The sequence below is a fragment of the Phyllobates terribilis genome, unplaced genomic scaffold (genome assembly GCF_046119375.1).
Source record: "Phyllobates terribilis strain yellow unplaced genomic scaffold, ASM4611937v1 Scaffold_1__5_contigs__length_1240528914, whole genome shotgun sequence".
NCBI classification, from domain to species: domain Eukaryota; kingdom Metazoa; phylum Chordata; class Amphibia; order Anura; family Dendrobatidae; genus Phyllobates; species Phyllobates terribilis.
The window spans coordinates 719,391,663-719,639,814 of NW_027362761.1; the positions used below are offsets into that span (position 1 = coordinate 719,391,663).

The 248,152-nt window shown below is 43.6% G+C and overlaps 1 protein-coding gene across 9 annotated transcripts; it reads left to right on the plus strand.

The window, feature by feature from the left end:
- Positions 1-6,476: 6,476 nt before the first annotated feature.
- Positions 6,477-226,597, plus strand: NFIC (nuclear factor I C). 9 transcript variants are annotated; one of them, XM_073686306.1, is made up of 12 exons: positions 6,477-6,913; positions 22,615-23,146; positions 145,127-145,207; positions 145,339-145,413; positions 145,829-145,952; positions 150,406-150,530; positions 187,925-188,053; positions 193,189-193,373; positions 193,688-193,865; positions 196,725-196,810; positions 207,774-207,841; positions 220,083-226,597. In XM_073686306.1, the coding sequence occupies exons 1-12, from the start codon at positions 6,911-6,913 to the stop codon at positions 220,180-220,182; spliced, it is 1,686 nt and encodes a 561-aa protein (XP_073542407.1). In that variant the 5' UTR covers positions 6,477-6,910; the 3' UTR covers positions 220,183-226,597. The 9 variants fall into 9 exon arrangements, with proteins under 9 accessions (XP_073542407.1, XP_073542404.1, XP_073542409.1 ...); XM_073686303.1 differs by lacking the exon at positions 6,477-6,913 and adding an exon at positions 9,861-10,303; XM_073686308.1 differs by lacking the exon at positions 6,477-6,913 and adding an exon at positions 9,861-10,303 and having other exon boundaries at positions 193,739-193,865.
- Positions 226,598-248,152: the final 21,555 nt, after the last annotated feature.

Consider the following 248,152-nt stretch of genomic DNA (forward strand, 5'->3'; position numbering starts at 1 on the left):
CCTGTACATTGTGACAGAAGGAAAGCGTTGTGCATTGCCATCTGTACAAGGTGCACTGCCAACTTCTTATACCATACCTTGGCCTTTCTCAGAGCACTGTACGGCTGGGTGACTTGATCGGAGAGATCAACTCCCCCCATGTACTTGTACCCCACTACACAGTCTGGTTTGGTGACCTGTGTAGTGGAACCTCGTACAGTGCTGAGGGTGCTGCCACCACCATGTATGGTGGTCAAGAAAAGGACATCCCTCTTGTCCTTGTACTTGACCACCAGCAGTTGGTCGCTACATTGGGCTCTGCTCTCACTCCTTCTGAGCAGCTGCCCAATTAGCGTCTTTGGGAGGCCTCTCTGATTTTTGCGGACAGTACCGCAGGTTTCGGTACGCCACGCAGAGAGGGACTTGAAGAGCGGGATACTTGTATAAAAGTTATCCACGTACAGGTGATAACCTTTATCCAGCAGTGGGTGCGCCAAATCCCACACAATTTTCCCACTCACTCCCAGGACAGGGGGGCATTCAGGGGGGTTCAATCCGTGAGTCCTTCCCTTCATAAACTCTAAACTTGTGAGTGTACCCTGAAGTACTCTCACACAGTTTATACAACTTGATTCCGTACCTCGACCTTTTACTGGGCAGGTACTGCCGGAATCAAAGTCGACCCTTAAAATGGATTAAGGACTCATCCACGCAGATGTCCCTTTGGGGCACATACACTTCAGCAAACTTATTGTTGAAGTGTTCGATGACCGGCCGAACTTTGAAGAGACGATCAAAGTTCGGGTCATCGCGTGCAGGACACCTTGCATTATCGTTGTAATGCAAGAACTTGTGGATGGCCTCAAAGCATCTCCGGGTCATGACCATTCGGAACACTAGAGTGTTATACAAAACGTCAACACTCCAGTATTGCCGAAGTTCTGTTTTTTTCAGGATCCCCATATGAAGGACCAGGCCCCAAAACTTCATCATTTCTTCTGCGTGTACAGGAGACCAGTTAGAAAATGATGAAGAAGGGTTTTGTTCCAAAAATTGATGAGCGTACAAATTAGTTTGGCCCACCATGAGGTTTACGAAATCCTCAGAGAAAAAGACTTTGAAAAAGTCTATTTCTGTGAGGCAGGTGGTGTCAAACTTGATTCCTGATTCCGCCACGAAATCAGGAATCAGGGGCTCATAATTTTCGGGGGGCGAGGTCCATATGGGGTCAGTAATGGGGGGCGCTGGTTCATCTTCTATCCTGGGGAGTCTTCGTGGAGGTCCAGCAGCACCTGAGGAGGAAGAGGAGGAAGAAGACGAGGAATCAGAAAAGTAAAGAAATGTGGGATCCTCACCCTCGCTGGCAGTGTCAGTGTCGGAGGCAAGGAGATCATATGCCTCCTCTGCTGAATAGCGAGTTTGGGATGAGCGGGACATTTTTTGTTGTGTATGTGGTGCGTGTGTGTCAGTACTTTATTTAGAGTGTGTGTGTGTCAGTGTGCTTGGTGTGAACTTTTTTTTTATCTGGAAAAAAAAAGGAACAACTGTAGGTGGTGAAAACAGCAAGCACGAGTGCGGATCGGTGAACTATGTCACCAATCAACTATGTCACCAATCAACTATGTCAACAATTCCGCTGCAGAAATGCTTAAAAAATGCTTGGTAGAAGGTCTGCAATGTCCCCCAATGATAATCCGCATGTGCTGTGCACATGCAGCGGAAATTTCCGCTGCGGATTAACATTGCAGAAAAATCCGCAGCACTACCAATTATTTTGCGGAAGCGCTGCGTTTTCGCCACCATTGACTTGCATTGGAACGCATGGAATCCGCATCACTGCATCTGCAGATGCGCATTCCATGCGTTTCAATGTGTGGATGGTACCCAGGTTTGGAGAAGAGGAGACTCTCCTCCAGACCCGGGTACCATAGTACCTGTTAAATAAAGAATAAAATAAAAAATATACATTATACTTACCTTCTGATGGCCCCTGGTGTCTTTATCCGATGCGTCCTGGCTTGCCGGCAGCTCGCGATGGTCTGAAAAGGACCTGCCATGACGTCATTTAGTCATGTGACGGGTCACGCGACCGCTGATGTCGGCAGGTCCTTTAGTGTACCGCGACAAATAAAGAGAGGATCTGTAGTAGGAGGCAGTGGTCAACTGTGTCAAAAGCAGAGGACAGGTCAAGAAGAAGGAGTAAAGAGAATTGTCTGTTAGCTTTGGCTGTAAGTAAGTCATTGGTGATTTTGGTAAGGGCAGTTTCAGTGGAATGGTGGGGGCAGAAGCCGGACTGTTGGTTGTCGAAGAGAGAGTTAGATGAGAAGTGAGAGGAAAGTTCAGTCTGAATGTGTTGCTCAAGGAGTTTGGAGGCAAATGGGAACAGTGATATGGGGCGGTAGCTGGACAAGGTGGTTGGGTGGAGGGATGGCTTTTTGAGGATGGGCGTGATTTTGGCATGTTTGAAGGCAGCGGGGAAGGTACCAGAAGTTAGTGATAGGTTGAAGAGATGGGTTAGGGATGGGATGAGTGTGAGGTTGGGGAGGAGGTGGGATGGGATGGGGTCTAGTGCACAAGTGGTGAGGTGTGATTTGGAAAGGAGACGAGTAAGGTCTCCTTCCGTGATGTTGGGAAGGGAGGTTATGGGGAAAGGGCAATGGTTTGGAAAACAAAGGGGTTGTGGTGGTTGGACAGTAAAGACTTGCCTTGTTTAGTCAATCTTGTTTTTGAAGTGTGTGGCAAACTCCTCAGCAGAGATGACGGAGATTGGAGGGGGCAGTGGAGGGTGGATGAGAGAGTTAAAAGTGTTGAATAGCTGTTTGGGGTTGTAGGATAAGGAAGATATGAGGGTTGTGAAGTAGGCCTTTTTGGCAGAGGTGAGGGCTGATTTGAATGCAAGTGTTGCTTGTTTGAATGCAGTGAATGTGTTTTCTTCCAACGCCGCTCCACAACCCTGGACGCTTATCGAAGCTGTTTAGTGAGGTTGTTGTGCCAGGGTTGCCTATTAACACATCGTGCTCTGCCATGCATAAGAGGGGCGACCCAGTCAATAGCTAATGAGAGAGTGGCATTGTAGAAAGCAGTGGCGCTGTCTGTGTCGTGGAGTAAAGATATGTATGTCAGTGGTAGAATAGAATCAGAGAGTGTGTGAGAGTCTAGATGTGCAAGGTTTCTGCGGGGGTGTGCTAGTTGCTGGACATGGGTGACAGGTAAGGAGGACAGGGATGAGAACAAGAGTAGATGGTTGTCAGATAGGGGTATGGGGGAGGTTGGTGGAAAGTGTAAGCTGTGGGGGTCCAGGATTGGGAGATATGTCGCAAGCAGTGAGGAGAAGCAGAGAGAGGGAGAGCAGGTGGGAGGAGAGTGTCCGGCTTGCTTTATGTTTTGGTAGGATAGATCTGGGGTTGAGGAGCAGGTCTGCAGATGAGGTCAGGTGGGGGGGTAAGAGGGAAGGAGACATGATTTGGTTAGAGGGTGCTGGGGTTTGGGGATAGCGAAGGAGAGTGAGGATTAGTGGAGCAAAAACAGTAAGGACATATGTAAGCATAATAAAAGTTAAGTGTGAATGAGAAAGAGAAACTAAGCACAATTAGTAAATAGTTACTCGTACCTTTTGGTCACTTCTGGCCCATATCTGGCATATTTCTATTAGACCCTTAAGATCGACCCTTCAGAGCCAGACCCACAATCTTAGCCAGATCTGGCTTGCTAGATTTATGGAGCTCTTAACAGCACATGAGGTGGGTCAGGTGTGTGCAGGAGGGGAGGAGCCGCAGGAAGACTGCTCATAAAAGCACGGGTGGAGGGAGGGGAGTAATTAGGAGACAGTGGCTAAATGTTTTTAGGAAATAGGGACGGAGTGTGTATTGGGATCAAAGGATTGAGGTGGAAAACTTGCATATGGGGTCAAACATACCCAGGATAGATTGAGTGAAATTAGCAGGGATCAGTGGATACAGCAGGGATTGGATGCAGGAACATACCCAGGATAGATAAAATTAAATTAGTAGGAATTAGTGTTGAGTGAGTATGTTCTATTAACCCTTTTGCCGAGTATGCACGGGCCGAGCTCCGAGTAATTACAGCTACTCGGTGATATGGTTGAATCGCTCCCGTTTGCATGATTTGCAACTGTTTGACAGCTTTATTACATGTGAGGAATGTCTATTTCTTACACATTCCTCACATGTAATAAAGCTGTCAAACAGTCGCAAATCATGCACACGGGAGCGATTCAACCATATCACCGAGCAGCTGTAAATACTCGGAGCTCGGCCCGAGCATACTCGGACAGAACATACTCGCTCAACCCTAGTAGGGATCAGTGGATACAGCAGGGATTTGATGCAGGAACATACCCAGGATAGATAGAATGAAATTAGCAGGGATCAGAGGATACAGCAGGGATTGCATGCAGGAACATGCCCAGGATAGAAAGAATGAAATTATCAGGGATCAGTGGATACAGCAGGGATTGGATGCAGGAACATACCCAGGATAGATAGGGTTAGACTGCGTCTAATGAGTACTGTGGTACAAGTATGGTCCGCAGTCGGATGATGGCTGTTGAAAGAAACTCCCAGCATCCCCTTACCATATTGTCAAGGTAATACTGAGAGTTATAGATTCATGCGATACATATGTATATTGTAGGGGCTAACCTCACATTGCAATAGATCGCCATATTTTATCGTGTTATACTTATATACTGATTAGTGCTGAGCGAGTATGTTCTATTAACCCTTTCGCCGAGTATGCTTGGGCCGAGCTCCGAGTATTTACAGCTGCTCGGTGATAAGGTTAAATCGCTCCCGTGTGCATGATTTCCAACTGTTTGACAGCTTTATTACATGGGAGGAATGTCTATTTCTTACACATTCCTCACATGTAATAAAACTGTCAAACAGTTGCAAATCATGCACACGGGAGCGATTCAACCATATCACCGAGCAGCTGTAAATACTCGGAGCTCGGCCCGAGCATATTCGGACAGAACATACTCTCTCAACCCTAGTACTGATGTTGGTTCTGGTGGTGTAATCATGTACTGATGGTGATTCTGATAATGCCTTCATATACTAATGGTGGTTCTGGTGCTGTATTCACGTACTAATGATGATTCTGGTGCTGTACTCATATACTTATGATGGTTGTATTGTGCACTTGATGATGGTTAGGGTGCTGTATTCATGTACTGATTATGATTCTGGTGCTGTAATCATGCACTGATGATGGTTATCGTACTGTATTCATGTATTGACAATGGTTGTGGTGCTGTATTCGTGTACTGATGATGATTCTGGTGCTGTGTTCATGCACTAATGACAGTTCTAATCCTATAATTTTGTAGGAATCCATACATTGTAAGATGCCATGCTATATGGCTTTGTTAATAAAGTAGTGTACTATCTGACAATTTAAGGATTACTACATCTGTATTTATGTTAGGAGCATTTAACTTTTTTATTTGGGGGTTTGGGAAGGCAGGGGGTTGGAGATGATGGGAGCCCTGCCTCGGTGAGTTTTGTTATATGTGTAGATTCTGTAATTTCATTAAAAACGTATATATCACCCACTACATCACGGTTTGCATGATTCGCACTGACGTCTGAATGGGCCCTCAGTTCTAAATAAAAAATGAAGTCCTATGCGCCTAAAGCCCCATACGGAGGTTATCATGAGGGGACTTTTGAAGGTTACTTTTCTTTGTGGCTGTGTTAGCGTTATTAAGGCGTCACAAGATGTTTGATACGTTGGCCGCATCACTTCAGTTTAGAACTCTTCCTCCACTTTTCACCCCACACCCACTACTGGAGAACTCTGTATATTTGTGACACCTTTTGAGACTTTTTTTTTTTTTTTAATTTCAGGTGAGAAATCTGACTTGCAGCCCATTTTCTAGCTAACCAAGCCCAAGAGGAGCATAAAGTTGTACAAAAACATTGTGCGCCAAAATTTGGAAATATTTGATGCAAAAAAAAAAAGGCGCAGATGCCATAAAATACATCCCCCAATGTCTCCAGGGCACCTCAGCTCCCTCCTTACATCGTCTGGTGGATCATTTTATCTACAACTTGGTAAAGTTGTGTGTGAAATCGGAGGAATACGGAGGTACGGTACGCTCCGTGCAGAGGCGTTACACAAGGCCTTATATTTCCGGTGCACCCACTGGGTGCTAGATCAGGATGGGGCCCTCTATCCGTCCAGGGGCAGCTGGATGTCACTGCAGTATAGGAACACATTGGTTTCAGAACTAGGAAGCTTTATTAGAAATGTCTGCCATGAAGTAGTTAACCCAGGGCCTGTGCAGGCTGAGCTCCTCCCTCACCCCTGCAGATGCCAGGGGGCACAGGCCAGGCGGGTACAGCCAGTGTGAGGGGAGGAGGAGACATGTAGATAAGGAGGTGGGATACAGGACTGGGAAGGAGGGGGTGCTGAGAGGGAACACTGGAGGGGGTGACTAGAGGGTCAGGGTAAATAGGGAGAAGTGTGAACACAGCCTGTGCCAGATGAGCCCACATGTGGCCAGTCAGGGTGCCCCATCGGTTCTCTGCCCCCACACCAGTCTGCAGGTGGCGCTGCCATAACGCCTGCCTGTGCCGCCGCCGGGCAGCACGAGAAGTGGGGCGCCGGTCCCCGCCGATCAGCGCGCAGCACAGCGCCGGGCGCCCGTTCTTTTCGGGTGCTCCCTTCTCCCTCTTCCCCTCCCTCCGGCCCAGTAATTCCCCAGCTGGAGCAGCGGGGAGGGCAGGACAGGAGCTCACACTATGTTACTCAGCATTTCATTCCCAGCACCGGGACAGGACACACGGGGACCCTGATGGGCTTCTCATCAGCTCCCACCTACTGTACCCGCCGGGCATGGACCTGGGAAGAGCCCCTGGCACCTCCAGCCTAATTCTGGCTGCCTAATTGCATCGGGCACAGGATCATGGTAGGTGGCACCCACGACGTGATCTGCTGGATGGCTCCGTGGGCACATACGTCGTACCTGGCTGGCAGAGGGGGTGCTGCCCCAGTATTAGCGGGGTGACACCCCCCTTCCTCACCCTTCTATGTCTAGCTTTACACTAGAGGAGGGGAATTTAGGACAAGGGGGTGGGGAGAGTCGGCGAGAACAGACTACAGGCAGGAGCTGGTTAAAAATGGCCGCGTAGGAAGGGGAGGACCCGGCGCAGACATCAGCATGAACTTGGAAGTGAAGCCGGGGAGAGCTGTGCCCTGCTGGAGCAGCCCCATAGGCAGGGCAGTGCCAGCTCTCCTGGGCCCGGGCGACTGCGGGAGGGCGCCGCCATGCCATGTGTGCAGGGCAGAGACAAGCCGTGTCCCAAGCTGCCCCCGGGCAGTGCCCCCTGGAGCTGTCAGCCGCAGTGCCGCCTGCTGCAGTGCCCACCAGACAGAACTTTCTGCCCACTCCATGGGCCTGTACCATCCGCTGCTCCGCCCGATCTGCTCATCCAGTGCTGATCCCTCAGCCAGACAGGGCCCAGTGATCAGAGCAGGGGCTGGAGACCCTGACTGACCCTTCCACACTATGTACTGACCTACAGACATGGCATATTCCGGCCCGACCACAGCCTATACACCCCTAAACTCATACAAGCCCAAACTTGGAGTGGACACTTTAAGGGCTTGTTCACACCTAGCGTTTCTTCCAATCTCATTCGCACATTGCGTTTTTTGACCTGTGGTGGGTTTTTACTTAGAGCTTTCGGAGCATGTCAGTTCATTGTTTTTTGTTTTTTTTACCCATCCATAAAAAACCTCACATCATGTTGTTTTCCTGCCAACTTTGCGTTTTTCGAGTGGGAAAAAAATGCTGCAAAAAAAAAAAAAAAGTACTGTGTGAACTTGCTCTTTATAAGTCAGCACCTGATCCAGGCAAATCCGTGTAAATCACTATAGAAGCGACATATATGTGAGGCATGTGTAACTTTCAGTATCTAGACATCCATCTACACAGACCAGGTACCATAGACCTGTAGAGCGTGGTCCATCTACACAGACCAGGTACCATAGACCTGTAGAGCGTGGTCCATCTACACAGACCAGGTACCATAGACCTGTAGAGCGTGGTCCATCTACACAGACCAGGTACCATAGACCTATAGAGCATGGTCCATCTACACAGACCAGGTACCATAGACCTGTAGAGTGTGGTCCATCTACACAGACCAGGTACCATAGACCTGTAGAGCGTGGTCCATCTACACAGACCAGGTACCATAGACCTGTAGAGTGTGGTCCATCTACACAGACCAGGTACCATAGACCTATAGAGCGTGGTCCATCTACACAGACCAGGTACCATAGACCTATAGAGCGTGGTCCATCTACACAGACCAGGTACCATAGAGTGTGGTCCATCTACACAGACCAGGTACCATAGACCTGTAGAGCGTGGTCCATCTACACAGACCAGGTACCATAGACCTGTAGAGCGTGGTCCATCTACACAGACCAGGTACCATAGACCTATAGAGCGTGGTCCATCTACACAGACCAGGTACCATAGAGTGTGGTCCATCTACACAGACCAGGTACCATAGACCTGTAGAGTGTGGTCCATCTACACAGACCAGGTACCATAGAGTGTGGTCCATCTACACAGACCAGGTACCATAGACCTGTAGAGTGTGGTCCATCTACACAGACCAGGTACCATAGACCTATAGAGTGGGGTCCATCTACACAGACCAGGTACCATAGACCTATAGAGTGTGGTCCATCTACACAGACCAGGTACCATAGACCTATAGAGTGTGGTCCATCTACACAGACCAGGTACCCTAGACCTATAGAGCGTGGTCCATCTACACAGACCAGGTACCCTAGACCTATAGAGCGTGGTCCATCTACACAGACCAGGTACCATAGACCTATAGAGTGTGGTCCATCTACACAGACCAGGTACCCATAGACCTATAGAGTGTGGTCCATCTACACAGACCAGGTACCCATAGACCTATAGAGCGTGGTCCATCTACACAGACCAGGTACCCTAGACCTATAGAGCGTGGTCCATCTACACAGACCAGGTACCCTAGACCTATAGAGCGTGGTCCATCTACACAGACCAGGTACCATAGACCTATAGAGTGTGGTCCATCTACACAGACCAGGTACCATAGACCTATAGAGTGTGGTCCATCTACACAAACCAGGTACCATAGACCTATAGAGTGTGGTCCATCTACACAGACCAGGTACCATAGACCTATAGAGTGTGGTCCATCTACACAGACCAGGTACCATAGACCTATAGTGTGGTCCATCTACACAGACCAGGTACCATAGACCTATAGTGTGGTCCATCTACACAGACCAGGTACCATAGACCTATAGAGTGTGGTCCATCTACACACACCAGGTACCATAGACCTATAGAGTGTGGTCCATCTACACAGATCAGGTACCCTAGACCTATAGAGCGTGGTCCATCTACACAGACCAGGTACCATAGAGTGTGGTCCATCTACACAGATCAGGTACCATAGACCTATAGAGTGTGGTCCATCTACACAGACCAGGTACCATAGAGTGTGGTCCATCTACACAGATCAGGTACCATAGACCTATAGAGTGTGGTCCATCTACACAGACCAGGTACCATAGACCTGTAGAGCGAGGTCCATCTACACAGACAAGGTACCATAGACCTATAGAGCGTCTAGTTTCCATCTGTAGCAATCTCCTCTTGTCTGTACTGAGCCGTAGCAGGTTAACCAGTCGTCTGCCAGGCTAGTGAAGTATCGCACGGTCTCTGTCACCGTCTGTGTCCTTATGCTTTGGGTACGGATGCTACATCTTTAAAGGGATGTCATTTTATATCAGTTTTTTTCAAGTAGTGTAGGATGGGCTTGATGTAGGACGTCACCCATTTCTCTCCTCCTCCCCCCTCCTTCCCACACTCTCTCTCTCTCTTTTTTTTTCTGTCTTTTTTATTCTATCGTTCCTCTGCTCATTTTCCTAATGGAATACAATTCACAAAGTTGCCTTCTACCTCCCTGTGAGGAAGCCTAAATTAGGCAGTGTGCTAAAGGAGGGGGATCAGGATTTTTAAAGCAAAAAAAAACCCTCCTTGCCACTGTCCCAATCTGGAATTACCCAAAAAGGAAGCTTTATTGCTTTTATTTTTTTTTAATGTGTATTTTGCAGGAAATTTTTTTATTTTTTGGGGGGATACAGAAAGTTGGATGTGGGATCGCAGAAGAAGTGAGCGGACAGCTGCTGCCTGTGACTCAGTAACTTTGTGTATGTAACAGTGGAGTATAGGAGGATCCCCTACCCAGTCATGTATGCATCACCTTTATGCCTGACACAGGTAAAGTCACTTCTACCCAGTTGTTCTGCTTTGCAGCTTCCAGACTCCTCTCCCACCCTGCTTGCTTCTTCCCGCTGCATTGTAGTGCCTTGTCATACGCAGCTCCGTTTCTATCTTTATAGGATGTTTAATGCATGGCATTGTTGGTCGAGAAGCTTTGCATACAGATAAGAGCAGAGAATAAGGAAGTGCCCGTGCTGGGGCAGTACCACCATGGCAGTTTTGACATTTTATACCTTATGGAAAAATCAAGAAACTGGTTAGAAGTTTTCAGCAAAGTGCTTATGTCCTCAAAAAGGTCACGCTTTCATGCCATATATCTTTTTATTTTAGCCACAATGATCGGTTCCTATAAAGTTTTTGGGCGTAGGTTTTTAAAAACTTTTTCTTTCTTAGGAATGTAACGCAGGCCGTTCTTTGCTGATAAAAAAAAAGAAGTCACGTGTCTAGTCCGCCCCTCGTCCCACACCCTCTTGCCCGCTTTTTTCTGGGACGTGTATTTTACATCAGAATATTATATATATATATATATTTATATTATTATTACTATATGTATTTTTATTATTCATAGTGGGGGGTGGACCTTTGGCATCAAATCTCTTACTGAATTTGGAAGGGTGGTTTTGGCCATTCGGTGAAGTTTAATATTTGCTATAAGTTAATGCATTTCAAGGCTATACAGATAAATAAGGATTTTGTTCATTGCTCGTAAAATTTACCGTATAGAATTAGTGCAGTTTGTTCCCCAGGGGGGGGGTGCTGAGTAATTGTGGGTGTTTTCAAGCTCGCCCCCTGTTTTTAATGTGTCGAAGCTTGGTAACTGCCGGAAAACAAAAATTACATCCATCGTGGTAGTGTACTGTATTTTACTGCTTGTTCAAGTGGCAGCCCAGGGGTTAATGGACTGGAAAGTGGAAAAGGCCTGGTGTGTAAAGTGACCTTGGCCTGGTATGACAGCACTCCCAATAAGCAGCAATTACCAATTGTTCCCACTTTCATGGAATTTTATTGCACCTGCTGATTAAATGCTATCCAGCCTTTACTGCGTGAATATATATAATTTACATTATATATATGCGTGTGTGTGTGTGTGTATATATATATATATATATATACATACACACTCACTGTGTGTGTGTGTGTATATATACACATATATATATATTATACACACACAGTGCACATATATATACATACATACACACGCACATATTTATATTCATTGTATTTTGCGACATCACTATCCTGTGTAGCAGCTGCTAAGGATTTACTTGCACAGAACTAGAGGTCTGCATGGAAAGCACCATCGTGCAAGCTTAAAGGGGTTGTCCAGGCAAACGGTGCTCCTTACCTGAGGGGTTACATTCTGTAAAAATAATAAAATAAATCATACTCACCTGCGGTCACCCTCCTGAATCCACCACAGGCCACTTTGAGGTCTGTGCAGGCACCTGACCGCTGCAGCTTGTCATAGGTTGCAGTGGTCAGGTGACATACAGCGCATTGGAAGTTTTTTTGATGACGCACCGTTCAAGTCACCTGACCACGCAGCCGGTCAAAAGCTGCAGTGGTCCTGTGGCTGATTTAATTGCGCCCTTATAGTTTCCAGTGCCAGCAGAAATCTAAGAAGGAAGTATGATTTATTCTGCTGTTTTTACAGAATCCGACCTCCAGGTATTGATCACCTGTTACGTGGCCATCTCCTTTAGCCCTAACAAAGTGCAATCTGTAGGTTGTTTGTGAATGGCTGAGTGTTGAGAGCAGCATCATTGTACATTGAGCAGAACTTCGCCTCTGTAGGAAATATGTTGATGCGGACAGCACCAGTGGGTTCATCATATGGGAAGACCACACCAAGCCCTGGAATCTTCATTTACTCTTCATTCTTCTTGATAAATTCCATAATCTGAAATGTTGGTGTATTCTACTGCTCCACCAAATGTTTCCCCTGCTCCATGGTCCAGTGGCGGTGTGCTTTATAACAATGCTTGTCATTGTGCTTGGTGATGTAAGGCTTGCATGTAACTGCTCAGCCATGGAAACACATGCTGATTAATGCCATAGCAGGGTTAGAACTCTGTAGTTACTGAGTTAGGCCACGGCCCCACTATCAGTATTCGGTCAGTATTTTTTCTCAGGAGTGGGAGCCAAAACCAGGTGAGGAACAATCAGAGAAAAGTTATAATAGAAACAAGTCACCAATTCTGCATTTATCACCCACTCCTGGTTCTGGCTCCCACTCCTGAGAAAAAATACTTGATGACCTTGTCCTATAACTTTATCACTTTTTGCCTGAGTTGCTTTGGCTCCTAAACTCTTCCACTTGTCAGTAATCGTAGTTGATTGTTGAATTTTTTTTTTGGAGAGAGAAAATTTCACGAACCGACTTGTTACAATGGTGGCATCCTACCCCAATTAAAGTCAGGGAGCTTTTTAGAACGACCCATTCTTTTTAAAGGCAAGCTGCATACCCCTGTGCTGGATTTTATAGGATTATTGCAATGTACTTTTGCTATTTTAGTACATATCTCCATGCAGTAACGTAATTTGAAGCTTGTGGGCCACAATGCAAAATCTCCAAGCACCAGCTATCATGGGTCTTTAATAGGATTGGTCTTCTCATATGGGCCAAAGGGACCTTTTGATCTCCAATTGGCTCCGGGGCCTCTTTGCTTCACCCACTATAGTTACCCCCTTTTTATATCCTTATTACTTACTTTTCAGTGTTTTATTAGTTCATTATGTTATAATGCCTATAACCAAAGTTCATCTGTGTCTTTCTACAGAAGGACCTATATCAGTTTAGGTCACTATCAGGCTTATCTAATATATAAGAGGCCTGCTATGGAAGCATAGAAGTAAAAATGGCTTCACATATATTTATAATTTATTCTATTCTAATGGGAGCCTGTCATGTTGAGCAGGGTATTTGATCTGTGGGCAGCTTGTTATGAAGCGGGAGGAGCTGATCCGAATGATACATAGCATGATTCACCAATAAATAAACTATTGATTTTAGCAAAAGGAAAATAACAATATTCAGTAATCAATATCAGTGAGATATAAAACAATCTAATCAATTATTGAAAGGCAAAGAGCTAGATGGCTTCTACTCAAACACTAAAACTGACAAGGACAGGGAGGATTGAGGAGGAAAAAATGGTTCCTTACATGATGGGTACATATGAAACCAAACATAAAGTATTACTATAAAAAATATTTTGCATCTTGTGAGATTCCCTAAGGGAGTCATAACAGTGCCAGATCTTCCAGGATATGTACGATCTTTATTTGTCGCAATTATACATCTTATTCTATGAATAATAGTAATAATTAATTATTACTATATATATATATATATACAGGTCATAGGAAGCTGAATTAAATGATACCTTGATAACTGCAATCTGATGTCTTATTCCAGAGAACTCTACATTTTTCTTATATGTTAATGAGCTGTTAAGAGCTGTGGGCTGGACATAGATCTCCCTGAGAATCTGCCTCCAGAGTGTATTTTAAATAAAAGAGGACTTTACCAGTGTGAGACATGTAGATCAGGAGAGCAGACTGTTAGTCATTACATGTCTCACTCATTTGAAATAAGCTCTGGAGGAAAATTCTCAGGGAGATCTAATGTATGTCCGGCTCATAGATCTCAACAGCTCATTTAAATATAAGAAAAACGTGGATTTCTTCATAATAAGACATCGGATTGCCGATATCAATGTGTCATTTTGTTTAACTTTCTATGAACTACATATAGACTGATTATGAGAGTTGATCCTACTGACAGATTAAGAGTCCTTGTACGAAAATTAAGACCAAAAAAACTCCAGTTTCGAAAGTGACTGAATTTCCAGTATCTCAAAATAACAAATCTTGCTAAACTTAAAAAAAGGTCTCTGATACCTTTTTTTTTATCTAGGAGATTGAATTTAGGATAATTGACAATAAAGCCATCTTGGGTGATACCACAATTCCACTTGTACAGACTTGATTATATAAATAAAATATATCAGTCCAAAAAGAAGTGATCAGCGGGTATTCCCATCAGGTATGCATGTAAGAGCTAATCGATCTACATAGTAACATAGTTTTTAAGGTTGAAGGAAGACTAAGTCCATCTAGTTAAACCCATAGCCTAACATGTTGATCCAGAGGAAGGCAAAAAAAAACATGTTGCAAACACTAAGCTCCACATTGGGGGAAAAAATTCCTTCCCGACTCCATACGACAATCAGACTAGTTCCCTGGATCAATGCCCTATCAAGGAATCTAGTATATATAACCTGTAATATTATACTTTTCAAGAAAGGCATCCATGCCCTTCTTAAATGTTAGTAGTGAATCACTCATTACAACATCATGCGGCAGAGAGTTCCATAGTCTCACTGCTCTTACAGTAAATCTACCCCATTTCCAGCAAGCATTGGAGGATGTTGGAAAGATTATGGGACATCTATACCAATTAGAAAGAATTTAAACATTTTAAGCAATCAATGACTGGTGGTTAAGTTGAAACATTCATCTTGAGGAGTTCCTCCTCAGTGGAGGTAACAAATCAGTTCTTTCTCTCATTTAAGATCAAAAGCCGATTTAACCTCTGTAGTCTTCATGTCTTTCAGCAACCCATAGACCAAAAAAATTGGTCAGATTTATGTAGGGAAATCTAGAACAAAGTAAATTGTGTTTTATAAAGCGCATCAGGGATCCAGGTCTGGAGGAAAGCTTCAATTTATCATAAAAAAGCCCAATATTCCTAGGAGAACTCCAGAGATGTAAGGATGATCTGTAACAGGAGGACGAGCCAATTCTAGGTTTCAAGATAAAGTGGGAGAAAAGAGAGGGGAGAGACTGGTCTCCAGACCTACCAGTAGCTTTGAGGTCTGATGGTGCCAAAGCTCCAAAAAGTGGCCCAGTACTCTAGACAAATATCTGGCAGACTAGTGCCCCTCCTGTCTCTATGTCTTGTCAATGAGGATGAGGAATTAAGACCCCATACACATTAGATGAAATTCACCCATTCTGTCAAGTTTGGTTGAACTGGCCGAACATCTGACGTGTATAGGGGCCACCCGACTCTACCATTAGATGTTGGGGAAGAGAAGAATCAGGCTTAGCCTTTTTTCAGTGGAGACTGGCGGTAGCAGAACGCTCATGTGTATGGGGGAGTCAGGAGAGATAGCTGTCTGACAAAATTATCTGATATGTATGGCAGGTTAACTCAATCTGAAGGATCCTAAGGACCAAATAAACATGGTCATAGGAGTAGGAATTAATAACATTTGTAGAAAGTATAGGATTCTAGGTAATATACCCATATATTATATATATATATTCCACCTCTCATGTAGTTTAAGAAGATATGGTATATAGTTCATTGTATAGAATACATTAAGATCTTCCACTATTTGTATCCCTATATATCTATTAGACCAGGATTGGCATTGAGAAGGGAATTGTGAATTAATTATAGGAAAAGTATCTGGTCAGAGAGAAATATTCAAAATCTCAGATTTACAAATATCAACTTTAAAATTACTTTATGAGCCAAATTTCGCGAACTTGGCCAAGAACGCCAGCAGCAAGAAGTAACATATATTAGGAGATCATCTGCAGAAAGAAAAAACTTATAAGGATGATCTCATATCACAACTTCTGGAATGGATGGAGAAGTTCTCAACACCACAACTAAATGTTCCTTTACTAGAATGTAAAGGAGAGGGAGAGGTGATACTCCTATCTTCTGCTGTTGTAGAGCGCAGTCAAACTACCATTGATACTAACCTAAGTTGAAGCATTATTGTATAGAATATCATCACTCTGGCGATGCCCTTTTTATTTAATAAAATTTTTATAAAAATAAGTTATTAACAAGAGTACACAGAACACTCTCTAATATGCCTTGACTTTTTAGCAAAATTTATGCCCGAACTTCTGGGTCATTGAATCCCCGCATGCAGAGCACCGTCAATGGTCCCTGTCGCAGTTAAAGCGAGAGATCTTCTGCATTATCGGCAGATTTCTCTCTTTACACCACCCGAGCTGCTGCATGGTTTACTATACGGTAACATCCTTAGAGCGGTGATCATTCGGTCAGTGCTTACTAAACCATGCGGCAGCGCTGGGGTAGTCCGAAGAGCGAGATCTCGCAATAATGCACATAATTTCACACTTTCACTGCTAGTGTGGGTGCGGAGGGATGTGCAGTCCCGCTCTGCATGCAAGAATCCCACAATCCAGAAGTCGAGACCCTACTGTTGATAGAAATTTGGCCCCTTTTGGAGAACTTCAGGGAGATTCTGTGCACGTTTGTCAATAATTTGTAGTTAGAAAAATTATAAGTCTTGTGCTGCCCACTCATTAAATAAAAAGCCCCAGATTGGTGATATGTACCCTTTAAGTAGATTAGGTCCCATCTCTGTACCCTTGAGTACCCACAGCATGAAGTCTCAGCTCACTCAATCAAGTCTTTTTGGCATTTATAGATAGCATGTGCTAGCTTGGTTTTCTAAGCATGGACCACAAGGGACAGCGTTTTTAAGGCATTGCCCTCTGCCTCCTGCCTTGGGACAAAACTGCCATCTATAAGTTATTTAGATCCCTGCTCATTCTGGGTACAGATAGCTGTCAATCTCTGAGCTGGACCACCCACTGGACTCCTCAGCCCAGAATGAGCAGAGATGTAAATTAATAATATACAGGATATACTACAGATTTTTGCACAACACTATATATCTGCCTCCTGCTGTACAACATACTACCTAGAGATTGCATAGCACTTTCAAGCTGACTGGTTCCCTTTAAAATGAATAAAGGGCATCAGCATCTCCATCTGCCTATAAATCTGGTAATTTTTCTCTGCCCTTACACAGTTGATAGCTTGATGGAAAATGCTAGAAAATATTAAGAGTTGGATAGCTAAGTGCTGGGCATTTCTCTTCCAGAATATGTGTGAAAATGCCGCGTGTTGCTCCACTTCCACTACCTATGTACATTGCTAAATGCACACACAGAATCTGTGTCCTCGTATAACCTTACTTTCTGTTCTCTTAACACAAACACCCCTCTGAGCTCCACCTGTTCTTACTCCGGAAGTAAGATCCCCCCCCCCCTCCATTTCTTACATTAGCTTTGTAGAGTTAACCCTTCATTGACCAACAGCACCCCTTATTGTTGTTGAAAGCGTTGTTTTCAGCTCTATTTAATGTAAGAAGATTTAAGATTTTGCTGTGTCTTCACCGAGGAGTGTGTTCGTATGCCCCTACCGTGCAAGGCATGGCTTGTGATTTCCATAGTGGGTGCTCGAGAGTTCCAACTCTGAAATAAAAGTCCCTCAACTCCGCTGACACTTGCCAATAAAGACATTGTGAAAGAGAAGGGCAAATAATATGGGATTTAAAGAATTTAAGATTAAAACCTATGACAATTTGTAAACATTACGTCAGTGGCTACTTTTGCGATCATCACACTATAAATATTAGACATGTACCCATACTATAACACAGTGTATTTACATAGGATTCCAAACTTTTTGTGTTATCTCAAGATCACAATTTAGTCACCTTCAGTTTGTTGACACCTGTCTTTTTTTGGGGTCTTGAAAATATGCAGCACACGGTATTTGTGGACCGTTGGCCAGTCAATGAAACCCCAATTATTATATCTTTGCATTGCCTTGTATTGGAGTACATGACTTTCTAATTGTTATCCTTTATGTGCACTGTTATGGTGGTGGAGCCCTTCAGATAAATTGTCACAGTGCAATACCCTAGGCACCCCCATTCAAGCTTTATTCATATCCCTGAAGCCAGGACACGATTCCTCAGCCCTGCTCTGGAAACATCCGGCGCATGCGCAGACTACGCTGAAGCAAGTACACTTTACACCACTGTGAAATTCTCTATCCATCAAAGCAAATCCAAAGCTATGGAAATCTTTCACTGGACAACCGCTTTAATCTTTGCTTACCTTGAGTATAAGCTTGAGATTAAGGTACATTCAGACAGGACTATCTTGGGGCCATTATCAACTATATACAAGTTGATTGGAACTCATTTAAAGGGAACCTGTCATGTCCTGCTATCTACACTGCCCCCATAACATTGTTAGTGATGCAATGTGCATCACTAACAAGCTTTTTAATTAAAATTGGTGCAACTATAATGATTTTATAACCTTTTATAAACTTTAATATACTCAGGACCTACCTGCTTGTTCAGTCATAGGTGTGTGATTCTGCTATTCAGTCATGGGCGGTCAGTGCTGGCGCCACCCATGTATTTGAATATTGCTTCCGGCAAGCGCTATTGTCCATGTCAGGCCGCTGGTCCCGCGCCTGCTCAGTGAGGTTGTGTGATTACCAGCTTCACTGCACACGTGTTATGTTCCCCGTGCGTAGTTTGCAGCTTCACTGCACATGCGCTATGACGCTCTATTCCCCGTGCGAGCACAGTGAAGCTGTGTAATTTGTAGCTTCACTGCACATGCGCTATGACACTCTATTCCCCGTGCATGTGCAGTGAGGCTGTGTAGTTACCAGCTTCACTGCGCACGCGCTATGTTCCACGCGCGTGCGCAGTGAAGCTGGTAATAACACAGCCTCACTGCGCAGACGCGGGACCAGCGGCCTGACATGGAGAAATGTGCATGCTCCCCACAACAATAGCACTTGCCGGAAGCTATATTCAAATACATCGGCGGCGCCAGCAGTGACTGTATGCGGCGCCCGCCCATGACTGAATACGAGGATCACACCCCTATGACTGAACGAGCAGGTAGGACAAAGTATATATAATGTTATAAAATCATTATACTACCACCGATTTTAATGAAAAATGCTTGTTAGCGATGCACATTGCATCACTAACAACACTATGGGGGGCAGTGTAGATAATAGCTAGGACGTGACAGGTTCCCTTTCATGGCCTGTTTACATGGACGATGAGTATTGATCGGAACAAGACGGTAGGTAAAGGGGAGTCTGTCACCCCAAACTGACAGCATAAACTAAATTCATGGCCTTTTAGCGGTATTTAGCCCCTATCAAATCACAGCTTTAGTGTTATAATGGCTACCTTAATTAGAGAGCTCGGTCCATCCTTGGTGTGGCCAAGAGACTGAATGCACCACTTCACCCCCTGGTTCTGCATGCCCTGCTTCCTCATTGGTGATCGACAGCACTGCCTTGCCTGAGTGTTCTCTGCAGATAGTGCTTGCTCCAAGGAAAGCAAGTGCTTTCAATCAACAGTGACGGAGGCTGGACTTGCACAACCAGTGGATGGAATGGTGCAGTGAGCCTCTTTGCCATAGCATTGGTGCACTGAGCACCCTAATTACCATGTTTGATTAAACCTCAGTTTGTAAAGAATGAAGGCAGCGATTAGAACACTAATGGTGTGCTATAGCCCTGATTCATCAAGATCAGCGTTGTTCACCCCTGTCTTGATGAGGAGGTATGCTGGACTCCTGATTCATTAAGAGGTGAACAGGGGTTGCCACGCCCCCATCACGCCCCAACTCTGCCCACTCTCATAGAAGCTGGGCGAAGCTGGCGTAAGAACACCATAAGTAGCAAAATTTTAGCGCAGCTTCACATTGCTCCAAAATGATGACCAGAGTGCCCCACACACAGTATAATGGCCCTCACAACTCCACACATAGTATGATGGCCCCTAGAGCCCCATACACACAGTATGATGACCGCTGCAGCCCTTCTTACAGAGTATGATGCCACTAAAGCCCCCTATACACAGTATGTTGCCTCTATACAGTAAAATATGCCCAAGCAGTATGATGCTACAACAGCCCCCATATAAATTTTGATGCCCTAAAGTACACAGTATGAAAGCCACCACATAGTATGATGCTACACAACCCCTCAACAATATGTTGCAGTATGATGGCCTCCACAGCATCCTGTATACAGTATGATGGACCCCACACACAGCATGATCCCCCCCAAAACTCACTCACTGTAATGGCCTCACTGCCCCACGCATAATACGAGGGTCACCACTCCTCCACACAGTATGATGTAACCTCAACCCCCACACACAGTATGATGGTCATCATACACCTCCACACATTATGATGCCCCCACTGCCCCTATACACAGTATGATGGTCTTCCAACCCCCATACAGAGATTGATGTCTCCCACAGCCCTCCACACACTTTGATGCTCTAAAGTCCCAAATACACAAAATGATTGCCATCATACAGTATAATGTCCCACATCCCCCCACACTCAGTATGATGGCCCTCATAGACCTCCACACAGTATGATTATCCCACAACCCCCACAGTATGATGATCACCTTAGCCCTACAACAGTATGATGCTCCGTCAACCCCCAAACAGTATGCCGCTGTTAGATGGCCTCCACAGACCCCCAACACAGTATGATGGCCCCACAGCATCCTATATACAGTATGATGGACCCCACAGCCCCCATACACAGTATGATGGCCCCCAACCACCACACAGTATAATGGCCTCACTGCCCTCCGCGCACTATAATGGTCACACAGTATGATGCAGAGATTTATGGCTCGCACTTGCACAATATGATGACGTCTACAACCCCTCTCACTCCTTTTGATGCTTAAAACTCTCAAATGCACAGAATGATGGCTCCCATACAGTATGATGCTCCACAGCCACCCACACTCAGTATGATTACAGACCACCCATACACAATGTGATTATCCCATAGCCCCCACAGTATGATGGATGCCCCAGCTCTAAGAAGGTGTGATGCTCTCACAAACCCCACACAATGTCTGATGGTCACCTCAGCCTCCCACACAGTATGATGTTACTACAGTCCCCACAAAGTATGATGCCACCCACAGCCCCCATCTAGTATGTTGATAGTGAGCTCATTGTGTCGCCCGACATCCCCTATGTAGCTCCATTTCTTTTGGAGACTGGAAGCACCCTGGTGCCTGCCAGAGCAAGCGGTGGACCAGGAAGCCGATAGCTCTCTGCTCCACTACAGCTGTTAACAGTATTGGTATCCTTAGGAAGTGTTGGGACCATTGCGGCCCACTGCCAGACCAGCCCATCTGGCATTTACAAAATGGTCAGTCTTGCCGTTTGTAAGCCAAAACCACAAGTGGCTCCAAAACATGGAAGAAGTAGAAATCTTTCTATTATATTTTTTTCTAATGTAGGGTACATGTCTGGTTTGGCTTACAGATTCTCCTCAAATTCCCTGATAAGAGATCTGGGTGCACTTTTCATTTATTGAGGTCTAAAATTGTTACGACATCTAATTATTGAAATTATTTAACTGAAGTTTGTGATTTATAGGTAATACAAAAGCATACAAAACTCCACATCACATCAAAAATACATTACAATACCATAACATTTTATAACAAAAAGAATATATCAGTTTTTACGTGCAACTTCCTTTCATGGATTTTCCAGTTTTAACTTTATCATCCATAGGCTAACGAAGGGTGAAAGCAATGAACTGTGATGGTACTTGCCTTATGCTGCACCTGCGGCGGCGCTCCGCAGTTCCTTTTTATAGGCTGGGGCGACAACACGACTTTAGTGCACTTCACTACTGCTACCAATCACTGAGCTTAGCAGCTTGTGTCGTCTCCATTGGCTGAGCTCATTGTTTGGCTGCAGCACAGTTGTGACGTCACTGCTGCAGCTTCTGAACAGGGACCAGGGCAGTGGCAGATAGCCTACACTGGAGCATTAAAAGGTGAGTACAATCTCAGTTTATTGTTTTAACCCTCTGCTAACTGTTTTAACCTCCTTTGGATGGTAAAGGGGTTTTTAGATTTTATCATTTTAAGAAATTTGCTACCTGCAGTAAACTTGTATTTCTGAGTGCACCATATGGCCTCTTACACTCGGTGATACTTTAGTGAGAGTTTTGCTTTAGTATTTGTAAGTCAAAATCAGTAGAAGAATTACACTGAGAAATATTATAATGGAAAGATTTGCAAATCCTTTGTGTTTTGGACCCATTCCTAGTTTAGGGCAACAAATACTGAAGCAAAACCCTTACCAAAATATTGGTTGTTGAAAATGCCCTTTGGCTGGGTTATACCATGTTTTGTTACTCTTACTGCGGAAAAAAAGTGTAGTGCAATTAGTTTTTGGCTCCATATCGACTACAATTGAAAAAACCCATAAAACCACCGCAGAAGTGAAAAGATAGAGTCTCAAAAATGAATTGCAAGCCATTGCCTGCTCTCTTTGATTTAGGCTCTGTCCATACTGGCCCTGTGTCGCAGCCGGTCTATTGGAAACCAACTAATAATACTTTTTACTTTACCCACACAGGATGAATTTCACCCATTTATTGAAGCCCTGCTCCCTCATGTACGAGCTTTTGCCTACACTTGGTTCAACCTTCAGGCCCGAAAAAGAAAATATTTCAAGAAACATGAGAAAAAAATGACTAAAGAAGAAGAGCGGGGCGTAAAGGATGAACTTTTGAATGAGAAAGCTGAGGTTAAGCAGAAATGGGCATCCCGCCTTTTAGCAAAGCTTCGCAAAGATATTAGGCCAGAGTTTCGGGAGGACTTTGTGTTGTCTATTACTGGAAAGAAGGCTGCCAGTTGTGTCCTCTCAAACCCGGACCAGAAGGGCAAGATAAGGAGAATCGATTGCCTACGGCAGGCAGATAAGGTGTGGAGGTTGGATCTTGTCATGGTAATCCTTTTCAAAGGCATTCCATTGGAGAGCACGGATGGAGAGAGACTGATGAAGGCAGCGCACTGCTCAAACCCCCAACTATGTGTGCAGCCGCACCACATTAGTGTTTCTGTAAAAGAACTAGACCTGTACTTGGCTTACTTCATTCGGGAGAGAGGTGAGACAATATTTTTGTGTTCATTCAGCTTTTCAATGGAAAATGTAATGCTATAAAGTCAACTTTATGCCCTAAAGTATACCAGGGCATAAAGTATCAGTATTATCTCACATTGAACCTCTTGTTTTGTTAAATGGGTAGTATTGGAACAGAAGAAAATAAAAAAACTAATGAAAATGTAGTTATAAATAATTTCCTAAATAACTTTAAGTAGAAAATCACGCTCATATTGTCTAGGGACGTAATCACCATAGAATTAAAATGGTTGCTGTGTTCATTAAGGGAGCTCGTCTCCCCTCTCTTCATATGTATTAAGATGTGCTCCCTGTATGTGTTCTGATCTAATAATGGAGATACCATCGTTGCTCAGGTTAGAAGAGGCTGCTCACACTTCTGTCCACACTGTCTTTCTGATGCAATACTGGAGATACCAGTAGTGCTAAGGTAAGAAGAGGCTGCTCACACTGCTGTCCACACTGTCTTTCTGATGTAATTCTGGAGATACTGGGGTGCAAAGGTAATAAGAGACTGCTCACACTGCTGTCCACACTGTCTTTCTGATATAATTCTGGAGATACTGGGGTGCTGAGGTAATAAGAGACTGCTCACACTGCTGTCCAATCTGTCTATCTCTATGCTGAGCGGCCATTATGAACTGGAGATAACTAATACCACGTACTGTCAAGCTACAGTATCTCCAAGTAACAGCAGCAGAGTTTCCTACTGCACATGCTCACATGTACCTGTCTTATAAACATTTTAGGACAGATTTCTAATTTTATAGTGATTACCTCAATAGACAAAATGAGCTTTATTCACTAATTAAATGTTTTTATTTTTTTCTATTGACATTTCCTTTAGTATGTATCTTTTCCTTTTTATGTATCTTACTCCTTTGAATAGTATTATGTACTTGTTACGAGACACATCTTAATGGGTTTGTCCAAGATTAGAAAAAAAGGATTGCTTCTTTTCCTTTTCAGAAACCCTTTAAATAAGTTGCCAGGGATTTGTCTTATTTTTTATTTAATATTTTCATCTTTAGAGAATGATTTTACGATATATATTCCACGGGTACCCCACTTATGGAGTTGAGTGTTCCTGCAATTTTTAAACGAAGTGGTGCTCAGTTCAGTAGGCACCGAAAAGAAGGAATTTTTAAACAAACACCCTAGAAGAAAACCTTAGACAACCCCTTTGAGATCTAGCTGTTTAAGTGTACAATAATTTGATGGCCTACGTTACTTGTATGGCCTCCATTTAGTGTACGTAACAGGACAGGACAGGAAGTTTTCTGCTAATTAGATTTTGGTGCACAGGGGCCGGACTGTGCACTGGGTCTTCTCCTCTGTCTGTGATTCCCCTCAGGTATGAATTTAATCACTATTTGGCTGTGTGCCCACGTAGCACTTTTCAAGCGTATATGCTGCGGAATTTCCGCAGCGTAAACGCTTGAAAAACGCATGTATATCTGCACCCCATGGTCCCCAATGGGATTCCGCAAGTTCTATGCACATGCTGCGGATTTTTCCGCAGCGTTTATGCCGCGTTCAAAAATCCGCAGCATGTCATTTAATTTTGCGTTTCCGCAAGCGGAATTGCCTTTGTCCAATGCATAAAAAACGCAAGGCAATTCCGCATGTGGAAAACGCGTGATAAACGCGCGAAAAATGCGCGATAAACGCGTGCGGAATTCCGCATGCGTTTTTCCGGGAGAGGACTTGCATTTATGAAGCAGAAATTTTCTGCTTCATAAATGCAACGTGGGCACATAGCCTTACATCGCCATTACAGCCATATCTTTACTTTACATTACAAAATCGTGCTGACCGGTTCTCTAGCATTTTGTAAGCCAGTCTAAATGAAAGGAGCTCTGGAGAAAGATGCGCCTCCTAATGAATTTGGCGCATCCATTACTCTAGCTTGTGGGCCTTTCTGGTGTAATTTACACAATTTCTGTGGCATAATTATAATGAATATTCCATGTCAGCTTAGCCACACTCTGTCCTGATCCAGCTCTGCCCGCTTTGGCGAAGCTGGCAGGGACTAGCACCAACATTTTTCTGACATGTCATGATCTTTCATGCGAGATTTCTTGATTGATCAGGGCCTTTACTTTCAGCTCTCTTGTAAGTGATTACCGTATTTTTCGGACTATAAGACACACCGGACCATAAGACGCACCTAGGTTTTAGAGGAGGAAAATAGAAAAAAAAATGTAAGCAAAAAATGTGGTCATGATGCACTTTTAAGGGGGAGGGGGTCTTCTGCTGACAATGGTATAGGGGTAATGTCCCCCAATTCTGACAATATCCCCCATCCTGGTATATATGCCCCCTCCCTTCCTTTTATATGTGGTCCCCATCCCCATCCTGGTATGCCTGGCCTCCCTCCATCCTGGTATGCATGGCACCCCTCCATCCTGGTATGCATGGCACCCCTAATCCCTATCCTAGTATGCATGGCACCCCTAATCCCTATCCTGGTATGCATGGCACCCCTCATCCCTGTCGTGGTATGCATGGCACCCCTCATCCCTATCCTGGTATGCATGGCACCCCTCATCCCTATCCTGGTATGCATGGCATTCCTAATCCCTATCCTGGTATGCATGGCACCCCTAATCCCTATCCTAGTATGCATGGTCCCCCTAATCCCCATCATGCTGCACATAAAAAAAAAATAAACACTCCTACTCACTTCTCTTCTCTCCTCCAGTGCTGCATCCTGTCTGCCTGCACTGATCTCTCTATGTGAGCCGCGCATGACGTCACTGCCATGCGCGGCTCACAAGGAGAGATCAGCTGCCGGAAGTCACTGCTCCCCACGCCGGGTCTGTGTGTGCGGGGAGCAGTGACTTCACTCTCCTTCATAGCCAGCACACAGCGGAGCCGTGCTGCGGCTCCTGCTGCTGCCGGCTATCTTGTGTGCCCGCTCATTAAAAGGCATGAATATTCACCCCCTCCCCACGCCCATGGGCGTGGAGAGAGGTTGAATATTCATACGCCTTTAACAGCGGGCACAGGCGATTCCGGCAGCAGCAGGAGCATGAATATTCAGTGCTCCCCACGCCCCATGGGCATGGGGAGCAATGAATATTCATTTTCTTTAGCAGCGGGGACAGTGTAGGCTGCAGCGGTCGGCTGCTGCCTCCTGTGCCCCGCTCCTCCACCGCTACCGCTCCCCCCACACCCCATATATATATATATATATATACACCCCCCCAACATTCAGACTTTTTGGAGGAAAAAAATGCATCTTATAGTCCGAAAAATACAGTATTTACGTGCTTTCTTTCAGGGATAGACTGTTAAAGTAACTAGATATGTTTTTTGTTGCACAGTCAGATTGTCCTGGAGTTGACTTGTGGGGCGGATGATTTTTGGGCGATAATTTTTTAGCCCTCATTACTGTAATGGTTATTTCTTCTTATTAATAGAAATCTGATCACTTCAATGTTGTTTGACTATAAAGTTATGTGAACTTTAAGTGTTCAATTGTTAACAGTGGACGACCCATCTCTTGACATTGAGGTTTAGTGCTGTTAGTTTTCCCTGCACAGCTTGTCTGTATGAAAAGTGCAGCGTGACCCCATTTACTACCCCCATTTAGTCATCAGTCCTGTGTGTTGGCTAGCAATTGGCTGTGCAAAGATAAGAGGGTTTGAGGATATATGGGTGGGTGGCATATACTATTCAGACACAAGAGCTTAGGCATAAAGTAATACACTTTAAATTCAGATTCATGTCCTGTTTTTTTTTTTTAAATGCAATAAAAGTTTTTAAAGACATTGTATAACAGTGGTTTGGCAAGTCTGGAGAAAGCTAGTTATCATTTGTCCACAGGATAGGCTATAACTTGTTGATGGGTGGGGGTCCGACCGCTGGGACCCACACTGATCGGCAGAACATCATTAGTATAGAGTGTCAGTACACATTCCTTACAAAATTGCCAAACTCTGCGCTCGACTTTTTCCGCCAATCCCACAAAGAATGAATGGAGCGGCAGTTGGGCATCCAACCAATCAGTAAGTTATCACAGGACAACCCCTTTAATGGTTTAGTTTTTTCAATTTCACAAATTTCTTGTCTATATATAACATTTTGGTAAGGGGCAGACGTCTGTGTATACTTTGTCATCTTCCATGATGGAATAAAGTATCTGCCCTGTCTAGCTCTAGGCACAGGAATCACACATAGCTAGTAATCAGGTCTCAACAGACCTTCACCTTGTTTCCTTCTATTGGAGGCCATGCTCCTTTCTTAAGGAAAACGTCACCTGTTCGTTGTGTTGGAAAGTGTCTCAGGGCTCCATAAACATGGCGCTATTGCATCCATCATTCTCCCTCCACCACATTTCACCCCTCACAGTTGTTTCTATTCTCTTGGTCTTGCTTTGTCTCTCTTACATCAGCATTATTCTCTCAGCGCCCACTGACTCATGAAGGTTGAAGCTCTAGGGAGATTTGGCCTGGAAGATTGTGTCCCTTCTGAGGGGAGAATGTGTAATTGTGAGCGTGTTTCTCCTGACGTTTCCGCTTTATCTGCCCCTGTCTCTCTCTTTGTCTCCGTTTTCTCCCTCCCTAGAAGGTCATATGACACTTCTTCTCACTGCGGTTTCTTTGCAGAAGTCTTAACAAATTTTACTTCTTTCAGTTTGTGGCTTGTGAGGAAAATATTGGGGGTTGGGAAGAAAGAACAGATCTCGAAATGAATAAATAAACTGAATGTGCTTAGCAGAGAGTTAGAGAAGATGGACGAGGAGAAGAGATGTGGTGGTAACATTGAGATCTCTGATCTCCTCTCCTCCACCCTCTCTGTTACCCCCTCTCTTACAGAGAATGCTGGTTCTCCTCCCTGTGCCCTGAGACACGCAGCAGATGGCACCAGTCTGCCTGGCAATGTGAGGGAGGGACTCATCTGTCACTTTCTCTGTGCCAGGCTTTACAGATGTAGATTAACCCTTACAAAACGGTTGCCACCTGCTATCCCTTATTATCCATCTTTACTCCTCTAGCTTATCTGCCTTTTTTTTTCGTCATGCCACCGTTTGCCTTCAGCTCTATGAAGAGAACTAATCAATTATATTCTTCTGTGGTAATATTGATAATAATAAGTCACTGACCTTCCTTGTGAGAATACTGCTTAAAGGAGTTGTCCCATAAACAAAGTACCGTATTTTTCAGACTATAAGATGCACTGTACCATAAGACGCACCTAGGTTTTAGAGGAGGAAAATAGAAAAAAAATTTAAGCAAAAAATGTTGTCATGATGCCCTGTTAAGGGGGAGGGGGTCTGCTGCTGACACTGTTATAGGGGTAATGTCCCCCAATTCTGTTAAAAATCCTTCATCCTGGTATATATGGCCCTTCCTTCCTGTTATACGTGGCCCTCATCCCCATCCTGATATGCATGGCACCCCAATCCCCCATCCTGGTATGCATGGCCGCCTCAGCCCTCTTCCTGGTATGTATGGCACCCTTCATCCTGTTATGTATGGCCCCCTCACACCTATCCTGGTATGTATTACACCTTCATCCCTCTTCCTGGTATGTATGGCACTCTTCATCCCTGTATGTATGGCCCCCTCATCCTGGTATGTATGGCCCCCTTCATCCCTGTATGTATAGCCCCCCTCATCCTGGTATGTATGGCTCCCTTCATCCCTGTATGTATGGCCCCCTTCATCCCTGTATGTATGGTCCCCTTCATCCCTGTATGTATGGCCCCCCTCATGCCTCATCCCTGTATGTATGCCCCCCCTCATCCTTGTATGCATGGCCCCCTCATTCTTGTATGTTTGGCACCCCTTGATCCCCGTCACATTGCACAGAAATAAAATAAACACTCATACTCACCTCCTCTCTCTTCCAGCGCTGTGTCACGCTCTGTGCCAAAATAGTCACTGCTTCCCATGCCAGGACTGCGTGCGTGGGGAGCAGTGACCATTCATTCTCCCTAATAGGGCTCCTGCTGCGCTCGGCTGTCAGCGTGCCTGCTATTAAAGGCCATGAATATTCACCACACCCATGGGTGTGGTGAATATTCATGGCCTTTAATCGTGGGCAAACTGACCGCCGAGCACGGCAAGAGCTGTGCTGCGGCTACAAATGTATTCTGCAAAGCTGTGCAGATATTGACATCATGGCCCCCATTGGGGCTCACATCTAAATGCTGTATGAAATGTCTTTCGGAGGAACCAGAGTACACCCGTATAAACACGGTTTGAACCTTCATGCTCTATGTAGATGTTGTACTAACCACTGAGCCACTGCTCAGCCCATGCTCTATGCTTAAGATAGGACATCAATATCAGATTGGTGGGGGTCTAAACACCCATCACCCCTACCAATCAACTGTTTTCAGCTATGGTGTCGAAAGTGCCATAGAAGCATGTGAAGATACAGCATAAAATCTTAATTATGCCAGACATACTTTCTGATGGCAAGAGCAGCACACCTTTATTTTTATGTTGACTCTTTAATCTGTGTTCTTCTTTAGTTGATTAACACAGACTATAATTTGTATAACCCTGAATGTTATCTGCTCTTTGATTCTGAAACAATGATGCATATTTACAAAAACCCCTGTGATACAAACTATGTAAATAGATTAGCTAGAACAATGAATGTTTGCAAGATATGTTAAATACTATTGTAGGGTGTTTGCCAGTCAATCTTGGGGGATGAGCTGTGGATACTCAAGCCCTGTGAAATAATATCATCTCTAATTCTTAACCTGTGGATGTGTATTTAAGAAGGTACATGTGTTTTTGTAAGGGTCAGACTTGTGCCCAGAGAAGCAGAGTCTTGGGACAGAGATTCAGAAAGACTGTAGGAGGAGAATGAGAAGCATCCTTCAGGAAAGTAGATGGATTACATGGCATCCAAAGTGACACAGATTTGTATTTTACATGATTCTAGCCTAAGGGTATGGCCCTGACTGGAAAGATTCAGCTCTGCTCCATTAACCATCAGTGAGACATGGATACTTTTGGGGAGACCAGGAGAGGACGAAGAAGTCACCTGGCCCCGTGGATATGTTGTTTTGGGGTTGCTAGGAGGGACCCACCGGTGTTTTGTCCGTTCACACTCGGACCGAAAATATGCTCATCTGCATCTGCCATAATTAAAATACTGAACATCATCAAAATTGGTATTGAGTTCTTCTTCATTCTTATTGCTGGGATTTGGTAGTTAGAGTTGGGAAAGGGCAATGGTGTTTTTATGGGTCATCAAAAATTGGGTAATGAGAAAAGACAGTATTTGGGGACTTTATGGAATTTAACTTCTTTATTCCTATACTTATTAAGCTACTTTTTAAGGGGTAGAGTTAGGTAACCAGATGTATCCAGTCCCAGTGGGCAGGATGATTATGGGCCATTGAAAGTTGGCCACTATTTTTCTGTCATGGCATACAGAGTCGTAAGAGGCCCATACACAATATATAGTTGTCGTCCAAACTCTCATTTGTCTACCTCTCCCAACCCCACCGACACACATAAACACTCAATGAGGAGAGAGGAGAAAGCATTGTCTGGCTGGGATGTATCTCCAGTGGAAATAAAAGTATCAGCTGTTGAATTCTACCTGTCCGATCCTTTTCTCCATTGCTATCATTAGATGATTGGCCGATCTAGATGATATTTCTAGGTACCGCTGACTTTGTTGTGTGTGGGTGTCTTTACAGAGAAAGTGCGATCAGAAGTAGAAAGATTTGTTTCGGACAATAAACCGACAAGTCTTAGGGTCTTCTGGTACAACAACCCCATAGTGTCTTGAAAGTATTTTCGAACCTGCTTGCAATAGTCTCTCATGAATAGAGAATGATAAGATATTACAGGGTGGGTAGCAAGAAACAGAGACCTGTCCCCCTTGTCTGGTTTGTATTTGATAATGTGTATTGTGTGTGATTCCTCAAATCTATCTTACTGTAAAACTGTCTCATTTATTTATTGTAAACATAAAGGAGCATACCAAGAAAAAGCATATATTTTGCTTATATAGTGCCACATAGGCTATTAAAAAATAATGTACAAGTTTTTGTGTATGCCACGTGTACATATGTAAATAGTGTATATAAGCAAGCATAATATGTAACTAAGAAATTGTATACTCAATCTCAGTGTATCCTCTGTGATTGTATTGAGCAGAGTCTCAGTGTATCCTATGTGATGTGTATATACAGCAGTCTCTGTATCCTGTGTGATGTATACAGCAGAGTCTTGTATCCTAGGTGATGTGTATACAGCAGTGTTTGTGTATGCCATGTGTACATGTGTAAATAGTGTATATAAGCAAGCATAATACGTAACAAAAAAATTGTATACTGCAGTCTCATTGTATTCTTTGTGATGTATACAGCAGAGTCTCAGTGTATACTATGAGATGTATACAGAGTATGTGTATCCTATGTGATCTTTGTAGCAGTGTGTCAGTAGATCCTGTGTGATGTATACAGTGGTGTCTGGGTGTCTCCTATGTCATGTGTACAGCAGTCTCAGTATATCCTATTTGATATATACAGTAGAGTCTCAGTGAATGATGTACAGTGGGTACGGAAAGTATTCAGACCCCTTTAAATTTTTCACTCTTTGTTTCATTGCAGCCATTTGGTAAATTCTAAAAAGTTCATTTTTTTCTCATTAAAGTGCACTCTGCACCCCATCTTGACTTCAAAAAAACAGAAATGTAGAAATTATTGCAAATTTATTAAAGAAATACTGAAATATTACATGGTCATAAGTATTCAGACCCTTTACTCAGTAGTTTTTCACCCCTGGATTTGGGGATCCTCTGCCATTCTTCCTTGCAGATCCTCTCCAGTTCCGTCAGGTTGGATGGTGAACGTTGGTGGACAGCCATTTTCAGGTCTGTCCAGAGATGCTCAACTGGGTTCAGGTCAGGGCTGTGGCTGAGCCTGTCAACAATGGTCACAGAGTTGTTTTAAAGCCGCCCCTTTGTTATTTTAGCTGTGTGCTTTGGGTCATTGTCTTGTTGGAAAGTGAACCTTCGGTCAAGTCTGAGGTCTAGAGCAGAGGTCCCCAACCGCCGGTCCGCGGACCAGGATCGGGCCGTTGGGGTTTTTCAGCCGGTCCGCGGCACCGCCACAGACAATCACTAAACATTGACAGTGTGCTCTGGTCTGCGGTGGCTCAGAGCACACTGTGTGGGGTGGATGCTGCCCGCTGTTCTAGACTCCCGCAGGGTAGACCTGTAGAGGACCTGTGATGACATCAAGGTACATAACTGTGATGTCACCACAGGTCCTGAAGCAGGATGAAGCAGGGGCGGAACTACCGCCCGTGCAGCCGGTTCATTGAACGGGGGCCCCGAGGGAGAGGGGGCCCCTCCAGCCTCCAGCAGGGCCGCCATCAGGGCATGACTGCCCTGACTCCAGTATGGGGGCCCGGCCGGTAGGAGCCCCCTCGGAGCCCCCCTCTTGTGCGTCTCTCTCCTCATGGGGCCCCCGGCCCCATGCAAAGCGCCGGGTCCAGGACATCTCATAATTCCTCTGACTTCCGGTCATGTGACGGCGCCGTCACATGACCGGAAGGCAGGAGAACCTGGTGTCAGGGATTTGGACGAGCGCCAGGATTCTGCAGGGATCGCATGGGGGTAAGTATAACAAGTTTTATTTTTTTTTAAATACAATTAACTAGGAGTGGGGGGAATGGGAGATGCACATGGGGGGGAGGGGAGAGATGAGAGATCCACATGGGGGGGAGGGGAGAGATGAGAGATGCACATGGGGGGGAGGGGAGAGATGAGAGATGCACATGGGGGGGAGGGGAGAGATGAGAGATGCACATGGGGGGAGAGGAGAGATGAGAGATGCACATGGGGGGGGAGAGATGAGAGATGCACATGGGGGAGGGGAGAGATGAGAGATGCACATGGGGGAGGGGAGAGATGAGAGATGCACATGGGGGGGAGGGGAGAGATGAGAGATGCACATGGGGGGAGGGGAGAGATGAGAGATGCACATGGGGGGAGGGGAGAGATGAGAGATGCACATGGGGGGCAGGGGAGAGATGCACATGGGGGGGAGGGGAGATATGAGAGATGCACATGGGGGGAGGGGAGAGATGAGAGATGCACATGGGGGGAGGGGAGAGATGAGAGATGCACATGGGGGGGAGGGGAGAGATGAGAGATGCACGGAGGGGGATGAGAGATGCACGGGGGGGATGAGAGATGCACGGGGGGGATGAGAGATGCACGGGGGGGGTGAGAGATGCACGGAGGGGATGAGAGATGCACGGGGGGTGGATGAGAGATGCACGGGGGGGTGAGAGATGCACGGAGGGGGATGAGAGATGCACGGAGGGGGATGAGAGATGCATGGGGGGTGAGCTGCACATGGGGGGGGTTATGTTTACATAACTTTGTTGCCTTATGAAGGGCGGGGGGGGCCCCCAAAAATTTCTTGCACAGGGGCCCACTACAGTCTGTGTCCGCCCCTGGGATGAAGTAAATGCAGCTGAACAGCAGCTGTCAGGACAGCTGCCCTGTCCTGCTGCAGGGCGTGATGGGGCCTCAGTGATGCGGCTCCTGGCACAGCACATTATGTGGGGCTCCTGGCATAGCTCCTGGCGGGGACCTGGTCTACACTATATGATAAGTATGCACTAAACTCCAAATCCCTCCATTACCCCGCCCCCATATGACCAAAGCCCCGCCCACCCCACCCCCTCCTTGCTGGGCCATGGAAAAATGATCTTGCTTCAAGCCGGTCCCTGGTGCAAAAAAAGGTTGGGGACCACTGGTCTAGAGCACTCTGGAAGAGGTTTTCATCCAGGATATCTCTGTACTTGGCCGCATTCATGTTTCCTTCAATTGCAATCAGTCGTCCTGTCTCTGCAGCTGAAAAACACCCCCATAGCATGATGCTATCACCACCATGTTTCACTGTTGGGATTGTATTGGGCAGGTGATGAGCAGTGCCTGGTGTTATGATCTGCTAGAAGAACTAAGGAAAGAAAGGAAAACTGTCCCTACAATAGGACTAAGCTGATTCCCTACAATGCAGCGGGCAACCTGTTCCTTGTGGACAGACCCGCCTTCGTCCTCAGCTAGTCTGAACGCAGACCTATAGATAAAAGGGAGGGGTCCCTAAAAGTACTAAGGACTGGGACAAAATTGGACACCTCCTAGCAGAAGTTGTAGCGGAGCAAAAAGACAAACTGACAAAAATACTTAGAGGTCCAAGGACCAAGCAAACTATAGAGATAGGTACAAAGCACCTGGCTAGATTAAGAGTCAAAGTAACACTGAAGTCCAGCAAAACCAGATGGGCGGAGCAGGAATAAATAGGCAGCAGGTCACCTGACCACAAAATAGAAAAAAAACGAACAGGAGGGTTCTAACACCTGGTTTTCTTCACACATACCGCTTAGAATTATCACCAAAAAGTTCTATCTTTGTCTCATCAGACCAGAGAATCTTATTTCTCATAGTCTGGGAGTCCTTCATGTGTTTATGAGCAAACTATATGCGGGCTTTCATGTCTTGCACTGAGGAGAGGCTTCCATCTGGCCACTCTGCCATAAAGGCCCATCTGGTGGAGGACTGCAGTGATAGTTGACTTTGTGGAACTTTCTCCCATCTCCCTACTGCATCTCTGGAGCTCAGCCACAGTGATTTTGGGGTTCTTCTTTACCTTTCTCACCAAGGCTCTTCTCCCACGATTGCTCAGTTTGGCTGGACGGCCAGGTCTAGCAAGACTTCTGGTGGTCCCAAAGTTCTACCACTTAAGGATAAGGCTGTGTGCCCACGATGCGTTTTTAATGCGTTTCTGCAGCGTTTCTGCAGCTGCGGAAACACATTAAAAGCGCATGGTAGAAGGGCAGCAATGTTCCCCAATGATAATCCACATGTGCTGTGCACGTGCTGCGGAAATTTCCGCTGCGGATTATCATTGCGGAAAAAAACGCAGCACTACCAATTATTTTGCAGAAGTGCTGCGTCTTCGCCGCCATTGACTTGCATTAGACCGCATGGATTACGCATCACTGTATATGTAGATGCGTAATCCAAGCTTTCTAATGTGCGGATGGTACCCGGGTGTAGATGAGAGGAGAGTCTCATCCACACCCAGGTACCATTAAAAAATCTGTAAAAAAAGAATAAAATAAAAAATAAATGTATACTTACCTTCTGGCGGCCCGCGCTGCGCTCCTCCTTGCTTCCCAGCACTTTGCGGTGGATTGAAGGACCTGCGCTGACGTCAGAGTCATGTGACGGGTCACGCGACGCTGACGTCGGAAGGTCTTTCAATCCACCGCTGTCGGCAAGGGAGAACGGAGTGAGCAGGACACCGGGGGCCATCGGAGGGTAAGTATACATTTATTTTTTTATTTTTACCACTCTCTCGGGTCACACTATATAAATCCATGCCGTTTGCATGGATTTATATAGTGTGACCTAGTTGTCACAAGCACTTTCCAAGTGATGCTAATCGCTTGGAAAGCGCTTGTCAATCCACATGCGGAAATGTCAGTGATAACGCTTCATTTCCGCATGTCCCTGGCAGGAAAACGCATGTACAATCCGCATGTACAATCCGCATGCGTTTTTTTCTGCCACAGAGATGCAGAAACGCTCAGGAAAAAATCCTGAGCATTTCTGCATCGTGGGCACATAGCCTTATGCAGGCTCTTTGGAACCTTGAGTAATGCAGAAATTATTTTATAACCTTGGCCAGATCTGTGCCTTGCCACAATTCTGTCTGAGCTCCTTGGGCAGTCCCTTTGAGCTCATGATTCTCATTTGATCTGACATGCACTGTGAGCTGTGAGATCTTATATAGACAGGTGTGTGCCATTCCAAATCAAGTCCTATCAGTTTAATTAAACACAGCTCCTTCTTTTTAAAGGGAGTCTAGTGTCACCCCCCGAAGCACAATTTAATCTAATCACAGTCATCTAAGTGTGACCTCAGCCTTAGATTGGAGCTTGTGTTCACACAGCTCTCTCCTCTGTGCTGCAGCATGTGTTCACACAGCTCTCTCCTCTGTGCTGCAGCATGTGTTCACACTGCTCTCTCCTCTCTGCTGCAGCACGTGTTCACACTGCTCTCTCCTCTGTGCTGCAGCATGTGTTCACACTGCTCTCTCCTCTCTGCTGCAGCACGTGTTCACACTGCTCTCTCCTCTGTGCTGCAGCATGTGTTCACACTGCTCTCTCCTCTGTGCTGCAGCATGTGTGCACACAGCTCTCTCCTCTGTGCTGCAGCATTTGTTCACACAGCTCTCTCCTCTGTGCTGCAGCATGTGTTCACACTGCTCTCTCCTCTGTGCTGCAGCATGTGTGCACACAGCTCTCTCCTCTGTGCTGCAGCATGTGTTCACACTGCTCTCTCCTCTGTGCTGCAGCATGTGTTCACACTGCTCTCTCCTGCAGCACATGTGCACATAGCTCTCTCCTCTGTGCTGCAGCATGTGTTCACACTGCTCTCTCCTCTGTGCTGCAGCATTTGTTCACACAGCTCTCTCCTCTGTGCTGCAGCATGTGTTCACACAGCTCTCTCCTGCAGCACATGTGCACATAGCTCTCTCCTCTCTGCTGCAGCACATGTCCAGACAGCTCTCTTCTCTGCTGCAGCACATGTCCAGACAGCTCTCTTCTCTGCTGCAGCACATGTCCAGACAGCTCTCTTCTCTGCTGTAGCACGTGTGCACACAGCTCTCTCCTCTGTGCTACAGCGTGTTTGCACACAGCTCTCCTCTGTGCTGCATTGTGTGTGCACATAGCTCTCCTCTGTGCTGCAGTGTGTGTGCACATAGCTCTCCTCTGTGCTGCAGTGTGTGTGCACATAGCTCTCCTCTGTGCTGCACCATGTGAGCACCCAGCTCTCACCTCTGTGTTTCTGCTGTGTGCACATAGCTCTCCCCTTTCTGCTGCAGCGTGTGCACACAGTTCTATCGTTTGTGCTAGAGCATGTGGACACACAGCTCTCTTTCTGTTGCAGCTTGTGTGCACAAGGTTCTTCCCTCTGCTGGAGCTTGTGTGCATACAGCTCTCTCCTCCCTGCTGCTGCATGTGTGCACTCAGCTCTCTCCTCTGTGCTGCAGTGTGTATACACATAGCTCTCTTCTCTCTGCGGCTATATGTGTGCACACAGTTCTGTCTTTCATGCTGGAGCATGTGGACACACAACTATCTCTCTCTGCTGCACCGTGTGTGCACAGGGATCTCCCGTGTGTGCACACAGCTCTCTCCTCTCTCTGCTGCAGTATGTGTGCACACAGCTCTCTCCTCTGTGCTACAGCGTGTGTGCAGGGAGAATTTAAATTAATTTTCTCCCTGTAGCTGCTGCTTCTGTATGGCAACCAGGCAGTATTTTAACACTATTATCCATATATATCTGCAGGTTAATAGCGTTTCTGGACATGACAAGTTTCCTTTTAAATGGAAATGGTACAACATATAATTATTGGATATTTTTAATTTTTTTATTGCTCTTATTACTATGTTCTGGCACATAAAGTGGTTATATCCATTCATATTACTGTATAGAGATATGGGCATGGTATTTTTTATTTGGAATTGAACTGACCCCGTGGCCAGTATAACAATTTTTTTCGGGTATTGTGATGAAAGCCGGCCGGTGGGTGCAGCTCTCTGGCGCCCCCTTACCTCTCAGGTCAGTCAAGGTACTGCACCTAGAGAAAGTAGTGCCAGGAAGCTGCAACCAGCGCAGGGAACACGGTAGTGTGTTATCCCTTCAACGTCACTAAACCGTAACGTCACTACACAGCACAACTCGCTAGCGCCCTCTTAGCCTCAGGTCAGTCAAGGAACTGCACCTAGGATAAGCGGTCGCCAGGGAGACTGTCCTGTAACCTACTGGGTATCGGGGCCCTCTGTAGTGAGGGCGGTATATATATCTTCCTTGGCCGCGCCAGGAATATATATATCTGAACCTCCGACCGTCACTACCAGCCTTCCCCAATCCCCAGTTGGTATGCTGCCACCAGTCCCTATTTTAGATATACGCCCAGTCCGTGAATGGGCCTATATCGGGTCAGGAACCAACCCTGGGTAGCGTTTTGGCTTGAGCCGAGCTCACACGGACGTGCGTTCGTTATGCAGAATAAAAGGCAGGCCCACAATTACTTGAGGTAATTGATTATAATAATACACTAGATACACGATATACAACTAAATATACACAGGTATAAGGTCAGGCTAAACTATACAACAATGGAATACAACACACAGAATCACCACAGCATATCAGTTACCGGTTTCTTGATTTTCTTGTGACGCAGGGAGAGGATTCTGCGGTCGCAGGCACGGTTCTTTGTTACAGGCTGAGGCCTACCACCGCATGGTCAAACTGCTCCTCCCCTTGGTGGCCTCAGCTGGTGCTCAGATGTTCAGCACACCACTCTTGGGTCAAAAACTGACTTGTCTCTTGTCTGTCCTGCTATCTTACCTGCCCCGTCCCGCCCACTGCTGGTGAGGTCAGCTGGCTCAGTCTCCACCCTCAGGTCTAACTTCGATCAGAAGCCCAAATTCTATGGAACCCAATAACTTCTTCTGGGATGGTCTCATGATACCCCCAGGGGTTCCCATGGATTCGGGCCGCCGTAACCGACCTTTTGATATCAATTATGATACCATACGGTCCTCAGGAATGGCTCCGCGCTATATCTTGGCTTCCAGAGCACGTACAAACGTCTACCGCGGAGGCTTGTGTGCGCAATGGCTCCGGGACGCCGTGATATTTTTTTATTGGCCCATCCCACGCAACATGCGTGTACTATTCATGTTTCTATATCTTATGCCTCCATGCTTGTGACAGACAAAGAAACTAGTCCTATGGGACAAATGGTCAGGTACAGATAGACGAAGCACCCCCCCCTGCTGGCTGTGTTTCCTCTCGAAGTCTTTGAAGCTCCTAGCATTCAAGTGTTAAGTAGGCTTCTTATCTTACAGGAGCCTGGATGGGGGGAAACTATCTAGTTGACGTTTTAACAGAAGGTCCCAAGGGTGGGGGCTGCTGAAGTGTGGCCATCCCTGGATATGATTTATCATTACCAAGATGGCGGCTACAGGTTCATCACACCTCCCCCTATACGAGGGCGCGAGGGGGTAGCACATTCCTGTGTTCCCCCGTGCGTCCTTCTGCACCCTCCCCTTGCCGGGATAACCCGTCAGCGTTACCGTGGTCACGGCCTCTTCTGTGGCGAATGGAGAAGTGGTACTGCTGGAGAGCGAGGCTCCAGCGTAGCAACCTGCCATTCGACCCAGAGACCGTGTGTAACCAGCTGAGGGGGTTGTGGTCCGTCTCCACGGTGAAATGGCTCCCGTACAAGTAGGGCTGCAGACGCTGCAGGGCCCATACAATTGCCAGGCATTCTTTTTCCACCGTGGAGTAAGCCACCTCCCGGGGCAGTAGCTTCCTGCTCAGGTACAAGACAGGATGTTCCTGGCCTGTCGTGTTGACCTGACTTAGCACAGCACCGAGGCCAAAGTCACTGGCGTCGGTCTGTACCACAAACGGCCGGTCGAAGTCGGCAGCTTGCAGTACAGGGGAGCTACTTAGGGCGGCCTTGAGTGCCCCGAAAGCTGTCTCGCAGGCGACTGTCCAGTCGACTGCGACGGGCAGCTTCTTCTTGGTGAGGTCCGTCAGGGGCTTGGCCAGGGTGCTATAGTGTGGGACGAACCTCCTATAGTACCCGGCGGTCCCCAAGAAGGACATCACCTGCTTTTTGGTCCTAGGAGTGGGCCAGGATGCGATGGCATCCACTTTCCCCGGTTCTGGCTTCAGAACCCCCCCGCCTACCCGGTGACCCAGGTAGAGGACCTCACTCATGCCCAGCTGGCACTTTTCCGGCTTGATGGTCAAGCCTGCCCGGTGGATCCGACCGAGCACCTGCCGCAGGTGCTCTAGGTGATCCTCCCAAGTGGGACTGAAGACTGCAATATCGTCCAAGTACGCAGCCGCGTACCCTTCAAGTCCCTCAAGCAGCGTATTGACCATCCGCTGAAAAGTGGCAGGGGCATTCTTCATGCCGAATGGCATCACTGTGGACTCGTACAGTCCAAAAGGGGTGATAAAGGCAGAGCGTTCCCTTGCCGCGGGGGTCAGAGGAATCTGCCAGTACCCCCGGCTCAGATCCATGATGGTCAGGTACTTAGCCCCGGCCATCCGATCGAGCAGGTCATCGATGCGTGGTATGGGGAACGCATCGGTGGCCGTTACAGCGTTGAGCCCCCGGTAGTCCACGCAGAACCGTGTAGTTCGGTCCTTCTTTGGTACGAGGACTACAGGCGAGGCCCACGCGCTGCTGGATGCCTGGATCACCCCCAGCTTCAGCATCTCGTCTATCTCTTGGCGCATGTTTCCCTGCACCTCGAAAGAGACCCGATATGCTGAACGCCGGATCGGCGGGTGATCGCCAGTGTCCACGTCGTGGACAGCCATCTCAGTCCTTCCGGGCAGGCTGCTGAACAGCCCCCGGAAGGGGTGCAGGGTGGTCCCCAGCTGGGACCGTTGGTCCTCCGTGAGCTGGTGGCCAACCCCCACATCCTCGATGGACCCACCCGCCTTGGCTTGGGTGAGCAGATCCAGGAGGGTTTCTACCTCTCCTTCCTCGGGAAGGTTGCACACTGGGTGGGCAGTCGCTTCCCGCTCATGATGAGCCTTCATCATGTTCACGTGGAAGGCCTTCCTCCTTCCACGGGCGTGATCCAGGGTGACCAGATAGGTGACGGCATTGAGTTTCTGGTGCACGAAGTAGGGACCTTCCCAGGCTGCCTGAAGCTTGTTCTGTGGTACGGGGACCAGTACCCACACCTTTTGACCCACCTGGTAGGTCCTCTCACAAGCATTCTGGTCGTACCACCGCTTCTGGTCGGCCTGGGCCTGGGCCATATTGTCCTGCACCAGCTTTGCCAAGGCCATCATCCTGTCCCGGTGGCGCACGACATACTCGATGACCGACACCTCGGGGGTGGCCAAATCCCCTTCCCATGCTTCCTTCACCAGAGCCAGGGGGCCCCGTACCCGTCGCCCGTACAGGAGCTCAAAGGGGGAGAACCCCGTTGAGGCCTGCGGAACCTCCCGGTAAGCAAATAGGAGGTGTGGGAGGTAACGCTCCCAGTCTCTCCCGTGGGAGTCGACCAACATCTTAAGCATCTGCTTTAAGGTGCCATTGAACCGCTCACACAGGCCATTAGTCTGTGGGTGATACGGGCTGGCCACCAGATGTTGCACCTGCATTTGCTTACAGAGGGACTCCATCAGCCGCGACATGAACTGGGTCCCTCGGTCGGTGAGCATTTCTTGGGGGAAACCCACTCTGGAGAAGATCTCCAGTAAGGCGGTAGCCACCTTGTCGGCCCGAATGGACGACAAAGCTACCGCTTCCGGGTACCGGGTGGCATAGTCCACTACCGTGAGTATGAAGCATTTCCCGGAGTGGCTGGGAGTGGACAGAGGTCCAATAAGATCCACAGCGACCCTCGAGAAAGGCTCTTCGATGATTGGCAGAGTTACCAGTGGGGCTTTGGGGCGCGGCCCCGCCTTCCCCACCCTCTGACAGGTGTCACACGAACGGCAGTAGGCACCCACCGCGGCTCCCATCCCAGGCCAGTAGAAATGCTGAGCTATCCTGGCCTTGGTTTTAGCGATCCCTAGGTGTCTGGCCATCGGAATCTCGTGTGCGATCCGCAACAATTCCGCCCTGAACGGATAGGGTACCACTAACTGTCGGTCCCTGGGCCACGCCTCCGGTGAACCCTGCTGGACCGTTACCCGGTACAGCCGTCCCTGGTCCCAGACCACACGCTCGCAGTCTGACTCCATGGGAGGCTGTGCCGCCTGTTCCTTGAGAGCTTTCAGGCTGTCGTCTGCTTCCAACGCAGCCTGAAATTCCTGACTTGATGTGGCCAGAATCGACGAAACTGCCACATCCTCTGTCAGCCCCTCCGGGCATGTCACCTGGCCGCTGTCTGACCCGGCAGACACTTGGTCAGAAGTGGGGAAGCCGTCGGACCTCTGCAAGGCTCCTTGGGCTCCGGCGCTCCCACTCCTGGTGACAGCGGCTATGACCGCTGTGACCGTGGGTAGTGCCTGCTTCCCCTCTGTTTCTGACCAAGCCGCCCGATCAGGCAGGCTTCCTAGGCCTTTGGACATCTCGGATGTGGGGAACTCCTGCCCTGGGGTCTTACCTGGCGGCTCCTCTCTTGGGACACCCCCACCTCCCATGGCCTGTTCCTCCCCCTGCAGTGGGCCTATACTCAGCAGCCTGGATACCCCTGGGAGCCCTACACTGCCGGTAGCTGCCCCCCTCTCCATCCCTGAGCTTCCCTCTACAGAATCCTGCCCGCCCCCTCCCTCACCGGAGGACAAGAGGTCACGGCACGCCGGCTGAGCACCTCTGCGGGCATCCCCACACTCCCCACCTGCTTTCACTAACCCTGTTTGTGTTGTGTCTGTGCAGGTGTTACCCTCAGGTTTCACTCCCTCCTCCTCAGCAGGACACACACTACATACAACATGGTTGGCATTAGCAGCAGACAAATCAATACACTCTTGGGGGGCCGAACTTGGGGGTTCAGAGGGTACATACTGCGATACTAGACGCCCCAAGTCGGTCCCTAATAAAACATTTGCGGGAATATTTGGCGTTACTCCCACCTCCCGCATCCCCCTTCCGGCACCCCAGTCCAAATACACCATGGCAACGGGAAGTGCCGGCTCCACGCCTCCAACCCCGGAGACGGAAAGAGTCTTTCCTGGTACCAAGTCCTGGGGGGACACCACCTCAGGCCGTACCAGTGTTCGTTCAGCGCCCGTGTCCCGCAGTCCCATGACCGCAGAACGGCCTATGGTGACGGGTTGGATGTTGTCCAGGGACCTACCACCACCCCCTCCCACACACAAAACATTGGGCGCTCTCTGGGAATGGGATGGGGTCTTTTGGCGCTGGGGACACTCAGCCCTAAAGTGTCCTGGTTTGTTGCATAGATGACAACGTCTTACGTCTGGTCCTTGCCTGGAGAGGGCAACAGGGGGATACACCCCTTGTGTTCTAGGGGCCGGGGAAACAGGGGCATGACTGGGCTTACCCCCTCTCCAGGTGCTGCTGGCAGACTTCTTCAGCTCAGGCGCCCTGTTATTGGCATACTCGTCTGCCAGGGCGGCTGTAGCAGAAGCCCCTGTTGGTTTTCGGTCACGGAGGAACTGTCGGAGGTCCTCTGGGCAGTTCCACAAAAACTGCTCCGTGACGAACAGTTCCTGGACCTCCTGGCGGGTAGTAAGCGCTAGACCCGAGGTCCAGTGCTCTGCGGCTCTCAACAGCGCCCGCATATGATCGGTCCAGGTGTCCTTGGGGCCACGCAGCAGGCTCCGGAACTTCTGGCGGTACGACTCGGGAGTGAGGTTGTACTGCCGGATCAGGGCCCGCTTGATGCAGTCGTAGTTCTGTACCTCCCCGGCAGGTAAGTCCCCCAAGGCATCCAGGGACTTACCCCTCAAACGGGGGGTCAGGTATCTGGCCCACTGATCCCGGGCCAGATGGTGCTGAAGACAGGTCCGTTCAAATGCCACCAGAAAGGAGTCCAGGTCCCCATCCTTCTCCAGTAGAGGGAAGTCCTCAGCTCGGACTTTGGACGACTTGGTCTCCTGATGGGTTGGTTGCTCTAGCGGAAGCCCCCGCTGGGCCAGGTCCAGTTGGTGCTGGCGCTCCGCAGCTCGCTCTGCACGCTCCGCAGCCTCCCGGCGCTCTGCAGCTTCACGCTCCGCAGCCTCCCGGCGCTCTGCAGCTTCGCGCTCCTCCTCCGCTGCCTTCTCTGATGCTGCCAGGAGGGTTTTGTAGACGGCATCGCCATGAGACTGGAGACTTGCCATAGCCGCTTGTAAAAGGGCTTGTGATCTGGACAGGCTGGGCTGGGTAGGTGGTGGGCAGCCCACTGCGGGACCGTATACTGGGGACTGGCTCCCTGAGGTGCCCGGGCTGGACTCCTCCTCGCCATGAGTAACAATGTCCTCCCCTCCTGCCACACGGACCGTAGCATTAGCCTCTTGCAGGGTCTTGCTCCTGGTGCCGTCTGCCATCTTGGTAACCGACACCGCTGCAACCCTGAGTTTGCACACACCTTGTTATACTTTTAGCCTGACCGTCTAATGTTGGGCTGACCTTAAGACTCCAGCAGTGGAAGTTACCACTGGCAGTCTTTAGTGCCTGGGAGTAGGGGTCCCACAACACTATTATTCTGCAATCCCACCGCTCTGCCACCAATGTGATGAAAGCCGGCCGGTGGGTGCAGCTCTCTGGCGCCCCCTTACCTCTCAGGTCAGTCAAGGTACTGCACCTAGAGAAAGTAGTGCCAGGAAGCTGCAACCAGCGCAGGGAACACGGTAGTGTGTTATCCCTTCAACGTCACTAAACCGTAACGTCACTACACAGCACAACTCGCTAGCGCCCTCTTAGCCTCAGGTCAGTCAAGGAACTGCACCTAGGATAAGCGGTCGCCAGGGAGACTGTCCTGTAACCTACTGGGTATCGGGGCCCTCTGTAGTGAGGGCGGTATATATATCTTCCTTGGCCGCGCCAGGAATATATATATCTGAACCTCCGACCGTCACTACCAGCCTTCCCCAATCCCCAGTTGGTATGCTGCCACCAGTCCCTATTTTAGATATACGCCCAGTCCGTGAATGGGCCTATATCGGGTCAGGAACCAACCCTGGGTAGCGTTTTGGCTTGAGCCGAGCTCACACGGACGTGCGTTCGTTATGCAGAATAAAAGGCAGGCCCACAATTACTTGAGGTAATTGATTATAATAATACACTAGATACACGATATACAACTAAATATACACAGGTATAAGGTCAGGCTAAACTATACAACAATGGAATACAACACACAGAATCACCACAGCATATCAGTTACCGGTTTCTTGATTTTCTTGTGACGCAGGGAGAGGATTCTGCGGTCGCAGGCACGGTTCTTTGTTACAGGCTGAGGCCTACCACCGCATGGTCAAACTGCTCCTCCCCTTGGTGGCCTCAGCTGGTGCTCAGATGTTCAGCACACCACTCTTGGGTCAAAAACTGACTTGTCTCTTGTCTGTCCTGCTATCTTACCTGCCCCGTCCCGCCCACTGCTGGTGAGGTCAGCTGGCTCAGTCTCCACCCTCAGGTCTAACTTCGATCAGAAGCCCAAATTCTATGGAACCCAATAACTTCTTCTGGGATGGTCTCATGATACCCCCAGGGGTTCCCATGGATTCGGGCCGCCGTAACCGACCTTTTGATATCAATTATGATACCATACGGTCCTCAGGAATGGCTCCGCGCTATATCTTGGCTTCCAGAGCACGTACAAACGTCTACCGCGGAGGCTTGTGTGCGCAATGGCTCCGGGACGCCGTGATATTTTTTTATTGGCCCATCCCACGCAACATGCGTGTACTATTCATGTTTCTATATCTTATGCCTCCATGCTTGTGACAGACAAAGAAACTAGTCCTATGGGACAAATGGTCAGGTACAGATAGACGAAGCACCCCCCCCTGCTGGCTGTGTTTCCTCTCGAAGTCTTTGAAGCTCCTAGCATTCAAGTGTTAAGTAGGCTTCTTATCTTACAGGAGCCTGGATGGGGGGAAACTATCTAGTTGACGTTTTAACAGAAGGTCCCAAGGGTGGGGGCTGCTGAAGTGTGGCCATCCCTGGATATGATTTATCATTACCAAGATGGCGGCTACAGGTTCATCACAGGTATTACCAGCTTCTTTTACACCTGACAATGATTCTAGAAATAGAGCTGGAATTCTTGTTCTCCAGCAGCACTCACAATGATTTCTTGTAAAAATTGAGATTGTAGAAGTTTACAATAAAAATCCAGCATAATTACAGAATTTACATTACATATTACAGCATCGGTCCCCAACCTGTGATGTGCGAAACACATTAAGCTCGCGAGCCCCTGCTGTGTGGCTTGCATCTAACTGCTAGCTCAGAGCATTAGCATCGGGTATAGCAGTCAGACAAAGGTATAGGAGGAGCCATGGAAAGGCTGTAGTGTTGCGGCTCTATGGCTAACTCCTCCTCTCTGGTGATGTTATCCCCCTTAGCATGCGGCTGCCTCCAATTTCTCTTAGGGCTTACTCACACACTTCATTTTTCTGCATCATGGTGCGTCATGTCTACATATACTGTAGTTGCATGATTGTTAGATATTGTACATTTGTCTAATTTATTAAGATAGATGTACAACACCGATGGCGCAATCGTCTGGACAGGATTCTGTACACTGTCACCTCCCAATACGGAAGCCGGAATAATCCTTTAAACATGAATTTGACTTAATTGTATGTTCTGCACCATTTGGAAAGCCTTAAAGGGAACCTGTCACCAGCTTTTCCCAATATAAACTACAGCCACCACCTTTAATGCCTCTTTTACAGCAAGGTGTATGTAAGACCCCAACCCCCCTCTACATATCCCAAAAAATACATTTTAAATCCTCTCATATGGCGGGGTCCATTCCGATGGGCATTGCTTGTTTTGCCTGGTGTCTCCTTTGCCCTCTCAATCGCGCTGCTTCTGCCCTGCTTTTTGTGAGTGACACATCCTACGTCATCCACACAGCGCCCCCAATCTCGCTCCTGCGCAGGCGAGGGCCGAGAAAAGTACTGTATTGTGCATGTGCAGCTTTACTTCCGGGTCATCGAAACTCTTTGGCCTCTTCCGGCACGTGTATTACAGTACTTTTCTCTTGTGCAAAGTACTCTTGCGCAGAAGCTATTGGGACACTGTGTGAATGACGTAGGACGCATCATCCACATAAAGCAGGGCAGGAGGATATGATTGTAGGAAGAGAGGAGGTGCCGAATTAAGACCAGAGACGCCCTTCGTGCTGGATTGCGTGAGCCGTTTAAAAGGTAGTTTTTGGATCATGCAGAAGGGGTTGGAAACTTTTATATACAGCTTACTAGACTGATGTAAAAGAAGTATTAAAGGAGATGACTCTAGTTTATATTGGGAAAAGCTGGTGACAGGTTCCCTTTAAAGGATTATTCCATCTCAATTCACTCTGCATCTGGAGGTTAGTGGCATTGGTGATGTCACATTTACCAATGCCTGCAGGGACACTTATGCCATCCACAGTTATAAAGCACTTGGCCTATTCTAATAACTGATAACACACATATCCCGTCAGGAATCTATTGACATGATGTGGCACCACAATATAGAAGTGACAGAGCCAGAGTAACCCTTTAACGACCAGTGACCTAAACAGTATCCATCATTGGTAGCATTTCTATGTGTAGAGAGAGCCTAGAAGCTTCGTTTTCTCTATACATAGCTGGTGTTGGATGTTTTACACAGTCTGCACTTGGAGACAGCTACCGGGACCAGATCACTCCAATCCCGGCAGTTTAACCCTGATATGCCAGGGTTAATGTTGACTGTGGCAAGTGAAGAATTAGTCAGAGGGTACCCTCTGACCTCTTGTTTTAGGTGTTTTCTGTTTTCTACCGGTTATGTGGATTTCTTTACATAGAATGAACATAGACCTCAAGGTCGGAAATGTTGGGACCACTGCACTAAAGGATGCAGCAGGCCCCCATGATAAAAGGCATTTACCATGGGGGTCTGCTGCATCCTGTTGTTTATTGGTATTGCGACCTGCTATAGGTAAGTCTGGCTGCTTTTATTCTGTGATGTTTGATGAATTCTCCCTCATGCCCTGCGCATTTATGGAGCTTCTGCAATGTTTTTCATATTGAACTGTTTCCATACGATCCATTTCCCGTGTTCATAGCACTGAATGTGTAGGCAAGTAAATTCTATGTAATTCCTTGCAGATAATCTCTCTTTTCCTCTCCTCCTTTTTGCTTTCTATGCTGTCTTTCTGGAATCCAGTATCAAAATATTTATATTCCTGTTGGTTTTACTTCCTTGCTGACCTCAAGTCCCCTCTCTTCCTTTTCTGGCTCTCTTTTTAACAGAGGCGCTTCCCAGTACAGTAAGATTAACCCCTTTACAGCCAGAAAAGTACAGCTAAGAAGCACAATTAATATTACGATAGGGTAAATCCTTATTATCATCATTTATTGTATTATCTTACTATTATATCTCTGTGCTCTGCAAAGTAAAGTAAAAATACACACTGTAGTAATATACATGTATAATAGTGTACAAATGCTGTATATATAACGGCAACTAGTGTGGAGCCCATCTAAGCACTGTGTTGTCAAGCAGATTAAAGGGGATAGTGGGGGTCTGACCCTGAGACCCCCAAGTTTAGCACTGTTATTTGTTCAGTATTTATCAGACACACACCATTGTGCCTTGTACTGCAGCTCAGCCACACTCCCATAAATGTAGCAGCCCCTTTGTTCTGCTGATCATGGGGGGGCACAGGATTGGAATTTTATGTTTTTTTCCTGAGAAAATTCTTTCTTTTTTTTCTTTTAAATGTACTATTGGTTTAGATATCCTATTTCAATTTACTTTTTAAGCCATTTTTTTTTTTTACATTTTTTGAGGCTCGTTATCATCTAACAATTGGGTACAGGAATATGATATCTAATATATATATATATATATATATATATATATATATATATATATATATATATATATAAAATATGTATCTATACAGTAGGGAAAATAAGTATTTGATACATTGACAATTTTGCAAGTTTTCCCACCTACAAAGAATGGAGAGGTCTGTAATTTTTATCGTAGGTACACTTCACCTGTGAGAGATAGAATCTAAAAAAATCCAGAAAATCACATTGTATGAAAGTATTTGATACAATAGAAAAACAGAATGTAATATTTGGTACAGAAACCTTTGTTTGCAATTACAGAGGTCAGACATTTCCTGTAGTTCTTGACCAAGTCTGCACACACTGCAGCAGGGATTTTGGCCCACTCCTCCATACAGATCTTCTCCAGATCTTTCAGGTTTCGGGGCTGTCACTGGACAACATTGAGTTTCAGCTCCCTCCAAAGATTTTCTATTGCGTTCAGGTCTGGAGACTGGTTAGGCCACTCCAGGACCTTGAAATGCTTTTTACGAAGCCACTCCTTCATTGCCCTGGCTGTGTGTCGGGTCATTGTCATGCTGGAAGACCCAGCCACGACCCGTCTTCAATGCTCTTACTGAGGGAAGGAGGTTGTTGGCCAAAATCTCACGATACATTACCTTATCCATCATCCCTTCCATATGATGTAGTCGTCCTGTTTCCTTTGCACAAAAGCGGACCCAAAGTATGATGTTTCCCCCACTATGCTTCATGGTTGGGACGGTGTTCTTGGAGTTTTACTAATCCTTCCTCTTCCTCCAAACACGGCGAGTGGAGTTGATACCAAAAACTTCTATTTTTGTCCCATCTGACCACATAACTTTCTCCCATGCCTCCTCTGGATCATCCAGATGGTCATTGGCAAACTTCTAATGGGCCTGGATATGTGCTGACGTGAGCAGGGGGACCTTGCGTGTCCTGCAGGATTTTAATGCAATGCGGCGTTCGTGTGTTACTAACGGTAATGTTTGAGACTGTGGTCCCAGCTCTCATCAGGTCATTGACCAGGACCTCCCGTGTGGTTCTGTGCTGATTCCTAACCTTTCTCAGATTCATCCTTACCCCACGAGGCGAGATCCTGCATGGAGCCCCAGTCCGAGGAAGATTGACAGTCATCTTGTGTTTCTTCCATTTTCTAATATTTGTGCCAACAGTTGTTGCCTTCTCACCAAGCTGCGTACTTATTGTCCTGTAGCACATCCCAGCCTTGTACAGGTCTACGATTTTGTCCCTGGTGTCCTTAGACAGCTCTTTGGTCTTGGCCATGGTGGAGAGGTTGGAGTGTGATTGATTGTGTGGACAGGTATCTTTTATACAGGTAACAAGTTCAAACAGGTACAATTAATACAGGTAATGAGTGCAGAGTAGGGGACTTCTTAAAGAAAAACTAACAGGTCTGTGAGAGACAGAATTCTTGCTGGTTGGTAGGTGATCAAATACTTATTTCATGCTATAAAATGCAATTTAATTATTTAAAAATCATACAATGTGATTTTCTTTTTTTTTAAGATTCTCTCTCACAGTTGAAGTGTACCTACGATAAAAATTACAGACCTCTCCATTCTTTGTAGGTGGGAAAACTTGCAAAATCGGCAGTGTATCAAATGCTTATTTTGCCCACTGTAGATAGATATAGAATGATATATCTACAGGGTGGGCCATTTATATGGATACACCTAAATAAAATGGGAATGGTTGGTGATATCAACATCCTGTTTGTGGCACATTAGTATATGGGAGGGGGAAAACTTTTCCAGATGGGTGGGGACCATGGCGGCCATTTTGAAGTTGGCCATTTTGGATCCAATTTTATTTTTTTCAATGGGAAGAGGGTCATGTGACACATCAAGCTTATTGAGAATTTCATAAGAAAAACAATGGTGTGCTTGGTTTTAACGTAACTTTATTCTTTCATGAGTTTTTTACAAGTTTATGATCACTTATAAAATGTGTTCAAAGTGCTGCCCATTGTGTTGGATTGTCAATGCAACCCTCTTCTCCCACTCTTGACACACTGATAGCAACACCGCAGAAGAAATGCTAGCACAGGCTTCCAGTATCCGTTGTTTCAGATGCTGCACATCTCGTTTCTTGATGGTATGGTGTGGTATATGGGGTACAAAGATAGTGGGGCCATTCTTCATCAGTGGAAACCTCAATGCTACTGGATATCTGAAATTGCTACATGATGATGTGTTGCCCTCTTTATGCACTGAAGATGGCACGTTCCCTGAGTTTTTCCAACAAGATGGTGTACCACCACATTATGGGTGTCAGGTCCGAGCATTCTAAAAGTTAACAAATTTGTGACAGAACTGTATGAACGTTATTTTGTTGTTCTTCGTTCTTGTCACGTACTATTTGAGTAAATGGGAATGAGCATAATAGTGTCCACATGTTTAGTAGAAACGGTTTATGATAGCTCATTAACATTGTGCTGTCTGTTGTTAGATGTCTATAAAATGATAGGGTCCTCTTTACTTCAAATCTTTTTCTCGTTTCTTGGGATTCCCATTGTTAATGTCTTATATGTTGAAAATGTTACACACATTGGTGTCACTGCCAGCAATATAATGCTGTGCTTTGCAGCCCAGTGCCCAGGGTTGGGGTGAAATGAGGGGAGGCTCTCCTATCAGCTCTGAATTTTAATCAGGCTGTGATTGTCAGTCCAGACCGGAGCCAGTCGATGAGTATTGATCAGCCTGTGAAAAGCCTACTGCATGTTGTTAAGAAGGGGATGGAATGGAGCTTTGTGAAGCAAAACCCCTGCATAGTTTAACTCTGTATGTACAAAGAGAGTTTTGATAATTTTGACAAATACTTTGAAGGGAATCTGTCAGCAGGTTTCTGCTACATAACCTGAGAGCAGCATAATGAAGGGGACGAGACCCTTATTCCAGTGATGAGTCACTTATTGGTTTTTTGGTGTAGTTTTCTAGGAAATCATTGCTTTATCAGAAAGAGATTATCTCTAGAGGACTAGTAAACCTGCTGCCGAGTAGTCCAACCACAGTCCGCACACTGATTGGCAGCTTTCTGCCTATGCACAGTATACCTAGAAAGCTGCCAATCAGTGATGTGGGCGAGATTATACAGAGCAGAGCAGTTAGACAACTGATAGATCTGCAGCAGAGAACACCGTTCTTAATCAAAACTGCAGCACCCAGTAAGGTGAGTGATACATTGCTGGAATCAGGGTCTCTGCCTTTATATCATGCTGCTCTCAGATTGAGTAGCAAAAACCTGGTGATAGATTCCCTTTAAAGGGATCCTGTGAGTCGATTCATCCTGACCAAACCACGGGCAGCATGAATCAGAGCCTGGCTGCACAGTTGCAGTCAGATATAATTTTTCTCTGAAATGCTCTGCTATTTCAAAGTAAGCATTGTTTAAACATCTGGTCGGGAAGCATAGACCGAGACGAGAGTAGTGCAGCACCGCCCCTGGCTGGACTGTCCCCTGACAACTTTAATTGATTGACAGGTCTCTCTCATATGTATACCTATCAATCACCTAGAAAGATGCATAGAGAAGCCGGCCAGGGGCAAAACCAAACTAATCTCGCCTTTCCCTATAGCGTCTAGACAGATCTTCAAACTACAACAATACCTGGATGCCATTGTGCACACAGGCTTTCGTTCATGCTTCCCGCCGCTTGGGCAGCATGAAACGTCTGTCAGGTTCCCTTTAAATTGTAAATGTGATTTTCGTTGTTGCCATTTACGTTGCTACATGATTTCTTTTTCCTGTGTTTGGTTGCATTTGAATAATAATTTAATGAAAAAAGAAATCCGTTATATTCTAAAATATGAATGTAAAAGATATCTAGCGCTATGCCACCTTAACATCAATATACAATTGTATAGCTCAATAAGGATCTGTCACATTCCTGATATATCTTGTTTTCAGGTGACTACTCGTATTACCAATGAAATAATTCTGGAGCATCTTTTCGTAGAACTCTGTTGTGCTGTTCCTCTGTTAATCCTCCCATTAATTTATGTAACAACTGGGTGTTATCATTTCCCCCTCGAAGGGACGTGTCCTTACACAGTCTCAATCGGTCAGCACTGATTTAACACTGTCAGACTGTGAAGGTACACGCGTCTCCCAATTGGTAACACCCATTTGTTAATTTATTCATAAATTACTTGGAGGAATAATAGAGGAACAGCAGAAGTGCCTCGATACAAAAAGAGTAAAAAAAAACACATAGCTCCAGTATCACATGTAATGCATTTTTGACAAGCAAATTTCTATTCCTTTTGATCTAAAACTGTCTGCATCTGTTCATTCAAGACCTGGAAGTCTTTGTCCAATTTGTTGAGTGATGGGGCTCGAGTCTGGTCTCCTATCTCAAATTGCAAGCTTTCTTGCCTACATCAGGATGTTGCCTCTTGTCCGTCATTGACGTGAGTGCCATCTTATTGTCCTGCCTCTTCTGCTTATCATTATTTGCACCATGACATATAGGTGCTTCTCACAAAATTAGAATATCATCAAAAAGTTAATTTATTTCAGTTCTTCAATACAAAAAGTGAAACGCATATATTATATAGAGTCATTACACACAGAGTGATCTATTTCAAGTGTTTATTTCTGTTAATGTTGATGATTATGGCTTACAGCCAATGAAAACACGAAAGTCATTATCTCAGTAAATTAGAATACTTTATAACAACAGCTTGAAAAATGTTTTTAAAATCCGAAATGTTGGCCTACTGAAATGTATGTTCAGTAAATGCACTCAATACTTGGTCGGGGCTCCTTTTGCATCAGTTACTGCATCAATGCGGCGTGGCATGGAGGCGATCAGCCTGTGGCACTGCTGAGGTGTTATGGAAGCCCAGGTTGCTTTGATAGCAGCCTTCAGCTCGTCTGCATTGTTGGGTCTGGCGTCTCTCATCTTCTTCTTGACAATACCCCATACATTCTCTATGGGGTTAAGGTCAGGCGAGTTTGCTGGCCAATCAAGCACAGTGATACTGTTGTTTTTAAACCAGGTATTGGTACTTTTGGCAGTGTGCACAGGTGCCAAGTCCTGCTGGAGAATGAAATTTCCATCTCCAAAAAGCTTGTCGGCAGAGGGAAGCATGAAGTGCTCTAAAATTTCCTGGTAGACGGATGCGCTGACTTTGGTCTTGATAAAACACAGTGGACCTACACCAGCAGATGACATGGCTCCCAAAACCATCACTGATTGTGGAAACTTCACACTAGACCTCAAGCAGCTTGGATTGTGGCCTCTCCACTCTTCCTCCAGACTCTGGGACCTTGATTTCCAAATGAAATGCAAAATTTACTTTCATCTGAAAACAACACCTTGGACCACCGAGCAACAGTCCAGGTCTTTTTCTCCTTGGCCGAGGTAAGACGCTTCTGGCGTTGTCTATTGGTCATGAGTGGCTTGACACAAGGAATGCGACACTTGTAGCCCATGTCCTGGATACGTCTGTGTGTGGTGCCTCTTGAAGCAATGACTCCAGCAGCAGTCCACTCCTTGTGAATCTCCCCAAAATATTTGAATGGCCTTTTCTTAACAATCCTTTCAAGGCTGCAGTTATCCCGGTTGCTTGTGCTCCTTTTTCTACCACACTTTTTCCTTCCACTCAACCTTCCATTAATATGCTTGGATATTGCACTCTGTCAACAGCCAGCTTCTTTAGCAATGACCGTTTGTGTTTTACCCTCCTTGTGGACAGGGCTGTGGAGTCGGTAAGCCAAACCTCCGACTCCTTATTTCCATGACTCCGACTCCCTCATACATGGGCTCATGTTTAAGTGATAAATTTACTGTCGCACAGATTCATCTCAGCTAAAAGTCTAGACCCTTAGATCAGGAATAGGACAGACATTTATAGGACATTTCATAACTTTCCCAAATTCTCATGAAAAAATATTCCCCACAAACTGCATTGAACTACTGTACCCAATTTATTATATATTTTAGGAGTTGGAGCTGGTCCATTTTATACCGACTCCACCAAAATGGGCTCCGACTCCACGACTCCGACTCCACAGCCCTGCTTGTGGAGTGTGTCAATGACTGCTTTCTGGACATCTGTCTAGTCAGCAGTCTTCCCCATGAATGTGAAGCCTACTGAAACAGACCTTTTTAAACGCGTAGGAAGCCATTGCATGTGTTATTTGTTAATTATTCTAATTTACTGAGATAATGACTTTTGTGTTTTCATTGGCTGTAAGCCATAATCATCAACATTAACAGAAATAAACAGTTGAAATAGATCACTCTGTTTGTAATGACTCTATATAATATATGAGTTTCAATTTTTGGATTGAAGAACTGAAATAAATAAACTTTTTGATATTATTCTAATTTTGTGAGAAGCACCTGTATATGGACCACTTTTTCATCCATGCAGTGCGCAGGATTCATTTTTCATCTGTTTTTGGTCCGTGCGGCATCATTTTCTAATATGTTCAAAAAAGTTTGAAAGAGGTTTCCTCTGGTTCTTTTAGCAGCCAATCAGTGAAAAATGGATACCATTAGTGTGCTGTCCACTTTTTTTTTTTTTTAGCTGATCCATTCAATTGTCCACGGTTTTGAGTAGGATATGTGTTGTTTTTCTTTATATGGGTCATCTGTCAAGTGATGTGTCAGTGTGCTGTCGGTGAAAAAATCAGATGGCACATGAACTAACGCATGAATAAGTACCTCTGTTAGCTAATAATCTCAAACCACTTGGGTGGTTCAGCATTATACTATTGTATCAGTGTAAGGGCTCATTCAGACAGCATTTTTTTTTTCACGTTTGAGAAAAACAGTTTTTTAATTAGCGTTTCTTCCGGGTTTCAGAAATGTCATCAAAGTTTGATTCGAGTTTCATTAGTTTTTCTCCGTTCACCCTCTCTTATCCAGCAGTCCGTGAAAATGGACACCCCTCAGATGGCACCAAGTTTAGATCAGTAAACCCGCAGTCAGTACATGCTTCATACTACGTACTTGGACTGTATCGCAGATGTCTGAATTTGGCTTAAAGCTAAGTTCACATGAGCGATGAACTTTGCAGACCAGTCGCATCCGCAAATTGTGGACGTCATGGGTCTCATGTGTAGTACCTTGCATAGCGGACAGGTGTAGGAGCTGCCTACTATTTACATGCACTAGTCTGGGCTTTAAGTCAGACCAGACTAACACATGCTTCAATTTCCATGTCGACCTGAGGTCCATGTGGAAATTAACATGTGTGTACTGCATGTGCTTACACACCTAAAAAAATCGTTTGTGTGAACTTAGCCTGATTACCTTAACATAAGACATCCATTTCCAAATAAATGTAGATGTCCATGATTACAAACTTCAGATATATTGCCTGTCTTTCGCACTGTTCTAGACACTTTTTGTACCTCGATTGACAATGGGGGTGTGGCCTAGCTAAAAAGGGGAGGCCTGCCTGGAAGGGTGTGTGGCCTAAAATGCAAAACACTTTGCCAGAATTGTGCCGCACATTTTAATCTAACTAAAAAGTGGTGTAAACTTAGGCCAGTCAGCCTTAAAATTAGGCAAGTGTATCAAACAGTAGGAACCACTAAAATAGAACTGGCGGATTTTAAGACCATTTAGTGTAAGTTGCGCTGTCTGAGAATTAGACAATACAGTTATACAGTTAATCACAATTATAAAAGATACATCATGGATTTCTATAGAGTTACCAACATTTTTATGTAGATATAGTCATGGTATACATCTAATGTGTATGGTGGCCGTCACACTAGCTCTGAAGATACAGCAGAAAGCTTCTGTGCAAAGAAGGCTTGGTGAATAATTTCTACAGTAAAAGAAGAGTGAAAGACAATGGTTAAGGAAAAATCTACATATAGAACTGATATTGTTAACTACGAGTATGCTCTCTGCCGTGCATCATTTTCGAGCCAGGGCGCCTACTGGAGGCGGATACTCAGACCTAGTAGACTGGGCCGGATAAAATGGTTGTCAACTTCAACTTAATATTTGGTCGCACATCCTTTGGAATAAATAACTAATCAATCGCTTCCTATAACCATCAACAAGGTTCTTACACCTCTCAACTGGAATTTTGTAGGGTGCCTTCTCCCAACAGCAATTTTAAGATCTCTCTACAGGTGTTCAATGGGATTTACATCCGGACTCATCGCTGGCCACTTCAGAACTGTCCAGAACTTTGATTCCATCCATTTCTGGGTGCTTCTTGAAGTATGTTTGGGGTCATTTTTCTGCTGGAAGACCCATGACCTAGGAGGTAAACTCAGCTTTCTGACACTGGGCACTACATTGCGACCCAAAATCCTTTGGTAATCTTCAGATTTAATGATGCATTTCACACAGGCGCTGAGTGCCAGAGGCAGCAAAACAACCCCAAAACATCTTTGATCCTCCACCATATTTGACTGTAGGTACTATGTTACTTTCTTTGCAGGCCTCATTCCATTTTTAGTAAACAATAGAATGATGTGATCTACCAAAAAATTTCTACCTTTGTCTCATCTGTCCACAAGACACTTTCTCAGAAGGATTTTGGCTTGCTCACGTACATTTTGGCAAACTGCAGTCTTGCTTTTTTATGTCTCTGTGTCAGCAGTGGGGTCCTCCTGGGTCTCCTGCCATAGCATTTCATTCAAATGGCGATTGATAGTTCGCACTGACACTGATGCACCCTGAGCCTGCAGGACATTTTATATTGCTTTGGAACTTGAATTAGGGCTGCTTATCCACCATTCAGACTATCCTGCGTTGCAACCTTTCATCAATTTTTCTCTGCCATCCATGTCCAGGGAGATTAGCTAAAGTGCCATGGATTGTAAACTTCTTGATTATGTTGAGCACCATGGACAAAGGCACATAAAGATCTTTGGAGATGAACAGTACAAAGACTGAGTCAACTTCTCTTTTTATTTCGTTTCAGGCGTGATTTTCATATTGCCCAAACCTGTTACTTGCCACAGGTGAGTTTCAACGAGCATCACATGCTTGAAAGAAAGTTATTTTCCCATTTTGGAAAGGTGCCAACAATTTCGTCTGGCCCAATTTTTTGGGGTTTTGTGTGAAATTATGCCCAATTTGCCTTTTTTTTTCTCTTTTTTTGTGTTGTTCCAATACATGCAAAGGAAATAAACATGTGTATAACACAACATGTGTAATTGCAATAATTTTCTGGGAGAAATTCTTCATTTTCTGGAACAATTTCAAGGGCGCCAACACTTTCGGCCATGACTGTATAAAGTATGTATTCTCCTAGTCTTCAAAAACATCTATTAGAACATGTACTGTTTTGTGATGGCTGTGTCACGCTAGTCTGCTCACTTATTCTTTGGATTCAGCTATTTGCTGTGGATCTTGTTTCTGTTTTTTTTCTTTATCCCAGGAGAAGCAACAGCAAAAAATACAGGATCTGATTTCTTGTTTCTATGAAGGACAATGCCTGTGGAGCGCTGACCATTCAGCAGTGGTTTATGCCAACAAAATGGAAAGAAGTGTCTTACTAATATAACTTAGTCCCCATACTGAACCATTGAATTTTAGAGCCTTTTTTGGCAAAGATCAAGTGTAGAAAAGCAGCTCACAATTAGAACTAGTCCCACTGACCCATCTGACTTCAGTAGCAGAAAAATTGTGATCTCTTGGAGGAAATATGCCTGGATGAAGACCTGGCTAGATTGGAAGTAATGGAAAAAATCTCTTTTGGTTTATTTCTGAAAATTACAGCATATCCATGAATCTCTGTGAGTGACACTTCATGTGAAAAGTTTTCTTATATGGTGGCTTTTTGAGTTGTACAAAATACTACTTTGACCCATAGAATCCTCTTGGATGAAGTTGGGGCAAAAAAAAAATTATTCGGCTCTAGGTTTTGTAACTACTGCCATACCATCAGAGGTGACCTACTGGGCTGTTCTTATTAGTAACGTAATTGAATGACTGACCAATCATCAGTTCTTCCGTTTTAATTGCCATAGGGAGAGCTAATTTATATGACAGTAGGCTACTTATACTTTGAGTATATGATGATGTTTCCTTTATTGGTCAGCATGGACTGTATTGGACTTAGTCTATTAATAATTGTAAATCGTATGTTTTGGAGGTTTGACTTCATATTTTTGACATCAGACAATTTAGAGAGAACCCATCTCTGAAAGAAAAGTTGAGGAGTTGTGCCAGCTATACATCTCAACATCTGGTGCTCACTCCATTGGCCTTCCCCAGAGGACCCTGCTAAGCATGTGATAGACTTAGAATCTCAGTCCATCTCTGAAAGAGAACCTAAACCAATTGCACCAGAGAAGGAAACCATCTCTCTTTTTGGTCAAGAGAGAAATACCTCATTCATTTGAACTGGAGGTGAAAATCTCTTAAATGTTTTTACCTGAGGTTTTTGTGGTCACGAACAGTGGTGTGAGACAATTCATTTGGTTAAAAACTGATACTCATGTGTTTTTACTGAAACTCGAACAAGGCTTTGAGTAAAGGATTGCCATACTCCTGTCAGACTCTGGGAACCATCTCTAATGGACGCTTTCCTCCATTTTGTTGACCGCATGTCCTCTACTGAGGGAGAGAGGGTGGTGGGCAATGTCTAATTAAGTCTCCAGGAGAGTGGAGTGTGTATTTAGGTGACATTCCCATAGCGAGTTAGGCCACAATTTCCTTCATGCTACAAGAAAAATGGTAGCTTCTGAGTCAATATGATAGCTTTCTTCTAAGGAATCACGTGACCTTGGGCTTGTGGCACTTCTGCATTTCATTTTTGTTGGAAGCATCAGATGCTGCTAATTGCACCCAGCAGCTGTTCCGAGGTGGCTGCTATCATGAATAACAAGTCAAAGTCTCAGCAGAGCTTATTCCTATTACTACAGACAGAATGGTTATAAAGTACATATTAATAAACCACTTGTTAGAAAATTATGAAGACGGGTCGTGGCTGGGTTTTCCTGCATGACAATGACCCAAATCACACAGCCAGGGCTAGTAAGGAGTGGCGCTCCGTAAGAAAAAGTTCAATGTATGGAGTGGCCTAGCCAGTCTCCAGACCTGAACCCAATAGAAAATCTTTGGAGGGAGCTGAAACCTAGCAACATCCCTGAAACCTGAAAGATCTGGAGAAGATCTGTATGGAGGAGTGGGCCAAAACCCCAGCTGCAGTGTGTGCAAACTTGGTCAAGAACCACAGGAAATGTGTGACCTCTGTGATTGCAAACAAAGGTTTCTGGACCAAATATTAAGTTCTGTTTTTCTATTGTATCAAATACTTATTTCATGCAATAAAATGCACATTAATTATGTAAAAATCAAACAATGAGATTTTCTGGATTTTTTTTTTAAGATTCTGTCTCTCACAGTTGAAGTGTTCCTACGATAAAAATTATAGACCTCTCCATTCTTTATAGGTGGGAAAACTTGCAAAATCGGCAGTGTATCAAATACTTATTTTCCTCACTGTATATATACTGTCAGTGGAATGATCCTCAGTAGGGAGGAGCAGGGAGCCTATTTTTAAGTTTGTTCCCATATACAGTACAGACCAAAAGTTTGGACACACCTTTTCATTTAAAGATTTTTCTGTATTTTCATGACTATGAAAATTGTACATTCACACTGAAGGCATCAAAACTATGGATTAACACATGTGGAATTAGATACTTAACAAAAAAGTGTGAAACAACTGAAAATATGTCTTATATTCTAGGTTCTTCAAAGTAGCCACCTTTTGCTTTGATGACTGCTTTGCACACTCTTGGCATTCTCTTGATGAGCTTCAAGAGGTAGTCACCGGAAATGGTTTTCACTTCACAGGTGTGCCCTGTCAGGTTTAATAAGTGGGATTTCTTGCCTTATAAATGGGGTTGGGACCATCAGTTGTGTTGTGCAGAAGTCTGGTGGATACACAGCTGATAGTCCTACTGAATAGACTGTTAGAATTTGTATTATGGCAAGAAAAAAGCAGCTAAGTAAAGAAAAACGAGTGGCCCTCATTACTTTAAGAAATGAAGGGCAGTCAGTTCAAAAAATTGGGCAAACTTTGAAAGTGTCCCCAAGTGCAGTTGCAAAAACCATCAAGCGCTACAAAGAAATTGGCTCACATGAGGACCGCCCCAGGAAAGGAAGACCAAGAGTCACCTCTGCTTCTGAGGATATGTTTATCCGAGTCACCAGCCTCAGAAATCGCAGGTTAACAGCAGCTCAGATTAGAGACGAGGTCAATGCCACACAGAGTTCTAGCAGCAGACACATCTCTACAACAACAGTTAAGAGGAGACTTTGTGCAGCAGGCCTTCATGGTAAAATAGCTGCTAGGAAACCACTGATAAGGACAGGCAACAAGCAGAAGAGACTTGTTTGGGCTAAAGAACACAAGGAATGGACATTAGACCAGTGGAAATCTGTGCTTTGGTCTGATGAGTCCAAATTTGGGATCTTTGGTTCCAGCCACCGTGTCTTTGTGCGACGCAGAAAAGGTGAACGGATGGACTCTACATGCCTGGTTCCCACCGTGAAGCATGGAGGAGGAGGTGTGATGGTGTGGGGGTGCTTTGCTGGTGACACTGTTGGGGATTTATTCAAAATTGAAGGCATACTGAACCAGCATGGCTACCACAGCATCTTGCAGCGGCATGTTATTCCATCTGGTTTGCGTTTAGTTGGACAACATCTTTATCAAAGATGTATTGTTCAACATCTTTATCAATGATTTAGATGAAGGAATTGAGGGTAAACTGATTAAATTTGCTGATGACACAAAGCTAGGAGGGATAGCTAATACTAGAGAAGAGAGAGAGAGGATTCAAAAAGACCTAAATAAACTGGAGCAGTGGGCAGCAACCAACAGAATGGTTTTTAACAGGGAAAAATGCAAAGTACTACATCTGGGCAATAAAAATGAAAAAAGCATATACAGAATGGGAGGAATAGAGCTAAGCAACAGTACATGTGAAAAAGACTTAGGTATACTAATAGATCATAGACTGAACATGAGTCAACAGTGTGATGCAGCAGCAAAAAAGGCAAATACAATTCTGGGATGTATTAACAGAAGCATACAGTCTAGATCACGTGAAGTCATTATCGGTCTTTACTCCTCTTTGGTCAGACCTCATCTGGAATACTGTGTACAGTTTTGGGCACCACATTTTAAAAAAGACATAGACAAACTGGAGCAAGTTCAGAGAAGAGCGACCAGAATGGTGACTGGTCTGCAAACCATGTCCTATGAGGAACGGTTGCAGGATTTGGGAATGTTTAGCTTGCAAAAAAGAAGACTGAGAGGAGACTTAATAGCTGTCTACAAATATGTCAAGGGCTGTCACATTGTAGAAGGATCATCTTTATTCTCATTTGCACAAGGAAAGACTAGAAGCAATGGGATGAAACTAAATGGGAGGAGACACAGATTAGATATTAGAAAAAACTTTTTGACAGTTAGGGTGATTAATGAGTGGAACAGGCTGCCACGAGAAGTGGTGAGTTCCCCTTCAATGGACGTCTTCAAACAGAGGCTGGACAGACAACTGTCTGAGATGATCTAGTGAATCCTGCTTTGAGCAGGGGGTTGGACCAGATGACCCAGGAGGTCCCTTCCAACTCTACCATTCTATGATTCTATGATCATTTATTTTTCAACAGGACAATGACCCCAAACACACCTCCAGGCTGTGTAAGGGCTATTTGACCAAGAGGGAGAGTGATGGGGTGCTACGCCAGATGACCTGGTCTCCACAGTCACCAGACCTGAACCCAATCAAGATGGTTTGGGGTGAGCTGGACCGCAGAGTGAAGGCAAAAAGGCCAACAAGTGCTAAGCATCTCTGGGAACTCCTTCAAGATTGTTGGAAGACCATTTCCGGTGACTACCTCTTGTAGCTCATCAAGAGAATGCCAAGAGTGTGCAAAGCAGTCATCAAAGCAAAAGGTGGCTACTTTGAAGAACCTAGAATATAAGACATATTTTCAGTTGTTTCACACTTTTTTGTTAAGTATATAATTCCACATGTGTTAATTCATAGTTTTGATGCCTTCAGTGTGAATGTACAATTTTCATAGTCATGAAAATACAGAAAAATCTTTAAATGAGAAGGTGTGTCCAAACTTTTGGCCTGTACTGTAGATGGCGCAGATGCCAGCTTCCCTACATGCACCTGCAGTATGTTCGAGTATAATAGCTGCATTGTATGTTGGTTCTGCCATCACAAGGAGCACAATAGGTTTGTTAGAGCATCATTATGCTGTGTTATGCTGGAGAGTTGAATCACTTTGAACTGGGAGAAGCAGCATGTCACAGGCGACATAGATGACCACACAGAAGTAACCTTACAGAAACAACCCGGAGGATAGTCATTGACAACTTTAGATTAAACAAATTGTTGTCACCAAGATCATTTCTGTTACGGATCTGGGTGGTGGAACCTCTGTGCTGCGGTGCAAGGAGGGACCAGAGGGGCGTAACTAGGTATCAACTCGGACCAACCAAGGCCGTACGGCGGCTCAATCGACTCCATGACGAGGGAAGGACCGAGCAGAGGGACCAGGTGCTACTCTGGGGACCGACCTTGTATGAGAGCAGGTGACTCCCATGGGTCAGAAGACAGGGACTGACCGGTACAGCAGATGAGCACGGCAGGCAGGCTGACGGGTGATCCGGGCAGATGGACTGGCAGGCACGGCAAGTAACAAGCAGGAGCCTCCAGGTAGGCTGGCTGGTAGGCAGGGCAGGTAAGAGGCAGGTGCTTCTAGGTGAGCGGGGCTGGCAGGCACGGCAGGTAACAGGCAGGAGCCTCCAGGTAGGCTGTCTGGTAGGCACGGGAGGTAACAGGCAGGTGCTTCTAGGTAAGCGAGCTGGCAGGCACGGCAGGACACAGGCAGGAGTCTCCAGGTAGGCTGGCTGGTAGGCACGGCAGGTAACAGGCCGGTGCTTCCAGGTAAGCAGGCGGACTGAGCCCATAGACAGACTAGCGGACTGGACTGTAGACAGACTGTCGGGCTGGAGAGTAGACAAGCAGACGGACTGGACATGTAGTCTGGCTGGCGGGCTGGACTTGTAGTCTGGCTGGCGGGCTGGACTAGTAGTCAGGCAAGCAGCGGGACCTGAGGGCTGAAGCAGAGTATCAAACACAAAGCTACAACCTTGAACAGGCACCTCCATATTGGAGAAGGTGCCTTTTATAGGAGAAGTCCTCCGGCCATTGGCCGGGTACTTTTTAGGACGGCGCGCACGGCCCCTTTAAGAGGGAGGGAGCGCGCGCCCTAAGCACAGAGCCGGGGAGGCTGCGTCCACCAGCAGCAGCTGCAGGGAGGCCAGAAGACGCCGGAGCAGGACCGCGGCGGTAAGGAGGACGGCGTCTCTCCCGGCCAGGAGGCAGAGAATGCTACAATTTCTATGTTGATCAGTCAATCATGGAAGTCTAGTTTTCACTAGCACACTTTAGAATGAACAGTATAAGAGAACAACAAAAACTGTATATATCAGGTTACTCAATGCTGCCCTCAATTAACCAAAAGTTAATCAACTTGGACAATCTCTTCTTAATTGCTACATTCCCCTTTATAAAATAATGACCGCCTGTATTGACCTCCAGTGCCGGTACCATTCCTTTGACTGCGCCACTTATCCCGGGTCTAGCATGACGTTTTATGTCATGTGAGCCCTGCCAAGTCATGTGTCCTCTGTTTCCACTGTTTTTCACTAGTTCACCACAACCCAGCTCGACTTTACAGTACTGTTTAGCAAGAGTTCTTTACTCGCCCATGGTTCAGCGTCTTCTTTCCCCTTAGGGTGCCAAGTGCATGGCTGGAATTAACTTCAAGCTCTCCGATGCTCTGGAACTACCGCCTACTCATCTCACTTACTCAGTCCTGTCTAGGTCCAATACCTTCAAGAGCTTTAAACTCTGGACCTTTTAGCTAGTTGTCCTCTCCCACTCTCCCAGGACCCATCTCCGATCAATTACTCTGTCTCTTAGTCACTTCTGCCCGGGATCTCTTTCCTTCGGTCTCCTCTCACTTTAGGGACACCCCAGAATACGGTACTGCTCACAGTGTACTTTAGGTCCTTTTTCTATGCACTTCAGGCCCGATCTGAGTTTCTAACAGGAAACAGTCACTTTCCCTTCAACTCCTACCCCCCCCCACTCTGGGCTAGTCCCAAAACATTAACTCTCACTATCCCTATTGTCAAACTATACACACTATCAATATTACTAACACCTTTAACTCACATCACAATTCACATTACATATCACATTTCTTATTACACCCCTAACATTTAAACTTGTTTTTTCAAGAGGGAAACGTGGGCAGTATGTCCATCTCCTTACAAGTGGACATCCCATTTAAGCAGCTCTTCATCTTTTCTTGCAGCGTTTCTCAAGCATAATCGAAGTGCATCTGTGCCAGGTATATATAGTCTAAAAGTGGAATTGATAGATTTATATTTAATTAGTTAAAATAAAGCACATAAAATATCATCAACCACAGATGCACAGTTTCACTCTTATAACAATTCTACTCATCACATGCTTTTAAATATTCATTCTACCAGAATGAATAAAAACTGATCAAAAAATGCTTTGTCATCCAAAATAGTACCAATTAAAACTTCAACTCCTCCTGCAAAAATCAGCTTTGTTGATGGATGAAAAAAAAGTTATAGCTCTGAAAATATGGCATTGCAAAAAAAATTTTTTTTTTTGTAGGAAAGCGTTTTGACTGTGTAAAAGTAGAAAAACATAAACAAAAACAATATGGCTTCCCTAAAAAAAAAATCTATACAAACCTGTACTCTCAAACCCAAATGCTTTCATTCCTGCTGACTCCCACATTGTGTCAAAAACACAGTTAGCTTTCACATATTTGGCATTACTGTGGTGAGGGAGACGAACCTGCTTAATTTGCAGGGTGCGTGTCTCCAGAGGCACAATGTATTGGGCACTAAGCTGGCATATTTGAAATCTTCACTCTGCACCACCAACTGCATGCTTATTTCTGGAAAACACTTGAGGGGGGTTTCTGCTGTTCTGGCACTTAGTGTCTCTGCAAATGGAGTCTGCAAACTATTCCAAGAAAATCTGTGCTCCTTCCCTCCCAAACCTTACCGTGTGCCCAAATAATACAGTACAGCCACATATGGGGTATTTGCTGCTTATGAGAGAAACTGTGTAACTAATTATGGGCTAATTTTCACCTATTAACCTTTGTGAAAATGAAGCTAAAACAGCATTTTAATGGTAAAATTTTAATTTTTATTATCAATGGTATACAATTCTGTGAATCATCAGTATGCTCATTGCATACCAAGGTGAATAAATTGAGGGTTTAGTTTGTTCTTAGGCAAAATTGTGAGTGACCCCACTCCTTTGTAAAGCAACCACACCTATGAATGGTTCCAGGATGCTTTACTGTTGGCATGACACAGGACGTGCACAGGAAGTGCACACCTTCTTTTCTCCAGGCAGTCATTCTTCCAGATGTCCTAAAACTGTTTGAAGGCTTCATCAGAGAAAATAACTGCAGGAAGACCTGCTTTTCCAGTTGAAATCTCGCACAAGCGCCCTCATTGTCTTGGGCCTCATTGTCAGTAAGGTCCTGGTGACACTGTGAAAGCAGGTCTATCAATCTGCACATGCGCCAGCCCAGGACTATCAATCTGCGCAAGCGCCATCCCGGGCAGTGATGGCATATCATTATCTCCAAACTGAAAGTAAATATTACACAAGAACCACAGGACAGATTTCATCAACCAGGGTATCATATTAATCAGTGTAATGTCGCCCACCTGACAGTGTATGCAGTTTACTGAGCACAATCCTGCTGACAGGTGCGCTTTAAGAGTTCTGTAATCAAAGCTCGCCCCACTGACTTTTAATGAGGTCCGTTTTGATTCCATCATAGTGTCATTGTGTCAGCTTTTCTTCTACTCCAACCTGGCAGAACTTGCAAGATTCTAGAAAGGAGCCTTTAAAGGGAATCGGTCACCTCGGAAAACTCTATAGGGTTAATCTTCAGGTACCGTAATGACATTAAAAATGCTGCCAAAATGCCATACTAAAAGGAAAGTGCAGCTGCTGGGTGAAAATGAACTTCTTTCCAAGTGCAGCTGACTTTCAGTCAAGGGGGGCACTTTGATTGACAGCTCGCTCTGTATAGATGATGCAGAGCCTACTGTCAGTCAGAGTCAGAGTGCCTTACAGCAACTGCTCACAGTATATTGATCAGTGCTGTGAGCAGTTACTGTAGCCGCTCCCTGCACGCTCCCAGAACTCAAAGCCGCTAGCTCCACGGAGGAAAGAAGTTCACTTTCTCCCAGTAGCCGTACTTCCAGTAATGCGGCCGGACAGCATTGTAATGCTGTATATCTGCAGATTAACTCTATATCTGGTAAACAGTGTTTTCCAACTTGACTGGTTCCCTGAAAAATCTGAACAGCATATACGGATAGCTACATGAAACTGTCTGGAGATCTTGAAACTGTGCCGAATTGAGACGTATTTTAAAAAAGTCAAGAACTTTTTGTGATACAAGCAATAATGTTTATTTGCTCAAACCACAGTACCCATGTATTTACATTTAGGTGACCCTCCATCCTAGGACTAAAAAGTGAATGTACATTCCACATGTATAGTCACCCTACATGGTGCCCTCTGTTGGTCTCCCACTGCCTCCTCTGCTCACCCAGAGCCCTGTTTCTCCTGTTTCTACCATGGCCGCCGCAATATAAACCATACCATTCCTGTGCTGTGGGATTGGAAAGGCAGGGGAGGCATGGCTTAGACATATCTGCTCTTCCCTTGCCACTGTGGCTGTTATTTTGGAAGCAGAAGAAAAGCGAACGGCAGGCTGGGCAGAAGAGGCAGGCAGAGGCAAATGGAGGGCTTCGGATAAGTTGACTATACATGAGAAATGTGAAGCCACTTTCCAGTCTCATGGTGGAGGATTGCTTTAATTTTGAGGAAACAGATGTGAGTGAAGAAGTGGGCTACCTCATGTAGTTTTTATACATTGGAAAAGCAATAAATTAAAAGAGACAGCGTCAGTTTGTGGCACTCTGAAATGGTCATCGTGGTGGGATGATTATTCTAACAAGCTTCCGAGGACTGTTTTGTCCACACGTTGGCCAGACCTGTCTTCTTCGCACCAGCATAGACACTGTCTCTGGGCTGATGACTGCTATATTACAGATTCCTGTCTCGGAGACCACTTTGGATTGGAGAAAGTAACGTAATTAGGAGAAGGGCACTAACCTAAATCGAATACAGAAAATCAGATATGGAAGACTGAAAACATAGGGGAACATGATGTACAGTGAAAAAGAAAAGTGAACGCGGTGTGAGAGAAACCACTTAGAAAGATAGAGGAAATAATAGAAAGCTTAAGAAAAGGGGGGAGAGTGCAGAAGATAAGAGGAAGTAAGAGAAGGAAATGGAATGAACTGCTGAAAAGAGGGAGTGGAGGCAAAGAGAGAAGGAGGGAGAGAAAGAGAGGAAAGAGGGTGCTTGCCAAATTCAACTACTTGGCTTGGCAGACTTGCATGCTCGAGAATTTAACCCTGTAGTTGGTCAGCTCTAAAGCACAGACACTTCCGTGATTCATATGCTTCCCTACAGTGCGGTTCTCCGTTATCAGAGTTGCTACCTGAACTATCAGTATTAACTCCTTGTCTACCAGGGAGGCCAGCTCATGCCAGGTCATTTCAGTGTTATGTTCCTTATCCACTTAAAAGGTTAAACTTCATCAGCAGTGAATCGGGAAACTTCCGGCACCCTCTTCACTCGCTTTCCTCTATTAAACCTCTGTGCTTAACAAACATTTTCATATTCGGAGACAACAAAATGGCCGCCATTCTGTAAAACTGAGAAAGAGGAGGGAAAAGAAGATGTAAATGTAGCAGAATAAAACAAAATGGCTGCCTAGACATTAGTCAGGTACCGCGTGACCTTAAGTATCACCCTTTCCAAAACACACCCTCGTTTTTTTTTATAACGCTCCAAAGTGTCTCCACCCCCACACTCCGTCTGTGTACTGGACATTTGCCATTATAAATATATGATCAGCACTACTGTACATTCAATCTATTTACACGTCTTTCATTAAAAGCAGATAGGAAGGAAGTAGTAGCTCTAATCAGGTCGTACTATATGCTCACACGGACACATGGAGTATTGTGCGGATATGGAAATGCAAACTGAAAGACACAAACAAACAGATGTTGCTCATTTTTATGAGTGGTAAGCACCACAAGGAATGCCATGTCCCCTGCCAGAATTGTAGAATTCGTCTAGCATTAACCATATCTTGGCTTCTGCAGTCTTGGTTGAAAATTACAAATGAAACCATGCAGATCTGGAACACAAGGAGCGACATATAAGCTGGGTAACATATTCATCAGGTTGTGCATTGTTTTTTCAGTAGTGGTCATAAAAGTTTGATCTGACATCCAGGTCCTATGTATTTACTAAGGAAACTTTTACACATGGGGCTGACCTGTATTCCCTAAGCAGCATGCACATTCTCCATTTAGTAACTTACTGATTGGTTCACATGGAGTCAGTAGAAAAAAAGATGGAGACTCTCCTTGTCCGGTGTCCACTTCGTATTGGCAGCCGGACCAGGGCAGTGAGGACTTCCTTGAATGTCACTCAGATGCCAGCATCCTGGACACTCCTTGTGATAACTAGGCCCCCGCAATATCATGACGAAACACTTAACCATGCTCCATTTTTTGTACACTTTCTAAAAGAGTCTAATGAGGCACAAAAATTGTCTAAAGCTCCTAATAAAAGTGGCACATGACGGGTACTCCAGAATTCGGTGTCAGTAAATATCTCGTTAGATGTCCAACATTGCATTGTATTTTCTTTGCATTCAAGATAAAACCTAGCTTGTGTTTTCACCAACTAAAAAGGGTTATAACGTAATGTTTTTGGAAACTGACATAACTGTGATATATAATGTTCTGCTCATTAATTGGCTTACTTTGTGCCTTCCTTGTCACTTTTCTTGCCTTGATTGCCCTGCAGTTCTGCATCGCTTCATCCAGTAAAGCCTTGAGCCCTGCATCTGCCATCACAAGACTGCTGATTTAGCTTAAGAAACTACATTTCCCAGAAGCTTTCTGACTGTCCTCCCTGCTCTTACTGTTAGAACCCTCCTGTTTGTTTTTTCCATCTTGTGTTTTGCGGTCACGTGACCATCTGCCTATATATTCCAGCTCCGCCCTTTTGGCTGTGCTGGACTTCAGTGTTTGACTGTTTCGCTAGCCAGGTGCTTCTGTGCCTTTCTCTGTCAGTTCGTTTGGTCCTTCTTGGATCTCTAGTACCTTTTTGTCAGTTTGTCTTTTTTGTGTTCTGCAACAACTTCTGTTTAGGAGGTGTCCCATTTTTGTTCCAGTCCTTAGTTCTTTTAAGGACCCCTCCCCTTATGCTATAGGTCTTTGTTCAGACTAGCCGAGGACTAAGGCGGGTCTGTTCGCAAGGAACAGGCAGCCCGCTACATCGTAGGGATTCAGCTTAGTCTTACTGTAGGGACAGCCTTCCCCTATCTTTCCTTAGTTCATGTTGCAGATCATAACACTTGCCTTTGGTGACAATCACCCCTCTTGCACCCTATAGTGTTGGGAGCAGCACCCAAAGTTCAAGTCATTGGTGGTTTTAATGGGTAGACTCCCATTACATGGTCAGCTGTAAAAAAGGCAGAGTGGTGCCTACTCAACAATTATGAAACAAGTATTCAGTGTGGCCAACTGTCCAGAAATTTGTTTACAGTCTATAAAAATATGGCATTTTTTTCCTGGTCGTGAAATTAATTTGATGCTTCCATGATTTTTTTTGAACTGGGAGAATTTGATTATTTCAGTAATGATAATTTTTTCCAGCTCACGGTAAATGCAGCTGATGTTTTAATTTCTGAATTATGGTCATAATCGTACACATAGTATTGCTCCATGATAACACTGTAGCCTTGCACTGCTGGGGTCCTGGTTTTAAATCCCATCATAGAGAACATCTGCAAGGAGTTTGAGTGGGTTTTCTCCAGTTACCCCAATTTACTTTCACATGCTAAAGTCATAGTGATAGGGAAACTAGATTGTGAGCCCCAATGATGACAGTGATGATGATGTCTGTAAAGCGCTGTGGAATATGATGGCGCTAAATAAATCATTATGATTTATTATTGTGTTCCAATGTGTCCATAAAACAAGTTGGATATTGTGCTTTTTTGATGTATAAAAAATGAAGGGAACACTAGGGCTGCATTCACACTTGGTGGTTGCATTGGATTTATTTTTGCTACAATTCAAAATTTTCCCAAATTGAGCAAAAAATATTGCTTTTTTAATGAGATTGCGGCAAAATAAAACAAGTAAGGTCACACAGTGAAGTTGTGGCGCGGTTTTGAACCACACTACATTGTGTGATCATATCCTTAGGAAGTATAAATGATTGTGAATAAACTGTACCTGCTTTTGTGCAAATGAAATTGGCAACAGGTGCACTGTTGCCAATTTCAGAGTCCCTGTCAGAGTCCCTGTCACTACTGGTAGCATACTTCGACACCTTTGGACAAAGCCGCAATGGCCAAACCTGACCCCACCACAAATTTATATGGGCACTGTAGCAACTTTTCATCCTGTGAGCATAACGCAACCTTTCTTGCAATAAATGAATTCCCGTGGAGCTTCACCATCGAGGGGACGTGTCCCCCTTCTAGCTTACTTTGAGATAGGTGAAACGAGAGGCACTTGAAAATTGACTGTGGATATGGCATGGATTAATTGAGAACTGGACACATGCTTTGTATTACACTAGTGAAGGTGTGAATGAGATAATAGTCCCATCTACTGGGATATAGAGGGCTGTGAAGATAAGCCCTAATTTGTGCGCATTGCATTATTTTTAATTAACTTTTAAGTTTAACCAACCTGGTTGTGCTGCTGTACCATTGCTAGAAGATTTGTCCTGTCTTCCAGCACAGTCTTAAGAGCAAGGAGTGGATACCAGGACACAGACCTTTACGAAAGGAAAGCCACACAGGGCCATGGAAATGCATTAACCCAGTAGCTCATTTTTTTTTTGAGGAAGAACAAAAGGAGCACTACCAGTTTGTTACAGATGACCTCTGGTTACTAGTGTGCACATGTCTGCTCAAACGATCAAAAACAGACTCCACGAGAGCCTGATGTCTGATGCTGGGACCAGTTAACAGGCAGGCACCAAGCAGCTCGGTTGGCATTGGAACACCAAAATTGGTGGCCCGCTCTCATACGTGAGAGACGTAAAAGGGTCTGGAGACACTGTGGTGAACATTATGCTGTCTGCAATATCATGCAGAATGACCAGTGTGATGGTGGATCAGTGATGCTCTAGAAAACATATCTGCCCTGACTGCTGTTAGGTACTGGGATAAAATCCTCAGAGCCATTGTCAGACCTTACGCGGGTGCAGTGGGCCATAGGTTGATCCTAATGTAAGTGGCCAAAGTGTGTAGGCAGTGCCTTTACCTTCTGAGTCTACATTAAGGCTGTGTGCCCACGATGCGTTTTTTAAGCGTTTCCGCAGCGGCAAAAACGCTGCAGAAACGCTTAAAAAATGCATGGTAGAAGGCCTGCCATGTTCCCCAATGATAATCCGCATGTGCTGTGCACATGCTGCGGAAATTTCCGCTGCGGATTATCATTGCGGAAAAAAACACAGCACTACCAATTATTTTGCGGAAGTGCTGCGTTTTCGCCGCCATTGACTTGCATTAGACCGCATGGATTCCGCATCACTGTATATGTAGATGCGTAATCCAAGCGTTCTAATGTGCGGATGGTACCCGGGTGTGGAGGAGAGGAGACTCTCCTCTGGACCCTGGTACGATAGAAACTGTGAAAAAAAGAATAAAAGAAAAAATAAATGTTATACTTACCTTCTGATGGCCTCCGGTGTGCTTGTCTTCGCTTGCCGGCAGCTCGCGATGGACTGGAGGACCTGCGCTGACGTCATAGTCATGTGACGGGTCACGCGACGCTGACGTCGGCAGGTCCTTCAGTGTACCGCGATCTACCGGCAAGGGAGAACGGAGGGAAGCAAGACTGCGGGGGCCATCGGAAGGTAAGTATAGATTTATTTTTTTATTTTTAAACATTCTTTACGGTCACACTATATAAATCCATGCCGTTTGCATGGATTTATATAGTGTGACCAAGTTGTCAAGCACTTTCCAAGTGATGCTAAAATCGCTTGGAAAGCGCTTGTCAACCCACATGCGGAAATGCATGTGAAGAACGCTTCACATCCGCTTGTCCCTGGCAGGAAAAACGCATGTACAATCCGCATGTACAATCCGCATGTACAATCCACATGTACAATCCGCATGCGTTTTTTGTGCCAGGGAAGATGCAGAAACGCTCAGGAAAAATCCGGAGCATTTCTGCATCGTGGGCACATAGCTTAAAGGGGTTGACCAGTCTAAATCGATAAGTCTGCAGTCAGTGTGCTGGTGTGTGGGGGGATTCACCGGTTTCTGAGCCGGGACTAGAGGGTATATATGCGGTATACATACTCCCGGCCAGAGCCCGTCCAGTGGGTGTGGCCTCGTTCCATACACTTGTACTATACAACTGTATGCAGTGAGTCCGCGCCCACTGGACGGGCTCTGGCCGGGAGTATGTATACCGCATATATACCCTCTGGTCCCGGCTCAGAAGCTGGCGAATCCCCGCCAGGGCTGTGGAGTCGAAGTCGTGGAGTTGGTGTCCATTTTGGTGGAGTCGGAATCGAAGTCAGTATAAAATGGACCGACTCCAACTCCTAAATTATATAATAAATTGGGTACAGTAGTTCAATGCTGTTTGTTGGGAATATTTTTTTCATAATAATTTTGGAAAGTTATGAAATGTCCTATAAATGTCTGTCCTATTCCTGATCTAACATGAGCCATGTATGAGGGAGTCGTGGAGTCGGTGTCATGGAAATTGAGGAGTCGGAGTTGGAGTCGGAGGTTTGGCTTACTGACTCCACAGCCCTGATCCCCGCAGTGCCTGCGCTGGGCGAATTCATGAGTTTGCAGTCACACAGAGTGACTGCAGACTTAACAATTTGGATCGGAGAACCCCTTTAAGTACAAGGATCTTCATTTAATGTAATACTCTAATATTTTTTTGCCAAATCAGTGTGCCGACCCTTGTCGTGTGTCCACCTCCCCCAATTTTATATTAGTTCAAAACTTATTAATAGCATTTCTACTGTAATAACACAGCAAGATATTATGGTTAATATGTTACTTTCCTTAAGCAATTTGTGATACAAAATAATATTAACAAAAACCTTTTGGATCCGCCTGTGATGTCAAATGATTACTTTGGTTTTTGAGGTGGTTTGGAATCCAGACCTAAATTTGTTGATGATTTTGCCGTCCATTGACCATTAATACGGCGTTTTCTGTTCCGTTAAGTAAACAATTTATTTCAGTAAGGATTTTCAACTTGAATCTTTCCTTCATCGATACTCGATGTGTGAATTAGTGAGGATCTACCAGTCATGACAATAATGTTACCAATGACAGCAGATTAAATTATACGATTTTCGTCAGTAGCTCCGATGATTTCTCTCAGTATTAAAGGGACACAGGGCTTACTTCTTTTTACCAAAGTAAGTGCAAGATGTGGTGTTTCTCTTCTCTGCGACGTACTAACTGAGGGGTGAAGCTAACGCTGTACAGCATCTTTACGGTTAAAGTGAGGGATTAGGCCTGTTTTGTGATTCGTCCATAGAATACAGTGGGGGAATCGATTCACCTATTTTTCTCATAAATTTGCCAAAAAAGGAATAAGCTGCTAAAGAGTTAATCTAAGTCTCTGAATACATAATGTACACAGGCAGACAGTAAGGAGAAGCTGTGACAGGATTGCAGTTGCAATTGCTAACCTTTTTCTTTGCCTGCTGCTCGGTAACACAAAGGAATCCTTCTGACATCTTTTCTTACCGTCATCCAATATGCAGATAACAGCATCTCTCCATGTAGACATGATGTGGTATCTCCTAGCTGAGGTGCAGGAAGTCTCACCCAGCTGTCAGTATTGTGAGAGAGCAGAGAGCCCAGCAGGCTGCAGGGTGGCTCAGTGCTTAGCACTGTTTATTTACATCACTGGGGTCCTGAGTTCAAAGCCCACCAAGGACATCTGCAAGGAGTTTGTATGTTCTCCCCATGTTTGCATGGGTTTCCCCCCACACTCCAAAGACATACTGAGGAAATTTAGATTGTGAGCCCCAATGAGGGCAGCGATGATAATATATGTGAAGTGCTATGGTATATGATGGCGCTATATAAGTAAGAATAAATAATTAATACTTGAGATTCTGAATTAAATTCATTCCTTTAGACCACGTGCACACGTTGAGTTTTTACCTCAGTATTTGTAAACCAAAACCAGTAGTGGGTGATAAATCCAGAAGTGGTGTTGTTCCCCTCCTGGTTTTGGCTTACAAATACTAAGGTAAAAAACTCACCAAATACTTATCGTGTGCACGTGGCCTTAAAGGAATCTGTCAGTGGGTTTTTGCTATGTAATCTGAGAGCATTGTGTAGGTTCTCATCCCCTTGATGTATCACTTATGGGGCTGTGTGTTGTTTTAATAAAATCAGTGTTTTCTCAGCAGGAGATTATCACTTGAGGACTAGTTGTTTTGTGTCATTTAGTTCTCATGCTGTGTATCCTTACCCCCACCAACGATTAGCAGCTTTTTGCCTATGCACTGTGTACATAGATAGCTGTCAATCAGTGTTGTGGGGGTAGGGCTATACAGAGGTCAGCAGAGATCTGCTAGATCTGCTGCTAAGAAGACAGTGATTTTATCAAATGACAGCATGCAGGCCAGTAAGTGATACATCACTGGAATCAGGGTCTCTGACCCTACTTCATGTTAATCAAAGATGGGGTAGTAAAAACCTGCTGAAAGATTTCCTTTAAATTATCATTACATTTTAGAGGGTTTTTTTTAGTTCTCCCGTCTTATACAGTATGTTGGAGAAACATTTGATATTTTGCTCTCCTTTTTCATCATGAAGTTTTCCTCTTTAACAGTTAACCTTTAAATTGCTTTGGATGTAGATATAAGCACGTCTGCTGGACTGCCACAAGTCTTCGTAGGTAGCTCATTGTCGGGTTTTGGAAAGTATGCAATCTTTTCTGTCCTCTCACTCAATTCTACTTTCACACATAGATTTCTGGCAGCGTCTTTTTTTCTGCAGTTTTTGGTGTGTGTTTTTGCATTATTTTTTTTGTTGCATTTCATTTCCATTCTTATTACAATTAATGTGATTCATAGATCATGTGATCCCAAGTTTTCATATCAAAAACACAAGAAAAAAACACTACTAAAAATGCAATACATGTTAGCTCTATAATTTTTTAGCAGAGGGGAAGAAACAAAAAAGACAGTAAAAAAAGGCCACAATCACAAAAAAGTCAGAAAAAAAGTGAAAAAAATAAAAACATAGTGGTGCATATTTATCAAGCTAAATGTGCCAGTATTGTGACCTAATTTGAACCAAAAAAACTATCTAAGGGGCATGACTTGTTGGGAAAGGGCTCATGGCTTAACATGAGAAGCAATGCACCTAACAGTGCCAAAGTTGGGGTGTGCTTTTCTGGCCGAAAGTAAGCCAACTAATACAGAGAAAAAGACCTGGCTCTCCTCATAGCGTTTGAAGAAGAAAATCTTTAACGGTGCAATCCAGAAAAATAACGTTTCAGTCCACATTAGACCTTCATCAGACAGATTGCTATAGAGAGAGAGATATTTAATCCAGTAATCCCGATGAAATTAAAAAATCTAATTTATTTTAAACATATTAAAAACATGGCAAAAAAGAGGGAACAAAGAAAAATATATGAGAAAATCACATTTTGGTTCTTAATCATACCATCATGGGGCCATGATTATGGACACCTATTAAGGGAAGTAAATCTATTTCTCCAATTGTTTTACAATGCAGTTTACTCAACTCCATATAGTGATAGCCACCTGCAAATTCTGTATTTGCGTATTTTGGACACTATCAATTTACATCTTTTATCCATATGACGCTTCTATTGCCACATAAGGAGACTTCTGATTTTTTGTGTCTTATAGACTACAATGTCTATGATTCTTGTGGTAGTATCTGTGCTCTAAGGGTAAAACGGTAAAACCTTCACTCGCGTTGCCTATTAGGGTGTCATCATCCGCGGATAGGTACAGTACAGACCAAAAGTTTGGACACACCTTCTCATTTAAAGATTTTTCTGTATTTTCATGACTATGAAGATTGTACATTCACACTGAAGGCATCAAAACTATGGATTAACACATGTGGAATTATATACTTAACAAAAAAGTGTGAAATAACTGAAAATATGTCTTATATTCTAGGTTCTTCAAAGTAGCCACCTTTTGCTTTGATGACTGCTTTGCACACTCTTGGCATTCTCTTGATGAGCTTCAAGAGGTAGTCACCGGAAATGGTTTTCACTTCACAGGTGTGCCCTGTCAGGTTTAATAAGTGGGATTTCTTGCCTTATAAATGGGGTTGGGACCATCAATTGTGTTGTGCAGAAGTCAGGTGGATACACAGCTGATAGTCCTACTGAATAGACTGTTAGAATTTGTATTATGGCAAGAAAAATGCAGCTAAGTAAAGAAAAACGAGTGGCCATCATTACTTTAAGAAATGAAGGTCAGTCAGTCCGAAAAATTGGGAAAACTTTGAAAGTGTCCCCAAGTGCAGTTGCAAAAACCATCAAGCGCTACAAAGAAACTGGCTCACATGAGGACCGCCACAGGAAAGGAAGACCAAGAGTCACCTCTGCTTCTGAGGATAAGTTTATCCGAGTCACCAGCCTCAGAAATCGCAGGTTAACAGCAGCTCAGATTAGAGACCAGGTCAATGTCACACAGAGTTCTAGCAGCAGACACATCTCTACAACAACTGTTAAGAGGAGACTTTGTGCAGCAGGCCTTCATGATAAAGTAGCTGCTAGGAAACCACTGCTAAGGACAGGCAACAAGCAGAAGAGACTTGTTTGGGCTAAAGAACACAAGGAATGGACATTAGACCAGTGGAAATCTGTGCTTTGGTCTGATGAGTACAAATTAGAGATCTTTGGTCCAACCACCGTGTCTTTCTGCGACGCAGAAAAGGTGAACTGATGGACTCTACATGCCTGGTTCCCACTGTGAAGCATGGAGGAGGAGGTGTGATGGTGTGGGGGTGCTTTGCTGGTGACACTGTTGGGGATTTATTAAAAATTGAAGGCATACTGAACCAGCATGGCTACCACAGCATCTTGCAGCGGCATGCTATTCCATCCGGTTTGCATTTAGTTGGACCATCATTTATTTTTCAACAGGACAATGACCCCAAACACACCTCCAGGCTGTGTAAGGGCTATTTGACCAAGAAGGAGAGTGATGGGGTGCTACGCCAGATCACCTGGCCTCCACAGTCACCAGACCTGAACCCAATCGAGATGGTTTGGGGTGAGATGGACCGCAGAGTGAAGGATAAAGGGCCAACAAGTGCTAAGCATCTCTGGGAACTCCTTCAAGATTGTTGGAAGACCATTTCCGGTGACGACCTCTTGAAGCTCATCAAGAGAATGCCAAAAGTGTGCAAAGCAGTCATCAAAGCAAAAGGTGGCTACTTTGAAGAACCTAGAATATAAGACATATTTTCAGTTGTTTAACACTTTTTTGTTAAGTATATAATTCCACATGTGTTAATTCATAGTTTTGATGCCTTCAGTGTGAATGTACAATTTTCATAGTCATGAAAATACAGAAAAATCTTTAAATGAGAAGGTGTGTCCAAACTTTTGGTCTGTACTGTAGGTCTCATGATTTAGGGCCTTACAGGGATATTGTAGCGGTTATTTTGCCACATTTCCCCCCTTATTTATGCACCCTTTTTGGATTGGTAGGTATTATGTATTATTATTTTTTTTATATACTTATGTGTATATATATATATATATATATATATATATATATATATATATATATACACATATACAGTGGTGGCCAAAAGTATTGGCACCCCTGTAATTCTGTCAGATAGTACTCAGTTTCTTCCTGAAAATGATTGCAATCACAAATTCTTTGGTATTATTATCTTCGTTTAATTTGCTTGCAAGGAAAAAACACAAACGAGAATGAAGCAAAAATCAAATCATTGATCATTTAACACAAAACTCCAAAAATGGGCCAGACAAAAGTATTGACACCCTCAGCCTAATACTTGGTTGCACAACCTTTAGCCAAAATAACTGCGAACAACCGCTTCCGGTAACCATCAATGAGTTTCTTACAATACTCGGCTGGAATTGTAGACCATTCTTCTTTGGCAAACTGTTCCAGGTCCCTGATATTTGAAGGGTGCCTTCTCCAAACTGACATTTTGAGATCTCTCCACAGGTGTTCTATAGCAGAGGTCCCCAACCTTTTTTGCACCAGGGACCGGCTTTAAGCAAGACCAGTTTTCCATGGCCCGGTGGGGGTGGGGGCGGGGCTTTGGTCATATGGGGGTGGGGTTATGGAGGGGTGGAGCTGTATGGGGAGGATGCTGGCGGGACCTCGGTGTACAGCGCTGCTAAGTAGCAGCATTGTACATTGAGCGTCAGTGTATACAGCGCTGCTGCTTAGCAGCGTTACACACTGAACACCGGTACCGGGAGCCGCGTCACTGAAGCCAGTCTGCTGCCCCAGCACGCCCCACATAACATGTTCTGCCGGGGGCGTGTCAGTGAGGAGAGCCTGCCGCCCCACCCCGTCAGGAACACACCATGCTGTGCAGGAGGGCCGCGTCACTAAGACCCGCCCCGTGACGTACAACAGGTACCATGCTGTGCTGTGGAGGGCTGCGTCACTAAGACCCGCCCGACGCCCCACCCCGTCCTGCATAATGTTCTCTGCCGGGAGCTGCGAGCTGTCACGGCTATGGCAGAAAACATTATAAATCCACACAGAGCGAGTTCTGACCAGGCGCAGGGCCGCGGAGCTAGCTGTCAGCGGCAGGGCCGGCTCCAGGTTTTTCTGGGCCCCGGGCGAAAGAGTCTCAGTGGGCCCCTTTAACACATACCACGATTCATGATGCAGAGATACGGCGGAGAAATATATATATATATAGTACAATGCAAAGATTTCACTTCATGAGTGATATCTATTGTAAATTCTACAATAGCTCAGAAACCGGTGAATCGCTCCACACAGAATAGTGGCCCCCATATAAGGCTCCATACGGAATACTGGTCCCCATATAACGCCCATACGGAATACTGGCCCCCCATATAACGCTTCATACGGAATACTGGCCCCCATATAAGGCCCCATACGGAATACTTGCCCCCATATAAGGCCCCATACGGAATACTTGCCCCCATATAAGGCCCCATATGGAATACTTGCCCCCATATAAGACCCGATACGGAATACTGGCCCCCATATAAGGCCCCATACGGAATACTGGCCCCCATATAAGACCCCATACGGAATACTGGCCCCCATATAAGGCTCCATACAGAATACTGGCCCCCATATAACGCTCCATACAGGATACTGGCCCCCATATAACGCTCCATACAGGATACCGGTCCCCATATAATGCTGCATGCAGGCTGTTACCCCCCACATAATGCCCCATACAGGCTGTCCCCCCCTTATAATGCTCCATGCAGGCTGTTACCCCCCACATAATGCCCCATACAGGCCCCTCCCTTTTAATGCTCCATGCAGGCTGTTACCCCCACATAATGCCCCATACAGGCTGCCCCCCCCCCCTTATAATGCTCCATGCAGGCTGTTCCCCCCCACATAATGCCCCATACAGGCCCCCCCCTTTTAATGCTCCATGCAGGCTGTTACCCCCCACATAATGCCCCATACAGGCTGCCCTCCCTCTTTATAATGCCCCATGCAGGCTGTCACCCCTCCTCTTTATACTGCCCCATGCAGGCTGTCACCCCTCCTCTTTATACTGCCCCATGCAGGCTGTCACCCCTCCTCTTTATACTGCCCCATGCAGGCTGTCACCCCCCCTCTTTATAATGCCCCATGCAGGCTGTCACCCCTCCTCTTTATAATGCTCCATGCAGGCTGTCACCCCTCCTCTTTATACTGCCCCATGCAGGCTGTCACCCCTCCTCTTTATACTGCCCCATGCAGGCTGTCACCCCTCCTCTTTATACTGCCCCATGCAGGATGTCCCCCCCTCTCTTTATAATGCCCCGTGCAGGCTGTTCCCCACCTTATAATGCCCCATGCAGGCTGGTCCCCACCTTATAATGCCCCATGCAGGCTGTCACCCCTCCTCATTATAATGCCCCAAGCAGGAATCCCCCCCTCTTTATAATGCCCCATGCAGGCTGGTCCCCACCTTATAATGCCCCATGCAGGCTGTCACCCCTCCTCATTATAATGCCCCAAGCAGGAATCCCCCCCTCTTTATAATGCCCCATGCAGGCTGTCACCCCTCCTCATTATAATGCCCCAAGCAGGAATCCCCCCCTCTTTATAATGCCCCATGCAGGCTGTCACCCCTCCTCTTTATAATGCCCCAAGCAGGATGCCCCCCCTCCCCTCTTTATACTGCCCCATGCCTCCATACATAAAAAAAAAAAAAAAAAATCAAATACTCACCTCCCTTCTCCTCACCTGCTACCTGCTGCGCGCCGCTCGCTGCTCGGCTCCGAACTCCAGCGTTGTCGTTTCTTCCCGCTCAGCGCTCCCTGTGACGGCTCAGGGGAGGGCGCGGTGTAAAGACGTCACCGCGCCCTCTGACCTGAGACGTCACAGGGAGCGCAGAGCAGGAAGACAGCTGATCTGCGGAGGCACGGGGAGAGGTAAGTATCGGGCTGCCGGGGCCCTGAGCAAGCGGCGGAGAAGGGCGGGCGCTGACACCGCTCTCCTCCGCCCATAGCCCAGCGGGGTGCACGACCGCTAGTGGGCCCCTCTGCCTGCTCAGAGCCCCGGCATTTGCCCGGGTGCTGACGCCGGCCCTGGTCAGCGGCGCCGCGGACCGGCTGAAAAACCCCAACGGCCCGGTCCTGGTCCGCGGACCGGCGGTTGGGGACCTCTGTTCTATAGGATTCAGGTCTGGACTCATTGCTGGCCACCTTAGAAGTCTCCAGTGCTTTCTCTCAAACCATTTTATAGTGCTTTTGAAGTGTGTTTTGGGTCATTGTCCTGCTGGAAGACCCATGACATTATGCTGCAAAATTTGTTGGTAGTCTTCAGACTTCATAATGCCATGCACACGGTCAAGCAGTCCAGTGCCAGAGGCAGCAAAGCAACCCCAAAACATCAGGGAACCTCCGCCATGTTTGACTGTGGGGACTGTGTTCTTTTCTTTGAATGCCTCTTTTTTTTTCCTGTACGCTCTATGTTGATGCTTTTTCCCAAAAAGCTCTACTTTTGTCTCATCTGACCAGAGAACATTCTTCCAAAACGTTTTAGGCTTTCTCAGGTAAGTTTTGGCAAACTCCAGCCTGGCTTTTTTATGTCTCGGGGTAAGAAGTGGGGTCTTCCTGGGTATCCTACCATACAGTCCCTTTTCATTCAGACGCCGACGGATAGTACGGGTTGACACTGTTGTACCCTCGGACTGCAGGGCAGCTTGAACTTGTTTGGATGTTAGTCGAGGTTCTTTATCCACCATCCGCACAATCTTGCGTTGAAAACTCTCGTCAATTTTTCTTTTCCGTCCACATGTAGGGAGGTTAGCCACAGTGCTATGGGCTTTAAACTTCTTGATGACACTGCGCACGGAAGACACAGGAACATTCAGGTCTTTGGAGATGGACTTGTAGCCTTGAGATTGATCATGCTTCCTCACAATTTGGTTACTCAAGTCCTCAGACAGTTCTTTGGTCTTCTTTCTTTTCCCCATGCTCAATGTGGTACACACAAGGACACAGGACAGAGGTTGAGTCAACTTTAATCCATGTTAACTGGCTGCAAGTGTGATTTAGTTATTGACAACACCTGTTAGGTGCCACAGGTAAGTTACAGGTGCTGTTAATTACACGAATTAGAGAAGCATCACATGATTTTTCAAACAGTGCCAATACTTTTGTCCACCCCCTTTTTTAGGTTTGCTGTGGAATTGTATCCAATTTGGCTTTAGGACAATTCTTTTTGTGTTTTTTCATTGAAGACAAATTAAATGAAGATAATAATACCAAAGAATTTGTGATTGCAATCATTTTCAGGAAGAAACTGAGTATTATCTGACAGAATTGCAGGGGTGCCAATACTTTTGGCCACCACTGTGTGTATATATATATATATATATATATATATATATATATATATATATATATATATACACACCGTGGTGTGAAAAAGTGTTTTCCCCCCTCCTGATTTCTTATTCTTTTGCATGTTTGTCAAACGCAAATGTTTCAGATCATAAAACAAATTTAAATATTAGACAAAGATAACACAAGTAAACACAAAATGCAGTTTTTAAATGAAGGTCTTTATTATTAAGGGAAAAAGAAATCCAAACCTAAAGGACCCTGTGTGAAAAAGCAATCGCCCCCTAAACCTAATAACTAGTTGGGTCACTCTCAGCAGCAACAACTGCAGTCAAGCATTTGCAATAACTGCCAATGAGTCTTCTACACGCTCTGGAGGAATTTTGGCCCACTCATCTTTGCAAAATTGTTGCAATTCAGCCACATTGGAGGGTTTCCGATCATGAACCGCCTTTTTAAGGTCATGCCACAGCATCTCTATCGGATTAAGGTCAGAACTTTGACAAGGCCACTCCAATGTATTGATTTTGTTTTTCTTAAGCCATTCAGAGGTGGACTTGCTGTTGTGTTTTGGATCACTTTCCTGCTGCATAACCCAAGAACGCTTCAGCTTGTGGTCATGCCACATATTCTCCTTCAGAATTTTTTTGGAGACAGCAGAATTCATGGTTCCATTTAACACAGGTCCTGAAACAGCAAAACAGCCCCAGACCATCATACTTCCACCACCATATTTTACTGTTGGTATGATGTACCTTTTCTGAAATGCTGTGTTACTTCTACGCCAGATGTAATGGGATACACCTTCCAAAAAGTTCAATTTTTGTCTCGTCATTCCACAGAGTCTTGACGATCATCAAGGTGTTTTCTGGCAAAACTGAGATGAGCCTTTATGTTCTTTTTGCTCAGCAGTGGTTTTTGTCTTGGAACTCTACCATGCATGCCATTTTTGCCCAGTCTCTTTCTTATGGTGGAGTCATGAACACTGACCTTAACTGAGGCAAGTGAGGCCTGCAGTTCTTTGGATGTTGTGGGGTCTTTTGTGACCTCTTGGTCGTCGCTGCACTCTTGGGGTAATTTTGGTCGGCCAACCACTCCTGGGAAGGTTCACCACTGTTCCATGTTTTCGACATTTGTGGATAATGGCTCTCACTGTGGTTCACTGAAATCCCAAAGCTTTAGAAATGGCTTTATAACCTTTTCCAGACTTATTGATGTCAGTTACTTTGTTTCTCATTTGTTCCTGAATTTCTTTGGATCACAGCATGATGTTTAGCTTTTGAGGATCTCTAGGTCTACTTTACTTTGTCAGGCAGGTTCTACTTAAGTGATTTCTTGATTGAGAACAGGTGTGCCAGTAATCAGCCTGTGTGTGGTTAGGGAAATTGAACTCAGCTTCCCAAAGATGTGATAAACCACTGATAATCTATGTTTTAAGGTGGTGGCGGGGGGAAGCAATCACTTTTTCACACAGGGTGCTGTAGGTTTAGATTTCTTTTTCCCTTAATAATAAAGACCTTCATTTAAAAACTACATTCTGTGTTTACTTGTGTTATCTTGGTCTAATATTTAAATTTGTTTTGTGATCTGAAACATTTAAGTGTGACAAGCATGAAAAAGAATAAGAATGAGTGTATAGTTGGTGTTTGCTGCACAGTTAATGGCAGAATATACTATTATTTTTAACTATTTGCTTCTCAAAAAAATAAAATCCAATCATAAAACATATAGTATATTTTAATAGCTAAATATTATCTATCTATGGAAGTGCTGTGCATGAGGGGAGAGGTTTGCTCTGTATGGGGGTGTGCTGAGTGCGCAGTGCGGGGGGATGTTCTGCTCCTCTGCAGGGAGGACAGATGTGAAGATCTTGCTGCTCGGGAGTGAGAAGTGCTGAGCTCAGCGTCTGCAGGAGCACGATATTAATAGAGAGACGCAGAAACGGGGGAGGGCTACCCACTGATGTTGGCACGTACCACATGGGCGAAGGGGGACTGGGGAGACCCTAGCACTAAGAGAACAACTACTTGTCATTCGCTTACTGACTGCGACAATGAATGGGGAGGAAAGTGTTACAGTGTATGCTATACTGAAGAGAGATGACACACTACTGCAAGTATCTTACATAAAGGTATACACCTTCATCTACATGGATTTCTTCACACACATATTCTGTACAGTCAGCAAATGTTCATACTGGAAGTGAGAAGCCCAGTAAATGAACGCCGAGCAGGACAATGGTAGAGAGCACATGTCCTGGGAGTGCCACACCATCTACAACTACTATGCTCAGCGGCCTGCAGATTCATTTCATTAGAAGCGCCATTCACTGACATTCATATCCTGACTTAGTGTTTCCCCTGATCACATACATATTTAACCACTTTGTGAATAGTATTACATTTTTTGCTTTTGTGTGTTCTTTCACTATTGCAGTGCTATTTACTGTCATACTGTGTCTGTTTTATTTACTATGATGCAGGCGTCATTTTTTAACTTCCATGAGATGAGATCAGATTTTATTACATTGAAAACGTGTCACAGATTTGCTATACCTCAAAGCTATAAAACGTCACATCACAGACATATGATAGATCACAGCTGAACGTGTCACGTCACAGACATGATAGATCACAGCTGAACGAGTCACATCACAGACATATGATAGATCACAGCTGAACGTGTCACAGACATATGATAGATCACAGCTGAACGTGTCACATCACAGACATGATAGATCACAGCTGAACGTGTCACAGACATATGATAGATCACAGCTGAACCTGTCACATCAGACATATGATAGATCACAGCTGAACGTGTCACATCACAGACATGATAGATCACAGCTGAACGTGTCACATCAGACATATGATAGATCACAGCTGAACGTGTTACATCACAGACATATGATAGATCACAGCTGAACGTGTCACATCAGACATATGATAGATCACAGCTGAACGTGTCACATCACAGACATATGACAGATCACAGCTGAACGTGTCACATCACAGACATATGACAGATCACAGCTGAACGTGTCACAGACATATGATAGATCACAGCTGAACGTGTCACATCAGACATATGATAGATCACAGCTGAACGTGTCACATCACAGACATGATAGATCACAGCTGAACGTGTCACATCACAGACATATGACAGATCACAGCTGAACGTGTCACAGACATATGATAGATCACAGCTGAACGTGTCACGTCACAGACATATGATAGATCACAGCTGAACGTGTCACGTCACAGACATATGATAGATCACAGCTGAACGTGTCACGTCACAGACATATGACAGATCACAGCTGAACGTGTCACGTCACAGACATATGATAGATCACAGCTGAACGTGTCACGTCACAGACATATGATAGATCACAGCTGAACGTGTCACGTCACAGACATATGACAGATCACAGCTGAACGTGTCACAGACATATGATAGATCACAGCTGAACGTGTCACGTCACAGACATATGATAGATCACAGCTGAACGTGTCACGTCACAGACATATGATAGATCACAGCTGAACGTGACACGTCACAGACATATGATAGATCACAGCTGAACGTGTCACAGACATATGATAGATCACAGCTGAACGTGTCACATCACAGACATGATAGATCACAGCTGAACGTGTCACATCAGACATATGATAGATCACAGCTGAACGTGTCACATCAGACATATGATAGATCACAGCTGAACGTGTCACATCACAGACATGATAGATCACAGCTGAACGTGTCACATCACAGACATATGACAGATCACAGCTGAACGTGTCACAGACATATGATAGATCACAGCTGAACGTGTCACGTCACAGACATATGATAGATCACAGCTGAACGTGTCACGTCACAGACATATGATAGATCACAGCTGAACGTGTCACGTCACAGACATATGACAGATCACAGCTGAACGTGTCACAGACATATGATAGATCACAGCTGAACGTGTCACGTCACAGACATATGATAGATCACAGCTGAACGTGTCACGTCACAGACATATGACAGATCACAGCTGAACGTGTCACAGACATATGATAGATCACAGCTGAACGTGTCACGTCACAGACATATGACAGATCACAGCTGAATGTGTCACAGACATATGATAGATCACAGCTGAACGTGTCACGTCACAGACATATGATAGATCACAGCTGAACGTGTCACGTCACAGACATATGATAGATCACAGCTGAACGTGACACGTCACAGACATATGATAGATCACAGCTGAACGTGTCACAGACATATGATAGATCACAGCTGAACTTGTCACAGACATATGATAGATCACAGCTGAAAGTGTCACGTCACAGACATTTGATAGATCACAGTTGAACGTGTCACAGACATATGATAGATCACAGCTGAATGTGTCACGTCACAGACATTTGATAGATCACAGTTGAACGTGTCACAGACATATGATAGATCACAGCTGAACGTGTCACGTCACAGACATATGATAGATCACAGCTGAACGTGTCACGTCACAGACATATGATAGATCACAGCTGAACGTGTCACGTCACAGACATATGATAGATCACAGCTGAACGTGACACGTCACAGACATATGATAGATCACAGCTGAACGTGTCACAGACATATGATAGATCACAGCTGAACTTGTCACAGACATGATAGATCACAGCTGAACGTGTCACATCACAGACATATGATAGATCACAGCTGAACGTGTCACATCACAGACATGATAGATCACAGCTGAACTTGTCACAGACATATGATAGATCACAGCTGAACGTGTCACAGACATATGATAGATCACAGCTGAAAGTGTCACATCACAGACATATGATAGATCAGGGCTGATCTTGTCACATCACAGACATATGATAGATCACAGCTGAACGTGTCACAGACATAAGATAGATCACAGCTGAACGTGTCACAGACATAAGATAGATCACAGCTGAACGTGTCACAGACATATGATAGATCACAGCTGAACGTGTCACAGACATATGATAGATCACAGCTGAACGTGTCACAGACATATGATAGATCACAGCTGAACGTGTCACAGACATATGATAGATCACAGCTGAACGTGTCACAGACATATGATAGATCACAGCTGAACTTGTCACAGACATATGATAGATCACAGCTGAATGTGACACGTCAAAGACATATGATAGATCACAGCTGAACGTGTCACAGACATATGATAGATCACAGCTGAACGTGTCACAGACATATGATAGATCACAGCTGAACGTGTCACGTCACAGACATATGATAGATCACAGCTGAACGTGTCACAGACATGATAGATCACAGCTGAACGTGTCACAGACATATGATAGATCACAGCTGAACGTGTCACAGACATATGATAGATCAAAGCTGAACGTGTCACAGACATATGATAGATCACAGCTGAACGTGTCACGTCACAGACATATGATAGATCACAGCTGAACGTGTCACAGACATATAATAGATCACAGCTGAACGTGTCACAGACATATGATGGATCACAGCTGAACGTGTCACAGACATATGATAGATCACAGCTGAACGTGTCACAGACATATGATAGATCACAGCTGAACGTGTCACAGACGTGATAGATCACAGCTGAACGTGTCACGTCACAGACATATGATAGATCACAGCTGAACGTGTCACAGACATGATAGATCACAGCTGAACGTGACACGTCACAGACATATGATAGATCACAGCTGAACCTGTCACAGACATATGATAGATCACAGCTGAACGTGTCACAGACATATGATAGATCACAGCTGAACGTGTCACAGACATATGATAGATCACAGCTGAACTTGTCACAGACATATGATAGATCACAGCTGAATGTGTCACGTCACAGACATATGATAGATCACAGCTGAACGTGTCACGTCACAGACATATGATAGATCACAGCTGAACGTGTCACGTCACAGACATATGATAGATCACAGCTGAACGTGTCACGTCACAGACATATGATAGATCACAGCTGAACGTGACACGTCACAGACATATGATAGATCACAGCTGAACGTGTCACAGACATATGATAGATCACAGCTGAACTTGTCACAGACATGATAGATCACAGCTGAACGTGTCACATCACAGACATGATAGATCACAGCTGAACTTGTCACAGACATATGATAGATCACAGCTGAACGTGTCACAGACATATGATAGATCACAGCTGAAAGTGTCACATCACAGACATATGATAGATCAGGGCTGATCTTGTCACATCACAGACATATGATAGATCACAGCTGAACGTGTCACAGACATAAGATAGATCACAGCTGAACGTGTCACAGACATAAGATAGATCACAGCTGAACGTGTCACAGACATATGATAGATCACAGCTGAACGTGTCACAGACATATGATAGATCACAGCTGAACGTGTCACAGACATATGATAGATCACAGCTGAACGTGTCACAGACATATGATAGATCACAGCTGAACGTGTCACAGACATATGATAGATCACAGCTGAACTTGTCACAGACATATGATAGATCACAGCTGAATGTGACACGTCAAAGACATATGATAGATCACAGCTGAACGTGTCACAGACATATGATAGATCACAGCTGAACGTGTCACAGACATATGCTAGATCACAGCTGAACGTGACACGTCACAGACATATGATAGATCACAGCTGAACGTGTCACAGACATATGATAGATCACAGCTGAACGTGTCACAGACATATGATAGATCACAGCTGAACGTGTCACGTCACAGACATATGATAGATCACAGCTGAACGTGTCACAGACATGATAGATCACAGCTGAACGTGTCACGTCACAGACATATGATAGATCACAGCTGAACGTGTCACAGACATATGATAGATCACAGCTGAACGTGTCACAGACATATGATAGATCACAGCTGAACGTGTCACAGACATATGATAGATCAAAGCTGAACGTGTCACAGACATATGATAGATCACAGCTGAACGTGTCACGTCACAGACATATGATAGATCACAGCTGAACGTGTCACAGACATATAATAGATCACAGCTGAACGTGTCACAGACATATGATGGATCACAGCTGAACGTGTCACAGACATATGATAGATCACAGCTGAACGTGTCACAGACATATGATAGATCACAGCTGAACGTGTCACAGACGTGATAGATCACAGCTGAACGTGTCACGTCACAGACATATGCTAGATCACAGCTGAACGTGTCACAGACATGATAGATCACAGCTGAACGTGACACGTCACAGACATATGATAGATCACAGCTGAACGTGTCACAGACATATGATAGATCACAGCTGAACCTGTCACAGACATATGATAGATCACAGCTGAACGTGTCACAGACATATGATAGATCACAGCTGAACGTGTCACAGACATATGATAGATCACAGCCGAACGTGTCACAGACATATGATAGATCACAGCTGAACGTGTCACGTCACAGACATATGATAGATCACAGCTGAACGTGTCACAGACATATAATAGATCACAGCTGAACTTGTCACATCACAGACATGATAGATCACAGCTGAACTTGTCACATCACAGACATGATAGATCACAGCTGATCGTGTCACATCACAGACATGATAGATCACAGCTGAACTTGTCACATCACGGTCATGATAGATCACAGCTGATCGTGTCACATCACAGACATGATAGATCACAGCTGAACTTGTCACATCACAGACATGATAGATCACAGCTGATCGTGTCACATCACAGACATGATAGATCACAGCTGAACTTGTCACATCACAGACATGATAGATCACAGCTGAACGTGTCACAGACATATGATAGATCACAGCTGAACGTGTCACAGACATATGATAGATCACAGCTGAACGTGTCACAGACATATGATAGATCACAGCTGAACGTGTCACAGACATATGATAGATCACAGCTGAACGTGTCACAAACATATGATAGATCACAGCTGAACGTGTCACAGATGTGATAGATCACTGCTGAACGTGTCACATCAGACATATGATAGATCACAGCTGAACTTGTCACATCACAGACATATGATAGATCACAGCTGAACGTGTCATAGACATTTGATAGATCACAGCTGAACATGTCACAGACATAAGATAGATCACAGCTGAACGTGTCACATCAGGCATAAGATAGATCACAGCTGAACGTGTCACATCAGACATATGATAGATCACAGCTGAAAGTGTCACATCACAGACATATGATAGATCACAGCTGAAAGTGTCACATCACAGACATATGATAGATCACAGCTGAACTTGTCACATCACAGACATATGATAGATCACAGCTGAACGTGTCACAGACATATGATAGATCACAGCTGAACGTGTCACATCAGACATATGATAGATCACAGCTGAACGTGTCACAGGCATATGATAGATCACAGCTGAACGTGTCACGTCACAGACATATGATAGATCACAGCTGAACGTGTCACGTCACAGACATATGATAGATCACAGCTGAACGTGTCACAGACATATGATAGATCACAGCTGAACGTGTCACAGACATATGATAGATCACAGCTGAACGTGTCACAGACATATGATAGATCACAGCTGAACGTGTCACAGACATATGATAGATCACAGCTGAACGTGTCACAGACATATGATAGATAGATCACAGCTGAACGTGTCACAGACATATGATAGATCACAGCTGAACGTGTCACAGACATAAGATAGATCACAGCTGAACGTGTCACAGACATATGATAGATCACAGCTGAACGTGTCACAGACATATGATAGATCACAGCTGAACGTGTCACAGACATATGATAGATCACAGCTGAACGTGTCACAGACATATGATAGATCACAGCTGAACGTGTCACAGACATATGATAGATCACAGCTGAACTTGTCACAGACATATGATAGATCACAGCTGAATGTGACACGTCAAAGACATATGATAGATCACAGCTGAACGTGTCACAGACATATGATAGATCACAGCTGAACGTGTCACAGACATATGCTAGATCACAGCTGAACGTGACACGTCACAGACATATGATAGATCACAGCTGAACGTGTCACAGACATATGATAGATCACAGCTGAACGTGTCACAGACATATGATAGATCACAGCTGAACGTGTCACGTCACAGACATATGATAGATCACAGCTGAACGTGTCACAGACATGATAGATCACAGCTGAACGTGTCACGTCACAGACATATGATAGATCACAGCTGAACGTGTCACAGACATATGATAGATCACAGCTGAACGTGTCACAGACATATGATAGATCACAGCTGAACGTGTCACAGACATATGATAGATCAAAGCTGAACGTGTCACAGACATATGATAGATCACAGCTGAACGTGTCACGTCACAGACATATGATAGATCACAGCTGAACGTGTCACAGACATATAATAGATCACAGCTGAACGTGTCACAGACATATGATGGATCACAGCTGAACGTGTCACAGACATATGATAGATCACAGCTGAACGTGTCACAGACATATGATAGATCACAGCTGAACGTGTCACAGACGTGATAGATCACAGCTGAACGTGTCACGTCACAGACATATGCTAGATCACAGCTGAACGTGTCACAGACATGATAGATCACAGCTGAACGTGACACGTCACAGACATATGATAGATCACAGCTGAACCTGTCACAGACATATGATAGATCACAGCTGAACGTGTCACAGACATATGATAGATCACAGCTGAACGTGTCACAGACATATGATAGATCACAGCCGATCGTGTCACAGACATATGATAGATCACAGCTGAACGTGTCACGTCACAGACATATGATAGATCACAGCTGAACGTGTCACAGACATATAATAGATCACAGCTGAACTTGTCACATCACAGACATGATAGATCACAGCTGAACTTGTCACATCACAGACATGATAGATCACAGCTGATCGTGTCACATCACAGACATGATAGATCACAGCTGAACTTGTCACATCACGGTCATGATAGATCACAGCTGATCGTGTCACATCACAGACATGATAGATCACAGCTGAACTTGTCACATCACAGACATGATAGATCACAGCTGATCGTGTCACATCACAGACATGATAGATCACAGCTGAACTTGTCACATCACAGACATGATAGATCACAGCTGAACGTGTCACAGACATATGATAGATCACAGCTGAACGTGTCCCAGACATATGATAGATCACAGCTGAACGTGTCACAGACATATGATAGATCACAGCTGAACGTGTCACAGACATATGATAGATCACAGCTGAACGTGTCACAAACATATGATAGATCACAGCTGAACGTGTCACAGATGTGATAGATCACTGCTGAACGTGTCACATCAGACATATGATAGATCACAGCTGAACTTGTCACATCACAGACATATGATAGATCACAGCTGAACGTGTCATAGACATTTGATAGATCACAGCTGAACGTGTCACACACATAAGATAGATCACAGCTGAACGTGTCACATCAGGCATAAGATAGATCACAGCTGAACGTGTCACATCAGACATATGATAGATCACAGCTGAAAGTGTCACATCACAGACATATGATAGATCACAGCTGAACTTGTCACATCACAGACATATGATAGATCACAGCTGAACGTGTCACAGACATATGATAGATCACAGCTGAACGTGTCACATCAGACATATGATAGATCACAGCTGAACGTGTCACAGGCATATGATAGATCACAGCTGAACGTGTCACGTCACAGACATATGATAGATCACAGCTGAACGTGTCACGTCACAGACATATGATAGATCACAGCTGAACGTGTCACAGACATATGATAGATCACAGCTGAACGTGTCACAGACATATGATAGATCACAGCTGAACGTGTCACAGACATATGATAGATCACAGCTGAACGTGTCACAGACATATGATAGATCACAGCTGAACGTGACACGTCACAGACATATGATAGATCACAGCTGAACGTGTCACAGACATATGATAGATAGATCACAGCTGAACGTGTCACAGACATATGATAGATCACAGCTGAACGTGTCACAGACATATGATAGATCACAGCTGAACGTGTCACAGCCATATGATAGATCACAGCTGAACGTGTCACAGACATATGATAGATCACAGCTGAACGTGTCTCTCACTTATGATAGATCACAGCTGAACGTGTTACAGACGTATGATAGATCACAGCTGAACGTGTCAAAGACATATCATAGATCACAGCTGAACGTGTCACAGACGTATGATAGATCACAGCTGAACGTGTCACAGACATATGATAGATCACAGCTGAACGTGTCACGTCACAGACATATGATAGATCACAGCTGAATGTGTCACAGACATATGATAGATCACAGCTGAACGTGTCACAGCCATATGATAGATCACAGCTGAATGTGTCACAGACATATGATAGATCACAGCTGAACGTGTCTCTCACTTATGATAGATCACAGCTGAACGTGTTACAGACGTATGATAGATCACAGCTGAACGTGTCAAAGACATATCATAGATCACAGCTGAACGTGTCACAGACGTATGATAGATCACAGCTGAACGTGTCACAGACATATGATAGATCACAGCTGAACGTGTCACGTCACAGACATATGATAGATCACAGCTGAATGTGTCACAGACATATGATAGATCACAGCTGAACGTGTCACAGACACATGATAGATCACAGCTGAACGTGTCACAGACATATGATAGATCACAGCTGAACGTGTCACAGACATATGATAGATCACAGCTGAACGTGTCACAGACATATGATGGATCACAGCTGAACGTGTCACAGACATATGATAGATCACAGCTGAACGTGTCACAGACATATGATAGATCACAGCTGAACGTGTAACAAACGTATGATAGATCACAGCTGAACGTGTCACGTCACAGACATATGATAGATTACAGCTGAACGTGTCACAGACATATGATAGATCACAGCTGAACGTGTAACAGACGTATGATAGATCACAGCTGAACGTGTCACCTCACAGACATATGATAGATCACAGCTGAACGTGTCACAGACATATGATGGATCACAGCTGAACGTGTCACAGACATATCATAGATCACAGCTGAACGTGTCACAGACATATGATAGATCACAGCTGAATGTGTCACGTCACAGACATATGATAGATCACAGCTGAACGTGTCACAGACATATGATGGATCACAGCTGAACGTGTCACAGACATATGATAGATCACAGCTGAACGTGTAACAGACGTATGATAGATCACAGCTGAACGTGTCACGTCACAGACATATGATAGATCACAGCTGAACGTGTCACAGACATATCATAGATCACAGCTGAACGTGTCACAGACATATGATGGATCACAGCTGAACGTGTCACGTCACAGACATATCATAGATCACAGCTGAACGTGTCACAGACGTATGATAGATCACAGCTGAACGTGTCACGTCACAGACATATCATAGATCACAGCTGAACGTGTCAAAGACATATGATAGATCACAGCTGAACGTGTCACAGACATATGATAGATCACAGCTGAACGTGTCACATCACAGACATGATAGATCACCGCTGAACATGTCACAGACATATGATAGATCACAGCTGAACGTGTCACGTCACAGACATGATAGTTCACCGCTGAACATGTCACAGACATATGATAGATCACAGCTGAACGTGTCATAGACATATGATAGATCACAGCTGAACGTGTCACAGACGTATGATAGATCACAGCTGAATGTGTAACGTCACAGACGTATGATACATCACAGCTAAATGTGTCAGACATATGAAAGATCACAGCTGAATGTGTCACGTCACAGACATATGATAAATCACAGCTGAACGTGTCACAGACATATGATAGATCACAGCTGAGCGTGTCACATCACAGACATATGATAGATCACAGCTGAACGTGTCACAGACGAATGATAGATCACAGCTGAACCGGTCACAGACGTATGATAGATCACAGCTGAACGTGTCACAGACGTGATAGATCACAGCTGAAAGTGTCACGTCACAGACGTATGATAGATCACAGCTGAACGTGTCACAGACATGTAATAGATCACAGCTGAATGTGTCACATCACAGACGTATGATAGATCACAGGTGAACGTGTCACAGACATGTAATAGATCACAGCTGAATGTGTCACGTCACAGATGTATGATAGATCACAGCTGAACGTGTCACATCAGACATGATAGATCACAGCTGAAAGTGTCACAGACATATAATAGATCACAGCTTAAAGTGTCACATCACAGACATATGATAGATCACAGCTGAACCTGTCACAGACATATGATAGATCACAGCTGAACTTGTCACAGACATATGATAGATCACAGCTGAACGTGTCACAGACATATCATAGATCACAGCTGAACGTGTCACAGACATATGATAGATCACAGCTGAATGTGTCACGTCACAGACATATGATAGATCACAGCTGAACGTGTCACAGACATATGATGGATCACAGCTGAACGTGTCACAGACATATGATAGATCACAGCTGAACGTGTAACAGACGTATGATAGATCACAGCTGAACGTGTCACGTCACAGACATATGATAGATCACAGCTGAACGTGTCACAGACATATCATAGATCACAGCTGAACGTGTCACAGACATATGATGGATCACAGCTGAACGTGTCACAGACGTATGATAGATCACAGCTGAACGTGTCACGTCACAGACATATCATAGATCACAGCTGAACGTGTCAAAGACATATGATAGATCACAGCTGAACGTGTCACAGACATATGATAGATCACAGCTGAACGTGTCACGTCACAGACATATGATAGATCACAACTGAACATGTCACAGACATATGATAGATCACAGCTGAACGTGTCACAGACGTATGATAGATCACAGCTGAACGTGTCACAGACGTGATAGATCACAGCTGAACGTGTCACGTCACAGACATATCATAGATCACAGCTGAACGTGTCAAAGACATATGATAGATCACAGCTGAACGTGTCACAGACATATGATAGATCACAGCTGAACGTGTCACAGACTTATGATAGATCACAGCTGAACGTGTCACAGACATATGATAGATCACAGCTGAACGTGTCACAAACATATGATAGATCACAGCTGAACGTGTCACAGACGTGATAGATCACAGCTGAACGTGTCACATCAGACATATGATAGATGACAGCTGAACTTGTCACATCACAGACATATGATAGATCACAGCTGAACGTGTCACAGACGTGATAGATCACAGCTGAACTTGTCACATCACAGACATATGATAGATCACAGCTGATCGTGTCACAGACGTATGATAGATCACAGCTGAACTTGTCACAGACATAAGATAGATCACAGCTGAACGTGTCACCTCACAGACATATGATAGATCACAGCTGAACGTGTCACAGACATATGATGGATCACAGCTGAACGTATCACAGACATATCATAGATCACAGCTGAACGTGTCACAGACATATGATAGATCACAGCTGAATGTGTCACGTCACAGACATATGATAGATCACAGCTGAACGTGTCACAGACATATGATGGATCACAGCTGAACGTGTCACAGACATATGATAGATCACAGCTGAACGTGTAACAGACGTATGATAGATCACAGCTGAACGTGTCACGTCACAGACATATGATAGATCACAGCTGAACGTGTCACAGACATATGATGGATCACAGCTGAACGTGTCACAGACATATGATAGATCACAGCTGAACGTGTAACAGACGTATGATAGATCACAGCTGAACGTGTCACGTCACAGACATATCATAGATCACAGCTGAACGTGTCAAAGACATATGATAGATCACAGCTGAACGTGTCACAGACATATGATAGATCACAGCTGAACGTGTCACGTCACAGACATATGATAGATCACAACTGAACATGTCACAGACATATGATAGATCACAGCTGAACGTGTCACAGACGTATGATAGATCACAGCTGAACGTGTCACAGACGTGATAGATCACAGCTGAACGTGTCACGTCACAGACATATCATAGATCACAGCTGAACGTGTCAAAGACATATGATAGATCACAGCTGAACGTGTCACAGACATATGATAGATCACAGCTGAACGTGTCACAGACTTATGATAGATCACAGCTGAACGTGTCACAGACATATGATAGATCACAGCTGAACGTGTCACAAACATATGATAGATCACAGCTGAACGTGTCACAGACGTGATAGATCACAGCTGAACGTGTCACATCAGACATATGATAGATGACAGCTGAACTTGTCACATCACAGACATATGATAGATCACAGCTGAACGTGTCACAGACGTGATAGATCACAGCTGAACTTGTCACATCACAGACATATGATAGATCACAGCTGATCGTGTCACAGACGTATGATAGATCACAGCTGAACTTGTCACAGACATAAGATAGATCACAGCTGAACGTGTCACATCAGACATATGATAGATCACAGCTGAACGTGTCACAGGCATATGATAGATCACAGCTGAAAGTGTCACGTCACAGACATATGATAGATCACAGCTGAACGTGTCACGTCACAGACATATGATAGATCACAGCTGAACGTGTTACAGACGTATGATAGATCACAGCTGAACGTGTCAAAGACATATCATAGATCACAGCTGAACGTGTCACAGACGTATGATAGATCACAGCTGAACCTGTCACAGGCATATGATAGATCACAGCTGAACGTGTCACGTCACAGACATATGATAGATCACAGCTGAATGTGTCACAGACACATGATAGATCACAGCTGAACGTGTCACAGACATATGATAGATCACAGCTGAACGTGTCACAGACATATCATAGATCACAGCTGAACGTGTCACAGACATATGATGGATCACAGCTAGTGTTGAGCATTCCGATACTGAAATATCGGGTATCGGCCGATATTCACTGTATCGGAATTCCGATACTTAATTCCGATACTTTTATAATATCGAATACCGGAATCGGAAGTTCCCATAATGCCTGCGCTCTGCAGTGTCTCTGAAGGATGACAAGCTGGATGGCAGCGCTCAGCTGCGATCCAGCTTGTCATCAGAATGCCATCCCAGCGTGGGAGAATTCTCCTGATTGTTTAAAAGCCGGCGGGCGGTATAAAGCCGCCGGCTTTTAAACAATCACGCAGCCCCATACTGCTTCCCCGCAGCCTCCCACCCCGATCCTCCGCTCCCCTCGCCACCTCCCATCCCGATCGTAAGTTAGGACCGGGCGGGGAGCGCAGCACCAAGGAGCGAAGGACCCGGGCGGGGAAGCCGGCAGTGAAAAGACTTCACCGCCGGCTTTCCCGTTCTGTGCTGCGCTTTCCCGCCGGTTATTTCAAATGAACAGCTGAGGTATCAGGTGATGCCGATCAGCTGTTCATTTGAAGTAGCCGCGGTGCCCTTAGAGGGTTCATGTGAGTTCATGCTTGACTGCATGAACTCACATCAACTTTCCCACGGCCGCACAGGTCAGCCTCACCTCCCAGACCCGTCATGATTAGTGTGTGTGCGGGGTGTGTGTGCGCGGGGTGTGTGTGTGCGGGGTGTGTGTGCGGGTGTGTGTGTGCGGGGTGTGTGTGTGTGCGGGGTGTGTGTGCGGGTGTGTGTGCGGGCAGACATAGGCCGATGTGACACTACTACTCCCATCGGCCTATGCCTGTCCCCCGTCCACTCCTGCCAGCAGGATCAGCTCGATGGGAGCAGTAGTTCCCATCAGCCTGATCCTGCTATATAAATTGCCCTACTGTGTCCCCAATAAATGTTAAATACACGTCATTGGTGGCCAGTGGTTACCTAAAAGAAATTAGTTCATACATTACCTGTCCCCGCCGATCGCCACCTAAAATAAAGTAAAAAATAAAAAACTACACCTATACTCACCAAGACACCTAATTCCCCGAAGCCATCGATCTCCTGTAATAAAATATAAAATAATAAACCACAACCTTATCCTTACCCCTCCGTAGTAGTCCACGAGTGTCCCACGAAGATCTCCAGTTCAGAGCAGCCACATAGAATGTGACCGCTCTGAACCGCTGCCGCCGCTAGAATGACGGGGCCGTAAGGGTTCACCGGAGTTCAGGCAGCGCTGCTCCGGTTAGCTCCTTTACGGCACTGCTGTATCGTGAGAAATTCCCACGGTACAGCACTGCCGTAAAGGAGGTCTCCGGAGCTGCGCTGCCTGAATGCACTCCGGTAACCTCAGTCAGTGGCTCCCGCTGCCGGGAGCGGACGTGTTCCCGGCAGCCTGAGCTTACAGCAGCCATGCACAGCTGTCACCATCTCCAGATGTGACAGCTGTGCATGGGAGATCAGCGCAGGAACGTGGACAGGTAACTATTTTTTTTTTAGTAAACTAAGAATTAAATAAAATGGTGTTTTATTTCAAATAAATTATTTTTTTCTGGGTGTAGTGTGTTTTTTCTTTTTAACACTTTGTAGGTTAGTAATGGGGGTGTCATATAGACGGCCATCATTACTAACCTGGGCTTCATGGCAGCTGGCGCTGACATGAACCCCACCACTATTACCCCCTGCCACCGCACCAGGGCAGCGTGGAAGAGCGAGGCTAAGTGCCAGAATTGGCGCATCCTATGGATGCGCCATTTCTGGGGCGGCTGACGGCTGGTGTTTCTAGCCTGGGAGGGGGCCAATATTCATGGCACCCTTCCTGAGCTATTAATATCAGCCCCCAGCTGTCTGCCTAGCCTTTGCTAGCTATTAAAATAGAGGGGACCCCACGTCATTTTTTTTTGGGGGGTCCCCCATTTTAATAGCTAGTAAAGGCTAGGTATTCAGCTGGGGGCTGATATTAGTAGCCTGGGAAGCTCCGTGGGTTTTACCCCCTTCCCAGGCTTCAAACATCTGCCCCAGCCGTCTGCTTAACCTCCGCTAGAGACTAAAATTATGGGGGATCCCACGCCATTTTTTTTTTAAATAAATCCTTTATTTTAACACTAAATGACATTTGAGGACTTAATAAAGATGCAGTCCCTAAATTATTATTTATTTTTTAATAAATTTTTCCCAAAACTTTTGACGTGGGCTTCGCCATATTTTTGTATGCCAGCCAGGTACAGCATCCAGCTTCTATGAACGCGCCATTTTCCGGGGCGGCCGCGGACTGCAATTTTCAGCGGGGGGGGGGAGGGCAAAAAGCTTGGGCCTCCCTGCGCTGCAGATTCCATCCCCCAGCTGCCTAGTTGTACCTGGCTGGACACAAAAATAGGGAGAAGCTCCACGTTTTTTTTTTTTTAATTATTTCATGAAATTCATGGAATAATTAAGAAAAAAAGGGCTTCCCTATATTGTTGTGTCCGGCTAGGTACAAATAGGCAGCTGGTGGTTGGGGGCAGCCCGTTCCTGCCTGCTGTACCTGGCTGGACACAAATATAGTGTGAAGCCCCACGTCAATTTTTTTTTAATTATTTCAGGAAATTCATGAAATAATTAAAAAAAAATTATGTGGGGCTTCGCCCTATAATTGTGTCCAGCCAGGTACAGCAGGCAGGAACGGGCTGCCCCCAACCACCAGCTGCCTATTTGTACCTAGCCGGACACAACAATATAGGGAAGCCCTTTTTTTCTTAATTATTCCATGAATTTCATGAAATAATTAAAAAAAAAAATGTGTGGCGCTTCGCCCTATTTTTGTGTCCAGCCAGGTACAACTAGGCAGCTGGGGGCTGGAATCTGCAGCGCAGGGAGACCCAAGCTTTCTGGGTCCCACCCGCTGCAAATTGCAGTCCGCAGCCGCCCCGGAAAATGGCGCGTTCATAGAAGCGCCATCTTCTGGCGCTGTACCCAACTCATCCAGGGCCCTGGTGCGGTGGCTCACTGGGTAATAAAGGGGTTAAGGCCAGCTTGGCATTATCAGCTGGCCCTAAGCCCGAAATTCATGGGGTCACGCCAATATTAGACATGACCGCCATGAATTTCTAGTAAAGTATTTAAAAAAAACACAAACACCCAGAAAAAAGTCCTTTAATTGAAATAAAGACACAATTCTTTATTGTTCTAAATTAAACCATACTTACCGCCACACCCATTCCAGCTGAAGCCAACGATCTCCTGCAATAAAAGTAAAATAATAAAGCAACCTCATCCTTACCTTTCCATGGTTCCCAGGACAGCTTCAGCTCTGCTACATCGAGATGACAGGCTGGACCGCAGCAGAACGCTGCCATCCAGCCTGTCATCCCGCGGACACTGAGAAGCGCAGGCATGCTTGCGCTCCTCAGTGTCTTTCTGTGACGTCATCCAGATGAGCCGAGGTCATGTCCAATGAACTCAGCTCACCTCATGCACGTCACTGACAGCGTGGGAAAATTCTCCTGCACTCAGCGCTTCAGCGTGAGAATTCTCCCACGCTGTCAGTGACGTGCATGAGGTGCGCCGAGTTCATGGGACATGACCTCACCTCATGCACGTCACTGACAGCGTGGGAAAATTCTCACGCTGAAGCGCTGAGTGCAGGAGAATTCTCCCACGCTGTCAGTGACGTACATGAGGTGAGCCGAGTTCATTGTCGGCTCATCTGGATGCCGTCACAGCCAGACACTGAGGAGTGGAAGTATGCCTGCGCTTCTCAGTGTCTGCGGGATGACAGGCTGGATGGCAGCGTTCTGCTGCGGTCCAGCCTGTCATCTCGATGTAGCAGAGCTGGAGCCGTCGTGGGAGCCATGGAAAGGTAAGGATGAGGTTGCTTTATTATTTTTCTTTTATTGCAGGAGATCGTTGGCTTCAGCTGGAATGGGCGTGATGGTAAGTATGGTTTAATTTAGAACAATAAAGAATTGTGTGTTTATTTCAATTAAAGGACTTTTTTCTGGGTGTTTGTGTTTTTTTTAAATACTTTACTAGAAATTCATGGTGGTCATGTCTAATATTGGCGTGACCCCATGAATTTCGGGCTTAGGGCCAGCTGATAATGCCAAGCTGGCCTTAACCCCTTTATTACCCAGTGAGCCACCGCATCAGGGCCCTGGATGAGTTGGGTACAGCGCCAGAAGATGGCGCTTCTATGAACGCGCCATTTTCCGGGGCGGCTGCGGACTGCAATTTGCAGCGGGTGGGGCCCAGAAAGCTTGGGCCTCCCTGCGCTGCAGATTCCAGCCCCCAGCTGCCTAGTTGTACCTGGCTGGACACAAAAATAGGGCGAAGCTCCACGTTTTTTTTTTTTTAAATTCATGAAATTCATGGAATAATTCAGAAAAAAAGGGCTTCCCTATATTGTTGTGTCCGGCTAGGTACAAATAGGCTGCTGGTGGTTGGGGGCAGCCCGTTCCTGCCTGCTGTACCTGACTGGACACAAATATAGGGCGAAGCCCCACATCAATTTTTTTAAATTATTTCATGAATTTCCTGAAATGATTTAAAAAAAATTGACGTGGGGCTTCGCACTATATTTGTGTCCAGCCAGGTACAGCAGGCAGGAACGGGCTGCCCCCAACCACCAGCTGCCTATTTGTACCTGGTTGGACACAACAATATAGGGAAGCCCTTTTTTTCTTAATTATTTCATGAATTTCATGAAATAATTAAAAAAAAAAAATACGTGAAGCTTCTCCCTATTTTTGTGTCCAGCCAGGTACAACTAGGCAGCTGGGGGATGGAATCTGCAGCGCAGGGAGGCCCAAGCTTTCTGCCCCCCCCCCTCCCCCCGCTGAAAATTGCAGTGCGCAGCCACCCCGGAAAATGGCGCGTTCATAGAAGCTGGATGCTGTACCTGGCTGGCATACAAAAATATGGCGAAGCCCACGTCAAAAGTTTTGGGAAAAATTAATTAAAAAATAAATAATAATTTAGGGACTGCATCTTTATTAACTCCTCAAATGTCATTTAGTGTTAAAATAAAGGACTTATTTTAAAAAAAATTGACGTGGGGCTTCGCCCTATATTTGTGTCCAGCCAGGTACAGCAGGCAGGAACAGGCTGCCCCCAACCACCAGCTGCCTATTTGTACCTGGCCGGACACAACAATATAGGGAAGCCCTTTTTTAAAAAAATTATTTCATGAAATAATTAAAAAAAAATTGACGTGGGGCTTCGCACTATATTTGTGTCCAGCCAGGTACAGCAGGCAGGAATGGGCTGCCCCCAACCACCAGCTGCCTATTTGTACCTGGTTGGACACAACAATATAGGGAAGCCCTTTTTTTCTTAATTATTCCATGAATTTCATGAAATAATTTAAAAAAAAAATGCGTGGGGCTTCGCCCTATTTTTGTGCCCAGCCAGATACAACTAGGCAGCTGGGGGCTGGAATCCGCAGCGCAGGGAGACCCAAGCTTTCTGGGCCACCCCCGCTGCAAATTGCAGTCCGCAGCCGCCCCAGAAAATGGCGCGTTCATAGAAGCGCCATCTTCTGGCGCTGTACCCAACTCATCCAGGGCCCTGGTGCGGTGGCTCACTGGGTAATAAAGGGGTTAAGGCCAGCTTGGCATTATCAGCTGGCCCTAAGCCCAAAATTCATGGGGTCACGCCAATATTAGACATGACCACCATGAATTTCTAGTAAAGTATTTAAAAAAACACAACACCCAGAAAAAAGTCCTTTAATTGAAATAAACACACAATTCTTTATTGTTCTAAATTAAACCATACTTACCACCACGCCCATTCCAGCTGAAGCCAACGATCTCCTGCAATAAAAGTAAAATAATAAAGCAACCTCATCCTTACCTTTCCATGGCTCCCACGACAGCTTCAGCTCTGCTACATCGAGATGACAGGCTGGACCGCAGCAGAACGCTGCCATCCATCCTGTCATCCCGCAGACACTGAGAAGCGCAGGCATACTTCCACTCCTCAGTGTCTGGCTGTGACGGCATCCAGATGAGCCGAGGTCATGTCCAATGAACTCCGCTCACTTCATGTACGTCACTGACAGCGTGGGAAAATTCTCCTGCACTCAGCACTTCAGCGTGAGAATTTTCCCACGCTGTCAGTGACGTGCATGAGGTGAGCTGAGTTCATTGGACATGACCTCACCTCATGTATGTCACTGACAGCGTGGGAGAATTCTCACGCTGAAGCGCTGAGTGCAGGAGAATTTTCCCACGCTGTCAGTGACGTGCATGAGGTGAGCTGAGTTCATTGGACATGAACTCGGCTCATCTGGATGACGTCACAGAGAGACACTGAGGAGCGCAAGCATGCCTGCGCTTCTCAGTGTCTGCGGGATGACAGGCTGGATGGCAGCTTTCTGCTGCGGTCCAGCCTGTCATCTCGATGTAGCAGAGCTGGAGCTGTCCTGGGAACCATCGAAAGGTAAGGATGAGGTTGCTTTATTATTTTTCTTTTATTGCAGGAGATCGTTGGCTTCAGCTGGAATGGGCGTGATGGTAAGTATGGTTTAATTTAGAACAATAAAGAATTGTGTCTTTATTTCAATTAAAGGACTTTACTCTGGGTGTTTGTGTTTTCTTTTAACTTTGACTATGGGGTTAGTAATGGGGGTGTCTTATAGACGCCTCTCCATTACTAACCTGGGCTTGATGTCAGCTGGCATTATAAGCTGACATCAACCCCAACCCTATTACCCCCTGCCACCGCACCAGGGCAGCGTGGAAGAGCGAGGCTAAGTGCCAGAATTGGCGCATCCTATGGATGCGCCATTTCTGGGGCGGCTGACGGCTGGTGTTTCTAGCCTGGGAGGGGGCCAATATTCATGGCACCCTTCCTGGGCTATTAATATCAGCCCCCAGCTGTCTGCCTAGCCTGTGCTAGCTATTAAATTAGGGGGGACCCCACGTCATTTTTTTGGGGGGGTCCCCCATTTTAATAGCTAGTAAAGGCTAGGTATTCAGCTGGGGGCTGATATTAGTAGCCTGGGAAGCTCCGTGGGTATTACCCCCTTCCCAGGCTTCAAACATTTGCCCCAGCTGTCTGCTTAACCTCCGCTAGAGCCTAAAATTAAGGGGAACCCCACGCCAATTTTTTTTTAAATAAATCCTTTATTTTAACACTAAATGACAAGTACAGTAATCAACACTGTCACTGTACTTCATATATATGTGACTGACATGTTTCTATCTATCTAATCTATGTGTGATTCTCTATTCCTTCTATTCTAAATTGTCGGGTACAGATGCTGAATTGCCGGCCGGCTTTCTTAAAGAGACGGTGCATGAAAACACTATTATTTTTTTAAATAAATCCTTTACACTAAATGACAAGTTCTGTAAGCAACACTGTCACTGTACTTCTTATATATGTGACTGACATGTTTCTATCTATCTAATCTATGTGTGAAGCTCTATTCTGTCTGTTATAAATTGTCGGGTACAGATGCTGAATTGCCGGCCGGCTTTTTTAAAGAGACGGTGCACGAAAACACTAATATTTTTTTTAATAAATCCTTTACACTAAATGACAAGTACAGTAAGCAACACTGTCACTGTACTTCATATATATGTGACTGACATGTTTCTATCTATCTAATCTATGTGTGAAGCTCTATTCTTTCTGTTGTAAATTGTCGGGTACCGGTGAATGCCGCTGATGAATTGCCGGCTTTTCATGTCATTCTACATTATTCTTAGTTGTTTTACTTCATGTAGAATTAACCTACAAGGAAAGAAAGGGTTTATTTTCATTCCGATATTTGTGTCCCATTGACTTGCATTGGTTTCCGGTATCGGAATCGGCGATATCCGATACTTTTTGGGTATCGGCCCGATCCAATCCGATACGATATTTCCTGATATCGGAAGGTATCGCTCAACACTAATCACAGCTGAACGTGTCACAGACATATCATAGATCACAGCTGAACGTGTCACAGACATATGATAGATCACAGCTGAACGTGTCACGTCACAGACATATGATAGATCACAACTGAACGTGTCACAGACATACGATAGATCACAGCTGAACGTGTCACAGACGTATGATAGATCACAGCTGAACGTGTCACAGACGTGATAGATCACAGCTGAACGTGTCACGTCACAGACATATCATAGATCACAGCTGAACGTGTCAAAGACATATGATAGATCACAGCTGAACGTGTCACAGACATATGATAGATCACAGCTGAACGTGTCACAGACATATGATAGATCACAGCTGAACGTGTCCCAGACGTATGATAGATCACAGCTGAACGTGTCCCAGACGTATGATAGATCACAGCTGATCGTGTCACAGACGTATGATAGATCACAGCTGAACGTGTCACAGACATTTGATAGATCACAGCTGAACGTGTCACAGACTTATGATAGATCACAACTGAACGTGTCACAGACATATGATAGATCACAGCTGAACGTGTCACAAACATATGATAGATCACAGCTGAACGTGTCACAGACGTGATAGATCACAGCTGAACTTGTCACATCACAGACATATGATAGATCACAACTGATCGTGTCACAGACGTATGATAGATCACAGCTGAACGTGTCACAGACATAAGATAGATCACAGCTGAACGTGTCACATCAGACATATGATAGATCACAGCTGAACGTGTCACAGACATAAGATAGATCACAGCTGAACGTGTCACAGACATATGATAGATCACAGCTGAACTTGTCACAGACATATGATAGATCACAGCTGAACGTGTCACGTCACAGACATATGATAGATCACAGCTGAACGTGTCACAGACATATGATAGTTCACAGCTGAACGTGTCACGTCACAGACATATGATAGATCACAGCTGAACGTGTCACAGACGTATGATAGATCACAGCTGAACGTGTCACGTCACAGACATATGATAGATCACAGCTGAACGTGTCACAGACGTATGATACATCACAGCTGAACGTGTCAGACGTATGATAGATCACAGCTGAACGTGTCACAGACGTATGATAGATCACAGCTGAATGTGTCACGTCACAGACATATGATAGATCACAGCTGAACGTGTCACGTCACAGACATCTATCATATGTCTGTGACACGTTCAGCTGTGATCTATCATATGTCTGTGACGTGACACATTCAGCTGTGATCTATCATATGTCTGTGACACGTTCAACTGTGATCTATCATATGTCTGTGACGTGACACTTTCAGCTGTGATCTATCATATGTCTGTGACACGTTCAGCTGTGATCTATCATATGTCTGTGACACGTTCAGCTGTGATCTATCATATGTCTGTGACACGTTCAGCTGTGATCTATCATATGTCTGTGACACGTTCAGCTGTGATCTATCATATGTCTGTGACACGTTCAGCTGTGATCTATCATATGTCTGTGACACGTTCAGCTGTGATCTATCATATGTCTGTGACACGTTCAGCTGTGATCTATCATATGTCTGTGACATGTTCAGCTGTGATCTATCATATGTCTGTGACAAGTTCAGCTGTGATTTATCACAGGTCTGTGACAGGTTCAGCTGTGATCTATCACAGGTCTGTGACTGGTTCAGCTGTGATCTATCATATGTCTGTGATGTGACACGTTCAGCTGTGATCTATCATATGTCTGTGACACGTTCAGCTGTGATCTATCATATGTCTGTGACGTGACACATTCAGCTGTGATCTATCATAGGTCTGACACGTTCAGCTGTGATCTATCATGTCTGTGATGTGACACTTTCAGCTGTGATCTATCATATGTCTGTGACGTGAAACGCTCAGCTGTGATCTATTGTAACGGGTCTGGGAGGCGGAACCTCTGAGCAACTATACAAGGGGGCTGTCCTTGTAAGGAAGCTGGTGGCTCCCAGGGAAGACTGGCAGGTAATCACGGCAAGTGACAGGGACAGTCTCTGGGTAGAAGGGCAGGTAGTCACGGCAAGTGACAGGGACAGTCTCTGGGTAGAAGGGCAGGTAGTCACGGCAAGTGACAGGGACAGTCTCTGGGTAGAAGGACGGGTACTCACGGCAAGTGACAGGGACAGTCTCTGGACAGGCAGGTGGTCACGGCTAGTGACGGCAGAGCCTCCAGGTAGGCTAGCAGGCAGGTAGCAGGTGAGCGCTCCTAGGTGAGCAGGCGAGAGTCTCTGGACAGGCAGGTGGTCACGGCAAGTGACGGCGGAGCCTCCAGGTAGGCTAGCAGGCAGGTAGCAGATGAGCGCTCCCAGGTGAGCAGACAAGAGTCTCTGGACAGGCAGGTGGTCACGGCAAGTGACGGCGGAGCCTCCAGGTAGGCTAGGAGGCAGGTAGCAGATGAGCGCTCCCAGGTGAGCAGACAAGAGTCTCTGGACAGGCAGGTGGTCACGGCAAGTGACGGCGGAGCCTACAGGTAGGCTAGCAGGCAGGTAGCAGATGAGCGCTCCCAGGTGAGCGGGCAGGCTGGTCCATAGACAGACTGACAGGTGTCGGAAGGCAGACCGTCGGACCGCAGGCTTGCAAGCAGGTAAACTGATATCTGGCAGGTATCAAGCAGGAATCTGGCAGGTAACAGGCAGGAATCTGGCAGGTGACTGGCAGGTAACAGGCAGGAATCTGGCAGGTGACTGGCAGGTAACTGGAAACGGGACCTGAGGGCTGAAGCAGAGTGAAGGCTTTGCAACAACATTGCTCGGGCACCTCCATTTTGGAGGAGGTGCCTTATATAAGGTGAAGTCCTCCGGCCATTGGCCGGGGACTCCTTAGGACGGCGCGCGCGGCCCCAAGCACCGTGGCCGGGAAGCAGCGCGCGCTGCCAGCAGAGCGGGAGGAAGACGCCGGGCACAGAGCGGAGAGGTGAGGGGAACAGCGTCCCTGCCTAGCAGGAGGCAGGGACGCCGACGCTACATCTATCATATGTCTGTGACATGTTCAGCTGTGATCTATCATATGTCTATGACGTGACACATTCAGCTGTGATCTATCATATGTCTGTGACACGCTCAGCTGTGATCTATCATATGTCTGTGACACGTTCAGCTGTGATCTATCATATGTCTGTGATGTGACATGTTCAGCTGTGATCTATCATATGTCTGTGATGTGACACGTTCAGCTGTGATCTATCATACGTCTGTGACACGTTCAGCTGTGATCTATCATATGTCTGTGACAAGTTCAGCTGTGATCTATCATATGTCTGTGACAGGTTCAGCTGTGATCTATCATATGTCTGTGATGTGACACTTTAAGCTGTGATCTATTATATGTCTGTGACACTTTCAGCTGTGATCTATCATGTCTGATGTGACACGTTCAGCTGTGATCTATCATACATCTGTGACGTGACACATTCAGCTGTGATCTATTACATGTCTGTGACACGTTCACCTGTGATCTATCATACGTCTGTGATGTGACACATTCAGCTGTGATCTATTACATGTCTGTGACACGTTCAGCTGTGATCTATCATACGTCTGTGACGTGACACTTTCAGCTGTGATCTATCACGTCTGTGACACGTTCAGCTGTGATCTATCATACGTCTGTGACCGGTTCAGCTGTGATCTATCATTCGTCTGTGACACGTTCAGCTGTGATCTATCATATGTCTGTGATGTGACACGCTCAGCTGTGATCTATCATATGTCTGTGACACGTTCAGCTGTGATTTATCATATGTCTGTGACGTGACACATTCAGCTGTGATCTTTCATATGTCTGACACATTTAGCTGTGATGTATCATACGTCTGTGACACGCTCAGCTGTGATCTATCATATGTCTGTGACACGTTCAGCTGTGATTTATCATATGTCTGTGACGTGACACATTCAGCTGTGATCTTTCATATGTCTGACACATTCAGCTGTGATCTATCATACGTCTGTGACACGTTCAGCTGTGATCTATCATATGTCTATGACACGTTCAGCTGTGATCTATCATATGTCTGTGACACGTTCAGCTGTGATCCATCATATGTCTGTGACACGTTCAGCTGTGATCTATCATATGTCTGTGACGTGACACATTCAGCTGTGATCTATCACATGTCTATGACACGTTCAGCTGTGATCTATCATATGTCTGTGACACGTTCAGCTGTGATCTATCACATGTCTGTGACACTTTCAGCTGTGATTTATCATATGTCTGTGATGTGACACATTCAGCTGTGATCTTTCATATGTCTGACACATTCAGCTGTGATCTAACATATGTCTGTGACACGTTCAGCTGTGATCTATAATAGATCACAGCTGAACGTGTCACGTCACAGACATGTGATAGATCAGAGTTGAACGTGTCAGATGTACGATACCTCAGAGCTGTACGACATGTCACAGATGTACGATACCTCACAGCTGTACATGTCACAGATGTACGATACCTCACAGCTGTACGTGTCACAGATGTGCCATACCTCAGAGCTGTACGACATGTCACAGATGTACGATACCTCACAGCTGTACATGTCACAGATGTACGATACCTCACAGCTGTACGTGTCACAGATGTGCCATACCCCACAGCTGTACGTGTCACAGATGTACGATACCTCACAGCTGTACGTGTCACAGATGTGCCATACCTCACAGCTGTACGTGTCACAGATGTACGATACCTCACAGCTGTACGTGTCACAGATGTACGATACCTCACAGCTGTACGTGTCACAGATGTGCCATGCCTCACAGCTGTACGTGTCACAGATGTACGATACTTCACATCTGTACGTGTCACAGATGTACGATACCTCACAGCTGTACGTGTCACAGATGTGCCATACCCCACAGCTGTACATGTCACAGATGTACGATACCTCACAGCTGTACGTGTCACAGATGTGCCATACCTCACAGCTGTACGTGTCACAGATGTACGATACCTCACAGCTGTACGTGTCACAGATGTACGATACCTCACAGCTGTACGTGTCACAGATGTGCCATGCCTCACAGCTGTACGTGTCACAGATGTACGATACTTCACATCTGTACGTGTCACAGATGTACGATACCTCACAGCTGTACGTGTCACAGATGTGCCATGCCTCACAGCTGTACGTGTCACAGATGTATGATACCTCACAGCTGTACGTGTCACAGATGTGCCATACCTCACAGCTGTACGTGTCACAGATGTATGATACCTCAAAGCTGTACGTGTCACAGATGTGCCATACCTCACAGCTGTACGTGTCACAGATGTATGATACCTCACAGCTGTACGTGTCACAGATGTGCCATACCCCACAGCTGTACGTGTCACAGATGTACGATACCTCACAGCTGTACGTGTCACAGATGTGCCATACCTCACAGCTGTATGATACCTCACAGCTGTACGTGTCACAGATGTGCCATACCTCACAGCTGTAAGTGTCACAGATGTGCCATACCTCACAGCTGTACGTTTCACAGATGTATGATACCTCACAGCTGTACGTGTCACAGATGTGCCATACCTCACAGCTGTACGTGTCACAGATATATGATACCTCACAGCTGTACGTGTCACAGATGTGCCATACCTCACAGCTGTACGTTTCACAGATGTATGATACCTCACAGCTGTACGTGTCACAGATGTGCCATACCTCACAGCTGTACGTGTCACAGATATATGATACCTCACAGCTGTACGTGTCACAGATGTGCCATACCTCACAGCTGTACGTGTCACAGATGTATGATACCTCAAAGCTGTACGTGTCACAGATGTGCCATACCTCACAGCTGTATGATACCTCAAAGCTGTACGTGTCACAGATGTGCCATACCTCACAGCTGTACGTGTCACAGATGTACGATACCTCACAGCTGTACGTGTCACAGATGTGCCATGCCTCACAGCTGTACGTGTCACAGATGTACGATACTTCACATCTGTACGTGTCACAGATGTACGATACCTCACAGCTGTACGTGTCACAGATGTACGATACCTCACAGCTGTACGTGTCACAGATGTATGATACCTCACAGCTGTACGTGTCACAGATGTGCCATACCTCACAGCTGTACGTGTCACAGATGTATGATACCTAAAAGCTGTACGTGTCACAGATGTGCCATGCCTCACAGCTGTACGTGTCACAGATGTACGATACCTCACAGCTATACGTGTCACAGATGAACGATACCTCACAGCTGTACGTATCACAGATATACGATACCTCACAGCTGTACGTGTCACAGATGTGATACCTCACAGCTGTACGGGTCACAGATGTGCCCTACCTCACAGCTGTACGTGTCACAGATGTGCCATACCTCACAGCTGTACGTGTCACAGATGTGCCATACCTCATAGCTGTATTTATCACAGATGTACGATACCTCACAGCTGTACGTGTCACAGATGTACGATACCTCACAGCTGTACGTGTCACAGATGTGCCATACCTCATAGCTGTATGTGTCACAGATGTACAATACCTCACAGCTGTACGTGTCACAGATGTGCCATACCTCACAGCTGTACGTGTCACAGATGTATGATACCTCAAAGCTGTACGTGTCACAGATGTGCCATACCTCACAGCTGTACGTGTCACAGATGTACGATACCTCACAGCTGTACGTGTCACAGATGTACGATACCTCACAGCTGTACGTGTCACAGATGTATGATACCTCACAGCTGTACGTGTCACAGATGTATGATACCTCAAAGCTGTACGTGTCACAGATGTACGATACCTCACAGCTGTACGTGTCACAGATGTGCCATACCTCACAGCTATACATGTCACAGATGTGCCATACCTCACAGCTGTACGTGTCACAGATGTACGATACCTCACAGCTGTACGTGTCACAGATGTACGATACCTCACAGCTGTACGTGTCACAGATGTACGATACCTCACAGCTGTACGTGTCACAGATGTACGATACCTCACAGCTGTACGTGTCACAGATGTACGATACCTCACAGCTGTACGTGTCACAGATGTATGATACCTCACAGCTGTACGTGTCACAGATGTATGATACCTCAAAGCTGTACGTGTCACAGATGTGCCCTACCTCACAGCTGTACGTGTCACAGATGTGCCATACCTCACAGCTGTACGTGTCACAGATGTATGATACCTCAAAGCTGTACGTGTCACAGATGTGCCATACCTCACAGCTGTACGTGTCACAGATGTACGATACCTCACAGCTGTACGTGTCACAGATGTACGATACCTCACAGCTGTACGTGTCACAGATGTATGATACCTCACAGCTGTACGTGTCACAGATGTATGATACCTCAAAGCTGTACGTGTCACAGATGTACGATACCTCACAGCTGTACGTGTCACAGATGTGCCATACCTCACAGCTATACATGTCACAGATGTGCCATACCTCACAGCTGTACGTGTCACAGATGTACGATACCTCACAGCTGTACGTGTCACAGATGTATGATACCTCACAGCTGTACGTGTCACAGATGTACGATACCTCACAGCTGTACGTGTCACAGATGTACGATACCTCACAGCTGTACGTGTCACAGATGTACGATACCTCACAGCTGTACGTGTCACAGATGTACGATACCTCACAGCTGTACGTGTCACAGATGTATGATACCTCACAGCTGTACGTGTCACAGATGTACGATACCTCACAGCTGTACGTGTCACAGATGTACGATACCTCACAGCTGTACGTGTCACAGATGTATGATACCTCACAGCTGTACGTGTCACAGATGTGCCATACCTCACAGCTGTACGTGTCACAGATGTATGATACCTAAAAGCTGTACGTGTCACAGATGTGCCATGCCTCACAGCTGTACGTGTCACAGATGTACGATACCTCACAGCTGTACGTGTCACAGATGAACGATACCTCACAGCTGTACGTATCACAGATATACGATACCTCACAGCTGTACGTGTCACAGATGTGATACCTCACAGCTGTACGTGTCACAGATGTGCCCTACCTCACAGCTGTACGTGTCACAGATGTGCCATACCTCACAGCTGTACGTGTCACAGATGTGCCATACCTCATAGCTGTATTTATCACAGATGTACGATACCTCACAGCTGTACGTGTCACAGATGTACGATACCTCACAGCTGTACGTGTCACAGATGTGCCATACCTCATAGCTGTATGTGTCACAGATGTACAATACCTCACAGCTGTACGTGTCACAGATGTGCCATACCTCACAGCTGTACGTGTCACAGATGTATGATACCTCAAAGCTGTACGTGTCACAGATGTGCCATACCTCACAGCTGTACGTGTCACAGATGTACGATACCTCACAGCTGTACGTGTCACAGATGTACGATACCTCACAGCTGTACGTGTCACAGATGTATGATACCTCACAGCTGTACGTGTCACAGATGTATGATACCTCAAAGCTGTACGTGTCACAGATGTACGATACCTCACAGCTGTACGTGTCACAGATGTGCCATACCTCACAGCTATACATGTCACAGATGTGCCATACCTCACAGCTGTACGTGTCACAGATGTACGATACCTCACAGCTGTACGTGTCACAGATGTATGATACCTCACAGCTGTACGTGTCACAGATGTACGATACCTCACAGCTGTACGTGTCACAGATGTACGATACCTCACAGCTGTACGTGTCACAGATGTACGATACCTCACAGCTGTACGTGTCACAGATGTGCCATACCTCACAGCTATACATGTCACAGATGTGCCATACCTCACAGCTGTACGTGTCACAGATGTACGATACCTCACAGCTGTACGTGTCACAGATGTATGATACCTCACAGCTGTACGTGTCACAGATGTACGATACCTCACAGCTGTACGTGTCACAGATGTACGATACCTCACAGCTGTACGTGTCACAGATGTATGATACCTCACAGCTGTACGTGTCACAGATGTACGATACCTCACAGCTGTACGTGTCACAGATGTACGATACCTCACAGCTGTACGTGTCACAGATGTGCCATACCCCACAGCTGTACGTGTCACAGATGTACGATACCTCACAGCTGTACGTGTCACAGATGTGCCATACCTCACAGCTGTATGATACCTCACAGCTGTACGTGTCACAGATGTGCCATACCTCACAGCTGTAAGTGTCACAGATGTGCCATACCTCACAGCTGTACGTGTCACAGATGTACGATACCTCACAGCTGTACGTGTCACAGATGTGCCATACCTCACAGCTGTATGATACCTCACAGCTGTACGTGTCACAGATGTGCCATACCTCACAGCTGTAAGTGTCACAGATGTGCCATACCTCACAGCTGTACGTTTCACAGATGTATGATACCTCACAGCTGTACGTGTCACAGATGTGCCATACCTCACAGCTGTACGTGTCACAGATATATGATACCTCACAGCTGTACGTGTCACAGATGTGCCATACCTCACAGCTGTACGTGTCACAGATGTATGATACCTCAAAGCTGTATGTGTCACAGATGTGCCATACCTCACAGCTGTACGTGTCACAGATGTACGATACCTCACAGCTGTACGTGTCACAGATGTGCCATGCCTCACAGCTGTACGTGTCACAGATGTACGATACTTTACATCTGTACGTGTCACAGATGTACGATACCTCACAGCTGTACGTGTCACAGATGTACGATACCTCACAGCTGTACGTGTCACAGATGTACGATACCTCACAGCTATACATGTCACAGATGTGCCATACCTCACAGCTGTACGTGTCACAGATGTGCCATGCCTCACAGCTGTACGTGTCACAGATGTACGATACTTCACATCTGTACGTGTCACAGATGTACGATACCTCACAGCTGTACGTGTCACAGATGTACGATACCTCACAGCTGTACGTGTCACAGATGTATGATACCTCACAGCTGTACGTGTCACAGATGTGCCATACCTCATAGCTGTATGTATCAAAGATGTATGATACCTCACAGCTGTACGTGTCACAGATGTGCCATACCTCATAGCTGTATTTATCACAGATGTACGATACCTCACAGCTGTACGTGTCACAGATGTACGATACCTCACAGCTGTACGTGTCACAGATGTGCCATACCTCATAGCTGTACGTATCACAGATGTATGATACCTCACAGCTGTACGTGTCACAGATGTGCCATACCTCACAGCTGTACGTGTCACAGATATATGATACCTCACAGCTGTACGTGTCACAGATGTGCCATACCTCACAGCTGTACGTGTCACAGATGTATGATACCTAAAAGCTGTACGTGTCACAGATGTGCCATACCTCACAGCTGTACGTGTCACAGATGTGCCATGCCTCACAGCTGTACGTGTCACAGATGTACGATACCTCACAGCTGTACGTGTCACAGATGAACGATACCTCACAGCTGTACGTATCACAGATATACGATACCTCACAGCTGTACGTGTCACAGATGTGATACCTCACAGCTGTACGTGTCACAGATGTGCCCTACCTCACAGCTGTACGTGTCACAGATGTGCCATACCTCACAGCTGTACGTGTCACAGATGTGCCATACCTCACAGCTGTACGTGTCACAGATGTGCCATACCTCACAGCTGTACGTGTCACAGATGTACGATACCTCACAGCTGTACGTGTCACAGATGTACGATACCTCACAGCTGTACGTGTCACAGATGAACGATACCTCACAGCTGTACGTATCACAGATATACGATACCTCACAGCTGTACGTGTCACAGATGTGATACCTCACAGCTGTACGTGTCACAGATGTGCCCTACCTCACAGCTGTACGTGTCACAGATGTGCCATACCTCACAGCTGTACGTGTCACAGATGTGCCATACCTCATAGCTGTATTTATCACAGATGTACGATACCTCACAGCTGTACGTGTCACAGATGTACGATACCTCACAGCTGTACGTGTCACAGATGTGCCATACCTCATAGCTGTATGTGTCACAGATGTACAATACCTCACAGCTGTACGTGTCACAGATGTGCCATACCTCACAGCTGTACGTGTCACAGATGTATGATACCTCAAAGCTGTACGTGTCACAGATGTGCCATACCTCACAGCTGTACGTGTCACAGATGTACGATACCTCACAGCTGTACGTGTCACAGATGTACGATACCTCACAGCTGTACGTGTCACAGATGTATGATACCTCACAGCTGTACGTGTCACAGATGTATGATACCTCAAAGCTGTACGTGTCACAGATGTACGATACCTCACAGCTGTACGTGTCACAGATGTGCCATACCTCACAGCTATACATGTCACAGATGTGCCATACCTCACAGCTGTACGTGTCACAGATGTACGATACCTCACAGCTGTACGTGTCACAGATGTATGATACCTCAAAGCTGTACGTGTCACAGATGTGCCATGCCTCACAGCTGTACGTGTCACAGATGTACGATACCTCACAGCTGTACGTGTCACAGATGTACGATACCTCACAGCTGTACGTGTCACAGATGTATGATACCTCACAGCTGTACGTGTCACAGATGTATGATACCTCAAAGCTGTACGTGTCACAGATGTACGATACCTCACAGCTGTACGTGTCACAGATGTGCCATACCTCACAGCTATACATGTCACAGATGTGCCATACCTCACAGCTGTACGTGTCACAGATGTACGATACCTCACAGCTGTACGTGTCACAGATGTATGATACCTCACAGCTGTACGTGTCACAGATGTACGATACCTCACAGCTGTACGTGTCACAGATGTACGATACCTCACAGCTGTACGTGTCACAGATGTACGATACCTCACAGCTGTACGTGTCACAGATGTACGATACCTCACAGCTGTACGTGTCACAGATGTATGATACCTCACAGCTGTACGTGTCACAGATGTACGATACCTCACAGCTGTACGTGTCACAGATGTACGATACCTCACAGCTGTACGTGTCACAGATGTGCCATACCCCACAGCTGTACGTGTCACAGATGTACGATACCTCACAGCTGTACGTGTCACAGATGTGCCATACCTCACAGCTGTATGATACCTCACAGCTGTACGTGTCACAGATGTGCCATACCTCACAGCTGTAAGTGTCACAGATGTGCCATACCTCACAGCTGTACGTTTCACAGATGTATGATACCTCACAGCTGTACGTGTCACAGATGTGCCATACCTCACAGCTGTACGTGTCACAGATATATGATACCTCACAGCTGTACGTGTCACAGATGTGCCATACCTCACAGCTGTACGTGTCACAGATGTATGATACCTCAAAGCTGTATGTGTCACAGATGTGCCATACCTCACAGCTGTACGTGTCACAGATGTACGATACCTCACAGCTGTACGTGTCACAGATGAACGATACCTCACAGCTGTACGTATCACAGATATACGATACCTCACAGCTGTACGTGTCACAGATGTGATACCTCACAGCTGTACGTGTCACAGATGTGCCCTACCTCACAGCTGTACGTGTCACAGATGTGCCATACCTCACAGCTGTACGTGTCACAGATGTGCCATACCTCATAGCTGTATTTATCACAGATGTACGATACCTCACAGCTGTACGTGTCACAGATGTGCCATACCTCATAGCTGTATGTGTCACAGATGTACAATACCTCACAGCTGTACGTGTCACAGATGTGCCATACCTCACAGCTGTACGTGTCACAGATGTATGATACCTCAAAGCTGTACGTGTCACAGATGTGCCATACCTCACAGCTGTACGTGTCACAGATGTACGATACCTCACAGCTGTACGTGTCACAGATGTACGATACCTCACAGCTGTACGTGTCACAGATGTATGATACCTCACAGCTGTACGTGTCACAGATGTATGATACCTCAAAGCTGTACGTGTCACAGATGTACGATACCTCACAGCTGTACGTGTCACAGATGTGCCATACCTCACAGCTATACATGTCACAGATGTGCCATACCTCACAGCTGTACGTGTCACAGATGTACGATACCTCACAGCTGTACGTGTCACAGATGTATGATACCTCACAGCTGTACGTGTCACAGATGTACGATACCTCACAGCTGTACGTGTCACAGATGTACGATACCTCACAGCTGTACGTGTCACAGATGTACGATACCTCACAGCTGTACGTGTCACAGATGTACGATACCTCACAGCTGTACGTGTCACAGATGTATGATACCTCACAGCTGTACGTGTCACAGATGTACGATACCTCACAGCTGTACGTGTCACAGATGTATGATACCTCACAGCTGTACGTGTCACAGATGTGCCATACCCCACAGCTGTACGTGTCACAGATGTACGATACCTCACAGCTGTACGTGTCACAGATGTGCCATACCTCACAGCTGTATGATACCTCACAGCTGTACGTGTCACAGATGTGCCATACCTCACAGCTGTAAGTGTCACAGATGTGCCATACCTCACAGCTGTACGTTTCACAGATGTATGATACCTCACAGCTGTACGTGTCACAGATGTGCCATACCTCACAGCTGTACGTGTCACAGATATATGATACCTCACAGCTGTACGTGTCACAGATGTGCCATACCTCACAGCTGTACGTGTCACAGATGTATGATACCTCAAAGCTGTATGTGTCACAGATGTGCCATACCTCACAGCTGTACGTGTCACAGATGTACGATACCTCACAGCTGTACGTGTCACAGATGTGCCATGCCTCACAGCTGTACGTGTCACAGATGTACGATACTTTACATCTGTACGTGTCACAGATGTACGATACCTCACAGCTGTACGTGTCACAGATGTACGATACCTCACAGCTGTACGTGTCACAGATGTACGATACCTCACAGCTATACATGTCACAGATGTGCCATACCTCACAGCTGTACGTGTCACAGATGTGCCATGCCTCACAGCTGTACGTGTCACAGATGTACGATACTTCACATCTGTACGTGTCACAGATGTACGATACCTCACAGCTGTACGTGTCACAGATGTACGATACCTCACAGCTGTACGTGTCACAGATGTATGATACCTCACAGCTGTACGTGTCACAGATGTGCCATACCTCATAGCTGTATGTATCAAAGATGTATGATACCTCACAGCTGTACGTGTCACAGATGTGCCATACCTCATAGCTGTATTTATCACAGATGTACGATACCTCACAGCTGTATGTGTCACAGATGTACGATACCTCACAGCTGTACGTGTCACAGATGTGCCATACCTCATAGCTGTACGTATCACAGATGTATGATACCTCACAGCTGTACGTGTCACAGATGTGCCATACCTCACAGCTGTACGTGTCACAGATATATGATACCTCACAGCTGTACGTGTCACAGATGTGCCATACCTCACAGCTGTACGTGTCACAGATGTATGATACCTAAAAGCTGTACGTGTCACAGATGTGCCATACCTCACAGCTGTACGTGTCACAGATGTGCCATGCCTCACAGCTGTACGTGTCACAGATGTACGATACCTCACAGCTGTACGTGTCACAGATGAACGATACCTCACAGCTGTACGTATCACAGATATACGATACCTCACAGCTGTACGTGTCACAGATGTGATACCTCACAGCTGTACGTGTCACAGATGTGCCCTACCTCACAGCTGTACGTGTCACAGATGTGCCATACCTCACAGCTGTACGTGTCACAGATGTGCCATACCTCACAGCTGTACGTGTCACAGATGTGCCATACCTCACAGCTGTACGTGTCACAGATGTACGATACCTCACAGCTGTACGTGTCACAGATGTACGATACCTCACAGCTGTACGTGTCACAGATGTGCCATACCTCATAGCTGTATGTGTCACAGATGTGCCATACCTCACAGCTGTACGTGTCACAGATGTGCCATACCTCACAGCTGTACGTGTCACAGATGTATGATACCTCAAAGCTGTACGTGTCACAGATGTGCCATACCTCACAGCTGTACGTGTCACAGATGTACGATACCTCACAGCTGTACGTGTCACAGATGTACGATACCTCACAGCTGTACGTGTCACAGATGTATGATACCTCACAGCTGTACGTGTCACAGATGTATGATACCTCAAAGCTGTACGTGTCACAGATGTACGATACCTCACAGCTGTACGTGTCACAGATGTGCCATACCTCACAGCTATACATGTCACAGATGTGCCATACCTCACAGCTGTACGTGTCACAGATGTACGATACCTCACAGCTGTACGTGTCACAGATGTATGATACCTCACAGCTGTACGTGTCACAGATGTACGATACCTCACAGCTGTACGTGTCACAGATGTACGATACCTCACAGCTGTACGTGTCACAGATGTACGATACCTCACAGCTGTACGTGTCACAGATGTGCCATACCCCACAGCTGTACGTGTCACAGATGTACGATACCTCACAGCTGTACGTGTCACAGATGTGCCATACCTCACAGCTGTATGATACCTCACAGCTGTACGTGTCACAGATGTGCCATACCTCACAGCTGTAAGTGTCACAGATGTGCCATACCTCACAGCTGTACGTTTCACAGATGTATGATACCTCACAGCTGTACGTGTCACAGATGTGCCATACCTCACAGCTGTACGTGTCACAGATATATGATACCTCACAGCTGTACGTGTCACAGATGTGCCATACCTCACAACTGTACGTGTCACAGATGTATGATACCTCACAGCTGTACGTGTCACAGATGTACGATACCTCACAGCTGTACGTGTCACAGATGTATGATACCTCACAGCTGTACGTGTCACAGATGTGCCATACCTCACAGCTGTACGTGTCACAGATGTGCCATACCTCACAGCTATACATGGCACAGATGTGCCATACCTCACAGCTGTACGTGTCACAGATGTACGATACCTCACAGCTGTACGTGTCACAGATGTGCCATACCTCACAGCTGTACGTGTCACAGATGTATGATACCTCACAGCTGTACGTATCACAGATGTATGATACCTCACAGCTGTACGTGTCACAGATGTACGATACCTCACAGCTGTACGTGTCACAGATATACGATACCTCACAGCTGTACGTGTCACAGATGTGATACCTCACAGCTGTACGTGTCACAGATGTGCCATACCTCACAGCTGTACGTGTCACAGATGTGCCATACCTCACAGCTGTACGTGTCACAGATGTGCCATACCTCACAGCTGTACGTGTCACAGATGTGCCATACCTCACAGCTGTACGTGTCACAGATGTGCCATACCTCACAGCTGTACGTGTCACAGATGTACGATACCTCACAGCTGTACGTGTCACAGATGTACGATACCTCACAGCTGTACGTGTCACAGATGTGCCATACCTCATAGCTGTATGTGTCACAGATGTGCCATACCTCACAGCTGTACGTGTCACAGATGTGCCATACCTCACAGCTGTACGTGTCACAGATGTATGATACCTCAAAGCTGTACGTGTCACAGATGTGCCATACCTCACAGCTGTACGTGTCACAGATGTACGATACCTCACAGCTGTACGTGTCACAGATGTACGATACCTCACAGCTGTACGTGTCACAGATGTATGATACCTCACAGCTGTACGTGTCACAGATGTATGATACCTCAAAGCTGTACGTGTCACAGATGTACGATACCTCACAGCTGTACGTGTCACAGATGTGCCATACCTCACAGCTATACATGTCACAGATGTGCCATACCTCACAGCTGTACGTGTCACAGATGTACGATACCTCACAGCTGTATGTGTCACAGATGTATGATACCTCACAGCTGTACGTGTCACAGATGTACGATACCTCACAGCTGTACGTGTCACAGATGTACGATACCTCACAGCTGTACGTGTCACAGATGTACGATACCTCACAGCTGTACGTGTCACAGATGTACGATACCTCACAGCTGTACGTGTCACAGATGTATGATACCTCACAGCTGTACGTGTCACAGATGTACGATACCTCACAGCTGTACGTGTCACAGATGTACGATACCTCACAGCTGTACGTGTCACAGATGTGCCATACCCCACAGCTGTACGTGTCACAGATGTACGATACCTCACAGCTGTACGTGTCACAGATGTGCCATACCTCACAGCTGTATGATACCTCACAGCTGTACGTGTCACAGATGTGCCATACCTCACAGCTGTAAGTGTCACAGATGTGCCATACCTCACAGCTGTACGTTTCACAAATGTATGATACCTCACAGCTGTACGTGTCACAGATGTGCCATACCTCACAGCTGTACGTGTCACAGATATATGATACCTCACAGCTGTACGTGTCACAGATGTGCCATACCTCACAGCTGTACGTGTCACAGATGTATGATACCTCAAAGCTGTATGTGTCACAGATGTGCCATACCTCACAGCTGTACGTGTCACAGATGTACGATACCTCACAGCTGTACGTGTCACAGATGTGCCATGCCTCACAGCTGTACGTGTCACAGATGTACGATACTTTACATCTGTACGTGTCACAGATGTACGATACCTCACAGCTGTACGTGTCACAGATGTACGATACCTCACAGCTGTACGTGTCACAGATGTACGATACCTCACAGCTATACATGTCACAGATGTGCCATACCTCACAGCTGTACGTGTCACAGATGTGCCATGCCTCACAGCTGTACGTGTCACAGATGTACGATACTTCACATCTGTACGTGTCACAGATGTACGATACCTCACAGCTGTACGTGTCACAGATGTACGATACCTCACAGCTGTACGTGTCACAGATGTATGATACCTCACAGCTGTACGTGTCACAGATGTGCCATACCTCATAGCTGTATGTATCAAAGATGTATGATACCTCACAGCTGTACGTGTCACAGATGTGCCATACCTCATAGCTGTATTTATCACAGATGTACGATACCTCACAGCTGTACGTGTCACAGATGTACGATACCTCACAGCTGTACGTGTCACAGATGTGCCATACCTCATAGCTGTACGTATCACAGATGTATGATACCTCACAGCTGTACGTGTCACAGATGTGCCATACCTCACAGCTGTACGTGTCACAGATATATGATACCTCACAGCTGTACGTGTCACAGATGTGCCATACCTCACAGCTGTACGTGTCACAGATGTATGATACCTAAAAGCTGTACGTGTCACAGATGTGCCATACCTCACAGCTGTACGTGTCACAGATGTGCCATGCCTCACAGCTGTACGTGTCACAGATGTACGATACCTCACAGCTGTACGTGTCACAGATGAACGATACCTCACAGCTGTACGTATCACAGATATACGATACCTCACAGCTGTACGTGTCACAGATGTGATACCTCACAGCTGTACGTGTCACAGATGTGCCCTACCTCACAGCTGTACGTGTCACAGATGTGCCATACCTCACAGCTGTACGTGTCACAGATGTGCCATACCTCACAGCTGTACGTGTCACAGATGTGCCATACCTCACAGCTGTACGTGTCACAGATGTACGATACCTCACAGCTGTACGTGTCACAGATGTACGATACCTCACAGCTGTACGTGTCACAGATGTGCCATACCTCATAGCTGTATGTGTCACAGATGTGCCATACCTCACAGCTGTACGTGTCACAGATGTGCCATACCTCACAGCTGTACGTGTCACAGATGTATGATACCTCAAAGCTGTACGTGTCACAGATGTGCCATACCTCACAGCTGTACGTGTCACAGATGTACGATACCTCACAGCTGTACGTGTCACAGATGTACGATACCTCACAGCTGTACGTGTCACAGATGTATGATACCTCACAGCTGTACGTGTCACAGATGTATGATACCTCAAAGCTGTACGTGTCACAGATGTACGATACCTCACAGCTGTACGTGTCACAGATGTATGATACCTCAAAGCTGTACGTGTCACAGATGTACGATACCTCACAGCTGTACGTGTCACAGATGTACGATACCTCACAGCTGTACGTGTCACAGATGTACGATACCTCACAGCTGTACGTGTCACAGATGTACGATACCTCACAGCTGTACGTGTCACAGATGTATGATACCTCACAGCTGTACGTGTCACAGATGTACGATACCTCACAGCTGTACGTGTCACAGATGTACGATACCTCACAGCTGTACGTGTCACAGATGTGCCATACCCCACAGCTGTACGTGTCACAGATGTACGATACCTCACAGCTGTACGTGTCACAGATGTGCCATACCTCACAGCTGTATGATACCTCACAGCTGTACGTGTCACAGATGTGCCATACCTCACAGCTGTAAGTGTCACAGATGTGCCATACCTCACAGCTGTACGTTTCACAGATGTATGATACCTCACAGCTGTACGTGTCACAGATGTGCCATACCTCACAGCTGTACGTGTCACAGATATATGATACCTCACAGCTGTACGTGTCACAGATGTGCCATACCTCACAACTGTACGTGTCACAGATGTATGATACCTCACAGCTGTACGTGTCACAGATGTACGATACCTCACAGCTGTACGTGTCACAGATGTATGATACCTCACAGCTGTACGTGTCACAGATGTGCCATACCTCACAGCTGTACGTGTCACAGATGTGCCATACCTCACAGCTATACATGGCACAGATGTGCCATACCTCACAGCTGTACGTGTCACAGATGTACGATACCTCACAGCTGTACGTGTCACAGATGTGCCATACCTCACAGCTGTACGTGTCACAGATGTATGATACCTCACAGCTGTACGTATCACAGATGTATGATACCTCACAGCTGTACGTGTCACAGATGTACGATACCTCACAGCTGTACGTGTCACAGATATACGATACCTCACAGCTGTACGTGTCACAGATGTGATACCTCACAGCTGTACGTGTCACAGATGTGCCATACCTCACAGCTGTACGTGTCACAGATGTGCCATACCTCACAGCTGTACGTGTCACAGATGTGCCATACCTCACAGCTGTACGTGTCACAGATGTGCCATACCTCACAGCTGTACGTGTCACAGATGTGCCATACCTCACAGCTGTACGTGTCACAGATGTACGATACCTCACAGCTGTACGTGTCACAGATGTACGATACCTCACAGCTGTACGTGTCACAGATGTGCCATACCTCATAGCTGTATGTGTCACAGATGTGCCATACCTCACAGCTGTACGTGTCACAGATGTGCCATACCTCACAGCTGTACGTGTCACAGATGTATGATACCTCAAAGCTGTACGTGTCACAGATGTGCCATACCTCACAGCTGTACGTGTCACAGATGTACGATACCTCACAGCTGTACGTGTCACAGATGTACGATACCTCACAGCTGTACGTGTCACAGATGTATGATACCTCACAGCTGTACGTGTCACAGATGTATGATACCTCAAAGCTGTACGTGTCACAGATGTACGATACCTCACAGCTGTACGTGTCACAGATGTGCCATACCTCACAGCTATACATGTCACAGATGTGCCATACCTCACAGCTGTACGTGTCACAGATGTACGATACCTCACAGCTGTACGTGTCACAGATGTATGATACCTCACAGCTGTACGTGTCACAGATGTACGATACCTCACAGCTGTACGTGTCACAGATGTACGATACCTCACAGCTGTACGTGTCACAGATGTACGATACCTCACAGCTGTACGTGTCACAGATGTACGATACCTCACAGCTGTACGTGTCACAGATGTATGATACCTCACAGCTGTACGTGTCACAGATGTACGATACCTCACAGCTGTACGTGTCACAGATGTACGATACCTCACAGCTGTACGTGTCACAGATGTGCCATACCCCACAGCTGTACGTGTCACAGATGTACGATACCTCACAGCTGTACGTGTCACAGATGTGCCATACCTCACAGCTGTATGATACCTCACAGCTGTACGTGTCACAGATGTGCCATACCTCACAGCTGTAAGTGTCACAGATGTGCCATACCTCACAGCTGTACGTTTCACAAATGTATGATACCTCACAGCTGTACGTGTCACAGATGTGCCATACCTCACAGCTGTACGTGTCACAGATATATGATACCTCACAGCTGTACGTGTCACAGATGTGCCATACCTCACAGCTGTACGTGTCACAGATGTATGATACCTCAAAGCTGTATGTGTCACAGATGTGCCATACCTCACAGCTGTACGTGTCACAGATGTACGATACCTCACAGCTGTACGTGTCACAGATGTGCCATGCCTCACAGCTGTACGTGTCACAGATGTACGATACTTTACATCTGTACGTGTCACAGATGTACGATACCTCACAGCTGTACGTGTCACAGATGTACGATACCTCACAGCTGTACGTGTCACAGATGTACGATACCTCACAGCTATACATGTCACAGATGTGCCATACCTCACAGCTGTACGTGTCACAGATGTGCCATGCCTCACAGCTGTACGTGTCACAGATGTACGATACTTCACATCTGTACGTGTCACAGATGTACGATACCTCACAGCTGTACGTGTCACAGATGTACGATACCTCACAGCTGTACGTGTCACAGATGTATGATACCTCACAGCTGTACGTGTCACAGATGTGCCATACCTCATAGCTGTATGTATCAAAGATGTATGATACCTCACAGCTGTACGTGTCACAGATGTGCCATACCTCATAGCTGTATTTATCACAGATGTACGATACCTCACAGCTGTACGTGTCACAGATGTACGATACCTCACAGCTGTACGTGTCACAGATGTGCCATACCTCATAGCTGTACGTATCACAGATGTATGATACCTCACAGCTGTACGTGTCACAGATGTGCCATACCTCACAGCTGTACGTGTCACAGATATATGATACCTCACAGCTGTACGTGTCACAGATGTGCCATACCTCACAGCTGTACGTGTCACAGATGTATGATACCTAAAAGCTGTACGTGTCACAGATGTGCCATACCTCACAGCTGTACGTGTCACAGATGTGCCATGCCTCACAGCTGTACGTGTCACAGATGTACGATACCTCACAGCTGTACGTGTCACAGATGAACGATACCTCACAGCTGTACGTATCACAGATATACGATACCTCACAGCTGTACGTGTCACAGATGTGATACCTCACAGCTGTACGTGTCACAGATGTGCCCTACCTCACAGCTGTACGTGTCACAGATGTGCCATACCTCACAGCTGTACGTGTCACAGATGTGCCATACCTCACAGCTGTACGTGTCACAGATGTGCCATACCTCACAGCTGTACGTGTCACAGATGTACGATACCTCACAGCTGTACGTGTCACAGATGTACGATACCTCACAGCTGTACGTGTCACAGATGTGCCATACCTCATAGCTGTATGTGTCACAGATGTGCCATACCTCACAGCTGTACGTGTCACAGATGTGCCATACCTCACAGCTGTACGTGTCACAGATGTATGATACCTCAAAGCTGTACGTGTCACAGATGTGCCATACCTCACAGCTGTACGTGTCACAGATGTACGATACCTCACAGCTGTACGTGTCACAGATGTACGATACCTCACAGCTGTACGTGTCACAGATGTATGATACCTCACAGCTGTACGTGTCACAGATGTATGATACCTCAAAGCTGTACGTGTCACAGATGTACGATACCTCACAGCTGTACGTGTCACAGATGTATGATACCTCAAAGCTGTACGTGTCACAGATGTACGATACCTCACAGCTGTACGTGTCACAGATGTACGATACCTCACAGCTGTACGTGTCACAGATGTACGATACCTCACAGCTGTACGTGTCACAGATGTACGATACCTCACAGCTGTACGTGTCACAGATGTATGATACCTCACAGCTGTACGTGTCACAGATGTACGATACCTCACAGCTGTACGTGTCACAGATGTACGATACCTCACAGCTGTACGTGTCACAGATGTGCCATACCCCACAGCTGTACGTGTCACAGATGTACGATACCTCACAGCTGTACGTGTCACAGATGTGCCATACCTCACAGCTGTATGATACCTCACAGCTGTACGTGTCACAGATGTGCCATACCTCACAGCTGTAAGTGTCACAGATGTGCCATACCTCACAGCTGTACGTTTCACAGATGTATGATACCTCACAGCTGTACGTGTCACAGATGTGCCATACCTCACAGCTGTACGTGTCACAGATATATGATACCTCACAGCTGTACGTGTCACAGATGTGCCATACCTCACAGCTGTACGTGTCACAGATGTATGATACCTCACAGCTGTACGTGTCACAGATGTACGATACCTCACAGCTGTACGTGTCACAGATGTATGATACCTCACAGCTGTACGTGTCACAGATGTGCCATACCTCACAGCTGTACGTGTCACAGATGTGCCATACCTCACAGCTATACATGGCACAGATGTGCCATACCTCACAGCTGTACGTGTCACAGATGTACGATACCTCACAGCTGTACGTGTCACAGATGTGCCATACCTCACAGCTGTACGTGTCACAGATGTATGATACCTCACAGCTGTACGTATCACAGATGTATGATACCTCACAGCTGTACGTGTCACAGATGTACGATACCTCACAGCTGTACGTGTCACAGATATACGATACCTCACAGCTGTACGTGTCACAGATGTGATACCTCACAGCTGTACGTGTCACAGATGTGCCCTACCTCACAGCTGTACGTGTCACAGATGTGCCATACCTCACAGCTGTACGTGTCACAGATGTGCCATACCTCACAGCTGTACGTGTCACAGATGTGCCATACCTCACAGCTGTACGTGTCACAGATGTGCCATACCTCACAGCTGTACGTGTCACAGATGTGCCATACCTCACAGCTGTACGTGTCACAGATGTACGATACCTCACAGCTGTACGTGTCACAGATGTACGATACCTCACAGCTGTACGTGTCACAGATGTGCCATACCTCATAGCTGTATGTGTCACAGATGTGCCATACCTCACAGCTGTACGTGTCACAGATGTGCCATACCTCACAGCTGTACGTGTCACAGATGTATGATACCTCAAAGCTGTACGTGTCACAGATGTGCCATACCTCACAGCTGTACGTGTCACAGATGTACGATACCTCACAGCTGTACGTGTCACAGATGTACGATACCTCACAGCTGTACGTGTCACAGATGTATGATACCTCACAGCTGTACGTGTCACAGATGTATGATACCTCAAAGCTGTACGTGTCACAGATGTACGATACCTCACAGCTGTACGTGTCACAGATGTGCCATACCTCACAGCTATACATGTCACAGATGTGCCATACCTCAGCTGTACGTGTCACAGATGTACGATACCTCACAGCTGTACGTGTCACAGATGTACGATACCTCACAGCTGTACGTGTCACAGATGTACGATACCTCACAGCTGTACGTGTCACAGATGTACGATACCTCACAGCTGTACGTGTCACAGATGTATGATACCTCACAGCTGTACGTGTCACAGATGTACGATACCTCACAGCTGTACGTGTCACAGATGTACGATACCTCACAGCTGTACGTGTCACAGATGTGCCATACCCCACAGCTGTACGTGTCACAGATGTACGATACCTCACAGCTGTACGTGTCACAGATGTGCCATACCTCACGGCTGTATGATACCTCACAGCTGTACGTGTCACAGATGTGCCATACCTCACAGCTGTAAGTGTCACAGATGTGCCATACCTCACAGCTGTACGTTTCACAGATGTATGATACCTCACAGCTGTACGTGTCACAGATGTGCCATACCTCACAGCTGTACGTGTCACAGATATATGATACCTCACAGCTGTACGTGTCACAGATGTGCCATACCTCACAGCTGTACGTGTCACAGATGTATGATACCTCACAGCTGTACGTGTCACAGATGTACGATACCTCACAGCTGTACGTGTCACAGATGTATGATACCTCACAGCTGTACGTGTCACAGATGTGCCATACCTCACAGCTGTACGTGTCACAGATGTGCCATACCTCACAGCTATACATGGCACAGATGTGCCATACCTCACAGCTGTAGGTGTCACAGATGTACGATACCTCACAGCTGTACGTGTCACAGATGTGCCCTACCTCACAGCTGTACGTGTCACAGATGTATGATACCTCACAGCTGTACGTATCACAGATGTATGATACCTCACAGCTGTACGTGTCACAGATGTACGATACCTCACAGCTGTACGTGTCACAGATGTATGATACCTCAGAGCTGTACGTGTCACAGATATACGATACCTCACAGCTGTACGTATCACAGATGTATGATACCTCACAGCTGTACGTTTCACAGATGTACGATACCTCACAGCTGTACGTGTCACAGATGTGCCACACCTCACAGCTGTACGTGTCACAGATATACGATACCTCACAGCTGTACGTGTCACAGATGTGATACCTCACAGCTGTACGTGTCACAGATGTGCCCTACCTCACAGCTGTACGTGTCACAGATGTGCCATACCTCACAGCTGTACGTGTCACAGATGTGCCATACCTCACAGCTGTACGTGTCACAGATGTGCCATACCTCACAGCTGTACGTGTCACAGATGTGCCATACCTCACAGCTGTACGTGTCACAGATGTGCCATACCTCACAGCTGTACGTGTCACAGATGTACGATACCTCACAGCTGTACGTGTCACAGATGTACGATACCTCACAGCTGTACGTGTCACAGATGTGCCATACCTCATAGCTGTACGTGTCACAGATGTGCCATACCTCACAGCTGTACGTGTCACAGATGTGCCATACCTCACAGCTGTACGTGTCACAGATGTATGATACCTCAAAGCTGTACGTGTCACAGATGTGCCATACCTCACAGCTGTACGTGTCACAGATGTACGATACCTCACAGCTGTACGTGTCACAGATGTACGATACCTCACAGCTGTACGTGTCACAGATGTATGATACCTCACAGCTGTACGTGTCACAGATGTACGATACCTCAAAGCTGTACGTGTCACAGATGTACGATACCTCACAGCTGTACGTGTCACAGATGTGCCATACCTCACAGCTATACATGTCACAGATGTGCCATACCTCACAGCTGTACGTGTCACAGATGTACGATACCTCACAGCTGTACGTGTCACAGATGTATGATACCTCACAGCTGTACGTGTCACAGATGTACGATACCTCACAGCTGTACGTGTCACAGATGTACGATACCTCACAGCTGTACGTGTCACAGATGTACGATACCTCACAGCTGTACGTGTCACAGATGTACGATACCTCACAGCTGTACGTGTCACAGATGTATGATACCTCACAGCTGTACGTGTCACAGATGTACGATACCTCACAGCTGTACGTGTCACAGATGTACGATACCTCACAGCTGTACGTGTCACAGATGTGCCATACCCCACAGCTGTACGTGTCACAGATGTACGATACCTCACAGCTGTACGTGTCACAGATGTGCCATACCTGACAGCTGTATGATACCTCACAGCTGTACGTGTCACAGATGTGCCATACCTCACAGCTGTACGTTTCACAGATGTATGATACCTCACAGCTGTACGTGTCACAGATGTGCCATACCTCACAGCTGTACGTGTCACAGATATATGATACCTCACAGCTGTACGTGTCACAGATGTGCCATACCTCACAGCTGTACGTGTCACAGATGTATGATACCTCACAGCTGTACGTGTCACAGATGTACGATACCTCACAGCTGTACGTGTCACAGATGTATGATACCTCACAGCTGTACGTGTCACAGATGTGCCATACCTCACAGCTGTACGTGTCACAGATGTGCCATACCTCACAGCTATACATGGCACAGATGTGCCATACCTCACAGCTGTACGTGTCACAGATGTACGATACCTCACAGCTGTACGTGTCACAGATGTGCCATACCTCACAGCTGTACGTGTCACAGATGTATGATACCTCACAGCTGTACGTATCACAGATGTATGATACCTCACAGCTGTACGTGTCACAGATGTACGATACCTCACAGCTGTACGTGTCACAGATGTATGATACCTCACAGCTGTACGTGTCACAGATGTATGATACCTCAAAGCTGTACGTGTCACAGATGTACGATACCTCACAGCTGTACGTGTCACAGATGTGCCATACCTCACAGCTATACATGTCACAGATGTGCCATACCTCACAGCTGTACGTGTCACAGATGTACGATACCTCACAGCTGTACGTGTCACAGATGTATGATACCTCACAGCTGTACGTGTCACAGATGTACGATACCTCACAGCTGTACGTGTCACAGATGTACGATACCTCACAGCTGTACGTGTCACAGATGTACGATACCTCACAGCTGTACGTGTCACAGATGTACGATACCTCACAGCTGTACGTGTCACAGATGTATGATACCTCACAGCTGTACGTGTCACAGATGTACGATACCTCACAGCTGTACGTGTCACAGATGTACGATACCTCACAGCTGTACGTGTCACAGATGTGCCATACCCCACAGCTGTACGTGTCACAGATGTACGATACCTCACAGCTGTACGTGTCACAGATGTGCCATACCTCACAGCTGTATGATACCTCACAGCTGTACGTGTCACAGATGTGCCATACCTCACAGCTGTAAGTGTCACAGATGTGCCATACCTCACAGCTGTACGTTTCACAGATGTATGATACCTCACAGCTGTACGTGTCACAGATGTGCCATACCTCACAGCTGTACGTGTCACAGATATATGATACCTCACAGCTGTACGTGTCACAGATGTGCCATACCTCACAGCTGTACGTGTCACAGATGTATGATACCTCACAGCTGTACGTGTCACAGATGTACGATACCTCACAGCTGTACGTGTCACAGATGTACGATACCTCACAGCTGTACGTGTCACAGATGTGCCATACCTCACAGCTGTACGTGTCACAGATGTGCCATACCTCACAGCTATACATGGCACAGATGTGCCATACCTCACAGCTGTACGTGTCACAGATGTACGATACCTCACAGCTGTACGTGTCACAGATGTGCCATACCTCACAGCTGTACGTGTCACAGATGTATGATACCTCACAGCTGTACGTATCACAGATGTATGATACCTCACAGCTGTACGTGTCACAGATGTACGATACCTCACAGCTGTACGTGTCACAGATATACGATACCTCACAGCTGTACGTGTCACAGATGTGATACCTCACAGCTGTACGTGTCACAGATGTGCCCTACCTCACAGCTGTACGTGTCACAGATGTGCCATACCTCACAGCTGTACGTGTCACAGATGTGCCATACCTCACAGCTGTACGTGTCACAGATGTGCCATGCCTCACAGCTGTACGTGTCACAGATGTGCCATACCTCACAGCTGTACGTGTCACAGATGTGCCATACCTCACAGCTGTACGTGTCACAGATGTACGATACCTCACAGCTGTACGTGTCACAGATGTACGATACCTCACAGCTGTACGTGTCACAGATGTGCCATACCTCATAGCTGTATGTGTCACAGATGTGCCATACCTCACAGCTGTACGTGTCACAGATGTGCCATACCTCACAGCTGTACGTGTCACAGATGTATGATACCTCAAAGCTGTACGTGTCACAGATGTGCCATACCTCACAGCTGTACGTGTCACAGATGTACGATACCTCACAGCTGTACGTGTCACAGATGTACGATACCTCACAGCTGTACGTGTCACAGATGTATGATACCTCACAGCTGTACGTGTCACAGATGTATGATACCTCAAAGCTGTACGTGTCACAGATGTACGATACCTCACAGCTGTACGTGTCACAGATGTGCCATACCTCACAGCTATACATGTCACAGATGTGCCATACCTCACAGCTGTACGTGTCACAGATGTACGATACCTCACAGCTGTACGTGTCACAGATGTATGATACCTCACAGCTGTACGTGTCACAGATGTACGATACCTCACAGCTGTACGTGTCACAGATGTACGATACCTCACAGCTGTACGTGTCACAGATGTACGATACCTCACAGCTGTACGTGTCACAGATGTACGATACCTCACAGCTGTACGTGTCACAGATGTATGATACCTCACAGCTGTACGTGTCACAGATGTACGATACCTCACAGCTGTACGTGTCACAGATGTACGATACCTCACAGCTGTACGTGTCACAGATGTGCCATACCCCACAGCTGTACGTGTCACAGATGTACGATACCTCACAGCTGTACGTGTCACAGATGTGCCATACCTCACAGCTGTATGATACCTCACAGCTGTACGTGTCACAGATGTGCCATACCTCACAGCTGTAAGTGTCACAGATGTGCCATACCTCACAGCTGTACGTTTCACAGATGTATGATACCTCACAGCTGTACGTGTCACAGATGTGCCATACCTCACAGCTGTACGTGTCACAGATATATGATACCTCACAGCTGTACGTGTCACAGATGTGCCATACCTCACAGCTGTACGTGTCACAGATGTATGATACCTCACAGCTGTACGTGTCACAGATGTACGATACCTCACAGCTGTACGTGTCACAGATGTATGATACCTCACAGCTGTACGTGTCACAGATGTGCCATACCTCACAGCTGTACGTGTCACAGATGTGCCATACCTCACAGCTATACATGGCACAGATGTGCCATACCTCACAGCTGTACGTGTCACAGATGTACGATACCTCACAGCTGTACGTGTCACAGATGTGCCATACCTCACAGCTGTACGTGTCACAGATGTATGATACCTCACAGCTGTACGTATCACAGATGTATGATACCTCACAGCTGTACGTGTCACAGATGTACGATACCTCACAGCTGTACGTGTCACAGATGTATGATACCTCACAGCTGTACGTGTCACAGATATACGATACCTCACAGCTGTACGTATCACAGATGTATGATACCTCACAGCTGTACGTTTCACAGATGTACGATACCTCACAGCTGTACGTGTCACAGATGTGCCACACCTCACAGCTGTACGTGTCACAGATATACGATACCTCACAGCTGTACGTGTCACAGATGTGATACCTCACAGCTGTACGTGTCACAGATGTGCCCTACCTCACAGCTGTACGTGTCACAGATGTGCCATACCTCACAGCTGTACGTGTCACAGATGTGCCATACCTCACAGCTGTACGTGTCACAGATGTGCCATACCTCACAGCTGTACGTGTCACAGATGTGCCATACCTCACAGCTGTACGTGTCACAGATGTGCCATACCTCACAGCTGTACGTGTCACAGATGTACGATACCTCACAGCTGTACGTGTCACAGATGTACGATACCTCACAGCTGTACGTGTCACAGATGTGCCATACCTCATAGCTGTATGTGTCACAGATGTGCCATACCTCACAGCTGTACGTGTCACAGATGTGCCATACCTCACAGCTGTACGTGTCACAGATGTATGATACCTCAAAGCTGTACGTGTCACAGATGTGCCATACCTCACAGCTGTACGTGTCACAGATGTACGATACCTCACAGCTGTATGTGTCACAGATGTACGATACCTCACAGCTGTACGTGTCACAGATGTATGATACCTCACAGCTGTACGTGTCAGATGTATGATACCTCAAAGCTGTACGTGTCACAGATGTACGATACCTCACAGCTGTACGTGTCACAGATGTGCCATACCTCACAGCTATACATGTCACAGATGTGCCATACCTCACAGCTGTACGTGTCACAGATGTACGATACCTCACAGCTGTACGTGTCACAGATGTATGATACCTCACAGCTGTACGTGTCACAGATGTACGATACCTCACAGCTGTACGTGTCACAGATGTACGATACCTCACAGCTGTACGTGTCACAGATGTACGATACCTCACAGCTGTACGTGTCACAGATGTACGATACCTCACAGCTGTACGTGTCACAGATGTATGATACCTCACAGCTGTACGTGTCACAGATGTACGATACCTCACAGCTGTACGTGTCACAGATGTACGATACCTCACAGCTGTACGTGTCACAGATGTGCCATACCCCACAGCTGTACGTGTCACAGATGTACGATACCTCACAGCTGTACGTGTCACAGATGTGCCATACCTCACAGCTGTATGATACCTCACAGCTGTACGTGTCACAGATGTGCCATACCTCACAGCTGTACGTTTCACAGATGTATGATACCTCACAGCTGTACGTGTCACAGATGTGCCATACCTCACAGCTGTACGTGTCACAGATATATGATACCTCACAGCTGTACATGTCACAGATGTGCCATACCTCACAGCTGTACGTGTCACAGATGTATGATACCTCACAGCTGTACGTGTCACAGATGTACGATACCTCACAGCTGTACGTGTCACAGATGTATGATACCTCACAGCTGTACGTGTCACAGATGTGCCATACCTCACAGCTGTACGTGTCACAGATGTGCCATACCTCACAGCTATACATGGCACAGATGTGCCATACCTCACAGCTGTACGTGTCACAGATGTACGATACCTCACAGCTGTACGTGTCACAGATGTGCCATACCTCACAGCTGTACGTGTCACAGATGTATGATACCTCACAGCTGTACGTATCACAGATGTATGATACCTCACAGCTGTACGTGTCACAGATGTACGATACCTCACAGCTGTACGTGTCACAGATGTATGATACCTCACAGCTGTACGTTTCACAGATGTACGATACCTCACAGCTGTACGTGTCACAGATGTGCCACACCTCACAGCTGTACGTGTCACAGATGTATGATACCTCACAGCTGTACGTGTCACAGATGTGCCATACCTCACAGCTGTACATGTCACAGATGTATGATACCTCACAGCTGTACGTGTCACAGATGTACGATACCTCACAGCTGTACGTGTCACAGATGTACGATACCTCACAGCTGTACGTGTCACAGATGTATGATACCTCACAGCTGTACGTGTCACAGATGTACAATACCTCACAGCTGTACGTGTCACAGTTGTACGATACCTCACAGCTGTACATGTCACAGATGTACGATACCTCACAGCTGTACGTGTCACAGATGTATGATACCTCACAGCTGTACGTGTCACATATGTATGATACCTCACAGCTGTACGTGTCACAGATGTGCCATACCTCATAGCTGTATGTATCACAGATGTATGATACCTCACAGCTGTACGTGTCACAGATGTACGATACCTCACAGCTGTACGTGTCACAGATGTGCCATACCTCACAGCTGTACGTATCACAGATGTATGATACCTCACAGCTGTATGTGTCACAGATGTACGATACCTCACAGCTGTACATGTCACAGATGTGCCATACCTCACAGCTGTACGTATCACAGATGTATGATACCTCACAGCTGTATGTGTCACAGATGTACGATACCTCACAGCTGTACGTGTCACAGATGTGCCATACTTCACAGCTGTACGTGTCACAGATGTATGATACCTCACAGCTGTACGTGTCACAGATGTACGATACCTCACAGCTGTACGTGTCACAGATGTGCCATACCTCACAGCTGTACGTATCACAGATGTACGATACCTCACAGCTGTACGTGTCACAGATGTATGATACCTCACAGCTGTACGTGTCACAGATGTATGATACCTCACAGCTGTACGTGTCACAGATGTACAATACCTCACAGCTGTACGTGTCACAGATGTATGATACCTCACAGCTGTACGTGTCACAGATGTATGATACCTCACAGCTGTACGTGTCACAGATGTACGATACCTCACAGCTGTACGTGTCACAGATGTGCCATACCTTACAGCTGTACGTGTCACAGATGTACAATACCTCACAGCTGTACGTGTCACAGATGTACGATACCTCACAGCTGTACGTATCAAAGATGTACGATACCTCACAGCTGTCCGTGTCACAGATGTACGATACCTCACAGCTGTACGTATCACAGATGTACAATACCTCACAGCTGTACGTGTCACAGATGTACAATACCTCACAGCTGTACGTGTCACAGATGTATGATACCTCACAGCTGTACGTATCACAGATGTACGATACCTCACAGCTGTACGTGTTACAGATGTACGATACCTCACAGCTGTACGTGTCACAGATGTATGATACCTCACAGCTGTACGTATCACAGATGTATGATACCTCACAGCTGTACGTGTCACAGATGTACGATACCTCACAGCTGTACGTGTCACAGATGTATGATACCTCACAGCTGTACGTGTCACAGATGTGCCATACCTCATAGCTGTATGTATCAAAGATGTATGATACCTCACAGCTGTACGTGTCACAGATGTGCCATACCTCATAGCTGTATTTATCACAGATGTACGATACCTCACAGCTGTACGTGTCACAGATGTACGATACCTCACAGCTGTACGTGTCACAGATGTGCCATACCTCATAGCTGTACGTATCACAGATGTATGATACCTCACAGCTGTACGTGTCACAGATGTGCCATACCTCACAGCTGTACATGTCACAGATGTATGATACCTCACAGCTGTGCGTGTCACAGATGTATGATACCTCACAGCTGTACGTGTCACAGATGTATGATACCTCACAGCTGTACGTATCACAGATGTACGATACCTCACAGCTGTACGTGTCACAGATGTACGATACCTCACAGCTGTACGTGTCACAGATGTATGATACCTCACAGCTGTACGTATCACAGATGTATGATACCTCACAGCTGTACGTGTCACAGATGTACGATACCTCACAGCTGTACGTGTCACAGATGTATGATACCTCACAGCTGTACGTGTCACAGATGTGCCATACCTCATAGCTGTATTTATCACAGATGTACGATACCTCACAGCTGTATGTATCAAAGATGTATGATACCTCACAGCTGTACGTGTCACAGATGTGCCATACCTCATAGCTGTATTTATCACAGATGTACGATACCTCACAGCTGTACGTGTCACAGATGTACGATACCTCACAGCTGTACGTGTCACAGATGTGCCATACCTCATAGCTGTACGTATCACAGATGTATGATACCTCACAGCTGTACGTGTCACAGATGTGCCATACCTCACAGCTGTACATGTCACAGATGTATGATACCTCACAGCTGTGCGTGTCACAGATGTATGATACCTCACAGCTGTACGTGTCACAGATGTATGATACCTCACAGCTGTACGTATCACAGATGTACGATACCTCACAGCTGTACGTGTCACAGATGTACGATACCTCACAGCTGTACGTGTCACAGATGTATGATACCTCACAGCTGTACGTATCACAGATGTATGATACCTCACAGCTGTACGTGTCACAGATGTACGATACCTCACAGCTGTACGTGTCACAGATGTATGATACCTCACAGCTGTACGTGTCACAGATGTGCCATACCTCATAGCTGTATTTATCACAGATGTACGATACCTCACAGCTGTATGTATCAAAGATGTATGATACCTCACAGCTGTACGTGTCACAGATGTGCCATACCTCATAGCTGTATTTATCACAGATGTACGATACCTCACAGCTGTACGTGTCACAGATGTACGATACCTCACAGCTGTACGTGTCACAGATGTGCCATACCTCATAGCTGTATTTATCACAGATGTACGATACCTCATAGCTGTATGTATCAAAGATGTATGATACCTCACAGCTGTACGTGTCACAGATGTGCCATACCTCATAGCTGTATTTATCACAGATGTACGATACCTCACAGCTGTACGTGTCACAGATGTACGATACCTCACAGCTGTACGTGTCACAGATGTGCCATACCTCATAGCTGTATGTATGAAAGATGTATGATACCTCACAGCTGTACGTGTCACAGATGTGCCATACCTCATAGCTGTATTTATCACAGATGTACGATACCTCACAGCTGTACGTGTCACAGATGTACGATACCTCACAGCTGTACGTGTCACAGATGTGCCATACCTCATAGCTGTACGTATCACAGATGTATGATACCTCACAGCTGTACGTGTCACAGATGTACGATACCTCACAGCTGTACGTGTCACAGATGTACGATACCTCACAGCTGTACGTGTCACAGATGTGCCATACCTCACAGCTGTACGTATCACAGATGTACGATACCTCACAGCTGTACGGGTCACAGATGTATGATACCTCACAGCTGTACGTGTCACAGATGTATGATACCTCACAGCTGTACGTGTCACAGATGTATGATACCTCACAGCTGTACGTGTCACAGATGTATGATACCTCACAGCTGTACTTGTCACAGATGTATGATACCTCACAGCTGTACGTGTCACAGATGTATGATACCTCACAGCTGTACGTGTCACAGATGTATGATACCTCACAGCTGTACGTGTCACAGATGTACAATACCTCACAGCTGTACGTGTCACAGATGTACGATACCTCACAGCTGTACGTGTCACAGATGTATGATACCTCACAGCTGTACGTGTCACAGATGTACGATACCTCACAGCTGTACGTGTCACAGATGTACGATACCTCACAGCTGTACGTATCACAGATGTACGATACCTCACAGCTGTACGTATCACAGATGTACGATAGCCCACAGCTATAAAACGTGTTGCAGCACAAATGTACGATCTCTGAACACAGCTGAACAACGTGTCATGTGACGTCACAGCTGTACAATAATAGCTCATAGCTGAAGAATAAAGAACAATTCCAACAATTGCTTTGAAATCCAGGTAGGATTTGAAAGCATTTTCATCAGTTGTTTATTAGAGCAACTTGCTGCGATTCCTATTTTATTACTTTAAAAAGAAAACTTGAGACAATTGAATGACCTCTGTCAACACCATTGTCAGGGAGATATTGATGTCAGGAAAATGTTCTCCCATATTTCCCTGACATGGATATTGACCATTTCTCCCTTTTGTCAGTACCAAGCTGACTCCATAAAAATCTCAGCACAAAGCCCCAATGAACACAGCCATGAGTAAGAGCTCAGACAAACAAATGGCAGTCAAGAGGTGCCACCAAGCTACTTAGAATGCCATCATCTTGTCCCTGAAAGACACAGGGGGTAATTAGTGGCAGGATTGCAATAATTTGTGTAACTGCTGGAGCTTGCTTCCCGAGCTTCAAAGAAGAAATCCATAGACACGCCGACTATGATATGTCCGGCAATAATGGGACCTATATTTTTAGTGGCAGAATCAGCCCAGGCATGTATTCATAGTTTTCCATGGCTGTAAGCAGAATCAGGGAGCTGTAGCGCAAAAACACCAGAATAGCAGACTGCAGCTATGCGATGTGTGGTCTCTAAATGAAAGTAAAATCATAACGGAAAAAATGGTGTCGTTTGCAAGCTTCTGTGATCAACGAGCGATGAGTTAGGGTATGTGCCCACGTAGCGTTTTACAAGCGTATTTCATGCGGAATTTCCCGCAGCGGAAACGCTTGTAAAACGCTTGGTAATCCGCACCCCATGATCCCCAATGAGAATCCGCAAGTTCTATGCCCATGCTGCGGATTCTTTCGCAGCATTTTTGATGCGCACAAAAATCCGCAGCATGTCAATTAATTTTGCGTTTCCGCATGCGGAATTGCTTTTTCAATGCAATAAAAAACGCAAGGCAATTCCGCATGTCGAAAACGCCCGAAAAACGCGCGATAAACGCTTGCGAAATTCCGCATGCGTTTTTCCGGGAAAGGACATGCGGAAATGAAGCGCAAATTTTCCGCTTCATTTCCGCAACGTGGGCACATAGCCTTATTGCAGAAGTTAGCATTTTTAATAAAAATGTACAGGCTGGAGACCGACCCACATAATGTCACCACAAGGGGCATGTGGACAGATCTCCCCTTGGGTATAAGAGAACCCATGGACAATAGAGGAGCTCTCATTGCCAGGGGGGGTATAAGGATTATAAGCAACGGGTCGCGTTCAATAACGCTCAAATCAAACTGGGGAGCCCCTCCTCCACCTATATTGAATCGTCGCAGCGATCTTTATAGAGTAAGTTATCTTCTTTTATCTTATTTATTTTATGTAACTGCTTTTGTATTTTAATGTCTCCTTTGTACCATCCTTGTATATATTTTTCCTAAACACTGCCTCCCTTTTGGATTAAATATAAAGTTTAATAGTTCTGTTTCTTTTGTCCTGTAATTGTTCCCTCCCCACCGCTACCAAAACGCATGCGTCTGGCCAGGCCTGTATTATATTTCAAACTCGGCCGGTGGTGGCAGCGAATAATATTAATAATCGGGCTATCGTGAAGCTGACAGTGACCGTACGGAGGGCGTAAACACGTATTCCATGCTCTGGAACCCAGAGGTGTGACGCCATACGCTCACTGGTTGCTTGCCGATACCTACGCAGTGAGTAGTCTGGATTGTGTGCTCGCGATTATGGACGAAATACAGACAGCGTGACGGCAACGGCGAGATATTGCGTGATCTCCCCGGTGTCGTCCCTGTGATGATCCCTGACAACCATCATTATTGTTCAGGAGATATCCAAAGCCTTGAAAGGGAGTCGGATTTATTGTAACAATGCTGCTCCTAATCATTGGTTTGAGTGAAAGGTTATGGCAGCTGGAGTACACCTCGCTTTTAATAACATATTCCATTGATATATGTATATCAATAGATATAGTATATATCTTAGAGTACATCTCCAAGGTGCATTCTAAGTCTATCTAGTCATCTCTTCCTGGACGGACTTTTCAGATTTTCTGTTATTTTATGAATTTGCATTGCCTGTTTTAATGTACACTTTTATGAGTCGTGCCTGTCTTTATGATGACACGATATACAATTATAACAGTTATCAGTGATATACTTGCTCTGAAATTCTTGTAGCCTATGAAAGCTATTTTAGAGGAATGATCATTTATGGGGTAGCTTTCTGCAATCCACAATTTTTAAGGCTTTACAACGTAAATGTGATAATATACTAATAGATAGATTATTGCTGTCTTTTAGTAGAAATCTTTTGACTCACTTAAAGTATCTTTTTGCTGCAGATTCAGAACAGGATAGCAGCCCCCGCACAGCCATTGGCTCGGACCTGGAGGACACTAAACCGATCAATTTGGGTAAGTACGGTAAGTGATGAGGTGCTGCCTTGTATCGTCCTGGCCGTGCTATTTGTGATGGAAGTGTGTACTTCTGCATCCACCCACATGTATTCTTCACCTCCAAGTCCTGTCACTGCTGTTTTTTTTTGTCTCTGCAGACTTGACGGATTTCCAAGACAGTTTTGTCACTTCTGGTGTTTTCAGCGTGACAGAGTTGATTCAAGTATCTAGAAGTGAGTAAGCAGTCCTTTAGCTCAGAAGAGGAATTGTATTTGTAGTATTTCTGCTGTCATTCTACTTCATAGAGCTCACTTGTATTAGCGCTGGTTGGTTAAGGGTACTGGAATAGAAATCCATTCTTATATAAGTAAACACTGATTTTTCCCATTCTGCAATATCTGGAGATAACATACAATTATTGGCTAAATGCAATATATAGAAATCACTATGTCACATGGGAAAACCTGTTGTTAATGTTACACTTTAGGCAGTGTTTTTGCACGTCATTGGTTTTATTGGATGTTTAATGCAAAGGTGTTTTGAGGTTATTTTGTAAAACTCCTTGTGTTATAGTAAATGAATGGAATCCCCTCCAATGACAAACCTTTTGAATCATACATTTCATTACATATCATTTGTCTTTTACAGTCCCAGTTGTGTCTGGATCAGGACCCAATTTCTCTCTGGGAGAGCTACAGGGACACCTGGCATATGATTTAAACCCTGTCGGAACTGGGATGAGAAGGACCCTCCCTAGCACGTCCTCAAGCGGGTAAGTCCTCTTGTTTGTATGGCTTAACATGCACATCAATATAGGATAAAAATACAAATGCCATCACATAGCACATGAGCACAATTTATTGGCTTGATGCAAAATATTTATTTTATTGATTTTAATATCTGCTATTTCTTAACCTACTTAAGCCGGCCGCACACATTAGATGGCTGTCAGACAAACGATGCTTTGACCGATCATTCGGCTACCAGCCATCTCAGCCAGTTCTCCCGTACACAGCAGCGCTTACTGTGTTCCCCATCAACAACTACCCCAACAATCAGTAGTCCGGGGCCTCCATAAAACTTAGAATGTCGGACGAAACCATTGATATTGGCGGGTTTGGCCGACATTAGTCTAATGTGTATGGGAGCCTTTAGTCATATAATAGGTAAATATGGCACTCCTAGGTACATGGATAGGGTCCCACCCCGTAGTGTATATGGAGAAGAATTTGGTACTCCAGTCTTCAAAGAATATCTGGGAATGTAGCCTTAGTGGACAATGCACGGACGGCTCTTGCTGCAACCAGTTGCCTTGCAGTGATGTCTAGGTCTGAGATTTGTAAGAAGGAAGAGTAAATTTGATATCTTCCTCCTTATGAATAGATTAACGTTCAGTCTTGTTTTTAACATACAGTACAGACCAAAAGTTTGGACACACCTTCTCATTTAAAGATTTTTCTGTAATTTCATGACTTTGAAAATTGTACATTCACACTGAAGGCATCAAAACTATGAATTAACACATGTGGAATTATATACTTAAAAAAAATGTGTGAAACAACTGAAAATATGTCTTATATTCTAGGTTCATCAAAGTAGCCACCTTTTGCTTTGTTGACTGCTTTGCACCCTCTTGGCATTCTCTTGATGAGCTTCAAGAGGTAGTCACCGGAAATGGTCTTCCAGCAATCTTGAAGGAGTTTCCAGAGATGCTTAGCACTTGTTGGCCCTTTTGCCTTCATTCTGCGGTAGAGCTCACCCCAAACAATCTGTGGAGGCCAGGACATCTGGCTTAGCACCCCATCACTCTCCTTCTTGGTCAAATAGCCCTTACACAGCCTAGAGGTGTGTTTGGGGTCATTGTTCTGTTGAAAAATAAATGATGGTGCAACTAAACGCAAAGCTGATGGAATAGCATGCCGCTGCAAGATGCTGTGGTAGCCATGCTGGTTCAGTATGCCTTCAATTTTGAATAAATCCCCAACAGTGTCACCAGCAAAGAACCCCCACACCATCACACCTCCTCCTCCATGCTTCACAGTAGGAACCAGGCATGTAGAGTCCATCCGTTCACCTTTTCTGCGTCGCACAAAGACACGGTGGTTGGAACCAAAGATCTCAAATTTGGACTCATCAGAAAAAAGCACAGATTTCCACTGGTCTAACGTCCATTCCTGGTGTTCTTTAGCCCAAAGAAATCTCTTCTGCTTGTTGCCTGTCCTTAGTAGTGGTTTCCTAGCAGCTATTTTACCATGAAGGCCTGCTGCACAAAGTCTCCTCTTAACAGTTGTTGTAGAGATGTGTCTGCTGCTAGAACTCTGTGTGTCATTGACCTGGTCTCTAATCTGAGCTGCTGTTAACCTGCGATTTCTGGAGCTGGTGACTCGTATAAACTTATCCTCAGAAGCAGAGGTGACTCTGGGTCTTCCTTTCCTGGGGCGGTCCTCATGTGAGCCAGTTTCTTTGTAGCGCTTCATGGTTTTTGCAACTGCACTTGGGGACACTTTCAAAGTTTGCCCAATTTTTCGGACTGACTGACCTTCATTTCTTAAAGTAATTATGGCCACTCGTTTTTCTTTACTTAGCTGCTTTTTTCTTGCCATAATACAAATTCTAACAGTCTATTCAGTAGGACTATCAGCTGTGTATCCACCAGACTTCTGCACAACACAACTGATGGTCCTAACCCCATTTATAAGGGAAGAAATCCCACTTATTAAACCTGACAGGGCACACCTGTGAAGTGAAAACCATTTCCGGTGACTACCTCTTGAAGCTCATCAAGAGAATGCCAAGAGTGTGCAAAGCAGTCATCAAAGCAAAAGGTGGCTACTTTGAAGAACCTAGAATATAAGACATATTTTCAGTTATTTTCACACATTTTTGTTAAGCATATAATTCCACATGTGTTAATTCATAGTTTTGATGCCTTCAGTGTGAATGTACAATTTTAATAGTCATGAAAATACAGAAAAATCTTTAAATGAGAAGGTGTGTCCAAACTTTTGGTCTGTACTGTATATACACTCCTCAACGTTGAAATCGCAACACCAAGAAGGAGAAGTTGTGGAATCATGGAAATCACAGGATAGATAGGCATATTAATGATATTAATGATATGCAAATAATGAAAAAATGGAAACAAAATATTCAAAAACATCTTATTTAGTGTCGAGTATTAGCACCACGCACCGTAATCCCTGCACTTATACGCATTGGCTGCTATCAGTGAGGTTATTAATGGTTGTCTGAAGAATGTTCTCCCACACTGAATGCACTTGGGCACACAAATCATCAAGATCCACTGCTGGCAACTCTCTTTGTAATTGCAATGATCAATGATGACTAATGATGTCCCTCATTGATACTCCATACTTAATAAATCCAAATGTTGTGAACATTTTTTTCTTCATTTTTTCATCATTTGCATATCATTAACTTGTCTATTGATACCGTGATTTCCATAATACATCAACTTTTCCCTTTTTGTTGTTGTAATTTCAATGTTGAATATATAAAGCATATACTGTAGTTAAATTCATGACACATTTAAATGATATGCCTTATATATGCCTCAGGAGAGCCTGTATGGAGCTGCCCGGCCTCAGTGTACCACCATGCAGGTTTTGTCATATTGTACTGTGAAAGCATTGCTTCCCCAGGGATACCAGCATGCATACAGACATGCCATCCTTTCCTCTGTTTCCATGTCATATCAGAGGCATATGAGGGTGCAGTAGTGGACCTAAGTTCCACTTTGTCAGCTCTTATTGAAGCTGTACTACAGCCGTATTTATAAGCCCTGAAGAAGTATTTTTATGTGATTGCACTTGCACTTTACCTGAAAAGCTCTGATGATTCGACAATATTTGCTGAATCCTTATCTTATACTAGTCTATGAGTAAATAACAATAATCTAGTGGTGCAGACCTATGTAAGTTAGCCAATTAAACAAATTAGACAATTAAAAGGAATCCACCACCAGGTTTTTGCTACCCCGGGAGTAGCATCATGTAGGGGTAGAGACCCTGATTCCAGCAATGTGTCACTTACTGGGCTGCTTGCTCTCATTTTGATAGAATCACTGCTTTTTCTGCTGCAAATCTACCAATTATCTGAATGCTGAGTTCTGTATAACCCCGCCCACACCACTGATTGGCAGCTTTCTGTATATGCACAGTGTACACAGAAAGCTGCCAATTAGTGGTGTGGTTACACAGAGATCTTGAATATGCTTGACTACCTGCCAGCAGGTTTACTAATCCTCTAATGACAATCTGTTGCTGATAAAACAAGGATTGTATCTAAACTGCACTAAGCAACCCAGTAAGTGACACATCTCTGGAATCAGGGTCTCTGCCCCTACGTTATACTGCTCTCAGATTATGTGGCAAAAACCTTGTGACAGACTCCCTTTAAAGGGTTTGCTCATAACAGCCAGTCAGGTAACTGCTTTCATAATGTTAGATTACATCTAAATTTTATAACTTTTCCTTAAATTGTCTTAAATGACAATGCCATTGATACAATTAGTACATGTGTTGTGCCTAGCATCTTAAGAGCCCACCACCATTATTGCTTTTGAGAGATGCATTGATTGGAATAGAATGCAGTATTCAGATGTATCTCAAAATCTTGGCTGGGTTTCACCAATCTTCAGTGTTTTTTTAAAGGGGTTGTCCAGCCTTGGGGTACAAGTTTGCAGTCACTCTAAGTGACTACAGACTACAGACTTATGAATCCTCACATCGCGTGCACTGCTCACAGTAAGGATTCTCCGGTGCTGAAAAGGGGCGGTCATGTGACTGCAAGTATGTGATTTGCATACTTCCAGTCACATTCCTACTAGACTGTGTCCGGCCTTCGCTTAATACACTTTCACCCATCTAGTCGACACATGACCGCATGTATGGAAATCACATATTTGTGGTCACGCACCTGTTGCTCTCAGTGCGGGCACCAGAGAATGCTCACAGCATGCAGTGTGCAACGTTAGGATCCACAAGTCTGCAGTCACATGACTGCAGGCTTGTAGCCTAAGACAACCCCTTTGAGGAGGCAGAAATCATGTCACTTTTGACAGTAAGTTGTCAATACTAGTATTTTTTACTCCAGAGAGGAGAGTGATTATCAAGTTCTAGAGATGAAAGTTACTTATTTTAGGATGACATGGTGAATGTCAGTTATATGCGTTCATCAATTTGTTGTTATTGTTCTTTTGAAAGGAGCAAGAGACACAAATCTGGGTCTCTAGAGGATGATGTGGACACAAGTCCTGGAGGGGAGTTCTATACATCTCCATCTTCTCCAACCGGGAGCAGCCGAAACTGGACTGAGGACATGGAGGGAGGTAAGTGATTCAATGTAACGTAGACCTGAAGATATAAAAGTTCATGTATTCAGTATCAATCTTAAAGGAACACTCCTGCATTTTTTATTGCCCTCTTTGTTAGTAATCAGTAGTGAGTGCATTAAAATATTTCCTGTTGCTGTCTTCAGCCGTTTCCAGTGCAGCTCTGGTCTTCTACTGAATCATGTAATGACAATTGTGACCCACCATCTTCTGTTAGGCCTCGAAGTCACTTTCTCAATGTAAGTCTAAGAGACTCAGAACAAAACTCTTTCACTAAAAAAGAAAGTAACGGTCCGCTGTGTTAGCTGGCAAATCAGAGCTGTGGTCACATGATGCAGAAGAGGACCGGAGCAACGCTGGAAACGGCAGAAGACAGCGATGGGTAAATATTCCAATGTACACACTTCACACACGTTACTGATTGCTAACGAAGGGGGCAAGAAAAAAACGCTGGAGTTCTCTTTTAAGGGTCAGTATGAATCAAGTATACTTTCCAGTGCTTTGTATTTATTCTGTCAGAAATCATACAGATTAAATGAGAGTGATTATGTCCATATTGTAGAGGATATGATATATGGAAAACGTATTGAGGGTATATATTGGGGGGATTTCTCAATCTCTTGGCATATAGAGGCATTCATAGTCATAGCTTTCTATGTTAGATGCATAAAAAACGCCGTTTATTACACTTTTCTAAGAAGTTTAAAAAAATGTAATGTATACCAACATTTAAGGACTTAACAAAAACGCTTTCATGTTTTACTTTGGTAGCTGTTTTACTGAATAATATAGTACAGAATAGTATGCTACTGATGATATCAAAGACCACTTGAAATCTGACAGAATAAGTGTGGACAGAGATTAAATTAAATAAGTTTTTTATTTTTATTTTTGAGTAACTGAATTTTTCAGTACAAAAATAAAATACAATTCTATATTAGATTGTCACATTTATACTATATTCCTTCTGCCTCTTGAGATTGGGGATTTTGGTTAAATGGTCATTTGCATCTCTGGTTCATATTTGCTTTGATCACACAGGACATAGAACACTTCATCTAGTATAATTTATTATTGTCATAGCTGTAATTTGCATACAAACTTGCATAACATGGCCAGGCCTGTTTCATTTATTTCTTCAGTAGGGTGCATTAAAGGGGTTATTTCAATATCAATAATGGTTAAACTGCAATGTGCTTGGAAAAAACAAGCAACTTTGCAATTGTAATATTATTAATAATCATCTCCATTCTCAAGAAGAGATGGATTTTTAATTTTCTTGTTGAATGCTCATTGTCTAGGTTACCTACCACATCCACAGACTACTGTTTAGAAGCATGGTGGAGGATGCGTACAAACTCTTTTCAATAAGGTCCTGTAAGAACTGATTGCTGGAGGTAGAATCTGGCTATCTTTAGTGTCCCTGCACTTCCCTGATTCTGCTGCTACATCAGAGAGTGCTCAATTCAGGCCAGCAGGGACCTATGCCACTGGTGCAAACGATCATTCTTCAAGGAGCACACTGCCACTGGCAAACCGGTAGCCACAGGGCAAGGAACCAGTTTTCTCCCGAAGATTAAACCTGAGAACAATCCCTTAAGTCTGATTTATATAGAGGTGTCTTTGACATACTTTTTGTTATAGTATTTGATGTCTCTTTATGTTTCAATATTTAGATCTATCCTCCTATGTTCAGCAAAGGTCATTTTCCTGTCATTATCATGTAGACCTGTCCTCATCATAATGTTGCATAATTTTAGTGATTTTTCACTTATATGCTTTGGTATGCTGTCAGTGAGGTTATTAATGGTTGTCTGAGGAATGTCCTGCCATGTTGAATGCACTTGGGCTGCAAATCATCAAAATCCACTGCTGGCAGCTTCTTTTGTAATTGCTGATCAATGACATCCTAGATGTACTTACTGGAGACAAGGAGATGTTGCAGGCCATGGTAGCATTTGTAGGTCATTTAGTCTTCTGACAGTACAACTAACAACTGGCGTAGTTGTGAACCATATTACTCATTATAAAATTATGGATGCAAATTCTTTGGAAATGGCCTTATATGTTTTCCCAGATTGAAGGGCAGAAGCCATTGTTTCTTTAAGATCATTGCTGCGGTCTTTCCTCCTTGACATTGTGTTAACACACAACTTCATGATGCAGACCTGCTAACTGCTCAAACGGATGCTTTTATAGGGGTGGTCACACTGCTGGTGAACAATCAAACAAGGGCACCTGGCTGCAACTTAACCTCGTAATTCCTAAAAAAGCAGGGTATACTTAATTTTTCATACTCTACTTCTGCATTTTAGCCTATTTTTTGTTAAATAATTAATGACACAATGTAATTTGTAATGTTTTGTTGCTCATCTTTGGTTTTATTAGCCTAATATTAAGACCCACTAAGGACCAGATATACATGCAACTGAGCTGGCATGAAATAAACTACACTGATAAAGTATTGTTGGTTAGTCGGTAATATATGTGACATAGTTATGTACAGTAGTTGTTAAGGATACCTATCACCAGATTTCACACCTCATTTTTTTATTTTATTATTTCAGTTATGAAAAAAAAAAAAAAAAAGTTTTTAAATATAATACATTAAAAAATAACTTGGGAAAGTCATTTGCGCACTACGCGATGTCCGCACGCAGGGTATGCAAATTAGCAATTTCCTGTTGAAAGTCGCTGCCAAGTAGCCTGATTGGAGCTTCCCGGCGTGCTGAGTGGCACTACATTGCTCCCCAGCACTAAACATGATCTTTCACAGTCAGATATGGATGCTTTGGGTAGAGAGATTATGCTCAGTGCAGGGGAATGAAGGAGAACTGTCGTGCAACTGAGGAGGCATTAGTTTTACTTTATTAATGCAGGTGTTACTGCTCTTCAGTCTGCATTACTCTCAATTTTACAAACACTGTTCTCATCGAGACGTTGCTGAGTAGGGCAGTGAGCTCACTTTAGAAAATTGATAGTCATGCAGTGGAGTGACAGTGAAACCTGCTTTAATAGGGTAAAGCTAAGGACCTGCAAGTAGAGGGACTATTTTGCTTTGTTCCTATTTTCTGCCTTCCCTTAATTTCTCTGAGATCATAAGTTTAAGCTGTTCAGAGCAATGAGAGCAGTGCACATGCGCTTGAGAACAATGCACAGAGTGAGCATACACATTAGAACAATGCACAGAGTGAGCATACACATTATAACAATTGTAACACTGTACAGAGTTTTCATGTGCATTAGAACAATTATAACAATGCACATAGTGCACATGTGCACTAGAACAATGCACAGAGTGCCCATGTGCATTAGAACAATACAGAGTGTGTGCATTAGAACAATGTGCAGAGTGTGCATGCATATTAGAACAATGTGCAGAATGCATATGCACATTAGCAATACATACATAGTAAAGCCGAATAAAGACTTGCGTCCATCAAGTTCGACCTGTAAGTTCTGTAGTTGCTAAAGTTGATCCAGAGGAGGGCAAAAACCCCAAATGATTTAGCCAATCTTCACCTGAGGAAAAATTCCCTCCCGACTCTGAAACCAGCAGTCAGAATAAATCCCTGTATCAACTTACTATTTTATTCTATTTTTAAGTATATGCAGAAATCTGCCTGGTATCTAGAAAAGCATCCAGTCCCCGCTTGAACTGGTGTAGTGAATCCGACATTACCGTCTCCTCACTCAGTGAATTCCATATTCTCACTGCTCTTACCGTAAAGAACCCCTTCCTATGCTGGTGCTGAAACCTTTTCTCTTCCAGTCTTAGTGAGTGCCCTCTTGTTACCGTAATATCCCTCCTTTTGAACAAATCCCGGGCAAGGTCTCTATACTGTCCCCTAACATATTTGTACACATTTATTATGTCCCCCCTCAACCTTCTCTTTTCCAGGCTGAATAGTCCTAGTTTTGCCAACCTCTCTGGGTATTGCAGTCCCTCCATTCCCTTTATTAATTTTGTTGCCCTCCTTTGTACCTTTTCAAGCTCATTTATATCCTTTCTATATATTGGGGCCCATAACTGAGCACAGTATTCCAAGTGTGGTCTGACCAGTGCTTTGTACAGTGGAAGAACAATGTTCTCATCCTTTGCAGCTATACCTCTTCTGATACATCCCATTACCCTGTTTGCCCTTACAGCAGCGGCCTGACTTTGGGCACTCCAATTTAGTTTGCTATCAATCAAGATGCCCAAGTCCTTCTCCATCTCTGAATTCCCCAATGATTTCCCATTCAGTGAGTACTGGTGACTTCCATTTTTCCTTCCCATATGTATGACCTTACATTTCTCCTCGTTAAACCTCATTTGCCATTTAATGCTCCACCTACCCAGCTTATCCAAATCCCTCTGAAGGTCTTCACTATCCTCTTTTGTATTAATTGTTTTACATAACTTTGTGTCATCTGCAAATATTGATATTTTACTATTTATCCCGTTGACTATGTCGTTAATAAAGATATTAATTAACATTGGGCCTAGTACAGACCCCTGTGGTACCCCACTAGTGACGCTTACCCAATCTGAGTATATTCCATTTATAGCCACCCTCTGCCTTCTATCCTTTAGCCAGTTAGCTACCCACTTGCAGACATTTTCCCCCAGCCCCATCATTCTCATTTTGTATACCAACCTATTATGTGGCACGCTATCGAACGCTTTTGAGAAGTCGAGATACACGACATCCACTGGTTCCCCCTGATCTACTCGAGAGCTAACCTCCTCGTAGAAGTCAATCAGGTTTGTTTGGCAGGAGCGATTCCTCATGAATCCATGTTGGTTCGGGGTTAATAGATTATTAGCGTCAAGATGCTCCATGATTGCCTCATTAATAAAGCCTTCAAAAATTTTGCCCACAACGGACGTCAGACTCACCGGCCGATAGTTTCCGGCGTCACTTTTTGCTCCCTTTTTGAATATTGGCACTACATTCGCCTGTCGCCAATCAAGTGGTACAGACCCAGTCTCAACAGAGTCCTTAAATATAAGATATAACGGTCTGTCTATCACATTACTTAGTTCCCTTAGTACCCGTGGGTGTATGCCATCAGGTCCTGGTGATTTGTTTATTTTAATGTTACTGAGGCGTTTCTGTACCCCAGCTTGGGTTAGATTTGTCATACTTAGTGGAGGATTAAGTTTGTCACTTCTCATTTCGCCTGTTAGTTCTTTTTCCTTTGTGAAAGTTGACGAAAAAAATTTATTTAATAGATTAGCTTTATCCTCATCTTTCTCTATGATTTTGCCTTCATCACTTTTTATCGGTCCAATATTATTCGATTTAATCCTTTTACTATTTATATACGTAAAGAACAGTTTGGGATTTGATCTACTTTCCCTAGCAATACGTCTCTCTGTTTCCTCCTTTGCTATTTTTATTTGTTTTTTGCAGGTTCTCGTTTTTTCCTTGTAACACATTAGTGCCTCCTTGCTGTTTTCCTGTTTTAATCTCTTGAATGCCTCTTTTTTGCTATTTAACGCCCCTTTTACGTTCTTATTCAACCATATTGGTTTCCTCTTATTTCTGGCCCTTTTATTCCCATACGGTATATACCTCTCGCACTGAGTATTCAGAATTCTTTTGAAGGTTTCCCATTTACTATTCGTATTTCCTTGATTAAGAACTTTGTCCCAGTCTATAAGTTGAAGGTTTTCTTTCAGCTGATCAAACTTCGCCCTCCTAAAGTTTAATGTTTTAGTTGTTCCCTTATTGATAACCCTACTGAAGGGCATTTTGAAATTGATAATATTATGATCGCTATTACCTAGGTGCCCCCCTATCTGTACCTCAGTTATTCTATCAGGCCTATTAGTCAATATTAAGTCCAACACTGCCTTCCCTCTCGTTGGTTCCTGCACTAGTTGGGAGAGATAATTATCCTTGATATTTGTCAAGAACCTTTTTCCTTTCTGCGATCTACAGGTTTCTGTTTCCCAGTCAATATCCGGGTAGTTGAAGTCCCCCATTACAATCACCTCATTATGTTTTGCTACTTTGTCTATTTGTCCTAATAGCAGTTTCTCATTCTCCTCTGTTATATTGGGTGGCTTATAGCAGACCCCCAGTAATATTTTATTATTATTTTTTGCCCCCTCTATCTCTACCCACATGGACTCGACCCCCTCTTCTCCCTCTCCTATATCTTCCCTTAGTCTGGGCTTTAGACGTGACTTTACATATAAGCAGACTCCTCCGCCCTTCCCCTGTTTCCGGTCCCTTCTAAATAAACTATAATCTGTTAAATTTACCGCCCAGTCGTAGCTATCGTCTAGCCAAGTCTCTGTTATACCTACGATGTCATACCTCTCCTCCGATATAAGCGCCCGCAGCTCATCCGCCTTATTGGTCAGGCTTCTTGCGTTGGTCAGCATGCAAGATAAAACTTTGGGGTTATTTAGCATCCTATTCTTCTCTAACGATCTAACTGTACTATCCCCACCCCCCTCTCCACCCTCATTATATTCACTTCTCCCCTTCCCCCTTGCTTGCCTCACATCCCACCTATTTCCTTGGTTTCCCCCCCCCCCCGTCTCTAGTTTAAAAACTCCTCCAACCTATTAGCCATCTTCTTCCCCAGCACCGCTGCACCCTCCCCATTGAGGTGCAGCCCGTCCCTACGGTAGAGCCTGTAGCCGACAGCGAAGTCGGCCCAGTTCTCCATGAACCCAAACCCTTCTGCCTTGCACCAACTCTTTAGCCACTTATTCACCTCCCTAACCTCCCGTTGGCGCTCCTGTGTGGCTCGCGGGATTGGTAGTATTTCTGAGTGAGCATACACAAGTACGCATGTGTATTAGAACAATGCACAGAGTGAGCATACACATTAGAACAATGAACAGAGTGTGCATGTGCATTAAAACAATATACAGAGTGTGCATGTGGATTAGAACAATTGGAACAAGGCACAGAGTGCTCATGTGCATTAGAACAATTAGAACAGAGTGAATGTGCATTAGAGCAATGTATAGAGTGTGCATGTGCATTAGAACAATTAGAATAATGCGCAGAGTGCACATGTGCATTAGAATAATGCATAGAGTTTGCATGCGTATTAGAACAATGCACAGAGGGCCCATGTGCATTAGAACAATGCACAGAGCGCGCATGTGCGTTAGAACAATGCACAGAGTGCGAATGCGCATTAGAACAATGCACAGAGTGTGCATGCGCATTAGAACAATGCACAGAGCGCTTGTGCGTTAGAACAATTAGAGTAATGCGCCGATTGCACATGTGCATTAGAATAATGCAGAGTTCCCATGCATATTAGAACAATGCACAGAGTGCCCATGTGCATTAGAACAATGCACAGAGCGCTTGTGCGTTAGAACAATTAGAGTAATGCACAGAGTGCACATGTGCATTAGAATAATGCACAGAGTTCGCATGCGCATTAGAACAATGCACAGAGTGCACATGTGCATTCGAATAATGCACAGAGTTCGCATGCGCATTAGAACAATGCACAGAGTGCTCATGTGCATTAGAACAATGCACAGAGCGCGCTTGTCTGTTAGAACAATGCACAGAGTGCGAATGTGCATTAGAACAATGCACAGATTGTGCATGTGCATTAGAACAATTAGTGTAATGCGCAGAGTGCACATGTGCATTAGAATAATGCACAGAGTTTGCATGCGCATTAGAACAATGCACAGAGTGCACATGTGCATTAGAACAATGCACAGAGCGCTTGTGCGTTAGAACAATTAGAGTAATGCACAGAGTGCACATGTGCATTAGAATAATGCACAGAGTTCGCATGCGCATTAGAACAATGCACAGAGTGCACATGTGCATTCGAATAATGCACAGAGTTCGCATGCGCATTAGAACAATGCACAGAGTGCTCATGTGCATTAGAACAATGCACAGAGCGCGCTTGTCTGTTAGAACAATGCACAGAGTGCGAATGTGCATTAGAACAATGCACAGATTGTGCATGTGCATTAGAACAATTAGTGTAATGCGCAGAGTGCACATGTGCATTAGAATAATGCACAGAGTTTGCATGCGCATTAGAACAATGCACAGAGTGCTCATGTGCATTAGAACAATGCACAGAGCGCGCTTGTCTGTTAGAACAATGCACAGAGTGCGAATGTGCATTAGAACAATGCACAGATTGTGCATGTGCATTAGAACAATTAGTGTAATGCGCAGAGTGCACATGTGCATTAGAATAATGCACAGAGTTTGCATGCGCATTAGAACAATGCACAGAGTGCCCATGTGCATTAGAACAATGCACAAAGCACATATGTACATTAGAACAGCACAAAGCACATATGTACATTAGAGCAATGCACAGATTGCGCATGCACATTATAACAATGCACAGAGTGTGCATGCGCATTAGAACAATGCACAGAGTGCTCATTGCATTAGAACAATGCACAGAGTGTTTATGTGCATCAGAGCAATTAGAACAATGTGCAGAATGCGCATGTGCATTAGAAAATTAGAACAAGGCACAGAGTGCACATGTGAATTAGAACAATGCACAGACTGCTCATGAGCATTAGAACAATTAGAACAAAGTGGATGTGCATTAGAACAATGCATAGAGTGCGTATGTGCATTAGAGCAATTAGAAAAGAGCGCATGTGAATTAGAACAATGCACAGAGTGCTCATGAGCATTAGAACAATTAGAACAAAGCGCATGTGCATTAGAACAATGCATAGAGTGCGCATGTGCATTAGAACAATGAGAAAAGAGCGCACGGGCATTAGAACAATGCATAGAGTAGAGGGAATGCTGAGAAGCTGTTCCAACAACACAATGGCGGAACGAATATGAAGAAAATAATTTAGATATATATGTTTAGTTGTGTTAAATAGATATTATCTAAGTATATTAGTTAAATACTACTAGAAGGGTAAATTACATGATTGGTCCCTTTAAACATTTTCAGGACTGGTACATTTCGAACCTTTAAAATTAATCTGGGAGCGATAATATTTTTTATTTTTGCCCACGTAGCTATATTAGGGTTTGTTTTTTGCAAAATAAGTTGTATTTGTCAGTGGCACCATTTGGGGTAGATATTACTTACTATCTTACTTTTATTGGAGTCTTCATTGTGAGAAACAGAAAAGAAAATGCAGTTCTGCTGTTGTTTGAGAGGTGTGATGTGCAAAAGAAACAGCAATTATGGATTTTTTTAAACCTCGTTCACTATCCAATTTAATTGACCTGTTATACTAATTCTAAGGGTCAATATGAAAAGGACAATATCCAATTTATATAATTTTTTTTTGTTTGTTTTATTACTTTACACAAAAAATCGATTTAAAAAATAATAATTTTTGGGTGGCGTTGCCATATTTTGATTCCCATAACTTATTTTACCATAGACAGAGTTATATGAGAGCTTAATTTTTGTGGAGCAAGTGGTAGTTTCCCCTGGTACAATTTTGGATACTTATGATTTTTAGTCCCTTTTTATTTAATTCTTCGGGAGGCTGAATGAGCAAAAACTCATTCTGGTATTGTTTTTTTGTATTTTTTCTTTATACTGTTCCCTGTGTGGGATAGATAATCTTATAGTTTTATAGCATGGTTTATATACAGTACAGACCAAAAGTTTGGACACACCTTCTCATTTAAAGATTTTTCTGTATTTTCATGAGTATGAAAATTGTACATTCACCCTGAAGGCATCAAAACTATGAATTAACACATGTGGAGTTATATACTTAACAAAAAAGTGTGAAACAACTGAAAATATGTCTTATATTATAGGTTCTTCAAAGTAGCCACCTTTTGCTTTGATGACTGCTTTGCACCACTCTTGGCATTCTCTTGATGAGCTTCAAGAGGTAGTCACCGGAAATGGTCTTCCAACAATCTTGAAGGAGTTCCCAGAGATGCTTAGCACTTGTTGGCCCTTTTGCCTTCACTCTGCGGTCCAGCTCACCCCAAACCATCTCGATTGGGTTCAGGTCTGGTGAGTGTGGAGGCCAGGTCATCTGGCGTAGCACCCCATCACTCTCCTTCTTGGTCAAATAGCCCTTACACATCCTGGAGGTGTGTTTGGGGTCATTGTCCTGTTGAAAAATAAATGATGGTCCAACTAAACGCAAACCTGATGGAATAGCATGCCGCTGCAAGATGCTGTGGTAGCCATGCTGGTTCAGTATGCCTTCAATTTTGAATAAATCCCCAACAGTGTCACCAGCAAAGCACCCCCACACCATCACACCTCCTCCTCCATGCTTCATGGTGGGAACCAGGCATGTAGAGTCCATCCGTTCACCTTTTCTGCGTCGCACAAAGACACGGTGGTTGGAACCAAAGATCTCAAATTTGGACTCATCAGACCAAATCACAGATTTCCACTGGTCTAATGTCCATTCCTTGTGTTCTTTAGCCCAAACAAGTCTCTTCTGCTTGTTGCCTGTCCTTAGCAGTGGTTTCCTAGCAGCTATTTTACCATGAAGGCCTGCTGCACAAAGTCTTCTCTTAACAGTTGTTGTAGAGATGTGTCTGCTGCTAGAACTCTGTGTGGTATTGACCTGGTCTCTAATCTGAACTGCTGTTAACCTGCGATTTCTGACGCTGGTGACTCGGATAAACTTATCCTCAGAAGCAGAGGTGACTCTTGGTCTTCCTTTCCTGGGGCGGTCCTCATGTGAGCCAGTTTCTTTTTAGCACCTGATGTTTTTTGCAACTGCACTTGGGGACACTTTCAAAGTTTGCCCAATTTCTCGGACTGTCTGATTTTCATTTCTTAAAGTAATGATGGCCACTCGTTTTTCTTTACTTAGCTGCTTTTTTCTTGCTATAATACAAATTCTAACCGTCTATTCAGTAGGACTATCAGCTGTGTATCCACCTGACTTCTGCACAACACAACTGATGGTCCCAACCCCATTTATAAGGCAAGAAATCCCACTTATTAAACCTGACAGGGCGCACCTGTGAAGTGAAAACCATTTCCGGTGACTACCTCTTGAAGCTCATCAAGAGAATGCCAAGAGTGTGCAAAGCAGTCATCAAAGCAAAAGGTGGCTACTTTGAAGAACCTAGAATATAAGACATATTTTCAGTTGTTTCACACTTTTTTGTTAAGTATATAATTCCACATGTGTTAATTCATAGTTTTGATGCCTTCAGTGTGAATGTACAATTTTCAAAGTCATGAAAATACAGAAAAATCTTGAAATGAGGTGTGTCCAAACTTTTGGTCTGTACTGTATGGTAATTACAGTGATACCCAATCTGTATATTTTTTGCATTTTACAATTATTGAACAACAAAACCACTTTTTAACAAAAATATTATTTTATCTTTATATTCTGAGAGAGCTCTGTGAGGGATTTTTTTTGGTGTAGAGCTGTTGTTTGTGTTGTTACCATTTTGATATATTTTTATTTAATTTTTTGGAGAAGTGGGATAAGCGAAAACAACGATTTTGACTTTGTTTTTTAAATATTTTTTTGCAGTGTTCACCATACAGCAAAATATCGATATAGTGTTATAATACACATTATTTACAAACACTGTGATGCTAAATATGTGTAGTTTTTAAGGACCATTTATTTTTTCCACATTACATTATTTTTAGTGTGAAAACAGGGATTTTGATTAACCTGTTTTTACTTTTTTTGTTAAACACTTAAAAATATATTTTTTTACAATATTTAATACAGTAGTCCTTCAAGAGGATTTGAATATATGATTATGCACTGTTACTTTATCCTTTCAGTGTTTTACTGATAGATTGCTTATTAATCCCAGCCTCTAGTGCAGGGATGTCAAACTCAAAATACACAAAGGGCCAAAATAAAAAGCTTGGACAAAGTCGAGGGCCAACCAGTATACAGCATAATGGCCCCGCATAGTGCTCCATTTAGTATAATGGCCCCACATAGTCCTCCATACAGTATAATGTGCCTCACATAGTCCTCCATACAACATAATGGCCCCGCATAGTGCTCCATTTAGTATAATGGCCCCACATAGTCCTCCATACAGTATAATGTGCCTCACATAGTGCTCCATTTAGTATAATGGCCTCACATAGTGCTCAATTTAGTATAATGGCCCCACATAGTGCTCTATATAGTATAATGGCCCCACATAGTCCTCCATACAGTATAATGTGCCTCACATAGTGCTCCATTTAGTATAATGGCCTCACATAGTGCTCAATTTAGTATAATGGCCCCACATAGTGCTCTATATAGTATAATGGCCCCACATAGTGCTCTATATAGTATAATGGCCCCACATAGTGCTCCATGAAGTATAATAGCCCCGCATAGTGCTCTATTTAGTATAATGGCCTCACATAATGCTCTATATCAGTGGTCCCCAACCTTTTTTGCACCAGGGACCGGCTTGAAGCAAGATCATTTTTCCATGGCCCAGCAAGGAGGGGGTGGGGTGGGCGGGGCTTTGGTCATATGGGGGCGGGGTAATGGAGGGATTTGGAGTTTAGTGCATACTTATCATATAGTGTAGACCAGGTCCCCGCCAGGAGCTATGCCAGGAGCCCCACATAATGTGCTGTGCCAGGAGCCGCATCACTGAGGCCCCATCACGCCCTGCAGCAGGACAGGGCAGCTGTCCTGACAGCTGCTGTTCAGCTGCATTTACTTCATCCCAGGGGCGGACACAGACTGTAGTGGGCCCCTGTGCAAGAAATTTTTGGGGGCCCCCCCCGCCCTTCATAAGGCAACAAAGTTATGTAATCATAACCCCCCCATGTGCATCTCTCACCCCCCATGTGCAGCTCACCCCCGTGCATCTCTCATCCCCCTCCGTGCATCTCTCATCCCCCTCCGTGCATCTCTCATCCACCCCCCGTGCATCTCTCACCCCCCCGTGCATCTCTCATCCACCCCCCGTGCATCTCTCATCCCCCCCGTGCATCTCTCATCCACCCCCCGTGCATCTCTCATCCCCCCCGTGCATCTCTCACCCCCCCCGTGCATTTCTCATCTCTCCCCTCCCTCCCATGTGCATCTCTCATCTCTCCCCTCCCCCCATGTGCATCTCTCATCTCTCCCCTCCCCCCATGTGCATCTCTCATCTCTCCCCTCCCCCCATGTGGATCTCTCATCTCTCCCCTCCCCCATGTGCATCTCTCATCTCTCCCCTCCCCCCCATGTGGATCTCTCATCTCTCCCCTCCCCCATGTGCATCTCTCATCTCTCCCCTCCCCCCCATGTGGATCTCTCATCTCTCCCCTCCCCCATGTGCATCTCTCATCTCTCCCCTCCCCCCATGTGCATCTCCCATTCCCCCCACTCCTAGTTAATTGTATTTAAAAAAAAATAAAACTTGTTATACTTACCCCCATGCGATCCCTGCAGAATCCTGGCGCTCGTCCAAATCGCTGACACCAGGTTCTCCTGACTTCCGGCCATGTGACGGCGCCGTCACATGACCGGAAGTCAGGGGAATCATGAAAGTGCTGCCGCAGCAGCGCAGCGCTAAGATGTCCCGGACCCGGCGCTTAGCATGCGGCCGGGGGCCCCATGAGGAGAGAGACGCACAAGACGGGGGCTCCGAGGGGGCTCCTACCGGCCGGGCCCCATACTGGAGTCAGGGCAGTCATGCCCTGATGGCGGCCCTGCTGGAGGCTGGAGGGGCCCCCTCTCCCCGCGGACCGGCTGAAAAACCCCAACGGCCCGGTCCTGGTCCGCGGACCGGCGGTTGGGGACCTCTGCTCTATATAGTATAATGGCTCCACATAGTGCTCCATACAGTATAATGGCCCCACATAGTGCTCCATACAGTATAATGGCCCCACATAGTGCTCCATTTAATATAATGGCCCCACATAGTGCTCTATATAGTATAATGGCCCCACATAGTGCTCCATAAAGTATAATAGCCCCGCATAGTGCTCCATTTAGTATAATGGCCTCACATAATGCTCTATATCGTATAATGGCCCCACATAGTGCTCCATACAGTATAATGGCCCCACATAGTGCTCCATACAGAATAATGGGCCTCACATAGTGCTACATTTAGTATAATGGCCTCACATAGTGCTCAATTTAGTATAATGGCCCCACATAGTGCTCTATATAGTATAATGGCCCCACATAGTGCTCCATAAAGTATAATAGCCCCGCATAGTGCTCCATTTAGTATAATGGCCTCACATAATGCTCTATATAGTATAATAGCCCCACATAGTGCTCCATACAGTATAATGGCCCCACATAGTGCTCCATACAGTATAATGGCCCCACATAGTCTTTCATTTAATATAATGGCCCCACATAGTGCTCTATATAGTATAATGGCCCCACATAGTGCTCCATAAAGTATAATAGCCCCGCATAGTGCTCCATTTAGTATAATGGCCTCACATAATGCTCTATATAGTATAATGGCCCCACATAGTGCTTCATACAGTATAATGGCCCCACATAGTGCTCCATACAGAATAATGGGCCTCACATAGTGCTACATACAGTATAATGGTCCCATATGGTGCTCCATTTAGTATAATGGCACCACATAGTGCGCCATTTAGTATAATGGCCCCACATAGTGCTCTGTATTGTATAATGGCACCACATAGTCCTCCATACAGTATAATGGGCCTCACATAGTGCTACATACAATATAATGGTCCTCCATGGTGCTTCACACAGTATAATGGCCCCATATAGTGCTCTATACAGTATAATGGTCCCACATAGTGCTCCATACAGTATAATGGCCCCACATAGTGCCCCATGCATTATAATGGCCCCACATAGTGCTCCATTTAGTATAATGGCCCCACATAGTGCTCCATTTAGTATAATGGCCCCACATAGTGCTCCATACAGAATAATGGGCCTCACATAGTACTACATACAGTATAATGGTCCCATATGGTGCTCCATTTAGTATAATGGCACCACATAGTGCGCCATTTAGTATAATGGCCCCACATAGTGCTCTGTATTGTATAATGGCACCACATAGTCCTCCATACAGTATAATGGGCCTCACACAGTGCTCCATACAGTATAATGGCCCCACATAGTCCTCCATACAGTATAATGGGCCTCACATAGTGCTACATACAATATAATGGTCCTCCATGGTGCTTCACACAGTATAATGGCCCCATATAGTGCTCTATACAGTATAATGGTCCCACATAGTGCTCCATACAGTATAATGGCCCCACATAGTGCCCCATGCATTATAATGGCCCCACATAGTGCTCCATTTAGTATAATGGCCCCATATAGTGCTCCATTTAGTATAATGGCCCCACATAGTGCTCCATACAGTATAATGGGCCCCACATAGTGCTCTATACAGTATAATGGGCCCCACATAGTGCTCCATACAGTATAATGGACCCCACATAGTCCTCCATACAGTATAATGGACCCCACATAGTCCTCCATACAGTATAATGGCCCCACATAGTGCTCCATACAGTATAAAGGCCCTACATAGTCCTATATACAGTATAATGGCCCCACATAGTGCTCCATACAGTATAATGGCCCCACATAGTGCTCCATGCATTATAATGGCCCCACATAGTGCTCCATACAGTATAATGGCCCCACATAGTGCTCCATACAGTATAATAGGCCCCACATAGTCCTCCATACAGTATAATAGGCCCCACATAGTGCTCCATATAGTATAATGGCCCTACATAGTGCTCCATGCAGTATAAAGGCCTCATATAGTCCTACATACAGAATAATGGGCTCCACATAGTTATCATAGTTATCCATACAGTATAATGGGCCCCACATAGTGCTCCATACAGAATAATGGGCCCCACATAGTGCTCCATACAGTATAATAGCCCCACATAGTGCTCCATACAGTATTATGGGCACCACATAGTCCTCCATACAGTATAATGGCCCCACATAGTGCTCCGTACAGTATAATGGGCCCCACATAGTCCTCCATACAGTATAATGGGCCCCACATAGTCCTCTATGCAGAATAATGGCCCCACATAGTCCTCTATGCAGAATAATGGGCCCCACATATTTCTCCATACAGTATAATAGCCCCACATAGTGCTTCATACAGTATAATGGGCCCCACATAGTCCTCCATACAGTATAATGGCCCCACATAGTCCTCCATACCGTATAATGGCCCCACATAGTCCTCCATACAGAATAATGGCCCCACATAGTCCTCCATACAGTATAATTGGCCCCACATAGTCCCCCATACAGAATAATGGCCCCACATAGTCCTCCATACCGTATAATGGCCCCACATAGTCCTCCATACAGAATAATGGCCCCACATAGTCCTCCATATAGTATAATTGGCCCCACATAGTCCCCCATACAGAATAATGGCCCCACATAGTCCTCCATACAGTATAATGGCCCCACATAGTCCTCCATACAGTATAATGGCCCCACATAGTCCTCCATACAGTATAATGGGCCTTACATAGTGCTCCAAACAGTATAATGGGCCCCACATAGTCCTCCATACAGTATAATGGCCCCACATAGTCCTCCATACAGAATAATGGGCCCCACATAGTCCTCCATACAGTATAATGGGCCCTACATAGTGCTTCATACAGTATAATGGCCCCACATAGTGCTCCATACAGTATAATGGGCGCTACATAGTGCTCCATACAGTATAATGGGCACCACGTAATGTTCCATACAGTATAATGGCCTCACATAGTGCTCCATACAGTATAATGGCCCCACATAGTCCTCCATACAGTATAATGGGCCCCACATAGAGAGCCATACAGTATAATGGGCCCTACATAGTGCTTCATACAGTATAATGGCCCCACATAGTGCTCCATACAGTATAATGGCCCCACATAGTCCGCCATACAGTATAATTGCACCACATAGTCATCCATACAGAATAATGGGCCCCACATAGTCCTCCATACAGTATAATGGCCCCCACATAGTCCTCCATACAGAATAATGGTCCCCACATAGTCCTCCATACAGTATAATGGCCCACATAGTCCTCCATACAGAATAATGGCCCCACATAGTCCTCCATACAGTATAATGGGCCCCACATAGTCCTCCATACAGTATAATGGCCCCACATAGTCCTCCATACAGTATAATGGTACCACATAGTCCTCCATACAGTATAATGGGCCCCACATAGTCCTCCATACAGAATAATGGTCCCCACATAGTCCTCCATACAGTATAATGGCCCCACATAGTCCGCCATACAGTATAATGGCCCCACATAGTCCTCCATACAGAATAATGGGCCCCACATAGTCCTCCATACAGTATAATGAGCCCCACATAGTCCCCCATACAGAATAATGGCCCCACATAGTCCTCCATACAGTATAATGGGCCCCACATAGTCCTCCATACAGAATAATGGGCCCCACATAGTCCTCCATACAGAATAATGTGCCCCACATAGTCCTCCATACAGTATAATGGGCCCCACATAGTCCTCCATACAGAATAATGGCCACCACTGGCATCGCAGGCCAAATATACTTACCCTGCGGGCCACATTTGTCCCTTGGGCCAGAGTTTGACATGTGTGCTCTAGTGTGATCTAATAGACCAGGGGTGGGCAATTAATTTTCCTGACGGGCCACATGAATGACCCTGACTGTTGTGGAGAGCTGAAACAATACGTTGAAATTAATTCTGCTCAATATTAATATATTAATTATAATTATTTGTATTATTATATTATTTATTAATATTATTTATATCACTTAACCCTTTCACCGCCTTGGGATTTTCCTTCCGTTTTTGTGTTTTAGTTTTTTGCTCCCCTTCTTCCCAGAGCCCTAACTTTTTTTATTTTTCCATCAACATGGCGGTATGAGGGCTTGTTTTTTGCAGGACGAGTTGTTTTGATTTTGCCATATAATGTACTGGAAAACAGGAAAAAAAATTCCAAGTGCAGTGAAATTGCAAAAAAAGTGCAATTCCACAATTGTTCTTTAGATTTTTTATTCACCATGTTCACTAAATGCTAAAACTGACCTCGCAAAATGATTCCCCAGATCATTACAAATACGCACATCCCAAACATAGGTTCTTTTTTATTTAGGTGGTGAAAAAAAAAATCCCAAGTTTGTAAGAAAAAGAAAAAAATTTCGCCATTTTCCGAAACCTGTAGCGTCTCCACTTTTTGGGATATGGGGCTCGGTGAGGGCTTATTTTTTGCACGCCGAGCTGACGTTTTTATTGATACCATTTTGGGATAGATATGATGTTTTGATCGCCCGTTATTGCATTTTATTTCAATGTTGCGACGACCAAAAAAATGTAATTCTGGCGTTTTGATTTTTTTTGTTACGCCGTTTACCAATCTGATTAATTTACTTTATATTTTGATAAAGCGGACATTTTGCAGCAATACTGAATATGTGTATTTTTTTATTATTGTTTTAGTTTGAATGGGGAAAAAGGAGGATGATTTGAAGTTTTATATTTTTTAAATATCTTTTAGAACTTTTTTTTTTTTTTTTTACTTTTTATTAGCTTTAATAGATCAGCTGTCATGTGCAGTGAAAGATCTGGGCTCCGTGCCGGATCCCGCATTAAATGCTGGGAGACGACCTTGGACGTAAGTATACGTCCAAGGTCGTAAAGGGGTTAATATTGAACAGAATTAAGTATGCTGACATACCCCTATATACTGTATTAGCCCACACACAGCCCCCTATATATAGTATGAGCCCCCACATAGCCTCCTATATACAATATGAGCCCTAGCATAGCCCTCTGTATACAGTATGAGCCTAGTTTTGGCTTACAAATACTGATGTAAAATACTGACGAAATACTGAATGTGTGAACGTGGCCTTAGGGTTAATATATTCAGTACTTGCTTATTCAGCCACATGTATAGGAAGCTAGAGGAAAAGCTGTCAGTTATCAGCTATTGTGTGTCCATGGGGAGCTTAAGGCTAAGTGCCCACGATGCAGAAATGCTGCATATTTTTTTCCGCTTCTCCCTGGCAGGAAAAACGCATGCGGATTGTACATGCCGATTGTACATGCGGATTTTACATGCGGTTTTTCCTGCCAGGTAGAAGCGTTTGTGAAGCGTTTTTGCATGCATTTCCGCATGCGGGTTGTAATGCGCTTTTCCAAGCGATTTTAGCATCACTTGGAAAAGTGCTTGACAAGTTGGTCACACTATATAAATACATGCAACCGGCATGGATTTATATAGTGTGACCAAGTAATAGTTAAAAAAAAAAGAATAAGAAAGGTAAAAAATAAAAAATAAAGATTATACTTACCTTCCGATGGCCCCCAGTCTTTTCTCCCCTGCGTCCGGTCTCTTGTACTGCTCGCAGTGGTGTGAAAGGACCTTTCATGACGTCATTTAGTCATGTGACAAGTCAAGCGACCGCCGACATCAGTGGTCGTGTGACCTGTCACATGACTAAATGACGTCATGGAAGGTCCTTTTAGACCATCGCGAGCCGCCCAACACACCGGACGCATTGGATAAGGAGACCGGGGGCCATCGGAAGGTAAGTATAATCTTTATTTTTTATTTTAAGTTCTTTTTTAACAGGTTCTATGGTACCTGAGTCTGGAGGAGAGTCTCACAACACAGGAAATGGAGCTGTGCTGCTCAACTCATTCACTATTTACATCTAGCCACCTTTAGAACTGATAACATATGAACAGTTGGGGGTGCTGGATGTTGGACACCCACCAATCTTATATTGATGACCTGTTATTAATGAATTGGTGAATATTTACCATCTATAACTGTATCTGAACAGTAGGGGGTGCTGGATGTTGGACACCCACCAATCTGATATTGATGACCTCTTATTAATGAATTGGTGAATATTTACCATCTATAACGGTATCTGAACAGTGGGTGGTGCTGGATGTTGGACACCCACCAATCTGATATTGATGACCTGTTATTAATGAATTGGTGAATATTTACCATCTATAACTGTATCTGAACAGTGGGTGGTGCTGGATGTTGGACACCCACCAATCTGATATTGATGACCTCTTATTAATGAATTGGTGAATATTTACCATCTATAACGGTATCTGAACAGTGGGTGGTGCTGGATGTTGGACACCCACCAATCTGATATTGATGACCTGTTATTAATGAATTGGTGAATATTTACCATCTATAACTGTATCTGAACAGTGGGTGGTGCTGGATGTTGGACACCCACCAATCTGATATTGATGACCTCTTATTAATGAATTGGTGAATATTTACCATCTATAACGGTATCTGAACAGTGGGTGGTGCTGGATGTTGGACACCCACCAATCTGATATTGATGACCTGTTATTAATGAATTGGTGAATATTTACCATCTATAACGGTATCTGAACAGTGGGGGGTGCTGGATGTTGGACACCCACCCATCTGATATTGATGACCTGTTATTAATAAATTATTGATTGCTACCATCTATTGTACTTGGATGTCTCGTTATTCATAGCATGGCTGTCTTATTTTATATATGGAGTATTCAGTTTTCTGACAAAACTTCTTTGAGCACTTTGTTAAATTCATGACACAGTTATATGATCATTATAGGGGGTTACATCTATGCTGTTGATGTCAGATTATGGACTTTACTTGTTGGTGGGGTCTATATTGGACCATTATATTGACCCTATGTTCCGCTGCATTTTTTTAATATTTTGTACTTGCTGTTTTTATTGTTATGCAATAAAGTATTGTTGTATTTTATATATGCCGATGTGTGTGCTGTATTTTCATGTGAAACTTTCTTCTTTTTTAGCATTTATGAGTGTTTTACACCTTAGCTGCATCCCACCATTTACCTAGCAGTGCCCACTTTGGTTCTATATATACTGCTTTATTTTAACACACACTTCATACACATCACATTGCTGTGCAAAATGCATCTAGTAAATGGCTTATAGGGCAAAGAAACAGCAGTCACTTTTAGGCTGTGTGCCCACGTAGCATTTTTCAAGCGTATATGCTGCGGAATTTCCGCAGCGTAAACGCTTGAAAAACGCATGTATATCCGCACCCCATGGTCCCCAATGGCATTCCGCAAGTTCTATGCACATGCTGCGGATTTTTCCGCAGCGTTTATGCCGCGTTCAAAAATCCGCAGCATGTCATTTAATTTTGCGTTTCCGCAAGCGGAATTGCCTTTGTCCAATGCATAAAAAACGCAAGGCAATTCCGCATGTGGAAAACGCGTGATAAACGCGCGAAAAATGCGCGATAAACGCGCGAAAAATGCGCGATAAACGCGTGCGGAATTCCGCATGCGTTTTTCCGGGAGAGGACTTGCATTTATGCAGCAGAAATTTTCTGCTTCATAAATGCAACGTGGGCACATAGCCTTAGCCAATAATATGTCATAAAGATTGAGTTAGGGCCTTTGCACTTGCATTTTTGTTGCATTTTTTCTGCTCAGATTTGTCTCAAAATCTGCAGGATTTCCTGATGCCATCAATGTCAATGAGATTCATAAAGTCTCATGCACACACTGCATATTTGGTGCAGATTTAAATCTGCAACACGTCCGTACTTTTTCAGTGTTTTTGCTGCAGATTTCACCTATATTAAGGAATGGGAATAAGGATTCAAAAACACATGTGTTTGCTGTGTTTTTTTATTTATTAATTTTACTCACTTATATACCGCCATTAATTCCACAGCGCTTTACAGACATTATGGGCACTGTCCCCATTGGGGCTCACAATCTACATTCCCTATCAGTATGTCTTTGAAATGTGGGAGGATACCCACACAAACACGGAGAGAACATACAGACTCCCTGCAGATGTTGTCCTTGGTGGGATTTGAATCCAAGACCCAGTGCTGCAAAGCTGCAGAGCTAACCACTGAGCCACCGTGCTGCCATCAGTATTTTTAGCAGATTTAAATCTGCTGAAAATCCAGTGCATATGTAACCTATTGTCTCTAGCCGCACACATAAGGGTCAGTCTTCTAACCCTAAAGCCGGGGTCAGATGAGAATATGAAAAAATGTTCGATTTTCATCCAAAAAACGTGGACAATTTTTCTCCATATGGTCATCCGTGTGCCCGTAATTTAACTCCAGTGTGACATCTGTTTTTATATATCAACAGTTTGAGTTTATGGGTGCACGCAAAAAAAATCAGATCCCATATAGATTATCCGTATTGTGTCCGATTTCTACGGATATAGTTCCATTAAACTGCGAAACTGTATTTTATCATGTGCATTTTAAATAATAATAATTTTTATTTTTATGGCGCAGCACTTTACAATTTTAGGGGGGACTTATATAGACAATACAGAATAAGCATATCTCAAATCAAAAGGAGTGAGGGCCCTGCTCACGAGCTTACAGTCTATGAGGAAATGGGGGAGACACAAAAGGTAGAATGCACATATATTGTATAATGCAGCCTTGATATACTAAATAGGATAAATAATAATACATGGACTGGTTGCCAGCCAGTATGTGTACAGTCTTATACACAATTTTAAACTGTTGATATATAAAAACGGATGTCACACAAATACGGGCACACGGATGACGATATGGAGAAAAATTGTCCACGTTTTCTGGATGAAAATCGAACGTTTTTTTCATATGCTCATCTGACCCCGGCTTTAGGGTTAGAAGACTGACCCTTATGTGTGCGGCTAGAGACAATAACTTAGATGAATGAATCAGACTAATGTAAAGTATCTTGTATAGTAGGAGGAGATTCAGAAGTGGGGCTGAGTGTAATCTGTCTGCAGTGCTTTATCCTTCTGACCACCTATGGGAGAATGAAAGCATTAGCAGGAAGTTTACAGTGAGGCTGCTGTCTGTGGCCATCGCTGGGACTTCTATGTAGGTCTCCTCCCTGCTGTGTCACATGTTTACTGTATTATAGCTCTGTCCTGAGATGAACTGCCAGGTCCTGACATCCCCTCCTCTCGGCCACCCTCCTTTCTCTCCCAGCTCTCCCTCCCTCTGCTCTCAGTTAATGTCTTTGTTCAGACTGTGATTGGATGTGGCTCAGGAGCTGGATGTGCTGGGCAGGCGGTGGAATTTTCACTGCCTGGAACTCACTTTAGTTTTGATGCAACTTTGTGTGCATCTGCTTAGATACAGATACATTGGCAAGGAAGACGTTGTGTACTCTGTAAATAATTGTCATATTTGTGTGCTACAATAATGCCTGGCCAGACATTTCACTGACAGCGTGCTACAAAATGGAGCTTCTATTGTTGATCTCCTGGCCTCGTCCTCCATTTGTGAGGATTTATAGCTCTTCTTTAATCAGATTTTAGGAAGGAACCATAAATCAACATGTAATTGAGGGAGGGAGGAAAGAATGTTAATGTTAGGCAGAGGCTGGGTTCACACACGCAGGTGCAAAATCGTTCATTTGTCATCCTTATGCCATTAACGTGGCCATTTTTTAAGCCATCTATTGTCCATCTGTATGGCATCCGTTTTTTGCAAGAAATAAATGATAAAGGACAAATCCAGTTTCCTCTCTTTATAATTGTAATGTTTGTACCCGTATGTGATCCATTTTTTACTCACTCATTAACTTATAATAGGCGAGTCTGATCCAGAATACGGATCAAGATAGTGCATGTGTAAAAACGTTCATGTGAACTACCACATGGTCATGCATTGGTCAGAAAACATCAGTGTGTTGTCCGTATACTGGGCTGGTAGCACACAGACATTTAAAGGGGTTGTAGCACACAGACATTTAAAGGGGTTGTCCACTACTTGGACAACCCCTTCTTGATCTAAATGTTTGGTCCCGATAAAATAAAAAAGCTTATACTCACCTCCCGTGCTGGCACCGTTCCCGCGGCTTTGGCACTCGCTCTCCACGGGGCTCCCGTGCTGCTGTTGTGACATGTGACCCCGGCGCCCAATCAGCGCTGGCGTTACTATCTCCGCCTTCTGACAAATCGAACATGATGGATAAAATCACAGCATGCACTAGTTCTCTCCGTATTTCGGATGGTGACTTACCTGTTGCCACCCCAAAATTTGATCCCACACGGATCATCCATTTAGCATCCAATTTGTATAAATACATTGCAGTTCTATAACATAGGAAACTTTATTTGTTCTTGTAAATTTTAGTAACGGGTGATGTATAAAAGCAGACATGCCGATAACAATATAGATGACAAAAGAAAAAATAAAGGATTAAAAAAAATTATAATACAAAATGTGATCTCCGGCAAAATGGTGGCAAAGGGTAAACTAAGTGAGATTTATCATTGCTCTTGCATTGAATATGCAACTAGTGATCGTTTTATATGTGTGGAGTTTGTAAATTATATTATTTCATCTACGCCCTGACATATATAGTGGCATGTAAAAGTTTGGGCACCCCTGCTCATTATTACTGTTATTGTGAACAGTTAAGCAAGGCCATAAGTTAAAGATGACACATTTCCTTTTTATTTTAGACATAAAAATATATATTTTTTCATATTTTACATTTTAACCCCTTTACCTCCGAGGGTGGTTTGCACGTTAATGACCAGGCCAATTTTTACAATTCTGACCACTGTCACTTTATGAGGTAATTACTCTGGAACGCTTCAACGGATCCCGCTGATTCTGAGACTTTTTTTTTCGTGACATATTGTACTTCATGATAGTGGTAAAATTTCTTCGATATCACTTGCGTTTATTTGTGAAAGAATCGCAAATTTGGTGAAAATTTTGAAAATTTAGCAATTTTCAAAATTTTAATTTTTATCCCCTTAAATCAAAGAGATATGTCACACAAAATAGTTAATAAATAACATTTCCCACATGTCTACTTTACATCAGCACAATTTTGGAACAAAAATTTTTTTTTAGTAGGGAGCTATAAGGGTTAAAAGTTGACCAGCAATTTCTCATTTTAACAACAAAATTTGCAAAACCATTTTTTTTCTACCATCATAGAACAAGCGGTGGATACCGCGTTCCTCAACATATTATACCTGCCTGCCATATACACAAGCCATTGTGTGGACACAGCCCAATTCTGGCTTTCCTCTGAATACTGTACACTGATGAAGGTCCCAAATGACCGAAACGTTTGTACTTTTGTATTCATCCACTTTACTATTAAAAAAAGCGACAATTAAGTTTCTGAGTGCCGGGTTTTATCTTTAATCCATTTTTTTAGAGACCACATCACATTTGACGTGACTTTGAGGGGCCTTTATGACAGAAAATGCCCAAAAGTGACACCATTCTAAAAACTGCACCCCTCAAGGTGCTCAAAACCACATTCAAGAACTTTATTAACCCTTCAGGTGCTTCACAGGAATTTTTGGAATGTGGAAGAAAAAAATGAACATTTAACTTTTTTCACAAAAATGTTACTTTAGACCCAAATTTTTTTTATTTTCGCAGGGGTAACAGGAAAAAATGGACCCCAAAATTTGTTGTGCAATTTCCCTTGAGCACGCAGATACCCCATATGTGAGGAAAAACCACTGTTTGGGCGCACGGCAGGGTTTGGAAGGGAAGGAGCGCCATTTGACTTTTTGAATGTAAAATTTGCTTGAATAATTAGCAGACGCCATGTTGCGTTTGGGGAGCCCCTGATGTGCCTAAACAGTGGAAACCCCCCACAAGTGACACCATTTTGGAAACTAGACCCCTTAGGGAACTTATCTAGATGTGTGGTGAGCACTCTGAACCCCCAGGTGCTTCACAGAAGTTTATAACATTGAACCGTAAAAATAACATTTTCACATTTTTTCAACAAAAATGTTTTTCAGCCCCCAATTTTGCATTTTCACAAGGGTAACAGGTTGCGTTTGGGGAGTCCCTGATGTGCCTAAATAGTGGAAACCACCCCACCCTCCCCCCAGTGACTCCATTTTGGAAGCTACACCCCTCCAGGATTTTATCAAGGGGTATAGTGAACATTTTGAACCCAGAGGTACGACACAGAATTTGATGACATTAGTTCATCATATTGAATAAGTTGTCATTAGTCTTGAGTGCAAGTGCTCGCTATTTGAGTTTGCATCAGGTACTAGGGTATGCACCAAGTATCGCGGGTGCTCAAGTGACATGCTCGAGTTCCTGCCCCGCATGTTTTTTTTATTAGACACCCAAAAAAAAAACATGCGGGTATCGCTCGTGCATGGCAGGCAATCCACGGAAGGTTTTTTTGGCTGTATAACAGCTGCAAAACATTTGGGGAGGAGACTCAAGCATGTCACTCGAGCACCCGCCATACTCGGTGCATACCCAAGCACCCGATGCAATCTCAAGTAGCGAGTACTTGCGCTCCCTAGTCGCCATATTGTCGTCATTTTTTTTTCTTTACTTCTGAAAAAATCCCAACCCCAACCCGAACCTTAGCCCAACCCTAACCCTAGCCTAACCCTAACCCTAGCCGAACCCTAGCCCAACACTAACCCCAACCCTAGCCCAACCCTAACCCCAACCCTAGCCCAACGTTAACCCAAACCCTAGCACAACCCTAACCCTAGCACAACCCTAACCCTAAAGTTTATTTTTACGCCGTTCCTCGTGTGGTATAAGTGATTAGACGACGTTATACTTCGGGTCAGTGCAATTACAGCGATGCCAGATTCATATCGGGTTTTTATGATTGACCGCTGTCACACACTAAAAGACGCATTTTTTTGCAAAGACTAGTTTTTGCATCGCCATATTTTGAGAGCTATAATTTTTCTATATTTCGGCTGACAGAGTCATGTGACGGCTTGCTTTTTGCGGGACAAGTTGACGTTTTTATCGGTATCATTTTCGGGCAAATTACATTTTTTGATTGCTTTCTATTCCGATTTTTGGGAGGCAGAATAAACAAAAGCCAACAATTCAGGAATTGTTTTTTTTTTGTTGTTTTTTTTTTTATGCCGTTCTGCATGTGGTAAAATTGATAAGGTAGCTTTATTCTTCGGGTCAGTACGTTTACAGCATTACCGCATTTTTTTTTTTTTATATTTTGGCGCTTTTACACAATAAAAACTATTTTATAGAAAAAAGAATTGTTTTTGCATCGCTTTATTCTGAGAGCTATAACTTTTTTATTTTTCTGTTGTTGGAGCTGTATTGCGGCTTGTTTTTTGCGGGACAAGATGACGTTTTCAGCGGTACTATTTTTATTTACATTCGTCTTTTTGATCGCGTTTTATACCATTTTTTGTTTGGTGGTATGATGACAAAACATCGTTTTATGTTTCGTTTTTTTTTTTTTTTTTTTTTTTTTTTACCGTGTTCACTAAAGGGGTTAACTAGTGGGACAGTTTTATAGGTCAGGTCGTTCCGGACGCGGCGATACCAAATATGTGTACTTTTATTGTTTTTTGTTTGTTTTTTTCATAAGATTATTTATTTATGGGTACAATATATATATATTTTTATTATTATTTTTTTTCATTTTTTTTTTTTATATTTTTACAATTTTTTTTTTTTCACTTTCTGACATTTTTATTACTTGTTCCCATTGTCCCTATGCCCTGCCTCCTGGTGACTTGGATGTTGTCATGATGACGTCGGATCAACATTGCCACATCCGGGACCGGATTCAGACGCCGCTGGACGCCGGCAGAGAAGGTAAGTATAGCGCTTACCTCCTCTTGCCACTGGAATGCTGCGATCGATTTCGATTGCAGCATTTCGGGGGTTAATATGCCGGGAGCGGTGCGGGACCTCTCCCTGCACATAGCACAGGGTGTCAGCTGTGACAATCAGCTGACACATGGCGGTGATCTCGCCCGCACCACTTGTGTGCGGGCGAAATCGCCAGGGCGTATTGATACGTATCAGGCCCATAAGGCCCAGGGCACAGATACGTACTTATACGCCCTGGGTCAGAAAGGGGTTAAAAATGACAAAAAGGAAAATGGGCCAATGCAAAAGTTTGGGCACCCTGCATGGTTAATACCTAGTAGAACCTTCTTATGAAAGTATCACAGCTTGTAAATGCTTTTTGTAGCCAGACAAGAGTCTTTCAATTCTTGTTTGAGTGATTTTCATCCATTCTTCCTTGGAAAATTCTTCCAGTTCTGTGAGATTCCTGGGTCGTCTTGCATGCACTGCTATTTTGAAGTCTAGTCACAGATTTTCAATAATGTTCAGATCAGGGGACTGTGAGGGCCATTTAAAACCTGTTTAGGATCATTATCCATTTGTAGAAGCCATCCTCTTTTCAATTTCTGCTTTTTTACACATGTTGTTATGTTTGCATCAAGAATTTGTTGAAATTTCATTGAATCCATTCTTCCCTCTACGCATGAAATGTTCCTCGTGCCATTGGCTGCAACACAACCCAAAAACATGATTGATCCACCCCACTTAATGGTTGCAGAGATGTTTTTCCTGAAATTCTGTGCCCTATTTTCTCTACAAATACCTTTTGATCATTTTGGCCAAAGAGTTCTATATTAACCTTATCGGTCCAGAGGTCTTGTTTCCAAAATGCATAAGGCTTGTTTAGATATCCTATTGCATACTTCTGATGCTGAATAATGACTCTTCCATGAAAGCCATATTTGTACAGGTGTCTCTGAACAGTAGAACAATGTACCACAACTCCAGTCTGCTAAATCTTTCTGAAGGTCTTTTGCAGTCAAGCGGGGGTTTTTATTTCCCTCTCTAGCAATCCTACAAGCATCTCTCACTGAAATTCTGCTTGGTCTTCCAGACCTTATCTTGACCTCCACTGTTCCTGTTAACTGCCATTTCTTAATTACATTTCGAACTGAAGAAAGAGCAACTTCAAAACGCTTTGCTATCTTCTTATAGCCTTTTCCTGCTTTGTGGGCCTACACCTAGGCAGCTGCTTAGAAGAACCCATGGCTGCTGTTTTTTGGCACAAGGTTAGAGGAGGCTGGGTTTTTATGAAGCTGGGAAATTTGGATCACCTCACCTTTCTTAACGATGATGGTGAACAAGTTATAACCCTAACACGCTAATTAAGGTCTGAAACTTTGGTCAAAGTTATCTGAGTACACAAATCTCAAAGGGTGCCCAAACTTTTGCATCAGCCCATTTTCCTTTTTGTACTTTTTAAAATGTAAAAAGTGACAATATTTTGCTTCTGCCTAAAATACAAAGGAAATATGTCATCTTTAACTTTAGGCCTTTTAGAGATCATTTCATCTTCAACTTGTTGAACTGTTGATACATGTGAGATTTGTCATCTAATAGAGATGACATGTATATAATATATATTTATTTATTTTTACATATAGTGCCTTGAAAAAGTATTCATACCTCATTAACTTTTGAAATATTTTTTTAAATTACACCAAAAACTTAAATGTATTTTATTCAGATTTTATGTGATTTACCAACACAAAGTAGCAAGTATTTGTAAAGTGTAAATGAAATTATACATGGATTTCTAAATTATTTTTTAAATCTGAAAGTTGTGACGTGCATTTATATTCAGCCCCTATGAGTCAATACTTTGTAGGACCACCTTTTGCTGCAATTATTGCTAAAAATCTTTTGAGGTATGTCTCTACCAGCTTTGCACATCTAGAGGCTGAAATTTTTGCCCATTCTTCTTTGCAAATTAGCTGTAGCTCAGTGAGATTGGATGGAGAGTGTCTGTGAACAGCAATTTTCAAGCCTTGCCACATATTCTCAATAGGATTTAGGTCTGGACTGTGACTGGGCCATTCAAACACATGAATATTCTTTGATCTAAACCATTCCATTGTAGTTCTGTCAGTATGTTTAGGATTGTTGTGCTGCTGAAAGCTGAACCTATGCCCCAGTCTCAAGTCTTTTAAGCTTCTAACAGGTTTTCCTGCAGGATTACCTTGTATTTAGCTCTATCCATCTTCCCATCAACTCTGATCGCTTCCCTGTCTCTGCTGAAGAAAAGCATCCCCACTGTATGATGCTGCCACCACCATGTTTGACAGTGAGGATGGTATTTTCAGGGTGATGTGCAGTGTTAGTTTTCCACTACAATTAGCGTTTTGCATTTAGCCCAGAACGTTTAGGACTTCTTATGGTTTGCTTTCAAAAATGGCTTTATTCTTGCCACCCTTCTATAATGGCCAGATTTCTGGAGTATACGACTAATAGTTGTCCTGTGGGCAGATTCTCCCACCTGAGATGTTGATCTCTGCAGCTCCTTCAGAGTGACCATGGCTTCTTGGCTGCTTCTCTAATTAGTGCTCTTCTTAATAGTGCTCTATGAGATGTTCAGTGCTTGCGCTTTTTGTTTATGACCTAACCCTGCTTTACTCTTCTCCACAACTTTATCCCTGACCTATCTGATGTGTTCCTTAGTTTTCATTATGCTGTTTGATCCCCAATATTCTCAAATAAACCTCTGAGGCCTTCACAGATTAGATGTAGTTATACTGAGAATACATTACACATAGGTAGATGCGATTTACTAATTATGTGATGTCTGGAGGCAATTGGTCACTCATAATTTTATTTAGGGTTATCAGACTACAGGGGGATGAATAAAAATGCTCGTCACAATTTTCAGATTTAGATTTTTAAAATAATTAGAAAACCATATATCATTTCCTTTACACATCACAAATACTTGATACTTTGTGTTGCTATATTACATAAAATCCCAATAAAATAAGTTTAAGTTTGTGGGTATAACGTGAAAAAATGTGGAAATATTTGAGGGGTATGAATACTTTTTCAACACACTGAACATATAATATTATTATTTAATTTTGGTTGATTGGCTTGTTTCTGCAGGGAAATATGCCATAATATCTACACCGAAATGTGCACAATGTTGCAGATCTCCCTGCCGATTTCTTTCCATCCTATGCATGTGAACCATCCCTATGAATAATTCCACCACACATTTCTATTAACTTGTAGACTGGTCAAACTGGGTGGGGGGCAGACAAGGGGTCAGGAATAATATTCGTTGTAGTTTATGGAGGGCATAGAGCGGCCATAGTGTGACCAAGCACAAAAGGGAGCAAGTGTGAGGGAGTTAACCCTTAACTCTTCTCATGCACAGAGGAATCAATATAGGGGTGAACACACAAACTGGATGCAGAAGGGGAGGTAAGGGTCAATCGTGCCATACACACAAAAAGGCGAGGAGATGAGGACATTTTAATACATAGGGCCACAATGTGGAGATGAGCAGACAAGCATTTAAGGACGAAGGAGGCATTTTATGTCAGCCTGAGCTGCCTGGAGAATTTGCAGGCAGATGTAGCTGCTACTAATTAGCTGCTCCCCACACACGTAAGACAAGCAGCGGAGCAGCGCTCTAGCTATTAGGGGGTTAACGGAGTGTCCTAGGAGACAGTGCGGTCTGCGCAGTCCCGTCACCACCTTTCTGGCCATATCTCCTATGACTTATTCCTGGGACACAATGTACCAGCTAACTGCTTCCTGGTTAGGTGCAGCACCCGGGTACAAACATCTCCTGGTCGCCGCTCTCCTCATGCAGCCTCCTCTCTTGTTCCTGCCCGTTACTAACTAGAAAGAATTCTCCATACACTGTATAAAATAAATACATTTGGCATTGTTTTTATGATTTTTGTTCTGGAACAGCCCAAGTGTGCAAGTTTAGGCACTACCATCACTGGCAGACACAGACAGAAGAGGGCCACTGTGCAAGAACAATATTTGTGAGGTAAAATATTTCACTGCCTGTTTTTAAACAATATTTTACCCCACAAAATGAATCCTCTGTGATCCCGTGCTGCAATGTCTGTATACTCTTTTGCTTCCTCCCCTGCCCAGGAGATGTGGTAGGTTCAGACACAGACAATTTTTAAAATGAACTTTAAAGGGGTTTTCCCACAAACAAAACTTCATTTTAATCAATAGATCTTGGTATAATAATAATTTCCACAATTATAGATGGGCAGGGGAGAAAGTGAAAGCGTATACAGACATTACAGCACGGGATCACAGCTGATTCTTCCTTTGAAGTATAAATTGTTTAAAAACAGGCAGGGAAATGTTTTACCTCACAAAAAGAATCAGCTGCGATCCCGTGCTGTAATGTCTGTATAGTCTTTTGCGTCCTACCCTGCCCAGGAGATGTGGTATGATCAGACCATGTTCCTGCACGGTCAGACACAGCCATTACACAGTACACAGCAGGGGCACATTTATAAGATTATCTCAGCACAGGAACATTTTGTTTAAACACATCCAATTGTGGAGATTATTATTATTCCAAGATCTGATGATTAAAATCAACTTTTGTTCGTGGGAAAACTCCTTTAAGCAAAGAACTTATGTTAGATGTGAAGGCCTTGATCTACACCACAAAAGTGCATCAATAGCAGTGCGTCTTTTCCAGTCAGATTACTCTCTGAAAATTGCCTCAAAAAAGTGCTAACTATTCGTTAAAAATAATGAACATATACAGGTGCATTGATATATTATATAGAGTCATTACAAACAGAGTGATCTATTTCAAGTGTTTATTTCTGTTAACATTGATGATTATGGCTTACAGCCAATGAAAACACAAAAGTCATTATCTCACTAAATTAGAATAATTAACAAAGAACACCTGCAAAGGCTTGCTAAGCGTTTAAAAAGGTCCCTTAGTCTGTTTCAGTAGGCTCCACAATCATGGGGAAGACTGCTGACTTGACAGATGTCCAGAAGGCAGTCATTGACATACTAAGTAAATGCAAAGTAAATTTTGCATTTCATTTGGAAATCAAGGTCCCAGAGTCTGGAGGAAGAGTGAAGTTTCCACAATCAGTGATGACTTGGGGAGCCATGTCATCTGCTGGTGTAGGTCCACTGTGTTTTATCAAGACCAAAGTCAGCACAGCTGTCTACCAGGAAATTTTAGAGCACTTCATGCTTCCCTCTGCCGACAAGCTTTTTGGAGCTGTAAATGTCATTCTCCAGCAGGACTTGGCACCTGTCCACACTGCCAAAAGTACCAATACCTAGTTTAAAAACAACAGTATCACATGTGATTGATTGGCCAGCAAACTCGCCTGACCTTAACCCCATAGAGAATCTATGGGGTATTGTCAAGAGGAAGATGAGAGACACCAGACCCAACAATGCAGACGAGCTGAAGGCTGCTATCAAAGCAACCTGGGCTTCCATAACACCTCAGCAGTGCCACAGGCTGATCGCCTCCATGCCACGCCGCATTGATGCAGTAATTGATGCAAAAGGAGCCGCGACCAAGTATTGAGTGCATTTACTGAACATACATTTCAGTAGGCCAACATTTCAGATTTTAAAAACATTTTCAAGCTGTTGTTATAAAGTATTCTAATTTACAGAGATAATGACTTTTGTGTTTTCATTGGCTGTAAGCCATAATCATCAATATTAACAGAAATAAACACTTGAAATAGATCACTCTGTGTGTAATGACTCTATATAATATATGAGTTTCACTTTTTATATTGAAGAACTGAAATAAATTAACTTTTTGATGATATTCTAATTTAGTGAGATGCACCTGTACATGCATTTCTATGTAAAATTACATGATGTTAATATGTTCAGGTTTTGAGCATCTTTTAACCACTTTAGATTTCCAAAAACGCAAAGCAGTTAAAATAAAGGTGCGGGGCATTCTTCAGGAAGTCAATGGGAAGGCTCAAAAAATGCCTGGAAGATGCCTAGAGCATTTTGCTAGTGTTTGATAACTGTTTCTTCATTGTTGAAGAAACTTAACAAACACCACAAAAATGCTGGAAAGATGCTCAAAAACCCGCCGGCGGTCAAAAGCGTTGAAAAAGAGCTCTGGAAGCGACCATAAATGCCAGCGTTTCCTGAACCGTCTTCTTCTTGAATAATTTGGCGGGTTCATCCACATGAAAAAGACGTTGTGTACATACCCTAATTGTGGAGTGTGAGGTGCTTTGTAGAGAAAAGTAAGCCCCGGGAGCTGATAATGGTCTGGCATATTGCCAGAGAAGTCTCTGAAGGCTACACCTTCAACCTACTTTTCTTAATTGTCTTGTGCTGCTTCTTGCTTTGTTTTTCCATGTGATTTGTTGTCTTCACTCTCCTCCTTTCTGACTAAGGCTCTCCTTACCGCACCTTGTTCGGCACATTTTTACCCAAGGGAGGTTAATCTGATTTCAAGGATACAAGATATAACTTCATTACCATCATCTGAGTGGCCTAATTCAGCTTTACAGTATGTTCACCCTTCACCCACCACAAAGATAGCTTTCAGTTACAGAGGCAGAACACAGCAATGTCCAGCAGCTCATTTCTTGGCAGAACAGGGAACTGTAGATATGACACTTTGGAGAATAATTCTCAGGTCATTGGAAAGGCTTGTAATCTCAATAAATAAGGCACTCTACAGGGACAATGTCATACATATACGCTACCATCACAATTTTATAAATACATATTTTAGTACCTTGCTATTTACAGGGTGTGCCTTTCTAGCTATTGCTTCTAGATGTTTCCGCGCAACAGACCACAAACTAGTGGTGTCCTATATTTCATGGTGGTTTGTAAGACAGTACTTACATTTGTGTCGGGGCCTCCATCGCAGACTCCATCACATCCATCTGCATGCAATACTATTTTTTGTCAGTAAACTCCTCTGCAGAACCCAATGGACCTCATTATAAGTCAGTGGGGTTCATGGAGCACGACTGGTGTCTATCGTACAAAGGATCCAGGACATTTTGATTTCCATTATAATATTGGGGATTCCGTTGAACAGAAATCGTCTAACAGATTCTTCATTGTTGAAAGGAGTTGAAAACTACTAGAATTTAAAGGGAACCTGTCCCCAGGTTTTTGCTACCCCATCTGAGAGCAGCATAATGTAGTTTTGAGACCTTGATTCTAGCAATGTGTCACTTACTGGGCTGCTTGGTTTAGTTTTCATTAAAATCCCTGTTTTCTCTGTTGCAGATTTACCAGTTCTCTGAATGCAGAGCTCTGTATAACCCCGCCCACACCACTGATTGGCAGCTTTCTGTTTACACTGTGCATAGGCAGAAAGCCTAACAGTGATGGGGGCCGGGTTATACAGACGAGGAGGACTATATGGCATGAGACAACTAGTCCTCTAGTGATCATACTGATTTTATTGACATTGCAACATGCATCCCAGTATGTGAAACATCACTGGATCCAGGCTCTCAGCCCCTACATCATGCTGCTCTCAGATTACATAGCATAAATCTGCTAACAGATTCCCTTTAAGACATATAGTATAAAAACAAGCAATGCAATTTGTCTCACAGTACAGTAAAGCATAAAATGGCTATTGGCGTGAATGCCAAAATTCTGCATTTTTGTAGGTATGTACACTACCGTTCAAAAGTTTGGGGTCAGATTTAACCAGATGTAAAATAATCATGTGTATTGCTGTAATACCTGGGAAGTACAGTTTCTATTTTTTAGTATATAGGCTGGCTTTGAGCATTATGTTTAGCAGTTTTTGTGATCATTTCATCCATTATTCACTTCAGTAGACTCTTGCACGCTTTTATGAGAAGACTCTAGAATGTGTGATTTTCCAATTGTGGATGTGTGTGTGATGCAAAGCAGTAAATGGAGGGTGGACTTGGAATAGGCCACAAGACATGTGGATACTACTGTATGTTCTCCATTATTTTAAATATTATATTACTGTATGTTCTCCATTATTTTAAATATATTAGTCTTCACTAACATCTATGAATCACTCATTTGAATCTTTTGTCTCTTGCTCAAAAAATTGAGTTAAACAGGTTGTCCACTACTTTTACATTGATGACCTATCCTTTCGATAGGTCATCAATGTCTGATCGGCCAGGGTCTGACACCTGGCACCCCTGCTGATCAGCTGTTATCGGTGCCGGCTGCGGCAGTGCTTACTTGTGGAGCTGGCCATCTACTTGTAGTGGCTGCCGCAGGGTACTGCACATCCGCCTCCTATTCAAATCAATAGAAGGCGGATGTGTAGCACCCTATCACGGCCACTACAAGTAAATGGGCAGCTCCACAAGTAAGTACTTCTGGCTGGCGGCTGCCAACACCAGCTGATTGGTGGGGATTCCGGGTGTTGGACCCCGGCCGATCAAACATTGATGACCTATCCTAATGTTAGGTCATCAGTGTAAAAGTAGTGGACAACCTACCTCTTTAAGTACCTTAAAAAAAAATTCCTGAGCTCCGGTTTATTTTGCAGCTTTTTTTCCTTTTCCGCTGAGTCACTCTATTGAAGAGATATTAACTTTTATTACTTTTGGAGTGCAGTATGTGAAATCTCAGTTTGTCCTGCAACTGGGCGTTTCTTCAGAATCCCTACCCAGACAATGCCAATCACAGTTCGGCAGCTGATCTAGCAGTCTATCACTCTCAGATGCTGCCAAGCTGTGATTGTTCGTATTGGGGAGGGAGAGCTGAAAGCCCCCCAGAGAAGACTCTGAAGAAACGCCTAGTTGCATCAAAAGCAGAGATTTCACATATTGTGCTCCAAAAGCAATAAATTTGAATATCTCTACAATTGAGTGACTCAGCGGAAAGCGGAAAGAAAGCTGCAAAATCAGGGCAGCACAGGAATTTTTCCAAAATATTTAATTCTTAAGTGACAAGTCCTATTTAAGTTATTTTTATGGGAAATAGTTTTTAATATCTTGCCAAAAGATGACTGGCACTACATATTACAGAGAAATGAATCACTGGTATAAAACTTACTACAAGGTACTTATAACCAAACAGTACTGGGGAAAGGAAAAACTAGACGTTGTACTAGATAACAGTTTTGTCATAAGCTAATATATTGCTTATAATTATTATAAAGTACCAGTTCGTCCTTTAGTATCACAGGAGGATATATGGCAGACATTACCCACTAGAGAGAAGGGTTGTAGGAGGCGGAGGGAGTACCTTTCTCATAAAAGCATAGCTATATTCTTTATTTGGTTCTGTACTGTTCGTAAAATCGTACAATATTTTTTATGCTTGTGCTAGTGGTAAAGCTGACCTGTCCCCTTAATATCATGTTCTACTTCTCATTGATAAAATAATTTTGGCAAATGTGCACAAATAACATTTTTTCCTTAGCTGTGAATATTATCTTGATTTTTACTATCATATAATAGTCTTGCTCAATTGTCATCCTATCCATCAACAGAATGCAGGCTGTAATTTACAGCAGCTTGAATTCTCCTAAGCGGGTTTTTTATTCTTTTTACATTTTCAACTTTTGTATGCTTTATAAGAGGGAGGGGACTCTCTTTTTATTCAGCTATGTAATTATGTTTTTTTTTCATGTTTTCATTTTTACCTTGAACAGGGCTATCTTGACTTTGTTCTCCACCTTTTGCTCTTCATGTCCTTAGTTCTATGGTCTCCATTATCCCTAACCTATTTGTAAGCTACAGTTGTATGCACCTTATCTTAGAGGGAATGTAGTTAAGCATGCTTAGCCTCAGCTAATAACTTTTATCAATTGTGGCAAAATGTTTAAATGTACCTGATACATGTTTTGTATTTTAATTGATTGGCTAGGAATGTCTCCCACTGTGAAGAAGTCAGAATTGGACAAATCACCATTTCACAGCCCATCTCCTCAAGATACATCCCCAAGAATCAGTGGCTTCACACAGCATCACAGGCCGGTCATAGCTGTGCACAGTGGTGAGTGCCCAAAAGTGAGAGCATAGCTCTTTAGTGTACACATAATAAATATATATATGCAGTCATGGCCAAAAGTGTTGGCATCCTGGAGATTGTTCCAGAAAAAGAAGTATTTCTCCCAGAAAATGATTGCAATTACACATGTTTATTTTACACATGTTTATTTCCTATTTGTATATTGGAACAACACAAAAAAAACTGAGAACAAAAAAGGCAAATTGGACATAATTTCATACAAAACCCCCAAAATGGCCCTGACAAAATTATTGGCACCTTTCCAAAAATTTTGGTAAACAACTTTGTTTCAAGCATATGATCCTCGTTCAAAGTCACCTCTGGCAAGTAACAGGTATGAGCCTTATGAAAATCACACCTGAAACCAGATAAAAAGCGGAGAAATTGCTCAATCTTTGCATTGTTTGTCTGTGTGTTCCACACTAAGCATGGAGATCAGAAAGAGGAGAAGAGAATTGTCTGAGGACTTGAGAACCAAAATTGTTGAAAAATATCAACAATCTCAAGGTTCCAAGTCCATTTCCAGAGATCTTGATGTTCCTTTGTCCATGGTGAGCAACATAATCAAGAAGTTTACAAGCCATGTCACTGTAACTAATCTCCCTGGGCATGGATGGCAAAGAAAAATTGATGTAAGATTGCAACGCAGGATAGTCCGGATGGTGGATAAGCTGCTGCAATCAAGTTCCAAAGAAATTCAAGCTGTCCTGCAGGCTCAGGATGCATCAGTGTCAGCTCAAACTATCCGTCGACATTTGAATGAAATGAAACGTTATGGTAGGAGGCCCAGGAGGACCCATTGCTGACACAGAGACATAAAAAAGCTAGACTGCAGTTTGCCAAAACGTACTTGAGTAAGCCAAAAACCTTCTGGAAAAGCGTTTTGTGGACAGATGAGACCAAGATAGAGCTTTTTGGTAAAGCACATCATTCTGCTGTTTACCGAAAACGGAATGAGGCTAACAAAGCAAAGAACACAGTACCTACAGTCAAATATGGTGGAGGTGGTTCAAAGATGTTTTGGGGCTGTTTTGCTGCCTCTGGCACTGGGTGCCTTGACTGTGTGCAAGGCATCATAAAATCGGAAGATTACCAAAGGATTTGGAGTCGCAATGTAGTGCCCAGTTTCAGAAAACTTGGTTTGCATCCTAGATCATGGGTCTTCCAGCAGGACAATGACACCAGACATACTTCAAGAAGCACCCAGAAATGGATGGAAACATAGAGCTGGAGAGTTCTGAAGTGGCCAGCAATGAGTCCCGATCTACAGTACAGACCAAAAGTTTGGACACACCTTCTCATTTAATGATTTTTCTGTATTTTCTTGACTATGAAAATTGTGCATTCACACTGAAGGCATCAAAACTATGAATTAACACATGTGGAATTATATACTTAACAAAAAAGTGTGAAACAACTGAAAATATGTCTTATATTCTAGGTTCTTCAAAGTAGCCACCTTTTGCTTTGATGACTGCTTTGCACACTCTTGTCATTCTCTTGATGAGCTTCAAGAGGTAGTCACCGGAAATGGTTTACACTTCACAGGTGTGCCCTGTCAGGTTTAATAAGTGGGATTTCTTGCCTTATAAATGGGGTTGGGACCATCAGTTGTGTTGTGCAGAAGTCTGGTGGATACACAGCTGATAGTCCTACTGAATAGACTGTTAGAATTTGTATTATGCCAAGAAAAAAGCAGCTAAGTAAAGAAAAACGAGTGGCCATCATTACTTTAAGAAATGAAGGTCAGTCAGTCCGAAAAATTAGGCAAACTTTGAAAGTGTCCCCAAGTGCAGTTGTAAAAACCATCAAGCGCTACAAAGAAACTGGCTCACATGAGGACCGCCCCAGGAAAGGAAGACCAAGAGTCATCTCTGCTTCTGAGGATAAGTTTTTCCGAGTTACCAGCCTCAGAATTCGCAGGTTAACAGCAGCTCAGATTAGAGACCAGGTCAATGCCACACAGAGTTCTAGCAGCAGACACATCTCTTCAACATCTGTTAAGAGGAGACTTTGTGCAGCAGGCCTTCATGGTAAAATAGCTGCTAGTAAACCACTACTAAGGACAGGCAACAAGCAGAAGAGACTTGTTTGGGCTAAAGAACACAAGGAATGGACATTAGACCAGTGGAAATCTGTGCTTTGGTCTGATGAGTCCAAATTTGAGATCTTTGGTTCCAACCACCGTGTCTTTGTGTGATGCAGAAAAGGTGAACGGATGGACTCTACATGCCTGGTTCCCACCATGAAGCATGGAGGAGGAGGTGTGATGGTGTGGGGGTGCTTTGCTGGTGACACTGTTGGGGATTTATTCAAAATTGAAGGCATACTGAACCAGCATGGCTACCACAGCATCTTGCAGCGGCATGCTATTCCATCAGGTTTGCGTTTAGTTGGACCATCATTTAGTTTTCAACAGGACAATGACCCCAGACACATCTCCAGGCTGTGTAAGGGCTATTTGACCAAGAGGGAGCATGATGGGGTGCTACGCCAGATGACCTGGCCTCCACAGTCACCAGACCTGAACCCAATCGAGATGGTTTGGGGTGAGCTGGACCGCAGAGTGAAGGCAAAAGGGCCAACAAGTGCTAAGCATCTCTGGGAGCTCCTTCAAGATTGTTGGAAGACCATTTCCGGTGACTACCTCTTGAAGCTCATCAAGAGAATGCTAAGAGTGTGCAAAGCAGTCATCAAAGCAAAAGGTGGCTACTTTGAAGAACCTAGAATATAAGAAAGATTTTCAGTTGTTTCACACTTTTTGTTAAGTATATAATTCCACTTGTGTTAATTCATAGTTTTGATGCCTTCAGTGTGAATGTACAATTTTCATAGTCATGAAAATAAAGAAAAATCTTTAATGAGAAGGTGTGTCCAAACTTTTGGTCTGTACTGTAAATCCCATTGAACACCAGTGGAGAGATCCAGGGCCAGCGTCAGCACCCGGGCAAGTGTCGGGGCCCTGAGCTGGCGGGGGGCCCACTCACCGTCGGGCACCCCGCTGCACTATAGGACCCGTGAGCGGTGCGGTGCCGGTGTCAGCACCCGCTTTCCCCCGCTTGCTCAGGGCCCCTGAGCAGCAGCCAGCAGCACAATACTTACCTCTCCCCGTTCCTCTGCAGCAGCTCCGGTCTCTCCCGCTTCCCCTGACTGTGACGTCTCAGGTCAGAGGGCGCGGTGACGTGTTTCCACCACTCTCTCTCCTGAGCCGTCACAGCGCAGAGCGGGAAGACGCCGGTGACGCTGGAGTCCGGAGCAGCGGCAGCAGGTGAGGGGAAGTGAGGTGAGTATTTGATTTTTTTTTTTAATGTATGGAGGCATGGGGCATTATAAGGGGGTGGGGGTGTGACATCCTGTATGGGGCATTATATGGGGGGGTGACATCCTGCATGGAGCATTAAAAGAGGGTGGGGGTGACATCCTGCATGGGGCATTATAAGGGAGGGTGACATCCTGCATGGGGCATTATAAGGGGGGGTGGAGGTGACATTCTGCATTGGGCATTCTAAGGAAGGGTGACATCCTGCATGGGGCATTATAAGGGGGGGTGACAACCTGCATGGGGCATTATAAGGGTGGGTGACAACCTGCATGGGGCATTATAAAGGGGGGGGGGGTGAAATAATGCTTTGGGCATTATAAGGGGGGGTGACATCCTGCATGGGACATTATAAGGGGGGGTGGAGGTGACATTCTGCATGGGGCATTATAAGGGTGGGTGACATCCTGCATGGGGCATTATAAGGGGGGGTGACAACCTGCATGGGGCATTATAAAGGGGGGGGGTGAAATAATGCTTTGGGCATTATAAGGGGGGGTGACATCCTGCATGGGACATTATAAGGGGGGGTGACATAATGCATGGGGCATTATAAGGGGGGTGACATCCTGCATGGGGCATTATAAGGGGGTGGGGTGACATCCTGCATGGGGCATTATAAGGGGGTGAAGTGACATCCTGCAAGGGGCATTATAAGGGGGGGTGACATAATGCATGGGGCATTATAAGGGGGGTGACATCCTGCATGGGGCATTATAAGGGGGGGTGACATAATGCATGGGGCATTAAAGGGGGGTGACATCCTGCATGGGGCATTATAAGGGGGTGTGACATCCTGCATGAGGCATTATGAGGGGTGACATCCTGCATGGGGAATTATATGGGGAAACAGCCTGCATGGGGAATTCTAAGGGGGGAACAGCCTGCGTGGGGCATTATGTGGGGGGAACAGCCTGTGTGGGGCATTATGTGGGGGGGAACAGCCTGCATGAGGCATTATGTGGAGGCACAGCCTGCATGGAGCGTTATATTGGGGCCAGTATCCTGTATGGAGCGTTAAAAGGGGGCCAGTATCCTGTATGGAGCATTATATGGGGGCCAGTATGCTGTATGGAGCATTTTATGGGGGCCAGTATTCTGTACGGAGCGATTCGCTGGTTTCTGAGCTATTATGGAATTTACAATAGATATCGCTCATGTAATGTAAGAAGTGTAATCTTCGGCATTGTACTATATATATATTTCTCTGCGGTATCTGTGCATCATGAATCGTGGTATGTGTTAAAGGGGCCCACTGAGACTCTTTCGCCCGGGGCCCAGAAAAACCTGGACCAGCCCTGGAGAGATCTTAAGATTGCTGTTGGGAGAAGGCACCCTTCAAATATAAGAGACCAGCAGCAGTTTGCAAAAGAAGAGTGGTCCAAAATTCCAGTTGAGAGGTGTAAGAAGCTTGTTGATGGTTATAGGAAGCGATTCATTGCAGTTATTTATTCCAATGGGTGTGCAACCACATATTAAGTTGAGGTTGCCAACAATTTTGTCAAGCCCATTTTTGGGGTTTTGTGTGAATTTATGTCCAATTTGCCTTTTTTTCTCAGTTTTTTTTGTGTTGCTCCAATACACACAAAGGAAATAAACATGTTTATAACAAAACGTGTAATAATCTTCTGAGAGAAATACTTCATTTTCTGGAACAATTTCAAGGGTGCCAACATTTTTGGCCATGACTGTATATATAGGATTGCTCTTCTTTATGTGTTTTTATTTTTTCCCAATTGATTATTTATTCCTTTCTCTCCCCCCCCCACTCTTTATTGTTCCAATATTTTGCACTCCTTAGGCCTTGCCCGAAGTCCCCATGCCTCCACTACGTTACACTTCCCACCGTCCTCCCTCCTTCCTCAGGCGGCTTCCACGTACTTTCCTCACACGGCTATTCGCTACCCTCCTCACCTAAACCCTCAGGATCCTCTGAAAGACTTGGTGTCTCTTGCCTGTGACCCGTCCAGTCAACAACCAGGCCCAGTAAGCATATGAGAGTTTATGGTCAAACAGACAGGGGGGTTTATATATAGATAATAGTTACTGATCTATGTAAGAGTGGGGTAGTGGGGTTTGCATATTGTCAGTTTTTGTATTCCATGTAATAAATATTTGGGAGAGGTATTTTAGATAAATCTAGCATGTACTAAATATCTTCTATTGTGGGTAGATAGTTTACAATGATGTAATTGCTTGTATCTAAATTATTTCACTGGGTGTATCCCATGCAATAAAATGTACTATGGGGTCAGACTAGAATGTTACCACGTTTCCTCTCCACCCACTTGCTCTCTAAGCTGAATGGGAGTGGCCAGGTGAAGGTTTCGAGTCACTATATCTCCACGCAGATGTTGGCCCCGCCTCCTCCTGGGATGCCTCGCCTCTCATTGTCCTCCGATACCAAATCAACCACGGCATCCGACGGGGGTAACTCCTCACCCACTTCTCCAAGTGAGTACCTGTTGGAACATTCAGGTATTTACAAAGCTATAATATAATAGAACAATAGTCTTGCCATTAGATAACAAAGTGAAGCATGCCCTGAATAACTGCTGATATTTCTAAACCCATGTACTATAGTTCTGACAAAGAATTTAGCTAGGAAAGCGTATATGTCCACATTATTACTGCAATGTAGTTATCTGTGGTTTGTGTCTGCTCTTAATTTATTGCTATTAAGACAAATGATTTCACATGAAAAATCCATAAAGGGAATCTGATACCAGATTTTTGCTACCTTATCTGAGAGCAGCATGATGTAGGGACAGAGACCCTGATTCCAGTGATTTGTCACTTACTGGGCTGCTACAGTGGGGGAAATAAGTATTTGATCCCTTGCTGTTTTTGTAAGTTTGTCCACTGACAAAGACATGAACAGTCTATAATTTTAAGGGTAGGTTAATTTTAACATTGAGAGATAGAATATCCAAAAAAAATCAAGAAAATCTCATTGTATAAATTAGATACATTTTTTTTGCATTTTGCAGTGAGAAATAAGTATTTGATTCCTCTGGCAAACAACACTTAATACTTGGTGGCAAAACCCTCCACAGCAGTCAGACGTTTTTTGTTGTTGATGATGAGGGTTGTGCACATGTCAGGAGGAATTTTGGTCCACTCCTCCTTGCAGATCATCTCTAAATCATTAAGATTTTGAGGCTGTCGCTTAGCAACTCTGGGCTTCAACTCCCTCCATAAGTTTTCTATGGGATTGTGGTCCAGAGACTGGCTAGGCCACTCCATGACCTTAATATGCTTCTTTTTGAGCCACTCCTTTGTTGCCTTGGCTGTATGTTTTGGGTCATTGTCTTGCTAGAAGACCCAGCCATGACTCATCTTCAATGCTCTTACTGAGGGAAGTAGATTGTTGGCCAAAATCTCGCGATACATGTCCCCATCCATCTTCCCTTCAGTACGGTGCAGTCGTCATGTCCCCTTTGCAGAAAAGCACCCCCAAAGTATAATGTTTCCCCCATCATGCTTCACGGTTTGGACGATGTTCTTAGGGTTGTACTCATCCTTCTTCTTCCTCCAAACACAGCGAGTTGAGTTAATGCCAAAGAGCTCAATTTTTGTCTCATCTGACCACAGCACCTTCTCCCAATAACTCACAGAATCATCCAGGTGTTCATTGGCAAACTTCAGATGGGCCTGCACTTGTGCCTTCTTGAGCAGGGGACCTTGCGGGCACTGCAGGATTTTAAACCTTTAAGGCGTAATGTGTTACCAATGGTTTTCTTGGTGACTGTGGTCCCAGCTGCCTTAAGATCATTAACAAGTTCCCCCTGTGTAGTTTTAGGCTGATCTCTCACCTTCCTCATGATCAAGGATACCCCACGAGGTGAGATTTTGCATGGTGCCCCAGATCGATGTCGATTGACAGTCATTTTGTATTTCTTCCATTTTCTTACTATTGCACCAACAGTTGTCTCCTTCTCACCCAGTGTCTTGCTTATGGTTTTGTAGCCCATTCCAGCTTTGTGCAGGTCTATGATCTTGTCCCTGACTAGAAAGCTCTTTGGTCTTGCCCATGTTGTAGAGGTTAGAGTCTGACTGATTAATTGAGTCTGTGGACAGGAGTCTTTTATACAGGTGACTATGTAAGACAGCTGTCTTTAATGCAGGTAACGAGTTGATTAGGAGCGTCTAACTGGTCTGTAGGAGACAGAACTCAACCGGGAAATTAAGGACTGAAAACAACAAAAAAAATAGACTTAATGAGCAGCTGCTTCTGCATTCTTGGCTCATAATGTTAACTGAACTGTTTTTCGTTGATCTTTTTTATTTAACTTTTTGTAGGGGATCAAATACTTATTTCTCACTGCAAAATGCAAAAAAAAAAGGATCTAATTTATACAATGTGATTTTCTTGATTTTTTTGGGGGGATATTCTATCTCTCAATGTTAAAATTAACCTACCCTTAAAATTATAGACTGTTCGTGTCTTTGTCAGTGGGCAAACTTACAAAAACAGCAAGGGATCAAATACTTATTTCCCCCGCTGTACATGCAGTTTTGATAAAATCACTGATTTATGTGCTGCGGATCTACCAGATCTCTTAATGCTGAGCTCTGTGTAACCCCACCCATACCTCTGCTTGGCAACTTTCTGTGTACACTGTGCATAGACAGAAGGCTGCCAATCAGTGTTGGGTGTGTGGCTATACAGAGCTCATGAATATGGAGAACTATCTGGCAGCAGGTTTTATTAGTCCTCTAATGATAATCTCCTGCTGATTAAACTGTGATTTTATCAAAACTACAGCAATCATCCCCTCCCAAATAAACTGATGATTTTTCATCTGTATTGTGATCTGGATGCCATTCATTTTTATACATCAATAGTGAATGAAAGACCAAAAGTTGCAAAAATTAGATGCTACCTGGTTGATCCATTTGGGATCAGGGTTTTTTTTTAGCACCCTTAGACTTGAATAGGCGAGGTTCATCCTAAATATTGAAGATACGAATGCATGCTGTGAATTTTTTCATGCAGGCATTTGAGCCATGTAAAAACTCACTTAAACAGCCCTCTTGAAAAACATTGGTCAGTGTGCCGTCCGTGTGATGTCTGCTTTTTCCACGGACAGACCGAAAATGAAGTTGCATGAACGTAGCTGATAGTACATGCACAAATATAATTTCATTTTCCACACAGTGCTAAAATGTACCGTTTACATGGAGACATGTTGATAAAGGTATTGCAAAGCAATCTAATGCTATAATGATGATTTAGAGTAGGAAAGTCAAGTGATAGGTTCCCATTAACACTGCTTCAATACAGTCTGTTTTTATTTTTTATACAACACATATTAAAAAATGTATTTTTTACAGCATACTCCGCCCCTAGCACGCCACCCGCAAACCGATCCTTTGTAGGACTTGGACCCCGTGACCCTGGGAGCATATATCAGCCACAGGTAAGTTTCAGTAAGGTAAGCTTTTCCATTCATGCCACTGTGTATCATTTTGCACACGTTGGCAGAGACATGTGAATCCAGGGGTACGGGCAGGGACAAGCCATTAGGTACCCTCCTATCTGACTAGCATACAGTATGGTCTTGGTCCTTGGAGACTTTTAAGGTATGTTTTACTCTGAAATGCCACAGGGTTTCCGAGTCAAACATACATAGCTGCGTTAGTACAACTGGTGCCTGATACATGCTGCCCATGGATTGGGCAGAATGTATCAGCAGACTGGTTCCTTTAAACACACACACAAAAAAATATTTGGGTGGTTTTCCTATGTTCTGAGACCCATAACTATTTTATATTTCTGTAAACAGTTGCGGGAAGGCTTATTTTTTCCAGGACAAGTTGTAAATTTCTCACTTTCCATTCTTGGATGCATATGACTTTTTGATCGCTCTTTCTCTTTTTTTTCTGAGGCTGAATGAAGAAAATACAAAAATTTTGGCACTGTTTTTGTCAGTATTTTACTTATAGCATTCGCCATGCAGGATAAATAATGATTTCGTTTTACTGTTGTGTCAATACAGTAATACCCAATTTATATTTTATTTTTACGTTTTAACGAACTTTACACAAGAAAATCACTTTTTTGCAGTGATGACAATGAGGCCTCCTCTACGTCTGGAGAAAAGAAGGTTTAATCATAATCACAGTCGCAGATTCTTTACAGTAACAGCAGTGAGACTATGGAACTCTCTGCCAAATGATGTTATCATGGTTGATTCACTACAAAAGTTCTAGGAGGTCTGGATGCCTTTCTTGAAAAATATAATATTATACATTTATGGGTATTAAATTCTGATCCAGGGGACCAGTCTGATTGCCGTATGTGGAGTCTAAAAGGAATTTTTCCCCTAATATGGAGCTATTAGTGACTGTCTCATGGGGTGTTTGCCTTCCTCTGGATCATTATGTTAGGCTATAGGTTGAACTTGATGGACTTATGTCTACCTTCAACCTAAACAATTATAAACTATGTGTCACTGTCACTATTGACATCGGGATATGAGGGTATGAGGGGTTAATGGGATTGTTCAGAACGCAGATTTTAGTAGTGACAGCACTTATCCTTCTGTATATATCAGTCGGGCTCCTGCAACTGATAGCACCGGCAAAGAAGCAATACTTGACAATCAGCATGGCGGCTATATCAGTCATGGTGCCCAAACAGACGTGCCCATCACACATATATGTTATATAGTATAAGGGGTTAAATTTGCCTTCACCAGCTCATTTGTATGACTAATTTTGAAAGGCATGAGAGTTATAAGAGAAGGTAAAATAATTTACACAGAATCTGAATAGATTACTCACCAAGTTAAAATGTTACGAGTACAACTCGATTGCCTGAAAGAGGGTGCAGCAGGGGTTCTAATTCTAAGCAATATTGAACTGTAAAAACGTGAAAGACGGGACCAGGTATGGAGCATAGGCACCCATAAGTCCCATATTAAAAGGCAATGCTGAGCTCAGTAAGGTCGGTATGTATACTGGCTCTGTCCCGAGGTCTAATCCAAATCTCATCTGGACTAGTGAACTTAATAGTGGCATACAAGTCATTAAACAGCAGCAATTGGACCTGCTGTTATAGGCTTGTGTCAGCTGTATAACACAGCTGGCACCCACTATCTATGGAGTGCCAAGTTCCTGAACCCGCTACATACACCTGCATAAGATGTTCTATTATGTTAAAGTGTTAAAAAGGGTTGTCCACTACTGGAAAACTGGCATTAGGACGTGCACGTCTTCGACAGGGGTCCGCAAGTGTGGAAGGGGCTCAAGCGCTCATGTCATTGCTGCAGCAAATTAACCAATCTGGCGCAGCGGCAGTCAATCAACAGAAATATGTTATTTTGTTTTTTTCTACCAATACTTTTATCTGGTTAATTTTTTTGGAATTCAGAAAACCTATTGCAGATGACCCCTCCCCCTCATCATCTAGGACAGGGGTGAGCAATTTATTTCCTCAAGGGGCAAAATGTTGTGGAGGGCCGAATAAACCACCTGAACTTCATTCTGCTCGTTATTATTATTTCATATTCATTTTTATCACTTAAAGAGAATCTGTCTGCAGTTTTTTGCTATTCAATCTGAGAGCAGCATAATATAGAGCAAGAGAGCCTGATTCCACGGATGTGTCACCTATTAGACTGTGTGCTGTAGTTTCAATTCAATCAGTGTTTTATCAGCAGGAGATTATCACTGCCTGACTAGATCTCATGTCCCAGGCAGTCAGGTTAATCTGTGTAACCCTGAGCCCACCATTGATTATGAGCTTGCTGATAATGCACAGTGTTCCCAGGAAGATGCCAATCAGGGATGTGGTCGGGGTTATACACAGTTTGGCATTATGACCACTGCTGCATCTACAGCAGAGAAAGATACAAAGCAGTCCAGTATGTGATACATCGTTGGAATCAGGCTCTCTCGCCCTATATTATACTGCTCTCAGATTACATAGCAAAACCTGCTGACAGATTCCCTTTAATATTGCGCAGGATAAAGTCTGCTGTCTAGCTACTTATGTTATGATAAGGCTTATTGTAATATAGATTTTCACCAGTAGCAGCTAATTAAAACCATATAATTTACAGCTTTTTGTAAAAAGTAAATTATGCTGCTCCTGTTATTCAGCCTTAAGTAGGCATAATAAGTATAGATGTACCATGATCAACAGCTTCCCTACAAACATAACATGATGACCCCAAAGCCCACCCATCCAAGTTGATGCCCCCACACAATGTTAGCCCCAGTTCCCCCTACACAATATGAAGCCTCACAGCTCCCCACCAAATATAATACACACCAGTACCAGTATGATGGCCCCCACAGCTCCCTACACACAGTATGATGGCCTCCAGAGCCCCCCCACAGGATGATACGCCGACAGCTTCCTGCGCATATTTTGATGCACTCAACAGCTTCCCACACTTAGTATGATGCTCCCACAAACCCACACATACAGTATGATGCCCTCCCCAACTGCTTCCACACACAGCATGATATCCCCATACCTCCCCCCACACACAGTATGATACTCCCACACATACCCTCACACATTATGATGTCTCTACAACTCTCCACACACAGCATGATACCCCCACAAGTCCACCCACACAGTATGATGACATCACAGTTTCCTGCAAGTATTGACTGACAAAAAATAAATAAAACTACTCACCTCCCCATGTTCCCTCAATGCGCTGCTCCTCACTGAGCACTGTGAGCACTGAGGCTACACGCATCAGGCACAATCTAGTAAGGTCATCTTGCCTTCTGCGCTGAGACCCAGACATCCAGGCTGAATGATGCAGATACTGCTGAAATCGAGAAGCCATGCGGGGGCTGCTGTGTGGTGCAATTTGCTACTATTCCAAGCCTTTGGTTGTCCCAGTCCATCACAGGGCCGCACTTTGTCCAGGTCTGATTGAGACAGGTCAGAGTTACTGGTTCCAGCCCATGTCAATATCATCAAATACCCATTATTTGAAGCTGAGCTTGGCCGGACGCCTGTACCTCAGTGCCCCTTATAACAGTGAAAGCAGGAGAAGACAAGTGTACTGTTGCTGTCCAATGCGTTACGCTGGGATCACATCATGTTTGTATTGAGAGTGTACACCAGGAAAGCCTTGACATGCATGCTAAATGTGTCCACAGTATACCACCAGCCAGATGGTCTGACCAGTATACAATAGTTTATCAAGTTAAAAAAAGGTACAGAATCACCAAGTAATATGCTTTTCATTACAACGGTATGCAGTAAAAAAAAATGCATTTGCAAATATACACTGTGTTCAGAATTATTAGGCAAATGAGTATTTTGATCATATGATACTTTTTATACAGTTATATGAAAAAGTTTGGGCCACCCTATTAATCTTAAGCTTAATGTTTTATAAAAATTGGTGTTTTTGCAACAGCTATTTCAGTTTGATATATGTAATAACTGTTGGACACAGTAATGTTTCTGCCTTGAAATGAGGTTTATTGTACTAACAGAAAATGTGCAATCTGCATTCAAACAAAATTTTACAGGTGCATAAGTATGGGCACCTCACCAGAAAAGTGACATTAATATTTAGTAGATCCTCCTTTTGCAAAAATAACAGCCTCTAGTCGCTTCCTGTAGCTTTTAATGAGTTCCTGGATCCTGGATGAAGGTATTTTTGACCATTGCTCTTTACAAAACAATTCCACTTCAGTTAAGTTTGATGGTCGCCGAGCATGGACAGCCCTCTTCAAATGATCCCACAGATGTTCAATGATATTCAGGTCTGGGGACTGGGATGGCCATTCCAGAACATTGTAATTGTTCCTCTGCATGAATGCCTGAGTAGATTTGGAGCGGTGTTTTGAATCATTGAATTGCTGAAAGATCCATCCCCTGCATAACTTCAACTTTGTCACTGATTCTTGAACATTATTGTCAAGAATCTGCTGATACTGAGTGGAATCCATGCGTCCCTCAACTTTAACAAGATTCCCGGTGCCGGCATTGGCCACACAGCCCCAAAGCATGATGGAACCTCCACCAAATTTTACTGTGGGTAGCAAGTGTTTTTCTTGGAATGCTGTGTTTTTTGCCGCCATGCATAATGCCTTTTTGTATGACCAAACAACTCAATCTTGGTTTCATCAGTCCACAGGACCTTCTTCCAAAAAGAAATTGGCTTCTCCAAATGTGCTTTTGCATACCTCAGCCGACTCTGTTTGTGGCGTGCTTGCAGAAACTGCTTCTTTCGCATCACTCTCCCATACAGCTTCTCCTTGTGCAAAGTGCGTTGTATAGTTGACCGATGCACAGTGACACCATCTGCAGCAAGTTGATGCTGCAGCTCTCTGGAGGTGGTCTGAGGATTGTCCTTGACTGATCTCACCATTCTTCTTCTCTGCCTTTCTGATGTTTTTCTTGGCCTGCCACTTCTGGCCTTAACAAGAACTGCCCCTGTGTTCTTCCATTTCCTTACTATATTCCTCACAGTGGAAACTGACAGGTTAAATCTCTGAGACAGCTTTTTGTATCCTTCCCCTGAACAACTATGTTGAATAATCTTTGTTTTCAGATCATTTGACAGTTGTTTTGAGGAGCCCATGATGCCACTCTTCAGAGGAGATTCAAACAGAACAACTTGCAAGTGGCCACTTTAAGTAGCTTTTCTCATGATTGCATACACCTGGTTTTGAAGTTCAAAGCTCAATGAGGTTACAAAACCAAAAAAAGTGCTTTAGTAAGTCAGTAAAAAGTAGGTAGGAGTATTTAAAACAAGAAAATGATAAGGGTGCCCATACTTATGCACCTGTCAAATTTTGTTTGAATGCAGATTGCACATTTTCTGTTAGTACAATAAACCTCATTTCAAGGCAGAAACATTACTGTGTCCAACAGTTATTACATATATCAAACTGAAATAGCTGTTGCAAAAACACCAATTTTTATAAAACATTTAGCTTAAGATTAATAGGGGTGCCCAAACTTTTTCGTATAACTGTACATGTTGTCCTACTCCAAGCTGCATAGGCTTGAGAGCCAACTACCAATTAAGTAAATCTGGTGATGTGCATCTCTGTAATGAGGAGGGGTGTTGACTAATGACATCAACACCCTATATAAGGTGTGCTTAATTATTAGGCAACTTCCTTTCCTTTGGCAAAATGGGTCAGAAGAGAGATTTGACGGGCTCTGAAAAGTCCAAAATTGTGAGATGTCTTGCAGCAGTCTTGAAATTTCCAAACTTTTGAAGTGTGATCACCGAACAATCAGGCATTTCATGGCAAATAGCCAACAGGGTCGCAAGAAGCGTGTTGGCCAAAAAAGGCGCAAAATAACTGCCCATGAATTGAGGAAAATCAAGCGTGAAGCTGCCAAGATGCCATTCGCCACCAGTTTTGCCATATTTCAGAGCTGCAACGTTACTGAAGTATCAAAAAGCTCAAGGTGTGCGATACTCAGGGACATGGCCAATGTAAGGAAGGCTGAAAAACGACCACCTTTGAACAAGAAACATAAGATAAAACGTCAAGAATGGGCCAAGAAATATCTTAAGACTGATTTTTCAAAGGTTTTATGGACTGATAAAATGAGAGTGACTCTTGATGGGCCAGATGGATGGGCCAGAGCCTGGATCAATAAAGTGCAGAGAGCTCCACTCCGACTCAGACGCCAGCAAGGTGGAGGTGGGGTACTGGTATGGGCTGGTATCATCAAAGATGAACTTGTGGAACCTTTTCGGGTTGAGGATGGAGTGAAGCTCAACTCCCAGACCTACTGCCAGTTTCTGGAAGACCACTGGAAGAAGTCGGTATCGTTCAAGAAAAACATGATTTTCATGCAGGACAATGCTCCATAACATGCATCCAACTACTCCACAGCGTGGCTGGCCAGTGAAGGTCTAAAAGAAGAAAAAATAATGACATGGCCCCCTTGTTCACCTGATTTGAACCCCATAGAGAACCTGTGGTCCATCATAAAATGTGAGATCTACAGGGAGGGAAAACAGTACACCTCTCAGAACAGTGTCTGGGAGGCTGTGATGGCTGCTGCACGCAATGTTGATCGAAAACAGATCAAGCAACTGACAGAATCTATGGATGGAAGGCTGTTGAGTGTTATCATAAAGAAAGGTGGCTATATTGATCACTAATTTTTTTTGTTTTTGTTTTTGCATGTCAGAAATGTTTATCTCTAAATTTTGTGCACTGATATTGGTTTACCTGGTGAAAATAAACACGTGAGATGGGATTATATTTGGTTTTTATTAAGTTGCCTAATAATTCTGCACGGTAATAGTTACCTGCACAAACAGATATCCTCCTAAGATAGCCAAATCTAAAAAAAAAACCACTCCAACTTCCAAAAATATTAAGCTTGGATATTTATGAGTCTTTTGGGTTGATTGAGAACATAGTTGTTGATCAATAATAAAAATAATCCTCTAAAATACAACTTGCCTAATAATTCTGAACACAGTATATACGTGTTTTCACAAATGTACCATATGGGTGACAATTAGATCCATTCGTTAGACGCATAGATCTTGCCATATACAGTAAGTAATGTGTCATAAACTTGAAGTGACCAAAGCCATAAGCACTTAAAGAAGTGGTTAGTTCAGTGAGTTGCATTTTCGAATGACACAATTTTTATATATTTATTATGCATCGTAAAATATTTATTTTTTTACAGAACAGGGTGAATAATCACAACTATTCTACCATTGTCATTTGGGTTTTGTTTTTATCTTAAGCACTGTGTTGTATATTTGAAATCATTTATACTCTGGGTCATTACAATTATGACAAGACCCATTTTGTTGAATTTTTCTACTTTTGCACAATAAAAAAAAACTTTTTTTTTGTGCTAGATAAAATCATCTAAATCTTGTGTCTCATTTTACCCATTCCCAACGTGAGACTTACTAGCATGTCCCTCGTCGGGTGAGTGTGCTTAGGAACTAAACCCCCTTCATACAAGGCAAGTGGCAGCTATGTTATAACCATTTAACCACTTAAATGCCGCTGAACCTGACAACTGATATATGCTGCTTTATCCACAAGCAGCATGTATCAGTCACTGGCTGTATGATTTCAGCCATCTATGTTTGACTCTGAAAAGCTGCAGCGTTTCATAGAAAAACATACTTTACAAGTCGGCCGGGGACTATGCCGCATGGGAGAATAGATGGATAGGCCGATCCCTGGCTGCATCTCCACCCCCGCTCCCCTTGAGTGAAAGTTCTCTCTCTGCATGTATAGGGAGGACTTATTGGTCACTGGCAGCGAGCAGGGAGAAACCGTAGAGGACCGGTCTTTTCGACTAGTCCCCAATGCGGCTTGGTCATCACCGGTTTTAAAGTATGTTTCTCTCTGAAACGCTGCGGCGTTGTACAGATAATCATATTTGTTGCTTTTGGAGTGCAGTATGTGAAATCTCTGCTTGCAGTTCAACTGGGCAGAGATTCGGAGTCTTTTCTGTGGGCAGTCAGAGCTCGGCAGCTGATCTTGCAGTCCTAGTTGATACAAACTGTGATTGGTAGTGTCTGGGAGGGAGGGATGAAAGTGCACGCCCCCAGAAAAGACTCTGAAGAAACGGCCAAATGTTCTGCCAACAGAAATTTCACATACGGGCTTCAAAACCCATGGGGGGATACAACGCAAAAAGGGAAAGAGCAACAAAATCAGTGGTACTCTACCATTTTTACAAGGTATTTTTCTCAATTTTTTGAGCAAGTGACAGTTCTTGTTAAAAAAACCTTCAAATCACAACCCTTTTCCTAAAACCTGAATAGCAAAATCTGTTACTGTGTGGGGGCCTAAAAGAAGACATAATTGTTGTGGGATCTAAAGAGGACATTTATACTATTACTAGCTGGGACATGAATACTGTCTGGGTCACTATCTATCAGAAAGTACCGTTTTCAAGGATAGTAACTTGTGGCACTAAGCACAGTATTTGTACCGCACTATGACAGACACAGGTGATGGAATATAGGAGAAATAACATATGCAGCATTGGGGTCGGAGCAAGACGGGAAGTTACCTAGGCTCGATACAAAAAGGGAGAGTAGCCAATTACAATTAGTGAAGATAAAAATCCTTCCCGTTAATGTGCACAAAAAACTCCACTTTTTGATAGGTTAAATAGTTCTAATGATTTAATTGACTGTGTAGACATGCTAAGACAATTAACATTGTTAGTGGGTGGAGTGTCGCTCATAAAACCTTTGTATTGGGCCCAATAACGTTTTATAGGAAACTTGCCATTTGATTCATGTTGCCCGAAGCACGGGTAGCATGCCTCAGAAACACGGCTGCAAACATAGTTTCAAAAGCTGGCTGGGAACCATTGAGAGTGATGTGACTAGTCCCACCACCCACACTGCTCTAATTGATTGACAGGTCCCTCCCGTGTGTACATTGAGAATGATCTATCAATGAACTGGAGCAGAGCGAGAAAAAAATGGTCTGGATCAGTGCCATACTAGTCACATCTCTTCCTTATAGTCCCCAGTCGGATCTTGAAACTATGTTTTCTCTGTAATTCCAAAGCCAGATTCTAATCCATTCTACCTATGGTCTGGGCAGCATGAATCTAATGAAAGGTTCCCTTTAAAATGGCAGAATAGTAAAGATTTCAATTGTATTATGTATACAATTTTGTATTGTTAGCGATGTAAAATGAACTGATTTGTTGGCATTTTGTCCTGAAAAGTAAATCTTCATCCATATGCCCTATTATAACAAATGGACATCACACACTCATGAGCCCCCTTTGTAAGACAGATCTATGGCATGGAGCTTATGTTCTGGTCGACCCAAGCAGTTCATGTATTACCTGTAAGGCCATTTATCTGATGGCTGTCATATATTACTACATTTTCCCTGAAATCCACTCAAAAGTCTGCTGTTTGCCAGAATTGCTGTGAGCTAGACCCAATTAATCACCATGGAGGTGCAAAACGTAAAGGAGATGTCTCTTAAAGCTTATTAAATTGCAGTTTCATTTGCAAAGACAGGTCGGATGGGGGTCCATATGTATATGTAATATTGATGCCAAGGGGATTTTCTATATTGTAAGCTTATAGCACCATCTACAGGGTACTGTTATGTATTGCAAGACAATAAAAATCAAGTGTAGTATTTTTTGAAACCCTAAGAGTATGATTAAAGTGGTTCTTTGGGAATAGAACAAGTATATAAAGGAAGAAAATATCATTATGAGCAAACTTCTAAATGCGGTACCTTTAATTAACAAATAATACTTAATTTGGCTTGGCAGGTAAATACTATAAAATAATAAAATGACAGCCATCATGTTACACTGGCACAAACCTGTCCTAGCTTGTTAATAGGGCATGAAGCTGTGAGTATGTGCATTAGGAAGCTCCGACCCTTACCTTCATGGAAGATGTGCTCCCAGTGGATATTCTGATCTAATGCTGGAGATACCAGGGGTGCTGAGGCTAAGAAAAGGATGCTCACCGTCCTTCTGGTTGTTGAGTGACTGCTGTGACCTCCAGGCAGCCTTACAGTGTAGCAGAGATATACAGATCACAGCAGCTGAGCTATCTGCTGCACATACTTAAAGACACCTCTCACGTCACCATTCTAGGGTTGCTTTCTGACAGTGTAACTAAACAGCAGCTATTTTAATGTACTATTGTGATTACCTCCCCAGACAAAACGGGTGCCATGTAGTAACTAAAGGTATTTAGGAATTTATTTTTGTTAACATTTTCTACCTATAGTTCTTCTATTTCTGGAGAACCCCTTGAAGAGCAAGTATCTCTACTTGTGAGCGTTTGCAGAATGAACGCAGGTTTCTGAAGAATATTTTGACATGTATATAAAAATTAAAGAGGATTTCCGGGACTATTTTATTTTTTTTACTATGTGCCTAAGAGCTGACATGCAAGTAGTTGCTAACTACCTGCCTGTTCTACCCGGTGCCAGCTCAGAGCAGTCATTAATAGCTCCTGCCAGCGATTCTGCTTTTTCACGTCAACAGAACAGCTCTTCCTCTTCCAGGCTGCTCTGTCGACGGGGCGTGACTGCTGGCGTCATGTTGATTGACATACAGCTTTCTGAAGTTAGGCAGCGGGGAGCCGGCTATCAATCTGTAGGATATCAGCAGTCGTGTCCTGTCAACAGAGCAGAGCAGGAGAGAAACAGCTGCTCTGTCTGCGTGTCGTCAGCAGAAGCTGCAGAATCACAAGCAGGAATGGTCTGTGACCACTCTGTGCTAGCAGAGATCGGCAGTGGGCAGAACAGGCAGATAGTTAATAACTACCTGCCTGTTAGCTGCTAGGCCCTTATGAAAAAAAAATAAAATGCCCCCTTTAAATTGGTCCCATTTTCTGTAACAAGTGCAACTGCACATAGTCACCTCTCCATTGATGTTACATTGAATTACAGGCACCAGAGACATGGGTTGAGATTGAGCACAGGGGAAGGCGAAACACACCTGAGTGGCTCCTGACCAGGTAACCAAGTTTATAACTACGATGGCGCGCCCTAATCCTGGGTATAGGGGAACCTCTGCAGATAACCATGCTGTTATTGAAAATGAAAATAAATATGTACACAAAGTCCAACACCAATATTACCGCCATACAGTGACCGTATAGTGGTAGATAAAAAGCTGAAAGCTCTTGTTAAAATAATCTGCTTTATTCAAAATCCATTAAAATATTGCCATGGCGGGACAGTAAAATGAAATGTTGATGTGTTCCAACCCTCAATGTCTTAATTGCATTTTACAGATCCTGCCTTGAAGATATTAAAGCGAAATATTTTTACCTGGGCTTTCAGCTATTTTTCTTATTTGGATTATGCTGTTTGCCTCAGCCAACAGGCTTGCTGAAGCTCCGGAGTCATATGCAGTGGTAGAGAGATGATATTGGTGAGGTTGTATAGTGGTAGATACCAGCGCTACAGAACAGAGAAGTACAATTATAGATAAGTACAATCTGGCCCAGACAACATGATAACTTCTCTAACCACTGCTCATCTGGAAAGTTTGCTTCAAAGTAACATTTCTCTTCTTACTTTTCTAGCACCATTTATTCCCAACCTGCACACACTCCCTCTGCATCCTGCAGATATCCCATTGCTGAGTCTGCTGCTGCCGTATTTATCCTATTACTGGACCAGCTCTGTGGATGGCTGCAGTACTTTTCTCTGTGCCCCACATAATAATAATGCCCACTACTGTGCTCTGTACATAGTAATACAGCGCCTGAGCCCCCCACGCATGGAGTAATAACGCCCCATGGGCCTCCCCCCACATATATTAATAATGGTCATTTAGTCCCCTTGCATATAGTAATAATATTTTATGTGAAACTCACCCCCTACATACAGTAATACTGGCCCCTGAGTCCCCCCACTTATACTAATAATGCACCTTGTGTCTCTTCACATACAGGAATAATGTTTCCTGTCTACCCACATACAGTAAATAATGTCCCCTGAGTCCTCCCCACATACAGTAATAATGCCCCCTGAGTCCTCCCCACATACAGTAATAATGCCCCCTGAGTCCTCCCATATATACTAATAATAACCCTGAGTTCCCCCACATACGGTAATAAAGCCCCAAGTACCCCTACATACAGTGATAATGGCCCCTAAGTCCTCACCTCCCCATACATTAACCATGGCCCTTTAGAACCCTCACATATGTAGTGGGTGAAATAAGTATTTAACACGTCATCATTTTTCCAAGTAAATGTATTTTTAAAGGTGCTAGTAACATGAAATTCTCACCAGATTTTGCTAACAACATGTGTAATAATGAGAATTGACACAGGGAAAAAGTATTGAACACACTTACTGAAATTAATTTAATACTTCATACAAAAACCTTTCTGGGGATGACAACTTCAAGACGCCTCCTGTATGGAGAAACTAGTCGCATGCATTGCTCAGGTGTGATTTTGGCCCATTCTTCCACACAAACACTCTTCACATCCTGAAGGTTCCGTGGGCTCCTTCTGTGAACTCTGAGCTTAATTTATGGCTATCTATGGTTTGATTTCTTTGCCTGTGTGGTTTGGATGGGTTATTACCGACATCTGGTGAGAATTTCATGTCAATAGCTCCTTTATAAATATCTTTATTTAGCAAATTGGTGACGTTTTCAATACTTATTTCACCCATTGTGCTAACAATGCCCCCCAAGTCCCCCTACATACAGTAATAATAGCTTCTGATTATCCTCTTCATATGCTAATTGTGATCCCTGAGTTCTCCCACAAAGAAAAGTAATTGTGCGCCTGAAAATAAAAATATAAATACATGCATATATATATTTACATAACCCCAAGTCCTGGCGAGTTTATTGGCACAGTCGGTGTCCTTGCACAGGTAGAGTACATGGTACATGTGCGTGCCCTAGTCGTTCTTTACTCCACAGGCCTAGAGCGCCCTCACAGAACAGAGAGTGGTAGGGCAGGGAGACCATGGCTCTCTGCTGTACTGCAAAGTTTAACTGTACTGGCATGATATATTATAGGGAGTCTGTTCCAAAACTCACATTTTGTTATACTTAAAAAACATCTTATTATATTTGTTAATGAAGGTCCTTTGTTAATTTGTTATATTTGTTAATGAGGGTCCTTTGTTATTGATGGTCCTTGATGTACCCTTGCACAGTGCATCATTCCATCTCCTCAATTACAATCCAGTGCACACCGCCCCCTTATGCCGATTAACAACGTTCACTTTACAGCGATACCTGAATTGAATCCCAGCCATGCATGCACTGACACTGCAGGAGCCGAGTGTACACAGTGTCAGTGTGGGCGCACTCCGCACTCAGGGTCACATAGAAGTGGGTGGCCTTTGCAGACAGGAGAGGGAGGTGAAACACAAGCTGGCTGGGACACTGCAGGGACCGAGCTTGTGCACACTCATTGTCAGTGTTTCAGTGCCTTTCCTCTGAAGAATGTGCACCCCCTAGTACCATGTAATCCTAGGTTCTGCAAGCGGCCGCTACAGACAGGAGGGATGGGCGAGAGGACACCCACACACACACTGACATTGTGTGTGCTCTTGGCTCCTGCAGTGTCAGTGCGTAGAGGGCTGAGGATTCTATTCTGGTAGTGATCCAAAATGAGTGGTGCTGTCAATCAGCATAAGAGGAGGTTCGGAAAATTGTAACTAAAGGTGAGGAACAGTGCACTGAGCCCTTGAGCACGACATCGGTGCCCCGAGGACCCCTCATTTACATATGCAATAAAACGGTTTTCATATAAAACGAAGTTAGTGAATTCTGTACTGCAGCTATCATATTTATATGTATAAGTGGTTTAATTTGAGTTTTGGGGGTGACAGATTTCTTATAATAGTGGTAGTCACTACTGACAGGCACCAAACATTGTTATCACTACTAACAAGTAAGCCTGAGGTTTTAGGGGAACCTGACACACTGAACATGCTGTCCTGATATTGGGCAGCATATTATAGAGCAGGAATAACTGAGCAGATTAGTTTATAGATTTGGGAAAACATTTTGCAACTTGTAATGTATTCTTTAAAATTGTTGCTAATCTTAGGCAAAGGACTACACTGAGATATCAAGGGGTTTTCTGGGATTTTATGAAATTTGCCTGACTGCAGGTAATTGGATAGCATATTAAAGTAGCTGTGATGCACAAATCCAAAGTAGTGCACTGGTGGTCGCTGCCAGTCTTATACAGTAGCTTGTCACCTGCCATTCATCACTCACATGTTAACTGCATGCAATTACATTACAATTGCAAACTTTTCAATTCAGTGGTCATGTGCCATATATGGCGGCATCATCACTGAGACCAATGATTGTCTGCAGCAGTCACATAAATGATGCACTGTAATTTTTTTATGTTATCTCATTGCCTGCGGTTAGGCAAATTAAAAGAAAAATCCAGCAAAGCCCATTTAACCCAAATGCTTTTATGTAGTATGCATTATCAGTAGATTATCAAGACCAACTGTGGCTAAATTCAGCTAGAAGTTCAGTTAGGTTTATGGAAAACTACATGATCAGACGAGATCTCAAGTGTATGAGGATACAGTAGTAAAGTGTAGAGCAGTGCTTCACAAACCATGAGGATTGCTGTACCAGTGAGGCGGCCATAGTTGATGGTTTTATAGACATGATCATACTCTGCACAGTTTTCTCTCCGGCTGCAGCAACCTCTGGTTTATTAACAGCTGACACATTCTGTACTTATGTTAGTGTTATACTGAGTTCAAGAGATTAAAAAGGAAAATTGAGAGACATTTTTAATTTGAACTTTCCACTTATCTTAACATGCCTGATGAGCCGCTTGTAAAAAAATATAAATATATATATATATATATATATATATATATACAGTACAGACCAAAAGTTTGGACACACCTTCTCATTTAAAGATTTTTCTGTATTTTCATGACTATGAAAATTGTACATTGACACTGAAGGCATCAAAACTATGAATTAACACATGTGGAATTATATACTTAACAAAAAAGTGTGAAACAACTGAAAATATGTCTTATATTCTAGGTTCTTCAAAGTAGCCACCTTTTGCTTTGATGACTGCTTTGCACACTCTTGGCATTCTCTTGATGAGCTTCAAGAGGTAGTCACCGGAAATGGTTTTCACTTCACAGGTGTGCCCTGTTAGGTTTAATAAGTGGGATTTCTTCCTCTATAAATGGGGTTGGGACCATCAGTTGTGTTGTGCAGAAGTCTGGTGCATACACAGCTGATAGTCCTACTGAATAGACTGTTAGAATTTGTATTATGGCAAGAAAAAAGCAGCTAAGTAAAGAAAAAACGAGTGGCCATCATTACTTTAAGAAATGAAGGTCAGTCAGTGCGAAAAATTGGGAAAACTTTGAAAATGTCCCCAAGTGCAGTTGCAAAAACCATCAAGCGCTACAAAGAAACTGGCTCACATGAGGACCGCCCCAGGAAAGGAAGACCAAGAGTCACCTCTACTTCTGAGGATAAGTTTATCCGAGTCACCAGCCTCAGAAATCGCAGGTTAACAGCAGCTCAGATTAGAGACCAGGTCAATGCCGCACAGAGTTCTAGCAGTAGACACATCTCTTCAACAACTGTTAAGAGGAGACTTTGTGCAGCAGGTCTTCATGGTAAAATAGCTGCTAGGAAACTACTGCTAAGGACAGGCAACAAGCAGAAGAGACTTGTTTGGGCTAAAGAACACAAGGAATGGACATTAGACCAGTGGAAATCTGTGCTTTGGTCTGATGAGTCCAAATTTGAGATCTTTGGTTCCAACCACCGTGTCTTTGTGCGACGCAGAAAAGGTGAACGGATGGACTCTACATGCCTGGTTCCCACCGTGAAGCATGGAGGAGGAGGTGTGATGGTGTGGGGGTGCTTTGCTGGTGACACTGTTTGGGATTTTTTTCAAAATTGAAGGCATACTGAACCAGCATGACTACTACAGCATCTTGCAGCGGCATGTTATTCCATCCGGTTTGCGTTTAGTTGGACCATCATTTATTTTTCAACAGGACAATGACCCCAAACACACCTCCAGGCTGTGTAAGGGCTGTTTGACCAAGAAGGAGAGTGATGGGGTGCTACGCCAGATGACCTGGCCTCCACAGTCACCAGACATGAACCAAATCAAGATGGCTTGGGGTGAGCTGGACTGCAGAGTGAAGGCAAAAGGGCAAACAAGTGCTAAGCATCTCTGGGAACTCCTTCAAGATTGTTGGAAGACCATTTCCGGTGACTACCTCTTGAAGCTCATCGAGAGAATGCCAAGAGTGTGCAAAGCAAAAGGTGGCTACTTTGAAGAACCTAGACTATAAGACATATTTTCAGTTGTTTCACACTTTTTTGTTAAGTATATAATTCCACATGTGTTAATTCATAATTCAGTGTGAATGTACAATTTTCATAGTCAAGAAAATACAGAAAAATCTTTAAATGAGAAGGTGTGTCCAAACTTTTGGTCTGTACTGTATATATACACTGCTCAAAAAAATAAATGGAACACTTAAACAACAGAATATAACTCCAAGTAAATCAAACTTCTGTGAAATCAAACTGTCCACTTAGGAAGCAACACTGATTGACAATCAATTTCACATGCTGTTGTGCAAATGGAATAGACAATAGATGGAAATTATTGGCAATTATCAAGACACCCTCAATAAAAGAGTGGTTCTGCAGGTGGGGACCACTGACCACATCTCAGTACCAATGCTTTCTGGCTGATGTTTTGGTCACTTTTGAATGTTGGTTGTGCTTTCACACTCGTGGTAGCATGAGACGGACTCTACAACCCACAGAAGTTGCTCAGGTAGTGCAGCTCATCCAGGATGGCACATCAATGCGAGCTGTGGCAAGAAGGTTTGCTGTGTCTGTCAGCGTAGTGTCCAGAGGCTGGAGGCGCTATCAGGAGACAGGCCAGTACACCAGGAGACGTGAAGGGGGCCGTAGGAGGGCAACAACCCAGCAGCAGGACCGCTACCTCCGCCTTTGTGCAAGGAGGAACACTGCCAGAGACCTCCAGCAGGCCACAAATGTGCATGTGTCTGCACAAACGGTTAGAAACCGACTACAAGAGGGTGGTATGAGGACCCGACGTCCACAGATGGGGGTTGTGCTCACAGCCCAACACCGTGCAGGACGCTTGGCATTTGCCACAAAACACCAGGATTGGAAAAGTCGCCACTGGCACCCTGTGCTCTTCACAGATGAAAGCAGGTTCACACTGAGCACATGTGACAGACGTGACAGAGTCTGGAGACGCGGTGGAGAGCGATCTGCTGCCTGCAGCATCCTTCAGCATGACCTGTTTGGCAGTGGGTCAGTAATGGTGTGGGGTGGCATTTCTTTGGAGGGCCGCACAGCCCTCCATGTGCTTGCCAGAGGTAACCTGACTGCCATTAGGTACCGAGATGAGGTCCTCAGACCCCTTGTGAGACCATATGCTGGTGCGGTTGGCCCTGGGTTCCTCCTAATGCAGGACAATGCCAGACCTCATGTGGCTAGATTGTGTCAGCAGTTCCTGCAAGATGAAGGCATTGAAGCTATGGATTGGCCCGCTCGTTTCCCAGACCTGAATCCGATTGAGCACATCTGGGACATCATGATGAGACTATCCGCAACCTCATCAGGAGCATGTCCAGGCGTTGCAGGGAGGTCATACAGGCACGTGGAGGCCACACACAATACTGAGCCTCATTTTGACTTGTTTTAAGGACATTACATCAAAGTTGGATCAGCCTGTAGTGTGTTTTTCCACTTTAATTTTGGGGGTGACTCCAAATCCAGGCCTCCATTGGTTAATAAATTTGATTTCCATTGATGATTTTTGTGTGCTTTTGTTGTCAGCACATTCAACTTTGTACAGAACAAAGTATTCAATGAGAAGATTTCATTCATTCAGATCTAGGATGTGTTATTTGAGTGTTCCCTTTATTTTTTTGAGCAGTGTATATATAGTACATACATACAACAAATTGTGGCTCTCTTATTTCTAAAGCAGGTTGAAAATCAAGCAAGATAATTGTGTTCTATAGTAATATAATCCGCATTTCCCCAAAATTAGTTTATAGAAATGTTCCCAATGATTCATGATTTATCGTTGTACATTTTGTACACAACTATAGAAATTTTACTAGAAAAAAAGGATTGATTGTTAAAAAGACCCTTGTCACTTGCCATAAATATGGATTTATTTTTTTTTACCTGGCGTTAATGCTACTTTTCTCCTAAACCTGGCTTGTTTGTCTTTTGTTCCTGCTCCTCTCTGATTCCTGAGATATGGTCTTTTCTGCATGTACATTTAGTCTTTCTAGCCAACTGGGTGTGATCCTTAAAAAAATAAGTATTGAGGTCCACACCCTAATGCCAGATTCAGGAGAGCTGCGGCACTCACAGTGGGTAAAAAATGTACATCTTCAACTACTTAATGACATATATTTCGTCAATAAGGGATGTATAAAGCTGTCTCAGGAGCTGAGCCTGTTTCATACCAGGAGCTCACTCCTATTGTTGTAGTTTAACTGCATAAATGCCACTGTCAATCTCTAACAGTGATATTTAAATTAGCACAGGTGCCAGTGTGCGCTATTACCGACTTCAAACAGTTCCTCACTACATGGTGGCGAGGAAATGATGGGTTGTCATGGCAGCCAGGAGCCTGCTAAAGGCTTCCATCACTGCCATCTTCATTGTTTAATGAAGCTCCACTACAGGGTGGGCTCCATAGAAGAAGCATGATTTCTGTATATACTGCAACATTATGGTGTTGCAATATATAGTATAAGCGAGCAAACAATTACAGGTTTAAATTCCCAAAAAGGACTAAAAAATAAAGTAAAAATAAAATAAATAAAAAATATAAACATTTTAATCCCTCCCCCTTTTCCCCATTAAAAATAAAGACATTTTAAAAAGTAGACATACAGTATTTAGTATCGTCATGTCCCAAAAAGTCCAATCTATCAAAATATAAACTTATTGAAACCTTACTTTAAAAACTGAAAAGAAAAAAATATAGAAATGCCAGAATAGTTTTTATTTTGTTTGCCACAATTCCTCCCTGAAAACATCTAATAAAAATAATAAAAAATCAGTCAAAACATAGTATAAAATGCTATCAATAAAAATGTCAGCTCAGCACGCAAAAAGAATCCATTTTTTTTTTACAAATTTCAGATTTTTTTTTTCACCACTAAAATAACAAAAAAATTTGGCCAAGTTTGGTATCACTGTAAAAGTGCTCACCTGAAGAATCACATTGCCAAGTCATTTTAACTAAACACAATGAACATCGTAAAAACAAAAAAGCAATGGCGGAATTCAGTTTGTTTGTTTTTTTTTTTGCAGTTTCATGTACCACACTTGGATATTTTTCCCTGTTTTCAGCAAATTTTATGGTAAAATGAACGGTATCATTCAAAATTACAACTCATCCTGAAAAAAACAAGTCATCATGCAGCCATGCATACAGGAGGATGAAAAAAATTATGGCTCTTGTTACCAAGGGAGGAAAAAAAAAGCACAAAAAATGGAAAATTCCTGGGTCTTTAAGGGGTTAAGATAGATAGTTACACATTAATTAAGGAGCATTTTCATTAAAAGTCATGTTAACCAATATATAAAATGTACTTTGCATAGGCAAAAAAAAAGATTAAAGGGAAGCTATCATCAGAAAAGTTCTTGCTGTTTAAATCAAGTTTATATGCATTTTTTCTTATTTTTATGCAGTGTTTTTTATTTTCCATATCACAATCTGTATTCAAAATAATAAATAGAAGTTTTGCAATTTTCACACCACTGGGGCTATTCTTTACTCATACTTCCTGTTTTTTTCAGTAAATTCACATGTACATTAGCCACAATGAACAGACTCCTATGTTTTTGTATTGAAGTGTCTAATGAGTGTGTGCAGAGGTCATTGTGAAGGGAGAGGGAGCAGTGTCTCCTGTGTCATCAACTATGGTTGATCTTTTGTTATCACCTGTGTGTACAGGTGTTACCTGTCATTGTAATCCTGCTTTTGATAATGATGGCTTTATAGATAGGCAGGACCCACCAAGTGCCATGTTGTCAAGGAGGACAAAGGATATTACTCTAAAGGAGTCACTGAGATAGTAATGGCCCTTTATTGTTATTGATCAGTATAAAATTAGAGGTCAGAAACCACGTTTTGGCTCCAAACCTGGGACCTTCATCAGTTGTTTCTACGTACCGTAATAGTTCCAATAGTTCCAATTAACAACAGTGTTTTCGTGGTTTTAATAAATTCTCATTATGTGATCAGATCAACAAAATTAAAACCTTTAAACCATAATACATCATAATATCTTGTATAATGGTAATATTAATATTAATAATAACATTTTAGGGTTACGAGTGCTGGCAGTGGTGGATAACTATAAAACAATCAATTGTTCTTGACCAGGTTGTGGTGATAAAACAGATCCATTTATAAAACAGTGCTTAGTATTGTAATTTCTACAAAATGTGTATAATAAATAGTATACAACCTTCAGAACTATGGATTTGTTATCTACTGAAGCTGGGAGGGATCATACCAAGTTCTTTAGTGTTTTTTTACAATGTAATACATAGTGGTAGTCGTTAAGTGTAGCTGTTTTTTTTCTGTTCCTTTTTCCCATCTTCTTTGCACGAATTGTGTTATTGCAGTTCTTGCACTAAATCACTTACTTTTACAGAAGGTGTGTTTTTAAAAAATCACTCCAGTTGTTTAGTCGTTTAATCCATATGGAGGTAGTGTCTTCATTTTGTACATCCAATGTATTTCTCACTTCCTGAGGGGATCATAACTGTTATACATGTGTCCTGGAATCTGATCACATCGAAGAATAGATATCGGGTCCGAGTTATTGGGATGTACTATAGCACAATATCACAACAGACCAGGTTTCATATATTTATTTTTTATGTTGGATCGATGATTGTTAAATCTCATATGGAGTGCTTGTACTGTTAGATAAATTACTTATTTGGTTTGGCATGTTAAGTTTGGTTTTACATTGAATGGTTCTCCTTTATGGTAGGATCTAAATTCAGAAATATTTTTGCGGCTAGTTTTGCAAAATAAGCATTATGGGGCATAGGATTTATAGCTTCTTGGTTGGGTAGCATCTTCATTAATGAATTTATTGAAATGTTTTATTTGACTTGTTGGCAGAATTTTTTTTAAAGGAAATCTGTCAGATTTTTCTAATCTGTGAGCACCATAATGTAGGAGCAGAAATCCTGATTACAGTGATGTGTCACTTACTGGGCTATGTTTTGCAGTTTCAATAAAATCAGCATTTTATCAACAGGAGATTACCACTACCGGACAAGCTGCTAGTCCTACCATTCCCCCAGCAGTAATTAGCAGCTCTCTGTCACTATACAATGTACAATGTGGTGTGCATGAGGTTCTGCACAGCGTAACAACTGAGCTCTGCTCAATCTGTAGCAGAGAAAATTGTGATTCTCTCATAACTGCTGCACCCAGTATACAAGGTGGATACATCGCTGGAATCAGAGTCTTTGTCCCTTCCTCACACTGCTGTCAGATTACATAGGAAAAGCCTGCTAACACAGTGTTGTGGCCCTATAGAATATATTCAACGTTTTTTTTGGAATATGACCTTTCAGGAGCGGATTGTTAAAGGGGTTGTCCAGGACTTTATATTGATGGCCTATGCTTAGTATAACAAATAAAGTTGTACTCTGTAATGCTATAGCATGCAAACATGAAATATATGAAATTGGAATTGAATTCGTGCTCTAGAAAATAGGAAAAAACAAAGATACTTAGTGCAGAAATTGACCAATTCATGTGTTCCCAGCAGCCACGACAAGGCAATCTTCTTTGCTGGAGACCTAACCTAATGTGATTCCTCTCATGGGTTAATAGCTTACATTTATATGAGTAGGTAGGATCCTGCTGTGATTAAAACCACTATTAGCCCATGAGTGGGATCACATTTGGTCCCCAGCAAAGAAGATCACATTGCCGTGGCTTCTGGGCACACATGAATTGACCAATTTATGCGCTAGGTATCTTCATTTTTTCCCTGTTTCTAGAGCAGTAATGCAATTCCAATTTCTTATATTTCATGTTTGCATGCTATAGCGTTACAGAGTACAACTTTATTTGTTAAGTATGCTTAGTATAAGTCATCAATATCAGAGTCTTGTGGGTGCGAAACCAGCACCTCCACCAATCAGCTGCTCTTGGTGACAGCATGGCCAGAACTGATCAGTTGCAGAGCAGAACAGTATAGCGCTGCTGACTGTATAGTGGCAGAAGCTGGGTACTGCAGATCTACTCTCATTCATTCAAATAGTGGCGGATGTGTAGTACCTGGCCTCGTCCACTATACAGTTGACGGAACTGCTTTTCTGCTCCACAACTGATCACTCCCAGCTACTGCTGACACTAAGAACCGCTGAGTAGTGGGGGTGCTGGGTGTTTCACCTCCTACCGATCTGATAAGAATAGGCCATCACTATAAAGTACTGGACAACCCCTTTAAGGAGTATGTTCTAATTCCTCTTCAGTATTTTACAAATATGAGCATATGATGATGAGGTACAGTTTGAATGATTTGCTGGTGATTTTCTGGGTTAGTGACCTAAGGCAGTCCATTTGACCAAATGTTGTGGCCTTCTAGGCATTTGGTATTAGTTTAGTCTTATAAGTTTTTTTCATTGAAGCGATTTCTCAGCATTATGGCTTGTTTCTTATATGTGTTTGTATCTGTACTGTTCCTTCTTATACGATTAGCTTGGCTGAACTGTATGTTTTTTATCCTTTTTTGGGATGACAGCTTGAGAACTGTAGGTAGCTATTTGTGTCAACTGTTTTGAAAATAGTTTCTGTCACAATCGTTTGTGCAGAGAATTCAATTTTCTTTCTCTGGACAGTGAGTTGTACACCCCATGGGTTATTGTTGATGGTATTGCAGAATTCCTGAACACCGGATAATAGGAAGCCTTGCTGCAAACTGTTCATGAAAGGACAGAAAGTATGAGTCTAAAAGAGCCCCAGTGGCTACTGTGAAAACTGCATGATTACTAATATTGTGATATAACAAAAAAAACTAGTGACAAAAAATGTAAACAATAGGCCATTTTCTGATGATTGGCTTCCCTTTAATTCATTCATCTTAAAATGTTCAGCCTTCATTCTCACTATTGTCTTCTTTCTTCTTCTTCCCTTTTTTTCTTTACAGTCATGGTACTTGGGATAGCAGCCTGACCTACCTCCCATCCACTGGAACCAGCAGACAGAAAATGGTCTCTGCAAAGTTTCTGGTCCAGGACAACAGCTAAATGCATCTTTTATAAATAAATATTTCCACAAGAGAATAAATCGGTGGTATACTACAGTGGTCAGTGGGAGATGAAGAAGTGATGATATACTTTGAGGGGCTTTTATCTTCAAACAGGATGTCTTAGAGCGTTTGCTCTTGCATTATGGATTTTGAGAAAATATACGTGTATATGATTTTAATGTCCTTTTACTCCTAACCCATTCATAAAAGGGTTGAATATCCAACCAGCAAGAAGGAGGAAGAACAAAAATCTTCCTGTATGGATATACTTTGTTATTGTTGCAATTATTAATAATATTATTATGCGATTGATATAACTTCATTGTTTATTTACTCTGTTCTGCTCCCTCCCTGAGAAGTTTAACTGTTCTTGGCTGAAGGACTTTGATTATGACAGCTTGCCATTTGGGGGATACACAAAAAATCACGGTATACACCTTAACGATTTCCACCTGGTCTCATTTGCAACTTCAGGGTACCTAGTGAATTAGCTACCATGCATCGATATGTCTAGAATTGTAAAGCAGTACTTGTGATGTGTTTAGCACACTGACTCTAAATTGTGTTTTTTTTCTTTTCATTTTGAATAATATCTTTCAAAGTTTCAATTGGCTAGTTTTCACCCCCAGATCTATATTTTCATATAGTATATTGATTTCTGTCTGTATGTGTGAACAATAGAGACATATGCAATTGTAATATGCCTTGCATATATTTCATTTATTTCAGTTCCTATGACTTACATACTTCCCAAATGTACAAATAATCTTGGGGAGAAAAAAAAACAAATATTTAAGGTGGTATTTAGCCTTGAAAAGTTTGGTCCCTTCTCAAAAAGCTAATAGTAAAGTATCCCCCTGTTAAGACCCTTAACAATCAGCTGTTATCTGTGAGGAAACCTTTCAGTAAGTGTTTAAAGGGAATCAGTCAGCTGGTTATAGCCTACTTGTATGTATAGAGTAGGTGTAGGGTAAAGAACAGAAGTGAATTCATACCTTTATTAAAGTTTTGGACAACTCCTTTATACAGTGGTGTGAAAAAGTGTTTGTCCCCTTCCTGATTTCTTATTCTTTTGCATGTTTGTCACACTTAAATGTTTCAGATCACAAAAACAAATTTAAATATGTTTTTAAGTAAAGATCTTTATTATTATTTAGGGAAAGAGAAATCCAGACCTACAGGGATCTGTGTGAAAAAGTAATTATACCCCTCTCCCCCTTAAAACATAAATTAACTGTGGTTTATCACATCTTTGGACAGCTGAGTCCAATTTCCTAGCCATACACAGGCCTGATTACTGCCACACCTGTTCTCAATCAAGAAATCACTTAAATGGAACCTGCCTGACAAAGTAAAGTAGACCAAAACATCCTCAAAAGCTAGACATCATGCTGCCATCCAAAGAAATTCAGGAACCAATGAGAAACAAAGTAATTGAGATCTATCAGAAAGAAACTGTGCAAAAATGGCATGCATGGCAGAGTTCCAAGATGAAAACCACTGTTGAGCAAAAAGAACATAAATGCTCATCTCAGTTTTGCCAGAAAACATCTTGATGATCGCCAAGACTTTTGGGAGAATACTCTGTGGACTGATGAGACAAATGTTGAACTATTTGGAAGGTGTATGTCCCATTACATCTGGTGTAGAAGTAACACAACATTTCAGAAAAGGAATATCATACCAACAGTAAAATATGGTGGTGGTAGTGTGATGGCCTGGGGCTGTTTTGCTTTTTCAGGACCTGGAAGACTTGCTGTGATAAATGGAACCATGAATTCTGCTGTCTACCAAAAAATCCTGTAGGAGAATGTCTGGCCATCTGTTCGTGACCTCAAGCTGAAACACACTTGGGTTATGCGGCAGGATAATGATCCAAAACACACCAGCAAGTCCACCTCTGAATGGCTTAAGAAAAACAAAATTAAGACTTTGGAGTAGCCTAGTCAAGACCTTAATCTGATTGAGATGCTATAGCATGACCTTAAAAAGGTGGTTCAAGCTCGGAAACCCTTCCATGTGGCTGAATTACAAGAATTTTGCAAAGATGAGTGGGCCAAAAATCTTCCAGAGCTTTGTAAGAGACTCATTGCCAGTTATCGCAAACGCTTGATTGCAGTTATTGCTGCTAAGGGTGGCCCAACCAGTTATAAGGTTTAGGTGGCAATCACTTTTTCACACATGGCCCTGTAGGTTTGGATTTCTTTTTCCCTTAATAATAAAGACCTTCATTTAAAAACTACATTTCGTGTTTACTTGTGTTATCTCATGTCAATTTTTCTATGTCAATTTGTTTTATGATCTGAAACATTTAAGTGTGAAAGATAGAATAAATCAGGAAAGGGGCAAACACTTTTTTCACACCACTGTATACAGTGTACACCCATACTATTACAACTTAGAACAAAAACATTAGGTGCAGACACACCTCGGTACGTGACCAGTAGGAAAACTAGTAAAAAACATAGGGTGCTTAGTTAACACCCTTTTGATCAAAAAGGCATAAAAGCCATCCCACCTTGACAAGGTGTTTCCAATCTGGATGGTCCCTAACTTTAGTGACTTACCTCACTATGTGCCAACCGGGCCTCAACAACAGACAGGGACAGAGCTGGACCAGTGCCTGGCTGTATTGGGACCAGTCTGCAGAAGGCTGAATATATAATGGAGCATGGCCGGGGGGAGGGAGCACCCCTAGGGGAAGCATGACCGCCTCCCCAAATGTACCAAGTACAAGAAACTAAAGAGAAACTAAAAACAAGGACAGACACACCTATTAGTATAAGCGATACTACACATATACTAACAGGTGTGCCAGTCCCTGTTTTGGGTTTCTATTTAATACTATTAGCACATTTGTTTTTCCTAGGTCCACATTTAATCATAGACATATACTTCCTTTTGTTGCTAGTTCCATCCCCCTCTAAATGCTCATTAATTCTTACAGTATCCCACACTCTGTCTATCCCCTCCCCCCAGATCCAAGTTTAAAAGCCTCTCGAGACCTTTATTTTCCCCCCAATTTCCACATTGAGGTGCAACCTGTCCCTACTGTAGAGCCTGTAGTCAACAGAGAAGTCGGCCCAGTCCTTTGTAAAAGCAAACCCTTCTATCTTGCACCAATTATTAAGCCACTTACAGTATTTATCTCCCTAAGCAATCGCTGTCTTTCTAGTGATGCTCATGGCATCGGCAGTATTTCTGAAAATACGACCTTGGAGGTCCGGGATTTCAACTTCTCTCCTAGTTCCCTAAAATCATTTTTCAAGATGCTCGCTCCACAAAAATTATATCCCCTAAAGCTGTTTAAACATGTATGTAATGTAGAGTAGTTGAAATAAAATACTTACCGATTGTGGTCTTCCACAGTTTCCAGTGCGGCTCTGATCCTCTTCTGAATCACATGACTTCAACTCCAACTAGTCGGATCATTCTGGACCAGATGCCACTTTTAGCCCATAGCCCCACTACCAGTATTAGCTCAGTATCCGGTCAGTATTTTTTCTCAAGAGTGGGAGACAAAACCAGGTGAGGAACAATCAGAGAAAAGGTATAATAGAAACAAGTCACCAATTCTGCATTTATCACTCACTCCTGGTTTTGGCTCCCACTCCTGAGAAAGAATACTGAACGAATACTGATAGTCGGGCCATGGCCTTACAATGTAAATCTAAAGAGCTTCATTCACTTCAGTAGAGAGAAGGTCCAATACCAAACCCAGCTCATATTGGTAACTAGTCTACCAGTAGTCCAAGAAAAGAGGACCTTTTCTCCAATACTGGACAGACCCTTCAAACCATATCAAATTCCCTTTTTGTTCTTGTTTTGTTTAATACTTTTAGCACAAATGTAGTAACAAAATAACAATTTTCTTTAAATAGAAATGCCATCATTTTGCCGGTAACAGCGTTGCATGTTGTGATGTTCTTGCTGTCTAAATTTTACAAAATTGCTTGGGACCAACTTTGACTTCAGGCTGACAGTGCTTAAATCAGCCTGGGTTAACATGTTTTGCAGATCCATTGCCCCCTGTTTTATTAGATCAAAATGAAGATGAAATCATCGCAAGGAACACAGGGTTTTGTGTAGTAGTCAGCATCTGAAGTAATACTGGGAATATGCAAGGCATAACAAATGTGTATCTACATATATATATGCAGGGCGTAACGTTATGGTATTAATCTACGCTAATCAGTCCCTTTGACCCTTATACAGTAGTATTAGAAGAATGCACACTGGGCATCCATTACCAAACCTGTCTCCGAAAAAAGTGTTCTCGTAACCTAAAGCAATTGTTCAGCTTTTATTGTTTAAACTGCACTAAAAAAAATGAAACTTTGAAACTGATTGGTTGTAAAGGGTGGCAGAAACTTTTTTCCCCTGAATCTGTAAATAGCTTTCTTGGATTTTGGATTTCACATGTACAAGCCACTGTGTCTAGCTTATTTACTTTGTGTAAAGGGTTTGGGCTGCCGTTCTTTCAATCTACTAATTGGCCAGAGCACAAGATCTAACGAATTAAAAGGCCATATATAAATCAGGATAATACTGATAAAGACCCATAAGCCACTCCTCATTTGATTAAACCACACAGAAAAAAAATAAGGAACTAAATGGCTAAAACCAGTAAATATTTTATTAGAGTACATACAAAATAAACACACGTCAATCTGAAATATATAGGATGAATAAAACATCATACTGGCTACCAGATGTCAAAGGTTATAAGGTGAGATGGCTATATAGAGGTAAATTTCACATATAATATACTCAATAGTTATTAGGGACAAGACTCTCACTGTACAAATGACCGCATCTAAATTAAAGCAAAAGCACCCCTTTTATCAAATAAAGACCAATGTGGTCATATTAAATGCTTTCCAAAGAGCCAAATTTCATATAAATATAAGGTTGAGAAATCAGTAGTCTCACCCATCATAAAGTACACCAAGTGTAGTTGCCAGGCATGAAAAAAGTGCCAACGTGCGTTTCGCAAATTTGTGATGTTGTTTCTCCACGGGGATGGCCAGGGTCCTTGGTCTGAAATCCCCACAAATCAGACATTAAATACCTATCAACGTTAAATCCAGGAAAACTCTGTTTAAACTTTAATACACGTACCCACTATGTTTGCTTTCAATATTTTGCAGTAGCATCACGAGCAAACAGAGACAGAAGAAGAATACATGGGCCCTTTGCAGTCCAATAGCTTATTATAATGCACAATTCCCGCTACTTTGGAGGTGGAAGTGGGCTCTGTTACTTTTTGGGTCCCTTTGCGGCTGCCCAGGTTGGATCGATGGTATGTCTGCCCCTGAATAGCTTAGAGTATGACAAAAGATACGTTAACAAGGAATAGATCACACGGATTCACTATATTATCTCATGCATAACAAATCCAGCTCTAAATTAACCATACTTGTGAATATATTGAGTATAAATACAAATATACTGCTGTCATTAAAATCCAGACTTACCTAGACAAGATGTAGAGATATGTAAAGTACATACTTCAGTAGTGTATTTGCCACAAAAGAAAAAAAAAACAATTATGTTTTTGGTATCTTAAAAGAATAATGAAGTTGTCCTAAGTAAATGAATCTTATCAGCCCTGTTACAGTAAACTGCATGGTGCTTCTTCCTGCAATCAACCCCACTACTTGCACTCATCATACAGGCTTGTGGCTGAAGACCTGCATGGCAGATTTAAATATGGCACTATTCCCATTAGTAGTTAGGATGGGAGTGGGCATTCTTTTATATTTCACACTGTCATCTCTGCCATATAGTAATAGTCAGACTTGGAGGAAAGTTTAAAGAAGGAAACAGTACTTCTATTATTGATTTTCAGTAATCACTGTGGTAGGGATGTCCTTCTCAGCTGAAACACCTTTCACCCCGAAGAAATCTTAACTCATTGAAGAGTTCTCAGCTATTGACATAATCTTAAGGAGGCTACTCGCTATTTCTGATGAGCATATTATTCTCTGTCATTAATAAAATAGCAATATGATTAAAAACAATTGAAGGCTATTTTGGAGTGATGAGAAAAGTAGTTTCACTCTCTCTTTTTAAGACCATGACATAAATCTGAGATGGGGTCTGCTGTGTTTTAATATGTTAGATTGGAAGGAATACATGGAAAAAAAACACGATATAAATAAAACACTAGAATTCCAAAAATATCATATGAAACAAAATAGTATATATAAATATATATATATAGCATTAAATATGTACAAATGATCTTTTTTTTCCCTTATTTGCACGGAATTTTCTATCACATTATGTGCCTTGCCTTCTGACAAATGATGAAATAACCACTTGCTCATTTGCTGCATGCTATGACTTCAGTATACAGGAAATATGAAATGTGTACAGACATTAAACAGTTAATGATTTCTGATTCCTTATTATTTTGTTAATGGATTTTTAATTGTTTTCTTTTGTATGTCGTCTTCATCTTTTGTGCAGTATTTCTGTTGCATTGTCGTTCCCCTTGTTGAGTGTGTAGCGTCAGAGAGGCTGTTAAATATTGGCAATGCTGGGAGCCATGCTAAAAAAAAAAATCAGATTTGCAAATAACAAGTGAAGGGCTAAGGGATGAGTGGAATATGATGGCTCCACAATTTTGTATGCTTAGAGTCTGTTGTATGATCAATGCATAACAAAAAAAACTATGACTCTAGCAGATTAATGCTACAGATTGAAGGAAGGTGTAAACAGTAGTAGTAGTAGGAGGAGGAATGTAACTAGAGGCTATAGAGTCAGTAATTTAGGAAGGCATACACATATTTAAAGGGAACCTGACATCAGGAATTAGCCCTATAAACTACAGGCATGGTCATACTGGCACTGTGATGCTAATTATTCTGATACCTGATGTGAAGGGATCTGATCAGTGGCTTTCGATTTTACACCTTATGAAGTTTTCATAAAATTATGTCTTCTGTGTTTCGGGGCGGGATGTGGGGGCAGGGTCTTCTTCTGGTTCTCTGCCCCCCCACCAGCCTCCTCTGCTTCTTGTACAAGTCACTGATTATTCATTGACGTGCCTCCTTTTTAAAATTCCGCTTCACCGCCATCATTGTGTGGGTGGCGCATGCGCAGTGTGAGTGTGTGCAGGACTTCAGTAAAATGGCACCAGAGATGGCGCATGCACAGATCGAGATTTTGGCTCGGGGAAAAATTCAACTGAGCCAAAATCTCAATCTGCGCATGCGCCACCTCCGGCGCCATTTTATTGAAGTACTGCACACAGGACACAGACTCACACTGCGCACACGCCGCCCACACAATCATGGCGGCACGGAATTTTAAAAAAGAGGCAGGTCACTGAATAATCAGTGACCTGTACAAGAAGCAGAGGAGGATGGTGGGGGCGGAGAACCAGAAGAAGACCCTACCCCCATGTCTTGTCTCGAAGCACACTGAAGCACAGAAGAGGTCATTTTATGAAAACTTCATAAGGTGAGTATTCAACAGCCACTGATCAAATAATCAGCTTCACAGCGTCATTATGGCCATGTCTTTCGTTTATAGGGCTAAATCCTGCTGACAGGTTCTCTTTAACAACTATTGCGCTGTATGCCTCTTACATGGTCTATATGCTCTATTTCCATTATCACTGAGCGTACAATTTTAATAATTCATTTTCCCCAATTAACGAAACCATATTGTTTAAAATTATTGAAAAATGTGGTCAGTTATTAAGATTTTCAGCATTTTCAGAAAGATGCTTTTTTTGGGGGATTTCCAAACATGAATATGTGTGTGCATATATACAGTTATATGAAAAAGTTTGGGCACCCCTATTAATCTTAAGCTTAATGTTTTATAAAAATTGGTGTTTTTGCAACAGCTATTTCAGTTTGATATGTGTAATAACTGTTGGACACAGTAATGTTTCTGCCTTGAAATGAGGTTTATTGTACTAACAGAAAATGTGCAATCTGCATTCAAACAAAATTTGACAGGTGCATAAGTATGGGCACCTCACCAGAAAAGTGACATTAATATTTAGTAGATCCTCCTTTTGCTTCCTGTAGCTTTTAATGAGTTCCTGGATCCTGGATGAAGGTATTTTTGACCATTCCTCTTTACAAAACAATTCCAGTTCAGTTAAGTTTGATGGTCGCCGAGCATGGACAGCCCTCTTCAAATGATCCCACAGATGTTCAATGATATTCAGGTCTGGGGACTGGGATGGCCATTCCAGAACATTGTAATTGTTCCTCTGCATGAATGCCTGAGTAGATTTGGAGCGGTGTTTTGGATCATTGTCTTGCTGAAAGATCCACCCCCTGCGTAACTTCAACTTTATCACTGATTCTTGAACATTATTGTCAAGAATCTGCTGATACTGAGTGGAATCCATGCGTCCCTCAACTTTAACAAGATTCCCGGTGCCGGCATTGGCCACACTGCCCCAAAGCATGATGGAACCTCCACCAAATTTTACTGTGGGTAGCAAGTGTTTTTCTTGGAATGCTGTGTTTTTTTGCCGCCATGCATAACGCCTTTTTGTATGACCAAACAACTCAATCTTGGTTTCATCAGTCCACAGGACCGTCTTCCAAAAAGAAATTGGCTTCTCCAAATGTGCTTTTGCATACCTCAGCCGACTCTGTTTGTGGCGTGCTTGCAGAAACGACTTCTTTCGCATCACTCTCCCATACAGCTTCTCCTTGTGCAAAGTGCATTGTACAGTTGACCGATGCACAGTGACACCATCTGCAGCAAGTTAGCAAGTTGATGCTGCAGCTCTCTGGAGGTGGTCTGAGGATTGTCCTTGACTGATCTCACCATTCTTCTTCTCTGCCTTTCTGATGTTTTTCTTGGCCTGCCACTTCTGGCCTTAACAAGAACTGTCCCTGTGTTCTTCCATTTCCTTACTATGTTCCTCACAGTGGAAACTGACAGGTTAAATCTCTGAGACAGCTTTTTGTATCCTTCCCCTGAACAACTATGTTGAATAATCTTTGTTTACAGATCATTTGACAGTTGTTTTGAGGAGCCCATGATGCCACTCTTCAGAGGAGATTCAAACAGGAGAACAACTTGCAAGTGGCCACTTTAAATAGCTTTTCTCATGATTGCATACACCTGGCTATGAAGTTCAAAGCTCAATGAGGTTACAAAACCAAAAAAAGTGCTTTAGCAAGTCACAAAAAAGTAGGTAGGAGTATTTAAAACAAGAAAATGATAAGGGTGCCCATACTTATGCACCTGTCAAATTTTGTTTGAATGCAGATTGCACATTTTCTGTTAGTACAATAAACCTCATTTCAAGGCAGAAACATTACTGTGTCCAACAGTTATTACATATATCAAACTGAAATAGCTGTTGCAAAAACACCAATTTTTATAAAACATTAAGCTTAAGATTAATGGGGGTGCCCAAACTTTTTCATATAACTGTATATACAGTACAGACCAAAAGTTTGGACACACCTTCTCATTTAAAGATTTTTCTGTATTTTCATGACTATGAAAATTGTACATTCACACTGAAGGCATCAAAACTATGAATTAACACATGTGGAATTATATACTTAACAAAAAAGTGTGAAACAACTGAAAATATGCCTTATATTCTAGGTTCTTCAAAGTAGCCACCTTTTGCTTTGATGACTGCTTTGCACACTCTTGGCATTCTCTTGATGAGCTTCAAGAGGTAGTCACCGGAAATGGTCTTCCAACAATCTTGAAGGGGTTCCCAGAGATGCTTAGCACTTGTTGGCCCTTTTGCCTTCACTCTGCGGTCCAGCTCACCCCAAGCCATCTCGACTGGGTTCAGGTCTGGTGACTGTGGAGGCCAGGTGATCTGGCGTAGCACCCCATCACTCTCCTTCTTGGTCAAATAGCCCTTACACAGCCTGGAGGTGTGTTTGGGGTCATTGTCCTGTTGAAAAATAAATGATGGTCTAGCTAAACGCAAACCGGATGGAATAGCATGCCGCTGCAAGATGCTGTGATAGCCATGCTGGTTCAGTATGCCTTCAATTTTGAATAAATCCCCAACAGTGTCACCAGCAAAGCACCCCCACACCATCACACCTCCTCCTCCATGCTTCATGGTGGGAACCAGGCATGTAGAGTCCATCCGTTCACCTTTCCTGCGTCGCACAAAGACACTATGGTTGGAACCAAAGATCTCAAATTTGGACTCATCAGACCAAAGCACAAATTTCCACTGGTCTAATGTCCATTCCTTGTGTTCTTTAGCCCAAACAAGTCTCTTCTGCTTGTTGCTTGTCCTTAGCAGTGGTTTCCTAGCAGCTATTTTACCATGAAGGCCTGCTGCACAAAGTCTCCTCTTAACAGTTGTTGAAGAGATGAGTCTGCTGCTAGAACTCTGTGTGGCATTGACTTGGTCCCTAATCTGAGCTGCTGTTATCCTGCGATTTCTGAGGCTGGTGACTCGGATAAACTTATCCTCAGAAGCAGAGGAGACTCTTGGTCTTCCTTTCCTGGGGCGGTCCTCATGTGAGCCAGTTTCTTTGGAGCTCTTGATGGTTTTTGCAACTGCACTTGGGGACACTTTCAAAGTTTTCCCAATTTTTCGGACTGACTGATCTTCATTTCTTAAAGTAATGATGGCCACTCGTTTTTCTTTACTTAGCTGCTTTTTTCTTGCCATAATACACATTCTAACTGTCTATTCAGTAGGACTATCAGCTGTGTATCCAACAGACTTTTGCACAACACAACTGATGGTCCCAACCCCATTTATAAGGCAAGAAATCCCACTTATTAAACCTGACAGGGCAAACCTGTGAAGTGAAAACCATTTCCGGTGACTACCTCTTGAAGTTCATCAAGAGAATGACAAGAGTGTGCAAAGCAGTCATCAAAGCAAAAGGTGGCTACTTTGAAGAACCTAGAATATAAGACATATTTTCAGTTGTTGCACACTTCTTTGTTACATATATAATTCCACATGTGTTAATTCATAGTTTTGATGCCTTCAGTGTGAATGTACAATTTTCATAGTCATGAAAATACAGAAAAATCTTTAAATGAGAAGGTGTGTCCAAACTTTTGGTCTGTACTGTATATAGATAAATAGACAGACACACGCAGAACTGTGCAAAGGTTTTAGACTGGTGTGGAAAAAATGCTGCAAAGTAAGAACGGTTACACAAATAGAAGTATTAATTGTTTAGTTTTATCAATTAACAAAACGCGAAGTAAATGAACAAATATTTGGTGTGACCATCCTTTGTCTCCAAAACAACGTCAATTCTTCTAGGTACATACAAAGTCAAGGGATTTTATAGCATTATAGTTGGGTGTATAAGTAACTAATTATACTAAACAGGTGATAATGATCATCATTTTCATATGTAGGTTGAAACATGGTCATTAACTGAAAAAGAAACAGCTTTGTGGGTGAGAAACAGCCAAACTCTGCTACAAAGGTGAGTGTGTGGAAAAAAGTTTCATGCCTTAAGTCATATACCATGGCATGATTGAGCAATGCAACAAAACACAAAGTAGTTATACTACATCAACAAGGTCTCTCTCAGGCAAAGATTTCAAAGCAGGCTGGGGACATGTGCTGTTAAAGGACTTTTGCTGAAGCACCAAGAAATGGACAACAAAGAGGACTTTAGACACAATAGTTAGCCAAAGAAATGAAAGACACATATTGCTTACTTCTCATCGAAATCAGAATATGTTCAGCAGTGCCATCAACTCAGAACTGTCAGCAACTATTGTTCAGAGAAGTTTGGCTACAAGTGGTCTTCATTGAATAATTGTGGCCAAAAACTATGTACTTTCAACATGGAAATAAGGCCAAGTCACACAATCATGCACAAAAACATAGAAACGGGTGTACAAAAGTGGCAATATGCTTTCCGAGCCAATGACTCAACTATTTGGCTATAATAGAAGGTAGTTTGTTTCTCCAAAGGACAGGGGAGTGATACAATAATGAGTTTATACAGTCAACGGTGAAGCATGGTGGAGGTTCCTTGCAATTCTGTGGCTACATTTCAGCAAATGGAGTTGCGGATTTGGTCAAGATGAATGGTGTCTTCACTGCTAAGAAATACAGGCAAATACTTATCCATTATGCCATACCATTATGTAGCTGTCCGATTGGCTCCAAGAGGGCAACGACCCTAAGGCTATGTGCCCACGATGCTGAAATGCTCCGAATTTTTCCTGAGCGTTTCTGCATCTCCCTAGCAGAAAAAACTCATGCGGATTTTACATGCGTTCTTCCTGCCAGGTAGAAGCGTTTGTCAAGCGTTTTTAGCATGCGATTTCGCATGCGGGTTGTCAAGCTCTTTTCCAAGCGATTTTAGCGTCACTTGGAAAAGTGCTTGAAAGTTGGTCACACAATATAAATCCATGCAACCGGCATGGATTTATATTGTGTGACCAACATAATGTTTAAAAAAAAAGAAGTAGAACGTAAAAAATAATACCTAAAAATATTATACTCACCTTTCCGCAGCCTCGGTCTGCTCCTGGCGTCGCTGCTGGCTCCGTGGCGGGTTCCGGTAATGTAAAAGGACCTTCCATGATGTCAGCAGTCATGTGACAGGTCACGCGACAACCATTGTCAGCGGTCGCGTGACCTGTCACATGACCGCTGACGTCATGGATGGTCCTTTTACATTACCGGTACCTGCCACGGAGCCAGCAGCGACGCCGGGAGCAGAGTGAGGGCCATCGGAAGGTGAGTATAAGGTTATTTTTTATTTTATTTCTTTTCTTACTTACAGGTACTATGGTACCCGGGTCTGGAGGAGAGTCTCCTCTTCTCCAGACCCGGGTACCATCCGTGCATTAATCGCATAAGATCCGCATGACGTAGTCATGCAGATCTTATGCGATCCAATGCAAGTCAATGGCAAGTCAATGGCGGCGATTTCGCAGCGAAAATTGGTCTTGCTGCGGTTTCTACATGATGTGCACAGCACATGCGGATTTGCATTGCAGTAAATGGCAGACCTATTACAAACGATTTTAATGCGTTTTCGCAGCGAAAATACACCGCAAAAACGCATTAAAATTGCTTTGTGTGCACATAGCTTAAACATACAGCCAATGTCATTAGTAACTATCTTCAGTGCAAAGAAGAACAAGGAGTCCATGAAGTGATGATATGGTCTGCACAGAACACTGGTTTCAACATCATCAAATGTGTCTGAGATTACATGAAGAGACAAAAGGATTTGCGCAAGCCTACATCCATAGAAGATCTGTGGTTGGTTCTCCAAGTTATTTGGAAAAGCTTCTCTCGCAAGTTCCTTAAAAACTATGATCAAGTGTACTAAGAAGAATTGATGCTGTTTTGAAGGCAAAGAGTGGTCACACACTAAATATTGATTTGATTTAGATTTCTCTTTTATCAATTAACAAAATGCAAAGTGAATTCATTATTAACACTTCTATTTTTGAATGCATTCTTACCTTGCAGCATTTTTTCCACACCTGCCTAAAGCTTTTACACAGTACTCTATATGCAAACATGTATATAAATTCTTATTGTTTTGTAATACATATTATGTAAAGGTAGAGCTGTACTTAAAAATGTTATAAGCCTAAAATATATCAACGTGTTTGACTTTGTAGAAGCAGGAATAAATGGCAATCAATAGATTGTATTACTGAGATATTTCCAATTATAAATTGAAGTAAGAAAATTCCACTGGCGGTAAAGACGCTAGGCCTCACTGATCAAAACTCTAAATAGTCTGTCCTGTCTATAGCAGCCAATCCTAATGCAGCTATCATTTTTTATCAACCGTATAAGAAATGAAAGCCAGCCTGTGATTAGTTACTTTGGGCAACATTTTTTTCTGGTTTATATGTTATTATACTTAAGAATTTTTTGGAAATACAGTACCTTTGTACCTGAAGATTTTGCCAAATGTATTGGATTAGCACTCAGATTCTACTATCTTTTTAATGACAAAAAATATTAAAAAGTATTACAGCTATCATAAAATAGTAAACAGTTTAAATTTTGCTTTCTATAATATAATTGTCAGATTGGGGAATATGAATTAAATATAAGCAAGCCCCTTCCTTAATTTTGTTAATTCTTAATTACCAGTTGATTAGTAAATATAAATCTATCACTTATTGTGTTTTCAGATATGCTCTTATGGTTTATATATTACCAAACAATGAATATTTTGAGTTTTTTGGGTATATTGAATGACCAGCTAGGTTAACAGCCTCTCCAAATGTTTGGGTCAGACACACTAGGTTCTGAATTTATATTTCCTTACAATATGATAAACATGTAAGGACTATTCGACATAACTCCCTACAATTATTCATATCACTCACCCCTTATGTCAAAATGATCCATTTAGTTTATTTTCTTTTTGTAACTTTCCTTGAATTATATCATTTCTTGTAGCTTTAGTAGCTGCAATGCTAATCATTCCTTCATTAGTTCTAACTTGTATAATTTTTTTTTTATTGTAAAATAGTATTGAGTGCACCATGTCAATTCAAGTTGGACTAGAAATGTAAACTCAGAACTACAGAACTCTGACCTTACTATAGTGATCTGATTGCCATATAACAGATTATTTGTTCCCACAATCATGCAAAAAAACATTTGTGGGGTCATCATAAAACATGTTGAGTAATAAGTAGCTTCAAAAATAGTACAAAAACACTTGCCAAAATGGAAGCTCAGATATCTTGGAATTTTTGGTTTGTTCAAGGAATGCATATGTGTGTATATATGATATATATGTATGTATGATATGTATATGTGTATATATATATATCACATATACATACATACACACATAGATATATATCTATATGCATCTCTCTCTCATATGTATATAATGTGTGTATTGTGTATGTATATATGTATACATATATATCATATACACACTCACATACCATGTGTATATATATATATATATTAACCAGAAAGCTTATGTATGATCACTGATAGTTGAGTATATAGAAGAAACTAAGAAACTATTTAATTACTCCCAATCCTATTTTAAGCATGAATTATGATCTGGAACTCCATTCACAATACTGTTGGTTGAAATCGGAAGTCATCAGCAAGCTTGTTGACAGAAATGTCTTTTGCAGCTGAAGCCGATCAGTAAGGGTAGGATCAGCCGGCATGTCTTGCCGCTCGGTCGAAGCTTCACCCACCCTTGGCAGCCAATGGCCACACGATTGTGATACAAAAAAAAATCCATGTGGAGATTGACCATCACGATGGGCCGATCTTCTCCCACTTGCAGCCAGCCACACTGTCTGGTGACACCCTTAGATTTTTGTAACTTTCCTGCAGGAAAATTGATACTTCTCAGAATGCAATTGAGCACAGTGACCTCCGCAGACAATTGGCAACCAATGCATGTTGGGAGATCATAGCTTTCAGTATTGTAAAAGTAGTTGTAGAACATAATACTTGGGATCAATGCAAGTGAAACTAAATATTCAATGTTTCTTTTAAAAGGTTATTTCTCAAAGGTAAACCCCATCCATATAGTCTAATGTCATAAGGATGCCACAGAGGGATTCTCTGCTACTCACACTATGGCAAACCCTTCTGTGCATGTATTACATGGACAATGGATTTGAATCAACACTGTGAAGCAGCTGCCGCAGGTGAAATGAGCAGGCAGACGTTGCTTCCCCTTATAAAAAACGGCAGATTACTGGTTTTTAGATAACTTTCTTTGATTTTTTATTAAAGGGAATCTGTCACCAGGCTTTTGCTATGTAATCTGTAGGGGCAGAGACCCTTATTCCAGCTATGTATCACTTACTGGGGTGTGTGGTGTTGTTTCAATAAAATCAGTGTTTTCTCAGCAGGAGATTATCACTGGAGGACTAGTTGTTTCATTCCATGTAGTCCTCCTGATCTGTGTAACCACACCCCCACCACTGATTGGCTGCCTTCTGCTTTTGTATAGTCTACACAGAAAACTGGTGTGGGCGGGGTTATACAGAGCTCATCATTCTGAGATCTGCTAGAACATCAGCAGAGAAAACAGGGATTGTATAAAACTGCAGCAACCAGTATATTAAGCGACACGTCACTGGAATCAGGGTCTCTGTCCCTACATCATGCAGCGCTAAAATAACAGCAAAAACTTGCTGATAGATTCCCTTTAAAGAGTCATATTGTCCATCTTTACGAAGCTGCTATGATTACTAAAAGATTCCTTTAAATAGTCAAATAAAATGACATAGTAGACTTCCCACATTGAGAAATGTCTTGTGTTTACAAGCTGATTGCAGTAAACAATGCAGCTTGGGAAGTAGCCATCATCTCTATTTTCAAGCTGTATTCCCTGGTGATCATGTGGCAAGAACCACTTCATGAAAAAGGATCTGATTGATACATTATATGGCAATCTTTTCACTTTGTGATTATACCTGTCACCCACCCCATCTTTCGCAGGTTTATATATTTTCTATCTTTGTTGTATCTCTTGCGTCTTCCAAAGCCTCTTTAATATATGCAACTTTTTCTATTTGTCCTACACTCTGTGAGAGTAAAGGGGAGAGGACATCTTTAACTTGCCAAGGATTGTCTTTAAAGGGAAATGAGCTAAAGTTAAGAAAATGGTTATTGTCGTTATATATTCAGTTAAACCAAATTTAAGGTGTCCTCCTCCCCAGAACTGTTGTAGGACTCATTAACTCCAATGCAGTCAAAAGGGACTGTATTACGTGGCAATCTCCTTTAGCTGCTTAGGGGTTAAATTGAGTGGTGATTTATATTTTGTTACATTTGAATAATTGGGTTTTTATCTGTATAGTTTTCATGCGTAGAATTTCTCCTTTTCTTCCACTACTTTGTTTTTGGGTTGTGGGTCTGAGGGTGGGAGGAAATGTGCATTTCCCAATTTTTTTAAGAATGGACAAATAGTTTCTTTTGTAAGTGATGAGCAAAACTAAGGATAAATATATAAAAGGAAAAAATAATCTGAGATTTTCTCTTTTATTTTGGAAACAATGTAGAAAGATTTGTCTGCATTTGTGTCATGTGTGTGCACTTGTGCTGCCTGAAGAGGTTAAATGTGTAATTTGTGGATGTGCATGAGAATGTTTCGCCTAAAGGTTCAATGCTTCAGCATTGGTTGTACTAATCGATTACATGATAACAAGAAATTGTAAAAGAGTTGAATCCTATTAATGTGGCAGTAACAGGAAGCTCTCTAGTAATTTGGCTTCAGTATAAGACCTTTTAAAGACAGAATGGTTGCTAAAAACGGGCTGCCTTTTCATAGTCATCACCTATAAGTACAAAGTTGTGGTAAATTTGTAGCTTATGTTAAATAAAGGGACTTTTCACCAAATCTTCATGTTGAACACACAATGTAATAGTGGATGCAGAGCAGAATATAACGGGGATTTTTTTGGCGCTCTGTTGTGGAGATTAGCAATGAAAGTATTTGGGTGTTATCAGAAGGAATACTCTATAGAAAAGTTAAGGAAAATAAAAAGCCTCACCGTGCCTTGTTGCTGCCGTCATTCATCAGTACTGCGATCCATGCTGCCTACTAGCAATATAAGAGTGAGCAAAAATAGTGGAAAAAGGATCTGTACTTGAATAATAAGACTTCCATTTATTTCATCCATTAAAAACAGGGATATCCATGGTTAAAAGATGCAAAACGATTCTAACGCGTTTCTGGCATAGCTGCCCTTAATCATAGAATATACGAAAGTAATACAAAAAAACATATATGTGGAAAAAGCTTGCCAATCACATGTAATTACCTTAAGTTACCTAAAATACATGCATAGAACACACTACTGGGTGTTATCAAAGCTTTCACTGGGGGTGTACATTTTTTCTCCCTGTATGATGCTGAGAGAAGAGCAGACAGTGTCATTATGTCTCAAACAGAGCTTGTTTGCAGATGCCTGCTAATGATAGGAAGAGATGGCAGCACTATGAGAGGAGAGCTACTAGAAGTGTTTGTAATGAGATTGCCAGAGACAAGAGTTGAAATCGGTCAGTTAATCACACTCGGGTCTGCTATGCTTCAGCACATGATACTGGTGTGAGAAGAACAGACTTTGTTAATGTAATTGTAGGAGTGTGTTCTTTCCTCGGGGCCTGCTTATGATTTGTCAGCATCAGAAAAAAGAGGTATATCACTCCAGTGAAATCTCTCTGGCAATGTCCACTTGAACTTAATAAAATAACTGTTTAAGTGCCAAATACTTTCATTGCTAATATCTCTGCAATGGATAGGCAAAAGTAAAAAAAAAGAGTTATAGTATGTCCAGTTGAACATAACAATTTAGTGAAAGGCCCTCTTTAAAATAGCTGCGTTTGTCCTAAAATATTAAAACTATTAAAATACACTTTCGCCCTGCCAATCCAGCACTGACCCACATTCAATGGTCACAGTCTTTGTTTGCATGCCTATAGCACATAACCACTGCAGCCAATCAGTGGTTGTAGTGGTCACATTCCAAACTACTGGCATAATGACTCCCGTCTGTGAATAGTGATACCAGTGATATAGCATGTGACCGCTACTGATTGGCTGCAGCAGTCACAAGCCATTGCCACTGAATCTGTTGAGTACTGTTACTTTAATTATTTTAGAACAATGGCAGCTGATTTTTATTTTAATTATAAGTTTAATAACCTCCGTAATGTAATGTAATGTACATAAAATATGCAAAACATTACACAGAAAAATCAGAGAGAACCCAAATGTAAGATGAAATTAAGGTTTCTAGATGTAAAGTAATGTACCGTTCCTAGGCTACAGTGCATATACATTAAAGGGGTTGTCCCTTTTCAGGAAATCTTCGTCCCCTGATGCAGTTTTGTTTGATTTAAAAAAAAAAACAATCCACGATATATTAAAGGTAGCCCTATATTAAAGGTAGCCCGGTTCATCTGTGAGTCTTTGTCGCTGCTTTCCAAATCTTGCGTTGGCTGTGGCACTGACATCATGGTGACAGCGTGGCAGCCAATCAGTGGGTACAACAGAGAAGACTTGTATACTGAGTGCTAGTAAGCTAGGCAGCAGCACTCAATGCCACACTGCAGCTTCAAAAATAATAGAAAATTTGGGGTTGAATAAAAAAGTGAAAAAAAAACTTAAGAAAGCAGTCTGCTTTTTTTCTTTTCTGGAAAACACATTCAAAGGCAAACTGTGTCTAGTGCAGGACATGAAGAGGCAGATGCATAACGTTTGTATTTGGTGTTTTTTATGTCATTCACTGGTACCCCTTGTTCAATGCCAGGCGCAACGCACATTATTTTGCCTTAAAGGGGTATTCCCATCTCCGAGATCCTATCCCAATATGTAGTAGGTATAATAATAATAATATTAGCAAATATCTCAAATTAGAAATGTAGTGTAGTTTTTATGATTCGTTATGTCTCAATCCTTATGTGCAGGGCATTGCAGGACCTTAGGTATCCATGGTTACAACCAGTAGCAACTAGCTAACTGTCACTATATCAGTGGTCGTAACTATGGATACCTAAGGTTCTGCAATGCCCTGCACATGAGGAAAGAGACATAGCGAAAAAGAATAACTATACTACATTTCTAATTGGAGGGATTTGCTAATATTATTAATATTACTCCTACTACATATTGGGATAGGATCTTGGAGATGGGAATACCCCTTTAAGTGTTTTTTTTTTTTTTGGAACATTCATTCACTTTAAAAACCGTCAGTTTACTTATAAGTTTAGGAAGTTTAAGGCAGTTTACATATAAGTAAAGGAAATAGTTATTTTGGTAAGAGCTGATACGCTTTAGAGGACCTAATGTCCAAATTTTTTTTTCTTTTAAATGAAGGTGTTAATGAAGTTTTCTGAAAACACAAATTATTAAAGCATTATAAACCTAAAAAATAGCAGCAAACAGAGGTATATCTTTGATATGTTTAATACAACTCACAAAATCATAACAATAATGACAGCAAAATATGACAGGTAAAATAAAACAATGTTTATTAAGTACACTAGGGATTAAAGCTGCAATATGTTTAAACTTAGTGGTCAGTCACCAATAAAGACTAGAGGATCTTTGTATCCCTAAAACTGGTATACAAAGTCTCACTAAAAAAGTGATTAATAAGATGTGAAATACCACAGTGTGAAAAAATATTCAACCAGTAGGTTAGGGTAATATCACTCAACAACTAAAATAGTAGTCGTGACAGTAGTCAGAACGTATTCAGACCTACAGTGGGCACGGAAAGTATTCAGACCCCTTTAAATTTTTCACTCTTTGTTTCATTGCAGTCATTTGGTAAATTCTAAAAAGTTTATTTATTTTTCTCATTAAAGTACACTCTGCACCCCATCTTGACTGAAAAAAACAGGAATGTAGAAATTTTTGCAAATTTATTAAAAAAGAAAAACTGAAATATCATATGGTCATAAGTATTCAGCCCCTTTGCTCAGACACTCATATTTAAGTCACATGCTGTCCATTTCCTTGTGATCCTCCTTGAGATGGTTCTACTCCTTCATTGGAGTCCAGCTGTGTTTTATTAAACTGTTAGGGCTCGATTTGGAAAGGCACACACCTGTCTATATAAGACCTCACAGCTCACAGTGCATGTCAGACCAAATGAGAATCATGAGCTCAAAAGAACTGCCAAAGGAGCTCAGAGACAGAATTGTGGCAAGGCACAGATCTGGCCAAGGTTACAAAAGAATTTCTGCATTACTCAAGGTTCCTAAGAGCACAGTGGCCCCCATAATCCTTAACTGGAAGAAGTTTGGGACCACCAGAAGTCTTCCTAGACCTGGCCGTCCAGCGAAACTGAGCAATTGTGGGAGAAGAGCCTTGGTGAGAGAGGTAAAGATGAACCCCAAGATCACTGTGGCTGAGCTCCAGAGATGCAGTAGGGAGATGGGAGAAAGTTCCACAAAGTCAACAATCACTGCAGCCCTCCGCCAGTCGGGCCTTTATGGCAGAGTGGCCCGACAGAAGCCTCTCCTCAGTGCAACACATATGAAAACCCGCATAGAGTTTGATCAAAAACACATGAAGGACTCCCAGACTATGAGAAATAAGAGTCTCTGGTCTGATGAGACGAAGATAGAACTTTTTGGTGATTATTCTAAGTGGTATGTGTGGAGAAAACCAGGCACTGCTCATCACCTGCCCAAAACAATCCCAACAGTGAAACATGGTGGTGGCAGCATCATGCTATGAGGGTGTTTTTCAGCTGCAGGGACAGGACGACTGATTGCAATTGAAGGAAACATGAATGCGGCCAAGTACAAAGATATCCTGGATGAAAACCTCTTCCAGAGTGCTCTGGACCTCAGACTTGGCCGAAGGTTCACCTTACAACAAAACAATGACACTAAGCACACAGCTAAAATAACAAAGGAGTGGCTTCAGAACAACTCTGTGACCATTCTTGACTGGCCCAGCCAGAGCTCTGACCTAAACCCAATTGAGTATCTCTGGAGAGACCTGAAAATGGCTGTCCTCCAACGTTCACCATCCAACCTGAACTGGAGAGGATCTGCAAGGCAGAATGGCAGAGGATCCTCAAATCCAGGTGTGAAAAACTTGTTGCATCATTCCCAAAAGACTCATGACTGTACTAGCTCAAAAGGATGCTTCTACTCAATACTGAGCAAAGGGTCTGAATGCTTATGACCATGTGATATTTCAGTTTTTCTTTTTTAATAAATTTGCAAAAATTTCTACATTTCTGTTTTTTTTCAGTCAAGATGGGGTGCAGAGTGTACTTTAATGAAAAAAAAAATGAGCTTTTTAGAATTTACCAAATGGCTGCATTGAAACAAAGAGTGAAAAATTTAAAGGGGTCTGAATACTTTCCGTACCCACTGTATATAACCTATATATTGCACATTAGTATCAAATGGGATAAAAACAACATGGTGGTATTGACATTGGTCATTTATCACCAATTTTGTTGATGTCCTTTACCATATTCAAATACAGCAATCCAAGTATATCAAAAACTATGTGTTGAAAAGGAACGTTATCACCCATTCAATTGATCAGGATAATGGTACAGTGGGGAAAATAAGTACACTGCCAATTTTGCAAGTTTTCCCACCTACAAAGAATGGAGAGGTCTGTAATTTTTATCGTAGGTACACTTCAATGGTGAGAGACAGAATCTTAAAAAAAATCCAGAAAATCACATTGTATGATTTTTACATAATTCATTTGCATTTTATTGCACGAAATAAGTATTTGATACAATAGAAAAACTGAACTTAATATTTGGTACAGAAACCTTTGTTTGCAATTACAGAGGTCACTCGTTTCCTGTAGTTCTTGATCAAGTTTGCACACACTGCAGCAGGGATTTTGGCCCATTCCTCCATACAGATCTTCTCCAGATCTTTCAGGTTTCGGGGCTGTCACTGGGCAACATTGAGTTTCAGCTCCCTCCAAAGATTTTGTATTGTTTTCAGGTCTGGAGACTGGCTAGGCCAATCCAGGATCTTGGAATGCTTCTTATGGAGCCGTATCCTTAGTTGCCCTGGTTGTGTGTTTTGGGTCATTGTCATGTTGGAAGACCCAGCCACGACCCATCTTCAATGCTCTTAAGGGAAGGAGGTTGTTGACAAAAATCTCGCCTTACATGACCCATCCATCCTCCCTTCAATACGGTGCAGTCATCCTGTCCCCTTTGCAGAAAAACACCCCCAAAGTATGATCTTTACCTCACCATGCTTCACGGTTGGGCCGGTGTTCTTGGGGTTGTACTCATCCTTCTTCCTCCAAACATGGCAAGTAGAGTTCATACCAAAAAGTTCTATTTTAGTCTCATCTGACCACATGACATTCTCCCATGCCTCCTCTGGATCATCCAGATGGTCATTAGTGAACTTCAAATGGCTCTGGACATGTGCTGGCGTTAGCAGGGCGACCTTGCGTGCCCTGCAGGATTTTAATCCATGATGGCGTAGTTTGTTACCCAACGGTAATGTTTGAGACTGTGGTCATTGACCAGGTCCTCAGATGTAGTTCTGGGCTGATTAATGACCTTTCTCAGAATCATCTTTACCCCCACGAGGCAAGATCTTTCATGGAGCCCCAGACCAAGAAAGATTGACAGTCATCTTGTGTTTCTTCCATTGTCTAATAATTATGCCAACAGTTGTTGCTTTCTCACCAAGCTGCTTGCCTATTGTCCTTTAGCTTATCCCAGCCTTGTGCAGGTCTACCAATTTATCCCTGGTGTCCTTAGATATCTCTTTGGTCTTGGCCATGGTAGAGAGATTGGAGTGTGATTGATTGAGTGTGTGGACAGGTGTTTTTTTTATACAGGTAACAAGTTCAAACAGGTACAATTAATACAGGTAATAAGTGCAGAGTAGGAGGGCTTCATAAAGAAAAACTAACAGGTCTGTGAGAGCCAGAATTCTTGCTGGTTGGTAGGTGATCAAATACTTCTTTCATGCAATAAAATGCTATTTAATTATTTAAAAATCATACAATGTGATTTTCTGTTTTTTATTTTAGATTCTGTCTCTCACAGTTGAAGTTTACCTACGATAAAAATTACAGACCTCTCCATTCTTTGTAGGTGGGAAAACTTGCAAAATCGTCAGTGTATCCAATACTTATTTTACCCACTGTATATATGGGTTGCAATAGCAGTAGAATCCTCCAGAGGCATCCAGATAATATGTCCTATCAGTCCCTAACAAGAGGTGCTATCTATCCCTAGGGTCCCATTATCTCCTGCCCCAACAAGGGCAGTCCACAGATAACCTGTAGAAAAAATGGCCTACACACTCCCTATGTGCTTCCCTCCGCCAGGATTCATCAGGGAAATTGCACGCAACTTAAAAGTCCCTAAAGTATCATGTCATCATGTCATCCACTATTGTGACCCAGGCTACTATTCATTCAACTAGTGTACATTAACTGAGGCTATAATAGGTAGCTACCGCAAATTGACGGCGATTGATAAGAAACAGGTGAGTAAAAACTCACACCACTATGTCAGACATCTTAACAGGTCAGTTTCATTGCGGGCGATGGTCCAGTCACTTGGGATGCCTTCACTATCACACTTCTAGTGCATTGGAACACATTGTTCCAGTCACGTGGGTTACTTTGTCTATTAGTTTTAGGGATATAAAGTTCTTCTATTTTTTTTAGGAGACAGATAATGTCATGCAAGGGATGGGAAAGACTTAGTGCAACAAAAAGGGAAGAGGGAAAGGGAGCCCAGACTCTAGGTAAAGGGGGGAGTGGAGACCTCCTAGCCTGATCTAGTATAACCCTGTCTCCACTAACGTCCCTATATTGGCTCTTCACCAATCGCAGCACGCGAACCTCGCCCTGTCTTTCCCTGGCATTTGGCCCTGGCTAGGGAAAGGAGGGGGATGAGCGCTAGCCGATCCCCACTGACCACTAAAGACAACAAGGGGGAACAAACAAGGGAAGATAGCTTAGCTTTTAGTCGACTTCAGAGCGATGAACACCCGTCCTCATAGCTCCAGAGAGGATGAAGTAATGCACTTGCTCCAAGCCTTCACAAAGGGTAATGTGAGTATCGCCAGCACCTCCCTCTAGCAGACAGCAGGTATTTATACACCCAGTCCAGGGTGTTAATTAGCCAGAGGAAGGTAGCCGCTGGGTCCTAGATAGACAGCCTCTAAGAAGGTGTCTATAATGCCAAACGTAGAGATTTCCTGCAACCAACTGCAGGGCGACTGCCTGTTACTTCTGACACACCCGTGACAGATAAACCTCATTTGACCTCTAATTTTATATGATATTGTGGTTCTCCTGACAAAGAAGTTGGTCCAACTTCAAAATGCGTTGAGAATAAACCGCATGGTCAATCCTTTACAACATCTTCTGGAGTCTAGAATTACAACAGCACGCCTCTACTCCTATCCTCTCACTACTTCCCGTTTATGGCGGGATCTCCCGACGTGAGAGTACTGCAGCAGATGTCAATCCTTTATTCCTAGGTTGTGGGTTTAAAAACCTCAAAAGGCGAGCAGTTTACCCCTCACCTATGCAAATTTGTCCATCGTATAAGACCTTATTGCGCTTGGTATTCTCTTTTTTTCTACTAAATTTAGACAGTGCAGCCTTAACTTTTACTAAGAACACTAAAAATAATGTTTTATTATACCTCTCACATTCTGCTGTAGTCATTATAAAGAAATAAAGAAACTTCATCATTTACTTGTTGAATTTCTGCTCCCTAGCTCCAGTCTGTTCAGACTACAGAGATTTGCTGTCTGTGCTTTGAACGGAATTTGCCTGTCAGTCAAGCAACGCCCTGAACGCAGGAGGCAGCACTCAGCCAGCAGCTCTCACAGCAGTTTGCTGTGAACAGTGATGTCATGTGGGATGTGGCCTGTGATGCAGGGCAAGTTATCAGTGACTGGGGGTGTGTACAGGAAGGGAGAACAGAAGAGTAGTCTAGAGGTACAGAAGGAGCGCAGGCAGGATAGCTCAAGATGTAAACAATAACAGATTTCAAGGATGGCTGAAGCTAAAAAAATAAGAGTAACTGCAAACTATTACAAGAACAGCCAAATTCAAATTATTGTTATGGTTTTTTTTATGCCTGAAAAACCTCTTTAATCAAAGATTGTGGGGTTTGAAAAGTTTTTGTTTCCTGTGAGAACATTGCCTGTCCTCTGTAAAAATTGAACTTGAAGGGCGAATGTCTTGTTAACCCCCATAACCATGTAACAGAATTACTGTTTTCTGAATACAGAAAATGGCCCTGTTCCTTTTAGATCTTTCTATAATTTAGGATTTATCTATAAAGAATCAAAATTTTTGAGCTCAAAAAGAACCTGTCATCAGGATTTTATATCCCAAACTAATAGCATGTACATAAAATGCTACTTAAATCCTTACCTATCTTGTACAAATCCGCTTTCCTGTTTTAGAGAAATCCATGGATGAAATTGTATGCAAATGAGTTGTCAGTGCAGTGGGGTGGGACATTGCAATCCCAGCCCTCCTGCTCCTCTCTCCATTCCCCTTCCTGCACCCTGTCTCTGACTGACACACAACTCATGATTCGGTGACCTGTCACCCAAAGACAGGAGATGGGATTCTTTTTAAACTATGCTTACATAAAAACAAGCATTAAACTCTTCAATTAAAGGGGTGTGCTCATCTTCAGGCTTGAGGAGTGCACCACTCCACTGCCTCCCAACTTCCTTGTTGCGAGAGGCATTGTGCTCCTGAAGAATAACAGTTCCGAAAAGCGACATGGGCGCTTTATTGGTCTGGACTGTACGTACTTCGATGATACTAGTAGAAGCAGCTTTGCCTCTGCAGCACGAGAATAGCACTGCGAGACTAAAGCTAGGTGAAGATCCAGCCAGTTCCAGAGTGGCGCTTGCAAGCTGTATAACAAACAACTTTCAAGCATGTGCTTGTTGCCTAGAAGACTGGCCACTCTGAAGAGGCGGAAAAAGGCAACCAGTTGTAAACTATGGAATTAAAAAACACCTCCATTCTTAAGAACAGAAAGTGCTTTTAACCAGAAGAAAGTTGATTGCTTTTACAAGCACTTTGCAAGTTTAAGTCATTAGGCCTCATTCATGCATCTTTGATTTTTAACTTAAGCAAAAAATAGGTCCAAGTGTCATTAGTGTTTTGGATCTGATCCAAGTGTCATCAGTGTTTGGTCCAAGTGTCCAATTTTACCATCAGTGTGTCATCAGTGTTTTTTTACTGATGAAAAAATAAATAACTTACTAAGTTTCTCTAATTCAATAGAATGTTAAACACGTACAGCACTCGGACTACACACTGATGGCCATAGACTTGTATTGGGAATTTTGATCCATGACTAACAGACATTTCTCAGAGATTGTTTTGCACGCACTTGATCTGCAAAAAACATGGCTATGTGAATAGCATAGCACCATAGACTTCAATGGGTTTGTGTTCTATTTGTGAAAATCACGAATAGAACACATACGTGATTTACAGATGTCTGAATGAATTTGAGATAATCCCTTTAAGATAAACGTGTATTAAAAGCATTACGGGCTGCAGCAGAATTAACCGTAAAGTTAATATAATACCTCACCTGGAATATCATGAGCCACTTGTATCCACAAAAGACACAACTGAGAGTTTAGAGATGGGTAACCTTATTAATTAAAGACATAAAATACAGTTACTTACAGTGGTTTTCCAGGAATAGAAAAAAATAAAGTACTAAGGGAAATATAATTATGACTAAATTCTTAAATACCTTGTTGTGGATAAATATTTTTTTATCACTTTATGTAAATGAGTTGTTCCAGGCTATGTGGAGGGCACTGCACTGGAAGATTACTCCGCCTCCAGGGCTTATTTTAAATAAAAGAGGGAGTTACCAGTGTGAGACAAGTAACTAACACATAACAGGAGAAATAAAATGTGTGTTCTTGCAAACACATTTTTGCAGCTCTCTGAGCTCTGCTGTATTGCAATAATATTGCTACCCTCTCTGCCTGTGAGATGGAAGCTGAGAGGAACCTGCAGATGTGTCAGGTATAATCACACACAGCTCTGCAGTGAGATAAGGAGAGCAGAGAGCGGCCATTACACATCACACTGGTAACTCCCCCTTCTCTGTACTCTGCCAATCTCTGTACTCTGACCTCTACAACAAGTAAATGATGAAGTTTCTTTATTTCTTTATAATGACTACAGCAAAATGTGAGAGGTATAATAATAATACATTATTTTTAGTGTACTTTGTAAAAGTTAAGGCTGCACTATGTCTAAATATAGTGGAAAACAAGAGAATACCAAGGGTTGAGGCTAGAGCTTGAGGTCAGAGGTAACAGGAGAATCCTCTCTTCAGTCCTATAATGCATGAACAACATATTATAACAATGGCCAGTAGATGGCAGCAAAGTACAACAAATACTGTAACCATAATATCTCTATATAATAGATAATAGAAGTAAACCATATACCATTAGGCAAATGTTCCTGAAATGGCTGCAAGTCTTTGCAGATGATTAGCTGAAC

Bases quoted from the DNA above. Each gene is read 5' to 3' on its own strand.
- NFIC (XM_073686303.1), top strand. From the start codon at position 10,274: ATGTATGCATCACCTTTATGCCTGACACAG. The intron at 150,531-187,924 runs GTAAGTGATTCA...TTGATTGGCTAG, and splicing joins GACTGAGGACATGGAGGGAG to GAATGTCTCCCACTGTGAAG. The intron at 193,374-193,687 runs GTAAGCATATGA...TTGCTCTCTAAG, and splicing joins CCAGTCAACAACCAGGCCCA to CTGAATGGGAGTGGCCAGGT.